General features: G+C 41.5%; 1 protein-coding gene and 1 long non-coding RNA gene across 9 annotated transcripts; both read left to right on the forward strand.

Moving 5' to 3' along the window:
- Nucleotides 1–25,780: 25,780 nt before the first annotated feature.
- Nucleotides 25,781–216,219, forward strand: klf8 (Kruppel like factor 8). 8 transcript variants are annotated; one of them, XM_063060726.1, is made up of 10 exons: nucleotides 37,145–37,398; nucleotides 61,895–61,966; nucleotides 103,673–103,774; nucleotides 107,619–107,682; nucleotides 171,324–171,891; nucleotides 178,863–178,955; nucleotides 184,014–184,152; nucleotides 184,667–184,720; nucleotides 191,279–191,427; nucleotides 205,751–216,219. In XM_063060726.1, the coding sequence occupies exons 4-10, from the start codon at nucleotides 107,632–107,634 to the stop codon at nucleotides 205,930–205,932; spliced, it is 1,236 nt and encodes a 411-aa protein (XP_062916796.1). In that variant the 5' UTR covers nucleotides 37,145–37,398; nucleotides 61,895–61,966; nucleotides 103,673–103,774; nucleotides 107,619–107,631; the 3' UTR covers nucleotides 205,933–216,219. The 8 variants fall into 8 exon arrangements, with proteins under 8 accessions (XP_062916790.1, XP_062916793.1, XP_062916791.1 ...); XM_063060720.1 differs by lacking the exons at nucleotides 37,145–37,398; nucleotides 107,619–107,682 and adding an exon at nucleotides 25,781–26,038 and having other exon boundaries at nucleotides 205,751–216,218; XM_063060724.1 differs by lacking the exon at nucleotides 107,619–107,682 and having other exon boundaries at nucleotides 37,146–37,398; nucleotides 205,751–216,218.
- Nucleotides 216,220–265,338: 49,119 nt separating this feature from the next.
- Nucleotides 265,339–269,734, forward strand: LOC134353349 (uncharacterized). The gene is made up of 4 exons (XR_010019593.1): nucleotides 265,339–265,449; nucleotides 265,650–265,721; nucleotides 266,984–267,208; nucleotides 268,994–269,734. It is a non-coding gene; the product is annotated as an uncharacterized LOC134353349 (long non-coding RNA).
- The last annotated feature ends 18,624 nt before the right edge of the window (nucleotides 269,735–288,358 follow it).

A 288,358-nucleotide genomic window follows, 5' to 3' on the forward strand; every position in this document is an offset into this window, starting at 1 on the left:
CAGTACCCTGGGTCCAAATCCTGCAACCAGTGGGCCTCTGGGCTCCTGCGGGCCTCACCAGTCCCTCGACGCCTATGGACCCACCAACATGGATTTATTCATAGGTTTCCCACCTTCCAGATCAGAGGCGTGAGCTGATTTCACTCATTCTCCACGATCTTCGCTCCTCTTTTCAGAGTACCAAAGCCTTTTGAAGTTCAGTTGTTTGGTCAATTTAAACACCAGGCACCAGAAAGACTGAAAAGACGGGGTGTCAGGATCCAGGGCAAGGGCCAGTTTTACCCGTTCTCCATGATGGTCATCTCCTCTCCCCCAATGGCGCTGAGGTTATGAGGATTGCCCCGGCTGCTGTGCTGTGTGCTGTTAATATGATGAACTGATAAACGAGGCTTTGGGCCTACTCTGAGCTGCTCTGGGTTTTGGATCTGAGGGCTCAAATTTGATTTGGAGTGTTGTTGTTCGCTTCAATTGTTTGTCTGATTTGTTCATTTTTTCTCTTGTGCATAGGGTCTGGGTCTTTTACTTTTATTTTTTATTTTTTCTTTAATTGGGTTCTTTCGGGTTTCTTGCTTTGTGGCTTCCTGTGAGCAAGCAGATCTCAAGGTTGTATACTTTATACATTCTTTGATAATAAATGTACTTTGAACCTTTTGTATCTTCTGATGGGGCCAGGGTGATCATACCAGTGGTGAACTGGATCTCTGGATCTCGAAGGCAGCCACTTCAGTGCCCTCCCCAGGCTTCTGAGAACCACTGAGATGACAATCCTGGTTCTCCGACATGTAGATTGTCTCCACAGTTTTCCTCAGGACGTTGTGTTTGACCAGGGCCACAATTCAACTCCCGCTTCTTGCGAGCCTTCTGCTCCCTCTTCCACATCTCAGTGAGTTTGTCCTCTGGCTGTCATCTGCAGAAAGAGCCAATCAGCAAAGTGGAGAAGTTTCTGTGATTATTTACCGCCTCTAACCCTTCAAAGTGGAAGAAGTATCTGCTTTGAGCTGAACTGTCCCACAATCTACACGGCTCCTCTGCCACGAGTATGCCACCCACTGAAGTGCTGATGGCTACCAACCCTCCCTTGTCCCCACAGAGGAGTCCATGGTGAAGGTGCTGTTCGTCAGGGCCCTGGTTTGCCTCTGCTGGAATGTTGCCATTTTATCTGCTACCCACACCTGCTGCCATTAGCCAAACACCATTAGCGCCCAGCTAGACTACTTTAGCCTGGGGATCACGTTTGGTTGTCCTCCCGAGATCTGCCCCTGTACTGACTCTGTCTGGGTCATCTGGGGCCATTGGGGGGTCATTCATAGGGGTGTGGAGCGGGGGTGTCCTGTCAGTCCTGCTCCTACTGACACCTCCCAACCTGCAGGTGCAGACACCACCCAGTCTCCAGCCAACCAATAGGATTCACCTGATGCTCATTCCAGGCTCATCACCTGCAACCTATTTAAGCCCAGTTCTTATCTGCATTCCTTCTTCACTCACCAAACCAGCTGGCCTCGCCTGTTGTTCCTAGTGTCCCTCTCCCTGGCTAAAGTTTACCTTGTTATCTTTTGTGTTTAGTTTCTGTTCTCTCTTGTTTGCTGGCCTCTTGTGGCTTGCTGTTTTACGATCTGTTATCAAAGTTATCGTTTACTGCCAAATCATCTCTGCTGTTCTGCTTTTGGGTCAAGTTTCCACTACATTTCCTGACACAGCTAGAGTATTTTTGCATGTTTAAAGTTAAATAACGTGCTCCTTTTGCTAATAGAAAGCATTAATTTACATCATTGCATCGTCATCATCATCATTACGTGCTGTGTCAGTTCATTACAAATCCAGTGTTAAACGAATTAAATCGGAGAATCATGAACAAGGAGATACAGCTACACTATTAGGGGCCAGTCATTTAAGAACTAAGATATTTAGAAATTTCTTCTCTTAGAGGGAATTGGGTGTGTATGGAGTGGTTGGGTCCTAACTAAGTATCAGGAAATACCAATAGCAAATATATAGCTTCTACCACCCAAGGCAACTCCGCCTTCATGTAGGGCTTAGGTCAGGGTGCACCCTGTCTCGCTGAAGGAGCTCTGTCTATGGCGAATGTTTGGCACCAGAAAAATAACCAGACCAATGGTGGTGGTGTCACCTAAAATCACTGAAGTCTTCGGCTGCAGGGAGATAGATTCCAAGCTTTGGTGGAGGATTGTCTTTGTACAACAACAGCAAAGGCTGGGTGACGTCTAGTGTACGATTCCCAATTGGGAACACTAGTAGAGGTCAAATGCTCTAGTCAAATGAGCACTGCGGCAACAGAAGGCAACGGCAAGCCACTGTTGTAATTTCTACCTAGTCAATCATGGAAAGAAACAAAAGAAGGAAACTAGGCAACAGCATGAATGGGGTTGATTCTAATCAACAGAACAACACCTCACTCGGTAGGGGTAGTCATGTGCTGCAGGTGACACCAGACCGTCATCTAGAGACTGGAAGCAATTGGGAAAGGCTAAGGATAGCAAGTTGGTTTACAAAAGATTTGACATAAAACTGCACAGAATAACAACAAAATAACATACATATTTAAGTCATTCAGTTATGTTTTCTCTTTCCTGTCTTTGGCATTTACTTATTCTTTGTAAACTCTATCTAGACTAATAGAACTTCCATCAAATTGATAGCTTTTGATTCTCATTAACATATCCAAATGACATTCACCTAAATGGTTTCTCAGCTTGTTTTTGAGTTGATTCATTAGGCCAAAACCTCACTCACAGTCCGCACCAGACGCAAGGAAGGTTCCCCCAATGTCCATCAACCGTGCAAGCTCGCAAACTGTTCACTTTGAAGTACAAATGCCACCATTTAAGCAAAGTTTGAAATCAGTTTGGATTTAACTTTTTCTTGCACGGAAAATTTGAAATCATTAAACTGTCTAACTATTACAGTATTTTCAGCTAGAAAATCATGGTATTTTAGACATAAGGCATTAACTGTGAAGTCATAATCTGCAATTGTGGAGAAATCAAAAGCTGACCATTCTTGTACCTCCTCTTCAGGAAACCTTTCTTCTAAATGAACACAAAGACTATTTATAGAAGTCAACAGCGAACTTGTATCTACTATGATGTTTTCTTCACGTTGTTGGCTTAATTTTTCTTGTTAATTTCGCCTCGCGCAAAATGAAGTGAATCAATCAGTGTCAGGCCACTCTTTTGCAGAATTTTCACAGTGCAGCCAGTTCACCAAAGACATCACTTAAAACCTGTAAAGCTGCTTTGTATGTGATGTTTATCAATTTCCGGTGACAGTATTTAGCCACGGAGTCATTTGACTGATCTTCTTCAAAGTATGTGATCAGTGCCTCAAAATGTTTTATTATTTCTACTTTTTTTATTATTTCTACTATTTTGTTAAGCCATTCAACTTTAAACAAATTTGCAGTTCTTTTGCGCTTCATGCCCTTCGCTTCTTTTGAATTCGACATAGTGAATCAATTTTTTTCAATAAAACTTAGTAAGCTATCTACAGGATTTGAAGCAAATCTTTGTAAACTTTATGATATGAACACTGTCCGCCAAACATGGCTGCCGCCGTGATGCAGCTGTACAAACCGGAACAGGAAAGGTGAAGTGACGTAAATTAGTGATGTGCATTGTGGTATTCGAAAAACCGACTAACTAGTTAACAGAAACAGTTAGCTAAAAGATTATTTTCAATAAGTATAATTATTAATTACTACATTATTTAAGGTAACTAACCTTCTATGCGCATATTAATTTCCTTTGTGCACTAGTTGAAAAATGTGTGCGCGCTCACACGCGCACAGCTTAGAGGGAACAGTGGTAGCAACATGGAATATCCATACACTTTACCAGAAAGGAAAATTGGACAACACATTAAATGAAATGAAAAGGTTGGATATCTTAGGCCTGTCAGAAATTAGATGGACCGACAGTGGCAAATTCGCCAAGAATAGTTCTCTGATAATGTGTTCTGGAGGTCAACAGCATACGTATGGAGTTGGAATTATTTTGAACAAACAAGTATCAAAATGTCTTATGGGATATTGGGCGATATCCGATCAGCTACTTTTAGTTAAATTAAGGGGTAACCCTTTTAACATTAGCATAATCCGAGCCTACACGCCAAAAAATGATGCGGATGAAGAGGATATCAACAAGTTTTATGAAGATCTCGACAGTGCTTATGAGCAATGTAAACCTCAGGATATAAAACTAGTCTTGGGAGATTTTAACGCCAAAGTTGGACAGGAAAGGGTTGATAACATCATAGGACCCTTTGGATTAGGGGAGAAAAATGAAAATAGAGAAAGGTTTACTGACTGGTGTGTCAGAAGCAACCAAGTGATCACCAATACTTGGTATAAAAACCAAACACGTAGATTGTGAACTTGGATTAGCCCTGGAGATAGAACAAGGAATGAAATAGATTTCATTACCATCAATGAACTCTTTAGAAATAATATCACAAATTCTAAAGCCTACCCAGGAGCAGACTGTGGTTCAGATCACCATCAAGTAATAGCTACCATTAAAACAAAATTAAAGAAACTAAAACATGGAAAAAAGAGCAAGAAGTATATGTTGAGAGAACTTAAAAAAGATAGCATACTTAAGCAACAATTCAAGACAGCTGTAGAAGAACACCTCAACGAAAATGTAACAACACCTATTTGGGACAGATTTAAATACGCTATACAGCAATCAGCAGAGGAGATAATCCCAATACAAGAAATCCAACACACCAACAAGGGGTGGATAACCCGAGAAATTCTAGATCTGATGGAACAAGGAAGGATAGTGAAGAATAATGAAGTGCAATACAGAGAGCTAGACAGACAGACCAGACAATTGTGCAATATTGCAAAGGAAGAATGGCTGAATCAAAAATGCAATGAAGTAGAAGGCCGTATTAACAACAGCAAAGAAATGCACAAGAAAATTAAGGAAATTACTGGAATTAAGAAAACCTCCTCTACAGGATGCATAAGATCAGTAGACAGATCCATGCTAACAGATCCAGATAAAGTCTGTGAGAGGTGGATTCAGTACATAGAGCAGCTGTTTGAGGATAATAGAGGGGAACCCCCAGATATTAAACACCCTAATTCTGGCCTACCTGTTGCCAAAGAAGAAATAACTAAAGCAATGAAAGCCACTGGACCTGATGAAATTTCAGTGGAAATGATACAAACCCTAGAAGATCTGGGCATAGATATTCTTTTTGAACTGTTTAATGACATATATGAGTCTGGTGATCTCTTGAAATCGGTATTTATAACTCTGCCATAAATTCCTGGAACGATTGACTGCGAAAATTATAGAACAATCAGTCTTATGAGTCACATAATAAAGATTTTGTTGAGAATTGTTCTGAGTCGAATTAAAAACAAGTTAAGACCAGAAACTTCTAAATTGCAATATGGGTTTATTAAGGATAGAGCAACTAGGAACACAATTTTCATACTACGAATGCTTTCAGAAAGGGCAATTGAGTATCAAAATGATGTCTTTTTATGTTTTACTGATTTCACTAAAGCATTCGACAAAGTGCAACATAAAAAATTATTTCAAATTCTCGCTAAACTAAACATTGACGGAAGGGACAAAAAATTGCTTCAAAATTTATGTCGGAATCAAACGGTGGCGGTAAAAGTTGATGGTAATATAAGCAGTTGGACTAAAATTCAAAGATGAGTTAGGCAGGGATGCATTGCCTCACCGGAATTATTTAATATCTGTAACGTAAACGGCAACAATGAATATCAATTGAGACAGGTTATATAAAAACAACCAAACATTTATTAAACATGGATAAACGATAAGAAAAAAAACAAACGAAAAGTTTAACCGGAAGTTAACAAATATGCAGCCGTTCACCAACTCGCCACTCGGCTCTGGTTCTTAAAGCGTTAAATGCGAAAACAGTTCTTAAAGCGATACAGTCAGATATAGTTCTTAAAGCGATAACTTCGAAAGTCCAACAGATTTACATGTTCAATTGGGAGAGACTTCTCTGGAGAAGGATTTCTTCACGGACGCAACTTTACTGCTGGTTCTGTCCACAGGATTCACAATGCCGAAAATAAATAGTTTAAATCAATTGACCTTAAATTCCTTTAGAGAGAGAGAGCACACCTTTGCATGAACTCATTACTCTTTTGGCAAGAGTTATCTCGATGCAGGTTGCTACTCCAACAAAGATTCAATAAAGTCGATCCTTTATTAAACTGACAAATGATGCTGACCTCTCTCGATCCTTTGAGCCTGCACTTCGATGAATTCTTCACTCTCCCTTCGAATGTTGGAATTGAGTAAATCAACACATCTAGCAAACCTTCCAGTCCAAATAATAATGGTATCTTGCAACAGAACGCACAACCGTTTTAGAAATTAAACTGCGTCACCAAAAACAAACACGCAACAGAAACGGAGATACAGCATGTTCTACCTGGAAATCTACAAACTCAAAAAACCAACTGCATCACCTAGGTTGACCCTTATATAGTCACAGGACACATGTCATCACGTGACCTCACATCGGCGGGAAAATCACATCAAGTGACCTCCAAAAGACCATTACATCATTCTCACAAAAAAACCCAGATCTCCTTGAGCATGTAACATATCTATAATGGAATGATTCTCAAAGAAATAGAAGACCTAGATGGGATAAAAATTGGAGGTGTTAACATCAACAATATAAGATATGCAGACAATACCACCCTAATAGCAAGTGCTGCAGAAGACCTACAAATCCTCCTGGACAAATTAGTACAAGCAAGTGCAGATTTTGGTCTAAACATCAACTGTAAAAAAAACAAATGTATGGTAATATCAAAGCAGCAGGATACTCCCAACTGCCAATTGTACATTGGTAACCAAGAGATTGAACGAAAGACCAGCTTTAATTACCTTGGTAACTTTATATCACAAGATGCTAGAAGTTAAGTAGAAATAAAAAGAATAATTGCTATTGCCAAAACCAACTTCCAAAAAATGAAACCCATTTTTACCAACAGCCGCATTTCTATAACAACAAGGCTTAGGCTACTAAAATGTTACATCTGGTAAATTTTGCTGTATGCTTCTGAAACATGGACTATAAGACCAGAACTCCAAAATAACTTAGAAGCAACAGAAATGTGGTTTCTTAGGAGAATGCTGAAAATATCATATAGACACATACGAATCTTCTGTCCTTGGACTCACTTTACACCGTACACTGTCAGAGCAGTGCTGCCAGGATAATCAAGGACACGACCCACCCAGCCAGCACACTTTTCGTCCATCTTTCCTCCAGGAGAAGGCTCAGGAGCTTGAAGACTCGTACGGCCAGATTTGGGAACAGCTTCTTTCCAACAGTGATAAGATTGCTGAAGGGATCCTGACCCAGATCTGGGCCGTAGCCTCCAAATATCCGGACCTGCCTCTCGGTTTTTTTGCACTCCCTTACTTTCCCTTTTCTATTTTCTATTTATGATTTATAATTTATATTTTTAATATTTACTATCAAAGTGTACTCAAGGGAGCGCAAAGCGCAGAATCAAATATCGCTGTGATGATTGTACACTCTAGTATCAATTGTTTGGCGAAAATAAAGTAAAGTAGAGATAGGGTAACTAATGAGACAGTACTTCAATGTGCCCATACAAAAAGATCTTTAATGAGAACACTAAATGAGAGGAAACTTAAATTCCTGGGCCATGTCATCAGATAGGGAGAAATAAAATGCCTTACATTACAAGGCACATGCGGAAATGCGGAAGAGGAAGGCAAAGAAGAAAATATATGGACACTGCGAAAGAACTAACAGATCGAAGTGTGCGAGATATCATTGATGCTGTGTGGGATTGTTTGACGTGGAGAGCCATGATCGCCCAAGCGTGTAACGCGCAAAGCAAGTGAAGAAGAAGAAGAGGGAATTGAATCTCTGGATGGAATTTTCTGCCTCAAAGAGTGGAGACTAGATCATCAGTACTTGACTGGTTGATGAATTGAGTGTTGTGGAGAAGTGACACACAAGGTGAGATGAGATAGCGTAGAACAGCCATGAATATTTTGAAAGTGTGGGAAGACATGTTGGGTCTAATAGCTATTTTCTTATGTTCTTGTACCTGTTCAATCACTTAATGCATGAAATGTTCACTGCGTGCACCAATCACCCAAGGAGAGTGAGAATAAGAAGTCACTTGGACAACACTGGATATTTGGTTAGATAAGACATGGTGGGATATAATTGCTGTACAATATGAAGGACACAGACATGTCAACATTCTAAAATTTTTTTAAAAATCAGAAATCCTTCTGGATCTTCGGAATAATGTTAGATGATTTTCAAGACAGGTGATTTCATCCAGAACCTTCCATAAGAATTCTGTGATGTAAAGATCAAACCAATTGTTCTGATTGAACAGACAAGGTAGGCAAACTGAGGTTTCTGGTTAGCCTCAAAGCACTTTACTGCTTAATAGCAATTGAATTCAGCTGAAATGGAATCAACACGTGAAGTACCCTTACATCTTCAAATGATTTAAAATGTGTAATCCGGAGATCAAGAGGTGAATGATCCTCTTGGCTTGGAGGTAATTGATTAAAAAACCAGACCAGAAGAGGCATGGGATACTCATAAGATTGTGATGGATATTTCCTGGAGTAAGATGACATTTAGTGCAACCCAGATCAGTCTGGAAAAGATCACGTAGTGAGTGAAGAGGCTGACAATCTTATAAGATTGCTAATTTACAGTCTGTTAAGGCAATCTTGTGAATAAGCATCCTCCACCATGTTTATAACCTTCCTCAACTTATTTCAATTATTCTTTCAAAATTGAGGTGCTATGGAAGCAGACTTCTGCAAAGGAGTTTCCGTTCCACACAAAGAGTCATGTTCTTAACACAAAACCACTCTGGCGGCTCATATCACCCGTCATAAGACCTCAAATAGGAAGAGGAAGGAAAAGTATATTTGCATCTACATTGTGTCCTTCAAATCCTAGGGATGTTCCAACATCCTTTACAGTCAATTAGGTCTGTAAGGTATGTATTTTCAGTGAGTTTTAGTGACGTCCATCGCTGATTGTACTGAATAATAGATATGAGACACATGGGGCGGAAATGAGCTTTGGCATCTACTGTACCCTGTGCCATAATATGTAATAAATATGAGTAATTTGTAATGATATTTACATTTCTATATTGCTTGCCTCATCTTAAAGTAAAAGCAAAAACTGATGTTGCACCATTACAAATATAATGAGTGATCTTTGAAGTGGTATTGATGCTAATTTTGTTGAACCAGCAGAATAATCATATATTGTTGGATGCCCATCCATATTTGAACTCAAAGACCATGTGAGCAAGAGTGGTGCAAAAAGCAGGTCATGCAGGAAACCCCGCTGCTATTGTAACAGGGATCCTTCCGCAATATTGTATTCCTTCAGAGTAGCAAAATGCCCTGTTTTTAGAAAGCAAAAGACACGTAGACTGTGTAACCAAGGTTAAACAGAGTACAAAATGTCAAAATAGTCAAGCATTCAAAGTAGCAGTGGTGTGGAAATAAGGAGGAAAATTATAACAAGGAGAGCAATAGTCCAGTGAGAGACACACAGATCAACAGAAAGACAAGACAGGATGCATATACTTGAGATGCTGTTTACATGAACAATACTAGATCTCCTGTAGCATCTTATCTAAAATTCACGTCCCACTATAGCCAGGTATATACTGTTTATACTACTGCTTGTTGTTGACTGCCAAGTAATGTTGCTTTTTTTCTGCCTTCATCAAGATAGGATTATAAGACCATAAGACATAGGAGCAGAAATAGGCCATTTGTCCTGTCAAATCTGATCCACCAATCAATCATGGCTGATGCTCTATTACTTTATTCCCCTCCTCAGCCCCCCTCCCTGGCCTTCTCCCCATAACTTTTGATGCCGTGTCCAATCAAGGACCTATCAAGCTCTGCCTCAAATACACCCAACAACCCGGCTTTCATGGCTGCCTGTGGTAACAAATTCACCACCCTCTGGCTAAACAAATTTCTCTGCATCTCCGTATTAAATGGATGTCCCTCTATCCTGAGGCAGTGCCCACTCATCCTAGACTCCCCCACCATGGGAAACATCCTTTCCACATCTACTCTGTCTAGGCCTTTCAACATTCAAAAGGTTTCAATGAGATCCACCCTCACCCTTCTAAATTCCATTGAGTACAGACCCAGAGCCATCAAATGTTACTTATATGATAAACCTTCCATTCCCGGAATCAACTTTGTAAGCCTCCTCTGAACCCTCTCCAATGGCAGCACATCTTTTCTTAGATGAGGAGCCCAAAACTGTTCACAATACTCAAGATGAGGCCTCTCCAGTGCCCAAAAAGGCCTCAGCATCACATCCCTGCTCTTGTATTCTGGACCTCTTAAAATGAATGCTAATATTGCATTTGCCTTCCTCACCACCAACTCTACCTGCAAGTTAAACGTTTGGGTAATCTGCACAAGGACTTCCAAGTCCCTTTGCATCTCAGATTTTTAGATTTTCTCCCCATTTAGAAAATAGTGCATGACCATGCATTTTCCAACATTGTATTTCATTTGTCACTTTCTTGCCCATTCTCCTAATATGTCCTTCTGCAGCCTACCTATTTCCTCAAAATGATCTGTCCATTCACTAATCTTCATTTCATCTAAAAACTGGGTAACAAAAATATCTATTCCATCATCTAAGTCGTAGAAATACAGTATATAAAGTTCCAATACCAACCCCTGTGGAACACCATTAGTCACTGGCAACCAACCAGAAAAGGATCCTTTTATTCCCACTCCCTGCCTCCTACCAATCAGCCAATGCTCTAACCATGCCAGTAACTTTCCTGTAATACCATGGGCTCTTAACTTGGTAAGCAACCTCACATGTGGGACCTTGTCAAAGGCCTTCTAGAAGTCCAAATATCCACTGCATCCTCTTTATCTATCCTACGTGTAATCTCCTCAAATAATTCCAACAAGATCGTCAGGCAAGATTTTCCCTTAAAGAAGCCATACTGACCTTGTCCTATGTAACCAAGTACTCCATAACCACATCCTTAACAATCGACTCCAACACCTTCGCACCACTGAGATCAGGCTAACTGGTCTATTATTTCCTTTCTGCTGCCTTTCTCCTTTCTCAGAGTTAAGTGACATTTGCTGTTTTTCAGTCCTTTGGCACCATGCCAATGTCCGATGATTTTTGAAAGATCATTTCTAATGCTTCCACAGTCTCTACTGCTAGCTCTTTCAGAACCCTAGGGTTCAGTTCACCTAGTCTGGGTGACATATGTACCCACAGGTCTTTCAGTTTTTTGAACACCTTCACCCTTGTGATAATAACTGCACTCTCTTCTCTTCCTTCACACCCTTCAACATCTGGCACACTACTAGTGTCTTCCACATTGGAGACTGATGCAAAATACTCATTTAGTTCATCTGCTATCTCCTTGTCCCCTGTTATTATTTCTCCAGCCTCATTTTCTAGCAGTCCTATATCCACTTTCATCTCTCTTTTATTTTTTTTCATTTTCATTTTTAAAATCTTTTTATTCTATGTAATCTTCTACAGCTATAAAATACAAAAGTTCAACAAGTTAGTATATATATAATTAATAAAACTGAAGGAAAAAAAAGGAAAAAGAACCAAAAACCAGCTTGGATTGATTTGGAATTTAAAGCTATTAATCAATTTTATTTAACTTCATTATTAGGAGCTCCATTACCTTTACAACTTGCTAAAATTTCCAATTTAAATCTCTACCCTGTTATTAAACAGTCCTTAACGGATTTGGTTTCAGTTTTGCAACACTTTTAATTTTAAATGATTTAAATTGTCTAGCCCTGTATTTCGAAATTTACTATTTAAAACTCTTTTTTTTACATACTTGAAAACGCTTTTACTATCCACTTTGATATTGGTTGCTACCTTGTTTTCATATTCATCTTCCCCCCCCCCCAATGATTCTTCTAGTTACTCTCTGTAGGTTTTTAAAAGCTTCCTAATCTTCTATCTTCCTGCCAGTTTTTGCTTTGTTATATGCCCTCTCTTTTGCTTTTACATTAGCTTTGACTTCCTTGTCAGCCATGGTTGTGCTATTTTGCCATTTGAGTATTTCTTTGTTTTTGGAATGCGTCTATCCTGCACCTTCCTCATTTTCCCCAGAAATTCATGCGATTGCTACTCTGCTGAACTCAATAATTCAAAATGAACTCGATTACATTGCCTCCTCAGGCTTCTTTTACCTTAAGCTCCCTAATCACCTCTGGTTTATTGCATAACACCTAATCCAATAGAGTTGATCCCCTTTTAGGCTCAACAACAAAATTCTCTAAAAAACCATCTCATTGGCATTCAACAAACTCACTCTCTTGAGATCCATTACCAACCTGATTTTCCCAATCTACCTTCATGTTAAAATCTCCCATGACTAGTATAACTTTGCCCTTTAGACACACATTTTCTATTTCCCATTGTAATCTGTGGTCCACATCCCAGCTATTGTTGGGAGGCCTGTATATAACTGGCATCAGGGTCCTTTTACCCTTGCAATTTCTTAACTCTACCCACAAGGATTCAACATCTTCTGAACCAATGTCACACCTTTCTACTGATTTGATGCCATTCTTTACCAGCAGAGCCATGCCACCCCCTCTGCCTGCCTTCCTATCCCTCTGATACAATGTGTAACCTTGAACATTCAGCTCCCTACTACAACTGTCCTTCACCCACAATTCAGTGATGGCCACAACATCATACCTGGCAATCTGTAATAGTGCAACAAGATCATCCACACTATTTCTTATACTCCGTGCATTGAGATATAAAACTTTGAGTACTGTATTTGCTACCCTTTTTGATTCTGCATCCCTAATGCACTGCTTATGTGTTATTTGAGTGATCAGTGATTATATGAACATTCATATTGCTGTCTTGATTATTTATTTTCAATTTGAAAAATTTTTCCTTTATAATATCATGGCTAGTAGTGTTAGTGCTGTTTAAATAGGCTTCCTCGTTGCTCATTTCCCTCAGTGCTATATAAATTTCACTTCTGTGATTTCCTACTGTAACTGTTTCACTCCAGTTAGGACACTGCTCTGCTGGATACTGCTCTACTGTCACTACCTTTTCTTGAAATCTGTTTACCTCTGCATTCAGAGTCTATGTGCTTTTGCTTTCTCTAATCAGTGCATCTTGCTGCTCTGAGCTAACACAGATATGATGAATGATTTCCATTACAATGGTAGCAAGTTTTCTGCTGGAACTTCCTTTCTTCCTACTTATATTTTAGAAAGGCTGTACCATCACTGATCATCTTCTCCTTCCCCTGACTCCGGTCTAGAATGTGATTAATATTTTGTACTCTCTTTGTTTAATAGTTACTTGTTTGGTATTCCTTTTCACAACAAACTTTGCAGTCACTATCTCTTTATTCATTGTCAGATTTGAGTCAGGAGCTTAGTTTTGCTGCAATTAATGGTGAGCTTGTTAAACATGCATTCCCAATGCAGTAGTGAGTCACATAAAATCTTCAAGAATTTGTCAACCTTAATAGCTGCAGTTCCACACCATCTTTGTTCACTAATTTAGGCTATGTGTTGAACTTTAAACTCTAACAAAGTTGACTGAGGTGTTTACACCCTCAAGCATGAGACATAAAGAGCTCAAACAAAGTGAGTCTAGTTCACACAGGGCTATGCACAATGAGTTGTCCTTTTTTTTTGTATTTGTTTTCTCGAGCTGCACAGTGATGGTGAAGCTACAACTGAATGATTAGTAATTCCAGTACAGTGAAGATCAAAGCAGTTACATTGGCTTTAAAATATAAGGACACTTTTCTTGCTGGAATTTTATGGAAATTCGACGCCTGGAATCATTTACTTTCCTGCTCCTCCCAGAATATTATGATAGCTTCAATTATTAATTATTGTTTTAAAAACAGATTGTACTAAACAATATATTGAAAACTTATGTATATATTTAAAATAGCTACATGTTGCACAAATAGACTGTAAAAGAGATATACAGGAGCTTCCAACAGAAAGGCAATGCATTCTCTGCTGTATACACAATTATTTAATTCCATAAGTGTACTTAGGTAAATGTGCTTTATTTGAAAGAAATCCATAGATACAGTCATTTCTCACGGTTTTGCCTCTAGTGCATCACAATCCAATTCTGCAGCATAGAAGCAGACAAAGGGACGAGGTGCTGAAAGCTTATCAATGTTTGCATTACAGCCTTTGCTTCCCCTGTAATTTTTCTTTACCCATGATACTTCACAGCATTTGCTTTCCTCCTGACCTGAACTCAGAGCAAATGCATTATTTAATCCTACAATGCAATATAGTTGACAGGCAATGAAAACTTTGCCCTAATGCACAAGGATGTTTAAGATAATAGTTCTGACCATTAACATTTTTTAACTTACTTCACTTCCCATGTCAGGAGTGTTAACCTACAGACTGGCCAGCCTCTATGGCTGACCAGAAATGAAGCAACATGGATTTTTGGCTGACGTCTGTCAATGTATAGATTGAATCTAAAGGTTCACATTCTTTCATATTATAAGTAGGGCAGCTTTCAATCCATGTACTGAACATTAGAATAGTACAAGGAATTCTTAAACATCTGCAAGAATTTGCTTCCAAGATGTTCAAAACATGTTTATTATCAAATTACATATATTATATACAACCTTGAGACTTGTCTCCTTAAAGGCAGCCACAAAACAAAGAAACTCAATAGGACCCATATAGAAAAGAAGACTGTCAAACACCCAATGTGTAGAGAAACACAAATTGTGCAAACAATGATAGTAAGCAAATAACATTCCGAACTGAAGTTCATGAGAGTGAATCCACAGCCACGAAGCCAGTCGCAGCTGATTCAGGAGCCCAATAGATGTAGGCCACAGCCCCAATTCAGTAAAATTCCAGTAAAAATGTAGTAAAACTCTATTGACCTGAACTGCTTGAAACTTCGATGATACTGGCTTGGCAGTCTTTCTGGATTATCGAATATTATATCAACTAATACTGTAACACATTTCAGAATCAGAATCAGGTTTAATATCACTGGCATATATCATAGAATTTGTTAACTTAGCCGCAGCAGTACAATGCAATACATGATGATAGTGAAAAACTAAGTAAGTCAATTACACACATAAAAGTTGCTGGTGAACGCAGCAGGCCAGGCAGCATCTGCAGATTTCCTTGTGTTTGCATAAATCAATTACAGTAAGTAACTATGCATATTAAGTAGCTAAAAAAGTGCAGAACAGAAAATAATAAAAGTGAGGTAGTGTTCATGGGTTCAATGTCGATTTAGGAATTGGATGACAGAGGGGAAGAAGCTGTTCCTGAATTGCTAAGTGTGTGCCTTCAGGCTTCTGTACCTCCTTCCTGATGGTAACAGTGAGCAAAGGGCATTTCCTGGGTGATGGGGGACCTCAATAATGGATGCCACCTTTCTGAGGCACTGTGCCTTGAAGATGTCTTGGATACTACGGAGGCTAGTGCCCAAGATGGAGCTGACTAATTTTACAACTTTCTGTAGCTTCTTTCAATTCTGTGCAGTAGCCCCTCACACCAATACTGGACAGCGATGCAGCCAGTCAGAACACTCTGCACAGTACATCTGTGGAAGTTTGCGAGTATTTTAGGTGACAAACCAAATCTCCTCAAACTCCTAATGAAATACAGCCGCTGTCTTGCTTTCTTTATAGCTGCATCAGCATGTTGGGACCAGGTTAGGTCCTTAGAGATTTTGAACCCAGGAACTTGAAATTGCTCACTCTCTCCTCTTTTGATCCCTCTATGTTTCTAATTTACTCTGTTTTTGATATTACAACATGAGTTTCAAGGAGGTGCAGGAAACAGACACAGGTGGAATCTGGACCCTTAGTGAGACAAAAGGTAGGTGTGTGAACTGTGGCCTTGATGACTGTAAGGGGAGTGTGGTCTTAAAGGCTTTAAATGGAACCATGATGCCAAATGTGTTAGTGGAACTGGGGCCCTGGTGTGTCAGATGAAGCTCGGGAACTGAGGCCCTGATATGTTAAAGTTCTCAGGAACGGAGCCCTAGAGTGCTAGAGGGACCTCAGAAACTGGAGTTCCAGTGTATTTAAGGGTGCCTTCGATCTGGGACCTCTGTGTGTTAGTGGAAACATGGGTGCTGGGATCCAGTGTGCTTGAGGGAGCTTGGGAACCAAGACACAGTGTGTTCAAAAAATCTTGGTATCTGTGGCTCCTGTGTGTTTGAGAGAGCATTGGAATAAGCACCTGATGAGCTAAATACTTGCTGAACCATTAGGATTAGGTTTATAACTGGGATTTCTGAACAATCAGATGGCAGAATATTAGAGATTTCCCGAAGTACGTAGCAAAGCAAATAGTGCCCAGGACACAAGAAGCAGTGATATATCTGATTATATGAAGTTACCATCTGATTAGCTCTGCCATTAGCTTCACAGAATATAGCAACTCTCTTCTAGACACTGTTTTAGGAACTTGCTGTTTTGCAGGTTAACAGAACATTAAGTCTTATCATTACAGGCTTTTTCAACAATTAGATGAATATTAATGACTGGCAATCAACCTTTAAGTCACCATAAATTAAATATTACAAGAATGAATTTTTTTGGGGCTTTTAATTTTTCAGGGAGATTAAAAAAATGTCAGACTTTAAGTGATATCTCTTTTTTTTATTTTTCCTTTCTGACCTTTTCTGTTCAATCCAAACTTTCTCTTAAATTGTCCTTGTGTACTTGGAATCAAAGTTCCCTTTTAATAATCCACCTTCTTTGTTGAATTTATTTTTCAAATCCCAAACTGCATTGGATATGGAATAATACATTTAGATAGTGGGTTGTGCTGTCTGGAGAGAGCTGAGTCTTAGTACAGTCCTGAAAATACAAAAGTACAAAAAATGCATGAAGAATCGGTATGAGGGTGACCAAATTACATCGAAGCATTCTTGTAATTAAACATCCTTGACTCGCCATTTGTTGAAAAAGCTATGATTCAGATTATGCAAAGCAATTGAATATATTTATTGGCAATGGAAACCAAATTTCAAGTGGTGCTCCCCACATAGATTCCGAATATTTACAGCATTCAGGGTTATAATCATAAAGTCTTAGAGAATGTATGTATGATATTTGAGGCAACGTGAAAGATTATCAACATGAAGCATGTCTCCTACTGGAGTATTATTTGACAATAACAATGCTGCATTTGTTAGTAATGTACAATAAATGATCAGAGACAATTTCAGTTATCAGGAGATAGAGAAGATAAAAAGGAAGGGGAAAGGTTCAGTAAGGTAAAGATAAATTTACATCAGAGAAATGATTTTTGTTGTTATTTTATGAAATAATGGGGAATTAATTGCTTTAGGAGTTAGTGATTCATCAGTGTATGATGGATCGCTAATTAAGTCAAAGTTGCCATGAAGCAGGAGCTAAACCCTAGGACTCGATGTGGATCACAATGTAATGTCAATCCTTGTCCATTGCATTTGGTACTAGTGATAGATCAACTTTGTGTCACCTGCTCATTCGCATAAGGAGTGCGTGCAGCATAATTAATCATTCTCTCCAGTGCCTGTACACCCCAGCTGGGATCAAAAACTCCACTCAAAGTGAGAGCAACATTAAAGGCCTGGAGGAACATGGCAGCTCAGGCAACATCTATAGTGGGAAATGGATAGTTAGCATTTCAACTTGAGACACTTTATCTGGACTGAGAAAAAAGAGCTGAAAGGAAGGTGCAGAGCCAGAGCTGGCAGTTGATATGTGGATCCAGGTGAGGGAGATCATCAACAGAAGGCAGTGGAGAATGGAGGTGAGTGGGAAAGAGGCCAGAATTTGGAAGGTGATAGGTGGAAGTGACAAAGGACTGAAGATGCTGGAATCTGATAGGAGAGGAAGGTGGAGCATGAAAAAGGAACACAGTTACCCATCCTGCTCCAGGAGTAGTTTATGACTGATACCAGGGTATGTGTCAGAAATATAAACTACCCCTTTGCCTCCAGAAAAGCTGCTTGATCTACTGAGCTTTTACAATGTTTTTTTTACTCCAAGTTCCACCACCTTTCGTCTTGTATGTCTCCATTTGGTTTCCCTGTCTGTATCTGGTTTCTTCAAAGTAGAAGAGGATATGTCATGAACACCAAATGCCGGACACTAGATTAGAAGAGGAACAAGTGATTCACTGCTTCACCTGGCATGACTGTTAGGATCCTTGGATGATGGGAAGGGAAGAGGAGAGACAACAGCTGTTTCATCTTCTGCAGTTCCATGGGAAAGCGGCACGTGACAGGGTGTGGTTGGTGGGGATGGAAGAATGGGCAGGGAATCGCAAAGGGAGGCAGTTCTAACAGGCAGCATCTGCCAGCATTTGGATGGACAAAGTCAGATTATGGACAGTCAGCATGGCTTTGTGCATGGGATTTCATGTCTGACAAATCTGTTAGAGCTTTTCAAAGACAAAACCAAAAGGATAGATGAAGGAAAGGCAGTGGATGTTGTGTATGGACATCAGCAAGGTCTTTGAGAAGATCCCACATGATACGCTAGTCTGAAAGGTTAGGGATCCAGCTCACTAGATTCCTGATTGGTAGGAACCAAAGGGTGATGTTGTTGGTAGTTTCTTGTACTGAAGGCCTGTGACTAGCAGTGTACCATAGGGACTGGTGCTTGGATATTTGTTGTTCAGTATTTATATAAACAGTTTGAATGAGAATGTATAAAGCATGGTTTGTAGAGTTTGTAGATGATACTAAAATATATGGCATTGTGGACAGTGGAAAAAGCTATCTAAAATTACAGGGGGATCTTGATCAGCTGGGTAAGTGGGATGAGGTCTGGTAACTGCTGTTACATTCTAGATAAGTGTGAGATGTTGCATTTTGGGAAGTCAAACCAGGACTTCCACCGTGAATGGAAGCACCCTGGGGAGTGCTGTGAGACAGAGGCACCAAGGAGTACAGCACTATAATTAGCTGAAAGTGACGTCACAGGAGAACAGGGTGATGAAGAAGGTGACTGGCATGCTGTCCTTCATTAGTCAGGGCATGGTGTGTAAGAGCAGACATGCTATCTTGCAGCTGTACAGAACATTGGTGAAGCCTCACTGCAGTATTGAATACAATTTTGGTTACAGGGACAATGTCATTAAGTTGTAAAGGAAATCTATGAGAAGATTCACACACAAAATGCTGGAGGAACTCAGCAGGCAAGGCAGCACCTATGGAAAGGAGAAAATAGTCGACGTTTCGGGCCAAGACCCTTCCTCAGATTTTCTCTTGTCTATGAGAGGATTACTGGGATTTGAAGATCTGAATTATAGTGAAGGGCTGGGCAGGATGACTTCATTCCTTATAATGTAGGAGATTAAGGAGGTAACTTTATTGAGGTGAGTTAAATCATGAGGGGCATAGATAAGATGAATGCACACAGACATTTTCCCCAGGGAAAGAGAAATAAAAACAAGAGAGCAAAGGTTTAGGATGATAGGAGAAAGATTTCCAAAGGACCTGGAGCAATTTCTTCATGCAGATGGTAGTGTGGATATATGGAATGAGCTGTCAGATAAAGTATTTGAGGGAAGTACAACCATGATATTTAAAAGTATGGGTTGAATCACAGTGGCAAGGTCCAAGCCCCAGAGTTGTCTGAGAGCAAGAACGCTTGGACGATATAAGTGCCGAAGCAGATTGCAAAGTTCAGGGTGTCGGGACCGAAGGCCAGGGGTGGGCTGGTTCTGCTCTCTGTTATATAACGTTCACTCAGCTCTGCACTGAACTGAGACTGTGACCTGCTGCGGCCACAGTGATGCCCGGCTTCATGTCTCTTGTAAAACTTTTATCCTGAATGCTATTTGCTTACATTTATTGTTTGTATGATTTTCTTTTTCTCCCAGCACACTGGGCGGTTGATGGTCTTTTTAAACTGGTTCTTTTGGGGTTTCTTTGTTTTGTGACAAAAGAGACAAATCTCAAGGTTGTATGATGTATACATACTTTGATCATAAATGTACTTTGAACATTTGGACTGGTATATGGATACAAAAGATTTAGAGGAATATGGCAGATGGGCTAGTGTAGGTGGGTGCTTTAGTCAGCATGGATGAGTTGGGCTGAAAGACCTATATCTGTGTTCAATGACTTTATGACTTTTACTGTTGCCTCAGTTCCAGACACCTGGTTTAACTCTGAACTAGAGTGTTGTGTGCATGGACTTTGTATGTTGTCCCTGTAAACATGAGTTACTTGCAAGGTACTCCAGTTCTCCACTGACATCTGGAAGAAGCATGGCTTGGTGGGTTAATTAGCCACTGTATATTGTGCCTAGTGTGTAGATGAGTGGTAAAATCTGGGCAAGGTTGATGAGAATGTGGGGAGAATCAAAAATGGGATTAATGTAGATTTAGTCTAAATGGATGGTTGATGGCAGAGATTTCTTGTTGTGTTGGTTGGCCTGCATCAAACCGGGTAACATGGGCTAAGTTAGTTGCACCATTGTGATTGAGTTGAAGCTGGTAGTCCAGATGGATGTTGTCACTTAGCATATCAAACATTGTCACGGGGTTGGGCAGTCAATAGTTTCCATGTACTTCTGATATTAGTGTACTCACAGACAGCCCCAACAACATTAATTTTGGGTGTCTGGGATTTCTGCCCCCAAAAGCTTTTAATGTGAATTTATTTGTGTGAAATACTTTGTGACAAAGGTGTTTGAAGATTGAGGCATTTGTCACTGTAGGTATGTCATTTAAAGGAAGCAAAATATTGAAGGAAACGATGTGTTCCTTATACTGTAACTATTGAAATTGTATTGAATCACCAACTGTTACCTTTGATCTTAATGGCATAAAAATGTGATGTATCTTTAGGTTTGTGAGCCTCTACCAAGAGTGTATAAACAATGATGCCTGTTTGTTGTGATGAATAAAGACTTCTATATTTTCATTTTTGGTGTTGCTCCAGTGACAACAGCCAGGTTGTTAAACTGTGCGGTAGATCTTCCAGGCTCAGGGTTGCTTAAGATCATCCACCAGGATTAGCCACTATTTCCTCCACCCAAGCCAGCGGGCTTCAACCAGTATGCTGCAGTCACTCCTCTGAAACCATATTGGAGATCCAGGACAGTTGAATGCAGCTGAGAGAGATTAGTTGAATTTATTTGTGCAATATGACATAACTTGAACATTTAATTTGGAAACAAGTGTTTAGTTTGACTTGGGTTTTATTGTCACATAATCACAAGTAAATACTCAGGTGGTCAGTGAAAGAAGGAATTAGTGACGTAGCAGTTAGCACAACGCTTTACAGTACCAGTGACCCGGGTTCAATTCCTGCCACTGTCTTTAGGAAGTTTGTATGTTCTCCCCGAGATCATGTGGGTTTCTTCACAAAGTACAAAGACATACCAGTTGGTAGATTAATTGGTGATTGTAAATTGCCCCATGATTAGGCTAGGGTTAAATTGGGGGATGCTGGGCAATGCAGCTCGAAGGGCTGAATCTCATGTTGGTAAAAAGTGAGCTAAGATTGTGGTCACTGATACTTATTTGATATATTTGAGAATATCTAGCTGAAAAGGGGGTGCCTAATTTCCTCTTGCTTCTTCTGAACATCCTCCTCCTCCTATGCCTCAGCTGATTATTTAATAGCTTTGCCTATATGATGTCAAGGATATTAATCTACACCAGGCATGACAAATTTGAATACTTTATCAGCCAATTATGCAAGTCTCCAACCTCAATGGCCTGCTTGCCTCCCTGTTTGCCAACTGCAAATAATCATGCAGATTCTCCACGTAATCATTGAATTATCTTTGTCACCCAGTAAGTGCATTGTAACGCATAGGTGAACTATGGATAGCGTAAAAAAGTACAATGGAATGAAAGAATCACGGCTGTAGCAAGGATACTGGCGATAGTTTATTGTCTAAGATCAAAAGTTTGATGGATACTGAGAGATTGGAAATCTCTTATTGACAGTACATCTGGAGTTTATACAAGTTATTTGCAAAAAGATACATGTGCAATCATGACCTGATTTGTTCCTCTAGCATTTTATGTGTGTTGCCCAAACTTTTAGCATCTGCAGAGTCTCTTGTATCATAAGTTCTCGCAATTAATCTGGAATAATACAAATAACATTGTTTGTTGTAAAAACTCACCCTGATTTACTATTTCAGGTAAGAAAATTTGCTATCTTTACCCAATCTGTATTGTAGTTCACATTAACTGAAGGATTGGTCTACAATATGAGTGTATGCTGGTTGCCAACTAGCTTTTCTTGTTTTCCCTATATCGAGATGTGTGCTAGATATACATAGAAACATAGAAAACCTACAGCACAATACAGGCCCTTCAGCCCACAAAGTTGTGCCGAACATGTCCCTACCTTACTAGGTACTACTAGGCTTAGCCTATTTTGCAAATCTGCCAATGCCTTTAGCTATGCAATGCATAGCACACATGTGAAATGGATGTTATATTAGCAGCAAAGCAGAACCAGCATTAACCATGGGTCAAGCAAAACAAATTTTGTGGTGATATATTTTTGGTTAAGAGAGTCCTTGGAATGTATAATCTTGCCCAAAATGAAAATAGGTGAAAAGGGAATGCATTAATTGATTACTTGCATTCACTATCCAATCACACAATGCTTCAAACATGCAGTGTAAGCTCTTCCAAATGGAAAACTGGTGCTAAATAACATTGGAATGACACTGAGCTGGCAAATGACCAATTCTCCCAACTTATTCAGAACCTTCTGTGCATTTTCTCAACCTGTTAGTATTTTGTTTGCTTATGTTTTCCAGTTTGAAACTGCTCCCAGTTTTGTATCACTTGGACAGATTTCTTTCTGTATCCAGTTGCAAATAATTTTACAAACAATGGTTTTACTATTACCTTACACACAATGGTCTTTGCCATGAGGACTATGTACACTTAATTATCAATTTGAATGCATTTGAACTGCCAATGGATGGAAAGCTGTAGGATTAATAGACATGGGCGCAACACTTGCCGTGGATGTGCTGGGCCAACTAACCTGTTTTTATTCTGTATGAACCTCTGACAATTTGATTTTCTCTGTTCTTTTTCCATCTGTTTCCTGCCTTTTTCAGGAATTTATCTAGTGGTGCAGATCTTCTCAATGTGGCCTCGTCACTTATTTAAAGCTCAGATTTAGTTATAATGCACCAACTTTTATTTTGACCAATCTCTCTAAAACCGATTATGATTGTCTTTTGTAGTGCCATATCTAACCTGCTGTTTCATAACTTGTTTCTCAGGATGCCTTCCAGTCCAAATGACACTAGTTTGGTGGATTCTACCGGGTTACCTATGAACCATATCTCAAATTTTGTTATTACTTGATCCCTAGCCATTCCTCAGAGAACTGCCTTTTATGAAACGGCTCACTGAAGGTGATTAATGTGAATGAAATGTATATTTCTGAAGCTCATTTGGACCACATTTCCCTTTAACTTCCTCAGTTGATTAATTACTGCAACACCTGAGTTCTACTTCGCACCCGCTCCATTCCAACCTTAGAAATTTAAAAAATCATATTTTGGAGAACAGTTCAGTTCTGTGTAAAAAGAGAAAAGGACTTATTTGATATATTCGATAGATTGAATTCATATATCAGAGCAGACCACCTTTTAGACCATCCTACTCAATCTTGCAAATTTAATGATTAAAATAGTCTACGTTTTTGACATTCCTTACTTAATAAGCTCATCTCCTACATCTTTTTTTCTGGTCAGTTTATTTTCCTTTTGTCTGATTTCATATTTATCATCATCTACCATCCACAATCCTTTTCTTCCTTTATTTTCTAAGTTATTTCCTGTCCTGCCCATTTTCTTCCATTATTTTTCTTTCTTAATAATAGGAATCTGAACTTGGTGGGAAGTATTTCTAAAAAGAGGCGCAGTCGACGTTTCAGGCCGAGACCCTTCGTCAGGACTAACTGAAGGAAGAGTGAGTAAGGGATTTGAAAGTTGGAGGGGGAGGGGGAGATTTTGCATCTCCCCCTCCAACTTTCAAATCCCTTACTCACTCTTCCTTCAGTTAGTCCTGACGAAGGGTCTCGGCCTGAAACGTCGACTGCGCCTCTTCCTATAGATGCTGCTTGGCCTGCTGCGTTCACCAGCAACTTTGATGTGTGTTGCTTGAATTTCCAGCATCTGCAGAATTCCTGTTGTTTGCATTTCTAAAAAGAGTTCATTTTTGTACGTTTTCCTTACATCTCCTTAGATCAAGCCTAGTCCCTTAAAAACCATACTTCTGAAACTTCATATTTCAAATTGATTACTTTTCATTATCAGTCATCACTTACATCGTTACCATCTCCTATTTATGAGCAGATATTTCGTTTCATTTTAAGCATGTTAGAAGTGATAGCTAAGAAAGTGAACTCCTGAAGATGAGAGAAACCTTCCTGGTCCTGAGAGCGAAATGACAGAGACACTCAGGAAAATATTTTGCAGTTTTTTTTAACCAAATTGAAGTAAAAATAGGACCCAGTAATATGCGAGCTACATTGAGGATAATGAGTCAAACCATTTCACAGGATGCTACTTAAAGAAGACGTGTCATCATGAAAAAAAGTGTGTTAACCAAGAAAGTAACCCAGTTTGGGGGGATATCACAAAGGCATTGCTATAACTAAATTGCTAGGGTTTGTTAAAAAAATAAAGCTGGTTAATATAAATGGAAGTCATGCATGATTTGATTGAAATGTTTGTTGTAGAAATCACAAAAGTATGTGGTGGCCGTTTTTAGAAAATTAAGGTATGTGTTCCAAATAAACTACAGACAAATACAAAAAACAGGACAAGTTGCCACAAATCTTAATGCCATTACGGCCTGGTGTAACTAGGTTCCTCTGGAGCAGTCTGTGCTACAAGACTACAGAATAAGAAAATTGGCAAATGGGATAAGGTGCAGCTGTCACTCATTGCCGAGAAATGTGAAGTCAGACATCTTCTACGAAATATATCTTGACTGGTAAAATACTTCAGTGTGGAGATTTTCAACATCTATTTAAATCATCAAGTGTCTTTTGAAGCAACATGGGTGGGGGGGGAATAGCTGAATTAAGTAGGTACGTTTTAAGAAAGATCTGAAAGAGGAAACTGAAGTGAGTGAGGGTGAAACCATTTTAATGGGAACACGCTCATTAAAGGATGACAGAATAAGCATTTGAAGAATATAAAGCAAAATGTGTGGGAAAAGGGATTAAAGTGGATAGTTTCAACATTCTCACGCCATGTTGTGTTTTTAATATATTGGATTCTCCCGGTGCACAATGATATTATATCATTAAAATGCAGCACTTCCTTTGGTTGGAGTAGGGTTTCAGCACGTTGTAGCTTACCCCACCCTGTATCTGTCAGTCAACGCCTACAGCAGATCTGAAGGATGAAGACAGGTTGCTTACGTTCCATGGTTCACTGCAAATTAAACACAACCAGAAAGGAAAGCAGTGATTTTTCCCCCCTTGTTGGGCAAAATATATTTCAATGTTGGCATTTACTTTCGAAAGGTCCAATGTAACACTGGCGTATAGTTTGGCCGTTTGTGAAGGAGAGGCTCGTGGGATCAGTGGGAATCTGACCCGAACAGGCGCCGGCGCTGCCGCTTTGAGGCGGTGCCCGAGTGCGTGGTGCTCAAAACAGCGACGGGGCGTTGCCGCAAGGGTGGGGTTAGGGGAAGGCAGCTGGTTTCGATAGACAACCGGGCAAGGTCGGCCTTTTCATTTATATATATATATATATATATTCATTAATCCAGCCGTCCTGTTTACCTCCCCACGCCCATACACACCCATCCAGTCCCAGGCCATGAGAATACCCTCCCGTCAGGAAGCTCAGTGAAACAAGCAGCGACCGAGGGAGGAGACAGCGAGGAGAGGAGCGGCCACGGGCAAACAGAGCGACGCTAGCGGTACCATGCACTCGGAGGTGGAGAAAGTAAGTGCGGACCCGAGCCACGGGTTGGGAGGGAGGGAAACCCAGCCCCGTTTCCCAGTCTGTCTCCAGTTCCACCGCCTGCTGTCGTCGCCGACAGTCCGCCTCTCCCGGAGCGGTGACCGCCCTTCCCAGCTCCTGCACGGTGCAGGGCGAGGGTGGGTCCCCGGGCCGAGGGGCGGCTGCCGCAAGCGCCCGCCTCCGCACTCACAAAGACAGGAACTGGGGCTCCGAGCCAGCCTGGCTGCACTTAAAGGAGGATTGCACGGCTGCCGAAAATGCCGGGCTTACTTGCTCATGTACCGGGCGTTCACCCTGTCATAAACGCGGTGTGGCAGAGTGAGGGAATTTATTCAGCAGCACCAAAAACACCATTTTCGTACCGGCACTCTCGTTAGAGTATTACTTGTGTTTGTAATGCGGCATTTAACCCTTTTAAATATTCTGTGGAGGGGAGGTCTGGTATATTCGGAATCGCAATTTTCCGCGCTGTATGTTTAAATAATACCTGAAGTTGGTTTCTGTATTTAATTTTCGAATTTTTGCAATGTAATTTTAATAGGTTTAAACAGGTTTAAGAGTAAACCTCTATAGTTATGAAAGGGAACCAACTAAAAAAGAATTGCATTGTTCAACGCCTTTCTATGGGACAACGAGCGTGTAAATGGGACTGTCCAGCTGAAAAGAAATGAACAATGCCAGGCTGATCAGCCAGCACTCTATATACGCTAAACCCGATGTACTTTTTCCCTCTCGTTCCCCCCCCCCCCACTACCTTATTCTGGTTTATGCCCCCTTTAAAGTCCTGATGGAGGGTCTCGGGTTCGGAACGTCAACTGTTCGTTTCCATAGATGGCTTCCTGACCTGCTGAGTTCCTCAGCATTTTGTGAGATATATTTGATAACTAAATTGATTTTTTTCAACTCTGCCAAAGTCCAACTTTTTTTAAAAAACGAATGCTATTTTGACACAGAAGAATGTTATCTTGTGTATGCAGTGGATAAGGTTTATGCACTGGCGTAATATCTCTGGATATGGTACATGTAACAATATTTGAAGACACCTATCAGAGATGAACAAAAGACTGAAACAGTAACAATTTCTAAATGTAAAATGCAGCAATGCCAATTTCTGACAGAAAAAAACAAGGAAATTTTAATTGATGTACACCTGTTATGCTACATCCACATTCTTTCTTGACTGAGTGAACATTTTGTAGAACGATCTGTCAGTCATCAATATAGACCATCCTAAAATGACTGTGGCATACATTTTCTGGACATGCAGTTTTAAATACAGTTGTAAAGTTCTATTCAACCTTATTCGTACAGTCTTCTGTTGGATTGACTCTCTTTTCAGCATATGGTTAATAACAATGGAATTCCATGGCCATATTTAGATTTCAAAAAACTATTTTAAACATATCTCCTTGAAAGTTTTGAGAAGTTCATTAGGATTGTTGTTTTTAAACATTATTTATGGCTGATGCTTATTCGTCTAATATATCCTGTTTAGGATGTACTTCAGTTGAATTGAACAGCTTTCTTTGATAATTGGTTTGGCTGAGGTGGGAATGTAAAATGATAAAACTAAGAATGAGGCATTCAACCATTATGCTCATGAGGCTTTTTAATGGGACCAGCTAGTTAGTGGAGACACAAGAGACTTGGTCCTAGTCCGTTAGTCCCTGATCTCTGATTCAAAGGGGAAGTGCTTCTTAAATTCCTTTGTGAAATTTGCCATTGAATGTGTTTCTGATATCCTTCTGTTGGTGTATTTCAGATTTTAAAATCTGCTAAATTTAAAAACCAAATCTTATTCTCCCATCGTTTACTGCTGATAGGTTAGCTATAAAAAAGCTTGTGTGGCAGGTGGAGTGGGAGAAGGAAGAGTTAATAGGCATGCAGCAGAGCAGATTGCAGGAAACTGAGGGTTGACATAACTAGATGGGCCAAATGCTGTTTGTGTTAGGGTTTGAAAGTAGTCATTCTTGGCAGGAGCCAAACATAGTCTGATATCATAGTAACAGAACTGTTAGTGATTCACTTGGAAGTTTTCCTTCCAGATGCTATTCTAAAATCAAAAATTAAATTGATGGTTGAAATATTTCTAGTTGCATACTTTTAAAATTACACTGTTGTAATAAAATGGATAGTTTGAATTGTATATACACATCAAAATTAACAAGAAAAACTTGTAGCATGAAAATCTTGATTCGTATTGTTAAACTTGTATAGTAAGTGAACTGCATCTTAAGTTGCAATAAACCTTTGAGAATATGACCACTGAGGATCAATATTCAATACCTACTTATGAACTCGATAGAGTAGTGATATTAGTGCTACTTCTGCATTAGTACCCATTGTTCTGGGGATGAAATGATATTAGCTAGTGTTCTCACATATGTTCATGCAAGCAAAATGATTATTTTTGCATGTGCCTTATTAATTGCTACATTTAATGGTTACTGACTCTGGAAGGTACAGAAGCAAAATTCATCATGTTAGGCATGGGTGTGGAAAAATAAATTCTTTGGGTTTAAATTATTTTATGGACACTTAACTGATGTACATGTTCTACAGTGAGTGGTTTAGACTCAGGATGACCTAAGAGAATTGCACAGGCCCTCAGCTCAAAACATTTGTTGATGAGGAAGGAAGGTGCCCACATGAAAACCGCTGCGTGCCAACCCTGTGCCACTCCCAACATCAATGCACAAATGTGTGACTTCACTTTTCCAACAGGCCAATATAATATGTATCAGCTGATAGGCAACGGTAAATCCCATCAAAATGAAATATCAGCTGATTTGGCCTATTTCTAGGGATTGCATTACTGTTGGACCTGCAAATAAAGGAAGTGGGAAGAAATACCTGCTTTGGTTATAGCTCGATTGGATCCCAGTGTCTCTGGCTGTGAAATGATTTTTATGCAGATGTTGAATTATGATTGGATTTGAATGCTTTACCCTCAGTGGCCATCTGGAATGAGATTATAGATTGTATTTACACATAATAATAGATCCAAGAAAGATGATTAGAGATGAATAAGTATTATGCAGATCCAGCAGCTCAGCAATGGGGCTGGAAAACCAAAGTTTGTCCTGTGGAAGTGGATTGTAGGGGATTTATAGCCATATCCACCACCAAACAGCTGAAGGAGTTGGTGATCAATGGTCAGACTCCGTGGCAAACTATCAGAGGCAGTCAGTGGCTTCAGATGAAGCAAAAAGATCTCCCCTGGGCTCCAAGATAGTATCAGGAGAGTGGGAGGACACAACCAGTGGGGGGTGACGCTGGGATGCCAGAAGACATCATCGAGCTCTCTGCAGATGTCGTGTGCTAATTGATCAATCATAGAGTAAGGAGGGTGCCCACTTGACAACCCCTGCGTGTCAACCCTGCGCCACTCCCAGCATCAAGGCAGCCTTGAGCAGGTGCTCACAACCCATTGGCACAAGGGATATTAACATCTTATCCTGTTTTTACCCCCGAACATGCTTTCAAGGGAAAAAGGAAGGTAGAAAATTAGACATTCAATTAATTGACAGGTTGGCAAGTGCACTTTTTTTGTTGTTTCTATCACAAATTAAAATTGTCAACATTTTGGGTTTTGATGAAGGATCCCAGCCCAAAAAATTTCCATGGATGCTGCTTGACCTGCTGAGTTCCTTCAGCGTTTTATGTGTTGCTCAGAATTTTCTAAATCTGCATGATCTCTTGTGTTACTGGGGCTGATTTCAATATCAAAATACTTGTGAATTGTGGCTTCTAAGGTTGTCAAAGATGCCTGTGATATTTTTCTAACTTTTTGCAGACTTTAGGGTTTTTTTTTAAGAAAAAAAAAGAATCTTGGTAAATTAAAATAAAATGTCCTGTTAATAAAGTTTGAGGCAGTATGGGTACATTTTTGCCTTGTCTACCAATATTGACTCTGGCCCTGTCATCTAGTTGGCTCGAGTCATCCGCGTTGGCTTGTGATTTCACAAACAACACTTCCACTTATTGGAGAATTTTGACTATGAAAAGGCAGCTCCATTACTGTCATGTATCAGTGTACTTAAATGACAAGGATGGTTTCTGCTGTATTAGAGATACAGTATCATTAGAAATTCTTATAGTTTTAACTAGTGGAAGCCTTGTATTTCTGCCTCTTAGCATTTGTGCTTGAACAGTGGCTGAAGTAGCTTTGTTGTTGTTTCACCCCTCTAGCAGGGTGCTGCATTGATTTTTGACACGGTGAAGTAAGTGGTGCACCTAGATAGAAACCTTCTGAATAATGGGAACTCTGTTCTAATATATTGGACCACACTAGTATTTGTTGGTAGAATCTCACATGGTGATGAGAGGCCGTACAGGAGCGAGATATACTAGTTAGTTGAGTGGTGTTGCGGCAACAATTCTTGCTCTCAATGCCAGTAAGACCAAAGAGCTGATAGTGGACTTCAGGAAGGGTAAGACGAGGGAACACTAACCAATCATCATAGAGGGACTGGAAGTGGAGAAAGTGAGCAATTCCAAGCTCCTTGGTTTCAAGCTCTCTGGGGATCTAACCCGGTCCCAACATATCGATGCAGCTATAAAGAAGGCAAGACCCATTTGTGTTGTATCGCTGAGCAGCAGTGAACCATCTGATCGGCCTATCAGAGTTCTCTTTGGGAACTAGTTGACTTGATCAGCATTTCATTGTTCACAATTGCATTTAGTAAAAAAATAAGACAGTAGTTATATTTCATCATGAGTTTGAGGAGATTTGGTTTGTCATCTAAAACATTCAAACCTCTACAGACCTACAATGGAGACCATTCTGACAGGCTGTATCACAGTCTAGTATGGGGGGTGACTACTGCACAGGACTAAAAGAAGCTACAGAAAGTTTTAAAATTAGTGGGCTCCATCTTGGGTACTAGCCTCCATAGTATCCAAGACTTCAAGAAGCAGTGTCTCAGAAAGGCAGCGTCCATTATTAAAGACCCAGGACATGCCCTGTTCTCAAGTCAGGAAGGAGGTACAGCAATTCAGGAACAGCTACTTCCCCTTTGCTGTCCAATTCCTAAATGTTCATTGAACCCATGAGCGCTACCTCACTTTTATTATTTTCTGATTTTGCACTGTTTTTAATTTAACTATTTAATATACACATATACTTTAACATTTTTTCTACGTTGTGTATTTCATTGTACTGCTGCCACTAAGTTACTAAATTTCATGACACATGCTGGTGATATTGATTCTGGTTCTTTTCAGTAAAACATTGACTTAGGATGCCCAAGAAAAGTAAAGGTTGTAGATTCGTAGTGCAGTCATTTGAAGTGAGATCGGACTCCATTGCTTTTACAGTCGTGCATATGTTTATAACCGTGACTTGTAGATTGCCAGTAGGAAACAAGGTGGACGGAGACTGGATTGAAGTTTTCTAGTGTAAATTGAGCTGCTATAGATTTTGTATGTTAATTTTGCCTGAGCATTGAGAGGTAACCAGCAAAAATAATCTGAGGAACACCATTGTGAAACTACCTCATGAGTGGTTAGCCTATGGGTATCAGAGATGTATCTTTGCTGAAATTATTGAGTCATTCTGAGAAGTGTGGATAGATAGGATTGCAACCAGTAAAATAACTTCTGTGAAACTGTACATGGAGATGAGATACAAGATGTTGCTATAAGCAATGGTGTTGGGAGGGCATGTGGCTTGGTTCTTTAAATCAGGGGTCCCCAACCTTTATTGCACCACGGACCGGGTTAACATTGACAATATTCTTGCGGATCGGCCGGCGGACCAGGGGGGGTGGGGGGGGTGAGTGGGATAGGGTTGCCAACTTTCTCACTTTGTTTACCCCGAGAAAGACTACCTTGACCATGAAGCCTTGCGCTGGCACTTGTGTGCTCATGTGTGACATGCGCATCAGTGTACGTGCTGATTTATTTTCTACAAATTGGTTTAGGCGATTCTGTTCAGTGAAACTACACTGTTCATACATTATACAGCAAAGTTGCTGGTGAACGCAGCAGGCCAGGCAGCATCTCTAGGAAGAGGTACAGTCGACGTTTCGGGCCGAGACCCTTCGTCAGGACTAACTGAAGGGAGCGCTGGTAAGAGATTTGAAAGTGGGAGGGGGAGATCCAAAATGATAGGAGAAGACAGGAGGGGGAGGGATGGAGCCAAGAGCTGGACAGTTGATTGGCAAAAGGGATATGAGAGGATCATGGGACAGGAGGCCTAGGGAGAAAGAAGGGGGGGGGAAATCCAGAGGATGGGCAAGGGGTATAGTCAGAGGGACAGAGGGAGAAAAAGGAAAGAGAGAGAGAAAACGTGTGTATATAAATAAATAACGGATGGGGTACGAGGGGGAGGTGGGGCATTAGCGGAAGTTAGAGAAGTCGATGTTCATGCCATCAGGTTGGAGGCTACCCAGACGGAATATAAGGTGTTGGTCCTCCAACATGAGTGTGGCTTCATCTTGACAGTAGAGGAGGCTGTGAATAGACATGTCAGAATGGGAATGGAACATGGAATTAAAATGTGTGGCCACTGGGAGATCCTGCTTTCTCTGGCGGACAGAGCGTAGTCTATTCCGCAGAGTCCAGTCTATTCCACAATTTAGTTTTCGTTACATTCATTGCAGAAAACCCCGCTTCGCCGAGATATGTTGGAAATGGAAGCAACATTTTCAGTGCTTTCGTGGCTATCTTAGGATATTTAGCCTTGACTTTGATCCAGAATGCCGGCAGAGATGTTATGTCAAACATACTTTTCAGCCCGCCGTCATTTGCAAGCTCGAGGAGTTGATCTTCCCGTGCTGACATGGATGACACGCGGGTAATGACCTCGCGTGCATTGAAGTTCAACAGTGGGCGTGACAGGGAATGAGGAAAGGTGCAACTGACTCATGTCGCCAAATCATATCATTTCCTCACAGCCTCGTGGTTGGGGATCACTGCTTTAAATGATTATAACTTTAAAAAGTGACAAATCCTTTAATGCCAGAAAAAAAGTAGGGGTATATTGTGGAAGAAAGAATGGTATGGGCTAAGAACATTAATGATGCCAGTTGCTGCCAAACATTGAAATCAAATGTCAAAGGTTCAGTTTAATGTCAGAGAAATGTGTACAATATACAGCCTGAAATGCAACACTCACAACACACTGGAGGAACTCAACAGGCTAGGCAGCATCCGTGGAAAAGATCGGTCGATGTTTCGGGCCGGAACCCTTCATCAGGCCTGAAGAGGGAAGGGGCAGAGGCCCTATAAAGAATGTGGGGGGAGGGTGGGAAGGAGAAGGCTGGTAGGTTCCAGGTGAAAAACCAGTAAGGGGAAAGATACAGGGGTGGGGGATGGGAAGCAGGGAGGTGATAGGCAGGAAAGGTGAAGAAGAAATAGAGGAAAACACAATGAGTGGTAGAAGGAGGTGGAACCATGAGGGAGGTGATAGGCAGCTGGGGGAAGGGAGCAGAGTGACATAGGGATAGAGGAAGGGAGGGGAAGGGAATTACTGGAAGTTGGGGAATTCTATGTTCATACCAAGGGGCTGGAGACTACTTAGACAGTATATGAGGTGTCGCTCCTCCAACCTGAGTTTAGCCTCACTATGGCAGTAGAGGAGGCCATGTATGGACATATCTGAATGGGAGTAGGAAGCAGAGTTGAAGTGGGTGGCTACCGGGAGATCCTGTCTGTTGTGGCGGACAGAGTGGAGGTGCTCGACGAAGTGGTCCCCCAATCTGCGTCGGGTTTCACCGATGTACAGGAGGCCGCACCGAGAGCACCGGATGCAATAGATGACCTCAACAGACTCACAAGTGAAGTGTTGCCTCACTTGGAAGGACTGTTTGGGTCCCTGAATGGTGGCAAGAGAGGAGGTGTAGGGACAGGTGTAGCACTTGTGCTTACAGGGAGAAATGCCAGGTGGGAGATCCGTGGGGAGGGACGTATGGACCAGGGAGTCGCGGAGGGACCGATGCCTGTGGAAAGTGGAGAGGGAAAGATGTGCTTAGTAGATGTGCTTAGCTCTGTCCGCTGCAACAGACAGGATCTCCCAGTAGCCACCCACTTCAACTCTGCTTCCCACTCCCATTCAGATGTGTCCATACATGGCTTCCTCTACTGCCATGATGAGGCTAAACTCAGGTTGGAGGAGCAACACCTCATATACTGTCTAGGTAGTCTCCAGCTCCTTGGTGTGAACATCGAATTCTCCAGCTTCCGGTAATTCCCTTCCCCTCCCTTCCTCTATCCCTATGTCACTCCGCCCCCTCCCCCAGATGCCTATCACCTCCCTCATGGTTTCGCCTCCTTCTACTACCCATTGTGCTTTCCCCTACTTCACCTTTCCTGCCTCCCCTCCCCCACCCCTTTATCTTTCCCCTTACTGGTTTTTCACCTGGAACCTACCAGCCTTCTCCTTCCCACCCTCCCCCACCTTCTTTATAGGGCCTCTGCCCCTTCCCTCTGCAGTCCTGATGAAGGGTTCCGGCCCGAAACATCGACCGATCTTTTCCACGGATGCTGCCCGACCTGCTGAGTTCCTCCAGCGTATTGTGAGTGTTGCTTTGACCCCAGCATCTGCAGAGTATTTTGTGTTTACATCCTGAAATGCTTTCTCTTCACAAATATCCACAAAAACAGAAGTGCCCCAAAGAATGAACGACAGAAAAATGTAAGAATCCCAAAGTCACCCCCCCAGCTCCCCTCCCTCCTGCGCATAAGCAGCTGTGAGTAACAGTTCCCCCCCCCACCAGCAAACTATGAGTAAGCATTGGCAGCATCACCAAGCACTCAAGCGTGAGGAAAGCAATAGCAAAGACAGACTTGCAGTTACCCCAAAGACTTTGCATTACACCTGGCATTTGACATGCTGCAGATTCTCTCTCTCCCTAATAAGGGAGAAAAAGGTGTCGCTATTTTCCCAGTGAGCGGGGAGACAGAACAAACAGTTTGCTGGTTTACGATGTTAAAAGTCCATTTCATCACTTTTTTTTGAGCTCTGTGCCTGAAGATCGCAAAGATCCTGGGTCTTTGGGTCCATAGCAGGTATCCCAGCTCCCCCGATGACACACGTGTCTCTTGCTATGACACTGACCCTCGATCTGCCCGACTCCAGAGCCCCGACATCTTGGGCTTCCGAATGCGAGCTGGACTGTCAGGCGGAACCCTTGGTGTGCTGAACAACAGCCAGTCCTGAAACCCCGATTACAGGTCCCATTCCCACAAAGAACGGAAGTCAGCATGTGACTCCAGGTCAGGATCTTCAAAAGAACGCTGAAAGGGAAAATAAAGCTATTAAAGATGGAAATAAAGCTGTTTTTCCGATGATGCAAGCAAAGGAGTAGCCGTTTAGTGCCATCTTAACTTTGCTCTGCCTCTTTCTAGTAATTCTGGTGATGGTTGAGAATACTTGCTCTACCACTCTCATAGGGCTTTTGATTGTTCTGTACCCTGCAGACCTATCAACTTGGAATCCATTAATAACTACTTTAGCTTATGGAAAATCTGGACTCTTCCATCTGTTAATCACATGAAGCTACCTCTATCAGGGTACAGAAGGTCCAGGATGTTTTGGCTGTGTGAACTTTCTTATTAACCTCTTAGTTGGTTGAAACCTATGAAAGACTACTCCGACATTATTTCCTATTTGTTCAAAACTAATATTTTGGCATTTAAACTATCCTATTGGGTGGCAGGATACAGCTATGTCCCTAACAAAGGAGATGAAGGCATCCCTTCCCTTCGTAAACCTGAAGGTTACCCTTGGGCAAGGTCTAGCACCTGCTTAGCCCCCTGACCAGGGTCATGTGAAGCCATGAGAGTGGGTGGCAGATGATCGTATGAGCAGCTGGTGCATACCACAAGCCTTGGTTATGCAACCACTGATGCCAGGCAATCTCTGAAGAGTATTGATAATGGCTGGGGTTGCTCTTCTTGTAAAGACATTGCCCAGAAGGAGGAAATGTCAAACCACTTCTGGGGAAAAAAATTTCCAAGAACAATTATGGACATTGAAAGACCCAAATCATATGACACGGCACATAATGAATGAAACAATCTTAATGAGACCTGCTTTCTTACCACTGGGGCATCAGGAGTACCCAGCTCTAAGTCCACCATTAAGAAAAATCTGGCCATAAAATTGGAGTCTTAATGGTCCCCATAATAATAGGCATCCGTTAGCCTCGTGAGACCATGGATTTGCGCCTTGGAAGGTTTCCAGGGCGCAGGCCTGGGCAAGGTTGTATGGAAGACAACCTTCCCATGCTGCAAGTCCCCCTCTCTGCACCACAGATGTTGTCCAAGGGAAGGGCACTAGGGCTGATACAGCTTGGTACCAGTGTCGTCGCAGAGCAATGTGTGGTTAAGTGCCTTGCTCAAGGACACAAGAAGCTGCCTTAGCTGAGGCTCAAACTAGCGACCTTCAGATCACTAGACCGATGCTTTAACCAGTTGGCCATGCGTCAACACTGGTCACCTTAAGTCTACAGTAAAAATGTCTGAGTAACTTGACGCTAATTAAATTTTAGGCATTATGGTCAGATAATATGAATAATATTTATGTACATGCTGCTTGAATAGCTTATGGTTGTGCTCGTGTTTGTTAAGTGACATAGTTCTGGGAAATTTGACTTTTTATATCCTAGTCAATAGAAAGACTGGAGGATCTGAACTAAACTTCATAGATCCACTGAGACAGAACAGACAAAGAGTGTAATAACGTTAAATAAGAAATAGCTGATAGAGTAACGTGACAAAATATAATTTATGCAAGAAGAGGATCATTAACTTTGGAAAAACTAGCACTATGGAGCCCAAGTGATTGGAGGATAGTGCGCAAAAGGTCATATGAGGGTCAGCTGCCTAATATGACATAATTCAGCATTTTGAAGAAATTGTGGATCATTTTGTTCCCATTTTTTCCATTACAGTGACCGAGCAGTTACTCAGTGGTCATTTGTAGAGGATTTTTAACTCTTCCTCAAATCAATTACATTAATTTAAAGGGGCAGGAAAAACATGAACGGGCCACACACTGCTACAGATTCTTGCCTTATTTTCTGATATGATTCAAGCTTTTTTTTTGTTACAACCCTTACATAATGTTTTTGTGTTATATTTGTGTTAAGTCACAAACCCCCTGTTTTAAATGGTTGCTGATTCTGGGCACACTGTAGATGGAAGGAGAGGAGAGTATTGTCTTGCTTCAGCCGATGTCCCACCCACTGACCAGCAGTGCGGTAAAGTATGCCACGTGACTGCTGACGAATGCTGACAAGTGCTGTGGGCGGAAGAATAGACTAAGCTCAGAAAACCAGCAATGCAAGAAGTTTCCTTTCACCAAAAAAAAAATCCAGGACTATATGAAATAGCAGGTCAGTTTGTGTGTATACAAAAAGTGCTGTGGTAGCTTTCTGTGTCAAACAAAGCTGTGGAATAGCAATACTTTAACACAATGATTTTAAGTATGGTTTTGCTAGGCCGTTATAATTAACTGTTTCAGGAAATGGTGTAGCATTTTATAGGCTGCAACAGTGTGTTTCTGTTGTGTCTCAGCACTCATGTTTTAACTTTGTGTGTTACCTTCACTTTTATTTTCTATCCTTGTTTCGTTTAGTTTTTCCCACCCTTTCCCTCCAAAATTCCTTTCTCTGTCCTGTATCCTCAGACTGTCATTATTGATTTTTGTTTCAAGTGCTGGTGTGGCCATTGCCTGAATCACATTTGTGTTTGACTGTGAAAGGCTCACTTATGCAGAAGAGGCAAAAGGCACCTGCCCTTCTGACAGTCACACTGTTGGGCCTGGTTAAATTTCTACCATTTCACCTCTGACGTTTTGATGTAGAACACTGTTGTATTTCCATTTACGATTTGGAGCTGAATGGAGCAGATTTTGGATGTGATGCATTACTTTGAGGATACCTACATAATTTGTGGCTGGCAGAAACTGCTTTTGCTTGGATCGCCATTTTAACTGGTAATCTATAAATTGGATAGCAATGAGGTCAGATACTAAATCATTTTTTTTGGATGGATCTTATTGCACACAAAACCCACAAGGTAATACAGGACATACAGTAGTGGATGTAAACACCAATCGTTGTACAGGTTTAGTTGAGCTCTTGAAGGAGAAGTGGTATTTTTGATTGCTGCAACACTTCCTTAAAAATGTCTACCCCACTTTTGAATTTGCAGGCATATCCATTAGAAAATGTCCTTATAACAAAGTTTACTTGCATCAAATTTAGATTACTTTCAACTATTTTCAGAGCTAAATACACAAGACAAAGCCAGGATCCCACTTGCATCTCACCATGTCCTAAAGTGATTTGCACAATAATTATATTTGTGTATTTGGTGTGAATGTATCACCTCAGATGATTTGCATACAGCTAGCTAGGCAAACAGTGGGGGAGGATGAAGTATACTGTAGTTGATTTCTTTGTGGGGGTGGTTGATGGTTAAATATTGATCAGGACATCAAGATTATTCTTGAATAAACCATCACAAACAAGAGATAATCTGTAGATGCTGGAAATCCAAGCAACACCCTCAAAATGCTGCAGGAACTCAGCAGGCCAGGCAGCACCTATGGGCAATAAATTACAGTTGACGTCACTTTTTACGAAGTGTTGACTGTACTTTTTTCCATAGATGCTGCCTGGCCTGAGTTCCTCCAGCATTTTGTAAACATTGCTTGAATAAAAACCATGGTATTTGGGCTTGGTTCAATACTTTTTTCCAAGGATTGGAAAGAGAATCTCTTAAGAATGAAATACATAATTTAAGACTATTTTGACCTGTGTTTGCAGTAATGCCTGAAATCCAAGATTGTTGAGAAAACTGATATTTTCTCTAGAGAAGTGAAGTGGTATGTACTTGCTGAAAACTTCATTGCAAGGAGGGCACGTGAGCAACCATTTAAGATTGTCATTGCCCTGAACTTTTTATGCCACTGGCTCCCTACAATGCCTTTCTCACATGGTCAACCCCCATCTATCAGATCCTTCAGTCCTTTACCTTCTCCGCTTCATTCCCTCTCCGTCCACCCAGCGTGATCTATCACCTGCCAGCTTGTACTCCTTCCTGTCTCACCGCCACCTTATTGTGGCTCTTCCCCATGCCTTTCCAGTCCTGATGAAGGGGCTCAGCCCAAAATGTCAGCTGTTACCTCTCCATAGGTGCTGTCTGACCTGAGTTTCTCCAGCATTTTGTGCGTGTTCTGAATTTCCAGAATTATCCCTGCTATACCTGTTAATACTCATTTTTAATAAGTGATTTCGTTGTCCTATACTGGTTGGGGCTTCCCTCCCAGTTCTGCGTGTGGTTGAGACATAAAAGCTTTGAATGACCCAACAAGAAATTAATCTGGAAAAACATACCTTCTGTAAACAATCGGAGGAACACTTGGCAATCCTCTAAGGTAGCTGTGGATGGTGAAACAGATCATGGGATTAGATATGTTTTGTGTGCGTGTAATTTTAATTTTTTTTCACAAAACCAAGCACTTCCACTGTCTTCCAAATACTTAAATTTTTACTATTGTGACTACTCCCTTCGTGATAGAAAAGCTACAAAATAAAGACAAGCAACACACACAGAATGCTGGTGAACGCAGCAGGCCAGATGCCTCCATAGGAAGAAGCACGGTCGACGTTTCAGGCCGAGACCCTTCGTCAGGACTAACGGAAAGAAGAGGTCGACGTTTCAGGCCGAGACCCTTTGTCAGGACTAACCGACGAACTTTCTGTTAGTCCTGATGAAGGTTCTCGGCCTGAAATGTTGACTGCTTCTTCTTATAGATGCTGTCTGGCCTGCTGTGTTCCACCAGCATTTTGTGTGTGTTGCTTGAATTTCCAGCATCTGCAAATTTCCCCGTGTTTGCGAAAGTAAAGACACTTTATGAGCTATGATGTCTGTTCTAAATACTTCAGAAAGCAGTGATACACAAGCTTGGGGAGACGATTTTTGGAATGGTGCCCAAAGTCTAGTGGAAACAGTAATTGTGAAGAGGACTAAAAATAAGTAGGGAAATATAGGGTGCAGAGAGTCTTAATGGCCTGAATTGTGAAGCATACATCCAGCATTTAGATACTTGGCTGTTATCTTTAAAGGACAGAGGAAATGATGGTCTAAGTGGCCTCTTCCCAAGTGCTATGGCCTAAAGACCAACCAGAAATGTAGAGTACATGAGACAGTTTTGTAGAATTTTTAGCAGTGAATGTGTGCAAATACAAGGGGAGAATTTGAAGATTGAGAAGATGGAAAACAACAAATGTAGCTCAATAATGGATGGATGATACTTCATGGGGGGGGGTGGGGTGAGTATACCAACAGTAGTGGACTTTGTAGAAAGTTACTGATGAATTTGCATGGGTGAAGTACCAAAGAAGGAAGATCTGACAGGGGTCATGACCTATGATGATAAGACTTTAGTGAAAAGGAGAATCTTTAAGCCATTGATGATAATTTCTTCACTTCATATTCCCCAATCCAACCCAGTTCCTTGGAGATAGATGCTCTTTGGCCCAATGATCTATGCTGACCACAGCATCCTCCCTGATAATTCCATAAGACGATAAGACAAGGAGCAGAAGTTGGCCATTCGGCCCATCGAGTCTGCTCCGCCATTTTATCATGAGCTGATCCATTCTCCCATTTAGTCCCATTCCCCTGCCTTCTCACCATAACCTTTGATGCCCTGGCTACTCAGATACCTATCAATCTCTGCTTTAAATACACCCAATGACTTGGCCTCCACTGCTGCCCGTGGCAACAAATTCCATAGATTCACTACCCTCTGACTAAAAAAATTTCTTTGCATTTCTGTTCTGAATGGGCACCCTTCAATCCTTAAGTCATGCCCTCTCGTACTAGACTCCCCCATCATGGGGAAACAACTTTGCCCCATCCACTCTGACCATGCCTCACAACATTCGAAATGTTTCTGAGGTCTCTCCTCATTCTTCTAAACTCCAAGGAATACAGTCCAAGAGCAGACAAACGTTCCTCATATGTTAACTGTCTCATTCCCGGAATCATTCTAGTGAATCTTCTCTGTACCCTCTCCAATGTCAGTGCATCCTTTCTTAAATAAGGAGACCAAAACTGCCCACAGTACTCCAAGTGAGGTCTCACCAGCACCTTATAGAGCCTCAACATCACATCCCTGCTCCTATACTCTCTTCCTCTAGAAATGAATGCCAACATTGCATTCGCCTTCTTCACCACCGACTCAACCTGGAGGTTAACCTTAAGGGTATCTTGTACAAGGACTCCCAAGTCCCGTTGCATCTCAGAACTTTGAATCTTTTCCCCATTTAAATAATAGTCTCCCTGTTTATTTCTTCTGCCAAAGTGCATGACCATACACTTTCCAACATTGTATTTCATTTGCCACTTCTTTGCCCATTCTTCCAATCTATCCAAGTCTCTCTGCAGACTCTGTTTCCTCAGCACTACTGGCCCCTCCACCTATCTTCGTATCATCAGCAAACTTAGCCACAAAGCCATCTATTCCATAATCCAAATCGTTGATGTATAATGTAAAAAGAAGCGGCCCCAACATGGACCCCTGTGGAACACCACTGGTAACTGGCAGCCAACCAGAATAGGATCCCTTTATTTCCACTCTGTTTCCTGCCAATCAGCCAACACTCTATCCACGTATATAACTTTCCTCGTGTGGCACCTTGTCAAAGACCTTCTGAAAATCCAAATATACAACATCCACTGCATCTCCCTTGTCTAGCCTACTTGTAATTTCCTCAAAAAGTTGTAATAGGTTTGTCAGGCAGGATTTTCCTTTAAGGAATCCATGCTGAGTTCTGCCTATCTTGTCATATGCCTCCAGGTACTCTGTAACCTCATCCTTGACAATCGACTCCAGCAACTTCCCAACCACCGATGTCAAGCTAACAGGTCTATAATTTCCTTTTTGCTTTCTTGCCCCCTTCTTAAATAGCGGAGTGACATTTGCAATCTTCCAGTCCTCTGGAACCATGCCAGAATCTATTGACTTTTGAAAGATCATCACTAATGCCTCCACAATCTCCACAGCTACTTCCTTCAGAGCACGAGGGTGCATTCCATCTGGTCCGGGAGATTTATCTACCTTTAGACTATTCAGCTTCCGGAGTACTTTCTCTGTCGTAATTGTGACTGCGCACACTTCTCTTCCCTGCCACCCTTGAGTGTCTGGTATACTGCTGATGTCTTCCTCGGTGAAGACTGATGCAAAATACTCATTCAGTTCCTCCGCCATCTCCTTATCTCCCATTACAATTTCTCTAGCATCATTTTCTATTGGTCCTATATCTACTCTCACCTGTTTTTTACTCTTTATATACTTGAAAAAGCTTTTAGTATTCTCTTTGATATTATTTGTTAGCTTCCTTTCATAGTTCATCTTTTCCCTCTTAATGACCTTCTTAGTTTCCTTTTGTAAGCTTTTAAAAACTTCCCAATCCTCTGTCTTCCCACTAATTTTTGCTTCCTTGTATGCCCTCTGCTTTAACTTTGGCTTTGACTTCTCTTGTCAACCACGGTTGCATCCTTTTTCCATTCGAAAATTTCTTCTTTTTTGGAATATACCTGTCTTGCACCTTCCTCACTTCTTGCATAAACTCCAGCCACTGCTGCTCTGCCGTCCTTCCGGCCAGTGTCCCTTTCCAGTCAACTTTGGCCAGTTCCTCTCTCATGCCACTAATTTCCTTTACTCTACTGAAATACTGACACATCAGATTTCGGCTTCTCTTTTTCAAATTTCACAGTGAACTCAATCATGTTATGATCACTGTCTCCTAAGGGTTCCTTCACCTCAATCTCTCTAATCACCTCCGGTTCATTACACAATACCAAATCCAGTACAGCCGAATCCCTAGTGGGCTCAACAACAAGCTGTTCTAAAAAGCCATCTCGCAGACATTCTACAGATTCTCTCTCTCGAGATCCAGTGCTGACCTGATTTTCCCAATCCACCCACATGTTAAAATCCCCCACAATTATCATAACACTGCTCTTCTGACAAGCCTTTTCTATTTCTTGTTGTAATTTGTAGTCCACATCACTGCAGCTTTTGGAGGCCCATAAATAACTGCCATCAGGGTCCTTTTACCTCTGCGATTTCTTAGCTCAACCCATAAAGATTCTGTACCTTCCGATCCTATATCACCTCTTTCTAATGATTTAATATAATTTCTTACCAATAAAGCCACGCATCCCCCTCTGCCTACCTTCCTATCCTTCCGATGCACTGTGTATCCTTGGACGTTCAGCTCCCAGAGACATGCATCCTTTAGTCAGGTCTCAGTGATGGCCACAATATCATACCTGCCAATCTGTAGCTGTACGACAAGATCATCCACCTTATTCCTTATGCTGCGTGCATTTAAGTATAACACCTTAAGACCAGTATTTGGTACTTTTCACTTTGATTTCACTGTAACTTTGTTGCACTGCAACTCATCCCAAAGGCTACAAATTTGCCCCATCACCTGCCTGTCTTTCCTGACATCTTTACTGCTCACTATCTTAGATTTATTTCTGTTTTCCCCTTCCTCCGCTCTATCATTCTGGTTCCCATCCCCCTGCCAAGTTAGTTTAAACCCTCCCTAACAGCTCTATTAAACTTTCCCGCCAGGATGTTGGTCCCCTTCAGGTTCAGGTGTAACCTGTCAATTTTGAACAGGTCATACTTCCTCCAGAAAAGATCCCAATTATCCAAGAATCTGAAGCCCTGCCCCCTACACCAGTCTCTCAGCCACACATTCATCTGCCTGATCCTACTATTCTTGCCCTCGCTAGCACATGGCACGGGTAGCAATCCCGAGATTACTACCCTGGAGGTCCTGCTTCTCAGCTTCCTTCCTAACTCCCAGAAATCTCTCTTCAGGACCTTCTCCCTTTTCCTATCTATGTCATTGGTACCAACATGTACCAAGACAACTGGCTGTTCACCCTCCTCCTTCAGAATATTCTGGACCTGATCCGAGACATCTCGTACCCTGGCACCTGGGAGGCAACACACCATGCGGGTATCTCTATCAGCCTCTCAGAATCTCCCATCTGTTCCCCTGACTATGGAATCCCCTATGACTACCGCATTCCTCTTCTCCCTCATTCCCTCCTGCACAACAGCACCAGGCTCAGTGCCAGAGACCCGGTCACCGTGGGCGTCCCCTGTCAGGTCATCCCCCTCAACAGCATCTGGAACAAGATATTTGTTGCTGAGGGGGATAGCCACAGGTGTGATATCCACTATCTGGGCATTTCCCTTCCCTCTCTTGACAGTGACCCTGTTTTCTGACCCCCTGTAACCTAGGGATGACTACCTCCCTGTAGCTCCTGTCTATCACCTCTTCACTTTCCGGTGGCCTGTGTTTGGCCTATTACCTTCCAAGCCCTTCTGCATGTATCTTAAATGCTGCAATTGTACCTGCCTCAACTACTTCCTCTGGCAGCTCATTCCAGGAACTGACTACCTCCTGTGTTAAGAAGTTACCTCCTCGGTCTCACTTAAACCTCTTCCCTCTTAACTGTGCTTTCTCATTTTTGATTCCCCAACCCTGGGAAAAAGTCCTAGTCTGTACCTTTGTGATTTCATAAACTTCTGTGAGATCATCTGTAATCCTTCAAGGAATAAAGACCCAACATAGCCAACATCTCTTTCTAACTGGCCATCTAGTCCAGGCAAAATCTTTGTAAAGGAAGAACACATTGAGAATGCTGGAGGAGCTCAGCAGGTCAGACAGCATCCATGGAAAGGAATAAGCAGTTGACATATTCGGCCGAGACCCTGGAAAGGAATAGGGAAGAAGCCAGAATAAGAAGTTGGTGGGTGGGGGGGGGAATGGTGGTGGGAGAAAGAAAAGGAGGAGGGGCATCAGTAGGAGGTGATAGGCAGATAAAGAGAAGAGGTAAGGGGGAAGCCAGTGGAGAATGGAAGAAGAGGGAGAAATTACCAGAAGTTAGAAATATCAGTGCTCGTGACATTAGGTTGGAGACTACCCAAGCAGCATTGAGATGTTGCTCCTCCAACTTGAGAGTGGCTTCATTGTGGCAGAAGAGAAAGCCATGGGCCCACATGTTGGAATGGAGATTGGAACTAAAATAGTCAACCACTGGGAAAACCTTGTTGAGGACTGAGTGAAGGTGCAGTCCCCCAATTTACATTGTGCCTTACCAATGTAGAGGAGGCTGCTTCAGGAGCACCAGATACAGTAGATGACTCAAACTTGCAGGTGAAGTGTTGTTTTACCAGGAAGGACTGTTTGGGCCCCTGAATGGAGGTGAAACGGAGATGAATAGGCAGTTGTAGCTCTTCCACTTGCAAAGATAAATACTAGGAGGGAGTGTAGTGGGGAATGATGAAAGGAGAAGGGAATCTTTGTAAATCTCTTCTGTATTCTCTGCATATTGATAGTGGCTTTCCTCAAGGTGACCAAAACTGCACACAATACTTTATGCACTCTGGTAAAAGCTCCCTTCATGATTCATCTTGCTTCTCTCTCTACTTCTAGTAAGAGCTTTAATCTTTTGACTTCTGTTTGTTACAGTATCGCTGCTGATTTGCCTAATCATACCCTTGTCTCCATCTGTTGACACATTGGTCCTCATTAAAACCATTATTCTCTCTGTGCTTAGAAGTAGTTCATGTACAACTTGGAGCCCTTGGCTCAAATAAATGGATATGGTTGACATTGCTTGAGGCGATCACCAGAAATGCTGGGCTCAAATCTCCCATCAAAATTGGTTATCATTCAGTATCGTCCTGGGCTACACGTAAACTTGAGTTTTTTTTCTCTTTGTGTTAAATCTGTTACCTACTTTATACTTTATTGTCGCCAAACAATTGGTACTAAAACGTGCAATCATCACAGCGATATTTGATTCTGCGCTTCACACTCCCTGGATTACAAATATTAAATATTAAAGTTATTAAAAATAGTTAAAATTAGTAAATATAATTTAAATTTTTAATAAGTCATAAATAGAAAATAGAAAAATGGGAAGTAAAGTAGTGCAAAAAAAAACGGAGAGGCAGGTCCAGATATTTGGAGGGTACAGCCCAGATCCGGGTCAGGATCCATTCAGCAGTCTTATCACAGTTTGAAAGAAGCTGTTCCCAAATCTGGCCGTACGAGCCTTCAAGCTCCTGAACCTTCTCCCAGAGAAGGTTCTATATCTATCCTCAATTTAAAAAAATAAAATGGAAACTCATTTCTTTGTCACTGAAATAGGATGCATCCAAGCAGATACTTTGCCATCCCCTTTTCTTGCCCTGGCCCATGACGCCAAAAAGGCGTTTCCTCCCTTGGTCATAATCCTTAAATTTCTCTTTTTCCTTTTCTACCTTTATGTCCTCTGCAAACTGCCCACACCTGTGAAATAGTTTTTTAGTCTTTCTCTTTTAACTGTGAAATGCCATTTCCTCAGCTTCCCTTCCTGGCCCCTGATGTAGGCACTTGTTATTTCTGTTCTGATGTCTATTGCTGTCTAGCTATAACATTTTACTATTTGTTTGAAAAGAAGATTAAAGCTTAGATTTAAAAGGCTTCTCCAACCTTCCTTTCCTCAAGCTAGTGCATGTGTGGTACCTCTTATTCTTACCTATGTTACTCAGATATAATTTTATGAAGAACTTCAATCAGATCCTGTCCCTGCTCTCGTACTAAAACATTTCATAATTTCATCTGGCCCTGTGTCACTGTGCAAGTGGGTGCATCACATCTCTCTGATGTGTCAGTCTGGTTCAACATGTGTCTGGAATGTACACGTGGTGGCCACTTTGTTAGATGCCAGAGGTAGCTAACAAAGTGGCCAGAGTGCACATTCATGGTCTTCTGCTGTTGTAGCCCATCCACTTCAAAGTTTCAATGTGTTGTGCATTCAGAAATGCTCTTCTGCACATTACTGTTGTAACATGAGTTGTTTGAGTTGCTGTCGCCTTCTGTCAGCTTAAACCACTCTGGCCATTCTACTCTGACCTCTCATTAACAAGTTGTTTTTGCCCATAGAACTGGCACTTAACTGAACCTTTGTTTTGTTTATTGCATCATTCTCTGAAAACTCTGAAGCAGCTTTTCTCAACCTTTTTGGCCTGGAGGAATTCTTGAGATAAATTTCAGGTCTCAGGAAACACCTGCCTAAAAAAATTATATATAAAGCTCGTGGTATGTAGTGTGATAAATCAGTTGTAGAAATAATCATCCAAAAATAATTGTCAATGCTCTTTTGAATAGAGAATGAATTTTTAGCAAATCTATCTTTGTGGGGGGGGGGAGTGGAGAACAGGTAATTAAGCTTAGCTTACCTTTCATAAATTTTAAAATCTCATCAGGCAAACATAATAAATTTCTGTTAAATAGCTAGCTAAAGCCAAAATGGGATTATCTTCTTCTAAAGATGGGCCTGATAGATTTAACATAGATAAAAGTTGTAAATTGACAACATGAAAAGTTATTGACAATGCTGAATAGTAAATTTACTAAAAACCATAAGCCAAAGCAATACGAAGGAAAATATAGCCTAAGGCATAATTGTATACAAGACTTTGGGGGGAAAAAAAACATTTTGGTACCAAGTGACATGATCACTCTCAAGTATAGGCCTAGCATGTGAAACCTGTGTTTGTTTTTTTTTGCTGCACAAATACTCAATTCTGGTCAAACTTGAGATAAGCACACAAGGATTTCATCATCAACTGAAGTGAGACAATTTCTGTACTTGTTAAACAAGAAAAAGCTTGATCACACACACAAACTTAAAACTGCAGGAAAATGTTCATTGCTTTCCAATGAATGGCAGGATTCTCTTCTTTCACAGATACCCAGAACTTGTCCCGGAGTAGATCAGTGAATCTCATCTTGAGTGCGTGATCAGAGTGCAGCTCACAAAGGTCTTCTCTCAAAGTCAAGTTCTCAGGCTGAGCAGAAGATTCAGAGAAAGCGTCCCTCACCCAGTCATGCACTTGCATTGAAAGGGGGGTGGAATTCTGTTCAATTTTATTCTGTAGTTTTTCCAGGTGGTTTTCAATCAGACTTGAGACTTTCTTATATCCATCCTCACTCTCAAGCCCAAACAGCAGTGAAAACATTTCAAGATTTCCTTTTGCAACATGATTTTTCCACAGATTAAGTTTCCTTTTAAATCCAGAAATCTTGTCACTTGAAGTCAAAACATTTTCTCCAGGGCCATGCACAGACTTGTTCAACTGGATCATATGATAATAAATGTCTGAGTAGGCTAGTTTCTGCAGCCATTCTTCACCTTTAAAGCGCTTAGCAAAATCTGGCCTACTCTTTTCTTGAGGGTACTCCTGCAATTGACCTTTCAGCTCAAACACCCTACTGAGAACTCTAAGCCACCAGTACATAGCAGGGGATTGGTGTGCCCTTTGTTTTGAGATTCTGTTGGCCCTTGAAAATAATCAGTACTTCTAAATGTCATTTGGCTGTGATTTGTAGTTAAGTGTCTTTTCAATTTTGCTGGTGCCATTGCTGCATTTGTAAGTTGTTTGCCACAGACTAGGCACAAAGGAATAGGACAGTTTGGATCACCAGTCCATGTAAAACCCATTGATAAGTAGCTTTCATTGTAAAAGTGGACTTTTTTTTCTGTCTGTTGCACTAGTGCAGTAAAATGACTCAGAAGATTGTAGTTCTTCATCATTAACCTTAGAATTATCTGTAGGCCTAGGCCTAGAATCCTGCTAGAATCCCGTCTCTCACCACCTCTTCAAAAATAGCCACTTTGGACCGTCAGACACGTAAAACATTTTTACACAGGAGAGGGTGACATCACAGCCCAAGTTGGGTGAGTCCATTCAGTGCTTGGAAAACACACTTCACGCTTCTTATCAGACCAGTGTTGCGTTGCGTGTAGCTCAAAAACAATTTTAAATCACAATCTCTGATGGAACCCTAGGTTGAGAAACCCTGCTTTAGAGACTTGTGTGTGGAAGTACCAGGAGACCAGCATTTTTAGATGCTCAAACTACTCCATTTGGTACCAACAATCATTTTGTGGTCATATTCACTTAAATCACATTTCTTCCCCATTCTGGTATTTGGTCTGAACAACTGAACCTCTTGACCATGTCTGCATGCTTTTGTGCATTAAGTTGCTGCCATATGATGAACTGATTATATATTTGCATTAATGAGCAGTGGTACAGGTGCACTTAATAAAGTGGCCACTGAGGCTATGTCCACACTAGACCAGATAATTTTAAACTCCGGTTTCGCGTAAAAATGATAGGCGTCCACACCAGGTGTTTTTGAAAATACCTCCGTCCGCATTAAAACAAATATTTGGGCGAATCTCCTCCTACTGGGCATGCGCAGGACACACAGAAGACAAGTGAAGAAGAAACGGTATACTTGGTGTGCGTTTGTCCAGTTACAGACTAGAAAAACTTCAAAGGAAATTGCCAAACGAAAGACTTGGTGCGCGTTTGTCCAGAAACATTTCATCGATGAAAGGGACGACAGCTACAACTAAATGCAGTAAGGCTGGTTACTGGGCAAAAGTGAAATTTGCTGTTACCTCATTTGTTTGCCTTTACTTTTGCCATGTCTTTGTGTATTATTTTGCTGTATTTAACATATGCAATAAAATGAGTTACTGGGCAAAAGTGACAATTGCATCTATTGAATGTTTGCACAAGCAATACATTAATAAAGTACCTTGTTAAATGTACCTAAAACATGTCTGCATCAGTGTTATCTTGTATTTCCATACAATGTTACATTCGGCTGTTACTCGTCTATTGTCAGATATCGTTGTGGTGTTGTTGGTTGGGTTCAAGAAGACAACGAAATACCGCGCTGCCGCCACCATTTGTTCTGGCACGTCATGACAGCGTTTTTAAAACTAGCCGGCTAGCCCGTACACACTACAACGGCCAACCAGCGTTTTCAGATTTGACACTCCGGAGAATGTTTTAGAAAAGCTCCATTTTTGGGGAGAGGAAAACACCATTTCAGTGTGGACGGAGGGACAAAACGTAGAGGAGAAAGCTTCGTTTACGGATTTATCGGGTCTCGTGTGGACGTAGCCTGGGTGTATAGCTGTGATTTCTTTTTCTTTATTGTACAAATCGAGCTGCTACCCAGCCACTCCAGTGACCTGGTTCAATCCTGGCTCTATTTGTATGGAATTTGCATATTTTTACTAATGACTGAATGGGTTTCCTCAGGTGCTCTGGTTTTCTTCCACATTCCAAAGATATGTGGATTGGCTGTAAATTGTTCCTATTGTGAAGTTAGAATTGCATGAAGCGGTTGGGTTGACAGGGATATAGGTTAAAAAAAAATGGGATTAGTGTAAATGTGTTCTTGAGGTTTGGTCTTTGGTCTGGGCATTAGGTTGAAGGATCTGTTTCTATTACTTTATGACTCCACTCAGCTTTGTGGGGGTAATTTTACGAACTGTCCAGAGGTGGTTTAGCAACAGCATTTCTGCTCAACTTTTCGAGCAATTGGGGTTAGGCTATAAATGCTTTGCTATCAGTACTCGTATCCCTGGATTAAACAGACAGATTGATTATCACCTGTTTGAGCAGCATACACAAAATGAAAGATCCTGAAGAAGGGTCTCAGCCCAAAACGTCGACTGTTTATTCCCCTCCATTGATGTGGCCTGACTTGCCGAGTTCCTGCAGCATTTTGTGAATGTTGTTCATAATTTCTAGCATCTGCAGAATTTCTTGTGTTTAATTCCTCTTTTGAGCTTTGGACTTAAATGGGTGAGGTTTTGTGACGGCCTTGTCCATTTGCTGCTTGCTGCAGTTGTACCTCTGCTGCTGGGCATACCTGTCAAAACCCATTGTTTGGAGGGGAGGCTGTGTATGGGTAGCAGAGATGGCACTGAACTCACCTAGATGAGAACCTTTTTATATATTTGAGCGAAAAGTTTCCAATTCAGTTGACAAATTAAAAACAAAAAGACTGCGATGGCTGTGAAGCTGGCCAATTTTACGTAATGAAGTACTGAAGGTCACTATGGCTTTTGGACAGTTGCAGATATGGTCTTCCATATTACAATATTTTAAGTATAATTTAAAGTATTTTAAGTCAACTGTCTTGATTAATTCTTAACTGTTGATCTTGGGACTTTGCAACCCAGGAAGGATGTGTGTAGGTCCCCTGGCAAGCAGGTTCCTGTTTTTGCATGGCCGCCAGTGCTAGCCGTTCCTCAACTGTGTGCCTGGAATTCACTTAGTACCGTATTTTTGACCTGAAGATATATTCATGTCAGGAAACGCAGATGAAACATTGATAGATTGCTAGATGAAGATACTACCTCTTCAAATATGGCCTGTTTGACATTCTTTTGTAACTTCTGTTCATTGTTCTTTGAGTGCTGCCAGAAGCCTAGATTCGATGTACAGTTATCATCAGAGCATGTATGCATTATAGAACCCTGAGATTCGTCTTCCCCACAGACAGCTGTGAGGGGAAAAAAAGATAGATCTTTAGAACCTGTTCAAAGAAAAACATCAAACCTCACCCAAAAAAGTGAAAATGCAGAATATAAAGCACAATCAAAAGGTATGTTTCAGTTCAGCTCAGTGTTCTTTATCTGCACGCCACCCTGATTCAAAAATTGTCCAAAAATAGGAACAAAAAAATAGTGACCAGAAAGTAGTACGAGAATTAGACTCCAATCTACAAACCACATTGATTAAACCTAGCTCAGGCACCATCCTTCGACTGTGTTGAGGGAGAGGGCGCGATTATTCAAAGACCTTTCCCTCAGGAGCAGAAAGTGAGCGAGGGGGGGAGAGAGGGACCTCCCCATTCTGACACCATCCTCCAGCAACAGCGAGCAGGGGCTGGTAGAGGGTGCTGAATGCTCGCTCACTCACCTCACATCCGCCTCGATTTCAATCATCCTCTGTGTTATGATCAGCGAGTAAACTAGTGCGTCATTATGTACTGGATATTATCTTTGTAGGAGTGATTGTATGGTACTGAATGGTAGGAAGTGTGTAGAAATATTTTTCGATTTTGGTTTGATTTCAGCTACTTTCTTGAGGATGTATGATGGTTCACTTTTGCTAACTTCTGTTATACTCTGAACTGTTCTATGTGGAAACAGGATAATAACTTATTTGTAGAGTACTTTTCATATAAACAGCATAGCTCAAAGTGCTTTATCATGGGATAGTGCAAACATAAAAATAAAATATTAGTTAAAAGCAAGATTAAATAAATGGGCTTTGAGCTGGTGTTTCAAAATGCCAACTGAGTCTATATCCCTTATATTTTTATGTATTTAGTTGCATAGTTTTGGGGGCATGGTTTTTGTTTTTAAAAAAAAACTGACCTGATAGTTTTCTTTTGAGGGACAATGTTTAAATTTAAGAGTTCGAGCAGATTCAGCAAGTAAAAACGATTCTGTGATCTTAGAGCATTGAGAACTTCAAAAACAAGTCAGAGAAATTGGAAATAAATTTTAAAATATACAGGAAGGCAGTTCACAGTAGTTAGGACTAAAGTGATATGGTCCCCTCAACCTGCTTTTAGTTAAATTTGCATTGACTTTATTTCTACATCCCTCACATACATGAGTAAAAATCTTTACGTTACGTCTGTCTAAGTGTGCAATGTACAATCATAGAAATTTTTAATAAATAGAGCAGTCAATGTAACATTAACTCACGCTAATTTGAGTGTATTTTTATCAGTCTGGTGGAAGAAGCTGTCCTGGAGCCTGTTGGTCCTGGCTTTTATGCTGCGGTACCATTTCCCGGATGGTAGCAGCTGGAATAGATTGTGGTTGGGGTGACTTGGATCCCCAGTGATCCTTCGGGTATAAACGGGTATTCTGGTATGAGAATCTCATCACATCTCTCATGTTGTCTGATCCCACTGACATTCAAGATGGCTTCAATTTTTATTAGTCACTTGGTACTGTCCCCTGGTGCATGTCTTAAATTTTCCTTGCACTTGCCTGGCTTTTCCACTGTATGCATTAAATGACAAATGGATAGACTTCTGTGGTTGTCCGAAAGTGAAATCTTTTAGCCACAATTGTTTGAAAATTGATATGGGGCATTTCAGCCTTCAACAATTTACCTGAAGGCTATACCTTAATTTGATTTATGTACATCATCGTACTTTCATCTACTCTGTTGAATACTATTTTTTTTTTATCCCAGTAGGCAGGGATGAATTCAGATTATCATCCCTGCCTGTTGGGATTCAAAAAATGAAATTATGGCATTCAACAAAATAGATGACACCAATCAGAAGACTTCTGTGTGTATTATTTTTTCTTTTGTTCAGATGGCAGGCACAAGTATAAGGTTACTGACAGCTGCTTTACCCTGTGGTCATTTTTGAGTTGGTGCTTTATGCTAAACAAGATTTCCACGTTCTCGCCCTGCTTCAAGGATCACCGGCAACTCTGTTTGCATTGTGCCCGTATTTTGATATGAACTTGTTTATCACTTGTTTAAATTGGCCAGTGGGGTTCAATTTATTCAACTGGAGTTCTATAACATGAAATTCAATTAATGGCATTTTTTAAGTACGTGATTGCATTCACATTCTTAAAATTTGCAGAAACTTGCTTACCTGAAGGCATATACAATGAAGAGTTGGAGGAAAATATAATCTGTTCTTTAAGCTTGTGCAAAGTCAATCTTGAAGAAGCAATCTTTATTAGATAACAGAACAAGAATAGAATTCTCCTTCCAAGCCTCCCCCTCCCCCATTTCTGTACTAAACAGATGGTTCAGTGCAATTTCTGTCACCTTCAAAGAAAGAGATTCCACCACTGGACACTTTGTCCTCTACACTCTTTCAGCATTTTGCAGGGACCGTCCCCTACATGACTCCACATTTCCATTTCCACCAACTGCTATCGCAGATGATGCAACATCAGCCCTTTTGCTTTTTTCCCCTCCCATTATCCAATGCTCTAAACAGCAGTTTCTGGAGAAAGGGGCTTGAGAAACTTGTGTTTCTGATCTAGTGCACAACGTTCAACCGTATGTGTGTTGCTCTGGATTTCCCACAGTTGCAGAATCTCTTTTGAGTACAGCATTCAGTGTTCACAATGTGGTCTCCTCTACGTTGGTGAAACCAAATGGAAGTCGAGTGATTACTTTGTAAAACATCTGCGTTCAGGCCATAGAATTGACCCTGAGCTTCCTGTTACCTGCCACTCTAATTTCCCCTATTCCTCTTACTTTGACCTACTGGTCTGTGGTCTCCTGTATACTCACTGAAGGCCAATGCAATCTCGAGGAAGGTCAGCTCATTTTCTGTCTGGGTACCTCATAGCCTTCTGAACACAATATTGAATTCTACAGTTCGAGAACGATTTCTCGGTCTGTATAAAGTCATTCTCAGTTTGGCGGGAGGAGAGAGAAGCAGTGCGCTGCGCGTGCGCAGCCCTCCAGTGAAAAGTGATATTGTATCCATTAAATAGGGGCCATGGACAATTCTGATTTGATGGAGATGGATGTGAAAGCACAGAGGAACATCTGGAAAAATTTCTGAAACGCTCGTTCGCTGCTGTCGTTACTGCGCAGTCGGGAATCTTTTGGAGGGTAGGCCTCAAAATCCCCAGCTTTGCCTGCTGTTGGCGACCGAGATGGAGGTTGAATCATTCGGATAAAGATGACGCTCAGTACTCGGTGTCGGAGAGCTGATCAGAGCTCTGAGACTCAGAGTCGGATCGTGGTCGGGTATGGCAGGGAGAGTTTTTCTTCCTTCTCCCGTCTGCGTGAGATGTGGGACATCTGAGCGATTTTGAACTTTTTACTGTGCTTGTGGACTGTTCTTCATCAAGTTATGGTATTGTTGCACTGTTGTAACTATATGTTATAATTATGTGGTTTTGTTAGTTTTTTCAGTCTTGGTCTGTCCTGTGTTTTGTGATATCACACCGGAGGAAAAATTCTATCATTTCTTGACGCATGCATTACTAAATGACAATAAAAGAGGACTACGTGTCTTCATAATCTAATTTTTTGCTCTTAGAGTAGAAGACATGCTCAGTATGACCTATTACATTATTTTGTGATGTTCTCACACTCTGGCTCTGATTCATTCACTGACCACATTACCTCTGATATGATGTCACCCTATCAGAGACATCCCCATCACACACACTCCCATCACACACACTCCCTGCAGTTTAACAAATTGCTTTTGTCTCCTTTACAGTTCTAACAAAGTATCTGCAATCTGGAACCTTGACTCTGTGACTTTATTTTCTCTTCCCACAGATGCAGCCTGGTAGATTCTTTCTAGAACTTTTTGTTTCTCTTTTAGATTTCTAGCATTTGCAGCATTTTGTTTTTGATTGTCATAGGCAGTAAATGCTGGCTTTGCTAAGTGCCACCATCGAGACCCAAGAAATAAAACCTAGAAATGATTATTGCTGTGTTAAGTGTATTTGTGTGGCAGCTGCCTCTCTGGGAAGAGAGTGATCCTCTTTTAATCCTGCTTTAGAGAGCAGATTTTCATAGCAGCTCTGAGTTTGGCTCGTATGTGCCCCTAAAGATGAGAAGCAGTCTGACAGCAAACTCAACCCTTTTATTGTACTACAAAGTTTTCTCAAGATAAACCAATGCTTTTTCTTTCATACTTTAGGAAAAAGATTTGTCTATTCCATAGAGCACTGAACAGTATAATACAGGAACAGCCTCTTATCTCATAAACCTGTATCAGATTTCCCCTCTGCATCTGCTGCTCCGGAGAGAACAATGCAGGTTTATCCCACCTCTTGTTGATAGCATGTGGCCTCTAATCCAAGCAGCATCCTAGAAAACCCCTCTTGCGCTATCTCCAAAGCCTTGACATTCTTCCCACAATGGGGTGCCCAGAATTGGATTCAGTGCTCCGGATGTGGCCTAATAAAGCTGCAACATAACTTCCTGACCTTTGAACTCAGTGCCTCAGCTAATAAAGGCCAGCATGCCATATGCCTCCTTAAGCATCCCATTATCCTGTGTAGCCACTTTCAGAGAGCTATGAACTTGGACTCCAAGATCCCTCTAACACTATTAGGGGTCTTGCCCTTAACAGTGTACTGTCTCTTTTACATTTGACTTCCCAAGGTGCAACACTTCACATTTGAATATTGCTGGCATATGTTGTGAAATTCATTGTTTTGTGGGAGCAGTACACGGCAATACATAAAAACTATAAATTGCATTGTGTATATGTAATATATAATGTGTATATAATATATATTCAAACAAGAAGTGCAAAGAGAGAGGAGAAAATACTGTTCATGGGTTCATTGTCCATTCAGAAATCTGATGGCCAAGGACAGAAGCTGTTCCGGAAACTGCATGATGTGCCTTCAGGCTTCTGTACCTCCTCCCTGATGCAATGAGAAGAGTGCATATCCTTGGTGGCGGGGTCATTAACGATGGACTGCCTTTTTGAAGTATCGCCACATTTGATGGTGTCCAGGATGCTGGGGATGCCAGTGCCCATGATGGAGCTGGCTGAGTTTACAACGTTCTGCAGCCTTTTCTCATGCTATGGAGTGGCTCCTTGATTCTCAGACGGTGATGCCACCAGTTAGAATGCTCTCCATTGTGCTCTGCACCTGTAGAAATTTGGGTGTGTCTTTGGTGGCATCCTAATTCTCTTCAAGGTCTTGATGAAATATAGCCACTGTTGTGGTGCCTTTGAAATTGCATCAGTATGTTGGGCCCAGGATAGATCTTTGGAGATGTTGACACCCAGGAATATAACTGCTCACCCTTTCTACTTCTGATGCCTTGATGAGGACTGATGTGTGTTCCGTTGACTTCCCCTTCCTGAAGTTTAGAATCAATTCCTTGGTCTTGATGTTGATTGTAAGGTTGTTGCTGTGACACCATTCAACCAGCTGTCCTGTCTCGCTTCTTTACGCCTCCTTGTCACCATTTGAATTTCTGTCAACAATAGTTGTGTTGGAGCACAGTCGTGGGTGTATAGAGTAGAGCAGTTGGCTAAGTATGCATCCTTGAGGTGCCCAGGTGTCGATTGTCAGCAAGGAGGTGATATTACTGCTGATCCACACAGGCCGTGGTCTTCCAGTGAGAATGACAAGGATGCAGTTGCAGAGAGGTACAGAAGTCCAGGTTTTTGGAGCTTAGCTGGGTTAAACTCCATTTGTCATTTCTTTGTCTATATCTGCAACTGATCTATATTCCACTGTATTCTTTGCCAGTTTCCTATGCTATCCAGAACTCCAACAATCTTTTCATCACCTGCGAACTATCCAGGTCACTTATATACATCCCAGTACAGATCCTTGCAGAACACTGACCACGGACATGCATTTAGAGTAATTGCCTTCGACCACCATCCTCTGCCGTCTTTGGGCAAGACAGTTGTGAGTCCAAATGGCCAATTCGCTATTGATCCAATACCTTTTAATCCTTGATGAGCCTCCCATGAGGAGAACACCCACAGCTTGACCTTCATCAATCACCTCAACCGTAGCCTTGTTTTTAAAAAATCAAACAACAGCCTCCATCAAATTTGTGACACATGACTTGCCCTGCACAAAGCTATGCTGGCTCTCCCTAATTAGACCATGGTTTTCCAAATTCTCGTAAATCCTCTCCCTAAGAATTCTCTCCAGTAACCTCTCTACTACTGATGTGAGACTCGCTGGTCTAGTTTCTGGGTTATCCCTTATTCCCTTCTTGAAAAATGGAACAACATTAGCTAATCACCAGTCCTCGGATCTCTCCTGTGGGCTTATCCACCTTCATGCTCTTTAAGAGACTCAACACTACCTCTTCCTTTACTTCAAAATGCACTATCTTATTAATACTATCGACACTGATCTTCCTGTCTTCCATATTCTTCTGGGTAAATAATGTAAAATACTCATTAAGGACCTCAGCCACATTCCTCGTATCCAAGCAAATGTTCCCTGTTCGTCCTAGAGTGGTCCTACCCTCTCCCTAGCTACCCTCTTGCTCCTGGTAGCTCTTAAAGAAAATGAAGGTAGATATAGAATACCTTGGGATTCTCTTTTATCCTACTTGCCAAGGACTTTCCATTGCTCCTCTTGGCTTTCCTAATTCCCTCGAGTTCTTTTCTAGCTTCTTTATAATCCTCCAGGCTTTGTTTGATTCTGGTTTCTTAAGTTTTACATACTTTTTCTTGACTAAATTCATTGCCTCTCTTGACATCCAAGGTTCTCGTACCTTGGCTTCCTTCTGATAACCTGTACTCTGTGCAGTTGGTCTTTAAACACCCTCCATGTGTTGGAGGTGGACACCCAAACAGAGCTCTTCCCAATTAACTCTCCCTAGTACCTGTCTAATGCTCTCATAATTTGCCTTGCTCCAATCTTACACACTCCCACAAAGTCCATGCTTCTATAACTAATTTAAATCTTGAGGAATTGTGGTCACTGTTGCCTAACTGCTCAGCAACTGTGAGGTCCAGTACAGTCCCTTGTTGGACTGCCTACATATTGAGTTAAGACCTCCTGGCTGCACCAATTTATATTGGGGAAATTGAAGTTCCCCATGACGACAATCTTATTGAGTTGTTTTTTTAAACACCTTTCCTGAATCTGCCTACGTACCTGTTCCTCAATATCCTGGTGACTATTGGGAGGTCAGTAGTAAAATCCTATCAGAATGATTGTACCATTGCTGTTTTTGAGTTCTATCTCTATAGATTCAGTGATGAGCCCTCCATTATGTCCCCTCTAAGTGTGATATTGTTCCTGATTAGTAGTGCAACTTCTGCACACACTCATTTAGCTTCCTGTCTGTCTTTTCCAAAACATTAAAACCCTGGGACTTCACATGGTAATTAAAACGCACAGTGAAATGCATCCTTTAACAACCAATGCAACCTAAGAGTGTGCTAGGGTTGTCTACGTGTCACCATGCATCCCAGTGCCAACATAACATGCCCATAGTGTTCAGCAGAACAACATGTACGTGTGCCTGCATATCTACACATCTGTCTCCAGTCACTGGCCCAGGGTCACAGATGTTGGGCTTCTCATTCAGGATGTGCTGACCCAAAGGCCTCAACATCATGCTTGGCCTTCCAGACTCACCAGCTTCGGTCTTCAGTGGGGCCTTGTCAATCATGGGGCTTTGATTCTAGGCTTCGAACTTGAGACTTGCCTGTACCTCCAACCCTAGGACTCGCTGAGGGGTGGTCACCAGCCCTCATTCCTCCTGTGACAAGCAGACCTGAGGGAGCTTGCTGATTTGGTTGGGAGAGGGGGGTGTCATCAGCCCACTGACATTTGTTATTGACCTTGTGCATCGCTGGTCTACATCCTAGCATCTGCCAACTTGACAATGGTCCATAGGGGTCACTGGCTGTCTACCAAAGAGGCTTAAAACCTGGACTCTGGCACCTGCATTTACCATCTCTTAAATTGAGCTCCCCCTCTTCCCTGGCCCGCCCCCGGCCCTGGCCCCCAAGCTCCCCCGCACCCCCTGCCCTGTCCCCGCCCCCGAGCTCCTTGTGCTGCTCCCAACACAATCCCTCTGAAACTTTTTTAAAAAGAAAACAAGTGATCTGGACCTCGATGGACATTGCAGCCAGACGCAACCTTGATTCGCAGATGGGTGCAGTCTCTGCAGTGGCTGGAAAAAAATGTGCAGTTCCCCGTTCTTAGTAGCCAAGATTCTGTGTGGAAATTCTTCCATTTTATTTTGTGAGTGTTTTATGCTATGCTGAAGTACTCAAATGCAGACTTGGTGCATGTGCATGAAAGTTTGTCATCTGAGAGTGGGATATTGGGTAGTGTCAAGTATAATATAGAACTGTATCGAGGATAGTTTGTGCCTCGGCGTACCATCTGCAGGAAATAATTTTGTTCTTATTGATACCTCTGCTGTAAGATGCTTGAGGAATGTGGCATTTCTGGAGTAAGGAATGGTGAAGTAAATGAGATCAGATGCTACAGCGGTATTGAAGATCCATATGCATTTAGGGTCCAATGACATAAGGCTTTAAACCCTTATGCGCGCGCGCACGCGCACACACGCACAATCAGCTTAGAGTATCAATTCCAATGGAGTTCAAAAGTCATTCAAAATCAAGATTGTCGTATGAATTGGATGGAAGGTTGCATCCTGCTGTGACACTTGATGCTGGGAACCTGACGTTGGTGAGTTCCCCTTGACAGTCTGTAGTTGAGTTGCTTCTCCTTCTGGGGCCCTTAACTCAGAGTAACCCTAATAAGAACTCCCAACTCAGTTCTTACTAGACTTTTCTGATTTCCTTTGCCCACCTTGTGCTGGTGAAATATTTGATGGAAAAACCTTCAGTGTACTAAGCTTGTTGGCATTGTTGAAAGTGTTACCAGATTTCCCACTGATGCATAGTTGAAGTATTTTTTTCTGGCCTGCAACGAACTGATTGCAAAATGTATATTTCCAAGTGCTGACTAATTTTATGGTAGTCAACGTTAGGCCTTCTCTGTAGAATCTTCCTTGTGTGCATACAAGATTAAAGCAAAAATGCATAATATAATTCCCCTTTTATGGTTAAAACTGCATGATATTAATTGTGGATAAATTTGTGCAATATAACATTTGCTCCAATAGCCAAGTCTTTCCTTGACAAATAACTTTAGCTTAGTTTAATTTGAATCCACGCAATTCCCGCTGAAATTTGACTCCACACACATCAGCTGTCCTACAGCCAGCAGTCTCTCCATCACTTTGTTACTCAGCCACTCCTGGGTTGATCTGTATCACAGCTATTCCCCTTTCATTTTTGTGCCTGTTTAAACTTGTATTTAAATTTTCCTAGTATAAATGAAGAACCATTTGCACAGATTACTGTTTATTTCCGCAGATACTTGTTGATGAGTGTTTCTAGAGCTTTCTCCTTTTGTTTTTCTGTTTTCCTGATGGCACTGGCAGTTTGCTCTGCTAGTTAAATCTTTCGCACCTAATAATCCCAAAGTGCAAGGACAGGAAGTCTACCTGGTCAAATGAAACTTAGTTTCAAATGACGAAAGAATCCTACTTTGCACAATTTATCTTTGAGAGAAGAAAACTATCTAGAATTTCCCTTATTCACTTTCATATCCCTTACTCACTCTTCCTTCAGTTAGTCCTGATGAAGGGTCTCGGCCTGAAACATCGACTTCACCTCTTCCTATAGATGCTGCTTGGCCTGCTGCATTCACCAGCAACTTTGATGTATGTTGCTAGAATTTCCCTTGTCCTTTTTCCACTATATTAGATGCTAAACCTTTTACTGACTATCATAATTTCAGAATTCTTATTTTATTAACTTCAATTTACTTTTAGCTGTTCCTTTGGAGGAAAGACTATATCAGTGAATTTTCCAATTGGAATAAAATTATGTGGCAGATTCACATTTCTTTCACAACTTCTCAAAACACTTTGCAGCCAGTGGCTGTCCGTTTCTGCGGATTCTGCTCTCAAATGTTAACGCCATGCTACTTAGACAATCTCTTCAAATCTACTTGTAGAGGGATAAATATCAGCCAGAAGAGCATGGATACACTGTTCTTAGAAAATATACAGGATGTGGCCCAAATGCAGGCAGTGGAATCAGATCAGGAAGGCACCTTGGTCAGTATGGATGACTTGAGTTGAATGGCCTGTTTGCATGTTGTACTTCGTGCTGTGACTCTGTGTATGATCTTTTACTCCACTGAGTGAAAACTTGGCCTTGTTTACTCTTTCATCAGGTGGAGGTCACCACCAGTCCCGTAGCACTCACTTGGTGTTGTGGTACAGTTTCTGATCCCTTGGGCATGATAACAATGGTGAAAAATAATACTTAAAATGAAACAACGAGGGAAAATTGGGAAAGGATGGGAGGAAAAGCAATAGATAATGTGAAATTGCCATTAATTTGTTATTTTAAAATTTATTTACAGTTTTCCACAAATTCAACATCCATTCTTGAGTTGTACCGTTCACATGGAGAAAGTCTGGAGAAAAAGAGTGAGGTAACAAATCTTTTGACTAATGTTGAAATAGAATTACAATTTACAAGGTGGTGCATAGATACTTTTGTATTTTAATTGAACAAATGATAAATTGATATAAAGGAAAAAATGGGCAAAATTTCTACTTCTGATGAGTTTCTTCTCGCTGTTCCAATATCCTATTACTTTCAAACATCACTATAGCCTTGGCTTATTCTACACTTTTATTTGAATAACAAATTCTGACAGACTTGCTGTTGTAGTATCGTATCTAACTTGTCTTTTAAATAGAACAATTTATTATGTTATTTAACTTTCATACATAATATTGTCTTCATACATGTAACATCTCATTCCAGTCTCCGGTCCACACGCATTTGCAGTTACTTCATTCTTCATTTTTATGAGTTTAGGCACCAGATATTAATGCAGGGTGGTGAAATATAAGCCCTCGACTTGTGCATGAAGAAAATACTTTCCAAAAGGAGTTGTTGATGATTTTCCTTAAAGTATTGCATGCTGCTAAGTTCATTTCATGGCTTACATTTTATTTTGCATGGAAAAAAGGTTTGGACTTGAGGCGTCTTTGTGGGGTTTATTTTTAAAGAATGTGTCACTATATCTCATCAATTCTGTTGAAATGAGCATGTTTTGGATTGTTGCTGGTAAACTCAACACTTATTGCCTGCTCCACCTTGCCTTTTGCATTTTTGGGGCTTTGGAGGATAGTTACAAGTCGGTGATACTGCATTGAGTTCGTATTGCCTATGGTCCAGTATTTGTGAGAATACTAGTTTTAATTCTGTCAAGAGATCTATATGAATTTTTATGATGATCTCATGGATTCAGGCCCCCATTGCTAATGCCAGATTGTGAAATAATTAACTGCATAATGTGTGCAACTTCTTAGGAAGTGTTCAGACATAACCTGTTAAGTTATAGTTACCACACATAGAGAATTAACTATCTACACCGGCTTCTCATTGGCATTACTGTTACTAAGATCCTTCCATTGGCATCCTGAGTGATCTTGCCATTGATCCAGGAACTAAACTGGATTAGCTGCAGAAACTTTGGGCTACAAGAACAGATCAGAACTGATCTTGCAGTGATTGACTAATTTTCTAATTTTCTTTCTTTTTGCCCTCAAATGATTTTGCTGTCAGAGGAACAGTAGGCAGGAGTTAAATTCAAAGCAGTCCTCTTGTCTAGATGTGCACTTAGTGCCAAGTACCCTGCTCCATTGACACCCCAACCACCACGCTATACATAACCCTCTTTCTGACCCTCCTGCACTGGCACCCTGTGGCTCTATTATGTATACCATTTGCAAAATGTACCTCAGTCACTTGACACCACCCCTACCAACTTGCAAGATGAGAGGACTAGATGCATGGAGACACAAGTACTTGCAGTTTCCCCTCAGTTTGCACATTACGATGTGTATTTCTGTGTCTTCACAGTGACTGGATCTAACTAAATGGAACTTCTTACTTTACAGTATTGTGGAGAAATTTCAAATGGACTGCATTCTTTTCAAGGGAATGGTTCACAGGATAAATGTGGTTGGGTAGTAACTGCCAGCTTTTTTGTGGTGTCACCCTCTTGGTATCTTGGTGAAATTTGAGTTCCCATTTCTGTCTCAATAGATTACTGGCTCAGCAATGTATTCATGTTGCTAAAATTCTCACTATGCATTTTTTTTTTGATAAGTCCCTTCAGCATCTCATCCATTTTTCCATCTTCAGCTTTGAACTATTAGCTGTGAAGTTGTTGACCATAATGGACATTGAGCCCAATGTCATCATCCTGAATCAGCATGCTCATTCTGCGATGGAAGAGGGCCCATCAGACTGTTGTTTGTCCCTGATACCACTCTCGCCAGGCACTGTGTGCTCAGTGAGAAGGTTGTTTCTGGCCACTTGTGCTGAATTATTGATCTCAATTGGTACAGCAATGCACTTGTAAACATGTTGCACTTTCTATCCTTTTTGAAAAGTGTAATTTCTCATCTGGCAAATGTGCCAGGAAGTTCAACTGTGCTGAAGCCAAGATGCAATACTGACTGTGTCTTGGGTCATTTACTTAACATTTGGATGCTTGCTTTTGTAAATCTGCCTCGAGACCCCCACATGTTTTCTGAGGTGATGCCATTCTTGCACGAAGATGGGAACTTGAACTTGTTTTCTTTATTGTCCTTAAGTTAGAGTGTGACACCCAATTTTGATGTGGCACAAAGCCATAGTGGTCATGTTCTGCCAACTCAATGCTATTTTAGTTTGCTCTTTCAAGAGCTCTAGAACTTAATGGCTGTTCATTCTTTGCCAAATTCCCATAGGCTTCTGATTGCCATGAAATCACAAATATTGCTATTTAAGTACTTGAAGGATTTTAGAAATTGAATGCAGCAACAATGCAATTAGTTACCAGACGATCGGCACTGAGATATTTTCCACAAGTAGCCCATGGGCCAGACCTGCTCTGGTTCCTAATTTTGACCTATTCTTGAAAATGCAAGTATCTGAATGAGTCCATGAGCTCTGGTCCTCTGATCTATTGAGATTCTGGGGGGGAAAAAAATAACCAGAAAGAAGTAAAAGCAGACTAGTAGAACTTAAAGGTGTCCAAGAGTCAAGATAGAGCCAGCTTGGGACTAGGTCAGAAGCATTGTTTAACATCATAAATTTTGGGCTATTTAAAATAATATCCTTGTTTTTATTGTGAGTTCATGTATATTCATCTCTTTTATGATTTGGCTTGTTCTGAGGATTTTTGTTTACCTGTCTTGTGTATCTGAAAGTTGGGAGTAATGAGCTTATCTTAAAAGAAAAGCTCAAATGACAAATACTTGCAGTGAAACATTGAGGGAGTATTGACAGGCAGTTATTCAGTAAGACACTGCAATCCAGTCTGATAATGGCCCTTCACTACTTCAAGCAGGGATGGACAACATCAATTCTGCACTGAAATTGAGTGGCAGCTATTTTGTTTTAACTTTATTTCTTCCTTAATCCAGTAAACAGCTGCTTTCAATAGAATGTCCTTCTTTCTCACATCCATTAAATAGATATCATTTGGTATTCTTTCAAGGTGCATTTTAGGATTTAATAGGTTTTTTAGTGCCTAGGTTCCTTTTATAATCATTGAATATTTTGAGGACTGTCTTTATCCTTCCGTATTCCTGTGAATGCATTCAGTCTTTCCTCAGCTTCGCATCCTTTGCCTTCCACACAGAGGTAATTACAGATTCAGAGTGATTTTAAAAAAACCTTTTTAAAAAAATATTTGATTCTGTAGAAAGGTTTTCCAAATTGATTGGAATTTTTATGCATTTCAGTTGCTTGGTTGCTAAAAGCCTTTTAGCATGGTCATAAATGGTGGCAGTTATGTTTTAGCCAGAAACCAAGTCTCAAATCATTATGTAATTTGGAATAATTTTGACAATCATATCAATAGTCTGTTGCTACCTTGTAATGTAGACAATACTGAAGGCAAGAAATTCCTCTCTGGTACATGGTTTACACTAAAGCTTCAAGCATGCCAATGGGCCTGCCACATGAGGTCCTGTTTTCTCAGTCCACCAAATTTCAGTCCCTCTGACTAGGACCCCATGGTGAATATTTCTTGCCTAGAGTTGCAACTGCAATCTGATAATTCTGCAGAAGTATTATAGCTTCATTGTGCAGAATTGCTGCAATTGTGGAGACTTGCAGCAAGACAAATAGCACTTGTTCTACATGTACTGAATGGGTACATTGGTACTGAATTGGGAATTGGTACTGAAGTTATTCAGCATTGTCAAAGGGCAGCGTTTGTGCAACTCACTTGTGCAGTTGATCTCAAATGTTAGCTCAGGTGTGCATTCTTTTTCAGTACGATTATTTTTCTTATCGATAAGCAGTATCCTGCATTTTAATCTTTGCATTTTCAAAAACCACTGAAACTGCCAGTTCCAGCATTGTGCAAAACCAATACGATACAATTTCAAGTTTCAGAAATTGGTAATGGGCCTGGAAATTTTGGTGCTAAGCGGGTGGGGTGGTGCAGGGCACATAGAGAGCCATACCAATTGTTTTGATGTACAAGTCCCCAAGTTATTGTGCACATTACATTAGCCTTCACACAAGCAAATTTACATAAATTATCTTTTTTCTGTAAACTGTTGTCATTGTGGAGGGTGGTGCTTATGAAGATAGTGAGTTCAGTATTTGACTTCAAGAAGCAAGGAGAAGATCAGAATAGGACTGGGATTGACCAATGTCTTGGAGACAAAAAATTGCAGGTGCTGCAAGTGAAATAAAATCAAGAACCCAAATGTTTGTGGAGGGAAATAGTCAATGTTTTGTACTGGGAAGATCAGAGCCACTGTCTGTTAGAGAGTCAATCAAGTGACGCCAACAGTTGTATAAATTTGATTATTCAGTGGAGGAGTTTTGCTGCTGTATTGCACTGGGCTTAATGTATGAACTCCATCGGAAACTCGGGGACATGAAGAGATTTTAGTTTTTTCATTTTTGAAAATGCAGGGACATTGGTTTAATGCATCATCTTGGAAAATAAATGTTTTGCATTGATACTCAGCCATTAACAACCAATAAAGTGATTGTTAAATTGAACCATTATTGTCATGTAAGAAACAAGAGTGACCCATGTGCTAACTAGTAACAAAACACGAGTAAGATGATGACCGGAAACCTTTGTTATTGGGTGTGTGGTGTTCTTTGGATTGGATTGTAGAATCTCAGAGGACACATGGGTTCGTTACTTAACGTCTTATCTGAAAGATAATGCCTCTGGTAGTGTCATACCAGAAAGGTGCTAGCCTTGATTCTTTCAAGTGGCATATGAATGAATAACGTTTTGCCTTAAAGCAGCCTGTAAGTCAAAATTGACCTGAAAGAATCAACAAAGGTGAGTACTGAGAGATGATTCAATCATGGGATGATAGAGAGGCAAAAACAAAGATGTTTGCCAGATTTCTCTTAGTTTCTAATAGGCATCATTGGAAAGCAGACAGACCTGAAAGTCCATTCTCTACAAACTCCTTGCCATTCTGCCCAAAAGGAGTCAGTGTTCTGTTGCTACTCTGGTGGATCCACAACCAGAAGAAATCTTGAGATGTGCCTCATGGCAATAACTGTGCAATGTTAAATGCTGGAGCATTCTGGTCATTCATGAAGCTTTATCAATGAACTTTATCTTCACCATTTCTAATACTTGTATTATGATTATTAATACCTTGCCTATTTTTAGCCTCTGGTGGATTGCATAGTTTCTCCCTATCTCAGCAAACATAGGAAATCAAGTTTTTTAATTAAAATTACATTCTTGGCTGTCAGTATTTCTGGAGTCAATACATTGCAACCACTTCACGTGCCTTTCAAAGGGTGTTTTCAAAATTCTGCATGGTAGTCCTAAGTAATCTGACTGAGGTATTACAAAATCTTAGTCATAATCTGTGCATCCTTTCAAACTTTTACACCATTGTTTTTCTTTACATTTAGGGAATATATCTAGTGAAAAAGCATTGTACCTTTCCAATAGTCTCAAGATCTCTACTTGCCCTTTTCTGTCAATTTCATAACTTTCTTTAGTAGTTACAGTATTCATATTCAATTTAATTTACCAGGTTGCGTAACCTAAGATCATAAGTTATAAGCCCCTATTGAGTCTGTTCCACCATTCCATCTTGCCTGATTTATCCCTCTCAACCCCATTCTCCTGCCTTCTCCCTGTAATCTTTGACATCCATGCAAATCAAAAACATGTCGGTCTCTGCTTTAAGTATTCCCAATCAGATGGCTTCCACAGATTCACCACCCTCTAGCCAAAAAATTCCTCTCTATGGTCTAAAGGGACGTCCTTCTATTCTGAGGCTGTGCCATCTGGTCCTAGACTCTCCCACTATTCGAAGCATCTGTCTAGGCCTTTCAATATTTGATAGATTTTAGTAAGATTCACCCCCCACCCCTTCTCCCCCCCCCCCAATTCTTTTGAATGCTAATGATACAGGGCCAAAGTCATCAGCTGCTCCTTGTATACTAATCCTTTCATTCCTGGAATCGTTCTCGGGAACCTTCTGTGGACTCACTCTAATGCCAGCACACCCTTTGTTTGATAAAAGGCCCAATACTGCTCACAATACTCGGGTGTGGTCTGACCAATGCCTCACAAAGCCTCAGTATTACTTCCTTGCTTTTATATTTTAGTCCTCTTGAAATGAATGCTAAAATTGTATTCACCTTCCTTACCACTAACTCAACCTGCAAGTTAACCTGTATGGAGTCCTGCATGAGGACTCCCTTTGCACTTCCAATTTCTGAATTTGCTCCCCATTTAGAAAATAGTTGACATCTTTATTCCTTCTACAAATATGTGTGACTATACACTTCCCTACATTGTATTCCATCAGCCACTTCATTTCCCATTCTCCTATCTGTCCAAGTCCTTCTGTGGACTGCCTGCTTCCTCAACTCTGTCTGTCCCGCTTACCTATCTTTATATCATTTGCAAACTTGTCTAAAAAGCCATTAATTCCATCATTCAAATCATTGATATACAACGTGAAAAGAAGCAGTTCCAATCCTGACCAGCGTGGGATACCGTTAGTTACTCTGGCAGCCAACCAGAAAAAGCCCCCTGTATTCTAACTCTTTGCCTCCTGCCAGTCAGTAGCTTTCTATCATTGCTAGTATTTTTCCTAACGATTTACATTAAATTTGGTTAACAACCTCCTATCCATAATACTCATCTAAATTTAGTGCAAGCTAGAATTGTAAAAACTCATTTCATGAGGGGTTTCTTTATGTTTTCAGTTTATCTGGATTCTTATCCAGCCTCAAGTTCTATTACTAGATTTTCATGATTCTAAATTTTATTACAAGTCTTTTGTGTGGTTCCAAATCAAAGACCCTGGGAAAGTTCTGATAATTTACGTAGGGAGTGACTAGAATCTGCAGTTTCATAATTACGTAAAACTTTACTCAATTCACATTCACTTTTTTAAATTACAGATGTATGAAGATTACTCCACGCTGCATTTCAATTGGCTTGACTTTACATCTCATAGTTAATTAGTTCAGATTGTGCCCCAGTTTAGTTATGGCACGCCATTGGCTTGCTTTCAGTAGTGTGGATCATTTCCAGGACCCAGTAACACTGATGTCTATTTCCTCATATCTGCCTTCCAGCTCCCTAAAAATGACTTGCTGCCCAAAGACTTTGTTACTCCTCAAAAAAAGTGACTTTTCTCATCATGATTTCTTGATTATTAATTATTAACATAAAATTTGTTAAGGAGAACTGGCAGTGTTTAATTTTTTTTCCCTGTCTTTTTGACTTTAAGATTTTGTCTTCACCACATGGCCAGCTGAGAGCTGTGGCTGAATCTAGCATGGCAACAGCATATTTACAATCCCAGAATGATGTTTTTTTTAGGGATTCTTGCATGATATTATGCAGAGCTGGAGTTTGGCAAAGTTCCAGTATTTGATGTGGACGATATCCCATAGATGATGTCACTCTGGAAACAGATGAGTTTGTATGGATCGCAGGTCCTTTTTGTTTTTCTGCATCTCCCTCCGCCCTTCTGATCCTAGCCAAGCCTCCTCACACATCCCTAACCGAATGACATGACCTGCCCTTTGGAAACATTGTCCGTATTCCGGTTAAAATGGGATGACTTCATTGTTACTGTTTCCTACCACAGTGCCTCAGCTGAGCATTCAAGCCAGTGTTTGGTTCTGACCCTATAGTTTCCTTTGCTTCCCAATGCTGCTTGATCCAAGGCAGTTATAGGGTGTACTTTTGGCTTGTCACATACTTCATTAGTGAGTATATAAAGTAAAACACAGAGAAAGAGAGAACCATATTCCCAGTATTCTTATTCTCCTTTTGCCTCCCCCCTCCCCCCTTCTCTGACTGCTTAACCTATTAAATGAATTTAAAATAGTCTCTGTTAGCTACTTGTACCTTGCCTAAGTACCCATGTGAGCCAAGATATTGAACTCGCTGTCTGGTCAGTCACAGGAGGGGAAGATCTCCACTTGGAGGATAACCTTGCTGTTGTCTTCATTGCACAACAATAGATCTTTGGGTATTGATTTTTATTCTAATTCACTTGGTAATATTGAGCTCAGATGTGTTGTTTTACTCATTCAATAATTAAGATTAGTTAACATGGCCAAGGTCCAACTAGCAATCTTTCTCTTTCCTGCTATTTGAAATGTGTCAACTTATCAAGCTGGGGAAAGTTGGATAAGTTTTCTCGAGTTACCTTTTTACACATACGCAAGTCACATGCTTTCTTTGATAAAATTACATTTTGTTACAATGTAAGAGGCCATTTGGCCAGTTGTGTCTCAAGGCGATCCTTTATTCCCCCCCCCCCCGTTGATGTCTTGTAACCCATTTTCGCTCTCTCTCTCGCTCTCCTGATTCTCTACTGTCAACCTAACCACTTGATTACTACCCAGCACTTTTGGGGTGTGGGAGGAAGCAGGAAAACCTGGAGGAAATTCACAAAGGGATAACATCCAAGTTACACAGGTAGCACCAGAAGTCATGATTGAACCTGGATGGCTAGAGATGAGAGGCCACATCACTATCTGTTCCTCCACTTGCTGTACAGAGCGTTATCAACACTGTCTGAGTAAACTTGCAGATCAAATTCTGGTAATACAGTTCTGTTCACTTTTTGGTGAATCAATCAATGTGATTTTGTAAAATTAACGAGGTAAATTCTGCTACAATGTGTAACTGCAGAAACATTGAGATTGACACACGTGAGGTTCAAACAGCTGTCGACAGCACAAAATGTCTTCCTGCACATTGCTAGTGTGTCCGGAACTTTCCCTGTTGTCAGGCCAGCAACTGCTGGGGCATGCTGCTGCCTTGTCATGAATGTGCTGAAAAGTTCCTGCTACCCATAGCTGGCTTTGGAAATGGCTGAACTGACTCTACTGCTATTGCTGGAACCTGCCAATCAAAAGCATCAGGCACAATGAATGAACTCTACTCCCAGGTGTGGCCTTTTTTTTTGTTTTGCAGGATTACTTGTTTTTTAAAAGGTAGCATTGAACTCCATCTCCTGTTTTTATTTTACAAAGTAGTCATAGACATAGTAGCATTTAATTTGCCCTCACATGCTCAGAACAAAGTGTTCACAAAAACTAAATGACACTTGTCTATCTGGACTTTCCATCTTCCCTGCTCTAATCTAGTCATCTCTCCTCTGCCTAAGTGGCAGTTAGATTTCTTGTACTTTCTAGTCTGCCTGACTGAGCTTTACTGTGGTATGGGTTGGGCAGACAAAATACATTTCCCACACCAGGAAACAGTTTATTGTGAAACCATGAAAGATGCAAGATCTTTTGAAAGATTGCAACCTTTTTTTGGCCTCCAGAGTTGTGGTGGAAAGGCCGGGCACTACATTTGCTTAATTGGGACACATTGGGTCCAGTATATTTCCGCCCAATTAAGCAGCTGCCCCAATTAGCCGATGTTCATGGAAATAGTTTTTTAAAAAAACATACATAAAGATGTACTACATTTTAACTCAGTAACGAATTATGTATTTAAATAAAATACAGAACAAATTAGAACACTACACATACTACAGGTAGTTGTCGAATCTGACGATGACCCGGAAACCAGTGTGGGAGAGTTTTTAAAGTGGAAAAGCCCTTGTACTGGGACAGATCCACTCTCTCAACCTCAAGTTTGGGTCCAGTGGTATGAGTAGGCATCACAACTGGGGTGTTCCCTGGTTGCAGTGGATGACCACAACTACTTCTGTGCCTAGTCATGCCCTTTGTTCTCCACGTAGCATTGTAGAAACTCCTTCCTAGCTGTTGGATCTGACCATGGATCTCATCCGCCCAGTCTGCCGGAGCTGACTTTTGCATACTAGAACAGGCATGTCCCTGTCTTGCCTGGATTAGCCCACTTGGCATTGTGGCCGTTGTCACATGCAAGCGGCCACTTAAAACCACAGATGAGAGCTGGGTGTCCAATTTGGGGGGGGGGGGGGGGCAAGGGTAACATTCAAGATGACTTCCAATACCTTTAAACATGAGACGAAAGAAGCTTCTGATTTTGGAAATGTGAAACGATAATGGAATGCTGGAAATTAGGTTGGGCAGTATCTGTAAAAGGGGAAGAAGGGTTAACCTTTTGGCTTGATGACCTTTCATCTGACCATTATCTTTTGTAAAGTGTTGTTTCAGAATTTGGCCTAGCAGTCTCTTTAGATTTTGTAGGCAAGAAATTCTAATGTGCAGCACGATGTTTCTGTACACAACACAAGATAATTCTTAAGAAGTCTTTGCTATGTTTAACAATCATTTGCTTTTCTACCAGTTTTCAACTTGCAAACTTCTGAAGTTGGACGTGGCTCTTCTGTGGGTATGCCATGCATATAGACTACTGATCATATAATACTGGTAGCCAATGTGTGGCACAAACTTTATCATTTGCATGAAATCCTACTGTACCTTTTGAAAGTTTTAAACTGGCATAGGATTTGAACACTGAAGATCTTAACCACACATCTTGAGCCTTCTCTGGTGTTATTTAATGGGTGACCAATGTATCTTGGGTAGTTCCCCCCCCCCCCACTGTCTTTGACTGCAGAGCAAATAGAAGCACTTGCTCTTGCACCCAGGTCAATTTAAATAATCTCTCCTGATTGTCTTTCTGGCATACCATCCCCCATCTCCCTTTCTCTATTAAAAAGATCCTCTCACCTCCTCGTGAGTCCTGACGAAGGGTCTCGGCCCAAAACATCGACTGTACCTCTTCCTAGAGATGCTGCCTGGCCTGCTCCGTTTACCAGCAACTTTGATGTGTGTTGCTCCCACCTCCTGTCCCTTCCCCTTCACCTTTCATAATAGTAGGTTATCAAGAAGGTGAGGCATTTGTGCAAGTTACTTCATGTATATTCTACATAGTGTTTTAGGGGCTGTAGACAGCAGACTTGGTGTTGAAGCAAAACTAGTGTGGAACATTGCCGATTTTTAGTACATGACCATTTCTATACTGCTTTTGCTGAAATAAACTTTTGTATGGGACTTATTTTTATCTGTTCTTAAAACTAATTTGGAAATTGTTGACCTTTGTCCTCTAAATCCAATCCCTGATCCCAGCATTGATTAATTACTTTATAGTAGCCGTAAGTTTTGCTCCCTTTGTTATCTTGTCAGTACTGTTTGGTTTGATTGCTGACGAGCACAACTCTCAACAATTTCATTGCTCTTTACCTCAGTGTCTACTTCTGAGCTTCTGCTGACTGTTCTTTGCTGTATTATAGCAGTTGAGTAACCAATAGAGCTGCAGCCTCTTGGATCCAGTAGCCAGAGCTCACTCCCGACCTCCACTGCTCTCTCTGTCGAGTTTGCACATTCTGACTGTGATTGTAGGGAAATCCACTCTAGTTTTCTTGTACTTCCCCTGGTGTGGGTTGTAGAATTTGTGGTGGGTGGGGAGAATAACATTGAATTAGTGTAATTGGGTGTTTTTTTATTTTTCGGCAGCATGGGAATGGGGGCCTGTTTCCATGGTTATCCTACAAACACTGTCCAGGTCCTGGAAATGCATCATCTTTGTTGATTTGGATACCCAAACTCCCTACAGGGAATGGGGGTTTCTCTCTGAGCTGATGTCGACTCAATTGGCTAAAATTACTTGTTTTAATGTCATAGTGAAACACGTTGAATTACCTTTAAAATGATGAGATCCACTTTCAAACCTAACTGCCTGGTGTTAGCCTTGTCAGAGCCACATGCTTGTCTGTGTTGCGTAATATTTCCAGCATCTGCATTCTCTCCTGTATTGCCATTTCTGAAGCAATGTAACATGGGCATCTCCAGCAAAGGTGTCTCCAACACTTCTTCATACTCCTATTCCATTTGGACCCTAGTTCGGGACTTCCTCATCCATATTCAGCACTAGTCAGTGGGTGTGTCTCCAGATGAATGCTGATAGTAACTCAGCACCTCCCCTGAATTCCTTCATGTGAGGCGAGGGAATGGGGAGGGAGGGAGGAGAGTCCATAGGAGATTCACGAGGATGATTCCAGGAATGAAGAGGTTAACATATGAGGAGTGTTGGACAGCTTTGGGCCTGTACTCATTGGAACTTGGAATGCGAGGGGAACTCATTGAAACCTTACAAATGTTGCAAGGTGGATGTGGAGAGGATGTTCCCTGTGGTGGGGGTATCCAGAACTAGAGGGTATGGCCTCAAAATTGAGGGGTGACCTTTTAGAACAGAGATAAGGAGGAATTTTTTTTTAGCCAGAGCGTAGTGAATCTGTGGAATGCTCTGCTACAGACTGGTGGAGGCCAAGTCTGTGGGTATATTTAAAGTGGAAGGTGATAGTTTCCTTTTTTTTTGTCAGGGTATCAAAGGATATAGTGAGAGGGCAGGTGTATGGGGTTGAGTGGAATTTGGGATCAGCCATGATGAAATGGTGGAGCAGACTCAATGGTCTGAATAGCCTAATTCTGCTCCTATGTTTCACAGACATCCCACCCTGCAAAAACTCATTTCAGGGAGGTAGCTCCATCAATTTGCGGGAGACTTCCGGGAGAGGTAGAATGTCTGCAGTAGAGTAGCTCCTTAGCAGCTAGCCAGCTAGTTTAAATAACATTAGCTATGCTGATGAACAATGACACCTGTTAAACTCACCTCAACATGTCCTTTACATTTTAACCCATCATGGGCAATAGAAAAGTCACTTGCAAACAGTACAGCGAGCAACACTGTCATTATTTTTGACCCCTATTAGGCAGGGGTACACTTTAGGGTAGTCTGGGGTGACGTACGTTTTATATTTTATTTGTTTGGAACATTCTGCCACTCTGACTTTTTTTGGAACACTCTCGCTCGTGGTCGCTCTCACTCGCGCTGGCTTTCTCGCTGTCTCACTCTTGCACTCTCGTGGTTGCTCTCATTTGAGCTTGCTTTCTCGCTCTCTCGCACGTGCTGTCACGCTTGCTCTCAAAAAAATCAATTTCTGGGACATTGTATATAAGTTGCGGGCATCAGGGAGCCACTATTAATTTGCAGGAGACTCCTGGACCTTCCGGGAGAGGTGGTACGTCTGGTTTTATGATCCTAAGTGCTATGAATCCATGCCCAGAAAAAGAAATCCACCTCCCACCCCCCCACCCAGCCCAGCTTCTCGCCATAGCGACTCAGTGTTGTTTTGTATGTAGAGTTAATTTCTTATTGCGAAGTACCAAAACAAAATAATAAAAGTGGAACATTCTCACTTTGAGAGCTCTGCATGCTTTGCTCTCTTAAAATGCAGTTGAATGTCTGTGTTCCCAGATGGCTCAGCAGGCAACTGCCACGTCATAAATACATTCCCTCTTGGTAAGTGGGTAAGTGGGCCAGGCGTGTTCGAGTTTTCTCTCAATGGTCCTGTCCCCACCCTACCCTACCTTGAGGAGGACCAATCTTGCTTATGTTGCGAGCAGCTTCAAGCAATTGAGATTCATGCATGTATGCTTCATCTGTGGCCAGTGCTTCAGGCAATTGCATTTTCATTTGAATTTAAAATGACTCTGAGAATGACGACCAGCAGGAATCCTTTAAATCGTGTCTGATTTTTGACTTTGTGATTTATTTCTTTCTGTTTTGAGTGTGGGGGGGTGGGGGGGGAACAAAAGTTGCAGTATTGGACCTTTTCATTCAGATTGTCATTTAGATTTGCAATAAACTCCAACCACATTTAAACCAGAATCAGGTTTATTATCACTATCTTAAATAACATGAAATCTGTTTTATGGCAAAGCAAAGGTATAAAATTACTATAAATAGTGTGTGGGGGAGGAATAATGTAGTATTTTCATTGATTCAAGGATCATTCAGAAATCTGATTGAGGGGGAAAGGCTGTGTTTGAACCATTGAGTGTGGGTCTTCAAGCTCCCATACCTCCATGATGGTAGTAAAGAGAAGAGGGCATGTCCCAGGTGGTGAGGAACCTTCGTGATGTGTCTGTCTTAAGGCACCGCCTCTGGAAGATGTGCTGTGATGGGGAGGGTTGTGCACATGATGGAGCTGAATGAGTCTGTAACCTATTGCAGCCTCCTGTGTGTTGGAACCTCCATTCCAGGCTGTGATGCAACCAGTCAGGGTGCTCTCCTCCACACATCTTTAGAAATTTGAAATTGTCTCTGGTAATATACCAAATCTCAAGCTACTAATGAAGTAGAACCTTGCGTTATTTGTGATTGCATCAGTGTGTTGGGCCCAGGACAGACTCTGGAGATCTCGATGCCCAGGAACTTGAAACTACTCACCTTAACACTGCTGGCCCCTCTGACTCTTATATGTTCTCTCAACTTCTCCTTTCTGACAGCCACAGTCAATTCCTTGGTCTTGGAGATATTCAGTGCTTGGAGGTTGCTGTGTCATCACTCCAGCTGATCAATCTCACTTCAATCAGCTGACCTAGCTCACTTCTGTACAGCTTCTCATTGCTATCTGAAATTTCACCATGAACAATAGTATCATTGAAAATTTATGAATGATGTTTGAGCTGTGCTCAGCCACACCCTGAGGGTAGAGAGAGAGGCTAAGCACGCATCCATGAGGTGCACCTGTGTTGATTGTTAATGAGGAGGAGATGTTATCAATGATCCATACTGACTTTAGTTTCCCGATGAGGAAGTAGAGGATCCAGTTGGCTGAAGGACGTATATTTGTGAAGTTGTCACATGTGTGATGTATAGCGGGAGAGTGACACCAGTGATTGGATGAGTCATGTAAGATGTTCAGTTCACCTAGCTGGTGCATATAATATCTGACATGGATGTTAGCATTTCAAAAGCGATGTTGGTGCATTTTGTGGATGTATGGTTAAAAAATCAACCTTCCTATCATCCAATGCCTGATGTAAACCACTGGCAGTGAAACTTCCTTTTTGGTTGAACTTCTGTAATCTTTGCAATGATGTTTAATATGAAGGTACCTGGGGAAGATAGATAGTGAACAAATCAAATGAAGAAAGCCATAGTGAAAATGGCTGCTCGGAGTGAGTGCAAAGCATTGGCCATTATTTACCTCCAATATTAGGTAAGGATTTAGGACCAAGAGACTGGGTTGGAATTTAAATTTGACTGGTTTTGAAAGAGAAGGTATTGGGGGGGGTGGTAAACCCGTAGTCGAGACCTCAAGACACTGGGCAGTGGCAGCATTTCTCCAGTCCTCCTGACCGCCTGATCCATTGGTTGGATTGGCAGACCAGCGCCTCTGCCCTCTCCTAGGCCAGTCTCCCCAGCAGTGAGGTTCTGATAATACTTCAATTGGGCTACATTGTCTGCATGCCTGACATTTGACTCCAAAGTGACTGCTCCAAGCTCTGTCACAGCATCTGATTCCCAGGAGTTCTAAAATTCTCCTGGGTGGGGGGGGGGGTAGTGGTGAATATATCCCATGGAAACCCTTTGAGTTTCATAGAGGATACAGAGGACCTAGTGTTTCAATGACAGGAAGGAATGCACGGTATTCCAAGGTACTCACCAATTTGCTCATCCAGGCAAGCCCCACCTTGGATCCTGTGTAAAATACTTCAGCATGCTTAGAACTGGCAGAAGCATAGAAAGAACTCTGGTATACCTTGTACTCGGACATTATATAAGTTGCAATCGCAGAGAATGGGATGTAGAACAGGATGGAGGTAAAACTGCATGGGAATGAGCTAGCAAGGTGCAGCTGAAAATATGCGGGAGGGTTATTAGGGGAAAATGTGCTTAACTTGTCTTTGTATGTTTATACCGATCCGGCTCAGTTAAAATGTCAACAAGACTGATGCACTGTGCCACTTGGTCACATAACTGTGTCGTGTTGTGGCAGGCATCAGCAACTGCTTCCGAATGTGGCCTAGATTTGAATATACTATTTGTTGATTGAAATTTTATGCAAATCCAATGTTCAAAAATCTTATCTCAGCACCAACTGTTTAAACATTTGTATCCAAGCATCTAACATGGATTTTGCTATGGAGGGATCAGATTTGTTGCTTTTGATGGAATTTGAAATTGACCTGTGTGGTCACCTACAATGATGCTCCAATGATAACAGCCACGATTAAATTTTGTGCTTTATGATTTGCAGAAAATGGTGATTTTTCAATGAAATGAAAGAGGAAAAGGTATTGATTTCAACCCAGATATCAGGTTTGAAAGTACTTGATGTATACTTAGATCAAAGTATGAATGGGCCTTACAAGCCTTCAGGCAAACTAAGAGTATAACAGAATCATTCTTTAGTACCCAAAGTGACCGTGTTTAGAATCCCTTTACAATTCTATATGCTGTAATTTGGGTGTGTGTCTGTCTCCTGCATATGTAGGGAAGTGGAGCTGACACCATGGTTTTACTAAGTGGTCTGGCAGGCTTGAGGGGCCCCGTGGCCTCGTCCCGTTTCTGTTATTTCAGTTGATGTACACCTGTCTACATGTCTGTGGTTGCAATTTCCGCAGGGAGATTGTGATTGCAAAATGTGCACGTGTATGCTGCATAGTGATCTACATCCCTGGATGATAGTACTTTTCGTACCCTGCCCCCGTAGGCCCTCTGGCTAATGACTGTGCCTGAAACGTTGCTGCACTGAAGGCAGGGACAAGCCAGACTGTGAGACATGCTGATTTGGATGGTTCACGAGACAGTCATCCATTCAAGAGAGCTATTTTTATTATAGCCATCGAAAGCAGAATAAAGCTGTTATTTTGTGAGAGCAAAGTTGTCCCAGAGAGAGAGAGTTATCCTCCCCTTCAGCCTATGTTGCTTGAACTGAATGTGAATCCATTTTGTTAATTAGCTTCTAACAATGTGATATCTGGATATTTCAGGATTTAGGTTAAATAAAGGAAAATAGTAATAGTGGCTTTACAAAAGCTGAATTCAGTGTTACAGCTGCTGCATAGTGCCTTCTTGGTTTAATTTGTTATTTCTGAACACAAAGGCAATCTAAAACTGAAGGTGGTAGTTGCAGTATACGTGTTTGTGCTGCTGTTTCCTCTCCTCCCTGGCACTCCTATTAAACCACACCCTGATCCATCACAAAATGCTGCAGTCATACTGACGACCTTTGCATTCCTGACGTTTGGGAGTGGTTAATATTGGTTTATGTACTTTAATTGGGCAAAAGCCACTCCCTGTCTCATGGAGCTTGTACTGGAAACGTAGTCTACTTTGCATCCGTTAGAGTCGTGGCTTTCTTCCCAGTTTGGTTTGCAGGCATTTTTGTTTTCTTCTGAAATTTCTTACCTTATTTTAAACAGGATGGGGAAAATGTCCAGTAATTTTTTGATAATGTTCTACCAAGTGTTTTTTTTTTAATGAAATCTAGAAAACAAAAGTAAAGAATGTGATCTATGATATTTTGGATTATTCATTTGACTTTTGATAAATCAAGGGTTGTGAGGAAGATGGGCACATAGAACACTTAAAACCATCCAGGAAAATGTGAAATGTGACCTTTGTTTCGAAGCACATACACACATTGAACCAGTAACGTTTCAGCATCCCTCAAAGTCAGCTGATTTGACGTCCTGTACATTTTCCCCTGACTTTCATTTACAAGAAACCTTGTATTGTTACTGTCTGCATTAATTTCAGGATCGGAGTAAGTCCTCTGAGGTCCGGGTGGTGACCCATGTCTGCCTGATGGCTGATACTGGAGCAGGGACACTTCAGCACCTGGGCCAAAAAAAAGAGAACATAGTGTAGCACTCTTCTCCAGGGAAAGTTAAGGGGTGAAACTGCTGAAGAAACTCATTAAAATTTCTGACAAGATTTGATGGGTGGTATAAATAAAACAATGTCCCTTGCAGGGAGTCTAACTTTAAGACCTATTTAAAAAAAAATACCCTAAGTGAAGGAAAAATTTTGTGGGAAGCTTTTTAACCTGTGATGAGGCTACAGAACTGATGACAATTAATAAATGATACTGATGCATTTTAGTGTTGGCATGTGGCCAAGTGGTTAAGGCGTTCATCTAGTGATTTGAAGGTCACTAGTTTGAAGGCCTTGGCTGAGGCAGCGCGTGTGTCCTTGAGCAAGGCACTTAACCATACATTGCTCTGCGACGACACTGGTGCCAAGCTGTATGGGTCCTAATGCCCTTCCCTTGGATAACATCAGTGGCGTGGAGAGGGGAGGCTTGCAGCATGGGCATCTGCTGGTCTTCCATACAACCTGCCCAGGCCTGCGCCCTGGAAACCTTCCAAGATGCAAATCCATGGTCTCGTGAGACTAATGGATGCCTATAAACTGCATTTATAGAGAGGGTAGAGAAAGAGCAAAGAAATAGAAATATATCTATGGGGTTAGATGAAGGTTTGAGGACCACCTTTTCTGCAATTATATGCAAGCCTAGTGACAGAGTGGGGAGCTTGGAGGAAACTTTATTATTTCTGCGTGATTGCTTTACAGGGACAGCAATACTAGTAAACTTCAAGATGTTTAATGTCACTTCCAGTGCTCAGGTGTAAAGGAGAACAAAAATAGTTGTTACTCTGGATCTGATGCAGCACACAAAAAAACGCTGATAAAGAACAAAATAATTAAAAGAACATGATTATAAATACATAGTGACATAAGGTACAGGAGTGTCTGCACATAAGGTGACTGACAGGAAATGAAGTATGGTGGTTGGGGATGGTGGAAGGTGGGTTAGTGAGTGGTGGTGTTGCTCAGCCTTGCTGCTTGGGGAAAGTAACTGTTTTTGAGCCTGGTGCTCCTGGCATGGGTGCTACATAGCCTCTTCCCTGATGGAAGTCGGGACAAGCCGTCCATGAGCATGGTGGGTGGGGATCTTTCGTGATATTGCTGGCCTTTCTCCGGCACCATTCTGTGTGTGTGTGTGTGTATATCTATCTATCTATCGCAGGTAAGCAAGTGGTGGTGATGGTTTGGGCAGTGTTGACTACCTGTTGTAGAGTTGTCCTGTCTGCTGTAGTTTAGTTTCTGTATCAAAGAGTGATACAATATGTTAGGATTCTCTCCTGAACTTCCCATGAGTCAGGACATTTACAAGGACAGGTATGTAAAAAGGGCCCGTAGGATCATTAGGGACCCAAGTCATCCTAACCACAATCTATTCCAGCTGCTACCATCCAGGAAGCGATACCACAGCATAAAAGCCAGGACCAATACGTTCCGGGACAGCTTCTTCCACCAGGCCATCAGACTGATGAACTCGCACTGATTTGAGTGTACTCTATATTACATTGACTGTTCTATTTATTATAAGTTACTGTGATTGCACATGGCACATTTAGATGGAGATGTAACATAAAGTTTTTACTCCTCGTGTATGTGAAGGAAGTAAGAAATAAAGTCAATTCAATTCAATTCAATTCCTTTTACATATCCACAGAAGGACATGAGTATAGATGTGCATAGTCCAGCTCTCTTCAGCTTCCTCAGTAAGTAAAGGTGTTGGTAGGCTTTCCTGATTGTATAGGATGAGTTCTGGGACTATGGGAGTTGAATTGGAGTTTGAATCTAATTGTCGTTTCCTCCGCTGTGCCACTGATGTAAAGAGGGGTGTGAGTGGTGCTAGTTCTCTGGAAGTTGATAACCATCTCCTTTTGTCTTTTTGACATTGCGAAAGAGGTTATTTGCCTGGCACCAGGCCCTGAGCTCTTCCACCACCTCTGTGTAGGCCATCTCATTGTTGGCGATAAGCCCCACCACTGTCGTGTCATTGGCAAACTTGACAATATGATTATTCAGATGTTTGGCCATGTAGTCATATGTGAGCAAAGGATACAGTAGTGGGCTCAGCACACAGCCTTGTGGGGGGTGTGGGGGGGGTGGTGCACCTGTATAAAGGATGATGGGGAGGGAGGAGCAGTTGTGTGTTCTGACTGTCTGAGATCTATTGGTTAGGAAGTCCAATGCCAGTTGCACAGTGGTGTATTCAGACAGAAGAGTAGAAGTTGTTCACCAAGTTCTGCAGGACAATAGTGTTGAATGCCAAACTGAAATTCAGAAACAGCGTTCTGATATAAATGTCCTTATCTTAAGGTGTGTCAGAGCCAGGTGCACGACAGATGCTATGGTATCTGTTGTAGAGCTGTTCTGTCAGAAAGCATATTCCAATGTGGTAGGAATAGTTTTTGATGTATGCCATTATCAGCCATTCAGAGCACTTCATGACGGCATCAGTGCCACTGGGCAGTAGTTATTTAGTTCTGAAGGTGCTAAGTTGTTTGGTACAGGGATGATGGCGTATTTGAAGCACGAGGGGATAGCAGCCTGGATGTGTGAAACATTGAAGCTATTTGTGAGCTGGTGGGCACACTCCCTGAGTACTCAGCCTATGATGTGGTCTGGCTTGGCAGCCTTATGAGGCTGACTCGGCAGAGTCCTTCTCATGTCTGCTGCTGCTACAGACAGCAGCTCACCTAGTAGGGGGTGTTACTTTAATGGCCAGCATTGTGTTGCATACAATGAAGCATGCATAAAAGTTGTTCAGAGTGGCAGGGAGGGAGGTTCACTGGTACAGTCAGTGCTGTTTTTCCTTGTGTATTCAGTAATTCCCTTGATGCCCAGCCACGTATGGCAGGTATTGTTATCGGACAGTTGTTCCTGAATTTTTTTTTCTCTGTGTGTAAGCAGTCTTTGCCCTTTTGATGCCTAAAATTAGGTTTCTTCTGGCTGCTCTGAGAACTGTTCTGTCTCTAGACTTGAAGGCAGTATTCCAGGCTTTTACTGGGGAGTGCACCTCTGTGTTCAGCCAGGTCTTCTAGTCAGTCCATGAGGTCACCACTCTTGAGGTGCCAACATTTTCTATACACCTACAGATATAGCTGGTGACATCAACACTCACAACACGCTGGAGGAACTCAGCAGGTTGGGCAGCATCCGTGGAAAAGATCAGTCAATGTTTCGGGCAGGAACCCTTCATCAGGACTGTAGAGGGAAGGGGCAGAGGCCCTATAAAGAAGGTGGGGGGAGGGTGGGAAGGAGAAGGCTGATAGGTTCCAGGTGAAAAACCAGTAAGGGGAAAGATAAAGGGGTGGGGGAGGGGAGGCAGGGAGGTGATAGGCAGGAAAAGTGAAGAAAGAATAGGGGAAAACACAATGGGTAGTAGAAGGAGGCGGAACCATGAGGGAGGTGATAGGCATCTGAGGGAGGGGGCAGAGTGACATAGGGATAGAGGAAGGGAGGGGGAGGGAATTACCGGAAGTTGGAGAATTCTATGTTCATACCAAGGGGCTGGAGACTACCTAGACCCTATATGAGGTGTTGCTCCTCCATCCTGAGTTTAGCCTCAGGAGGCCATGTATGGACATACCTGAATGGGAGTTGGAAGCAGAGTTGAAGTGGGTGGCTACTGGGAGATGGTGTCTGTTTCGGCGGGCGGAGCGGAGGTGCTCGACGAAGCGGTCCCCCAGTCTGCGTCGGGTTTCACCGATGTAGAGGAGGCTGCACCGAGAGCACCGGATGCAATAGATGACCCCAACAGACTCAGAAGTGAAGTGTTGCCTCACTTGGAAGGACTGTTTGGGTTCCTGAATGGTGGCAAGAGAGGAGGTGTAGGGACAGGCGTAGAAGTGCCAGGTGGGAGATCCGTGGGGAGGGACAGATCCCTGCGGAAAGCAGAGAGGGGTGGAGAGGGAAAGATGTGCTTAGTGGTGGGGTCCTGTTGAAGGTGGCAGAAGTTGCGGAGGATAATGTGCTGGATCCGGAGGCTGGTGGGGTGGTAGGTCAGAACAAGGGGAACTCTGTCCCTGTGGTGGTAGCGGGAGGATGGACTGAGAGCCGAAGTGCAGGAAATGGAGGAGATGTGGGTGAGGCTATAATTGATGACAGCAGAGGGGAAACCACGATCCTTAAAGAAAGAGGACATTTGAGATGTCCTGGAACGGAAAACCTCATCCTCGGAGCAGATGCAGCGGAGACGGAGGAACTGGGAATAGGGAATGGCATCTTTGCATGTGGTGGGGTGGGAAGAGGTATAGTTGAGGTAGTTACGAGAGTCAGTGGGCTTGTAGAAGATGTCAGTGGACAGTCTGTCTCTAGAGATGGAGACCGAGAGATCGAGAAAGGGGAGAGAAGTGTCCGAGATAGACCGAGTGAATTCGAGGGCTGGGTGGAAGTTAGAAGTAAAGTCGATGAAATTGACGAGCTCAGCATGGGTGCAGGAAGCAGCACCAATGTAGTCGTCAATGTACGGAAGGAAAAGTTGGGGAGCAGTACCAGAATAGGTTTGGAGCACAGAATGTTCCACATAACCAACGAAGAGGCAGGCATAGCTGGGGCCCATGCAAGTTCCCATAGCTACACCCTTGGTCTGAAGAAAGTGGGAAGAGCCAAAAGGGAAGTTATTGAGTGTGAGAACCAGTTCCACCAACCGGAGGAGGGTAGTGGTGGTGGGGAACTGGTGAGGTCTATTATCCAGAAAGTAGCGGAGGGCTTTGAGGCCTTCTTGATGGGGAATGGAACTGTATAGGGATTGGACATCTATAGTGAAAATGAAGCAGTTGGGACCAGGGAACTGGAAGTTATTGAAGAGGTGGAGGGCATGGGATGTATCCCAGATGTAGGTGGGGAAGGACTGAACTATGGGTGACAAAATGGAGTCCAGGTAAGCAGATACAAGTTCGGTGGGATTGGAGCAGGCAGAAACTATGGGTCTACCAGGACAGTCAAGCTTGTGGATCTTGTGGTACGGGGTGTGGGAATTATGAGTTTAGTGGCTGAGGATGGAAGGTTTCCGGAGTTGATAGGGCGGTGATGGTACGGGAGACAATGGTTTGATGTTTTTTGGTGGGGTCCTGTTCCGGGGTAAGTAAGAGGTGTCAGAGAGCTGCCGTTTGGCCTCAGTGAGGTAGAGGTCCGTCCACCAGACTACTACAGCACCACCTTCGTCAGCAGGTTTGATGGTGAGGTTGGGATTAGTGCGGAGAGAGTGGAGGGCAGTGTGTTCAGAGGGAGTGAGGTTGGAACAGGAGAGAGGAGTGGTGAAGTTGAGACGGTTGATGTCTCGGCGACAGTTGGAGATAAAAAGATCGAGTGCAGGTAGAAGGCCCGGGCGGGGTGTCCAGGAGGAGGAGGGTTGAAGACAGGAGAAGGTGTCCTCAGTAGGGAGAGGGGAATCCTTGCCAAAGAAGTAGGCTTGGAGACGTAGGCGACGCTTGCCTTCTCTACATTGGTGAAACCCGACGCAGATTGGGGGACCGCTTCGTCGAGCATCTCCGCTCTGCCTGCCAAAACAGACAGGATCTCCCAGTAGCCACCCACTTCAACTCTGCTTCCTACCCCCATTTAGATATGTCCATACATGGCCTCCTCTACTGCCATGATGAGGCTAAACTCAGGTTGGAGGAGCAACACCTCGTATACCATCTGGGTAGTCTCCAGCCCTTTGGTATGAACATTGAATTCTCCCAACTTCCGGTAATTCCCTTCCCCTATCCCTATGTCACTCTGCCCCCTCCCCCAGATGCCTATCACCTCCCTCATGGTTCCGCCTCCTACTACCCATTGTGTTTTCCCCTATTCCTTCTTCGCCTTTCCTGCCTATCACCTCCCTGCCTCCCCTCCCCCACCCCTTTATCTTTCCCCTTACTGGTTTTTCACCTGGAACCTACCAGCCTTCTCCTTCCCACCCTCCCCCCACCTTCTTTATAGGGCCTCTGTCCCTTCCCTCTGCAGTCCTGACGTAGGGTTCCGGCCTGAAACGTCGACCGATCTTTTCCACGGATGCTGCCCGACCTGCTGAGTTCCTTCAGTGTGTTGAGTATTGCTTTGACCCCAGCATCTGCAGATTATTTTGTGTTAGCTGGTGACTTACGAGGCATATTCCTCAATGCCGGTCTTCTCAGTTTATGGTGGCCTCCTTCAATACCTGCTAGCTAGACGGTTCAAAACAGTATTGAAGTCATCACCAGTCCTAATGGAATTTCATTGTTTATTATTTATCCATATATGCCATGTAAAATTATCAATATAAAATTCCCTTCTAATGGTTAAAAAAAGTGTTGAAATGGAGAGATTGCCTCATTAGGACATACAGTGATGGCCATCTTGACTGGTTTCTCCAGTAAAAAGCTGGAGTTAGCTTGAGTCTCGTTTCTCTTTCTTCGCTCCACCCCTCCTCCCCCCCCCCCCCCAGTTTTCTCTTAGTCTATAGTTAAATAATCTGCTGGCGCCCCTTGTCTCAACTTGCACATGTGCACATGAAGAATGATTGGTGGCATGTTTGTGCATGCAGATTGATGTGAGTCAGTCTTCAAAAGTGGAATGACTCCCTCAAATCAAGAACTGGGTGGAAAACCAGAGGAGAAATTCTCAACTGCCCATTTCACACTTCAACTGAGAATTGGTAGAGAGAAATTAGACTCTTGAGGTACCCTTTTGACAAACGAAATGTTCCTGATTCAATATCACTAACTTTAGCTGGATGTCCAGATATTGGAATTTGATTTGAAGATGGTGTGCATTGTGGACTTGTACCAGTCATTAAAAGGACTAATTGGAGGTTTTTTTTTTAAAAGAAAAAAGGCCTTGGCAGGCTGCTTAGAAGTAAAATTCTATGGTTTTACAATTATTTTTGAGGAATGGGAGGATAAACCTTGTTGCACATAAATCTTGGATGATTGCCAGTCTGTTTTCATCCCACGCATTGTAAAATTCTGGCCTGACATTGGGTACTTGCTGCAGTCACTTATAGCTGTGGAAGCTTGCTAAGCGAATTTAATTTGGTTTAGGCTGCTCAACCCTGGCTTAGGGTGCTTTTTGTCTATTGCTTGCAGTGGGTTTGAGTGTGTGTGTGGGGAAGGTTGACTGATACTTGGTCACCTTTAGTGCATGTTTTTACTGAAGTTGGAGAGTTCAATGGGCATTTGGAATTATGGAATCTGAGTCTTAATGGTTAACCATGACATGTCTTTAACCTTGGAGACAAATCTTTTCTCGGATCAAACTTTATAATCTCTTGCTCATTCTCAACGATTGAATTGCCAACATGACAACAGTTCAGACCACATGGTCTTGGCAAGAAAGCTCCACTGTCCATTAACCTCCACAGATGCTGCCTGACCCATTGAGTTGCTACAGGAGTTTGTTCCTCCAGATTCCAGTATCTGCAGTTGATTGCATCTCCATAGCTGTTGTTTATATTTATACACTGTTTTCTACTATAATTAGTTATCTCTTGTGCCACAATGAAGCCACTCTCAGTGGGGGAGCAATACCTTCTGGGTAGCCCCAATCTAATGGCATAATGTCAATTTCTTCCGGTAAGCTAATTTCCTCCTTCCCCTTTCATTCCCCGTTTATCTTTTCACCTGCTTTTACTTCCCTTGGGTCTCATCTTCCTTCCCTTTCTCCTATGGCCCACTCTCCTTCTCAAACCCTTGTACTTTCCCACCCACGTGTCTTCACCCATTACCTTGCAGCTATCCTCCTTCCCTTCCCCTCCCCCAACTTCTTATTCTGGCATCTATCCCTTTCCTTTAGACCAAAGTAGAGAAAGAGAGCTTATTGAGAAACTTCAGTATGCTTTGGGAGCTCATAGAAATTATGTTTATATGCAGGCAAGACTGCACCACCTCACTAACCACAAACTTTGTCCATCTGTTGTCAGTTGATGCTCCCTTTTAGCCCCATCAGTTAAGGGAATGTGAGTATTATTAATACTCTCCTGTCGTTTCCTAGGAACTTCTGCCTGCTTGTAAAGCAGCAAGGTTCTCAGTAACTCTCCACACTTTTTAGGTACACTTGCTCATTGTTGCAAATATCTAATCAGCCAATCATATGGCAGCAACTCAATGCATAAAAGCATGCAGACATGGTCAAGATGTCTAGTTGTTCAAACTAAACATCAGTGTGTGGAAGAAATGTGATCTAAGGGACTGACCGTAGAATTATTGTTAGAACCAGATTGCTGATCTCTTGGGATTTTCACGCACAATAATTTCAAGAGTTTACAGAGAATTGTGCGAGAAACAAACAACATCCAGTAAACGCCTTGTTATTGAGAGAGATTAGAGAACAATGGCCAAACTAGTTCAAGCTGACAGGAAGGCAACAGAAACTCAAATAACTACGTGTTACAACAGTGGTGTGCAGAAGAACATCTCTGAATGCACAACATATCAAACCTTGAAGTGGATGGCTTACAGCGGGAGAAGACCACGAACATATTTTCAAAGTTTACAGAACATCCTTGAATCATTAACTTTGACCTTTCATAATATCCTGCCATATTGAAGCTTGGAGAAGAGTGTCCCTTTGCTAATACTGGTGATCAACATACAATCTACTAGGCCTGCCCCATGGAACTAAACAGATGTAACTAGAACTCTGATGCAGGGGTTGTGTAGGAGATCCTGCCAAAGAAGCTGCAGAGGGTTGTAAATTTAGTCGGCTCCATCTTGGGCACTAGCCTACAAAGTACCCAGGACATCTTCAAGGAACGGTATCTCAGAAAGGCGCATCCATTATTAAGGACCCCCAGCACCCAGGGCATGCCCTTTTCTCACTATTGCCATCAGGTAGGAGATACAGAAGCCTGAAGGCACGCACTCAGTGGTTCAGGAACAGCTTCTTCCCCTCTGTCATCTGATTTCTAAATGGACATTGAACTCATGAACACTACCTCATTTTTTTAAATATATATTTGTTTTTTGCATGATTTTTAATCTATTCAATGTGTTTACTGTGATTGATTTACTTATTATTATTATTATTATTATTTTCCCTCTTCTATATTGTGTCTGGCATTGAACTGCTGCTGCTAAGTTAACAATTTTCATGACACATGCCGTTGACAATAAATCTGATTCTGATGATTCCTTTCCTGCCAGTGAGTTGGAGAATTTGGTTCAGTGTTTGACTTCTCACCAGAGCTTTAGGTACCTGCTGCACAGAAAAGCAAAGATAACTACCGCCCAGTACGCCATAAATATTCTGCAGCTCATTCTGATGCACTGGTTGCACAATGAATTCCATCATCAGCATCTCCCTTCACTGAGAGCTCAGTACACAGAGTGACCTGCATTTATGAGGGTCTCATTAGACATTTATTGTTGATGGTTAGGAAGATAGAGCAGGGCTATGAACCTGGGGCTGTGAATATTTAATGGACCTGATCTCCGGTGTGAAAGTGAACCTTACATGAGTGTTAACTGTTCCAAGAATAGTGACAAAATTTGAACAGTTTCTCATTTTGTCTTGTATGTTGTTCTGTGCTCCAGCAAAGTCTTGGAGAAGGGTAGCAGCATCATATTGTAAACTTTAAGAAACATGCTGCAGTGATGGCATGGCATTTCTTGTCCAATCTGTATAATGATTAGATATGTAGGTTAGAATCATGCCCTTTGGCAGTAGACATGTGATGGAGACAAATTTTTGAAGGTGGCCAGATTCAAGAAGGATACTCCTATGTACCCCACAATTGGTGCAGTTCGCTGGAATTCTCTTGAAATGATTTCAAAGTGAAGATCAAGATCATGGTGCCTCTTGATGATGGAATCCACAGTTATAATTTCGGAAGCAGCTTTCTGGGCCCTTGAAGGAAGTGGATGAGGAGGGCTCTAGTCATGATCTTTCCTGTGGCAGGCCTCCTCTGCTTTTGCCTGTCCAGTTCAGGTTTGTTTCTCTTTACACAAGCATTCCTTCTGGCCAAAATTTCTGAAAGAGACCACCTATGATTCCCTGTGCCAGGTATAAATGACTGTCATATCTTCAGATTTCAAAACTGTAAGGACGTACCAAAGGAGGAAAGACATGAAATTTTGCTCTTTCAGTGCCTCAGTGCAGCTTCTGACAAGGACAGCTTCTCTACCTCTCACTGAGCTGCACAGAATGGAAGTGCTTTACTTGTGATGCATTTGTCTTTCCACTTATCATATATTCCCATTCTTGCATCATCCACAAATTAAACTTGCATGTTATAATTCATTCATTCGATCTTGAATCATATTTTTGATAGTCGTACACCAAGACCACTAGATATGCATACAGTTGACACAGCCAGCCTTACTACTTGTTGTCATATCTTTGTGGTAATTTTTACGTTCAGAATTTTCACTTCAAAACTTTGAGCAAACCTTGCCTGGTGAAAATGTAACCTCCCACAACTGTCTCACCTCAGATTTACATCCACCATATCATTAGGTATTCACACTTGATGAGAAATTTATTCTCTTGTTAGTAACACTAAGCTGTTTAATGGGGTCATTATTAGTTTTGTTTCAAAAATTGTTTCAGTGATTTCCTTCCTACTGGATGGAAGCAGGGAATAATGTACTGACCTTACTATTGTATCTAACTGGCATTGAAAGAACTCATTGCTTTCAGTAGTCTTCATCTTCCCACTGCAATGTTGCTTCTTTTCGCTTGTTTAAAAAAAATCCAACAGAGTTTAACCCAAGTAGCTGATCGGAAAACCATAGACATCCTAATTGTCCATCACCAGTGAATAACAAAAAAAAATGACTGGCAATAAACAGGAGAGAACCTGCAGATGCTGGAGGTCCAAAGCAAAAACACAAAATGCTGGAGGAACTCAGCAGGTCAGGCAGCATCTATGGAAATGAATTCCATAGATTTGAACTGTGGATAAAGAAAGGTTGTACAACCTATCTCTCATTCACACATAAAAGTGTATGACAAAGTTTTCAATCCCTGCAGGACAATCATGGCCTAGAACACAATGACTTTTTTAGGTATCTTCAAGTATGACATTATGTTAACCAGAGTTGTAGATATACAGACTTATCAACAGCAGAATTAGAACTTTTCAAGATTCTGAATTTGGTTTACAGTTCAATACCAAGTAAATCAATTTCTCAATTATATAATGCCCCCTCTCATTCCAAAAATGAAAACACATTGTATATTAAAGAGAAGTGAAAGAAGCGGGGTTAGTACTTTCAGAGGAGGCTTGGGGGAAAATATGCAGCTTCCAGTGGTCTTTGACTAACTCTTTGATTTGGAGAGAACATTGTTGGAAAAATATTATAAGATACTTCAAGACCCCATACCAGGAAAAATATAAAGACGCAGACGTGGCATGTTGGAGAAGGTGTGGCTCCAAGGAGGCAAATCATTTCCATAATTTTTGAGATTGCCCTAAATTAAGCTTATATTGGGAAGGTATTCACTGAACATTAGTTAAGGTATTTAAAACTCTGGTACCTCTGAACTTTGAGACTCTCTACTTGGGGCATGTATTGTTTTTGGAACAGAAGAAAGGCCCTTTTAGTGGCAAGTAAGAAATCAATCATCAGAAAGTGGTTTTAATCCAACATCACCTACATTAGAAGATTGGCATGAAATCATTTTGGAAATATTTAAAATGGAAAAGATGACCTACTCTCTGAGAATTCAAAAAGAAAAAATTTATCAAATTTGGAATAAATGGATTGAATTTATAACCCCAGAGTGAGCAGACTTTAGATAACTCTCCTAATGGTTTATTCTGTTTGTCTCACCAACATGGTAATAGTATTAAAGTAAGCACCCTTGGCTGGAATGTTTACTGTTCTTTTATTTGGAAAATGTGGAATTAACACAAGTAAAGAAAAGATCTGGGGAGATTTTGGACCAGAAGAGATACATGGAAATTAGTATTCAACCACTATTATTAATACTTTTTATAACTATTATCATTATTTAGTTGAATAGAATGGAATTACAATTGCACATAAACATCTATTTGAGTGCCTAATTATTTTCTATATTATCTCAATGTGCACTTGTGAATGTACAAATTAATACAGATTTACTCACATAAAAAATGGAAAACGTTATATATGTAATAAAATGTTTGTGTATTACTTGTGAATACCTTATCCAAATAAAAATTAAATTTAAAAAAAATAGAACTTTGATGATCTGTGGTCATCATTTTGGGTGTCTTGAGTGGTGTGGCCTCAGTACTGGGGATATTGGTCTTGGAGAAGACAGGATTTCTGATTTATTTATCCTTTCAGTGATTTTTATGGAGAAAACATTAATGATATCTTTCTAGTGTTTTGAGACACCTGTAAGTAGTCCAGATCTCAAGCACATCTTGGGGCAAAATGCTGCCCCGTAGGATGAGTTTGGTGCTTAATGCTTGTCGTTGACTGTAGAATTTAGCTTGCAGTGAATTTAAGTTTGCTAAACTGCTTTGCAAAACTGTTTAGTAGTACCATATTCAATTTAGTCATTTGAGTTTAATGATTGAATAATTAAGGGATTGCTATTTAAGGATATTTTCAGAATAAGTTGGTTATTGCCACTTGGATAACCTTCTGTTGCATCAGGTCTCATATTTTCTTCCCCTCTCCTTCCCTTTCATTTTTAAGCACCAGATATAATTTTGAATGCAACATTTCACTTTTCCCTTGACTAATGGCATGAAAGTATAACAATTGAAGGTGACTAACTCTGCACAAATCAGGAATTGAATCTGAAATTGTCTTGCTAGATGTTGGTCAGTATCTGCACGCATAGACTCCTATGCAACTGGAAGTTCAAAATGTTTTAATTTTGATTATGAATGACTTGGTGCCAAGTCTTTTTGATGTATCTTGGACTTTCAGCAGCCAAACTATCTAATTGTTATGTTTGCAAACTTTTATTGTTTAAGTGGGTTTCTTTGGGGGAAAGGTAGTGATTATCTGGTAACAAGTTTTGAAGCAGATTTATCTGGTATTGGGTGGAGAAGTTGTTTCCAAATGGAAACAAGTCAAAATGCATAGTGGGTCCATGTTGGAGGGAAAAAAATCACACCTGAGCTCTGACACATTTGTGGAATTTTATTGGTTACATCTGAACTCTGTCTTGTTAATGAACGAATGCCATAGGGATATATTTTCTCTGTTCATTGTTTTAGATCCCTAAGACAGGAATACCTTAAGTTAACTGGTATTATATAGATTTTGTATTCTCACATATTGTGGCTGTTGTTACTTTATCTAAATCCACAGGAGCTTGTTTATTATGTCAAAAAGATGCTTGCTTTGTGGATTCATTTTGCTGGCTTCATTTTGGTTTGTGATAGCCCTCCCTCTTTTTAAATCAATGAATTGGTTGACAATCTAGGGGCCTAAGTATACAATTCGTGTTTAGTCACTGCAATATTAGAGGTTGTGGTTTTTCAGATAATGTCTTTGGTATTTTTAGTGGACATGATGCATGGCATTAGTTTGAAGGGCATGGTAGATATCCCATTGTCTTGGATGAATATGTATTTCCGCAGATGTTCATTGTAAACTGAATGTCTGATTATGGATGTGTGTGGAAGCTTGCACTGCCAAAAGTTGCATCAGTGCTTAGAGCCAATTTTTTTTTTGTAGGGAAGTGTTTTTGAATGTCTTCACTCTGTGAAATAATAAGTTGAGAGATTTACTTCAGATGGTCTAAAATCATATGCTATATATGCCATAACTAATTGTGGGTGTCTTGAGGGTATAACTTAATACTGTACATTTAGTGAAAATAAAAGCAATTGTGACTTCAATATGATCTCTTGGTTAATTTGCGATTTTCCCAGCATGCTACCAGGAAAACTGCTTTGTGATATTGTTCGGCGGGCACGGTAACATTCTTTTTGGACTAGTAATCTAGAAATTTGGCCTAGAGATCTGCGGACACAAGTTCAAAAATCCACAAAGCCAACTGAAGCATTTCAATTTAATTAATGAAATAAAACTACTAAATTGGAATAAAAGATTCATGATGACCACCAAGCTAACAGACTGTCCCAAAAGCCCATCAGTTTTCACTAATGTCTTTTAGGAAAGGAAATCTATTGCCTTGAACATGTTCTATATGTACCTGCTTATGAAATGGTCTAGCCAACCAGTCGGTTCCATTTAAAGAGTTGATCAATAAATGTTGTCCTGTGGGCGAACCAGTATCCATTAAAGTTATTTATATTTTTTAAAAAGTGAGTATTCTGGATCTGTGCAACAATTGCATCCAAACCTTCCTAAATTAAGAATTCAGAATGCCCCTGGAAAACGGAGGCAGTCTTTGGATGACGTACCTCCCGGTGCACACTGTTATACCAGGAAAAAACGTCATGCTTCACAAAACTCAATCCAGACAGTTGAACAGTTTTGTAGGTGAGCAGATGGTGTTTGCCTTCTTGCTGAATTAACGCTCTTGCATTTTGGAATCGTAACTCGGTGGAATAATGGTAACTGAAAAAATCTGGGTGAACGCCCAGGGGAAAAAAAAATCATTCAATGAATATGTCAAACTTATGTTCAATATAGCTGCCACTATAATTCCACAGCATTTGTTAGTGCACAGTACCCTGTGACGTTGGTGCTTAGCAGACATTTACTATAATATTTATAGAATGCGTGAAATAATGTGCTTCTATAGTGTGATGTCATTATCTGCACACTGGTTTTGCATTTACGGTGTGCACACTCAACTATTAGTATATAGGCTGTTTAATTTTCTTTGGTCAGAATAAACAACTTAAATTTTTCTTTTGGTGTATTCCGCTGCGCTGTCACCTTGCATACCTTGCATTTGAGTTTTTTTAAAAAAAAGTCACCAGACTTGAAAGTGAAAAAAAGAATTGTTGAAAAACAATAGACTTGATTTCAGTCATGGACCTTCTTTGTCAACAAGTAGTGATGAAAGGACTCCTCTAAAATGTTAATGTTCCTCAATGAGCACCAACTGACCTGAGTATTTTTGTTTTGATTTTGATATTCGCGTCTACCTTGCGTGTGGAAATTAGAATTTACAAAAGCAGCATTCACAAATGTGTAGTTTTAGAGTCATAGTTGTACAGCATGGAAACAGGCTCTTTTGATCCAATTTATGCTGACCATGATATCTATCTTAACCAGTCCCATTTACCTGTATTGACTCAATAGGGATATATGGGCTCACCTGGGATAACAATAACTTCATTTTGACAAAATGAAATGTCAAAAGTGCATCGAGGTTTAAAAAGACTGCTGAAGATGGTGAGGGTGCTGGTGAAATTTCCCCAAGGGCTTTCTGGTTCACTGACTTCGAGAGCTGCAGAAACCTCAGATAAACCATGCACTTCAACAGTGTTTCTGCAGCTTTAGGGAGATAAACAGACACTCCCCAGATAACTGGAACTCTGCAGCTGAATGCTCGTCCCTGCTTAAGTGAATATAGAGTGAAGGTTGCACACTCCCACTTTACATGACAAGAAATAACTGATGACTGCTTTAGACCTGTACAGAGTTCATATTAATCTCTGGCTGAAGCTGAAGGGGGTTTTGAAATTCGTGCAACTGTGAATTGGTATTTTATTCAGTAGCATCCTGAGCGTTGATTTGAGAGGCATCCATGTGCAAGCAGTAAGCCACAATTTTTGCTGTAAATAGAAATACACTGTAGTGAGTCACAGGTGATGCAGAACTTTCATTCTGCAGCCATTCCAGAGTGCAACTGGAAGCTGCATGAGCATACTTCATGGTTTCTATGCAACAGTCTTACTAAGGAAGTGACCTCTCCAGCGTACATTGACAATTTAACTGCGCTGGGCCAATGCAGCTAATGCACAGAGCAGCTGAAATCAGTGCCTCCTGTGCACAGTGTTCCTAACGTAAACAGCAATGGAGTTGCCTCAACTGTCAGTCCAGTGAAGAACCACCAGTCAAAAATAGAAAAAAACTGCAGATGCTGGAAATCCGAAGTAAAGCATCATGTTATCTGGATGTACTCAAGTTTTGAAGGAAGGTTTTTGTCTCAAAACTGCTTCTCTCTCCACAGGTGCTGTCAGAGCTCAATGTTTTCAATATTTTGTCTTTAATTCCCATTATCTAAACAAGTTTCTTTATTTTCCCCATTTTTCCTTGAGTCACTAACTTCTGGAGTTTAGTTCCGTTACCTCTACCTGCACTCTTGATGCCTAGTGCTAGTTTTATTTCACATCAGTCTCCACTGTAGTTATCATTGGACAGTTCAGCAATGGAAGGTGTCATGTGGATGAATCTTCTCATTTTTGAAACTACACGTCAGATCTGAATCAGGATTTGTGAGGAAAATGGTTCTGAATAATCTTTTATCTTCAAGATCCTCATGCCTCACGGGTAGGAAAAGTGTTCTGCCTTGAATTTATTTTTACAGTAGAGAATCTACTTGGGGTGGCACGGTAACATGGTGGTTGGCACAATGCTTTACAGTACAGGCAACTGGGATTCAATTCCCACTGCTGCCTGTGAGGACTTTGTATGTTCTCTCCATGACCGTGTGGGTTTCTTCCAGGTGCTCTGGTTTCCTCCCACAGTCCAAAGACGTACCAGTTGGTAGGTTACTTGGGCATTGTAAATTGTCCTGTGATGAAGCTCAGATTAAATCAGATTATTGCTTGGTTGCATGGCTTGAAGAGAGGGAAAGGCCAATTCTGCACTGTATCTCAATAAATAAATCTTCAAAGGATCTTAAATTACCTCTGAGCAGAAGGATGAAACAGCCTGAGTTTCTCAACCATTATGTTTGATGTGACCTGTTAAGATTCTGGTAATAGAAACCTAGCAGATGACAAACATGCAGAGCACACAGTGGCTCTCGCAACATTGAGGATGTATCTGAACGAGCACGTGAACTAGCAAAACATATTAGGCTACAGGCAAAAATGCTAGGATATGATGGTTTGCATCAGGATGATTGTCAGAAGGGTCTGTGTCTGCATATGATTTGCAGACATCCCACTCTACAAAAACTCATTTCAGGGAGGTAGCACCATCAATTTGCGGGAGACTTCTGGGAGAGGTGGGATGTCTGCAATAGAGTAGCTCCTTAGCAGCTGGCCAGCTAGTTTTAATAATGTTAGCTATGCTAATGAACGAATGACACCTGTTAAACTCACCTCAACATGTCTTTTACAGTCTTAACCCACCATGGGCAATAGAAAAGTCACTGTTGCAAACAGTGCAGCGAGCAACACTGTCATTATTTTTGACCCCTATTAGGCAGGGGTACACTTTAGTGTAGTCTGGGGTGACGTACGGTTTATATATTTTTTTTGGAACTCTCTCGCTCTTGCTTTCTATGGCGCGCATGCGCTCTCTCACTCGTCGCTCTCGCGCTGCTTTCTCGTGCTTGCTCTCGTGCACTCTCTCACTCGTGGTCGCTCTCACGCTCGCTCTCGTGCTTGCTTTCTCGCTCTCGCGCTCTCTCTCGCTTGCTTTCTTGCTTTTGCGTTCGCTCTCTCGTGAGTTCTCTCACGCTCGCTCTCAAAAAAATCAATTTCCGAGACATTGTATATAATTTGCGGGCATCAGGGAGCCACTATTAATTTGCGGGAGACTCCCTGGACTTCTGGGAGAGGTGGGATGTCTGGATTTGTTATAGTGTGTGCATTGCATCTTGTAATTAGTCTCTGTTCTGAACGTGCACAAAACCAGAATGATGTACACAAAATGGTAGGAAATGGATGTGAGAAGAAATCCTTGCATCACACCCAAATTTGATCCTTCATTAATACCTTTATCTTTGGGTGGAGGCTTAGTTGTGACTGCTAGTTGTTAAATAACTAGCAAGAATTGAGTAATCCTGGTCTATATGATAACCAGCTGTGCAGTGGTCCTAAAAGTTCAAGCATTTCAGTAGTTGATCAGTCAACTTCCTAACCTTGGCAACAGGTTCAGAAAAATAGTTTGCAGTAGTTGTTAGATAAAAAGTGGGAGTTACGACGTTGGACAGGAAATTACAAGGTGGTTAGTCTTTTACACAGATTACGTGCATTGCAGAAATGGTTGTGTATTACATCAACAGAGTATGTGTTGACCCCAGACCCCATACTTCAGCTTTGTGAAAAGGTCACCAGAGGGAACCACTGAGGATGTTCTCCACTGCCATCGACCTGCCTGACCAGAGGAAAATTCTTGCATGCTAAGATTTGAATACACAACCTGAACTCAAAGATCTGAAACATTAACTGGTTCTTTTTCTGCAGTTGCTTCCTGACTTGCTGTATTTCCAGTACAAAATCTTCCTAACAGCTGGATTGCCCCACACTATTTATTTATTGGGGTACAGTGCAGAATAGTCCTTTCGAGCTGTATTCCAATTTAATCCTAGCCTAATCATGGTACAATTTACAATTAATCTACCAACTGGTACATCTTTGGACTGTGGGAAGAAACCGGAGCACCCGGAGGAAACCCTTCTTGTTAGCTTGAAGGTATATTTGTCTTGTGCTGCTGCTTGCATTGTATTTTTACGTCAAATGAATAATTTGAGAAGAAATTACTTTTATAGTTGTATTTTTATGATTATGCTTCTAGGTCCTTATTCAATGTGGCATTGAAGAATCAAATAAAGATTTGCCATTACTTAATGAGTTTTCTTGCCAACAGCTTTGTCTGAGTTTGCATTGTGGAGGGAAAATCTCCAGCAGTAAAGCACAGAGTTAAATTTCAGAAACTGCATTGGGATTTCCTCTTGAAATTTATCTTCAATTACCATCAGTGTATATGATTCATCATTGAAAATTCCCAGGAAGATATGCTTGGTCTTCCTTGCTCTGTTTGTGTCTTATGCATTTTGCAAATGGCAAGGTAACACATGTATTCAAATACTGTCAACTGCTTAATTTTAGAACATAGAAAGCCTACAGCACAATACAGGCCCTTCGGCCCAAAAAGCTGTGCCGAACATATCCTTACTTTAGAAATTATCTAGGGTTACCCACAGCCCTCTATTTTTCTAAGGTCCATGTACATATCCAGGAGTCTATTAAAAGACCCTGTTGTATCCGCTTCCACCACTGTTGCCGGCAGCCCAATTCACGCACTCACCGCTCTCTCTGAGTTTTTAAAAAAAGAAACAACTTGTCCCTGACATCTCCTCTATACCTATTTCTAAGCACCTTAAAACTATCAAACTGTGCTCTCTCGTGTTAGCCATTTCAGCCCTGGGGGGAAAAGCCTCTGACTAGCCACACGATCAGTGCCTCTCATCATCCTGTACATGTCTATCAGGTCACCTCTCATACTCCATCGCTCCAAGGAGAAAAGGCTGAGTTTACTCGACCTGTTTTCATAAGGCATACTCCCCAATCCAGGCAACATCCTTGTAAATCTCCTCTGCACCCTTTCTATGGTTTCCACGTCCTTCCTGTAGTGGGGTGACCAGAACTGAGCACAGTACTCCAAGTGGGGTCTGACCAGGGTCCTATATAGCTGCAATATTACCTGTTGGCCCCTGAACTCAATCCCACAATTGATGAAGGCCAATGAACCATATGCCTTTTTAACCAGAGTCAACCTGCATAGCAGCTTTTGTCATACACGGGATGATTGATAAGTTTGTGGTCAAAGGTAGAAGGAGTCAATTTTAGAAAACCAAGCAGATTTATTTTTCAACATAGTCCCCTCCTACATTTACACACTTAGTCCAGCGGTCGTGGAGCATACAGATCTTGGACTTCCAGAAAGTGTCCACAGCATGGGTGATTGATAAGTTCATGGCCTAAGGTAGAAGGGGATGAGTTATACGGATCTCGTTACATGCACATGCAGTTCAACTCAGTGATTATGCGGAAAGTTTGAAGTTAATAACTCATCTCGTGCTACCTTAGGCCATGAACTTATCAATCACCCCTGCTGTGGGCACTTTCTGGAGGTGCAAGATCCGTATGCTCTATGACCGCTGGACTAAGTGTGTAAATGTAGGAGGAGACTATATGTGCTAGGTTTTTAAAAATTGATTCCTTCTACCTTAGGCCACGAACTTAATCACCTCTTGTATATTTTTAAAAAAAAAGACACTAAGAGCAATGCACACAAGTGCTAGAGGAACTCTGGTCCGGCATAATCTATGGAAATGCATAAGCAGTTGATGTTTCGGGCTGAGACCCTTCAGGACTGGAACAGAAGGGGGAAGAAGTCATTGCTGCTGCCCTCATCTGCCTCGCCTCCATTTCTTGAATATCTGTCCTCGCCCACCTTCCAGCTGCCTTAGCAGGGATATAGTTCCTCTTGTCTTTGCCTGTGAGTGTCCCCATCCAGTACATGATTCTCCAGTCTGCCATCTTCAGTGGGACCCTAACACTAAACACAAACTTACCTCCAGCCCACTCTCTGCTTTCTGCAGGGATTTCTCCCACTGATGTGGATTGGGGGACCACTTTGAGCACCTTCACTACATCTGCGTAAAGCAGGATTTCCCAGTTTAATTCCCCCCCCCCATTCCAGTTCCTATTCTGACCCGTTGGGCTTCACTCAGGTTGGAGCAAGATCTTGTATTCCTTATGGGTAGCCTCCTACCTGATGGCATGAACATTGATTTTTCTAACCTATTTTTTTCTCCCCCCTTCCCTCTAGTCTCTAGTTTCAGTTCCCCACTCTGCCCCCCCACCTCTTCTCTTCTCCTGCATGCTGCCCCCCTCCCTTTGTTGTGTGTACCACTCTTTTGTCAGATTCCTCCTTCTCCAGCCTTAACCTTTTCTGTTTATCACCTCCCAGCTACTTGTTTCATCCCCCCCACCTGACTTCGCCAATCACCTTCTAGCTTGTGCTTGCTAAAGTAGCCATGAAAGACCTCAGTGCCGCTATTAGCAAGCTGCAGACATTGCATCCAGACGGAGCCTTTATTGTCGCTGGGGACTTTAATCATTGTAATCTACGTACCATGCTTCCAGGATTTTACGAAAATGTATCATGCATCACAAGGGGAAATAAAACCTTAGATCATGTCTACACAAATGTGGCTGATGCTTACAAAGCCACTACCCTCCCCCACCTGGGACAGTCCAACCATCTTTCATTGTTTCTGCTTCCCAAGTATAGCCCGGTCATTAAATGTGTGAAACCCACAATGAAGACTATTAAGATCTGGCTGGAGGGTGCTGACTCTGCTCTTCAGCACCAATTCCAGCACACAGACTGGAGCACGTTTACTGCCCATGTAACCACAGACTCTCAGATTAACATTGATTTATATACCAACTCTGTCCTTGAGCACATCAACAAGTGTGTAGATGGAGTGACATCACAAAAACAAATACAAGTTTTCCCCAATCAGAAACCATGGATGAACAGAGGCTCGCCTCCTGCTCAAAGCCAGAGATTCAGCCTTCAGGTCTGGAGACCGGGAGGCTTACAGCTCAGCCAGGGCCAACCTGAGGAGGGGAATCTCTCAGGCTAAACACATATACAAACAGAGAATCGAGGAGCATTTCAACTCCTCGGATCCCTGGCGCATGTGGCATGGCATACAGGTCATTACAGACTTCAAACCACCTAGTACTGTGCCCCCTTCCAGCTCTGCTTCCCTCCCTGATGAGTTCAATTACTTCTATACTCGCTTTGACCGAGAGAACAAGGAGGTCACCCTCAAAGCGGATCTCCCACCTGGTTAACTGCCTCTCTCACTTTCTACCTCTGACGTTTGCCCCACCCTGAGCAGGGTGAATGTACGGAAGGCAGCTGGTCCGGATGGAATAGCTAGCCGTGTGCTGAGAGTCGTCTTCACGGATATTTTCAATCTGTCCCTGGCCCAGGCAGTTGTCCCCACAAGCTTCAAGATCACCACCATCGTGCCAGTGATGAAGCATTCCGCTGCCACGGGCCTGAATGACTTCCGCCCAGTTGCACTCACCCCCAAGTGCTTTGAGAGACTGGTTCTATCACATCTGAAATTCTGTCTGCCCACTACCCTGAGCCCCCATCAATTTGCCTATCGCGTCAACAGAGGACGCCATCTCCATGGCACTTCACTCTGCCCTGACCCACCTGGACAGCCCCAACTCTTACGTCAGAATGCTGTTCATTGACTTTAGTTTGGCATTCAATACTGTGATCCCCTCTAAGCCGATCGCCAAACTTCGCCAGCTTGGTATCAGCTCATTCCTCTGCAATTGGACCTTGGACTTCCTGACTAACAGACCCCAATCAGTTAAGTTAGACAACCTCTCCTCTCCACTCTCACCCCAAACACCAGCGTGCCTCAAGGCTGTGTGCTGAGCCCTCTTCTGTACTCCCTTTTCACCTATGACTGCGTTCCTGTACATGGTTTTAACTCCAGAATCAAGTTCGCAGACGACACCACGGTGGTTGGCCTGATCAGAGGGGATGATGAGACGGCCTACAGGGATGATGTCCAGCACCTGGCCGCGTGGTGTGCCGACAGCAACCTGGCCCTTAATCATTATGGACTTGAGGCATGCTAGGAGACACACTCACGTCCCCATCTACATCAACAGAGCTGTAGTGGAGCATGTATCAAGCTTCAAATTCCTGGGTGTCCACATTTCCGAGGATCTCACCTGGTCCCTGAACTCCTCCATCCTGATGGAAAAAGGTGCAACGGTGCCTTTATTTCCTGCGGAGCATCAAGAAGGCTCACCTCTGTCCCAGGATACTGACGGACTTTTACCGCTGTATCATTGAGAGTATACTCATCAACTGCATCTCAGTGTGGTGGTCCCATATCGGACTGCAAAGCACTCCAGCGTGTGGTGAAAACTGCTCAGCGGATTACCGGCATCCAATTGCCCACCATTGAGAACATCTACCATAAACGCTGCCTGAGCAGGGTGAAAAACATTATCAAGGATGCATCTCACCCTAACCATGGACTTTTTACTCTCCTCCCATCCGGTAGGCGCTACAGGAGCCTCTGCTCCCGCACCAACAGGCACAAGAAGAGCAATATGGGTGCAATACTGCTTAGTGCTGTGACCCTGCTGAACCTCACATCACAGCGCTAAGCAGTATTGCACCCATATTGTACTGTCTCAATACTTTTATATTTGTGTGCTGCAGCACTTTTTATTCAGTTATTTTGTAAATAACACTATTCTTTGCATTTCTGGTTAGATGCTAACTGCATTTCATTGGCTTTGTATCTGTACTCGGCACAATGACAATAAAGTTGAATCTAATATCTAATCTAATACTTCTTTCCCCTCCCCCACCTTCTGGCTTCTTCTCCCTTTCCGGACCTGATGGAAATTCTCAACCTGCAATGTTGACTGTTTGTTCATTTCCATAGATGCTTCCTGATCTGAGTTCCTCCAGCATTTTGTGTGTTGCTCAGGATTTCTAGTATCTGCAGAATCTCTTGTGTTTATACTAAGATACCTACTATGAAAGAGACATTTATTTATGATAAATGGACAGATTATAAGTGTTAAGTCACTTGAGTTTGGACCCATTTGTTTTACTGGCTATGGGTGTCAACCAAAGTGATGACAATATTTTTCAAGTATCTTGTTGACAGACTCAGAGAACTGAAATGTACACATCCTTTTCTGGAAAAGGGGTGGGGCAGGAGGGTGGCAGTCGGAGCCATGCCATGTATTCATCCCCTATTGCTTGTGAACAAGACTGCTTGAGGGAATGAGGCCTCTCTTTATTTCTACTCTGTTGGAGCACCAGTGTTCTGTTTGCTCAGGGCAGGGAGGCAGCTCTTCCCAGCAATCTGCGTAACAGCTGGACCTCTTCTGCCCTGGAGTAGTAAATTAACTGCCTGCACTCCACCCTAAAGGAGGGTGGAGCCTGTAAGCCTTCAGCAGTCGACACCTTGGATTGGGAGCTGTTTTTTAAAAAAAAATCAGTATGGGTTGTGTGTCAGTGTGTGTGCCGTGATTTTAACAAGTAAAGGTATTCTTCTCATTTCGTTTTCGATTTTAACTTGCTAGTTTCATCTTTTGTCTGGGTGGAAGAAGCTGTTTGAGAGTTCGGGGAATAAAACTGTTCCGATGGTCTGCTTCTCACCCCTCCCCCATTCTCTCTCTGTCTCTCTCTCTTTCTGCAGAGCTCTGTAGGCACTGGCGATGTGGAGTACAGCAGTATGCTAATGCTTGAAGGAATGCCAGCTATAAGAATCAAAACAGAGCCGGCGGAACCTGGGCAAGGGGTAAGTCCAACTCTCTAGACACTTCACTAATTACTTGCAGACCTCAGGAATGACAGGAACAAACCACCGTGGTCTGAGGATGGCAAGACTATATTTCTACCCTTGGTATAAAGCTATTTTTGTATTTGAAAGGTTGTCTAATGTCACCTTTTGTTTTACTTGCCTTTTAGGCAGTTTCTTTATTCAATAATAAGACATAGATTTAGTGTTTTATTATTGACAGAAGTATCAACCTTTGAAGTAAATCTTTCTTGTCTGTTTCAGATTTTTCTTTTTCTTTTCTATATTGTCTAAAATATATATCTCCCCCCCCCATGTAATCCCTTTTTTCACTTGCAAATGTGGTGAGGTGAGGGGCGGGGTTAGGGTGGGGGTGGTGAGAGAGGAAGTAGTTTTAAGGACAACCTTCCATGTTAGACTTGCATAGGAAACTGAAAGATTTAACTCCTTTCATTCCAATCAGAGGTCTCTAAATCTGTATTAAAATATAGGCTTCATGGTTTTAATATTCTGAGACTAGAAATTCAATGCAGATTTTTTAAACTTAACAGTTTTTAAAAATAGAAGATACTAGTAAAGAATGATTTATTTTAATGTGCTTAAAAAAACACAAGCAGACATATTTTTAAACCTCATGTTTTCCCTGAAGATGCAAGCCACAGCCCTGAACCCCTCCCTGTTTTTTTTCCTAGTAGAATTACCACGTCACCAGTAATATGGAACAGAAAAGAAATCCAGCAGGTTTATAAATTTTAAGTGAATGTAATTTAGATAGTGCTAATATATGGGAATTTCAGACTTATCGTGTGTTTGGTAAGGTTTTTTAAATGTTCAAAAATGTGTAACTGTTTAGTTTTGAAATCTGAGAATTTATTACTTGATAAATCTGAATTTGAATAAAACAACTTAATTCTTGGCTAAATTCATGGGGATTGTATCAATGGGATTGTTGATGGGAAATAATATTAGAGTCCTGAATTTTGAGTGCTGTCCAGAGACCATATTTGGAAATGTGTGTATATGGAGCATTGAACCTTCAAGTATGTTGTTCATCTGATGCTTTCAGGTGATATAATCACTGGTATGTTTTGCGGAGTTTTTGTTTTCCTTTGGCAAAAGTTCAGGCAAACCATACAATGATTTTCATCTGCATTTTGCCTTTGTGGGAGATGTCCTTTAGATTCCATGTAAAAGAACAAAGAGGACTGTCAGGTGATGTGCTCCTAGCTGGATGGCTGTAATCTCATGTCTGCAAACTCATGTCTGCCTCATTCTTAACTGAAGAGGATTTGATTGCAAAGGCATAGGAAATTCTGGTTCATATCAGTCTATGACAAGCTGTCCAACATGGGTCAATGTGCAGGATTTGATTTGGATAATTGGCAGTTGCAACTCTCTGAGGCTTTACAGTTATTGACATTGGGTGTGAGTGTCCCCATAAGATTGCAGGACTTTCATCTTGACTTCAGGTTTTGAAGGTTGAGGGGAATGTTCCTCTGGTCAATGTGCAATGGGATTGGTGTTTGTATTGATCATATTTAAGGAAAGCTCTGATATGTGAAGGTCAGATATGTGCTAGGATACAGATCCAATTTACAAAGTTGAATATTCTGGTGATGTAATGTAGATCAAGTACTAGAGTATAAGTGCTAGTAGTGAGGTAGTACTGGTGTTCAGCTGCAGAGGGTACAAATGATATATCTGTGGTTTGGCTGATTGAAAGATGGAAGCTTAAGGCTTGAACCTGTTGAGTGGTATCTTGGGTCGAGCATCAAAAGAGTGCCTAACCTGTGCAATCATGTTCCAATTTGCAAAGACCAATGTCATGTTGGATTGGGTAGTTTACTCTTTAATACATGCTACAAATAATCTGACTTCCTTTCAAGTTCATATTTACTGTTTTGAACCTTGCTGTTCCTAAAATATTGAGGTGTTTTGTCTATATTCTTGCATTGTGCCTTTGTATATCTCTATCACATCAGTCTGTCATGGATTGCTTTTAATTCTGCAGCCTGTAAAGTGGCATGGTGTGTTACAGATGAAATCTAAAATTCTGCCTGTATTTGTTTGAAATTTTCAAAGATTTGTGTTAATCATAGTATTGCTTTCATAGCATAACTTCTGATTAAAATCTGTGACCCTGCCATTGCAACACCATTTAGTGCATCTCATATCGAAGGTAATTCTGTTTCATGAGAGTAAAATTTTGATACTCATCCACTGTAGGTTGATAAATGAGCAGATCTGACAGCCCATCTGGGGTCAAGAGAGGTAATAGAGTAGAATATGTTCAAATGATTGCCAGTGAAGAGGATTTTTTAAAAAGTGGAGGATAAATTCTTAAGGAACTACATAATTAATGGTGCAGGGGCACAAAAGTCATTGCAGCAATGGAAAGCAAAGTGGTTATGGCTGCTATCTCACAGTTCTAGTTCAGCCCTGACCTCCGGTGCTAACTGTGTGGGGTCTGTACATTTCTCCAGTGCAATAATTTTCCCCTCGTATCCCAAAAGTATGCTGATTGGAAGGTTAATTTGCAACTGTTAATTATCCCAAGAGTAGATAGGAGAATTGGAAAGTGCGAGAGAATCGTTCACAGAGAAAGTGAGCATGGCAATGGTTTTGCTTCGGAAGCTAGCATTGGCTTAATGGGATGTCATTAGGAGTTATTCTAGGGAAAAATTAGAACTTGGTGAGTCGGTTCCATTCAACCAAGAAGTGGAAAAGAGATTTTAGTGAGGGTAGTACGACGAGCCATATCAAAGGCTGTAGAGATGGTATAGTGAGGTTACAAACATAGAGAATTTCAGCTGTTGTGCTTTTCCTCCCAACATGATCCATTTTCATGATGTGGCAATATCATAAATCTATTCAAAGAGGCTGAAACATTAGTTTGCAAAAAGGTTAGGTATGAATTGGGAGCTTACAATACATTCAAGAACTGTGATCAATAAAGCTGAGGGGAGGGGACAATTTGCAATGTCAGATGAGTCGAGTATTATTTTGAGGGAGTACTGGTGGTGGGTTTCAAAGGGGATGTGGAACCTGTGTTAGGGATGGTGGTGGACATAGTGCAGGAAGTTAAACTGGATGGTAGGCAGGAATGAGTGCTGTTGGACCTCTGAGACTGAGTTAGTGAAGGGAGTGAGGAAGAGTGAGTGAGAACCAAGGAACAGGGTAGATTTTGGGACTGGAATGCAAGTTGAGCTGAAGGAAGCATGGCTTGCTGATCAAGACAATCTTGTGGACACTGGAATTAAGAGAGTGAAATCTATATATTCATTGTCTTTATTGTCATTGAATGGAGCAAGGAGAAAGTTATGCTATGTCCACACTAGACCAGATAAATCCGTAACCAAAGCTTTTTCTCTTTGTTTTGATCCTCTGTCCACACTAAAACGGTGTTTTCCTCCCCCGAAAATGGAGCTTTTCTAAAATGCTCCCCAGAGTGTGTAAATCTGAAAACACCGGTTGGGTGGTGTAGTGGTACGGGGTAATCGGAGCTTTTTAAAAACGCTGTCATGATATGCCGGAACAGATGGTGGCGGCAGCGTGGCATTTCATTGTGTTTTTGACACGACTCCCACTCTACGTTCTCCACTGCTTTGCTGACTTTGTAGTCGTTTGTAACTCGCGGAAGCAGCTCAACTTCATTGTCTGTCCAAATGAAGAAGTCGGGTCGGCTTTTTCCAGCGGAGGTTTTCTTTGTATTCCTCGAGGACATTGTTGAAAACTTTCTTTTGCTGTTGTTCTAGGTACTCTAGTTTTTGACCAATGGAAATAACGCAACGCCGCCATTGTAACGGAAATAGTATACCATTTCCTCTTTGCTTGTTTTCTGTAGATGTGTCCTGCGCATGCCCGGTAGGAGGAGATTCGCCCAAGTACCCATTTTAATGTGGATGGAGGTATTTTCAAAAACGCCTGGTGTGGACACATATCATTTTTACGCGAAATCGGCGTTTTCAAAACTATCCGGTCTAGTGTGGAAGTAGCCTTAGAGATTGCTGCCGGTGGAGCAAAGAAATCTGCATTATCACGTAGATGGGTGATCTTTAATAGAATGAGCATGGCTCAGTGAAGCTACAGGTGAAGATAGATGCCATGTAGTAGTCAAGTGGGTGGGATATGTGTGGTGAGGGATGTATGTAAGTGGTCAAAGGTGGACTCAGTTGGGGACATTAGGACTGAGGGCTTTCTGAGTTGCATGATGGTTGGGAGTAAAGGGAGGAATGAGAATAATTGAAGTTATGATGGGTTGATGTTTGGAATAATAAAGGATGGAAGGTGACCCACTGGAGAAGCTCAGAGCGGACAGCAGATAATGAGTGTAGGAGAATGAGGGGTGATCTCAGAGGTTTACAAAATCATGAGGGGCATGGATAAGGTGGAATGGTAACAGTCTCTCCCAGGGTTAGACTCCGGAACTAGAGAGCACAGATACAAGATTAAGCGAGACCTGAGATGTAATTCCTTCACACAAAGGGCTGTGAGTACCTAGAATAAGCTGACTAAGAAGTGATCAGGGCAGGCACATTTTTCAAAACTTGGGAGGTATTTGGATGGGTATGCGTAAGGGAGGGGCTTGGAGGGTTATGGGATAAAGTCGGACAATTGGGCTTAGCAGGGAGGACACTGGACTATTTGGGCTGAAAGGCCTGCATTGCTCAATGGCTTTTAACAGCAATTGCGAGGGGTGACCATGGGGAAGTGCTGAAAGAAGAAGAAGGTATTTGATCAAAGTGAGGTTTGGCATTTGGTAATCAACGTCAGCCGACATCATGTGGTTGAGTTGTGCAAAGCAAGTTACAGTTGCCCGGCTCGGCTGCGAGTGCTTTGACGGGAAAGATACTGATGCTGTATACCAAGACCATAATGTCATCCACATTGTATTCTTCAGAGGGGAAAGCATTTTTGTTTGTGAGATGAAGGGCATTCAAGCGCAATATATTTGAAGGAACCTTTGTTGTTCAGAATCTGGGGTGCAAAATATCTTGGAGAAAAGAGTGGAAACATGACTGGATGACAACACAAGAGCCCAAAAGGGGTACTGAAGGGGGAAGTTTTAGCTTGGGTCTGAAGAAACAGCCAAAGTGAATGTTAGAATTTATGATTCCTGATTGTTTCTTAATTTTTTCTGTAGTGGAAGAATGTGGTGACTGGAACATGCACAAACCAGTAACTAAGTTTATAGAAAGATGTACACTGTTTCAGTATTTCTAGAGTACTCATTTTATTGTACAGCTCTAATAAACAAAGCATAATCACATTTATACTTGTGTATGTGATACTGTGTTTATTAATTTCTTAATACTCTAACTTGTACTGTTGTTGTTCCTCATGAGTCAGCAGATTCTTCACCAGACTAGCCACATTTCAACATTGCTCAACAGATTCTTCATTGTTTTATGTGACCACTTTGATTCATAAACCGGCTACCTCTTAAACAGAAAGCTTTGAATGGAATAATATGCTTACTTTTTGCTGGAATATAGTCTTACTGCTCACATATTGTTACTATTAAGCCATGGGAAGGCTTTGATTCCACCCCCCGCCCCCCCCCCCACAATTTTATTTGAACCATTGTACATATAAAATGACTTGGGGCTTAACAAAGTGAAATGTCACCTGTCCGTGTTAGTGTTTGCTTTTGATGAAATCATATAGTCTTGGTTATTTGTCATGGAAGGAAAACTATACAGGTCTTGCTTGTGCCCTGAGAAGCATTCTGGTCTGATCTTGATCTTTCAGATTGTAAATGTAATTGGAATCTGACTGAAAAATTGCAAGCTCTGAACCAACACACACCACTGGTATTGAGCGATGTTGGTTCAGAGTTTGCAGGCTTTCTTTCTTCAATGCACGTCTGAACCAGCACACACCACTGGTATTGAGTGATGTTGGTTCAGAGTTTGCAGGCTTTCTTTCTTCAATGCATGTCTGAACCAGCACACACCACTGGTATTGAGTGATGTTGGTTCAGAGTTTGCAGGCTTTCTTTCTTCAATGCACAGGATCAACAGAGGCTGCAAAGGGTTGTAGGCTCAGCCAGGTCTGTCACAGGCATCTCCCCACCATCAGAGACATCTTCAGTAGGTGACAGCCATCGTTATAAATCCTCACCATCCAGATTCGTGCTGCCTTCCCATTATTACTATCAGGGAAGAGAAACAGAATGCACAGTCAGTGTTTTCCGAACTGCTTCTTCCGTTCTGCCGTCAGATTTCTAAATGGTCTGTGAACTCATGAACACCACTTCACTATTCTTCTTTTGCACTTTTTTTAATAGTAACTTGTAATAAATATTTTAATGCTGCCACAAAACAACAAATCTCACAACATGTGTCAGTGATAAACTTCTGATTCACACAGTCTAAGAAATGATAGTAAATTTGGATTATATGAGACGTGTAGTGATGTAATTGTGGCTCCTCTTATGAAGGTGCTTGCAATCGAATCAACGTGAATCAGTAGTGAAGCAGCCAGTTTAATTTTGATTTCTGTGTTATGGTCGTTGTTTCTAGGAGAAGGATGACCTGAATGCTGTGTAGTCAACAAAGAGAGTGATTTGAAATAAAAAATTCTGGAATGGAGATGGATGGAGGGTGCTGGTGGGGATATTGATGGGAATTGTAACTTTTCATAGGAAGTGAGTAGGTGGCTGTACCATTTGTGTTGGGTGAGTCTTTTTTAAAGAAAGTGGGCAGGGGGAGGTAGGGAGGAACGTGTAGATAATGGTTAATTCTTTATTTTACTTAATATATGATCAGATCTAGAGCCACTTTCTGTTATTTCGACATGAGAGAAAAGGCTACTGAAGACAGTTGGCCATAGCAACAACCAGCATGGGTGAAACCTGCTTGATATTATTAGAAGTATAATACTGTTGACTAAATCTTGTAGATTTGATAGATCTTTGGAATAAACAGACCTGTACTATTGGAAGGGTTTTCTGGGCATTCAACTGAAAGCATGATTGTGGCTCCATCAGTTTTTCACATGAATTCCATTCTTCTCAATATCAGGGCATGCTGTTAAACAGCAGCATAGCTGAGACATACTCCTAGTGACTGATCATCAGTAAAATAACCTGCCACTGTGGAACAATGTGGTGATATTCCTAAAAGTAGGTTCGCTATGAAGTTTAATACCTGTGAGAGATTTGGGCTAATGGCACTTGTTGGATTTATTCACTTGAACTCTAAAGTTGTGTATTTGTTATCTACCGGATAACTGTCAGAGCACCTGTGTGCTTCAGGTCTGCACCGGGTTGCATCTATTATTGGAGACACAACCAGTGGTATGGATAGGGTGGACAGCCATAGTTCCTTCCCCAGGATTGGGAACTCTGAAACCAGAGGGCACAGGTACAAGGTAAAAAGGGAGAGATTTAAGACACCTTGCACAGAGTTGTGAATACCTTTAATTAGCTGCTGTTTGGAGTGGGTACAATCACAAGATTTAAGAGACATTTAGTTAAGTGCATGGAGGGGAGGGGCTTGGCGGGTAAAAGGCAACTGGGACTAACAGGGAGCATGCAGTAGTCAGCGTGGACCACGTGGAGCAAAGGGCCTGTTTCCATGTTGTATTACTCTGACTTTAAAAATACAAATGCCACCGGTATGCAGTGTGGATCTGAAATGTGGGCTTGGTAATTCAGCATGCTTTGTATCAGTGGGTATTTCAAACAAGATACCTGTGGTTTTTTTGTTTGTCAGTGCACATCAAGTAATTTCATTCTGTGTCCCCATGCAGACTGCTGTTCTCTCTCTTCTGTGGCTCAACCTGATCCTCGACAGAATATTTTCCTGTATGCTGACAGCAGCATGCGAAAAGCAAGTAATAATCACTGAGGTCTGCATTAGTAGGCCCATAATTGCAGCAATTGTCAAATCCCATGCAACAGCCATTTGATGGAACACTCTAGTTTCTAGGCCTATATTTCTTTAGTTTTTCCTGTCTAAGGTCTCTCAAGCTATTACGCAGGACAGAAGTAGGACATGTGGTCCATTGAGCCTCTAGCAGTTGGAGTAAGGACCAGTCCTATTAATTTTATTCCTTATAACTCAGCAGCAGTTGTATTATCTTACTAAAATTATCAATTTTCCTCTCTAATCTTCTCTCTTCCTAGAGTAAGCCACACAAACATAAAACTATAATTTCCATGGTTTTATTATGTTTTTATTGTAGTCGTTAGTTCTAGTTATTAAATCTTGACCTTTGGACCCTATTACAACTTGTTGTGAGAATGAATACGTTTGATAAGATGCGAGCTGTTGTCAACTTGTTTCAAGATCACCTCTTTTTTTTTGAAATGCTTCTCTCAAATATTTGATGTTGCCTATTCAGAGTTCTTTTGATTAATGGTGTGTGGAAATCGGTACTGTAAATGGTAAATATCTCTGTTCTCGTTGATGCACAGGTGTTTTTCTATCATTTTCTCCTTAATGGTAGTATAAAATAACCCCAGACTCTAGAGCTAAGTGAAATCTGAAACCAATATGGTTACTTCAGTGCTTACCACTGCACAGAAAAGCCCTACTTTTTCAGCTGCTCATTCGCAGTCGTGTCTGGGCTTGTACATGACGAATGGTCAGTTGCAGAGTGCTGACATCAGTCCAACTTCAAGTCCCCAATAATTGAGGCATTCAGGAGAGGAGAGGGGAAAAGACCATTGTAACTGTAGAATGTTTCAGTTGGATTATACTGTCTGAATTACATAAAGAAAGACTTCAACATTTATATAAACTAGCTTTGTTCTATTGAAAATCAAAAAATGGCAGTTGTTTTGTTCTGTGTTGAATAAGATCAATTTTTTCATGCAACTGTATTCAATTCTTTTTGTCAGTGTTGACTTGAATCGCGTTGCTATCCTGTCTGTAATAAATTCCTGAGTTGCCTATGTAAATTTCTCATGTTGGGTTTCTATTCTATCAGTGTTGTGGTGCCTCACATTTGTTTTCCCCATTGTTGACCTGATCTAGAAGAAATTCTGAAGCTTTGAAATCAATGTGGTAGTATCCAAGTTCACAATTCAGTAATCTTGCTGCCTTATCACTTAGTCAGCCTCAGATATTGATACTTATTAAGAAACATTCATTTGTTGTCTAGCATTCTGGTTATGGATACGTGAGCTTGATTTTTATTTCATTGTATTGTGAGGGAGGAAGTACCATACTGCCACTGAATGGAGAAAATGTTCCTCTGACTAGTTCAGATTTTTCTCTCTTCAGTACAAGAATGGCAGCTAGTTTAGTCTGGAAAACTTATCATAAAATACCAATGGATAAGTTCAATCAGTTGTTACCAGTTTATATAAAATTTTCTTCCATGGAAATGGTCAACTACTTGGTGTGCTTGGATTATAACAAATTACTGCAATGCTATGTTTCAGTTGTGCCTTTTAACTTGTTTTGCTGTCGCAGTGTTTAATTAACTGCAGGTTGGGGTATAATTTTCTGCTGTTGGGAATTCACCAGATCTGCAGACACAGGAAAGATGGAGGTTCTGGATTATTTCTTTGGACATTACTACTAAGTTTCAAAGAATAACCTTCTTCTCATACCTTTATGTTGAAATTTCCCTCTTGTACCCCATACTTTTCCAGGTGATTTTGTTGTATATGTAATCTACTGACAAATGGTGAGGACTTGAGTGCTTCCCTGGCACTGCGTTGCATTTAGAGTGTAAAGGAGCTTGAAAACCTGGAATGTTTTGTTTGTGTTTAATTATCATAGAAAAAGAAGCAGTTCTGTAATAAAGCTATCAATTATAGCTGTAGTGTTTATCACATTGTCATGATGTTTATGCAAATATAGATATGCAAATATTTGGTAAGTTTCTGAGATCTGGCTTTAAGTTGTGTAAAACTGTAAATATAATAAAAAGGGCTTGGTTTTAAATGTTTGGCACTAAGATTGTTTATATCAAGCATGCATATTGGAAGTAGGCTTTTTTAATTCAAGATTGCATTTATGAAATCAGGCTAATTTGTTAACTGTCGTATGAAAATTGGAACATAGAACTGTACAGCAGAGTGCAAGCTCTTGAATTCTCTGGAATAAGTTAGCTTAATTGTACAATATGGTGCACCACTTGGGGCTTGAGATTGAATATGAAGTTTGATTGGGGTGCATAGATCTGAATGTGTACATGTGATTTGCAAGATCATTTATGATGCTGATCTTGTTGCCATTATAGCATTTGGGACTTGTAATTATACTAGTGGCTTCTCCGTGAACAATGCAAAAGCTGTTTAAAAATGGTTTCAGATCATCGAAGCATTTGCAACTACCATGCAGCTAGACAAGTAATAAAGATCTCCCAAGGATGATATGTGCAGGATTCCAAAAAGACTCCTGTTTTCAAAGAATGCAGGTAGAAAAAGGCTTTTGGTACCATTTGCAGAATTACAATTTGCTTTTGTGCTGTAGTTTTGGACTATTCTATTAAGGTCTAGTTATTCTGAAATAAATTAGTTATGAGCCTCAAATTTGTCAGTCTCCTTGGATAGCACTGTTGTTTATATCTGGACCAGGAGGATTAATCTTATCAATAGTTTGGGAATGGGTGGGGTGATGCAACTTTGTGAATGTAAGCCAGTGTTCAGTGAAGTGGTGTGGATGGGATGACCAGGCTGCTTTCAGACCTGCAGATAAGATGAGCAGAGTTAAGTAGGACTAACTTCCTGAAGAATTGCTATCAGATTGCTCAGTTTAGCTGTTGACTCCAGAGTCAATTTGAAAGGCAATAAGATTTAGCTATTTCATAGGTTGAAGGGTACCAGTTACTTGGTTCATGTTTGTGGTCTTCAATGAGAAGACCACTAGAACTTTGCAGGTAGATTTAAATATTTTGCTATAATTCAAGTAATCACAAAATGGCTACAGCATACTAGAAAATCATTTGATTCTGTGCTGTCCCTGTATAAGAACAATGCAGTTTATGCATTTCTTCAACTATTTCCCATAACATTGTAATATGTTTTCAAATACTGATCCAGCTCTCTTTTGATGCTAAAATGGTGTTTGCCTCCTACTTTTGGCACTATATTCCATGACATAAGTTAAAGTCCCACTTTTTTTTATCAGGAATATGAGAGCTCTGTGTATCAAAATATATTTTGCTAGTTCCTTCCCCAAGTCCTTTTGTCCTTGCTGCTTCTAACAGTGAGAACAGTTTCTCCATCTACTATTAATGTCTTTTGTGTTTTGAATAAGTCTTATCAGTGTTCTCTATCTCAAGATCTAAAGTTCCTCCAGCCTAACTACATAACCAAAAGCACCATTTGGAGACATTTTGATACAGCATTTCTGCACCCTCTCCAAAAGCCAAGCTGCTTGTTTTTTTTCAGAATACTTACAAAATAATGGTTTGGCTACAACTAAAGATTCACCGTAGCTTCCTTGAGTTTGCTTGGCTTCAATGTAAACAACTATAGCAGCATTTGTCTTCCATCTTTGCCTTACCAACTGCTGAGAGATAACTGATCAGTCTTTTCCCCCCGGTACAACCAACTCTGGAATGATCCAGTTTGTAGATCGACTTGTGCCGTTCTGTAATGGAACTTTGTAGAATACTTTGAATTAGAGTTCTCTTGGGTTTGAATGATTTTAAATGATTTAAAATTATGATATGCATCAGTATTTCCCAAACCTATAAACTTGTACAACCTCGGATAAGGGTGCAGCTACATGAAAGAACTATTACCTCAGCTCCTTTCTGAGATGCACCCTATCCTGTCTTGTAAACATCTTTCTCGTGATTGAGTCAAATCTTGGTCGCCCCAAACCCTCGTCCCTTGTGGTGATATCACGTGATTGGAAAGAGTTCTGAGCATGCACAGAAATGATAGAATGATCTGGAATATGGCTTGGTAAAAATGTGGTTTGGTTTTGTTGCTGTAAATAAAAGCTCTAATTCTTCCAAAATATGATTCTTTATTGTTAACCCATGGTACATATTAATATAAAGAACACAACATGGTGTCAGAAGTCGGTCTGGAAGAATAATGCGTTTGCTAACATAGGAGAAGCAAAGATAATCGAAGAAGAAAGAGTTAGAACTGTTTTGGCGTTTGCTAACAGTTTTAAAAATGGAAGGTTTGCAACCTCCACCGACACTTCACCTGACTGGGAATGCAGCTGAGAACTGGAGAAAATTTAAGCAAAGTTTTGGGATTTATTTATCGGTGATCGAAGCTGATTAAAAACTGGGAAAAAAACAAAAGCTGCCCTTCTGCTCCACCTAACAGGTGACAACGCAATTGAGTTATATAATCAATTTATTTTGGAAAATGGAGATAATTTAAAATTGGAATCGATAATAGGCAAATTTGAAACATTTTGTATACAGAAGCGTAATTTGATGTATGAAAGGCATACATTTTTTACACATGTGCCGAGAGCTGCTGAAACAATTGATCAATATGTTACGGAGTTGAGCACCGTCGAGTTTGGAGAACTGGCAGACTCTCTCATTAAAGACAGAATTGTTTGTGGCATTCTGGATAATGGTCTGAGAGAGACTGTTAAGAGGACTTAGACTTGGAAAAAGCATTGATGCTCTGCAAAGCTTTGGAAACCGTGACATCACAGGCTAAAGAACTTTTCATTGAGAGCTGCAACGTAGACGCTGTGAGGAAGCGCAAACGTATTAGAAAAATAATAAAACGACAACAAAACCGACAGAGAGCAAGACGTCATCTGAGAGAAAGAAGCTATGTGATCGCTGTGGGCAGTAGCATCGGCCAAAACAGTGTCCAGCGTATGGGAAAACGTGCATTGACTGCGGTAAGAGTAGTTATTTTTCACGCTGTTGCAGAAGTAGAAAGAAAATAAAACAAGTAACTGCAGTGCTTGAAAATGAACTTGAGTTTTATATCAATGTGCTTTCTGAAAACAAAGTTAAGAATGACTGGACTATTCCATTGCAAGTGAACCAGAACAATATTCTGTTTAAACTTGATACTGGAGCACAAGTAAATGTTCTTGCAGAATCTGAGTTTAATGCATTAAACCCAAGACCAAAGTTACATAAGACAAATGTAAAAGTGACTGAGTGTTCAGGTGCAGACATTCCAGTTAAAGGAACATGTGTGGCAAAAGTATCACACAAAAATATTGTGCACACGCTTTCATTTGTGGTGGTGCCAAAAAATGTACAGTCAATAATGGGTCTATCTGCCTGAGAGAGACTGAATTTGGTGAAGAGAGTATTAGTCCTGGACAGTGACACAGAGTCAGAATACAGTGACAGAATGGAACGGTTAGAAGTCATAAAGAAAACTCCCAGACCCATCCCTGTGTTACCAGCATCTGACAAAGCATTGCCACCAAAAGCAGGAGTTGCAATTTTGCCCTCTGGAAGTAATGCACCTGCATTAATGGACCATTCATTCCATCACAATGTCTCCTCTGCAGGAGGACAAAGGCCAAACTTGTCAGTACAGTACAATACTGATCTGAAGTCAAAGAGTGACAAGAATCAGGATCCAATTGAAGAAGTGAAAGCACAAGTGAAGGAATTGAGAAGTTTTATTGAAATGAAGTCTCAGCATAAAGAAGAGATTACACAGTTAATGTATGAATTAGATGAAGAAAAGATTCGTATTTCATTACAAATGGAAGTGAAGAAATTAAGAAAGCTACAGTACTTGAAGTACAACCCAGATCATACATGGTCCAAACAGAAGAAGGAGCAGTGTTAAGAAGAAATCGCAAAGACCTCAAGAAAGTGCCAACTTCAGAGTTTCAGTTAACTGATGCAGACCGGATAAAACATGGAGATAACAACGAAACACAAGAACTGTGTGAACCACTTAGAAGGCCTACTCGTGTTCGTAAACTCCCAGAGAGACTGATAGAGACATGTTAAATTATGCATCTGTTATGGTCAATGTTGCTAATTGTTCTTTTTAAGGAAAGGAAGATGTGGTGATATCACGTATAAGAATGTGATTTGAAGAGAGTTCTGAGCATGCACAGAAATGATAGAATGATCTGGAACATGGCCTGCTAAAAACGTGGTTTGGTTTCGTTGCTGTAAATAAAAGTTCTAATTCTTCCAGAATATTATTCTTTATTTTTAGCCCACGGTATGTATTAATATAAAGACCACAACAGCCCTGACCACCACCTGCTCAGGGCAATTGTACATGGAGAACAAATGATCATGATAGCAACATCCACATTGCAAGATCTTCTGATCTGTGTCAATGTGTGTGACTGAGTTGAGCTGATACATTGTTGTCTGCATATTTAGCTTTGTGAAGATAATTGTAATAGCATGATGATGAGAGCAATTTTCATACTAGTTGCAAGGAAAGCTACATTGTAAATCAAACTAAGATATTGGGTTAAAATCTCTGGAGAGCCAGATACTGCAAATGCTGAAAATGTGGAGGAATTCAGCAGGTCAGGCAAAATCTATGGAGGGAAATGAATAATTGACATTTTGGGCTAAGACCTCATATCAGGACTGGAATAGAAGAGGCCGGAATAAAAGTTTGAGGGGAGTGTAGGTCCAAGTGCTGGTGGGTAGGTGAATCCATGTGAGAGGAAGAAAATAAGTGGATGGGGGATTACTGGGAATGATGTGAGAAGCTGGTGATTTGTGGAAGCAAGAAAGGACCAGGAACCGTGAAATAAAGAGATGGAGGTGAATCAGAGGGAGGAAGATTCGGGTCATCGGTGGGAAGGAGAAAGAGAAGGGGTAAAGATGCTACAGGGTTAAGGGGGATCATTGCGATAGGTGTGGAAAGAGGGGAGTGGTTACGGCAAGTTGGAGAAATCAATGTTGGTGCCAACAGGTTAGAGACTAGTGTATGCAATGTCATTTCTCTAACCTGTATCTGGACTCAATTTGGCGGTAGAGGTGGCCATGGATAGACAAGTCAGTGTGGGAATGGGAAGTAGAATTAAGATGACTGGCCACCGGAAACGAAGGTGTGCAATGTTGATTTGTATTCTACTTTTCTAACTTAAAGTGAACAAAAAGTGCCAGGGTATTAATAGAATAACATCCAAAAATCCAGAAAGCACTTTTTCAGCAGATTCAACAGAGCATTACTATAATTTGTGTACTTACCGGCTCTGTAATTAGCAAGTTGATTAATCTTTGAAAACTTAATACTTGCATTGTGATTCATGCCAATTCCGCCATCGTGTTCTGTTGCCTCTGTTGAGCAAAAGACTGAAATGGTGTGCTCTGGAGATCTTCAGAACTTTGGAATTTCACATGGGCTACAGGCCTGAAATCTTCCTCCTATGCAGGAGCACTTGTAAAAACATTTTCTTTAGTCTATTGCTCCTGATCTCCTTGGTTGGCCCAGTCCGTGTTAGTAACACAATTGGGGTGTTCCTCAATACTTTGTAATAGTAATTGAGTTGTTGCGGAAACCACATCTTCTGGAATAATATATATTCATTTATGGAAAAACTGTTAGCTTATGGCTGTAAATGTATAAATGATGGTTATAGCACCTATTTTAGGTATGAGTCCTTGATGATTTGAGTTTGCTCACGTCATTATGCCACTTGGTGTAGTTGAGGTGAGATGAACCTTGAATCAACACCCAATAAACAAACAGCATGTGGTAATTTTTATCACCTATTTTTTTAGAAATGGGTATGTATTGGAAGTGATATTTCTGTGAGGCAATTTATATCAGGGATATGAAAGCAATACAAGATCAAATTACAAATGGTGCTAATACTGAATTGCATATGCTGATGACACTTCCTTTTCAGCTGGGGGTGTGGCCACTGCAGAAGACACTCCTGTTCTGGGAAGGTGTCCATCCACTTGGGTAATTATTTTCCTCATTTAGGTTACATGTGACATTTTTTTTGGTAATATGCACATGAGGTCTGTGCACTATTACCTAAGGTAGTGAGAAAAGAACCCTAGGATCAGCAGATTTAGCAGGCAAAATTGCTAGTTTTGTTTCAATAATCACCAGCAAATTTGCATCGTAGGCTGTACCAGATATTACATGTTCACTCCAATGTAGCTGGTGATGTGACCTATATGAGTCAAAGAATAATCCAACAAGTGGGTGCAGCATGCTTGTTGGTCACACATGTTGCAGACATCAAGAGAGCTGGGTGCAGGTTGTTAGAACTGTACCTTGGGAACTCTCAAATATGTGCAAATGTTCTGATTTTTGCCTTCCAGTTTTGCCTTCTAAATCTGCTGATCTTACTGATCCAGAGAATTTCTTGTCTGTGTTAAGTCTTTGTATTCAGAATTTAGGTGCCAATTTTGATACAAAATGGAGCTTGATGATCAAGGAAATTTGCATTGTGAGTTGTTAAACACTTTGGAATACATGTGTAGTATCAATTACAATGCAGCTGGAGGTGGACTGTGAACCTAAAGTGGAGGAAGCTCCAGATGGTCTTGGAAAAGTCAGATCTGCCACTGACTGCTCTGTCTGTATGAGCTGACAGGAAACAGCAAGGGTACTTGTAGGTTGGCAGTCCTGGGATCATCAAGGCTGATGTTCTGAGGGAGAACAGGGTGCCACGCTCATTAGAACTGCAGTTGGTATGGGGCATTGCTCTCCCCAGTTCCTTGCTGCAAGCTTCCATATCTTCATCCCATTCCCTGCAGCAGAAATTGTGTGTGACTACTGTACTTTCCCCTGAGGAAAACACTTCCCACCTGCAGGCCATTTTACTTTGATCTTTCATTACATGCAGATCCTATCTATAATGCTGTTAAATAATGCACATTCACTGCTAGTCTCTGAGCTGGTGACTGCAAGTGTTTATTTTAGTTGACTGGTTGTCTTTATTTTCTCTCTTGCTGTTCGGGCTAGATCACAATTATTTAAGATCACAGAGGCATGGAAGGTTGTGTGCCACTTTCTGGAAAAAGGGAGCCTGCTGTTTGGCATGAATTTGCGCTGAGCTGGGTGGCCGAGGAGGGTCAATGCTTGTGCAATGGGAGGTGGTAGGAGTACTTTGGGATTCTGATGTTTCTATCATGCATTCTATGAGGTGGATGTCTGTGAAGAGTAAGAATTTCAGGTTGTATACTGTTTAGATTCTTTGATATTAAATTGAACCATTTGATTGACAATGTGGATTTTTGTGGGAGGGTGAAGGGAAGAATTTCTGTGGTCCTAACAGCAGGAAGCATGTGATGCAACAGAAAATGAATTACAAAAGCAACTAGTCAAAAAACCTGAAAATTTTCTTGGAAGTTGAAGGATGAGGTATGATCTTGGAAATGGAAATGTATGTGGAGTTGAAATGTGGGTGATAAAAAGTGCAGGTAAGTGGTTAATAGGAGCATGACTTGATATTGAATATGTACACTACTTTTAGATGAGCTGAAGTTTATGAAGAGCAGAAGATAATGGCAAAGAGTCTTGGGGGTGGGGGGGGGGAATGTCGACTCAGACCATGAGAGGCCTGCGTCGGGCATTTTCATGCTTTACAAGGTGCAGATTGGAAGTCTGTGTGGGGCGCCACTCCTCGCACAGACTAGAGCAATGTGTGGTTAAGTGCCTTGCTGAAGGGCACAAACACTCTGTCACAGCTGAGGCTCTAACTCGCGACCTTGAGATAACTAGACGAACGCCTTAACCACTTGGCCACTTGCCCAACACAAAGAATCTTAGAGCACCTCCTTAATTTTTGGACAAATTGACGTCAGACTTTTGACTTGCTGGCTGTTTCATTTTTGATTTGCCAACAGATTAGTGTCTAAGGCACTCCAATTGCTTCTTCATAACTTAATACTGGTAACATTCTTGTTGTGAATCTTTACTGCAAGATAAAGTGATCCAGACTCTTCATCTTTGTTTTGTGCCTGTGTTACTTTGGAAATCTATTGATCAGCTTCTGCTCAATTTTATTTTGCCCAACACAAATGGATAAATAAGTTTCAAAATTGAAAAATGTCTTAAGTGACATGTAAACAGCTGAAATAATTTAGCAATGAGTAAGCACAGTATGCAACAGTTCCTCATCAAATGCTTGTTCAGCTGTAGCCAAGGGCAAATCAACTCGTCTTCCAGGGAGCGAACACCAGAGAGCAGCACCAAAGGGGCTAGCTCCCAAAAAAGCACTAATTCCAGTGCACCTGGCCTGTCTGTCTCCTGCATCACCTCCAGTGCTCCTGCCCCCAGGCAGCTGTTACGCTGTGGCATGATAGCTTGGTCCGCATAGCTGCCCCGCTGTCAGTTTTGCTAATGAACTGGACTTGAGGTAGTTTGTATTACCATTATCCAACAGAGTCTTGCAATCACAAGAAAAAAACATTAGAAACACACATTTGCACCATTTGGTGGACCCAGCAAGCCTGTTGCAATTAAGCATGCTTCCATCTTGCTGGTATTGTACTATGCAATTGGATCAAGTCACATGCATCACCCTTTCTGGGACATGTCTCAAAGCTGATTTGCTTGTCAGCAGCCTAGATGATGAGTCTTGACTGAAATGTCAAGCATCCATTTCCATTGATACATGCTGACTGATCTGCTCAGTTCTTCCAGTGCAGAAGCCGGAATCTGGAGCAAACTCTTCTATGTCTCCACACTATCTTGAAGGTCTGGATTAGCACTTCCCTTGGTACTTCTTCCTCCATTAGGTGCTTCCACAACATGTTGGCCTCTAAACCTATGGCCTCATTAGTGTGAAGGTATTTAATGTTCCCGTTTTAGAGTCCTAAACTTAAGTCAAGACTTAAGTCCAATCAGCTATAGGTGTCTATCAGTATCCTCCCTTTAGGGAGATTCTACTGTATCAGCCTATAGTTTAAAAATTAATTTATCTGCTACCATAGTCTATTCTGAAAGGTTTAGCTGTTAATAATCACTATTGCGATTTGTGAGTTCTCCTTTCCAACCAAGGAAATATTTCCAGCTAATGAAACAGATTAAACACCATTATTTATTTTAAATGGAGCACATTTATTTTGAGGAGTAAATTCTAAGAGATTATAATTCTACAAAGGATTTTCAAACACAATGTTTGCAAACTAGAACAATGTGCCAATGTGTTGCAGATGAACATGTCGTGTGTCATAGAAAGCACTTCGGAAGAGATTCTTCTCAGACAGAGGCTGAGAAGTGGATTCTGTTGTCTTCATTTTGTTAACTGCTAATAACCCTTACTGCCTTCTGATATTCAGATTGTTCCTTTGTGAGCAAGCACACTCATCCTTCATATCTGCTTCTTCTACTGATCCCTGGGCAGTGACTTGCCAAAAAGCTGACATTGGCAGTAAATGTCCTGGTCTTGGATAGTGAATATCTGTCACACTGGATTCCCATGGACACCCAAAGTCTGATGGGGCCTTGGAATGCAGCAACACCTCTGCTATCCTTGCATACCCCATTCAGACATAACCTCAGACTTCTGCTTCTTCGTCAACCTGTGTGAACAAGTACAAAGGTCACTGGCATTTGCTGTCATTTCAGGCCTCATCTTCATGACTACTAAAGCTCAGTCTCAACATAAGAATTCATTAGTGGGAAGGGACTATATTCTCTCAAGGAGCACATTGTGGAAGAGCATTAGAAGACTTTTCCAATTGTCAGTTCAGGTAGATTCAATTGACTCTCGATTTCCTAGTTATCATGGCCTGCCATCTTGAGGCCCTGTTCCCCAGAGGATGCATTTGGAGTACAAGGCTGTACAGTATACCTTAATCAAGTGATCATTCTACAAAAAGCTGCAAAGGTGCCAAATAATATAATTGAAATTGGAACCAATCCACCACCAGGAGCTAAGTGTGCCATTTATTTAAAAAAAAAAAAAAAAAAATAAAAATAAATAAATAATTAAGAAGTCCTGTTTGGACACCACTCTACAGCAGTGAATCCCATCCTTGGGCAACACAACCGTTTTGAGAATGTGGAAAGTTACTAGAGATTATAGTGATCCGTGAGGATTTTACCTGGTGGCCTGTGTTATCATCAGAACATTTTATTGCACTGGATTATTTTTTGTAATGGCAATTTGTAAATTGTTTTATAATTGTTGCCGATTATAATCGAAACTTTTTGCTTTGTGTGTCATCCAAATAGATCATTTCATTAGAACGTTCCATTGCGGTTGTACAAAGTAAAACAATGCAGAATAAAATTTTACAGTTACTGACAGTGCAATGTATGCAGACAATAATGTGTAAGGCCATTAGAAGTTCGATATTTGAGGTCAAGAGTCCATCTTATTGTACCAGATGGCTATTCAGTAGTTTTATAACAGTTGGGAAAGAAGCTGTCCTTGAGCCTGGTATGTGCTTTGGTGGATTTATAATTTCTGTCCAATGGGAGGGACACTGAAGAAAGGAGAATGATTGGAGGTGTGGGAGGGTCATTGATTATGTTGGCTGCTTTACCAAGGCAGTAAGAAGTGTAGACAGTGTAAACAGTGTTTACGGAGGGTGATGCAGTAGACATCCACCTAGAAGGATTGGGAATTACTTTGCTATGGTATTTATAATCAGGTTGCCATTCTTTGTGTTGTAGTATATGTAATTTAACCTTTGGAGGAACTTGATGATTTATTATGACACTGAAGAAGGCGATTAGCTTGTGTTGAATTCCAGCAGAGCGATCCCATTCTCCCTCTTGTTGCTCCGTGCTCTAAAGTATTCTCTCACATGCTGTTAACCCTCCTTTGATTATTCTATATCTACATTAAGGGGTAAATTTACAGTAGACAGTTAACTTGTCAGTGCAAGTTTGGGATGTGGGAGAACCAGCAGAAATGCGCAGTCATATCCCAAGGTTTGGATCAAGCAGGAGTAGGTGAGACTGCACTACCTGCTACACCCTGCTTGCTATTCAAGACCAAGAAAGAAGAACACCAGCTAACAAGGTGAAGATAACCAAAAGAATTAACGCAAAGAATTACAGAAAAAGTTTGAGGGCAAAGAGTCACTAAATCCACATTCTCCTCAACAGGAATCCCATACTGGGCTTCCCACTGATAATACCTTTCTCCATTTGATGTGAAACAGGATTTGATTTTGGAAATATTCCAATAATTGTACAACATTCACCCTTTCCACTTCTTCCAAAACAGGTATTTGATTGATTTCCAGGAATTTATTTAGCTTATCAAAGATGCAGTCTCTCTCTGTCCTATAAATAACTGGCTCCCAATTCATTTCCTGTTTTCAGTAAGCCCTTGCAATAAGAACTTGGACAATTTGGTTTTTTTTATTAGGTCCACTTGTAATCATTATTGGTTCTTGAAGTATTTAAAAAAACACATTGTTATTTTACACTGCTATCACTTTCAGCCTAGCATCTACTACATCTTGAATGAATCTTGGAGGATAAATGTCGCCTTGCTGCTAGCTCTTCCCAAATTTTGTGGATCCTCATTAAATGGCCCAATTAAGAAACATCTTGCAGTAAAATCCTAAATATCTGCCAAAGTAACATGCTGCTCAGTGAGGATAGAAGGGTTCTTAATTGTCTCCTCTTGATTTAATGGAATAGTTACAGCAACTGTAAATGGTTTTTTTTTACTTATCAGGAAATGCTCTTGAGGCTCATGGTTGAATTTGAAATTGTAGCAATCCTCTTTGCCTTGGTGTATCAATCTGTACAAGTATATATCGAGTATTGTGCATCGATAGCCACACTCAAGCACTGGTGTTTGCGTGGTCTCTGTGAAAGATGCACATCATTGTAACTGTGAAGTGTTGTGCTTTCTCACAGATCCGTCTGCCTCTGCCCTTCAGAGTCAGGTTGATCATTACTGACATACACTGGTATTTGTTTTGCGGCGGTAGTACAGTGCAAGACATGAAAATGACTATCAGCTACAAAAGTAAGTACAGGTAGTGTGAAAGGTGAGATCAGAGCAAGAATGTCCTCTGAATGCTGAGCCCTTCTCCAACAGTAAGGCATAAAACTACAGCTTGGTTTCTGGTGGTGTTCATCTTGCAGCATTATTGTTAAATTGAGATTATCTTTACATTTCCAAAGGTAACTCAGCCACTCTCTAAAGGCTGTGCATATGGGATTGGAGTCAGCATTACTGTATACTTCTGCAGAACTTCTGAGGAAACCCAGCCTTCACAGTAAATCATCAAGGAGACTTTGCACCTTGTAATGAGGCCATTAGCATGGCTAACATTAATTCTTCATGGTTTAAGGAGCCTGACAATGGCAGGCGACTGCTGATTGACCTTTGATTTCACAGGATAACTCCACGTGGTGAAAGCAAACAGTCTCGGACATGAAATGTTAGCTCTTTCTTTTTACAGATGCTGCCAGATCTGCTGAATTCTAGCATCTTTTCTGTTTTAATCTGATTTCTATCATCTGCGGTTCTTTGATTTTTACTAACTTCATGGGGCTTCATGACAAGACATCCTGGGGTGCCCTTCCGCTTCCACCTCACTGTCCTTTCTGGAAAATAATGTGAAGGTGCTATGAAGAATGGGCAGACATCCACAAAAAGTCGGGACTTTACACTTCTGCAACGCAAGGTAGGGTCCAACCTGTTCGGAAATCAGCCTGTTCAATACTATAATTTCAAGTAAGTTCATCTCCTTAACTCAACACCTCCCATGGCAACTGGATCCTTGACTTCCTAACCAACAGACCATAATCAGTAACGATAGCAGCAACACCTCTGCCATGATTATACCCAGCACTGGAGACCGGAGGCTGCATCCTCAGTTCCCTCCTCTATTCACTGAATGTTCATAACAGCATGGCCAGATTCTGTTCTAACTCCATCTACATATTTGCAGATGATGCCACTGTAGTGGGCTGTATATCAAATACCGATGAGTTGGTGTACAGGAAAGAAGTAGAGGGCCTAGTGACACAGTGTCATGTCAATAATCAATGTCAGCAAAATAAGTGTTTATTTTTGACTACGGGGGGGGGGCACTGCACATGCTCCTGTTTACATCAATGGTGCATCAATATGGCATGTTCCCTTTGACCCTCACTAATTTTAATTGAATCACTGTAGAAAGCATCCATCTAAATGCATCAAGGCTCGGTATGGTAACTGCTTTGTCCATGACTGCATGAAACTACAGAGACTTGTAGGTACAGCACAGCTCAGCACATCACAGAAAGCAGCCTCTCCTCCTAATCAAAGACCTCACCCACCCTGGACATTCCCTCTCTTCTCCCCCCTCCCATTGGATAGAAGATCCAAAAATTTGAAAATGTGTACCATCAGGCTCGTATGCTACTGTTACAAGATTATTGAATATTTCTTGAGTATGATAGCGTTGGACTCTTGACTTCACAATCTACCTCATTGTGACCTTGCACGTCGATGAGCTGAGCACTTTCTCTGTACCATAACACTTTATTCTGCACTCTCATTGTTTTGCCCTGTATCATCTCAATGCACTGTTGTAATGAATTTGTTCTTTAGCAGGTATGCAAGACAAGTTTTCAGTGTACCTAGGTGCATGTGACAATAATAAACCAATTTACCAGTTTACCAAAATTTTCCAATTTGTTTTGAACTGCAGACACACAAATGTATTCCTCTGCAACACACAAAAAAGACGCTGGTGAGCGCAGCGGGCCAGACAGCATCTATAGGAAGAGGTACAGTTGACGTTTCGGGCCGGGACCCTTCGTCAGGACTAACTAAAAGAAGAGATAGTAAGAGATTTGTTTCAACTTCCAAATCTTTTACTATCTCTTCTTTCAGTTAGTCCTGAGCGAAGGGTCTCAGCCCGAAACGTCAACTGTACTTCTTCCTACAGATCAAGCAACACACATCAAAGTTGCTGGTGAACGCAGCAGGCCAGGCAGCATCTGTAGGAAGAGGTGCAGTCGACATTTCAGGCCGAGACTCTTCGTCAGGACTAACTGAAGGAAGAGTGAGTAAGGGATTTGAAAGTAGGAGGGGGAGGGGGAAATCCAAAATGATAGGAGAAGACAGGAGGGGGAGGGATAGAGCCGAGAGCTGGACAGGTGATTGGCAAAAGGGGCTACGAGAGGATCATGGGACAGGAGGTCCGGGAAGAAAGACGGGGGGGGGGGGAACCCAGAGAATGGGCAACAGGTATATTCAGAGGGACAGAGGGAGAAAAAGAGTGAGAGGAAGAATGTGTGCATAAAAATAAGTAACAGATGGGGTACGAGGGGGAGGTGGGGCCTTAGCGGAAGTTAGAGAAGTCGATGTTCATGCCATCAGGTTGGAGGCTACCCAGACGGAATATAAGGTGTTGTTCCTCCAACCTGAGTGTGGCTTCATCTTTACAGTAGAGGAGGCCGTGGATAGACATGTCAGAAGGGGAATGGGATGTGGAATTAAAATGTGTGGCCACTGGGAGATCCTGCTTTCTCTGGCGGACAGAGCGTAGATGTTCAGCAAAGCGGTCTCCCAGTCTGCGTCGGGTCTCGCCAATATATAAAAGGCCACATCGGGAGCACCAGACGCAGTATATCACCCCAGTCGACTCACAGGTGAAGTGTTGCCTCACCTGGAAGGACTGTTTGGGGCCCTGAATGGTGGTAAGGGAGGAAGTGTAAGGGCATGTGTAGCACTTGTTCCGCTTACATGGATAAGTGCCAGGAGGGAGATCAGTGGGGAGGGATGGGGGGGACGAATGGACAAGGGAGCGCTGCATTGACTAGCATCTTTTGTGTGTGTGTTGCTTGAATTTCCAGCATCTGTAGATTTCCTCGTGTTGGTGTATTCCTCTGACTCACTTTCTTTAAATAATAAAAATGTGAAGAATGTGAGTAGAATCTACATTTCGTTAAATGCTTTACTCTGAGCTGAGGAGATGGATTAACATCAGCTTTATCAAAACAGAATATTTGGTTGCAAAAGGAACTTGCTAAACTAGCTGAATGATTTTTGTTTTCCCATGTAGTTTTGAAACATAGCTGCCATCCTATGGGAAGGTGAGAGTCCCAGATCCTGCATTGCTGACTGGACTCTTGTATTGGATAGACCACCCTGTGTTGCCACAATCTCAAGCCCTATTAAGGATGGAAAGTGGACCTTGTCTGCTCCCTCAAAGTTGTGCCCTCAACCACCTTCTGATTCAGGGTTAGTGTAGGTCAGGAAGGCTTGGAGTGTGCTTCAATTGAGGCAGAAATGCGTTTCAAAGGCATTGGGGAATCATTGTTGAATTGAAATGTTTACCCTGCCCTGTATCAGCCTTAAGAGAATGTGGACCCACATTCCTTGGCATGGTGGGGCAATCTGATGGGCAGGCATTTTTCTAAGCATTTTAGCATAGCCTGTGCAGAGGCTCATCCAAATCCCTCAAATTCAGCAAAGTGATTTGAGCTGACGTTAGTGGAGTGGAGATAATATAGCCCCTTCTCTTCTGTCTGTATGCATTCTGCACTGCCCTATGGGAACAGGTGGAGGGGGGCCTCTGTGACTGCAGCAACCACTACTGCTGGTATCACTCCTGCTCTTCAGACAACTCTTTTGACTGCTGCCTAGGTCAGCGGGCTGTCTAGATTGTCATGCTTCCAGTGCTGAGGTGTTGATGTTCCATTACATCAAGTATACCTACAAGCTGAGTGAGACTGACTGTACGGTAGTCTGTCTTTTAGTGTCAGAAACTTGAGCTCATGCGCAAGCAGATGACTGAGGCTGGCACTGGACACATCTACAGGAGAAAAGGTTTTATCGAAGGCTGATATCATGACTGTCCCAAAATTAATAATGTACCTGACTGTAAACTTTAACCATACATGCAGGATGTAGGTAAAGTACTTACTGAGCCCTGTATGACATAGTACAAATATTCTCTTAAGTATTGGACCTTTAATGATATTTATATGGGAATGGAATGTTGGATGGTATGCTTGAAAAGATTTGTGCTGATATGTCCCAGAATTTTGTTATGGTCTGTTTAAAAGGCCCACTGCATTTTGAAGGAGCTGATTACTGGAGATATTGCAGTGTTGTAATACGGTAATGTATAAACATGTGACTATTTTAGCTCCCTGTTTATTTAAATACCTTATTTTGAAAGTTGTGGAATGCAGCTAGATATTGCATTGATTTAATACCATACTGATATGTGAAGGCTCCGTTAATTGATAATGATTGAGAATGCCTCCTCTTGGTTACAGAACAATCTCTGGAGCTAAAAACCACAATTATATCTGGCTGGTCTCCACTTTTGCGGCCTCTGCTTCAATTGCCCATAGTGTTGCCAAAGACTCCAACCAAATGTTGTATGCCAAGATGAGCCTTCTCGGGTTTGGGAGCGCTGTATCACCTACAGTGAACAGCAGTTGTGGCGGGGTGATTGACATTGTCTTGTGGCAATGTCATGGATTGAATGTGATGTTGTGTGCATTATGAGGGGAAAAGGATTGAGTATAATGCTCTGCTCTCTGCAAAACTACCCCGCCCTCCAAGTTTAGCAGTATTCTGCCAATTCCACCCAACAGCCAGCTTTCAATCACAGATGGTTACAGCATGGAAGGTGCCATTTGTTCTGAATGGGCTCTACGAGGGTAATCTAGGGTAATCACTTGCTTGTCCTTGCCTTCTCCCATAGCCCTGCAAATGTGTTCCTTTTGGCTACTCGCCCACCTCCCTTTGGAAAATGAACCCTACATTTAAAGCTCCTTCTGCTTCTAATGTTATTCCACACCTGAAAGTACCTGCAGTGTTTTAGTTGTTTAAAAAGTTTGTTCATGGAACTCTTGGTTCATCTGCTTTCTTTCTGTATCCCATTTTTCTTAACTCTGATCGAATTGGGGACTGCTCAACCGTTATCAGATCTCCTGACAATTTTCTCTATCTTCCATAGAGAAAACTCTCGTCTCTCCAATATTACTGAAGTCCTTATCCAAGCTATTTTCCTAAAGCCCAACTCTGGTATTATGGTATTTTGTTAAAATGGTATTTTTATTAACATTCATTGTGACCTCCTTGCTGTTGTACTCTCCGACATAATTTCTATAATACCAGTCAATGTCACAAACAAGAGAAAATCTGCAGTTGCTGGAAATCCAAGCAACACACACAAAATGCTGGAGGAACTCAGCAGGTTAGGCAACATCTATGCAAAAGAGTAAACAGTCAACGTTTCAGGTCAAGACCCTTCATCAGGTCTGTCCTGATGAAGGGTTTTGGCCCGAAACATCAACTATCTACTCTTTTCCATAGATGCTGCCTGGCCTGCTGAGCATTTTGTGTGTGTTGGCAGTATTCAATTTTTTTAAAAAAAAAACACTTTTTCAATTGGTCCAGCCTGTTTGTATGTTCTTTCACCCCTTTTTAAATATGTCCCTATGTCTATGATGAAGAATGTCATTTGCCCTTATAACATTCTACATTCCCCCATTCTCCCTCTTCTCTTACTTGTGGCTATGAGTTGCTCTTCAATCATCTCCCTCTCCTCCCCAGATTATTGTACCACCCACCTACACTGGGGACAATTTACAGTCGCTAACTAACCAACCAGCATGTTTTTCTATTGTCCCAAAAGGAACACTTTACAGTTTTCAGCATTGTTTCATCTGCTATTCCACTGGCCCATCTCTTTCTCCTGGAGTGTGTTATTAATCCTAAGGCAGTTTGCTACAACTCCAATTTTTACGTCATCAGCAAGTTAGGAAATTTTGTCCCGCCCTCTTGTCCTAGTGATAAGCATATGTTTAAGAAAAGCACTGTCCCCTGTGGAAATGCTGTCTACATTTCCCTCCTGTCTGGGGGAAAAACAAACTTGACTTGCATTGTTGTTATCCCTTATTGACTAGCCAGGTTTATGTCCATGGTGCCACAATAGTTTTTATTCCATTGTCTTTAGTCTTGAAGACAAATCAATTTATTCTTTTCACGACTCCTTGCTTTTCAGAAGACCATATAAACATTTCCCTCACTGAACCTTTCAATTTTTTTTTAACAAATCCTGTTATCAAAATAAAAGTCATTGTACAGGTGTATTGGAAATCCTGTTTGCTGCAGCATCACGGGCACATAGCATCATACAAACTGCATTTACACAAACATAAATTATTTACAATTTTAACAAAGAACCTCTTTAGAACGAAGTCCAAATGATAGAACTTTCACACCGACCAAAATTAAACTAACTGGACTGTTGTGATTGGTTTTTATCCCAACGTTCCTTCTGAACAGTAGAGAAATTTTGCAAATTTTAGGTTCTGGGGTAGTGTTTAAATGATTACAGTAAGGGCTTCTGCAGTTTCTTTCTTCCTGTTCACTGTAAGCTGCAGTCCATTTGGACTCCTGCTTGAAATGCATCGTGACTTTCTAGGAACTCGTCTTTTATCAATTTGTAGTTTACCTAGGTTTTTAATTAAATCTTCTTTTGCTGAGACTCCAGCAGCACCTTCCGAGGTGAAAACTATTGAGAGTTGCTCATTTTGTATTTTTGCCAAGCCCCTCTGGTGCCATTTCCCTTTAGGTCTCTTGTTGGCCTGTCTTCTATTTCAACACTTCTTATCCACATACTGTATCATGCTTTTTTAGATTTTTGTTTGTTGCATTTTAAGATTTTTTTTTGCTGATTTCCTTTTGTACTTCCCCCTCTGAATCTTGTGTAATTAGCCAAGATATCATATGTTAATAACTTGACATCTGAAATGTACATTTTGTGCTCCGTTTTCCTCTGTATCTTTGGTCATCCAGGTAGCTCTGAGTTTGTTTTCCTTTTACTTATTAAAAATGTACCTAAATATCAATGAAATATGTATACTTTAAAGGTCTCCCATGTTTCAGTTGCAGTTTTGTTTGTCATGCTTTGATTCTAGTTAATTTCAAGCTTCCTTCAAAGCAGTACTGAACTTTCCCACCAGTTCTAGCTTTGAGGAGCAATCCTTGAGGACTGGACAGTTCCTAGCTCATTCAGTACTAGTACGAATATACTAGGAATCTAAACCCATTTTTATGCCACTGCTATTCAGCTATGCATTCATCTATTGTTTCTCTTCCCCCCCCCCCCATAGCATTGTATATGTGGCATCAGGAGTGGTTTCTGTAAGCTTTCGCTTGATATGGAAGCGCATCCATTTCAGGTTTTGCAGGATTTGAGGTAGCTGATGAGGCCAAAGTGGGAACTGCATTCTCCTCCATAGATAAGGTGGAAGATGACTGGTGTCGGGCGGCTGAGTAGTTTGAGGTGGAGTACTCTTTTGTGCATGCCCACTGTATGCACTCACCGCTTGGAATTAAGGTTCACCATCCTGAATGCTCCTTCTCAGCTTTGAGCAATCATGGGTCAGAAGCTCCCAGAGGACCCCAACTTTCCAGAGAACGTTGCTTTACTTGAAGGAGGCTGAGAACATCTTTGAATCTTTTCCCTTTGTCCTTGTTTACTTCTCCCAATAACAGAGCTCTAAGCTAAGTGTCAGGTGAGTGATATGGCCTGTCCATTTAGCTCTTCCTTCTGGTGAGGATGTTGATCTGGGAGAGAACATTGATAGTGATTTGTCTATCCTTCCAAAATTGGAGCATTTTACAGAGGAGATTTAATTGATTTCTCCATTGCCTTTAGGTGCCTGTGATAGATGGTCCTGGTCTTAGAAGTCTATAGGATCACTGTTGCCTTTAGGTTTCGTGCCAAATCTGAGATCATGATCTTCAAATGCTGACCACCACCTCAACAGACCAGTGACTTTTTGGCTTCAAGATGCAGTTTGTCTTTTTTTCCACCAGTATGAAACTCCCTAGATGCATCCATGTTTTGGCTCCCTGCGAATCTTTAATGTCACAAGATTGTGGGGTAAAGTGCAGTTTGATGGGGGCAATCTGTTTTCAGATTTTGTAGGAGGTAAGGACTATTCTGCATTTTTCACTTTACTGAAGCATCAGGAAAAGTAGAGAGGTTATTACCATTGAAGATCCTGCTTCATATCACTTTCTTGTATCTTTTTAAAATTTACCTGCAGGATCTCACTTGTAGCTCAGCATTTAATACCCTTATTCCCACAATCCTGATTGAGAAGTTGCAGAACCTGGGCCTCTGTACCTTCCTCTGCAATTGAATCCTTGACTTCCTAACTGGAAGACCACAATCTGCAGATTGGTGATAACATATCATCCTTGCTGACGATTAACACTGGTGCACCTCGGGTGTGTGTTTAGCCCACTGCTCTACCCTCTATATACACATGACTTCGTGGCTAGGCATAGCTCAAATACCATCTACAAATTTGCTGATGATACAACCATTGTTGGTCATATCTCAGGTGGTGATGAGAGGGTGTACAGAGTGAGATATGCCAACTAGTGGAGTGGTGTCACAGCAACAACCTGGCACTCAATGTAAGCTGAAAGAGTGATTGTGGACTTCAGGAAGGGTAAGATGAAGGAACACATACCAATCCTCATAGAAGGATCAGAAGTGGAGAGTGTGAGCAGTTTCAAGTTCCTGGTTTCAAGAACTCTGAGGATCTAACCTGATCCTAACATATTGATGTAGTTATAAAGAAGGCAAGAGAGCGGCTATACTTCGTTAGGAGTCTGAAGAGATTTGGCATGTCAACAAATACTCACAAAAACTCTATAAATGTACAGTGGAGAGCATTCTGACAGGCTGTATTGGGGGGGGGGGGGCGGGGTGCTACTGCACAAGACCAAAAGAAGCTACAGAGGGTTGTAAATCTAGTCAGCTCCATCTTGGGTACTAGTCTACAAAGTACCCAAGACATCTTCAGGGAGCGGTGTCTCAGAAAGGCAGCATCCATTATTAAGGGCCTCCAGCACCCAGGGCATGCCCTTTTCTCACTGTTACCATCAGGTAGGAGATACACAAGCCTGAAGGCACACATTCAGCGATTCAGGGACAGCTTCTTCCCCTCTGTCTTCGGATTCCTAAATGGACATCGAACCCTTGGGCACGACCTCACTTTTTTTAATACGCAGTATTTGTATTTTGCATTATTTTTAATCTATTCAATATACGTATCGTCGTGCCCGACGCCGGTCCCCTAGGCCTGAATCGACATAGTAGTAGTAGCAATATACGTATGCTGTAATTGATTTACCTATTATTATATTTTTTCTTCTGTATTATGTATTGCATTGAACTGCTGCTAAGTTTAAAAATTTCACGTCACATGCCAGTGATAATAAACCTGATTCTGAATTCTGAAGTCATCCCGTTTGCCCTAAGTCATTGGGACAAGTATAGGTCACAATATCTTTCTCCAGTGAAATCCTCCACTCTCTGCTGCACTAAAGTGAGAACACACCCCACTGTTTTCACTTTGTCAGCCAGAAACACCCATTTACTCCCCTGACTATAGAATCCCCTTATTGTATTGTATACTTGATTTTTCTCTGCCTTCTCAGGCTACGTCCACACTAGACTGGATAATTTTGAAAACGCCGGTTTCGAGTAAAAATGACAGGCGTCCACACCAGGCGTTTTTCAAAATATCTCCGTCCACATTAGAACTGATATTTGGGCGAATCTCCTCCTACTGGGCATGCGCAGGACACACAGAAAACAAGCAAAGAGGAAATGGTATACTTGGTGCGTGTTGGTGCAGTTACAGACTAGAAAAACTTTAAAGGAATTGATGTTGGCTCTCGCGTAGGAGGACTTAAAACTAAAAAAACAAATACTGGAGCGTATGGAGGCAACCGACAGGGAATTCATGAACAGTATGACCTGGCTGGCGACGAACATTGAAAAACTGACTAACTCTGTTGCATTAATAAAGCAACTTGTTAAATCCATAAAGCATGTCTGCATCAATGTTATCTTATATTTCCATACAATGTTACATTAGACTGTTACACATCTATTGTCAGAAGTACTTGCATAAATAGGTAAACCACCTTCATACAAGCAAGGACAGAAAACAGGGCAAAGTGAGTATACTTATTTATTCAGTAAGCTGTGGATCAAAGTATTTTGTAAGTACATTTCTAACTCTTCTGGCTTTAGTCTCATTGCAGTCTGTTCTGAAATTGTTAGGTTGTGTGGGGGGTTGTGTTCAAGAAAACATTAAAATACTGTGCTGCCGCCATCTATTCTGGTACGTTATGACAACGTTTTAAAAAATATCTGCTTACCCTGTCCACACTGCTCTGCACAATCGGTGTTTTCAAATTTACACACTCTGGAGGGCGTTTTAGAAAACCTCCATTTTCAGGGAAGGAAAACGCCATTTTAGTGTGGATGGAGGGTCAAAACGAAGAGAAAAAGCTTCTGTTACGGATTTTTCCGGTCTAGTGTGGATGTAGCCTCAGTACATTTGAGCCACACATGTTGACTAAATTGCTAATTGAATCAATTGGTCTTGACTCCCTCTCCTTCAGAGGAAATCTCTTCTCCCCTCCGCCTTGGTGCGTAGAACTGATTGTGTGCTTGAGCTTTCGTCCCTTTTAGCTAAGGAGGGGAAAGTGCCTGTCAATTTACGCTTTGGGTGGGGCAAGTTTAAAATCTGCTGCATTGCAATCTATGGACAAAACCTAGCCAATGTCAGCAATCATGATGAGTATTGGCATTTTGGGTGGGTTGACAGAGTATCTGGGAGTTGTTGGTGCCTGTGTAATTGTATCCTAGTGTGAAAGCCACTTCAGGAGAAAAGGAATGCTTTCTTTTTAAAAAAAAAGCCTAATTTTGGTAAAATCTGGAGAGGTTAGAAGTTAAAATGGCCCAAGTGTCTGATTTGATCTCTGCTTCCCTGTTATAGCAAATAGACTAGCTTCTTGCTTTAAAAGGCAGATTAAACTCTGATGCATGTAAATAATCGGAACCAAAGGGAAACTCAATCCAATATACAAAACAACAAATGGGTGGGGAAGTAAACTGATGGGTGTAGAGGAAAATGTGCTTGAAAGAAATCTAGGTACGTATTAAAAGCATAGGTCACAAAGGGTAAATAGATATTCAGATATGACGACTTTGAAAACTTGCTCCATAGTTCAAAAATCTGGAATAGGGAAGCATTAATAAATAAAGGGGAAGGACTGAGCAAGTGGGCTTAAAAAGGAAAAAGCCAGTTTAGCAAGGAGAACAGTCTAAGTCTGTGACACAGCAGGGTGTGGTTATAAACAAGCCAGGTGGTAGAGACATATTTGGAACTGAATTCTTCAGGGTAAATGCACTTGAGAAGACATTGAACAGAAAGATTGGAGGAGAGCAATGGGAAAGCCAATTTTGAGAAATAAAGCAAGCAGGCATGCTGATTTATTTTTTTTAGAGGCAGAGACTATAACAAAACGCTGAATTTTTAAAAAAAAACAAACCTTCAGGAGTTCAAGGTTTAATTATTAACATGGCAACAGGTACTGGCAGATTAAAATTGCAGTGTTAATTTCATGGACACCATTTAACCAACACATATGGATTGAAATTTTGCTTTGAATGAAATAGTAATGGCAAAAAATATTACTTGACTTGATAAATTTGTTCTTTTGAAGCTTTCAGTTTTCTCATTGAAGCAAAAGTGAAGGCCCAGCTCACAACTGGCTTTAAGGTGAGGAAGTGTAGATTCTGCCTTTCTTGTTGAATTGCTCTGTTAAGGGAAGGTTTGACATCATAACAAGACCTGGTTATTGGATTAAAAAGAGCCTACATTTAATTGGAATTCCAAAAAATAATGTGAAAATATATTGACAAGAAGGTCATACCAAAACTTTGTAGAAGTGTGTTTTGAATTTGGGGCATAACCCTGGTCCATAATTGTGTGCGAAACCCCCTTTTACTGGGCATCTCTGGAAATACAGCCCGTTAGTCTCTCGCTAATGGCCACTGGATTCTCTGGTGATAAACCCACCTTTCTCTGGCTTCGTACATCTACGGTGTATACGACTTTGGTCCTGCCAAATCCGTGAGTTTGCGATGTGTCGCCCACCCAAACCCTAGTTTGTGTGAATGCTGTGTGATTTGCTGCCTCCGCAATAGCCTGTCAGCATGAAGTAACAGATAGTCATAATCATACTTTATTGATCCTGGGGGAAATTGGTTTTCGTTACAGTTGCACCATAAATAAATAGTAATAGAACCGTAAATAGTTAAATAGTATGTAAATTATGAAATAAGTCCAGGACTGGCCTATTGGCTCAGGGTGTCTGTCCCTCCAAGGGAGGAGTTGTAAAGTTTGATGGCCACAGGCAGGAATGACAGGAACAGGCAGATTGCACATTGCATACAATTATAAAGAAGTATATTTGTGAACATTACCTTAACCAAGGAGTTAGTGGGGGGGGGGGAACAAAAGGGCCCATTATAATTAAACAGTCAAATATGCAGAGGTTGGAGCTCAAATCTTCCAAAAGCCGTATTCACTGATCCTCAGTAGTCTCCGTGCCTTGGCTGCATCAAATCACATTTCCCCGCCGGATCAAATCCTATGACCAGTTCTCTCCAGCGTCTCCTCTGTTCATCTCCCACCGAACAAAGACCCACTACTGGTGTCAGTCACAAAGCCGCTCCCCAAAGCCTTCTCCAGAACCTTCTCTCCGTTTCACTTTCCTGATTGGATAGCCCACATTCCTAAGCACCCTTTATTTCCAAGAGTTACCCAAACATTGCTTCAGAGAAAGACTATTACATGAAATACCGTACAACGTTAGCAGTAAAACCTTTACCAGAGTGTTACAAGTATGTGTGTGTGTGGGGGGGGGGGGTAATGTTTTTGTATTTTAAAAAGTAGACCCATTGTTGTTTCTGACATTGATAATGTGCACAATTATACCCACGCCATGCCACACCACGGTTTGATGATGTACACCTCTGCATCACTACTTCTGCTATGCAATATTGATGAGTTGGCAGTGCTGTCTGCAAAACCCACTCAGACAGGTTAGCAATTGAATTTCTACATGCTGTGTCCTTCATTGTCCAGTATGGGAGAAGAAACAAAAGGAAATATGAGCAGATTTCCAAGCTGTGCTCATGCAGTCTTGAGCTTGTGTTGTCTGTCCTTTATAGATAGGATGGATTCTGCAGAATTGGAAAACTTTTTAAAGTACTCCAATAAAACATGTAATTTACTGCTGCAATATAATGGGAGATTTCAATGGTTACAGCTGAAAGTACACTTTTAAAATTTACACTCCCAGGGGAACAAAACAATGTAAAGGCAGTTTTTTAAATGGATGCAGTACGAGGGTTAATGAATTTTTAACAAAGGCAAACTAATCTTGAAGCTGGGGAGCCTGAGCTCTGTATGTATGAAAGTTCGCTGGTGTTTTGGTTTTGGCTTCAGGGTTGGCATCAGATAGAGCATCTCTGTTCCGTTGCTGGATTACCGTGCAGCTGGCTGCCTGTGTGGCATTCACGGAGTGGGAGGAAAGTGGGTAAAGAGAGATGCATTGAGTTTAGAGCAGGAAGAAAACATGATAAATTAATGAGAGCTTTTGGTTTATGCATGACAGCATTCAGACATGAGCCATTTTAGTAATAAGATTGAGAGTGATTCAGAAAGGATTGGGAGCTAGCTACCAGGAAATTCCTTGTCAATTTGCACATTATTTACCAAATGTGAGTTCAAATTCATTTTGTTTTTGATCAGCTATGCAATGGATTCACTATTATAGTATGAATTTACAGTTAGTTTTGTTGGCCTTTAATAATTTCCAAAATGTCAGGTTCATTTCTCAAGTATATGATATTTTGGTTTTTAAATACTTTTTCTCCTTCAAGTCCATGCAACATCATTTTGTTGAGAGTGGGAATGATGAGCTCAGGTGAGTTTGAGTGCTGATTTTGCTCCCAGTGTGAATTGCTGTGAAAAGCAGAGTGTGGTGAAACCTCCCAGAGTAGATGTGTGAAGTAGTAGTTTTGTGCAGTATGGAACTGTTGGGTCCATGAGTGGGTGTTTACTTCATTTATAAATAAGGCTCATTTTGAATTGGAGCACCCCACCCTTTCTCCAATTTCCCCACCCACTGCACTCCTCCCAACTCAAAACAACCCGGATAGTTCAATCAGAAAAAGCATAGCAGAGCTTCTGTACAGTTTTGTTTTTCTTCCCTTTTCCCTTGTGACAAGGTGGAAACTTGGAGCAGAGCCAGATTTCTTTGTAACAGTGGAGGAGGGGAATGGATCTTGCTCTCAGAGTAGGTTATATTGTACTGTTGTAAAATGGTATGATGTACTCAGCTTTCTTAGACCACCTCCAGATCATGCACATATCAGTAATGGCCAAGGACTACCAATTTTTGCTTTCACTTGGCAGGCAAGTGTGCAAACTGAAGAGTAGGATGGAACTGTGCATGTTATCTAGTGCCTTTGTTTTTGCTCTTTTCTCAAGGAATCCATTTGCCACTGTAGAATCCATCTGCAAAGTTTAATGTCGGGCACATCTTCCTTAAAAGAGTTGATCAATTTTAATTGTGACACTGATTTCACAGTAGTAAATAAGTTAACTTTCCAGGATTATCCCAGAGACACTTTAAAAAAAAATTAATAAATTAAACCCCTGGTCATTGATCCAATTAACTCATGAGAAAAGTGTGTAAATGAAGATGCAGAGAAGAAGAGCATCCATGTGAGAGAGAGAGAGAGAGTGATAAAGGCAGCACGGTGTATGGTAAAACCATCCAGAAAACATTCAGTTAAGCGTTACAGACCATAATCTGTTCAGATACTAAGGAACTAGCACCAGAAAGTCGCACTGTGTTGTTCCTTACAATTGCCAAATTATCAGTCTCAGCCTTAAAAACAATAATGGGCTAGTGATTTCTGCTGATTGAGATGTGGTGATTGCATTTAGACAGTGTATTTGTTTTGGACTTTGGGTTTAGGTTAAATGTCATTAGGTTTAAACTAACACACATAAAATTTGCTGGTGAACGCAGCAGGCCAGGCAGCATCTCTAGGAAGAGGTACAGTCGACGTTTCAGGCCAAGACCCTTTGTCAGGACTGCCTGGCCTGCTGCATTCACCAGCAACTTTTATGTGTGTTGCTTGAATTTCCAGCATCTGCAGAATTCCTGTTGTTTAGGTTTAAACTGTCGGTTTTAATCGCCTATTATCAGATTAAATTTAGTCTGCATTGACTTGACAGAGTTCTTCTGTTACTTCTACAGAAAATTTCAGAAGTGCAGTATGTGGGAAAACTGGTCAGGTTCAGTAAAAGGAAACAGGTGTTTGCTTCTGGCATGTTAGTAATCTGGGTATAGGCATTCAGCAAATTCACTACTAATGTGGGGTTAAGAACAAAAGAATAAAGGAAGATCAGACACTTAATGACTATTAACACATTTTTAGATGCTTTAATGATCTTTATACAACAGATCAATGTCGAAGTGTGGTTACTGTTGTTTTGCAGCCAAATAAGGCAGGGGCTTGATGGGCAGTGACATTCTAAACATCAAATCAGATAATGGCTCATTAATCTGTTTTGGTGCAATCACGAGGAAATCTGCAGATGCTAGAAATCCGAAGCAACACAAATTCATCAGGACCTGATGAGGGGTCTCGGCCGGAAATGTCGACTGTTTACTCTTTTCCATTTTTGTGTGTGTGTGTGTGTGAGAGAGAGAGAGAGAGAGGGGAAAGGGGCAGGTTTTTAGTTGCTGTTGCTGCTCTCTTCTGCTGAAGACTGTGGGCATGCTTTGTTGGCACTGAAATGTGCAGCAACACTTGCGGCTGTCCCCAGCACATCCGTAAAGTTGTGTTGGTTGCCAGTGCAAATGGCACATTTCACTTTGTTTTCCGAATTTTGTGATGTTAAAACTGCACTGAATAGAAACCACGATATGACTGATGTAGCTTTACATGTATTATAATTTTCCATTGAGTGTTAATAGTCAATAATTGACAAATTGGAGGCTTGAAATTGAAGGATGTGAAATTCTATTGGGCTCATTATTTATTTCTTTATATTTATTTATTTATTTATATATGAACTTCATTTATTGTGTTGAGCATCTAATGACCACTTGGCTCCTTGGCGTGGGATTCAAGGATCAAGGCGTCAAGCAGCACTGAAAGCATTTTGGACACTGTCCTTAACCTTATTTATTGAAATATAGTGTGAAATAGGCCATGCAGGCCCCTCGAGCTGCACCACCCAGCAACACCTGATTTAACCCGAGCCTAATTACAGGACAATTTGCAATGACCAATTTGCAATGAGTTCAAGAGCCGTGAGGTAATGTTACAGCTGTACAAGACCTTGGTCAGACCCCACTTGGAGTACTGTGTTCAGTTCTGGTCACCTCACTACAGGAAGGATGTGGATGCTACAGCGAGTGCGTAGGAGATTTACAAGGATGTTGCCTGGATTGGAGGGTGTATCTTATGAGAATAGGTTGAGTGAACTTGTCCTTTTCTCCTTGAAGCAAAGGAGGATGAGAGGTGATCTGATAGGGGTGTATAAGATGGTGAGGGGCATTGATCATGTGTCAAAGGCTTTTCCCAGGGCTGAAATGGCTAACATGAGGAGCATAGATTTAAGGTGCTTGGAAATGGGTACCGAGGGGATGTCAGGGGTAAGTTTTTCACACAGAGTGGTGGGTGCGTGGAATGCACTGCCAGCGGCAGTGGTGGGAGCGGATACAATTGTCTTTTAAGAGACTCTCAGATAGGTACATGGAACTTAGAAAAATAGAGGGCTTATGCGGTAGGGAAATTTGAGGCAGTTTCTAGAGTAGGTTACATGGTTGGCACAACATTGTGGGCTGAAGGGCCTGTAATGTGCTGTAAATTTCTATGTATGTTAACCTATCAACTGGTACTACTTTAGATTGTGGGAGGAAACTGGAGAACCCAGAGGGAACCCAGGCAGTCACGGGATGAACGTACAAACTCCTTACAGCCAGCTGCTGCAGTGTTGCAGGATACATAAAGCAAATCAGATTCTGGAGTGGTATTGGAAGTGAAGGAGCAAGCGAGCTCAGAAAAGGTGTGGACAGTCATGTAATGAGCAGAACATTGAGGTTGTTAGATTGCCTAGCAGGATTGCAGAGATCGTGATTTGAGGAACAGACCACTCAAGGGCTGAGGAAAAGGGATAGTGTGTTACCAAAGGGAGTGCAGGTAATTAAATAAATAGGAACTACTTGTTGGGCTGGGATCTCTCCTTTCAAAGGTATGGCTGCATAACAAGTAGTGCTAACATGAGGTGTCCAGTGACAGGTATCTTAGAACAATATGACACAGGTTTCCCCAGAAAAGTGGATGAGAAATGATGTAATTCAGTACATGTCGTACAGGAAGGTGTATTACCTGTGCAAGTGTGACTCATGACTGGAAATGCCCAATCAAATATCCCATGGTATTATTAGACCAGCAAATATTAATGATCTGCAACCAGTTTTCTTGCTCATTTTTATGCTTTAAAGTGGAATAAAACATTGAATAATAAGTCTCGGTTTGAGATGTAGGTAGTCAAGGTTGAAGAATTAAAATATAAAGGCGAAAGAAAATTGCTCAGAGGACTGAGTTGTTCGGTGTTGGTGACTCAGATGTTTGTTATTTATTTTTGAGAAATGGTTCAACAGCATCTCCGAATGTGCTGAATCAAAAACTATAATTCTGCATGCAGATCATATTGCAAAGGAAATTGTCAGCAATTTCTTTTTCTTTTGTTATTCAACCAAATATTTTCATTTATCAGTTGTTCCAGTGCTTGACATTTCTACATCCCAAATTTTTCATACTTTTGGTTATAAATGCCAATAAGTGATTAAATTTACATATTCAAATATATCTTGTACTGACAAATGTACTAAAAAAAAACTTCACCTGGATGGCCAGGCCTTGGGTTAACATTTTTATCTAAAGTTGTCCCTCCAATTGGATTGTGCAGTCTAGTCAGATGAAGCACATGTAATGTCAAAGGATTCTCCAGCTCTTGCTCACGTTTTGAAAAAGGTATTCAAAGAAAATATGAAGGGTGAATTTGATGACCAAAATTTATTATGCATTTGTGCATCCACATACCTGCAGGAAGATTCCACACTGTTTGTAATTCTTGTTTTATTTCCCTTGGATTTCAGGAGATGTATTTCATCTCCATGCATGTATATGGCCTGTCTGACAGTGCAGATATAGCAGGATAAAAGTCCTGTTTGCTCCAGGCCAAAGTTCAAGAGCCTGTGCACAATCTTGACACAATCATTTTATTTATGGAATTATGACTGTTTCTTAATGGCAGCAGAAATTCAGTGGCTTCTGACCTTGATTGCCAGGATGTGTGAGCCGATATCTACCTGCCTAAGGCACTCCCAACCAAATAAATTGCACACACATTTCAAGCATTGAAATAAAACTTCTGTTCTTGTGGATCAAGGTAATGAATGATCTCTCAGCTTTCCTTACTGCTTTGTGCAGGTGAATGACACACACAATGCTAGAGGTGGCGGCCATGGACGCACGTGGATCACTGCTGCGACGATGAGGCCACTCAGGCTTCATGAGCAACACCTCATTCTGTCTGGGTAGCCTCCAACCTGACAGCATGAAATTCGATTTCTCTAACTTTGCTAAGTTCTCCTTCCTCCCCACTTTTCTCTTTTTCCACTCTCCATTCTGGCTCCCCTCTTGTCCCTTATCATCCACTGATCACCTCCTTTGGTGCCCCTTCTTCTTCCCCTTCTCCCATGGCCCAATCTCCACTCCTATCAGATTTCTCCTCCTCTAGCCATTTACCTGTTCCATCTGTCACCTCCCAGTTTCTCACTTCACTCTTCCTTCCCCACCTACCTACCATTCACCTATCACTTGCTGGCTTGTTGTCCTTCCCCTCCCCCTCCTTCTCATTCTGTTATTTTCCCCCCTCTTCCTTTCCAGTCCTGATGAAGGGTCTCAATCCAGAACATCAACTGTTTATTTCTTTCTGTAGATGCTTGCCTGAGTTTCTCCAGCATTTTGTCTGTGTTACTTGGATTTCCAGTATCTGCAGATTTTCTTTTGCTTGCGATTGGGCTCCTCCAGTATTTTGTATGTGCTGCTCTAGAGAGAAGAGCTTCAAGTGAATAAGCACAGTTGACATTTTCCTTTTTCTTGAATCTATGCATTTTTACTATGAGAGGGCTTGAAGAAAGAAGCTGATTATAATCGTGTTGTTATTTGACTTTTTTTAACCACCCATTCGTTCACCTTGCAGCTTAAATCATGCTGTGCTGTGAATGGTATTGTGCAGGTTATGGTGGATGACTTTGATTATCTTGAAGAGGAAGGAGGCTTCTGGTAATAAATATGACCTCATCCCATTCAAGTGGCTAACAGAGAATTAGGAATTTGATTGATTCGATTCTTTTAGTCTGAAACGGGGGAAGGGTACTTCAAATCTGTCTGTGTACGATGCACATAATGGCTGTAACCACTGCACAGTGCTGTAGTATCAGTGTCCTTTCTGTTCATCAGACTGAGAAGTGCCAGGGATCAACAACAGGATCAGCAGTTCTGAAATAGTGCAGAGGTTGGGAAGATGAGAATATTCATGACCTTGACATCCAAAGCACTCCAAGAGCACGTGATAATGTGCTTGAGATCGTTGACCTTAGGAGACAGAAGACATTAAAAGTGGGTGGTGTTCTTTTAAAACACAGAACTTCAATGGAAAACAAGTTAGTAAAACCTCATGTAAGTAGGTAGGAACTTCTTTTTCCTCTCCAGAAGAGTGAGGTTGAAAGTCTCATCACAGACTGCTGATAACATTGTTTAGGTACGTTTTGCATCTGGTAGAAAAAGTGACAGAACATACACAGGTATACCTCATTGTATATAGTTCACAATTATTTGCACTATTGTTTGCTTTTTGATTCTGTACAGCGAGAGCTCAGGGAAACCGGCATCAAATTCCCTGTATGTGTCCACATACTTGGCGATAATAAAGGATTCTGATTCTATTAACTGACCAAAACGTTAATTGGAAACTGCATTTCTTGATGGGTATACACATATTTTAAATGAGCATGGTGTTGCTGTACCATCTTTAGCTGATTTGTAAAGTGCGATCCAGATTTTTGTGTAAGACGTAAAATGGAATTTCTAGGCCTTGGTTTCAATATTGGAAAGTCTCCCTGCAGATACACAGTTAAATAATCTTATTAGATGGAGGCCAGTGTTGTGTGACTGTGGTTTTTGTCACGGCATGCTCAGTTGCATTGGAGTGAGAGGCCAAGTATGGCATTTCCAAAAATCCATCCCCTGTCTTTTAGATAGTGTGTCCCCAGAAATATATTGAGCAGCTGGGACTGGGTAATAATGTGGGGATCAATCTCCCAGCATCACTGCACTGCATATACGGATCTTCCTCTGATCGATCAAAACCTGAATGTTGTACTATTGACGAGGAGCTCGTGGTTCAGACAGGAATTCTGACTGTAGTCCATGAAAATGTGAGCTTTTGGGAGATCCATTTGCTGGCTGGCATCTCTGCTGAAGAGGAGAGAAGATGTTGAGATCAGGGAAAAATAGAATGTCACTGACTTAAGTATTGCAGAAGTCAGCAGGGAACTGTAAAGATCAGCTGCAACATCCTAGTGTGATCCAGATCCTTGTCCTCACTTGAGAGAGACATCCGGGCATGGGGCGTGCATATAGTTCATAGATTTTTGCAGTGACTATGGTGACTCTTAGTCTTCATAGACACTACCCTAGGAGCATGGGACCTTGTAAACTCTATAAGACTCCTATTTAGAATAAGCCCTTTCTTCCTCCCCTTTCAGGGTCTCTGTCAAAGGTCAAGGTAAATTTATTATTACACATGTCCTTTTACAGCCCTGAGATTTGTTTTCTTGCAGGCATAGTCAATAAACTCAATAACCATAATAGAATCAATATTAGACTTCACCATCTGGGCATATAACCAGTGTGCAAAAGACAACAAACTGAGCAAATGCCAAAAGATAGAAGTAATAAATAAGCAATAGATATCGAGAACATGAGATGAGTCCTTGTGAGGGAGTTCATGGGTTGTGGGAACATTTAGGTGATGCTGCAAGTGATTTCCCTTGGTTAAGGAATAATAACTGTTTCTGAACCTGCTGGTGTGAGTTCTGAGGCTCCTGTACCATCTTCCTAATGGCAGCAGCAAGAAGAGAGCCTGGCCTGTGTAGTGGGGGTGGGCGGGTGATGATGATGGATACTGCATTCCTGTGACAGCTCTGTGTAGATGTGTTTGGTGGGGTTGGGGTGCTTTACCCATGATGGACTGGCCCATATCCACTACATTTTGCAGGATTTTCCGTTCAAGGGCATTGGTTCCATACCAGGCTGTGATGCAGCCAGTCAATATACTCTCCATGCAGTTTTAGAAGTTTGTCAAAGTTTTATGTGTTATGGCGAATCTTTGCAAATCCTAAGGAAGTAGAGGTGTTGCTGTGCTTTCTTTATAATTGCACTGCTGGGCCAGGACAGATCCTTTGAAATGATAACATGGAGGGATTTTAAATTGCTGCTCCTCTCCACCTCTGATTCCCTGATGAGGACTGGCTCATGGACCTCTGGATTCCTTGCCTAGAAGTGAATAACCAGCTCCTTGGTCTTCCTGACATTGAGTAAGAGGTTGTTGTTGTGACACCACTCAGCCAGATTTTCAGTCTCCCTCCTATATGCTGATTTGTCACCACCTCTGACTTGGCCAGTGACAGTGGTGTCGTCAGCAAACGTGAATATGGAATTGGAGCTGTACTTAACCACACAGACATAAGTGTAAAGTGAGTAGAATCTGTTTCTTCTGATGCTTGTGCTGCATTGCCAAAGCCATTGCAAGTCCAATAATTCTGTTAGTAGCATCTAAATTGTAAGCAGCAGAGGATTGTAGCAGAATTCTTAATGGTGCTCAGTTTCAGAATGAGCAGTTTATCTTCAATATTCTACAGCAGTTGTAGATGAGCATGTGAGTGGCTCTTTAAATTGCCAAGCTGTGGAACAGCACCAATTGTTTTGAATGATAAATGCAAGATATGGGGGAAAAACTTCACAGAATTTCTCAAAACTATGACTTTAAAAAAAAATGTAACTTTTGAATAATATGTCTTGATGCACGGATGCCAGTAATGTATTATGTGTGAATATGCAGAAGGAATAGGAGTAGGCTATTGTCCTCATCAACCGGTTTAAATATTAATGATATAATGGCTGAGCTGAGGCCATATGCCTTCTCGTTTTCCACTGTCCTTTGAGAATGAGAATGTGTGCAAGTTTGAAAAATCCTGACGGTGAGGGAGTCATTCCCATGCCGAAGAGAGGGGCAGTTTGTGGGGGGGGGGGAAGGATCAGATTTTGCAGAGGTTCAAACAGATTGGTCAAAAGTTATTTTAGAGAAGGCCTGCGAAAAACATGGAAATGATAATTAGATCAAATGTTGCCTAATGACTGCACGCAGCAAATTTGAGGTGCATTCTTGAGTAGTTCAATATGTTTCGTGTGTGTGTGTGTGTGTGTGTGTGTGTGTGTGTGTGTGTGTGTGTATATGTATTTGTGCAAGAAGTGATTAGGGCAGGACATTGACTATTCCCCAATCGAAAGTCTTTGTACCTGTATACGCTTAATCTTTTTAATGAAGTCCTGAAATCTTTAAGGATATAGATGAGGATGAAAGTGTTTAAGCATTTCATTCCTGCACTTTACTCTGGATCATGTTTGGCCTGTGCACCAACCCATCCTGGTCTGTGTTAATTTTTAGTTCCCCACTTTCTTTACTGTATTTTGGTCTCTGTAATCTATCTATACATTACTAAAATTCTCATTGTTTATCTGTTTGTCGGTTTGTCTGTTTGTGCCCTCAAACTAGCCCAAACAGTGCGTTAAAGCGGCACTTTTTTTTTGACTAAATGGACTTAAAATGCGCTAACTTACAGAATGCATGCAAAGGTCAGGGTTATATTCGTATAAAATTGCTCACTCGTCAACAGGTCCCGCTTTCCACACCTGATTCCAGCTGTCATGGAGACCGCGACGTGTCACCACGACGCATTCGCATCCACATGACACCTTCCATTGCTGAATTATCATTACAGTGGAGACTGACGTGAAATAACACTGGCACTAGGCATCAAGAGTGCAGGTAGAGCTAGCGCCCCACGACGCACACAGCAGCGACACCAACCGCAGCAAAAGGGCAGAGCAGCTCTATTTTGAGCGGTCACGTTCTGCTAATCACCATCAGTATGCACAGGGCTGGGACAGAGTCGAACTATAACTTCTGAATGGGTGGTCCCCTATAATTCCCAACTGTTAAGGCTGCTCAATTGTCATCTAAATGTAGAAATATGCTCACCTGTCAAGTCCATCAAATACGTGATCAAGTGTACCATGAAGGGGAGTGATCGGGCAATTTTTGGAGTGAATAGGGAAGACAAAATCACACAGTATTTGACAGGCAGATATATCGGGCCCTCTGAAGCTGTCGGATCGATACTTGGATTTCCAATTCACGAGAGGAAACCAGCCATTGTTCGCTTCAAGTGCACGTTCCCCAACAGCATCAAGTATTCTTTCCAGATAATGCTGCTGTATGACTGAATAATGATATGGCAAGAACCACTTTAATGGAATTCATGGATCTTTGCACTCGCTATCCATTTGCAAGAACCTGTACTATGCGGATATTCCCAGATTCTACACTTGGACTAATAAGAGATGGGAAAGAAGGAGAATGGGGAAAAGAGTGGAGGAGTACTCCGGGATTTTTGAAGCAAATGTTCTGGGTCGAGTGTATACCATTTCTCCACAAAGTGGCGACCTCTGCTATTTGAGACGACTTCTTCATCACACAAAGGGGCCAGTATCTTCTGAATCATTGAAAACACATGATGGAGATATCCTTCCATCACTCAAAGACGTCTGCAGAGAGAGAGGATTGTTTCAAGCTGATGATCATTGGCAGCAAACTATGGAGGAAGCGGAGAGAACAAGAATGCCCAGAGCAATGAGAAATTTGTTTGTTGCCTTGCTAACAAATGCTGAAATCAACAATCCACAGCAATTATGGAACCGGTTCAAGAATGCAATGTCTGAAGATTTCTTACAAATGGAGAGGAGGACTATTCATGATCCTAACATCATGATTGATGAGAGGCATCATGGACAAGCTCTTCTGTATTTCCAAGAGAAACTTGAGAACTTGGGCAAAACACTTGAAGAATATAAACTTGCCGACACCAAGAAATGGTACAGTTACTCTAAGTGCTGGCAATCTGGAATTATTGCATGAACTGCAATACAACAGAGACGAACAGCAGGAATTTGTTTTGCAGAAGGAGACCCTACTGAATAATGAGCAAAGACATTTATATGAATATGTGTGCGACTGCTTGCAAAGGAATCTCTCTTCAATGATTTTCATTGATGCACCAGGAGGAACGGGCAAGACACTTATCATCAACTTGATCCTCGCTAAAGTTAGGGGAGACGGAGGCGTTGCTATTGCTGTAGCATAATCCAGTGTTGCAGCAGCATTGATGCGTGGTGGTAGGACAGCACATTCAAGATTCAAAATACCCCTCAAAGGCAAAGAAGGTGCTCTTTGCAACATCGATTAAGAACACCAATACTGCAAATTCACTCCAAAATGCGAGGCTTATTGTCTGGGATGAGTGCCCCATGATTGGGAGGGAGAGCTTCGAAGCCATGGACTGAACTCTTCGTGATGTATGCAGCAGGGATGAGGCCTTTGGGGGTATTTTAATAACTTGCTGTGGCGATTTCCGTCAGCTTCTAGCAGTTGTGAAATGAGGATGTGATCCTGATGTGGAGAATTCATGCATAAAAAAAAGTCCTACTTATGGAGAAACTTCAAGCTTCAATGAAGAGAAACGTGACTGAGTGAGGGAGAAGGACAATATTCTGAGTTATTGGATGTTGGAGAAGACAAGATTGAGAAAAATGAAAATGATGAAATCGAATTACCTGAAAATATGATTCTGCCAGCAAAAACTATGGAAGAATGTATTGATTTCATCTACCTGACATTCGACAATCCTGCAGAACTGTTCTTGAGGAATTCTATCTTGGTTCCTCTCAATGAAATGATGCGAAAAATAAACTTCACATGCATTAGACGCTTCCCTGGAATCATGAAAGAATACTGTTCCTTCACTGCCATAAGTGAAGGAGCTAACGCCACTCATTTTCCAACAGAATTCCTTGATTCGGTTGAACTCTCTGGATTGCCACCACAGAAACTGGAATTGAAGAGGAGATCTCCCATCATTTCAGTGAGGAACTTGGATCCACCAAGGCTTTGCGATGGAATGCGAATGATGGTGGAAGAACTGCACGACAATCTCACCATAGCAAAGATAAACATTGGTGCGTTCAAAAATGACATTGTCATGATCCCAAGACTTACTCTCAGTTTATCAGAAGGGGAAGATGTCCCTCTTCTGCGGAGCCAGTTCCCGATACAGTCATGCTTTGCTATGACTATATGTAAGGCGCGAGGCCAAACCATGGAGAATGTGTTGATTTATCTGGAAAAACTGGTATTCCAGCACGGTCAGCTCTATGTGGCTTTAAGCCGGGGAAAAATAAATTAAAATGTTTACAGTATTCTTGAAGGGTGGCAGGTCAACCAGAAATGTTGTCATCAAAAGTGTCCTTCGTTAAATGAGGAGGAGCAATATTTGTCTTGGTACTCTATTAGAGTTTTTTTTAAAAAGAAAGAAAGCTCAGCACAGTTTTTCTTTGCAAAGGGCGAAGCTTGAGTTTTTTTTAAAAAAAAGCTGAAAATGGATGGAATTCACAGGTTCATAAACAGTGAGGCATGTGGCCAAGTGGTTAAGGCATTCACCTAGTGATTTGAAAGTCGCTAGTTCGAGCCTTGGCTGAGGTGGCGTGTTGTGTCCTTGAGCAAGGCACTTAACCACACATTGCTCTGCGACAACACCGGTGCCAAGCTGTAGGGGTCCTAATGACCTTCCCTTGGACAACATCGGTGGTGTGGAGAGGAGAGATTTGCAGCATGGGCAACTGCTGGTCTTCCATACGATCTTGCCCAGGCCTGCACCCTGGAAACCTTCCAAGGCACAAATCCATAGTCTCATGAGACTAACGGATGCCTATAATAAACAGTGAGGGTACCAGGTGCTAGTGATAAACAAATAAGCTGAAATTGGCTGGCTATATTGGAAAGATAAACACATTCGATTGCACAACAGATAACTGGGTTATGTATACTGAAGGAATTGAGTAGTACGTTGAAGCAAATGAGATAGCCAATGAAAAGAGAGTGACTGCTGTGTATAACAGATGGAAAGGTATGCCTTTTACTAAAAAGTTTAAACCAGCTGAAATGAGTTTTGCTGATATCATGAATGCGATGCAGGAACATTTAGAAGTGAAACCATTGTTGATTGCCAAATGCTTTAGGCTTCATAAGCAGAATCAAAATGAAAGGAAATCCATTTCAGCTTGCATGGCTGAACTGAAGAAATTATCTGACCATTCTTGGTTCAGTGACCTTAACAATGCACTGAGAGGTCGTTTAGTTTGTAGGATTTTACAAGAAATCATTCAAAAACAGCCCCTAACTGATGCACAACAGTCATTTAAATGCCCAGTTAAAATTGCTGTATCAATGGAAACAGCAGTAGAGATGCAGTTGAGTTGCAGTCAGGAATGAAAGTGAGTGTGAACAAAATTCCAATGAGTAAATGGAAACTTTACTGTCTGAACAAATTGTGCTACTGTTGTGGCAGGGGCTCACATGCACCAGACCACTGCGGTTTAATGGTGAATCTTGCAGAATATGTAACAAAGTAAGACACATACAAATAGCATGTTGGGCAGACAAAAATAAATGGAGTGCACAGGGAAGAGAAAAAGATAAGTCTACAGTTTTTAAAAGAGCACATGCTGTTGATGAAAAATCTGATAATGATGAGAATGACACGGGACTGGGTAGCCTTGAGACTTATAATGTGAAAACTAATCAGAGACCAGTAATATGGCTTACACCGGAAGTGTACGACAAATTAATTAAAATGGTATTTGGACAGTGATTCCATAAAATGAGTTTGAACAATACTTGTACTGAAGATAAGAGAACTCTATGGGAATGACATTCATAACAGTGAAATGTAACAAACGGGAAGCTGCATTGGGCTTATATGTGGTATAAACAGAAGGGCCAGCATTGTAGGGCTGTTTATGGCTGAGAGAACTACAAGTTGTTTGGAGAACCATTCACCATTTTCATGCCGCATCCCCTGCAATAGAGTCAACAGAAAGCGAATTAAGAAAGATAATGGAAATGCCACAACAGTGTCTAAGGGTGGCATTGGAAAACCTGGTAAGGTAGTGTTACAGGAAAATGTCACACCCAAGTTTTACAAAGCCTGGTCCATTTCCTCATAACTACCTGTGGTACAGCAGCCAGTGAGCTAGATTGTGTGGAGGCTGAAGGAACTCTTTCCAAGTTGGAGTGGAGCCCATGGGCAACAGCAGAGGTCCCAGTGGCCAGAAAGGATGAGTATGTCAGGATCTGTGGTGATATCAAGGTCACGATCAAACCAGTACTGAAAGTAGAGCAATACTCTGCCCAGGAGAGAGGATATCTTTACAAACCTTTCAGAACGGAAACACTTCAACAGAGTGGACTTAGCTGAGGCCTAGCTACAAATGGAGATGGAAGAAGAGTCCAAAGTGTTTCTCACCATCAACACTTACAAAGGGTTCTATCACTATAATAGGCTTGTTTTGGGGTAACTTCTGCACCTGCACTCTGGCGGGGCTGTCCGGGCACTTAGCGTTACTTGAGTAATGGCAGGAGGAGAGAGAGCAGCGCGCCTGCACGTGCGCAGCCCTCCGGCAAAAAATGATATCGTTTCTGTTAAATAGGGGCCATGGACAATTCTGATTTGATGGAGAATGGACGTGAAAGCACAGAGGAACACCTGGAGAAATTTCTGAAATGCCAGTTCGCTGCTCTTGTTGCTGCGCGATCGGGATTCTTTCGGAGGGAAGGCCTCGACATCCCCAGCTTCGTCTGCTGTTGGCGATCGAGATGGAGGCTGAATCGTTCGGATAGAGATGGCGCTCAGTACTCGGTGTCGGAGAGCTAATCGGAGGCTCGAAGTTTTCGGATGACTCAGATTTGGACTGTGGTCGGTATGGCAGGGAGAATTTTTCTTCCTTCTCCCGTCTGCATGAGATGTGGGACATCTGAGCGATTTTGAACTTTTTACTGTGCTTGTGGATTGTTCTTCATCAAGTTATGGTATCGTTGCACTGTTGTAACTATATGTTATAATTATGTGGTTTTGTTAGTTTTTTCAGTCTTGGTCTGTCCTGTGTTTTGTGATATCACACCGGAGGAAATATTGTATCGTTTCTTAATGCATGCATTACTAAATGACAATAAAAGAGGACTGCGTGTCTTCATAATCTAATGGCATCACTGTTACAGCTGAGGATGATGAGGAATGTCTCCCAAAGTCTCAAGACAATGTTAAAAAGATTAGAAGATTATGGACTTAGAGCACAACACAAGTGTGAATTCTTTAAACCAAACATTGCTATTGATGCACAAGGACTACAGAAGTGTGCTGAAAAATTCAAGCCGTGGTGGATGTCCTCCAAAGCCAAAGGACGTGCCACAGTTCCGGTCTTTTTAGGATGTATCAGTTACTATACCAATTTCCTGCAAAACTGGCTACTGTGCTCCACCCATTGAACTCATTACTACAGATCTGGAATAAATGGCAATGGACAAAGCACTGTGAAGTGGCTTTCCAAAAGACAGGAAATGGTGATGTGAGACTCTGTACTCATTATGATCCACACCGTTCAGTGAAGCTTCATCTTATGATATAGGTGCAGTCATGCCACATGCTACGAGAGATGGAAGTGAACGCCCCATAGCATTTGCATCACGTTCCCTCACTGCTTGAGAGAAAAATTACATACGGATTGACAGAGGGCTTGATGGTTTGGGGTGTAAAACATTTTGACCGGTACTTGTACTTGTATACCCTCATTACTAATCTTCAACCACTAGTGTCCGTTCTACTAACACCAGCAACACAAATGCAGCAATGGGCTCTGCTTCTTGGAGAACAAAGTTCCAAGTTTGAACTGAAGAGGACAACTAATTGTGGAAGTGCTTGTGGATTGTCCTGGTTGCCCTTGGAAAAAATAATACCTGAAAAGTTTACAAAAGAAGACACTCCTTGATGTATTCTCTCTAAATCTCCCTTTTATGGCAGAAGTGATCCAAAGTGAAGCCAGTGAAGACCCCACACTATCTCGTGTCTGCATGGCAACCCAAAATGGCTGAAATGTGCAGAAGAAATTCCAGTTCCCCCATTTTTACTAGTGCCAGAATGAACTTTCCCTTGATGGGTGTTGCTTTATGTGGGGATTGAGAACTTAGCTGCGAGCTAAAGTGGTGGAGGAGCTACATGCCAGTCATCTAGGTGTGGTTAAAATGAAAGTATTGGCTTGAAGCTTTGTCTTGTGTCCTGGAATAGATCATCAGATCAAGCAGCTTACCATCACTGTTTAGGATTCCAACACACCTGGAAGATGCCAAGAGCAATGCCTTGCTATCCCTGGAAATGGCTTGCATTGCCCTTGCAGAGATTAATGTGGATTTTGCCAGACCATTTATGGGCATAAATTTCTTGGTAGTGGTGAACGGAGCTAGAGAGTGGCCAGAAGCGTTCCCAATAAACTCCATTGTAACTTCGCATACCGTTGATTTGCTATTTTACATCTGCACCTTGCCACCCAAGCTACAAGTGGCTTGGCGGTAAATTTTGCCAACATTTAAAGAACACACTGCGAGCAATGTCAGCGGAACACACTGGACTGACACTGAAACTGGAGCTCGCCAACTTTTCTGGATATTGCAATGCAGAACACTCCACAACCAATAACTCACCAGCAATGCTCTTCCTGAATCATCTCTTGAACTTACAGTTGGATCTACTCAAACCCACTTTGAGAGAGTATACAGCACTAAGAGCTGAGCCAAAATGATGGCTTCTCAAACAAAGAGGTTCGATGTTTCACTCCGAGACGAGCAGTCCTGGCGAGGGACTACAGAGGTGATCAAAAGTGGGTTCTTGGAAAGATTAAGGACAGAACTGGACCACTCTCCCACACAGTGGAGATTGCATATGCTGTCATCTGGAGATGTCACTTCGATCATTTGAGGAGAGCAGAGTCAATTGCTGGGGAAGAAAGGTGGCCAGAGCTGTCAGAACCACTTCCTACAGTCCCCAAGTCACCTCCATAGAGGGAGGCCCTGGAGCCTGAGATTGATTCACAGCCTCTAGTCTTTCATGCCAGGCAGATGAACCCCTGCCCCCCCCCCCCAAATAAAAACGGTCAGAAAAGATGTTATCCCACAAAAGTAAGAAACCCTCCACAGTGATAAAATCTTTATAACTGAATGGGATCATTTAAAATTTACCATGCTCTGGATGTCTGTATTGTATTATGTAGTATACTGTGTATAGTTGAGATGCATTCTATAATTGAGTTGGAGTTTATAGCTATGCAGGATGGAGTGTATATTTAATATTTCAGTCATATTTGTGTAATATTGTAAATATATTGTTTGAAACATTCTTTGTTTACATACAGTAATTCATTACAGGTTATATATAATAGTACTTGAATGGGAAATGTCATTACATCACAATGTTATATGGGCGTACCTCACTCAAATAAAAGTGAAGTAGGTGCATCTCTCAGCTCCCGTGTTTTTTGTTTGATTAGTTTCTGGAGTTATAAAGCATATTGCCTCTTTTGGTCATCCCAGCAATCAATCATCAATCTCTCTCTCTCTTTCTCTCATCTTTATTTCCTATTTCTAATATCTTTATTTCCTTGTTGCTGTTTTTCTATGTATATTCAAATTGTTTCTGTAGTGTTACCTTAAGGAGCTTAAACTACTGGAGCACAGCGTTTTTGCAAAGCCATTCTTTCCTTAAGAAATGATTCTGCAATATTTTTTGGGCTTAATTATTTTGTTGTATCTTCGGGTCTTTTTGCATTTCATAAACTGATTAAAGCATTTCCTTTATCAGCCAAGCTTGGCAACCTTTGCTGTCATCCATGTTGCCATGGTTAAATATTTAGAGCTGTCAGAAGGCCAAATGCAGCTGGCAGGGAGGGGACTCTAGCAGCTGGCACAGTTTTAACATGTGGCTTAACATATAGAAAAGACAGTTTGTTTTCAGTGCTCGTTGTGCCAAAAAAAACACTTTGGTGAGGTATAATTGCTGCACTAATTGTTGGGCAAGTTATTGATAATAGATGCATCTGACAATTTCTAAGTTCAGCTGCAGAGTAAATGGAGGACCATTTAGTTTTTATGCCTTTGGAGCTTGGGTCTAGCAGGGCTGCTCTGCTTTCCTGATCGTCTTTGCATAGTTCTCAACTTGTTCTAATCTTGAGTTCCAAGCAAATCAAATTGGTAGAAAGTTGAAACCCTCTGGCAAGAAGCAAGTACAGGTTTCCCCCGCCATCCAAAGGTAGAGCGTTCCTATGAAACGGTTCGTAAGCCAGAATGTCGTAAAGTGAAGAAGCAACTACCATTTATTTATATGGGAAAAATTTGTGAGTGTTCGCAGACCCAAAAATAACCTACCAAATCATGCCAAATAACACATAAAACCTAAAATAACAGTAACATATATTAAAAGCAGGAATAATATGATAAATACACAGCCTGTATAAAGTAGAAATACTTTTTTGCAATCATTGCACTGTCCACCGTAGCGAAAATCTCACACAAGCACTCTTGGCAGAAACACTCTCTCCAGTAACCTTTAAGCTATGAAGCTGCTAAATCATACCAAGTAACACATAAAAATACACAGCCTATATAAAGTAGAAATAATGTATGTACAGTGTAGTATCACTTACCAGAATCGGGAAGACAGCGAACACACTGATGATGGTGTGTTAGGCTGAGTCGTCGGAGTTTGGGGTGGTGGGACACTGGGATGTCATCTCATTGTCGTCTGTTTCCATCAGGGCAGGCAGGTCATCCTCTTCTATGTTTGCCTGTATTGATGTCAAAGGTCGGGGTTCGTTGTCTGCTGTGGCTGATGTGGAAGGCTTGAAAAACGACTATGCTTGACTGCTAGCCTCGCGCATTTTTCTATCATACAGTTCTTTGTAAGCACTCAAACCATCCTGCAAATATGCCCTAAACCTACGTACCCTTTCAAGATTAAAGTCATACTTTTCTGCAATCATTGTTGTCAATTGCAGCGAAAATCTCATGCAGTTGCTTTACATTCATTTCCTGGACGACTTCACTTTTGGTCCGTTCGCTACTGCATTCAGTTTCGATTGTTATCCTTTTCTCTTCCAATTGCATTAGCTCTTCATTTATCAGTTCTTGGTCATGGGATGCCAAAACCTCTTCAACATCATCTTCGTCAACTTCCACAAGCCAAACTCACTTTGTCCTTACTTCGTTCACCACGATTGAAATGCTTGATTATGTCTAGTTTTACGCTAAGTGTAACACCCTTACGAGCTCTTTTAGGTTTTTCCGATACCTTAGAACTCATCTTACTAACGGATGCTCAAAATAAATCGGGATAAAGCACAGATGCTCACAGGCACGTGTTTAAGCAATGCCGACTGGAATGCAGTTCCGGGGGAGGAGCTTGGCTGCTCGGGGCGCGCACTGCCTTTTTTTCGTAACAGTGAAAACACCTTCGGTTAGCGAAAACAGGTAACTAATGTAGGTCTTTTGTAACAGGGAGGTGTCATAAAGCGAACGTTCAAAAAACGGGGGACTCCTGTACAATGTGGATCTCAAGTCCTATCTTAACACCTTTTAATCTTTCCATTTCAATGATACCTGCTCAGGATTTCAAAGCACTTAGTTACATTATTGCATTCAACCAATACCAGAATTGCTGACTGCTACCTTTACCTGACAAGAAGTCTGGCAGACTGTAACAAACTGTACTAACTCTTCATGAGCTGGCAGGCCTTGTGAATTTGGGTTTGATTTCTGATATTACTTGATGTTATTCACAGTTACATTGCACTCTCCATTATTACTTTTCAGTTTTTTTTCTCTGCCTTCTCTGCTCCCTTGGAAATCATAGACTTCCTGCTGTTCAGAAGGGAGTGAGGCAGAGTCCCAAGGTCAACAGAGCAGGAGTAAGTATTTATGGAGCACCAGTGATACAGTGAAAGATCCTGAGGTGTACAAAAGTACATTATCAAACAGCTTTTGAGCAACAAATGAGGAAATAGAACAGGCGGGCTTAAGAATTGCAAAAGGGTTAGTTTTTAAAAAGAGTATCTTAAAGAAAATGGTAGTGTGGTGAGAGGCTTAAGGTGGATCACACTACTTTCTGTTGCTTGAAACTCATGGGGACTGAAAATTTCGTTTTGCAGCTTTAAAAAAATGCATTCTCCTATTGAAAATTTGTAAAACCCCAAACAGAGCAATGTTGTGCTTATTTCTTTTGCTTTAGGGTACATTTTCAAATTAGACTCCTAATTTTGCTGCAGGGTGTCATTTGTTTTGATGCCTGATTTGTAATGTAATGTCCCTGGCATCAGTGAGTATCTCGTGTTTAAAGAATCCAGTGTGCATTGCCTGTTGAAGTCCTTGTAACTTCCTGCGTGCACTCTCCCATCTTCCACTGGCATCAGTGAGTATCTCTTGTTTAAAGAATGCAGTTGCCGTGTGCATTGCCTGTGGAAGTCCTTGTAACTTCCTGCGTGCACTCTCCCATCCTCCACTTAAATTGCAGGATTATTAATAAGTAAGGGTCTTCCACAGTGTTCCGTTTCCATAAACTTTTTGGCAGGGATTCCATTTGCAAGGCGAGGTACCAAAGATTTGAGAGCTTAACAATAAATTGATAGGGAATGATATACTGAAACTGGCACAGAGTGGTGTTACACAGAGAAAGATAACAGTGCTGTTTAGCAAACTTCACAAATAATGCTCTTGATTTTCACCATGATCAAGCCAGCACACACTTATGGTGTACTGCAGCTATGGTGTGCAAATCAACATTAAGCTGCTGAGGTATAATAATGTTAACAGTGAATACAGTGCTTTCTTGAATAATATTCTAAAATGCAAGGAGGAAAAGGTGGTGATCTGGTGAGTGCAGCATTGTTTTAGGCCACACGTTTGTTGAGCTGTGTTGCCTTGTTATTTGCTGTTTTTAGGAATTTGGAACAGTTGAAAAGCATACATTTGGAGAACAAATTGATGTAACTCAATGCTTAATGGTCTAGAAATGTGCATGGGACATACTTCAGTGACTGACCTTCATAATATCCAAGTATGTGTGTTGCATGTGTGCCTAGCTGCTGGGTAAACGTTTAGGTTGGCAAGCACGGGAGGCAGATGCAAGGTGACTGGTAAAGGAACCAAAGTGGAGTAGAGAATTTTTTTTTTCCCCTCTTGCAAGTTCCCGAACTGGGCTCCACGGTGGTGTTTGGTTAGCACAATGCAATTACGGTTTGGGGCATTTAATTCTGGCCCTGTTCTATAAGGAGTCTCTGTACGCCCCCACCCCCCCATAGGTCTTCTCCGGGGTCCCCTGGTTTCATCTCACAATCCAAAGATGTACTGGGTAGGTGAATTTGCTGTTGTAAATCGTCCTGTGATTTCGGCTGCTGGGATGGCGAGGCCAGAAGGGCCTACACGGAGCTGTTCGGCTAAATTTAAAAATTAAATAAAGTACACCTTTGAGTAAAGCAGTTGAAGGGTTATGGTCACAGATTTATTAGAAACTTTCGGAAGGGAATTGGACTGATTGAAGGAAACCCATTTGCAATTCATCTAATTGGTCCCATTTCCAAGATCTAACACGGACCCTATGAAGCAAATGGTTGCTTATAATCTTGTTAGTTCTCCACGAATCCTGCTGTAGTTCCATTTCAAATGTTCTGGAACATCAGGCCAACCAATTTGCAATGCCTGACTCCACCTAGATAAGCAGGAAAATGTTCTTGAGCAGTATGTAATTTGGCTTCCTGGGTTTGGGCGGCTCCTGAGCAAATATGAAGTCACACTTCCTCCCTGTTATTTACAGTGGAGACTTTCCAGGCCACTCCCTCCAATGGTGTTAAAAGGTTGTCCTGAGAGGGAGCATTTATTGCATTTTGGTTTCCATATTGCTAACAATACTGGTAATTTCATGGATGGCAGTTGTCTAGAAACTAGCAGAATAAAGGTGTACTCGGAAAAAGAGAAAATCATTGAAAGAAATTAAGGAAGTATTTTTTTATTAAATTGACTTTTTTGAGATTCATAAATGCAATTGCAAAGAGGTTTATTAGATTTGATTTAGATTTTTAACTTGGTCATAGAAATGAAGCTGGTATAATCTAATTATAATTACTTCAGTTGCCTGGTTACTGCACTGGTCACTGTTTTGCCTCCTGCACCCCACCGCAGGACTTGATCATGGAATCTAATGAGAGTGGAAATCAACCCACTATGTAGTGATTTCATCAAGAAGAAATGGCTACAGTCTTGGTGTATTGAATTGATTTAAAAACATTGAATTGTTAAGTATTTTAATTTGTTTGATATATTTGTCCATTTTATGAACTTAAAACTATAATCTGTCTGACAGTGGGTAAGTTGAAGAAAGAGCTTCAATACTCAAAGCAGTTCTTGGGACAGTGCCCATATGATGCATTTAGAGAGAGGCTGTATTTCACTGGGCCTTTGGCCTTGTCTATCATCTGGAAGCCAACTTGCCAGAGGAAGTCTTTGCCTGCAAGCCTACTCTGTGGGGGACTGGTCAGGTTGGGCGACTACCTGGTCAGCAGAATATACAGGCTATCGTTGTTCTAAATAAAATACTGTACATATTTTTTAAAGTGCATTGAATAAATAGAATTGTATTTCTCTGTTCCTGTTGACTTATTTCATTGCTTTACTGAGAGCATCCCTTCACTATTTGTGGATCAGAACTTTAATCTCATCTTGGCCATTTTGTGGGAATATCAGAGGGAAGATATTGGATGAAGTGCACTCTAGGTCCAAGTCACCTATCATGTTATTTATTGTCTAGAACGTGAAAATTGTTTAAGGTTTAAATTGTATTTATAATTGAGTTAGTTCCCAGAAACACGTTCTTTCAGTTGGGTAGTATTTGCTGTACTCCGTGGCAATAATTTTTTTCATGGGTAGCGTAGCGGACTGTTCCATAAGGCCATGCTGCAGCTGGCTGAATGTATTGACTGGATATCTACAGAGAGGCCTTTGTGAAATGCCTGATGCATGCAGCAGGCTGCTGCTGATGGGGAAAGCTGTAATGAGGCCTCCAGTTTTCATAGCAGAAAGTCTCTCTTTGTGTCTGTATGTCTTGACTGATTTAATCTCCCCTTATGTGACTTGTTCCACTAATGCAATTCAGTTTTTTAAAAAAAAAGTCCCACACCCTCTTTAGCAGCACCTGTGAAAAAGCATGCAGTACAATTTTTCAGTCCTCCTGCAGGAAGTTCATGCCCTGCTCACGTTACCTTGGCAACCATTGGCTCGCTGTCAAATGAGAAAATGATCCATGGGATTGGACACCAAATCTGACCTTGAGTACAGGAGGGGCACTGTATGTTTGGAAATAAGTACAGTGTGTATTTGGGGGAGGGATAGTAATCTAGCTTGATGGCATGTCTGCAGAGGCAGTACGAATAAAGCAGGAAAGTGTGTAGAATTTTGCAGGATTTTATTGGCACAGAGGCAAAGTATGTAGGGGTGTATGGCAAGGTAATATGTAGGAAGGCAAGCACAGAATGTATTGCTTTATAGCACAGTCTCTTGGTAATACTTATTCCATTTTTATTTGAGGAGAAATGGGAATTTTTTTTTTGAAGTGGGACAAAGTAATGTGAGGACCTGCTGCTGGAAACTTACTTTTTTACTTTGTACAAGTGTTGTTATCAGGGCATTACGAGTGCACCGAATGTCCACGTTTCCTGTTGGCAATTGCTATTTTTGGTGGTTGTAGCAATGCTGGGTTCTTTTGATAGCTGTCTCCATGTTGAGTGCTGGCTTGCTGTGTATATTCCTTCCACTCTATTACCCTTATTCAGGGATGTAGTAGTGTAGGTACTTGTAGTTTGTAATCATGTGTAATTTAATAAAACAATGATCAACTCTTGCATTTTGCCACACTTAATCTGCACAATATAAGCCTCTTCTGCGTTGAGCTATGTGGTTTTGGTTGCATATATGAACTCTGAATGGATATGATTCATCAACTCAGGCAGCACTCTGATTCCACATCCGAGTGGCTGGTTCTTGAAAGAGTAAGTTAGGCTAGATGATCCTCAATCTAAAACTACAATGAAAGGGTATCTGTCGGGTAGGTGTATCTTAATATTCATTACTTGAAGCGATAGGTTAGGAGTGTGGTGTGGTGGAAATGCCTTTAGTTAAATTTAGTTAGTCCTGTAGCACTGGGACCTATTCTCATGCTGTTATTCCCATTCCAGCTGATATCTATCATCTCACTGGAAACCTTTTATCTTTATCTGTATGATAATATTAAATGCTGAGTTTGTAATCAACAGCAGACTGAAGGAACTCATCCTCATACAGAAGACATTTCCAGCCAATATCAAGTTCTTTAGCCAATTATTGCCCACTTGTTTCACTAACATTGATGCACGTTGCTTGTAGTCACTGTTTCAGTAATCAAATTAAATACCTTTTCTCTTAAGGGAGTAGCTTCTGAGTTAATAATCAGATGTCCTAAAAGGCTTGTTTCAGAATGAAGACTGGTGAAGTTCAATTTTAAACCAAGGAAAAATGCCTTCCCTATGTGAGCAAGCCATGAAAGATAATTTTCTGCCCATTATGGGAAACTTAACCTCACTGTTGCCTTTTTTGTACAAAGCAAAACGTCACTGGCTCATTTTTTTAATAGAAAATGCTAGATATACTGAACAGGGTAGATAGATACCTAGGAGAGAAAAACAGACCTGCTTTTGGATATAATTTTGTCTATTAGGTTTAAATGTAGTGTGCAGTAATCCAAAAGAATGTCTTCCAGTTATCATCTCCCAGCTTCTGACACCATTCCCACTCCCCCCCCACCTTATCTGCCTATCACCTCCTCCCCCACCTTGATCCACCTGTCACCTGCCAGCTCTTGCTCCACTATTCAATACTAGCCATCTCCCCTCTATCTATCTTTCAGTCTAACTGTCTTCTATCTATGTTTCAGTCCAGGTGAAGGATCTTGACCCAAAACGTCAGCTGTCCATTTGAAGCACATGTGACAAAACTTTTCAATAGATGCTGCCTACCTTATTGAGTTCCTCCTGTGCTGCTCTAGCTACATTCTGTCTTGTCCTTATCATTTAAGATGTCAAGTTTGCTACATTATCTGAGGTCCTTTTTGAAAAAGCATGTTGAACTATCTGCCGCCTTGGGGTTCTATAGCACTTTTTGAAATATTGCAAAAAGTTGTGACCTGGCCAACTTTTGTCAGTCTGTCAGTTTCAGTAACATGATTAAAAAATACAAAATTCTTTAAACACTCAACTGATCAATAGCATCTGTGGAATAAAAAGTTCATATTTCAGGTGCACAACGATTGCTGCTCTATCCAGCAGTCAATGACTCAAAACCATTTAGAGCCAATGATCTAAAATTTCCTTTGTTTTAATTTCAGCAAAATGGAGACTGCTAACTGTGGCTCCTGTCAGGCCTTGGTTCCAATACACTTGTTGCCTAATGTTTCAAGATGAAGAGCAGAATACAGCAGGAAATCTTTGTAATGTCGAACAATGTTAGTTAATTATCAGTATTATGCCACACTTGAATATTGTATTGGTTCAGGAGATTAGTACCAAATACCATTTAAGAAGGGCTATGAAAATTTTTGCTCCTCTGTATGTTCCGAGCAACTTCTCTTAAAATGTAGTTTCTTAGAAATTATTTGCATGGTGGTGGTCTTTTCAGCATTTGGATCTTAGATAATGTAACAATGCAATGAAGTGGTTATTCTCTAAGCAACATACATCAAAGTTGCTGGTGAACGCAGCAACCAAGCAGCATCTGTAGGAAGAGGTGCAGTCGACGTTTCAGGCCGAGACCCTTCGTCAGGACTAACTGAAGGAAGAGTGAGTAAGGGATTTGAGAGGGGGAGGGGGAGATCCAAAATGATAGGAGAAGACAGGAGGGGGAGGGATAGAGCCGAGAGCTGGACAGGTGATAGGCAAAAGGGGATACGAGAGGATCATGGAGGTCCGGGAAGAAAGACGGGGGGGGGGGGGGTTGACCCAGAGAATGGGCAAGAGGTATATTCAGAGGGACAGAGGGAGAAAAAGGAGAGTGAGAGAAAGAATGTGTGCATAAAAATGAGTAACAGATGGGGTACGAGGGGGAGGTGGGGCCTTAGCGGAAGTTAGAGAAGTCGATGTTCATGCCATCAGGTTGGAGGCTACCCAGATGGAATATAAGGTGTTGTTCCTCCAACCTGAGTGTGGCTTCATCTTTACAGTAGAGGAGGCCGTGGACAGACATGTCAGAATGGGAATGGGATGTGGAATTAAAATGTGTGGCCACTGGGAGATCCTGCTTTCTCTGGCGGACAGAGCGTAGATGTTCAGCAAAGCGGTCTCCCAGTCTGCGTCGGGTCTCGCCAATATATAAAAGGCCACATCGGGAGCACCGGACACAGTATATCACCCCAGTCAACTCACAGGTGAAGTGATGCCTCACCTGGAAGGACTGTTTGGGGCCCTGAATGGTGGTAAGGGAGGAAGTGTAATGAGGGAGATGAGGGAGTATTATTATCCCTCTGGAATGAGGGAGATGTCTTCCTTTTTTAAAGAAAGGGCTTCCCTTCCTCCACTATCAACTCTGCTCTTAAACGCATCTCCCCCATTTCACGTACATCTGCTCTCACTCCATCCTCCCACCACCCCACTAGGAATAGGGTTCCCCTGGTCCTCACCTACCACCCCACCAGCCTCCAGGTCCAACATATTATTCTCCGTAACTTCCGCCACCTCCAACGGGATCCCACCACTAAGCACATCTTTCCCTCCCCCCCCTTTCTCTGCATTCCGCAGGGATCGCTCCCTACATAACTCCCTTGTCCATTTGTCCCCCCCATCCCTCCCCACTGATCTCCCTCCTGGCACTTATCTGTGTAAGCGGAACAAGTGCTACACATGCCCTTACACTTCCTCCCTTACCACCATTCAGGGCCCCAAACAGTCCTTCCAGGTGAGGCATCACTTCACCTGTGAGTCGACTGGGGTGATATACTGCGTCCGGTGCTCCCGATGTGGCCTTTTATATATTGGCGAGACCCGACGCAGACTGGGAGACCGCTTTGCTGAACATCTACGCTCTGTCCGCCAGAGAAAGCAGGATCTCCCAGTGGCCACACATTTTAATTCCACATCCCATTCCCATTCTGACATGTCTATCCACGGCCTCCTCTACTGTAAAGATGAAGCCACACTCAGGTTGGAGGAACAACACCTTATATTCCGTCTGGGCAGCCTCCAACCTGATGGCATGAACATCGACTTCTCTAACTTCCGCTAAGACCCCACCTCCCCCTCGTACCCCATCTGTTACTCATTTTTATGCACACATTCTTTCTCTCACTCTCCTTTTTCTCCCTCTGTCCCTCTGAATATACCTCTCGCCCATCCTCTGGGTCAACCCCCCCCCTCTTGTCTTTCTTCCCGGACCTCCTGTCCCATGATCCTCTCGTATCCCCTTTTGCCTATCACCTGTCCAGCTCTCGGCTCTATCCCTCCCCCTCCTGTCTTCTCCTATCATTTTGGATCTCCCCCTCCCCCTCCAACTTTCAAATTCCTTACTCACTCTTCCTTCAGTTAGTCCTGACGAAGGGTCTCAGCCTGAAACGTCGACTGCACCTCTTCCTACAGATGCTGCTTGGCCTGCTGCGTTCACCAGCAACTTTGATGTATGTTGCTTGAATTTCCAGCATCTGCAGAATTCCTGTTGTTTGGTTATTCTCTAATATTAGAATGGGCCTATGCTGCCATGATTACCCTCACCCGAGTGACCAGAATCCCATGTAGTTTCTGTTATTTTGTAAGATCATTGGTGACCCCCATGTTATAGCTGTTCTGGTATTGGAAATTCACCTTTGTACAATTCACAAATCGTTTTCCAAAAGTTTGAGAAATAGAGTAAAAGGACACACAATACATTTAGCAATCAAGACTCTTCTTGACACAAACATTGATCTTTCACGATGCAGAAAATCGCAGATTGATTTCTCACAATGTAACTTCCTCCCCTGCAATACAGATGTTGCCTGTAAAGTGAGATGTACATTGTAAATATATTATTTTGTAGTTGCTCTCACCCCTATTACAAAGAGATTACAGTGTATCATGCACATGGCATGAGACTGGAAGATCAATACTGTGGTTCCTGGTCGAAGTTTACTTTAACAAATGTGACTGAATCATGGTGATTCATGAAGATTCAAGTACTGAATTTCAGGAAATAATTAATATTTGGCCTGTGGTGATTATATGTGGCGAAATGGCTGATATTTGCACAATTTCAGCACCCAGTGGACTACTGATTTTTCTGTAATAATGCGAGGCATCAAAACTCTGCAGTTGGCCAACTTGTGCTTCCCTTGTAGCCCCAAATTTCCTATCAAGATTTGTCATATTTAAAATGATTTTCAAATCAATAAAGAAATTACGTAAGTTAAAGCTTGGGGAGATGAACACTTAATGTTTTTGCTGCTTTTGCAAGGACATTTATGGCGTACTGAATGTATTTGCTCCTGCAGTTTGTTCCATACCTCCTTTCCTATGGGTGTGGGATTCATCATTTAATTATCTCGAACATAACAGACACTGTAAAAACACAATGTTCTTCCATCACATTGGTGGTTGATGCTGCCTTCCAGGTTCACAGGCAGCGCTGGCACTTGATGTCACATAACCAGAAGCTCTTGTCTTTGCAAACTCTACAGATGTAAATTTTGGTCATTATCAGTTACTGGGATGATTGATTTTTCAATTCTTACAGACCTTATTGGATATTCTTTGCCAAATATAGTCAGTTATAGGTGAAATAAGTCCTACCACATCAGTAAAGTAACAGCTTCAATTGATATCAGCATCAAAACTTCACCCTTGGCATAGCCAAGATGTCCTGTTGAAGAACAGCTGCTTACTTGATGAATTTTGATCAACCAATTAAATATACCTTGAAATGTGTTGTTTATGTTCAGGTGATTTCGTAGTCCAATAGAGAAATTGAGTCCAATTAGGTCGGCTGGTGGGTGGCGCAGTGAGATCAGCGCCGGGCTTGAGAACGGAGGTTCCTGAGTTTGATCCAGTGACAGACCGCACACGTGCGTGTTCTCCATCCGCGCCAGGTTGATGTCGAGTTCGCAACTCAGCCTCATTAAATAATACTGTGAAATGTCTGTGTGAGGAGTGGCGCCCCACACAGCCTTTCGAACTGTGCCTTGTAAGGCATGGAAATGCCCGACACTGGCCTGTCCGGTCTGAGTCGACATCATCTTCATCGTCAATAGAGAAAATCTCACACTTGACAGTTACAACCTTCTGAAAGTCATCGTACATTGAATGAACAACTGGCATTAGTTTTTATGCATTACATCTACCAACGCAAGTTAATGTTGTTTTCTTGTGGTGTTAATAAAAGTTTTAAAAGTCAAAGTGAGAATGAAGACATTTGTGCATCTCCAGTTTGTTGAATTACTCATAACTCTTGTCATCTGTAGTTACATAAATATCTTTTCAAGGTGCATCTCTAATTGAAGGTGGTTTATGATGGTGAATTTCTTACAAAAAAAAGTCAGAGTACAGTGGATTCTGATTAATTGGGACACATCAGAACCAGTATATTTTTGCCCCATTGAGTGGCTGCCCCAATTAGCTGGTTTCATGGAAAGACAAACTAATGTTTAACTGAGTAATGAATTGCTTATTTAAATGAAATACAGAACAAAATAGAAGAATATCAATACTACCACTGTACTTTAAAAACTCTGTTAGTTCCTAATTAATATTGACAGGAATTCATCCAGTGTACCTGTACACTGCCGCATTGATCTGATTGGGCGTAATGAGCAAAATCAACACATCTACCTAGTGTAGATAAGACTGTCTTCATACAATACCTTCAATAATTGCATCCTCCAAATTTTCATTTTCACATTCAACATGATTATATTGATACCTTAACATCTTTTCTAGTTTCTAACTTGTTGAAGCAGTGAAATCATTTCATTTTCATTCTTAGCCATTTCTTGCATTTCCAAGTCTATGTTTGAAACTACAGTAAGCAAACAGTTCTGAATTGTTTTACTGCTTATTTCTTGCCAATACTCAGTAATAAAAATTACAGCTTTTTGAACACAAGCTGATGCTATTTTTAAAAACTACTCTAAGTAGTGGGTCTAATGGCCACACAAGTGCATGTGTTTGATCTTTACAACATCACCAGGCAGTGCTATGGTGGTTTATGCCCCCACTGAATGGGGTTTTGTGATCTTTAACAGGAACAGGTTTGCTGAATGTAGCTTCAGACAACGTACAACACAAAATTGTGAGAAGGGCATTAACCCTTTCAGGCACACTTCGTAAAGCAGCTGGCTGGTAGGAACGTGCACTATGGCTGAGACTTCACAGGAGTTGTAGAGTTCTAGGAGTGAGAGAGAGACCTAGCAGTCTCATCAACAATTTGCAATATATTTAAATATTTTGGATGAGAGAACCAACTCTGACATTTCTGAGGTTGCCGATGACCCACGACTGTGTGGATTGTGGGGTTTAGGGCCAACAGAGCTTCAAAGCAATATAGACAAGTTGCACGAGTATTTGAGTACATGGCAGATGCATTTAAATGTGAGGTTGTCCACTTTGGTAGGCAAATCAAAAAGGTGGAGCATTATCATCCATTTGGGCAGATTGCACCTTCCTAGTCTCAATTTAGGAATTTAACAATTTTAGGAATCTTTCTCTGTAAGGGCATATATTTGGATGCATATTTAGACAAAACTGTCATCTCAATAACTAAAATACACAAAAAAAGCTAGAAATATGTGGAGGGAAAAGCAGTGTCATCACTTCGGGTTGGTGCCTTTTCATTAGATCTGGGAAAGATTAGAAATGAAAATGCTCAAACTTGTAGAAATAGTGGGGGAGGGGAAATGGCAACAAAAAGGAGGTTGTGTGATTGGCCCATAACAGGAGGCTTCCACTTCCCCCTTTTTTTTCCCTCGCTGACCCACCCTGCCCCTCCTTCCCCTTTTCTCCATGACCTTGTCAACTGTTTCTTGCCCTGACCTTTCTACTGTATTAACTGATTCACACGCGCTAACCTTCTGATATTCAACCCTTCCTCTCCCTGGCTAACACCCTTTCCTGTCCCTCTGTTCTGTTCAATAATGAAGTGTATAAACATAAAGTGTATAAACTGCTGCTGCAAAATGTCAGTTTCTCAACATATGCCAGTGATATTAAACCAGATTCTGATTATGAACCTGTTCCAAGGCCTAGGGCCTTAATCATTGCAGGCTTCCATGAAGTGGGCCCATCAACAAAATGTTTATTGGTCTATGTGAACTAAGACACTGACACACCTTTGCAGGAGCAATTGCCTCTATAGACTGTGCAGCCACGACAAAATAGAGGATCTGTGGTCTTTGTACAAAGATTGTAATTTTGATATTGAATGTCAACTAAGGTTTACTCTCGCTGTTGGTCAGAAATGGGTAATACGTTCTGTGTGCCTGGAAATTAGACTAGAACCAGTTTCAGTGTGAGGCCAAACTGCAAGATTCTCTGTCAAAAGCTTGTGTGTTTGTTTAATGGTCATTTGTGCCAGATACTGAAATGTGAATTCTAATGGACAGTTTTTTTTTGATGAACCCAATGATTTCAGGGGAGGGAAAAGCAAAAGAGTGATTTGGGTAGACACTTAACAGCAGAGGAAAGATTTAAATCCGAATGGCTAAGATATAATAGAATTACAAATAAACAGCTGTAAAAAGAGCAAATGTGTTATGGCTAGGCTGTTGAGATATACACACATAGTAAGTGATAGGTGCCTCTGCCATTTCAGTGATTTTAGTGGGGAAATGAATTTTCTGCAGATGTGCTGGGACATTTCATTACCACATAGTGGTTTCAAAGCATCAGTTAAGTACTTCTGGGTTGTAGTTCTGGCTGTAATGTAGAGGTTTCTATGGGAAATAAATAGATCAAATTAAGTGGCATACATTTGTGTTGAGATAACTTTTGGGTCTGTTGCAGTGTTGATCTGAGAGATAGTTGAACACCACTGGCAAGTTTTCATGTGGTACATTACTTGCACCACTAAGTGTAGTTGGACAAGATTCCACCAACTAATTCACATTACCTTTTTGAAGTGTGAAAAACAAAATCAATGGGACTAAAACTGAACTATATGACGGCCTAATTGATTATATGATATGTTGTGTTTCAAGGGTGTGTACCTTGTATCATTCAACCAACAGTACGGTGATCTTTTGTCATTTTGTCATTTCCATACTATTTGTAGTAGTCTCTTCTGCTCTATTTTTGGCAGCAGTTGTGAAGCCAAAAAGTTGCCATTTATTTCATTTTTTAAATATATTAAATGCTTGAATAAAATCATACAAATCAATTTGAACTGCACTGTAATGTAGCTAAACTAAATAATAGAGTTTCACATTTGCAAACATTATATTTAAAAAAAAATCTTCTCTCTTTGCAGTCAGTCCAAGCCTCTGAATGCGAACGAACGGAATCAGTCCCAATGTTGATAAATAATGTGAAAATGGAATCTTCTACACTGCTTGGTGATCTGAAGAAAGATGCACCAGTGTTACTAAGCAACATTAAAATGGAACCACCAGAGGAACTGCTTTCAAATGATGATAACCAGCCACAGACAGAACCTGTTGATTTGTCCTTAAATAAGTCTAGGACCTCACCAGTAGCGCCCGTGGTTTCATCATCACTTCCAGTTATAACGGCAACCTCTTCATTTTCTTCTTCGGACATCTTAACTGGAGGACCAGTCAATGTCACTTCAGCCATCCCTGCAGTGTTATCACCAGGTTCCATATTGGCCTCGTCCCAGGGGGTTGGAGGTCAGCAGATTCTGCATGTCATACACACAGTGCCGTCAATCAGCTTACCCAGGAAAATGGGAAACCTGCAACATCTGCCTGTGGTTGTCCAGTCATTGCCTGTGGTCTACACAGCAGTACAGCCTGATGGTGTGACGTCATCAATCACTGTCCCTCTTATAGGGGATGATGGAAAAAGTGAAGGTGCAGGTAAGGAAATTGATTCGTTTTCTGAGTGACTCTTAAATTGATTAGATATCCTGTAACTTTTGATGCAATTAACTTCTGCTTTACAGTGTCCATATTAATTTAGCATTTGGTTATCTTTCCATACGCAGAGCCAAGTGACCTTGCTGTGATTGCCTAACTTTGAGGCATCAGTCAGTGAGCTGGAGTTTTAGGTAAAACTCATCAACTTGTATCTAAAATTCAGCTGAAACTTGAATTTGGAAGTTCCTTTAAATATTGCAGACATTTTTGAAATTGATACATTCAGGATATTGGTAGCCATTTTTTCGTGTGAAATTATTTTTTCCATTTTTCTGCACATTTCAGTGCAAGGGAGTAGAGGGAGGATAATCATTTCCCATTTACGTTGCAATGATTGCTGAACAGTGGTCTTAATTTCCTCCATTCACTGTATAAGTCTACAATACTTGCACTGCTCAAAGTCAATAACATCTAGCAAAACAGTCGCAATGTACATCTTTTTCGATGATGGTATAAAATATTTATCCAGCATTGTTGCCGGATCTGCCTACTGGTGTAGGTGCATCCATTACACAATTATGATATTGTTTACATGAGAAAGCAAAGTACTTACACAAAAGATCATGTTCTTTTAAAAATGGTGATGATGTATGTTATTTCACAACTCCATAAGAGCAAATATTCCTTCTCTGATTAATGGCCAGTGAAAAATTAGCACGATTTCCCTGTTTTCTCTAAGAACAGTGCTGCTTATTGGCTGATAAGGTCCCAGGTTAAAATTGCAGACCGCGTTTGCCAATCTCGGTAGGTTTGCTGGTAGGTTTGTGTGGTTGGCCAACAGGTGAGGGATCAGAGGAACAAGTTGTTGGTCAGGATTTATGTTAAGTGAGATAGGATTGGTCTTGTAGTGACTGCATATCTTTTCAAAGTTCAATCAAGAGGAATCCTCAAAGAATTAAAAGAAAATCTAGAATCCATTAAAGGTCCATAGAATTGTTGAGATGCAGTAAACCCCAGTTCTGGTGCCTTCCATGATCTCCATATTATAGCCAATATGATGCATCTAATCACTGTAAGAACTAATGCATGTAACCAAGCTCCCAAATAGTTAAGGAAAAGTGGACAACTGATCCCATCGCTTACACTGAAATATGAAACTTCTCATAGCTGGCGTATAGGTGACTCCAGTCCCACATCAACTTGTTTAAATGAATCCACAAGCTGTTCAGAGGCATCAAAACCATGGTTCATTGAAAAGGACATTCAGTTCAGGACAGCTGGGGATGGGTAATAAAGTCATTTCTGCCAGTGCACGTTGGCACGCACACATTCATTTCTTTCCTTCTCTCTCCCCCTCTCTTTCTCTCTCCCATGCACACTCTCTCACCCCAAAACGACAGTGCTGCATGTTAGGGCCCTACTCCATTAGGAAATTTATGTTTTCAGGAAGGGAGGAAAGAAAACTGATGAAAAAATATCTATTACTTTGAAATCTTGATAATTTGCTTTAGGTTTGTTTAACTAATATGCTTTGTACCCACTCTATGATGTCCTGCTAAAATGGGGTAAAAGGCTACATATCTGGATATTCATAAAATGACCAGCAGCAAGTTGTGGAGATTGGATGCCTTTTATTTTGTAGTCTAATAATTCAGAAAAGTTCATTGGTTTCTAAATTGTGTGTTTGCCAAGCCAAAGGTTTAAAAGCATTTTTCACTTTTGGGTGCCACGAGAACCAGTATGTTTATATGTACTTGTTTATAAACTCCGTAAAAAGCTCAGGAGTAGCATTTTTATATGGTACATTTAAGGTCTGCATATTTTTCATTCTGTGAACTTTGCTTTCTTTTCCCTTCTGCAGTGTCAACTCCCCTTAGAGCAGATGGTGTGATCCTAGATCACAAGGAGATAGAGCAGCTCAGGGAAATTATATAATCCAGTGTGTTCTAATTTGGAAAGAATGGGAGCCAAAGTAGATTTGAGACCAAAATAACTACTTTGAGCTTTGCCTGCTAGTTCACTGGCAATTTTTTTTTGTAAATATGCCCTGATTAGAGTGCAATAGGAAGAATTTTCCTAATGTCCTGCAGACTAGAAATCATGATTTCAATGTCTTTTGCAAGTCTATCTGCACTGTCTATATTTTTTTAAACAGAGACTGTACCTATTTCTTTTAGGTGTTTGTATTGTAATTATAGGGAGTTTAGCAACTTTGCAGAGTCTTTTGCAGACCTTCTAATATTGCACCGTAATCTTTGTTTTGATGTGTTTTCAGGGAGCTAGTCCTACTTGCACAGTACAATGTGCTTAATTATGGACATATTTTTCATTATGGTGGCTACAGAGTGGTAGATATTATAGCTATGGTCAATTATAATGCTTATGTTAGTTTTTAAATTTTTGTATTTATGCTTTGAGCAGAAATTGCCAATCAGTGCATTACATCAATGTACTACTGAACTGTTTACTGAAATTAGGGTTACTAAAAACCTCTTTCTAAACACTGACAGATAAATGTGATAGTTTTAGCTCAGTGGAGCTCTCTTACCTCTGAATTAGGGAGATGTGGGTTCCACTGAAGTCTTGGATTTGGCCTGAGTCTAAAATCTGCTGTTTAAAAAAAGCTTTAATGATCTCCCTCTTGCCATTTTGAAATGCTCTTAAAGCAAAACAGGAAAATTCATTAGCTGTATTTTAAAACCGTTATTGGGGTCCCTTTGGGTAATGGTATTCTGTTTCAAGAATGAGCATCAACAGCTGAATCTCTGGCATTAGATTATAGAGAAACCAGAAGCAGCAAACTAGCTTCCAAATAAACTGAGCCAAAATGGCTTCCCAGTCACCACACCCTATGGTGGTTTCTGCAAGTTTTTTCTTCAAGAATCATTCACCAAAATTGCCAGATGAATACAAAAACAGAAATGGCTCTATGGTCATCAAATGAATAATGAGCACCAAATGAGTACAAACCTTTTGTCAAAAGCGAGAACACTTAAAGCCTTATTCTCCCAGGCACCTGCTAATGAACACTTCTTAACGGGAAGACTGACTAGGCAGGGGTGTTCTTCCAAGTTGTCTTACTGACCTTTGTAACCTGAAATTCTTAAGTGGAAACTCAGACAAAAGTTTGCCCTGGTCTCAAGATCAAAGCCAAGGTTACTTCCATTTGCAAAAGTCTGGCCTGCAGATCCTTGATGACTGCAATATACGATGCCTTTATTTCTCATTGTTGCATTTCACAGGTTAAAGATGCTCAAACAGCAAAGTGGGAAGCTTCCATGTTTGATAAATGTGACTTGCATTTACCTCTGAAAGGAGCATTTCACTCCCTTGCGAGTATTTATAGGTATTCAGACCATAGAACATGGAATGGTGCAGCTTAATATAGCCCCTTCAGCCCATGATGTTGTGTCACCGTTAACCTACTCCAAGATCAGTCTAAAGCTTCCCTCCCAGGTAGACATATAATCTTCTTTGATACATATTCTTAGGGATCACTTAAATACCCTTATTGCTTCTATGTTCAATGTGGTAGTGTGTTCCATGCTCCTGCTACTGTTTTTTTTAAAAAAAAACTACCTCTGACATCACCCTATATTTTCCTCCAATATTCTTAAAAGTATCTTGCCCTGTGTAAAAGGCATTGGTTGTCCATGACAACTTTCAGCTGTCTCAAGCAACACACATCAAAGTTGCTGGTGAACGCAGCAGGCCAAGCAGCATCTGTAGGAAGAGGCGCAGTCGACGTTTCAGGCCGAGACCCTTCGTCAGGACAGCTGTCTCGTTGTTTTCTTGCCTTCTGTCATGAAGTCAGATGGTAGATATTGGCTCATGACTATGTAATTTTCAATTCCATTTACATCTCCTTGGAAAGTGAAATAGTCCTCACTTGTGTATAGCAAGACCTTAACAATATTCAGGCATGGGATGAGAAGAGGAAAGTAACAAAAATGCAAAAGAAAAGTTACATAAAGGATCAAATATCAAGCAGCAACTTTATTCGCTATATACATTTACATATATTAGGAATTTGCTGTGGTATGTTGGCAGACAGTGACAATCTTCAATAAGAGAAATTCTAACCACTTACCCTAGGCATTCATTAGCAAGTTCACCACCATATCGCCCTAGATGTCACGAATGACTGGATCAGCCGCACAGATACTATGGTACAAAATTAGCTCAGAGGTTGAGTATCCTGCAGTGAGCTATTAATCCCCTGACATCTTTCTATATCATCAAGGTACATATCAGGAGAATGATAGAATTCTCAGCACTCATCTGTAGAAGTACAGCTCCAACAACTCTTACGAGGATCAATGCTGTCTAGTACAATGCAGTAAACTTGATTGTCACCCAATTCCCCAGCTCACTGTGACTGCAGTATGTCCCATTTGCAACATAAACTTCAGTTACTAATGTGCTATTCTGGCAGCATGTCTCAAACCCTCCACCTCTACCACCATCCTGACCAGGAAGCATCTCACCTTTCCTTCATTGCTGTTGGCTTTGAATGCTTGAACTACTTTCTCAGTGGCTGTATGATATGTTTAGGCTAATAATGGACTGATCAAGACAATGGCACATCACCATCTTCTAAAGGACTCTGGGCAATTAATGTTAGCCATGCCAGTGATGCCCGTATCCAAAAAAAAAATGAAGCACACATAATCCTCGAGGTAAATATTGGCTGGAATCTGTCAGTTCTATCAGCAGAGGATGGCAGAATTTTGAAGAGACGCAAGAGAATGTGGAAGGCAGAGAAAGGAAAATATAAGACACAGGTGGCTGGTTTGAAACACTTAGCCCAAAGAATGATTTGTAAACTAAAATAACTTGAATCACTAAAAATTTTCTATCTCTGGAGCTTTGCAATACCCTTATCCCAGCTTTGGCTTATGAAGCTCCCAGCCATTCTTTCAACTGCCTAAACTTACCTTTCTGGTGTGCTTGTGCCTGGCTCCTCATTTCCCATAAACTGCTGTTCATTCACTACTGTGTTATCTGTGACCTATCTCACACGGTCTTTTTTACACAACACTACCCCACTGCCTCACTCTTCCTTTCAATGTGCTCCTTGGCCAAGCCTTTGACTATTTCACAAAATAATGTATTTTATGCCAGCCGAGGTCTAGGAATGAGCATTCCCATAAAGTGTCTTGAGTTATTTCATTGACTTATCACTATGTAGATGTGTGTTCTCTTCCACTGTATTCAATCACCGTGGTTCATTGTTCAGTGATGATCTGGTATGAAATGTTTGTTGGTTTAGAAGTGTTTAGCGAAGTTCATTCACAATATTTCGCTTTAAATTTTGGTCTGAAAATTACAAAGATGTGATTTACGTCCTGGTAGGAAGACATAAGGACAGTGCAAAAGACAAACCTTTGGAGGAACTTAGTGGGTCAAGCAGTATCCAGATGCCGCTTGACCTGCTGAATTCCTCCAGCAGTTTGCTTTTAGCTCCAGATTCCATCATCTGCATTCTCTTGTCTTCACAATGACAGTGCAACTGAATGGTAACCATCAGTGCCTTTCAACACTATTTCCTGTGTGACTATTAAGGGAACAACAAAAAGCATCTTATCCTGATGCTGTCAATGGTATATGACTCAAATTACACAATAAACTTATGTCCAGTATCAGTTCTAATAATCAGTTTCTCTTCTCTGTACTGCGTTTCTTGTGTGCGAATTGATAAGTACAGAAGATTTTGCATGTGGTCTGATTAATCTTGGCAGCCATTAGCCTAAACATTAACTTTTGCAATTGGTGCATCTTTTCCTCCTCTCCAGTCAGTGTTCATTCCCTTTAAACTTTGCAGCCCAGTAGTAGTGCATTTATTTCAGTATTGTGCTGCCCCATAGTACAAACAGCAGCATAAGCTTGGCCAGTGGTTGCTCTTGGAGATGTTGATGCATTAAAGGTGAACAAGGCGAAGATGTACTCTTCCAAGATATCAAAAGTAAGTCCGCACACTGGTTAGTGGGCAGATGATTAGCCCAGACCAACAAACCAGGGATGCAAGAGGCAGCATATTATATTAATGCCGCAACCTGTATTTCAAAGAGCAGAGTTCATTGCAGCCCAGATATGGAGTCAGCATGTTAGTCTGAGTTAGACTGTGATAACCTAATTAATGTCACTCCAGTGCTGATTAGCCATAGAGTGTGAGGGGGGATAATTATGTAGTTTCGTAGTCAGTTGTATAGTTGATAATGAATGTTTTTAAAAAAAAAAATCTATTGCTCTTAAAATTAAAAAAAAATCACCCTAGAAAATCAACTTACTGTCTCCTCACCTGAGCAGAATATAGTTGAGACCATTCTCAGGTTAATTTTGGGGCATCAAAGGTTTAGTTAGTTAGCTAAACAGGTATTATTGGATAAGAAGATAAGAGATGGAAGCAGGAGTGGATTGTTCAGCCCTTTGCAACTACTCCACAATTCAGTAAAATCATCGCTAATCTTCTACTTTGTTGGCTTTTTACTGCAGTAACGTTATATCCACTGTTTCCTTCAATATCTAAGATCTATTAATCACTCCCTTGAATATAGTCAGCAACTGGGCCAGTATACCCTTTGTGGGTAGACAATTTCAGAGATGTGCCACCCCCTGTTTGAAGAAGTTTGTTGTCTTTATCCTAATGGCAGGCCCATCCTTTTGAGACTGTGACCCCTATTTCTAGACAATCCAGTGAGGGATAACATTTTTGCCCCTCTAACCTCATTTCCAGATTGCCAATCAAATAAGACCCAAGGTGGAGACCCCAATCTCCACGTCTTGGATCTGGATCTGCAGCTGTGTTCAATGGCTATTACGTTGATTTGAAAGTTCCCCATGATTCATGTGACAGTTGTGCTGTTGGGAAATTAGAATTCTCAGCTTTTCTTTGGGCTCTGGTCAGAAACACAGAGGCCAGTTGTGGCTCTCTCCCCCTAACAACAGGTCTGTTTCTGCCTTGGCTGCAGTTCATTACCTTGGGAAAGTGAAGAATGTTCCTGGTCTTGGAGCTCACTGTGATGCATTTACCCCCAAAAATTTGGGACCAAACAAGGACAAAAGTAAGTATAATATTCTGTAACACCCTCTGGACTCTTAATGGTAGTGAATCTTGTACATTGATAGTACCTGTACTGCCACCCTGCCAGTTCAGCTGAGCACGTACAAATTCCTGGAATTGTATGGTTTTGTGATGACCCTTCAGTTGTGGAGGATGGCAGTTTGAAGATTTTACTGACATGATGAATGGATCAGAATTGGTCAGAATTGGTGGATAGAATTGATAATATTCATTGGTCAGCCTGATTTTGAGGTCACCAGTACATTGTTAATTATTTTCACTTTTGGATCAGTGACATTTACTCCCACGTGGCAGACTGTATCAGAAATATCAACTATCTGAAGAAAATACTAAAAATGACCAGAACATTGAGAAATTGAAGACTATGGGGGGGGGTGGTGATAAAGGGGAACTGATTGTGTGTCCATATTATCCTTAGGGTAGCGAGAGTAAATGAAATGGCTAAGATGCAAGTGGCTTTCCTTCCTCCTTTAGTTGAAGCTTGGAGTATAAGAGCATAGAGATTTCTGAGCTGTACATAATGCTAGTGTAACCACTGCTTTACTACTGCTCAAAAGTTTGGATTGCCACTTTACAGGAAAGATGCAGTTGCACTGGAGAGGGTGTTCAGTGGATGTGATGTGTCTTCAAATCTCAAGTTTTAGCTATAAAGCAAGATTGGATAAAAGGCTATTTTCTTTGGAAAAGAGGAAGGTGGGGAGGTTTGGGGAAACAATTTGATACATCCTAATTATGAAGGAACTACACACGATAAATAGAAAAGAGGAATCATTGGCTCGGGGTTAAAGTACTAAGTACAAAAGATTAGCAGGGAGATCTGGAAGCTTTTCATCCAGGGAATGATGAGGCAAGTTGGAAGAAGAGGAAAAATATCATCATGTATACAGCATAAAGTATTTGGATAATCCGTACAAGAACACAAGGGGAGCAGGAGTAGACCACCTGGCTCTTTAGGCCTCCTGTTCTACTTAACATGATCATGGCTGATTTGCCAAGACTTCAAGTCCTCTTCTTTGCTGTCCTGAATGGCTCTTAATTCCCCAGTCTCTCAGAAATTCAACTATTTCCTCTTTGTGTAGCTCCAATGTTCTTACCTCCATAATGCTCCAGGGTTGAGAATTAAAGAGAATCCTTACCCTTGGTGAAAAGAAATTCCTGTACACCACAGTTTTAAATGACTGAGCCCTAATCGTGTAACTATGCCCCCTTGATCACAGCTCTGTCACTTGTGGAAAAAATCTCAACATCTTTAATGGTAGCACTTAATTCTGATATTGTTTTTCTTTGTACTATCTCATTGCACTAATGTTATAAAAATGATCTGCATGGTTGGTATGCCAAACAAAGCTTTCATTGAACCTTAGTACATGTAGTAGTAGTAGTAGTAATAATAATAAACTAATCATTTACATCTACTTTATTGTGCCATTGTAAGATCTTGTTTCAATTTGATCACTTTTCTAAACACTAATAAATACAGATTTAATTTTTTTTAAACAGTTATAAGTCAACTCTCTTATCCCAGTTATCAGCACAGTAAATCTCTTCTGATCTTCTTTGAGTGCTAGTATATCTTTCAAATAAGGAGACCAAAATTATTCATGGTACTCCAGGCATGGCCTCACTGCACTCTGTACAATAGTAACAATACTTCCCTAAACTCTAACATCCTTGCAATGAAGACCAATATGCTATTTGCCACCTTAACTACTTATTGTACTTGTCTTCTAACCAGTGTTGCATGCACAGAAAAATCTGCACTCAGTGGCCACTTCATTAGGTACACTTGTATCCCTGCTTGTTATTGCAAATATCTAATCAGCCAATCAGGTGGCAGCAATTCAATGAATAAAAGCACCCAGACATGGTCAAAATGTTCAGTTGTTCAGACCAACCATTGGAATGGAGGAAGAAATATGATCTAAATGACTTTGACTGTGGAATGACAGTGAAAATATCTCAAAAACTGCTGATCTCCTGGGATTCTCATACATAAGTCTCCAGAGTTTACAGAGTATGGTGTGGAAAAACAAAAAATATCCAGGGAGTGGCAGATTATTGGGCAAAAGTGCCTTGTTAATGAGAGAGATTGGAGGAGGATGTCCAGACTGATTCAGGCTGACAGGAAGGTGACTGTCACTCAAATAACCACACATTACAACAGTGAAGTGCAGAAGAGCGTCTCTGAACACACATGTTGAACCTTGAAGTGGATGGGCTACCACAGCAGAAGAACATAATGGGTTCCACTCCCGTACCTCAAAAAAAAAGTGGCCACTGAGTTTGGATCCCACTGTACTCCAGTTATTTGCAATCTCTTTCTCTGCATTTAGATAAGTACGCTTCTTTGATTACTCTTACATGACACACTTCCTTACATTAAACACATTTGCCAAGTTTTCGCCCGTTTACGGAACCTATCTGTATCGTGTTGCGGAGTCCAAATATCATAATTACAGTTTGCCCTCTCACCTGTAACTGTGAATTGCAGGCCTGCAGATCAAGGGCTGCAAAGTGGGATTAAGCTCAGTAACATTTTCAACTGACAGGGATACTGCAAATCAAATGTAAACACAAAATATTCTGCAGATGCTGGGGTCAAAACAACACTCACAGCACGCTGGAGGAACTCAGCAGGTCGGGCAGCATCCGTGGAAAAGGTCGGTCGACGTTTTGGGCTGGAACCCTTCGTCAGGACTGTAGGGGGAAGGGGCAGAGGCCCTATAAAGAAGGTGGGGGGAGGGTGGGAAGGAGAAGGCTGGTAGGTTCTAGGTGAAAAACCAGTAAGGGGAAAGATAAAGGGGTGGGGGAGGGGAAGCAGGGAGGTGATAGGCAGGAAAGGTGAAGAAGGAATAGGGGAAAACACAATGGGTAGTAGAAGGAGGCAGAACCAAGAGGGAGATGATAGGCAGCTGGGGGAGGGGGCAGAGTGAAATAGAGATAGGGGAAGGGAGGGGGAGGGAATTACTGGAAGTTGGAGAATTCTATGTTCATACCAAGGGGCTGGAGACTACCTAGACGGTATATGAGGTGTATCTGGTGTTGTAAATTTTCAGTGCAACAGTCATCCAGCCACACATCCTCTGAAACAAAATCTTTCAATCTACCATAACGTGATCTTTACACCTTAAAGGAACAGGCAGGTTTAAATAATTCCTGACCCAGAACAATAAATTATACATAACTTGCTTAATCCAGACAGTCGGCAAGAAATTACTTTAGTTCAGGATACTGCCAGCTTTGGAAATGTTGTAAGTTAATTTAGGGTGTAGTTGGTGGAAAGTTTTTTTTTGTAGGAAATCAAGGCTGAACAAATTGGAAAACCATGATTCTGGGAAAAATGGAGCCATGCTGATCCTTCATGGAATAATCTAGCCACCCCTCTGCTCCTTCCACCGCCTCTGCATGTTACAGATATCCATCAAATGCCTATCCATTCCCATTTGGTATCCCCGATTGACTTTGCAGCATCCCCACAGCAGGTCATCTTAGTCTCTACCTGCAGAAGGAAGCTTGCCTTGCATTCTTTTCTGTATTTTTTCACCCATCACTTAAAAAAAAATCTGTTCAGGAATTGAAGTACAGTAGATTCTGGTTAATTGGGCCATTTGTTAATCGGGTCAGCTGCTTATTTGGGACAATTCTTAAAGAACAAAAACTAATCAAAAAATATCTGGGATTCCTTTCATTTATTTGGGGCAATGTGCTGCTTAATTGGGGCAAGAGACTGTTGCTGAACATTTTCTAACAAGTGTCAGTTGCATGCACACAGTGTGGCTGTTAGACATTATACTGTGCGTAGAGCAAACGGTTTTTAAATAACAAACACGGGAAAATCTGCAGATCCTGGAAATTCAAGGCAACATGCATAAAATGCTGGAGGAACTCAGCAGATTAAGTAGTATCTATGGAAATTAACAAACAGTCGACATTTCAGGCTGAGACTCAGGGCTGTTCAGGAATTTTAAAATCATTTCAGTTGTGTGTGTTTGTGTTTAAAAAGCAGTGATTTTTGTCCCTGATAGTTGCTAAGAAATGAGCAGTAAGACAATATAAAACTATATTGCTCACTGTGGTTTCAAGCATTCAAACTTGGAAAAATGCAAGAAACGGTCAGGACTGAAAAATGAAATGATTTCACTACTTCAAGTCGAGAACTATGAAGAATTTGAAGGTATCGGCAATCACCTTGAATGTTACATTTGGTCCCCACCAGACACTCAGCTCTCACCTGTGGCTCCAAGTAGCTGTTTGCACGTGGCAGTGGCCAGGTCCCATATACTGCTTCGACAGGTGGGCTAAACTAGGTGAAAGTAGCTGGCGGGTGTCATATCCCAATGAAATAGGGACATGCCTGTCTCAGCATGCGAAGTCTCCTCTGGTGGACTGAACAGACGAGATCAACTCAGAAGGTGGTTCTGCAAAGCTACGTGGAGAGTGAAGGGCCTGACGAGGTACAGAAGATGACATGGTCATCCACTGCAACCAGGGAAGACTTTAGTTGTGATGACTACTCATCCCACTTTACGCAGATGTCTGAAGTCAAGTGAATGGAACTGCCTCAGTGCAACAGCTTTTCCGCTTCTAAAACTTTCCTGCACAGGTTTCCCGTTGTTGGATATGAGGACAACTGCCAAAAATATTGGTGGTGTTCTAATTTGTTTTCTATTTCATTGAAATACATAATTTGTTACTCAGTTAAAAAGTAGTTTTTCTTTTTTTGGGGGAAACCTTTTAAAACTATTTTCATGGAACTTTGGCTAATTGGGGCAGCCACTTAATTGGCCCAAAATGTACTGGTCCCGATGTGTCCCAGTTAACTGGAATCCACTGTATTTATTAATGGAACATCATTCTACTTCTCCCATCCAAAGTCTTCAAAGCTTTGTACACTATCGTGAGCTTGCTTTTAATCTGCGCATCATGGACTTTGTAGCCTTTACTGTGATCATTCTGGGTCTATGAAAGGGTAAAGCAAGTTGGTGTTTTGTTTCTCTCTATCTGGTTATTCAATGTAACTTGATTTTTATTTCTGCAGTGAGAATCGATCAGAGTCCCATATCCCCAATGGAGACTAAAACTGACAGTGAAGAAGATGATGACTCCCCTAGCATGTCCTTCGACGGTGTTCATGAGAGCACCTCTGCCATTCTCAACATGTCAGGCACAGGGAGAGAGTAAGTACTCACACTGTTGTTGCCTTCTGTTGTACATTTATAAGATGCCAGCTGCCAGTATGCAAGACCAGTGTGCTCAGCAGTTTTAGTTGTCTTGGCTCTGCTTTTGTGTGTTTTGTGCTGCCTGAATTAATTTGTACGTATTGCCATATAATCCAAACAGTCAGGAATTTGTATTTTCCACTAGCTGGACAGTACTTTCTTTTTGGATCTTTTGTGAAGGGAACAGCCAAGAGTGGTTGGTGTTTGGTGTGTCTCTAATAAACATGGAGATAACCCTTGGTAGTTGGCATTAACTATTAAAAAAAAAAGTTGCACACTAATTTTGAGTGCAAACGACCACAGTACCTTTAGAGCACAGCTGGCTTCTAGATGCATACAGCTATTTAGAAGTCATATATGTAAGATTTTTGTTTGAGTGTTTACTGCTTGGAGAAAATCCCCAATAATGTGTGCGCAGTGGGTTATGAGCTATGATGTGACTGAGCGGTGTTATTTTCTTCCAATTCTATAGGGAGGACTCTGTGTGGCCCATTGATCCGTCTCGCCTGCTTGATGATCCATATGGGTGAGTGTTTGAGCCAGAGTGTGAAGGGAACGGCCAGGAGTGGTTGTCTCTCATAAACATGGACATAACTCATGATAGTGGTAGACTGTTGGTAAACACATCAAGTTGCCTGGGTCCTTCAGATGAGCTGGGGCAACAGATAAGTCAGTGCACCATGGGCTTCATTTTTTTTACAAAATAGAGTTTCCTCACTGGATCTAAGCCGAACGGGCCTGGAATCCATTCCTGAGTTTGAGTTAGGTTCAGGGTGGCTGTGGTTGGATCAGGTTCTGTGTTTTTTTTTCTCAGCAGAATCTAGTCCTTGCCACTTGTCTCAGCAGTGAAGTAATTCCTAGAGATGCACATTAGAGGGCAACCAAACTGAGAAATTGTGGACACAATAAGAAAATAACAAATAGCATCAAGTCACAACACACACAAAATGCGGGAGGTAGACGGTGGGTCCTAGAGTGTGTAGCATAGAAACAGGCCTTTGGCCCACCATGTTCCTGCTGACCATTACACTTATCTATATGAATTCCACTTACCAGCTGAAAGGATACAACTTCATTTGCCAATCTGCCTTAAATTATTCCTGACCATGGCAAGTAAGGGAACCATCTGCTTGTACTCTGCAGCCTCACTGCTTCAGGGAAGGATAAAGCACTTGAGGTTTTTGGTCCCTGCAAGTCTGTCTGTGCAAGCAGGAGAATGGCTGGCCTATCATGTCTTGGCAGGCAAGTGACCTTCCTGCAACCCCAGCAGTGATGGCTCTGCAGAAGGGTGCTGGATAGCAACTTCCATGGAACCACATATGAGCAAGGAATCAATTTTTCTGAAAGAGAAAGAAGAAAACTGGTCAAAAAGGAAAAATGAGGCTTCATTGGAAAGTATTGACACTTGGCAAAGTTCTTTCTTGTAAGAGTGTCAACAATCGTCATGAGTGTAATTACTTCTCACGTACACTTTATTCCAACCACCCAAATGGCTATGTTGTATATTTATTAAAAAGCCCCGCCCCAAAACGTAATAACGTAGAATGCAACATGTAACATACACTCTGAACTTAACAGACTGCATGAATTCTGCCTAATGAAATTAAGGAGTTCCTACAATCTTTTTAAGAGCATGGAGTATATATACACACATGCTTTATAACATTTTTATCGGTTACTCATAGGTTGAATTCTTTGTCATCTATGCCTTTCACAGTGGCAGTGCTTAGGTGTTGAACAGAAGATGTGAATATTGAGTAGCATCAGTTCCATTGCGGTGAAATTATGACAGCTTCATTATCGTATCACTGACACCATAGGGTTTGGGTTAAATGATAGAATTTCCACTATCCTGTGTGTGTGGGGGTGGGGTTCAGGAATGCTTTCTAATTTCTGTCCAGCCTATCCAGTTTGACATTCAGATTGAATTTGCCCTCTCCCACACTCCCTCCTCCCCCATTAAGTTTGAAGCTGACAAAGAATCTGCCTTTGAAAGGGAGGGGAAGAAATGTTGACTCAGACCACGGGGGGCCTGCGTCGGGCATTTTCATGCCTTCCAAGGCACAAGTTGGAAGTCTGTGTGGGGCGCCACTCCTTGCACAGACACTAGAGCAATGTGTGGTTAAGTGCCTTGCTCAAGGACACAAACACACTGCCACAGCTGAGGCTCGAACTAGCGACCTTGAGATCACTAGACGAACGCCTGAACCATTTGGCCATGTGCCAACAACGTGCCTTTGAAGGTGCTGTATAAATAGAGGGCAACATTTCATTTCATCTCCACATGTTTCTAATGAGGATTGTAAACTGACTTTTTTTGGATGAATTTACATATTTCACTGAGTTTTACTTTAATTCAGATGAGTTGGCCATTTTGAGACTCCAGGCCCACCAGCCTGATACTTCCGAGGAATTGCTCAGTTTCTGCAGTGAGTCAGCTGCTGGCCTTCTGATCAGCGCTGGCTTGCCACGCCTTGCCACAGTGCAACAGGCCCCCATTATGAAGTCACAAGTGCACCACACCCATTTGCGGGACCAGGTCACACAGAAGCAACAGTTGTTCAGAAAGCTGTGTGTATTGCACCACGTCTGACAATAATGCACACACTTGTATCAAAGACTACAAAGACAAGGCTCTGCAGTTTTAAGCCAAATATAACTGAACCACTAATGAATGGGTTCCTTGAGAGTTCAGTAATGGTTCAGAGATGCAACTTGATCACTCATTCATAGACCTCCATTTCTATTTTTAGTGTTAAACAACATTTCTTCTGTTTACTTTACTAGGGCATCTCCTGTTTTAATTAAGTGAGCTGTCTGAATAATTCAGTGGAAGTTTAAAGTTGTTTCTGATCAGTACTGTGGCTGAAAGTGGTATATGCGTTGTTTTCATTTTCCTTGTACAGTACTGTGTGAAAGTCTTAAAGGCACATGAAAAAATCCATAAAGTGAAGATGCTTTCAAAAATAATGAAATTACAAGTTTCTAAATATCAAAAATGACTACAAAGAGCAGTAAATAGTGAAAAACTAAATCAAATCAATATTTGGTGTGACTACCCTTTGCTTTTAAAATTGCATCAATTCTCTTGGGTACACTGTGCTGCAGTTTTATAAGAAAATAGGCTGGTAGGTTGTTCCAAGCATCTTGGAGAACTTGCCACAGTTTTGCAGACTTTGGCTGTCTCGCTGGCATCTTTCTCTCTAGGAGTCCCAGACAGCCTCGATGATGTTGAGATCAGGGCTCTGTGGAGGCCGTATTGCCTGTTGCAGAACTCGCGTGTTCTTCTTTACGATCTTGACCATTGTCCTGCTGCAGAATGGAGCTGGGAACGATCAGACACCACCCTGTGATGGTATTATGTGATGGATGAGAATCTGCTTGTACTTCCCAGCGTTGTGGATCCTGTTAATTCTGACCAGATCACCAGCTCCACTTGCAGAAATGCAGGCCCAACCCTGTAGGGAACCTCCATTGTGCTTTACGGTTGGCTGAAGACACTCGACCATGTAGCGCTCTTCAGCTCCTCTGTGGACAAACTGCCTCCTGTTTGAGCCAAAAATTTTAAATTTTGACTTGTCAGTCCAGAGCACTTGCTCCTATCGTTAATCACCCCAGTCATTATATTTTGTGCATTGGTGAGCCTCTTGGCTTTGTTTCCACTTTAGAGGAAGGAATAGCTATTGGACAGCAACTCTTCCATGAGGCCACTTCTGACAAGACAGTACTTTGGTTCCAGTGGTTTCTGTGATTTCAGAGCTGATAGCAGTGCTAGGCTTCTTCCAAGTTAGACGCCAGTTTGATGTATCTCTCGTCTGCTGCACTCCATTTCCATTTCCAACCACTGTGTTTCTGGTCCTCAACTTTCCCCTTTTCTTTGGAAGAGTTTGGATAGCACATCTTGAAACTCCTGTCTGGTGTGAAATTTCTGCTTGAGAGAGACCTTGCTGATGCAGGATTACCACCTTTTGTCTTGTTGCTATGCTCACTCTTGCCATGGTGTAAGAATTGATGGTTTGAAGGTTAAACTGTCACATCTGCCACACCATCACCTTTTAGTTTGGTTGTCCTCTGCCCAGTTTGATTCTTTCTACACCCATTTCTGTTTCAGTTGATCAGTTTAATTCATTCAACGCATTATGTTATTGATCATTAGCATCCTGTTTGTTATCTTTGTTCAATGGGCCATCATTCCAAAACTGAAACCTGTTCTAGAGTTGACAAACTCCCCACAATTAGAAGAGGAGGAGGAGAGGCAGCGACGGCAAACCCCTCCCAAATGATAAAGCCTTCCGGGATAAATGGGTTTCAGAAACCTCCATCTGTCGTCAGCTTTAACTACGAGCAGTAAAGCATCAGTAAGGAGTTTGCTGGCCGATTTACTTCAGAAGGAAGTTGGTCTGTTCACCAGTTGTACATTGCAGTCAATTTATTTATGTCATATAGAATGTATTATAATTTCCCAGTAGAAGTCCTCGCTGCCCCCTGTTGGTGGTGATCTTTTTCAGGTAAGTAAAGACTGATGATTTTATAAATATAGATGCCTAACGACTGGATTAAACAGGTGAGGTTGTGCAACACCATCGTCATGGAGGAGTTGGGCCGAAGGACCTGTTTCTGTGATTTATGACTGTATAACCTATGCTCACTTCACCTCTTCTTCTGTGCCAGTTTCCCATAACCCTCCGTTACTCAATCTTTCAAATATATCTATTGATATTGTCTCTACTGATCTTAGAGACAGAGAATTCCAGAGATTCACACCCTCTGAGAAAATGAATTGAAACACATTACTGTTTTAAATGATCAGTATCTTGTAGAAATGTCCTCTTGTTTGTGACTCACTGACGTGTAAATACGTCCAGCAATTGCTCTTGTCAAGCTTCCTTTGGATTTTATATGCTTGAATAAAGATCCCTCATTCTTCTAAACTCCAAGCAATACAATACCCAAATCATCTAGCCTCTTTTGATATGCCAGGAATTAATCTGATGAACCTTCCTTGGATTGCTTCCAGTGCTATTATGTTCATTCTTGGGTAAGGGACCAAAACTGTACTCGGTATTCTGGGTGTGACCTCACCAACGCCCTGTTCAACTGTAACAAAAGCTCCCTATGGTTAAACTCCAACCCCTTCACAATAAAAGCCAACATGCTGTTTGCCTTCTTTAACAACTTGTTGGACCTGCCTGCTAACCTTATATGATCCATGCATGAGAACATCTAGATCTCTTTGAATTTCACTCATTTGGATACTTTGTTTAATTCCTTTTACTGAAGTCCATGGCCTTGTCCTTCTCCACATTAAGCTCCATTTGTCAGTTTTTTCCCTAGTTACTCAAGGTAGCTATATCTCCAGTCACTCAGTCTAGCTATATCCCATTGAAGAATCACAATGTCCTCATCATAAATATCTTTCCCCATCTATTTTTGAAGCATCAGCAATCTTGAAAACCGTATGTTTTGTTCCCTTCTCTGTGTCATTAATGTGAACAGTTGAGGGACAAAAACTGATCCCTGGGATACTGCACTAATTACAACCCTTCAGCCTGAAAAAGGACACATTTTATTCCAGACAACTAGCGATTCTGCAAGTGCTGAAAATTTTGAGCAGCATACACAAAATACTGGAGGAACCAAGCAGCTCAGGCAGCATCTATGGAAATGAATAAATAGTTACTGTTTTGAGCCAAGACCTTTGATCAGGTTCCCGGCCCAGAACATCGATTGCCCATTTCCTTCTATAGGTGCTGCCTAATGCAGAGTTCCTCTTGCATTTTGAGTGTGTTGCACATTTATTTCAACTTTTTTTTTGCTTCGTGGCAGCCAGTCCGCAATCCATGTAACACGTCCTCCAATACCTTGAAGTTTTAATTTACACACTAGCCTTTTATTCACACCTTGCAAATACCTTTTGGTAATAAATACACGACATCCACAGGTCCCCTTCTGTCCACTCCCCCGACATGTTTTGTCAAATATGGTTTATCTGTTGTCTAGTTTGATTATATTCAGTTTTTTCTCATTGATTGGTTATTTCCTCTTTATTGACTACTAACTGGTCTATAGTTTCCTTATTTGGTTCCAGGCCACTGGGTCTTGGGTAATTTGTCTGTCTTTAGCCTATTTTATCACTTGTGATTGAGATTTTTTTTCTGTTCCTCTTTGTTTGTTGAAATAGGCTCATTTGTTATTTTAAGAATATTAGTAGTGCTTTTCAGCTAAAAGATACAAAATATTCATTTAGCAGACGAGTAATTTCCTTGTCCTGTTATAAATTCATTGGCCTCATTATGTAGAGGTCCTACACTTGCCTTAGCCTCCTTTTTCATCCTCTTTCTGTTTATTTGATATTACACACAAATTTTCTCTCAAGTTCTCTCCCTTCAGAGCGTTTTCATCTTTCACTGCTGGATCCTAAAAACTTTCAGTCTTTGCCACTTTGTCTACCCTCCTTTTTAATTTAATGTTACTCTTCACCACCTCTGCTAACCACAGATTGTACCTCTTTCTCATGGAATCCCTCTTTGTAATTGAGAATAATTTTTGCTGATTGTTCGCAATAATCTATTTGAAAATCTGTCACTGTTCATCCACTGATCTGTTTCTTGGCTTACTTTACCTTAGAAACTCCACTTTCATACTATCACTATTGCCCTTATTTACGTTGAAGAGAGTGGTTTTGGTCCTGTGGAGTTCACCTTCAAACAATACCTGAAATTATATCATAGTATGGTCACTGCCTTCTTGTGCATCATTAACCATTAGCTTTCTTTATTAATCCTTCATCAATAGACGCGACCATATCTAAAATAACCTATTCCTGGCTTGGTTCTGGAACATGCTGTTTGAAGAAGCAATCTGGGACACACTCCACAAATCTTTCTTTGATGATGTCCTTGCCAGTTTTTGGAAATTTGGAACATGGAATATTGAGCACCCAGTCCTGGATAGCCTGCAACCACATTTCTGTATGAACTATTAAATCAACCTTGTCTGTTGTTGTCTGTGCTGTTAAAGTTGTTACTTATTACTTGTTCCATGTGTGTGACAACTATTTACCTTCACGTCCTGCCTCTTGTAGTGCTCAGAGTCTGCATGGAATTCGACGATTGCCGAGATCTGAGTCACCTGACCCGAAACGGAGACGTGTCCACCAATGTGACTTCGAGGGATGTAATAAAGTGTATACAAAGAGCTCTCACTTAAAAGCACATCGAAGGATTCACACAGGTAGGTTTAATCCAGGGTGTTAGTTTGAACAAGTTTAATTATCATTTGTGGCATTTACCTTTTATAGATGGTAGCAGCTGCACCTTGCCACATTACTGGGAGCATAGCCAACATGAGACATTCATGTTGGTGTGTTTAGAAGAATATAGATAGTGATAAATGGCAAGAAGGGCTGCATGGCAGATAATTATATGTATGCTCTTTGTTCATCATTGCAAGTTCTTTTCTTGCCTTATTGCAAACTGACTAATGCAAAAATCTGCAAGTGAAATTGTAAGGAGATAGCTCCACATAAACTGAGTTATTCATCAAGGGAACCTTGCTACTGACCAGAGCTCAGGAAATCGCTTGCTGGTGAAAACCAAAGTATTACTGTAGGACACTGTGACATCTGTCTGGTTTCTCAGTAATTGTAATTTCATCAGGCTTATTGGGTATTTTAAATGTTTGCTCAAGGTTTTGTATGGTTAATGTAACACAAACTTTTTAATGTAATTATGACATCAATGCAACCCTCTTCCTTTAGCCTTGATTTGATATCTGTGACCCATTGGGGGTCTGTCTCTGCATGGATAACCTCCTACCGGCTAAGAGATGATAACCAGTTTAAACAGAAATAGCATTGTTCTGCACAAGACTGCGGTCATTTCTCTTATCTTAAAGCCATCAACAAAAGGTTCCTGGACAAATGCTAGCTCTTTCAAGATGGGCTTTTCCAAATAGCAATCTGATGTTGCACTGTTCATGGGGTCTGGCAACAGCGTGTAAAGTTGTGCTGCTTCCCAGCACCTAAAATGGTTCATTTGCTCAGTACACATGAGAGATTCAGCCATTCGTTTAACACCCAAGGAATCAAGCTAAAAGAAATTTACATTTTATTTCACTGAATTTAAGTTTAGTTATATGTTTAAAGTCATTCTTATGGTTTGAAGTGGTGTTAGTTTATATTTCAAATTTTAACTATACTTTTTTACAGTAAGTTATTTTTTAAGAATGATTCTAATATCTAGAAAACCTAATTTTTTTGGGATTTCCAGTTGGCTAAGTCAGGCTTTTCATCAGCTGTTGTATGAGTGATGTATATTTTGTCAAAACCCCTCTCCATGTGATAATATTTATTTCAGTAAGGACGTTAAGTCCAGGGTACGTGGTCTTATAGGCCAGCAGGTAATAGAGACTTTGTCATGGTCTGCTGCACGACCCAGCCAACTGAAGTGAGCGGCGAGTGCTGAAGGAAGACTAGCATGCAAAACTGAGTCCAGTGGAAAAGGCAGACCCTGAGAACAGGCGAAGTAGGAGTACTGAGGAGAGGTGTATGACCAGAGACTCCCTCACGAAGAGGATTATCACAAGAAGCTCAGGTTGGAGGAACAACACCTTATATTCCATCTGGGTAGCCTCCAACCTGATGGCATGAACATCGACCTCTAACTTCCGTTAATGCCCCACCTCCCCCTCGTACCCCATCCGTTATTTATTTTTATACACACATTCTTTCTCTCCTTTTTCTCTCTCTGTCCCTCTGACTATACCCCTTGCCCATCCTCTGGTTCTCCCCCCCCCCTTCTTTCTCCCTGGGCCTCTTGTCCCATGATCCTCTCATATCCCCTTTGCCAATCACCTATCCAGCTCTTGGCTCCATCCCTCCCCCTCCTGTCTTCTCCTATCATTTTGGATCTCCCCCTCCCCCTCCCACTTTCAAATCTCTTACTAACTCTTCCTTCAGTTAGTCCTGACGAAGGGTCTCGGCCTGAAACATCGACTGTACCTTTTCCTAGAGATGCTGCCTGGCCTGCTGCGTTCACCAGCAACTTTGATGTGTGAAGCTTAGTTAATCGTAGTCTCTAGTGCAAACAAAATGCTCCTCCACAAACCAATTCTAGCTCCAGTATATTACACCAGAGATCAGCTGGGAGATCCCAGACTGCTCAACACCTAGTTGCGCCCAGCCTACTGCGCTGGTTAGCACATTAAAGAATGATGCCCTGAACTGTTAACTTGAACCGTTTCCTTCACAACCTCAGTATTTTCTTGTGAGTGATCTTTGAGTTCAGATAAATATCCTTCACCTAAAACATCAACTCTGTCTCTGATCCCAAGGATGTTATGTGACATGCTTCCAGAGTTTTATGTTTTTGTTTTGCAGTTCCATGATCTAGAAACTATTTGTTCCCAACAGGGCTGGTGAGTCAGCATTGTAACCCCAGCCACTGAGGATATTGCACATAACAAGTTAATCAGATTGGAATTCAATGGTTAAGGATTTCAAGCAGTACGGTCTACACTAATGCACCAAGGAAAAAATATCCATGAGATTTCACGGAAGTTTTCTAATTTTCGCGATATCCTGAAGCGGGAAGGTGAACAGCCGGAGGTGGTGGTACATATTGGTACCAATGACATAGGTAGGGAAAGGGAGGAGGTCCTGAAAACAGACTACAGGGTGTTAGGAAGGAAGTTGAGAAGCAGGACCTCAAAGGTAGTGATCTCGGGATTACTGCCTGTGCCACGCAACATTGAGTATAGGAATAGAGTGAGATGGAGGATAAATATGTGGCTGAGAGATTGGAACAGGGAGCAGGGATTCAGATTTCTGGATCATTGGGACCTCTTTTGGGGTAGGAATTACCTGTACAAAAAGGACAGGTTGCACGTGAATCCGAGGGGGACCAGTACCCTGGCAGGGAGGTTTGCTAAGGCTATTGAGAGTTTAAACTAGAAATGCTGGGGGGTAGGAACCGAACTGAAGTGACGGAGGAAGGATCAGTTGGCTCACAAATAGAGAAAGCTTGGAGACAGTGTGTGAGGGAGGATAGGCAGAAGGGACGTGCTCAGACCGATGGTTTGAGATGTGTCTATTTTAATGCAAGAACCATCATGAGCAAAGTGGATGAGCGTACTTGGAGCGTACCTGGATCAGTACTTGGAGCTATGATGGTGTGGCCAATACAGAGATTTGGATGGTTCAGAGGCAGGAATGGTTACTTAGAGTGCCAGGCTTTAGATGTTTCAGAAAGAACAGGGAAGGAGGCAAAAGAGGTGGGGGCGTGGCACTGCTGATCAGAGATAGTATCACGGCTGCAGGAAAGAAAGAAGTCATGGGGGGATTGTCTACGGAGTCTCTGTGGGTGGAAGTTAGAAAGGGGTCAATAACTCTTACTGGGTGTTTTTATAGGCCACCCAATAGTAACAGGGACATCGAGGAGCGATTCTGGAAAAGTGCAATAATAACAGGGTTGTCGTGGTGGGAGATTTTAATTTCCCAAATATTGATTGGCATCTCCCTATATCAAGGGGTTTAGATGGGTTGGAGTTTGTTAGGTGTGTTGAGGAAGATTTCCTGACATAATATGTAGATAAGCCTACAAGAGGAGGGGTTGTGCTTGATCTGGTATTGGAAAGTGAACCTCATCAGGTTTCAGGTCTCTCAGTGGGGGAGCATTTTGGAGATAGTGATCACAATTCTATCTCCTTTAACATAGCATTGGAGAGGGATAGGAACAGCCAAGTTAGGAAAGCATTTAATTGGAGTAAGGGGAAATATGAAGCTATCAGGCAGGAACTTGGAAGCAAAACAGATGTTCTCAGGGAAATATACAGCAGAAATGTGGCAAATATTGAGGGGATACTTGTCTGGTGTTCTGCATAGGTATGTTCCATTGAGACAGGGAAAGGATGGTAGGGTACAGGAACTATGGTGTACAAAGGCTGTTGAAAATCTAGTCAAGAAGAAAAAAAAAGTTAGGAAATGTTCAAAAAAACTAGGTAATAATGGGAATCTAGAAGATTATAAGGCTAGCAGGAAGGAGCTTAAGGATGAAATTAGGAGAGCCAGAAGGGGCCATGAGAAGGCCTTGGCAAGCAGGATTAAAGAAAACCGTACAAGTATGTGAAGAGCAAGAGGATAAGACGTGAGAGAATAGGACCAATCAAGTGTGACAGCGGAACAGTGTGTATGAAACTGGATGAGATAGCAGAGGTACTTAATGAATACTTTGCTTCAGTATTCACTACAGAAAATGATCTTGCTGATTGTAGGGAGGACTTGCAGCAGATTGAAAAGCTTGAGCATATAGACATTAAGAAAGAGTGCTGGAGTTTTTGGAAAGCATCAAGTTGAATAAGACTCTGGGACCAGACTAGATGTACCCCCAGACTACTGTGGGAAGGGAGGGAGGAGATTGCTGAACCTCTGGTGATCATCTTTGCATCATCAATGAGGATGGGAGAGGTTCCAGAGGATTGGAGGGTTGCAGATGTTTTTCCCTTATTCAAGAAAGGGAGTAGAGATAGCCCAGAAAATGATAGACCAGTGAGTCTTACTTCAGTGGTTGGTAAGTTGATGGGAAAGATTCTGAGAGGTAGAATTTATGAATGTTTGGAGATGCATAATATGATCAGGAATAGTCAGCATGGCTTTGTCAAAGGCAGGTCGTGCTTTACAAGCCTGATTGAATTTTTTGAGAGTGTGACTAAACACATTGATGAAGGTAGAGCAGTAGGTGTAGTGTATATGGATTCCAGCAAGGCATTTGACAAGGTACCCCATGCAAGGCTTATTGAGAAAGTAAGGAGGCATGGGATCCAAGGGGACCTTGCTTTGTGGATCCAGAATTGGCTTGTCAACAGAAGGCAAAGAATGGTTGTAGACTGGTCATATTCTACATGGAGGTTGGTGACCAATGGTATGCCTCAGGGATCTGTTCCGGGACCTCTTCGTGGGTTTTATAAATGACCTGGATGAGGAAGTGGAGAGATGGGTTCATAAATTTGCTGATGACACAAAGGTTGGGGGTGTTGTGGATAGTGTGGAAGGCTGTGAGAGACTACAGTGGGACATTGAAAGGATGCAAAACTGGGCTGAGAAGTTGCAGATGGAGTTCAACCCAGATAAGTGTGATGTGGTTCATTTTGGTAGGTCAAATATGATGGCAGAATATAGTATTAATGATAAGACTCTTGGCAGTGTAGAGCATCAGAGGGATCTTGGGGTCCGAGTCCCTAGACACTCAAAGCTGCTGCGCAGGTTGACTCTGTGGTTAAGAAGGCATACGGTGCATTAGCCTTCATCAACTGTGGGATTAAGTTTAAGAGCCGAGAGGTAATGTCAGACCCTACTTGGAGTACTGTGCTCAGTTCTGGTCCCCTCACTATGGGAAGGATGCGGAAACTATAGAAAGGGTGCAGAGGAGATTTACAAGGATGTTGCCTGGTTAGGGGAACATGCCTTATGAGAATAGGTTGAGTGAACTTTGCCTTTTCTCCTTGGAGTGGCAGAGGATGAGAGGTGACATGACAGAGGTGTGTAATATGATAGGTATCGTTCATGTGCATAGTCAGAGGCTTTTTCCCAGGGTTGAAATGGCTAACACGTGAGGACACAGTTTTAAGGTGCTTGGAGGTAGGTACAGAGTAGATGTCAGGGGTAAGTTTTTTCTTATACAGAGAGTAGTTAGTGTGTAGAATAGGCTGCTGGCGACAGTGGTGGAGGTGGATACGATAGGGTCTTTTAAGAGACTCTTGGATAGGTACATGGAGCTTAGAAAAATAGAGGGTTGTGGGTAACCCTAGGTAATTTCTAAAGACACTATATGTTCAGCACAGCATTGTGGGCCGAAGGGCCTGTATTGTGCTGTAGGTTTTCTATGTTTCTATGAGTGTCCAGTCGAAGTTAACTTAAAACCTTTGCATTAATAGAGCACAACGGATGATTTTCTGTTGTTTCACTCAGCCTGTATTGTGGCATCTTCCTTGCAGTTCAAATGCTTTTCTCAATTCCTGTTACTTGGATTGAGGGAATTCTTGAAGAATGGGTAATGTAGAGCAAGCATTTTATCTCAGCGTATGGCCTCATTCCCTGCCCTATTGTAGTTTTTCCTTTAGAGATTAGATTAGTTTTATTTGTCACATTTATGTTGAAAGACACAATGAAATGTGCTGTTTGCATCAAATCAAATCAGCAAGTATTGTGCTGGGCTGCCCATGTATGTTGCCGTGCTATTATAGGAGCAGAATAAGCAGTGAAAGAAACCAGGAAAGAGTAATTTCACTTTGGATGTTGTATGCAATCTTTGTCAGAGCAGTGTGGCAGCTCTGGCACCAGTGTGATTATTTCACAATCATGTGGTCTGCTGCAAAGAGACTGAATATTAAACATTAATCTGATGACCAGTAATCAAGATTTTGTTTGTACCTGTTGACCTGGAATGTGTGACGTCAGCACCCTTTCAAGATGTGCAGAAGTTTCTGCATTAATCTGATTTATTTCTACACTGTGAAGGATGTTCAGTGGTGGTGATGAGGAAGGCCTTGAGTCACTCTTACATTGCCTGTCGTTTGGAGGTTTGATGAGTGAGGGTGCAGGAGATGGGAGTGTTTGTGGCTCAGTGTAGATGGAGTAAAAGCTCCTGTGCTTAATAGTTTGTGTGTGTGTGTATCTAGTTCCCATAATTACATTGAATGGTGTGCAGCTGATCTTACCATAGACCCCCTACTCCCAATTCCCCACCTCTCCAAATTCATAAAACTTACTCCCTGGCATTTAGTTCATCAGTCACAACAAGTTTCAGGTGGCTAAAGAGCTACATTCAATATTTTAGGAAAAACTTCTCCCCATCAGCCATCAGATTTCTAAACAGGCCATGAATCATGATCACTACCTCGTTATTCCTCTTTTGCTTTATTTACTTATAATTTATACATCTTGCTCTGTGCTGCCGCCGCAAAACAACTTGTATCACAATTGTGTCTGTGCTAGTAAACCTGATTCTGATTCTCCTTGTGAATTTAGGAGCTTCTTCAGTCCCTCACACAGCTTGCCTCTTCTAACATGGCAGCAGCTGTCTGGTCACCATGGAGAATGGGCCTTCAAAGCCTGACAGCCTTATCAGATTGCAGCCAAGTCCTGTTGCGCCCAGTCCGGCCCTGAACTGTGCTGCTCTTATCTCATCCTTGGCACAGTCAATTTCTAGGCTGTTTCAAATAAAGTTTTGATGAAATTTTATATCTTTTGAGGGGAACCTGACTTGGCACGAGGACTGAACATGACGGCGTTTTAGTGTGTTCAACATAGTTGAAATCTATGTCAAAGCCTCTGATGCCCACAAGAGGGTGCTGGAAGCCTGAAGAAACTTGGGCCAAACAGTTTATGCAGTGTTGTATATTCTGTGTTGCGCTGGTTAGATTGATTTCACTCTGGACAAGCTGTGACTACGACTGCAGCTGGATCATTTTGACCTGAGACCTCCTGGGTTCAGTTAGCTTTGTGCACCAACTATGATCTCTGTTTTAGACACTGTTGTCCATACAGCATTCACTTTGGAGCACCCACCCAGTTGACCTGAGAGTGACTATCATTGGTTCCTTCTGGGATAAATGGGTTTTAATAATTGGGCTGGAATGGGATGTCTATATGCCCCAAATTATTGATCATGCAGACCCACCTACACACAGCAATGAAAACCCCTGACTCTTCATTCAGCCCTCCTGGCCCTTCCATCTCTCGATTTGGACAACATTAATTGTGCCAGGTTTGTAATCCTTCTGCATTTGTATTACTTGCTGCTATGATCTGATGCCTCAATTATGACCCATAGATGCTGCTTTCCTTTGCCCCAGATCAGAGGTTTGAGAGCATGTGCCCAAATTGGCGATAATCTTCTAAAAACAGTTTCTCACTTGTCATGGTAATTTTGAGCAGAGATTATCATTGATTATTGAATTAGTAACAATAATTATGAACTTTTTTTGGGGGGAAAAAGAATGTGTCCTGTTGCTTATTTACAGTTATTCATTGATTTACCATTAATAAAAGTATAACAGAGACAGACTGAAGTAAGTGAAGCATTTTAGAAAACCTGTTCAAAGATTATGTATTTTTATTAGGGGTGGGGTTTGAAGATTCAAGGGGTGACACTGCATTCTGTGTGCCAACCATTTTTTTGTGCTGCCATCTTGGGCATGGGTTTACAGAGGAGTCAAAATTCTAGCAGATAAGTTCTGCTTATGAAGAATTTTTTGGTCTTTTTCTGACTCACAACCCTAACTCTACCCTGCTCATGTTGCTCAGACCAGGAATTGGACTTTTAGTTCATCCTGGGCCACAACTCGTTTACATGTCTGCTTTGCAATCTCCTTGCCTCCAGATCATCTTCCTTATCACCTTTTTTGCAGCCCAGCTGCTACCTTCTACTGGTGGAAGATATAGAGGAATATTCTTTGAGTGCATTTTACATGCAGGACCTGTTGTATTGTGCACAATGTTTAGGACCTCAGAGATGACAAAATCTTGCTGCTGGACTGTGAAGACTTGCATAAAATTGACCTGATCCCACTTCACAGTGGTTTAGTGTACTTTTTTAGGCCTAAGCCACTCACCATGCATATGTTAGAAAAATGTATAGTTCAGTGGAATTGTGCAGGATGTATTCTATGCAGCCTGTAACAATGCAGGATGAAGTAAAATTTCTGCACACAAGTCAGAAAAGGGGCTGCAGATGCTGGAAGACTGGATCAAAATGCTGCGGGAACTCAGCAGGTCAGGTAGCACTTATGGAGGGAAACAAACAGTCAATGTTTTGGGCTGAGACCCAGAAAGGAGGAGGACAAAAACCAAACAAAATGGTGGGGGAGGGGGAGGGGGAGGAGTAGACAAATCCAGGTGAGAGGGGAAAGGCAGGAGGGTGAGAAAGCAAGAATAAAGGGAATAATGTGTGAAGCTGGGACATGACAAAACAGGCATTCAGTGAAGCAATTTCCCCCAGTACAGTAGGTCTCATTGTAGGTGAGGCCGCACTGGAAATACAAGGTGCAATACATGACACTGATGGTTTTGCACGAGTGGTGCTGCCTCACCTGGAAGGGCCCTGAATGGTGGTGAGGGAGGGAGGAGGTATTTGCGGCAAGTGTACCATTTAGCTCGGTTACCGGGATAAGTGCCTGCAGGTAAGAGCAGACAAGGGAGTTGCAGAGAGGGTGGTGTAGACAGGGGAGAAGATGTGCTTGATGGCAGGATACTGTTGGAAATGGCAGATGTTGCAGAGAATGGTGTGTTGGATGATTAGTCTAGTGAGATGGCAAGTGAGGATAAGGGGAACTATATCCCTGTTATGTCAATAGGGGGTGGGGTGAGGGCAGATATGCAGGAGATGCAGTTGAGGGCTATGTTGATAGCAAAGGAGAGGAACTCCTTTTTCTGAAAAGGAGGACAATTTGGATTACCTAGAATGGAAAGGCTTGTCATGAGAACAGATGCAGTGGAGATGGAGGAGCTGAGTAAAGGGAATGGCATCCTTGCAAGTGACAGGATGGAGGAGGTGTCGTCAAAGTAACTGTGGGAGCTGGTGGGTTTATAAAAGATATTGGCAGATCTTTCTCTGCTGGTGTAGAGAGAGGTGCTGGAGATGCTTCAGGAATATAGAGACAGGAAGATCCTTGGTCTAAATAAGAGCCATTGTGCAAAATCTAATGAAACGATTTGCATATTCTCACAGAAGCTTTGCTGTATCAGCATGAAATAAAGTTCCACCTACACATCTGACTCAATTGTTTTTTTCTCATTTTGGTGTATCACCAGCATCTGTACAGAGATGATTGGTATTCTCACCTTGCCTGAATCAACATTATTGTGATTTTTGTAACATTTCTCGACTGACAGGGAGTGTTGATGCAAAGCACTACGTTACTGCACTTTCTCTGTGGCTGTTGCACTTTATCCTGTTGCTGCTTTTCCTCTGCCGTACGTCAGTGCACTGTGTAATGATTTGATCTGTGTGAATGGTATGCAGGACTGTCTTTTCACTCTATCTTGGTACACATGACAATAATACACCAACTCCAGTTTCAGTATATTATCAGCTTTCACAAAGTCTTATTCATTGTCCCATTACATACCACTGAATTCACCCACTATGCCACTGTTCCACAATCTAAGCCACTAAAACTGAGTGTTATTAACTTAAAATGTTTGTGCTGTTAAAATACCAGCTCTCAATTTCTTTCATTCCGCAATTAAAGTGAAACCTGTGTAACTGGACCTATTGACCAATTATCATGGTTATCCATTGGACATAAATTTACTGACTCCCTCAGCACTGATACAGAAGATTGTGGTTCTTCTCGATGCCCTTGTATAACAGTATGACAGCAAACATAATCAAAGACCCCCACCCACCCTGGACATTCCTCCCACCCCCCAATCAGGCAGAAGATAAAAAAGCCTGAAAGCACATACTACCAGGCTCAAGGACATCTGTCCTGCTGTTATGAGACTATTGCACAGTTACCTAGAATGATAAAGTGAACACTTGACTTCATAATCCACCACATTATGGACTTGCACCTTATTGTCTGCCTGCACTGCACTTTCTCTGGTATACTCCATCTCCTTCCTTGCAATTGTAACACTCCATCTGGTATACTGCTCTTCTCAGGGACCCCTGCTTTTTGTGTGATTTTTATAAAACCTCAATGAAGAAGTGGAAGGGAGGTTCAGTAAGTTTGCAGTTGACATGAAGGTTGATGGTATTTTCAGTAGTGTAGACTGTTGTCCAGGGTTACAGCGAGACATTGTTAGGATGCAAAGTTGGGTTGAGAAGTGGTCGTCGTCATCATCATCAGGTGCCGTGCCCAGTTTGAGCTTTGACTGCCATGGCCCACACACTCTTGTTTTGGGGTCAAGTGGATCAATTCATTGTATTCATTTTCAGTTCTCTGGCTGCTGTCTCCATCATCATTTGTCTTTGCCTTCCTCTTGCTTTCTTCCCTTCAATCTTTCCCATAATTACCGTGCATTCTAACTCTTTCCTAATCACATGTCCAATGAAGTCATGTTGCCTTTTCATGATCTCGTACATTATTTCTCTTTTTGTGCTTGCTCTGTTCATGACATCCTTGTTAGATATTCGTTTCGTCCATGATATTCTTTGCATCCTCCTCAAAGAAGTGGTAGAGGGAGTTTAACTAGAAAAGTGTAAGGTGATTCACTTTGGAAGGTTGAATTTGAAAGCAGAATACAAGATTAATGATAGGATATTTAGCAGTGTGGAGAACAGAATAATCTTGAGGTCCATGTCCATAAACACCTCAAAGTTGTTGTTAAAACGCATATGGTGTATTGGTCTTCATTAGTTCAGATATTGAGTTCAAAGCTGTGTGGTAATGTAACTCTATAAAACCCTGGTTACACCACACTTGCAATGTTCTGTTCATTTCTGATTGTGCCATTACAGGATGCATGTGGAAGTTTTAAAAAGGGTGCAAAGGAGATTTACTAGGGTGCTGCCTGGATTGGAGAGCATGTTTTATGAGGATAGGTTAAGTGAGCTCGGGCTTTTCTCTTTTGGGGTGAAGGAGGATGAAGATGTCTTGATAGAGATGTATAAGATAAGAGGCATAAATCGAGTGAATTGCCAGAGACTTGTTCCCAAAGTGGAAATGGCTAACATAAGGGGACATAATTTTAAGGCGATGGAGGAAAGTATAGGGTGGGTGTCGAATGTAGGTTTTTTTCACACAAACAGTGGTGGGTGTTGATAGAGGCGGACACATTAGGGACATTTAAGAGACTGTTTGATAGGCACACAGATGATAGAAAATGAGAAGTTTATTTGGGAGTGAGAGGTTAGGTTGATCTTGGAGTAGGTTATAAGGTCCACACAGCATTGTGGGCAGAAGCACCTGTACTGTGCCGCAATATTCTGTTATTCTGCAATCTGTTATTGTTTCCCGTATACTACCGCAATGTAGTCTGTATGGATGGCAGGCAAGGCAAAAACCTTTCACTGTATCTCAGCAAGTGCGACAATAATAAAACAGTTTACCAAGCCCCAGACTGACTGAGGGAACATTGTGCTGTTGGAACTGCTGCCTTTTGACTGGTATGGCAAACTGACACCCTATTACTTGGGATTTTCATTAGGTACTATGAGGCCATTAGAAGGAAATGCCTAAATCCCACTATCCCCCCGGCAGACTGGGCAGCCAGTTTGCTGAGTCCCGTACTCTGTTCACATTGATCATCAAAAGCTTCTCCTTGCAAGCAGTTTCAATGACCCTCCCCATTCCCACACCTGCCTATCAGATGTTGGCTGCCTCCGTCGCCAGAGTGAGGCCAAATGCAAACTAAAGAAACACCACTTCGTCTTGGAGGACCAGTTTGTCCAGCACCTTCGCTCCATCTGCCAAAAGAGAAGTTCCTGGTGGCCAACCATTTTAATTCCTATCCCAACATGTCGGGCCATTGCTGCCTATTCTGCCATAATGAGGCCACTCTCAGGGTGGAGGAACAATGCCTGAAATTCCATCTAGGAAGCACCTAACTGATGGACATCAGTTTTTTCTGGTAATTTTTCTTTTCTTTTTCCCTCCCCCTTCCCTCTTCTGTTCCCCACTCTTGCCTCTTCTCACCTGCCTATCACCTTCCCTGGTGCCCCTCCTCCTTCCCTTTCTCCCATGGTCCACTGCCCTCTCATATCAGATTCCTTCTTCTCCAGCCCTGTACTTCTACTCTGCTGGCTTCTCCTATCACCTTCTAGTTTGGCCTCTTTCCCCCACCACCTTTTTATTCTAGCTTCTTCCCTTTTCCTTCCCAGTCCTGATGAAAGGTCTCGGCCTGAAACACCGATGTGTTTATTCATTTTCATAGATGCTGCCTGACCTACTGAGTTTCTCCAGCATTTTATGTGTGTTGCTTAGTACCTTATATTCTGACTGAGTAGTCTACAATTCAAAGGCATGACCACTGAATCCTCCAATTTCAGGTAACGTGCCCCTTCTCTTCCTTTCTCTCTCCTCCTTTTCCACTTAGCTCTTCTCACACATCCCATTCATTGCAAACCCCCTCTCCCACCTGGTTCCACCGACACACTCACTCCATTTAGTCTGCTAACCCTTCCCCCATAGTTCCCATCTGTCCAGCATCCTTCCCTTATCTGGTTTCACTGGTCAAACCTTCCCTTTCAGATTCCAGTATTTTTATTGCCTCCCTAGCTATCTTCATCTCTCCTTCCCTCCCTTGGATTCATCTGGCCATGAACTGTTTCTCACCTGGATCCCCCCAGTCACCTGCCAGCTCCTTCTCCCTCACCTCTTTGTAGAGGCTAGTTCCCCTTTGCATTCTGATCTGATGCAGGGCCTCAGTCTATAAAGTTGATTGTCCCTTTGGTCTTCACAGACGCTCCAGCATTTGCAACCTCTCAACCACTTATCTTTTGGTCAGGGTCCAAAAAAAAACACACAATTATCTGGCTGACAGAAAAATCTGTGATGTACCCAGATGGTACATGCTAACACTTCCATACTAACATCTTCACGCTAAGAACATATCTCCAGGATCAGCTTTAACGTTGTTTTAAGATCCTTTGGTGTGAATGATGTAAGTGGAAGATCTTCCTTTCTGTCTGGTCATGTCACTCAATTGACTTGAAAACTTTTGTGCCATCACCAAACACATTTCTCGAGCTGAGTCACAAGATCATGGATTCTAGTCTTTCATCATCTCCTCTGACTTCAACTTTAAAGCTAAGTTTAGAGCATGAAATTTTACAATATTGTGCACCATGTGGCAAAGGCTCTTACCTTTCCTTGTTAAAATACCAAGTTTTTAACAGAATACTTCGCAAAGTCTAACAGAATTTATTTCAAAGTAGTTCTCTGGTGGCATGGTGTGAAGAAGTTCATTTTTATTAATGCCAAATTAAAAGCGTGAATGCACTTGCAGAATGAAGCTAAACTCTACATTAAACAAAAAAGCATGTTTTTTTTTCTCCCATTCTTTCTTTATTCCCAATTGCCACACCCTGCAACGTTGAATGCTTTCAAACAATACCAAACAATAGATGTGCAATCAGAAGAGCAATTCTTTCCTCTTTCTCAGATTTAAATATACACATGTCATTTGGGTTTAGATTTTTGTCTTTTGTGATTGTGAAAAGCTGCTGAGTGGGAAATACTCAGAGCTAGGGATGAAATTCGATTTTTACATTACTGGAACATCGTGGAAATTGGATATGCTGCTGCTGTTCAGACAATGGGTTCAGGAAAAGCACTTCAAGTACAGCAAATTTCTAATTGGGCAGACAAGAAATGTATCTGGGAATAACATTTTTGATAAATTTATGTCACACTTTAGAAGGGATTGTGGAGAAAATGGTTTGACTTTAATAGTTCCGCAAATACATGCAAAATATTTCATCACTTTTGATAAATTAATTCCTCCCTACAGTCTTAGAATTCCAGGTCTGGAGGATCTGTGTAGAGATGCTTTGTAGTCTTGGAATGCTGCATGCAATTGTACAGGAATTCACACTTTTGTCTGCTTTCCTAGGAGAGAAGCCCTACAGATGCACCTGGGAAGGATGTACATGGAAGTTTGCACGCTCCGATGAGCTGACAAGGCATTACCGCAAGCACACTGGCATAAAGCCTTTCAAATGTTCGGACTGTGACCGGAGCTTTTCCCGCTCGGACCACCTTGCACTGCACCGCAGAAGACACTTGATGATGTGAAGGTACTTTAAGCCAACCTCACATCAGAGTTCTAGCTCTGCCTCCATCCCATTGTTCAGCATTGCTGAATTCTGACAGCATCTGCTGCTAGATGGCACCTGTGGATGCCAAGTTAGAAAGAGAGAGAGAGAGAGAGAGAGAGAGCCCACCTGCCCTCAAAGACTGTGAAACTGTTCAAACCAGCTTACCTTTTGATGTTATGTACTGACTGCATTTATGTAATTTAAGCTAGGCCTGTCATTTTTGTCATAAATTTTTCTTGATTACGTTAACACAGGGCAGAAAAAAGCAGGCAGCCTTTTTATTCACAGCCTAAATCATGTTGAAATACAACTTCATCCTTGTTGACCTATAACTTAAGGTTTTATAAAAGCAGAAATTATGTCAGTATGAGTTATTAGTGTTGTGTCTCTCAAAGAACAAAATATTCCTTCCACATTGTATCATTATATTTCACATTTAATGTGAACCATTTGTACAGTGGGAACTCCTAACATTTTGACTGATTTTAATATTCCATTTTAATGTGTTTTATCTGCTCAGTGCTGAAATACATAAACTTTACTGACACAAAATGATTTTCTTTTCTGTGTTTCGCTTGTGCATTGCACATGGAGACATTAAGCAGGTATACTCATCAGCTGATAAATACCTTTCCTTCCCCTGGTAGCGATCTCCCTGAAGAATTATGATATACTGTACAGTATGTCTTTGATTAATGTCTCACTCCACCTCAAAGTAATAGGTAAATCTAGCTGTTCAGTGTGATTTGCTATAATCAGCCCTACTTTGTTTTGTTCAGGCTTGTAGGAGGATGTTGGCAAGCCAGTATTCTCTTTTCCTTTAGTTATTTTGTTGTTATCATGGTATTTGTGATCTTAAACACGTTAATACTGTTTTCATTGTGGCATTCCCAGTAAAGTTACAGCTCCTTCAGCAACAGAGATCAAAGCTGGTGCTGGCACCCACACAGGCTTTGGTTGTTAACTGTTACCAACTGGTATATCTTCTGATACGTCTTGGCAATAACCTTAGTTGCCTACTGTGAATTTTTCTGCTTGTTACAACATGAAACCATTTGGGAGTTACATGGTATAAATTTAAAAAAAGACTATGTACGTTGGTTATTAAAAGTTAACTATGAATGCTTCATTATTAATAAATGGATTTAAGATTAAGATTTACCATTCACCCCATTCATTTTTGTTCAGTTTGATGAACTGTGAAGCTAGATGCAAAGATGTGGAGCTTTCCCCAAAGCACCTGGTGTTTATGCATTAACACATACGTATAAAGTGGCAGGTTGGGAGGAGACTTCAGCACGAAGCACCTTGCTACCAGGATGGGTTAAAACTGCAGCTGTCCAAGAATGCAAAATATATGACCTGTCTGCTGTGTTGTGCTGTTTTTACTGCCCTGTGAGGTATTGGTTTGATTGTGTAATCTATTTATCTTGTGTGGTAGTTTGTAGATTTAAAAAAAACTCAGCCAGACCAGCAAATTACATTTTAATCAGAGTAAATGGAAGTTTCTGGAATGGTCTTCAAGCTTTTATTGGTGTAAGAGTGATCTCTAGATTTCATTAATAAATGACTAATGCTGATCAAAAACCAACATGCACATTTAATTTGACTTTTTGATATGTAGTATGAATGTACTGACATCAGGATCGGAAATTTAAAGATGCTTTTACGGTTTGTTGGGAGTTTGTAATAACATTGTTACATGGATAACAGACAGACAGTGGAACCCCATAAACAGAGTTATGGTTCTTTACCATTTAAAAGTGAAAATGTCATTCTAGGTGCTCCATTAAAATAATTCTAAATTCTTATTCCTGTTGTTTTTAAATCTGAAATGGGACTGCTGTTGATTATATTTTCAGCAGACCAGTTACTGGCTGTGGAAAGCTATTGAATCCAGTATCGGTAAAATTGATTTAATCCCAATGAAAGGTCTAGGCCCGAAACGTCAACTGTTCATTCCCTCCATAAATGCTGCCTGACCTGCTGAGCTTCTCCAGATTTACAGCATCTGCGGAATCTCTTGTGTGTTAATCCACAGGTAGACTGGAAACATCCAGAAGCTGAACAATATTCACTCTGTGTCTGTTTCCATTATTTCTTTTGGCCAGTTTTCCCAATTATATTGCCTTTTGATGTTTAAACAATAAATGATGCCCAAAAATCATTGAGAGAAAAATCATTCTTTCAAACTTTGTGTAAATGGTGCTCATGGCAAGATGTACTTTATGTAAACAGCAAACATCAAATGGAAATTGTCTCTAAATTTGCATTCACAGTAGGCAGGATATTCACTATAGAAAAAAAAATTGTGTTTAAGGTATAATACTTGTAATGTCACATCTTTCCAATTTTTTGCTTTCAATATTTCACAGAAGTAGATAATATTCACAACAGATGTGATGCTGTATGGTCTCAATTTATCTGGAGCCCTTTGATACCCAATGATATCTGTCTACTAACAAGCTGTTACCATCTCTTTTTGCCAGAAACTTCCTATTGCACTGTGGCCTCCTCTCCACACATTTGATTGTGGTTTTTCTCACTGTTAGAAGCCATCAGAGTGCAATGAGGCCTGTAACAGAGATAAAAATGATGGGCCTTTTTGTTTATTTCAAACCTTTGGTCTTGTCTGCTAACCATTTTAGGAAGGAAATGTGAACATGATACAAAAATGGATTGGACAAGTTGTTGAAAAGCTGCTGCAACCTGCAAACCTAACATTTGATGTTTCAAAGCTGTGTCCATTTTCTAAAACTGAATTCAAACAATTTTTTTTAGGTTGTAGTAATTTTTATAGTGAAGATGGTCGATGTTGATTCTTTTTTAAATGTAGTGTTTTAAATTCCCTATCATTGACAATTATTTAATTGTTTAAGCTTGACTTTGGTTTGTTCTTTTGCTAAGATGCATTCGCTTTGCACTTTAAAAATTTTCCCTGCCGTATTCTTGTTTGTAACTGCAGATTTTCTTCTCCCTAAGCGGTGGTCAAAATGGATAGCAGCTGAGTCTTGGTGGGCTTTACCAGACTTATTAAACTGTTACAACATCTACCACAGAAAGTGGAGAAACTATTAAAGGTATTTAATGAAGTACCATGCTTTAATTGACTGCCATTTTAATGTTGTAAGTGCATATAACAAGTGGATACAAAGTGCAAATGTACACTTCAACACTTGACACCACCGGAATCTTGAATCAGGAAGATGAAGACGGAGTGACTGCACTTTTCATTTTTGGTTCATTTTTTCACATTAAAGAAATGGGCACAATGTTCCACTGTCTCCAGCCTCCCCATTTAGAGCAAAGAACTGTCAATCATAAGTAGCTCTGCCATTGCAGAATTTCTCATTGAACAAGACTGTCTGTGCTACCTGGCATGGTGTGGAAGCGTACACAGTAACTTTGCCATTCTGTTGAACTGGAGAGAAGTTGTGGTCCAGGAATGCATAAAAATAGCAAAGGGCCCTCTGTGGTACCAGTTGCTAATGTCGAAAATGAATGAAACGCTGCTGTGAAGTTTTCAACATCACTGTTTGTGAGTGTTGAGAATGTTTGAGCAATATTTTTGATTTTGTCTGAAATATTTTTAATGTTAATTTGTGTGGAATTATGGAATGCATAAACAATAAACTGCCTAATTGGTTCCCACCGGTTTTTAACATGATTGAGTTTTCAGCTCTCTGCCACTGCCTGAGTCCTGCTGGAGCCTCATACGTGTATGCTTTGTGAATTGATGTTCAATCACTAAACAGTGTCTTTATGTGGAAGACCAGTTACTTAGGTTAGAGGTAATTGTTGTCATCCTGGCAACCATTAAATGTTTGAAGACCAGAAAGGAATTTCAGGGTCTCATGAAAACTTTTCTTCCTGAGGCCAAGAGATGCTAAAATTCTTGGCCATTACGTTTTCTTCCATTACCTTACTCCCTCTCCCATTTGCGAATGGAAATTGAAAATGTTAGCATATCCAGGTATCTGAGCTTCTGATTTATCCATAATTAATTAATTCAAGTTTATTTTGAATGATCAAATTGAAATTTTTTCATTTGATGTCCCTAGATGTAACGACCCATTTCAAGCACTGTAGAAACCTTAATAGTTAACTTGATGTGCCTTGGCATGTTGGGTAAATCAAACGTAGTTAAAATCAGATAGAAGGCTACGTCAACGTCAAGAGTAAGAATTGACTCTTCATTAACCAGATACACTTAAGCTTCTCTTTTAGATGAGGCGTTAAGCTGAAGTTCTTTCTGCTCTCTATTTTGTATATAAAAGTGCCCATGGGGGTTTTACTAAGAGATCTCTGACCTAATCCTGAACCAGCATTAAGAAAATATGATCATGTATTTCATTCTGCATGTGTTAAAGTAAATTTTAAAATTGTATATTAATCATCTGGGCTACCTTTTCTTTCCTATCCTCTTATCTCTACCCACAGTAATTGAATGGGAAGTAACTGCTGGGTATATTGTAATGGTTCGGACATTCATGAAGAGGAGTATAGGTAGAGATTAGCTGAAAACAATGGAGAGCCTGCTAATTCTTTTTAAATGCTACAGACTTGTTTTTTTCCCCCTGACATCAAGCATGCTTGACTGTGTAAGTTATATTCCCTGTAACAGTTTTCATGAGCAGTAATAATTGGAGCAGTTATATTTTTTGGTGTATTTTCCAATTCAATGCCTAGAGTAGAATTCCAAATTTCTACAAGACCTCTGAATGATTAGCCTTCCCTGTAACTATTCATGACGGACTTTTGTTGCTGATGGCTGTGATGGATCTGCCACGCTGGTAGGTGGCTGATAATGAACTTGCTGGGCAGTTGGTCATCTGATTTGCTCTTCTCAGCTGCTCACTTTGATTAAGGCACTGAGTTATTTGTGTTGTTTAATTTGCATTGTGTGTTTTTGCACAATAGGAGGTAAGGAATTGTGTGTGTGAATGGCCAAAGAAATTTGCTCACAGCCTGGGACATGTAGTAAGTGCCATAAATTGTTTTTCTGGGAATTCTAGAACATTCTTCCAGATTTCTCATGAAAAATGCAGCTCATAATATACACTCAGTGGCCAACTTTATCAGTCCTGTACCAAGTAAAGTGGCCAGCTGGCGTAGCCCATCTACAGAACTTCAAGGTTCGATGTGTTATGTGTTCAAAGATGTTCCTCTGCATATCATTGTTGTAACGCGTGGTTCTTTGAATTACTGTTGCCCTCCTGTCAGCTTGAACCAGTCTGGCCATGCTCTGACCCTCTCATGAACAAGGCGTTTTCACCCACAGAACTACCACTCGCCAGTATTCTGTTGAGTTTTACACCATTCTCAGTAAACTCTAGAGATGGTTCTGTGTGAAAACCCCTTGAGATCATCTGTTTCTGAGATACTCAGACCATCCCATCTGGCACTAAGTAATTCCATAGTCAGAATCACTCAGATCACATTTCTTTCCTGTTCTGATGTTTGGTCTGAACAACAGCTGAACCACTTGACTATGCCTGCATGCTTTTATACATTGAGTTGCTACCACATGATTGGCTGATCAGATATTTTCATTAATGAGCAGGTGTACCGTATAAAGTGGCTAATGAGTGTATCTTCTTGGGATTGGTCAGCACACAACTTGTAGAGTAGCGTAGAGCAAATGCACTTCTACACATAAGCATTCACAACAGCTGGCTAATCTGCTAAGTATTTCTGTGTTTTTCTTATGTTTTAATACAAACATCAACTCTGGGTTGTGTTTACCAAACTCTCAGAGGCAGAATACAGCAAGAAATGTGTTTTTTTTTAAATCTAGGGCTGTTATTCATGTTTTGTAAGCTTCAGTATCTGTCCTTGAGTTTCTGATTAATATCTATTTTCAATTACTTGATGTATGCCCTAATGAAATGGATATTAGGATTTGCTGGTGACTCCATTCAAAGAGAGTGAATATCTAACCTACAAATAATAAAGATCTGATGACTATTTGACCTATTTACTTTGTTCCAAAACTGATGTTGGAAGTTTTCAGGACTAGACCCTGTTCCCATTAATTGTACTGTAGGCACTGTAAATCCTGCTTTTGTTTATGTTAGACACAAATGCTTTAACAGGGCATTAAAACTCTGGAAGCAATGTTTCTTTTTATATAGAGGTTCCATATGAAGATCTTAATTTAAAAACAGTCTCAGCTTGTAAAATATTTTAACATTTGTCAGGTTTAGTGCTGTGAAATTCAAAGAAAAAGTTTTGATAAGAGAGCACCTGTGATTTAGTTTCTGTTTGGCATTGGGAATCTATTTTGTATCTATTCCAAATTGTACATTTGGGAGGAAAAAGAAAGAGTAGCTGCTGAAGCTATACAGTACATTTCCCCAGCAGTAATAATAGTTGCATATTGAGCTAGTAGAGAAATTGTAAATCTGATAGACTTCCTCCACTTCGAGCAGTTTTCTAATTCATGTTCTCCAAGCCAGGTTAACCGTTGTATGACTCATGATAAAAAGTAATTTTTTTAAAAAAAAGTTTTCAGCTGTTGCCATAAGGTGCTAGATACCATGGAGCTGCCCTTCCTGAACTGGGAAGTGATCACCATTTTGGAAATAGTTAGTCACTGAATTGGGTCAACGTGAATTTTGGTGCTCCAGTAATGTTTCCTATCTGAGGGTGTTAAACAGCTAGAGAACAGGAGAATGTCTACCCAGTATTCAAATATTAATTGACAATTTCTTAGATAGTGAAATTACTTTTTTCAAATATGGAGGGGTTGGCTGCTACGTTGAAGAGTTATCTCTGCTTTGGTTTCTACATCTTGCTCCTGCTTTGCTCTTTAAAGCTGTACACATTTGCAAAAACACAAACATTGAGATTTCTATTTAAGGGAAAATGCATTGGTGAAGTATGAAAGGTTGGTCATGGTGAAATGGGTTTCAGGGAAAGGTTGGAATTGAGTGATTTACTTAATTGTTAATGGGGCATATCCTAGAATTGTATGTTGTATGCAAGTATAAACCTGCCACTGACTTGTACTTGAGACGCTATCCTGGGTAACAGAATTACTCGGTAAACATTGCATCTGCATTTCTGCTGTGCCACCTTTAAATGGAATTTCTTCTTGGGCATAATTTTTTGCTTCCACTGTACAGGGTCTCATTTACTGAAATGCCACTGCTCAAATCTGGAATAATTGATATGACAGCTTTATCAGATCAACCCTATAGGATCTAACTTCAATCACCTGCCCTGTTTGATAGCTAAGATTATTTTTAGGTTAAACACAGTTTCCAGTTTAAAAACAAAACAACTTTTGGGGTGATGCACATGAGGGCAATAGTTTCTTTGTTAATTTTTCTCACATTGAGTTGTGTTTTTCTCACATTGGGTGGGGCGTAGGAAAGAAACATATGCATCCTATTAATGTTGGTCAATTCCTTTGATCCTTTGTTTTGTCTATCTTGTTTTCTTTCTGACCCTTCCTAAAATCTAGGGCCTTTAGAAGCTGTTAGTCCCTTTCTATCATTTAATTTCATGGCTGCACAGAGCTCACCAAGTGTTTTGTACATATTGATCGTGTAGATCAACATTTTATTTTTGAAGGTGTTTCAGCTTGAGAACATTTCAACAGATTAATGTTCAGATATCTGGATTTGTTAATCAAATTGCTGGGGTTGCTAATTAGTAAAGAGTTGGGACCCTGAGCAAATTCGCATGCCTGACAGACCTAACCTAATGTAACTGAGTTGAGTGGTAAAGGCCATACTATTGTCAAGCTCTTGGTCCTATTCCTGCTATGTGAGGTTTCTACTCAGTCTGAGCTGGAGTCACCATATGACAAAAAGAATTCTGGGTGAAAAGAGGCTACCATTGAGAACATGGTATAGAGTTCTCCAGCTCAAGGCAAACTGGGTCAAGGAAGAGGAGAAGCCCCAAATGGATCACTGGACATTTCTTTTTGAGGCCGAAAGAACTCTCCTTTCTCAAGGCAACCATCATCCTGATGATAACTTGCCTTCCTGTCTCAAGAGGCCCTGAGCATGGCTGATGTTGGCTTTGTTGGGTACAACTGTACTCTGCGAGACATATAGTCTTGGGTTCCTTTGTTTTATATTCAATCAGCCTTGAAGTCCAAACCTGGGATTAATGATGGCATTGACAAAAATGCTGACGAAAGCTCTCGGTACCAATTTTATTATGTTTTTGCATTCAGTTTGTGTTGGATAGAGTTTAAGATTTGGGTTATAGAGTTTTCCCTGTACTGCTCTTCTGTTAACTGTATCTACTAGATAAACAGTCATTTGAAATTTTAAATGAAAGAATTATGCTGAACATTTTTGCTAGCCATTCTTGTAAATAATTTTGGCAGATTCCTCAAATTCCAAGATTAACTTTACTGAAGTGTCGCAAGCTGAGGGAAAGAAAACAAAAAGCCATTAGCAGCTCTTTGCAATTTATTGGTGTAACCCATACTTTGGATAATGTATGTTAAAGTGCACAGAGCTCACACGTTCAGCATGCAGTGGAAGTGCATGTTGGCCCAGTTTACATTGAAGCTTTGATTAGAGTAGGTGTAGTTCTTATAATATCAATGCTGCTGTTACATGCAACATTTCTGTAGTAAATTGGCTAATATTTTGAATTTTGTATTTATGTAGAATGTACTGTAATTATATGCATTTATTTGATTTTCACCAGAAAATGTGTTACTTTAAACGTACTGAATTGTGGAGGATAATTTTAAAAGTAATTCTGTAAGTTCTGTAAAATGATCAATGTGAATGCATGTTAATGGTTTTTACAGTTCTGATAATGAAGTTGTATATAGGTTTATTATACAATTTTAAATCTAGTTACTAATCCATGTGTGTTGCAATCGAGATTGACAATCACAAACCCATCAAACAAATGGATGGGATAATTTGTTATATTGCAGAATTTACATTAGAGATTTGCCATGTGAAGTTCTTAATATCTGATTGTTATGGGTCGGGGATAATCCTATGAATTTTAGTGAATTTCTGTATAATAGTGTCCATTCTTGCTAACTTTCATGGATAAATGATGTGTTTTACCTGTTTAAACCATTGTGCAAAATAAAAAAAAAATGCTGTTTGGAGATAAATCTAAGCTGTTTGTCTCTGAAAATGTAAAATTCAATGCTTGCTTTGCAGGCTGCCAGGTTTTTAATTTATGATTCCAAGCTTCTGCTATGTCATACTGAATTATTTCCTGGCATATTGGACCATGGTCACAAATGAAGAAGTGTGTCCGTACAGTATGAGAGCATTAAGAAGAATGGCGTTATTACAAAGCATCTAAGTGCTTCCATTATGTATTTTAAGCTAAACAGGAGTCATTTTATATTGGAAAAGGTGAGGAGCTTTGAGACTATTTGGCCCTGCTTGCTTTTCCCGATGGTGGCTTAACCAGCAGTTTCCTTCAATCACAACGTATATCTCAATTCGTCCCGTATCCAAAAATTCTATTTTTGTCTTTAAAACTTCACTGTAATAAAAAAAGAAAATTGTCATCTTGTGAATGGCCGAGCTCATGTATTGAGAATATGTTTGTTGTTTCTGGACACCTCAGCCAGGGAAATATTACCCCTGCACTTAAGCTATTAAGCTCTGAAAGAATTTTGTTTGTTTTAAAGGTGATTAATTCCCATTTAAAAAAAAACAATGGAATACACACCCTGTCTGTTTTCTCCTCATGAAACCAAACACCCCGATTTAGGAACCAATCAGGCGAACTTATGCTGCACATATCTCTGCTTCCTTAGATGGGGAGATGGGGCTTTTACGTGATATTCCAGCCATGGCCTCACTGTGGTCTTGTATAATTGTGTTAAGACATCTTTACACTTGTACTCAAATTCTATTGAATTAAAGGCCAACGTAACATTCATCATCATCATCATTATGTGCTGTGTCGTTTGACGTAGGCGATCATGATAATTGTTCTTCGCAAGTCTTTCTGCAGAAATGTTTTGCTCTTGCCTTCTGGCCAATATCTTTTTAAGACAGGTGACTCCAGCCATTATCAACACTCTTTAGAGATTGCCTGGCATTAGTGGTCGTTTAACCAGGATTTGTAATATGCAGCAGCTGCTCATATGGCTATCCACCACCCTGCACGCATGGATTCACATGACCCTGATTGTGGAGACCAAGCAGGTGCTACACCTTGCTCAATAGTGACTTGCGGAGGGAAGGAGGGTCTTGCCTCTCCTTTGGTAGAGATGTATCTCCACCCTGCCACCCAATATTAGCTTTGTTAATTGCCTGCAGAAACTAGATATTGACTTCCAATGACTAGTATGCAAGGATGACCAGGTCCTTCTGAACACCAAAGAGCCTTTCAGCTCCTCACCAATTAAAAATGCTCTACTTTTCTACTTTTTGCAGCAAAGTCGATAGTATTTTAATTTTCCACATTTGTTATCTCTTTGCACATTTACTTCAACCATCTATATGATTCTAAAGCTTCTATACATCCTCTTCACAACCCACATTGCCATCAAACTTCATATCCTTAGCACAAATTTCGATACCTTTCCCTTGGTCCCTTATTCAAAATGTTGATATAGACTGTGAAAAATCTGAATCCCAATTACAGTACCTGATTCACAGCCTCCAAACACCAAAATAACAGGGTTCTTCTTGCTCTATTTTTTTTCCATTAAGCAATTCTCTGACTATTCTAGTGAACTATTACATTTTGTTCAATAATCTCTGACGTGTTACTTTGTTGAAGGTCTCCTGCAAGTCCAAATACATCACATAAAATGGTTGGTTTTTACCTATTCAGCTTGTAACAATCTCAAAAACCTTAACAGATTATATCACATATGCTTTCCCTTTTCATATTCCATGTTGTTCTGTACAATACCCGACTGGTGGCCTAGAGGCACCAGCATCGGACTTCGGGACAAAAGGTTCCGAGTTTGAATCCAGCTGGCTCCCCTGCACACTTTCCATCTCTTTGGAAACTCACCCGGCAGAAGGCAATGGCAAACCACTGCTGTAACTTGCTTCATACGCGGTTCCCCACTACGTCAGAGAGGAGTGGAGGGAAATTTTCCACTAACCAGAGAAACTCCAGATGCAACGTACCTTTCCTTTTCTGTACAATGGATTTGAAATAAAGGCATCCAAAATTCCTTAATAATGAGTTCTATAATTCTCCCTGTCATTAACATTGCCCAGTTGGCCTAAAATTCCGTTTCTTCTCTGTTTCCTTTTTAAATAACTTACATAAGTAGTGAAAATTTGCTGTTTTTCTGTGGTAATTATTCCAAATCTATAAAATTTTGGAAAATGCTGACCAATGCATCCACCATCTCCATTGTCAGCTCTAGTCCCCTTGTTACTGTAATTCATCTATTTATGTCAAAGTAACACACATTGCCTGCCAGAAAATCACAGCAAATGATTCCATCTCTCTGGTTTTTTGTTTTTCTTCCTCCTCACTTTTGAATTCCACTGAGAAAGGTTTTTTTTTCCCCTTGCCCCACCATCTTCAGTAAGTTCCTCTTCATGTGCAAACCCCAAACTATGGAGAGAGCTATAGATAATTATGCAAATCACTGAGCATAGAAAATTGTGTAATTAGAGTTTCAATTATTGTGTTCGGTACAAGGTACGAATTGACTATATCTTTGCCTTTAACTTTTACTTCCTGTTGTATCTCCCACTTTTCCCTCTTTAAAGCATTCACAATCTGGCCTCCTGCCAATGTGTTACTTGTTTGAAGCACTATGCCTTGCTTCCCTAGACCAAACCTTAGGTACCGTTTGCCCTTGATCACCCCATCACTACATCAGGCTTGCTTCTCTTCTACGTAAGCTTAAACCTCTTTGCTGGGCCTCGACAACCTCTTGAAAAACCTATTAGAGTTTTCCTCTGTGACTTCTTATGAACAATAACGTGTTTACTCTGATTGAGATCTCTGCTTAAGCATGAACATTAAATTCTGCAACCTTCAGTGAGCTGCTCCCCCCACTGTCCCTTTTTTCTCTCTCCTGTTCTACTCGGTTCTTCCTACAGTCTCCTCAGCTCACGTAATCCAGTTTCCTTGTGCTTCTCCGTTCACTCAATCTGCACATCACCTTCACACTCCTCCCACAGGTCCCCTCTCCCTTTCTACCTACCTTACCAGTCCATGGTTCCATCTTACTCTTTCATCAGATTCATCCTGTTCTGCCCTTTGTCACTTCTACCTATGGCCTCCCAGCTTCTAGCACCAGTTCTGCTCTCCCCTTCTCCAGGTGAGGAAGGGTCTTTCACCCTTCCTCACCTGGATCCACCTGTCATTTTCTATCTCTTGCTCCACTGCTTCTCTCCACATTTTTATAGTGACCATCTCCCCTCTGTGCTTCAGTCCAGATGGAAGGTATTGATTTGAAATGCCGGCCGGCCATTTCCCTTCATACGTTCTGCCTGACCTGCTGAGATCCTTCAGCATCTTGTGACTTGTGCTCTACTTAAGCATGCCAGATGAGGTTAATCTTACCTTCTTGCTACCTAACTCGCTCCTCCTCAGCTAGCCTGTTGAGTATTTCCAGCATCTTCTGTTCTTATTGTATATCCTCAACCGGGATGCAGAGAGAGTTCCCAAATTTTACCATGTGCTTGCATTAAAGTTTCGTACAAATTATCTGCAAATCTGTATTTTTTTTTTTACCAACTCATCACCACTTCACCACAGATCCAAAATTTTAGGCCACTTAACTGATGTAAGGCTAGATGACCTGGTAAATATTGTAAAGATTAAAGCCACTGATGACAGATTGATCCAATATTTTATTTCAGCATATGCATACTGTTGGCTCAACAAACACAAACTGTGTTTACCATCTGTGAAAATCTCTGGCTTGTGTTTTTAAGTTGTCTATATGTTGTAACTCCAGTTGTTAATAAAGGTGAAATGGGGGACATCGAGTGACTGTTTATGCACAGTCATCACTATTGATATTACTTGTAGAAATGCAATATAAAGTTGGGTACAGTATATTGATTAGTGAAAAAGTTTCAATACAGATGATCAGTAACAACTTGTGATACAAGCATCGGTCAAATTTGAAAGTTTTTCTTGAATTATATATGACAATGCAGTTTACCTCAATTTTCAAAAAAAAATTGATTAGTGTTGCTAAATAAAACAAAAGGCCCTTGCAGTTAGGATAAGTTGTTTGACTGGGTGGGGGATTGGTTAAATGCCAGAAAATAAAGAATAGAAATTAACTGGTTATATTATCTGTTGGGCAAACTGGGCTATCATGTCTTCACAATTCCTGTAACTTTGAACGTATCCAAAATGAATATAAAAAAAAAATGTATATCCTGGAAATCCAACATAAAAAGAATGAGCTCAGAAAACTCAACAGGTCATCTGAGGATGGAGGAATAATTAATGTTACAAATCTGGGGCACTTCATTGAGAAATTCTGATGGGAGTCCCAGATCTGAAGTGTTAACTATTTACCTTTCTACAGATTTTACCTGACCTGCTGAGTTTCAGGGATTTTCTGAATGAATCCAAGTTTTCTACTGGGATAAGGTTGAATGAGAAGTGAGAAAATGTGCTGAGGGAAGAAGGGAAGGAGAGAAAAGCGACATAGGCTGATTAAATAACTGGGCAAGAGGGCAACATAACAGTTATAATGAAGAAAAATGTGCTGTGGTTATCCACTGTGGTTAAAAGATTAGAAAATTAGAATAGTTTTAATGATGAAAAACTGGCAAGTATTTGTGTACTTAAGGACCTTGATTTGCTGGTTCAGGAGATGTTGAAAGTAAACATGCAAGCAATCAGGATGGCAATGTTTTATCTTTTGCAGGGATTTGAACTACTATGTAACTAAAAGATTTGCTGAGATTGTGCCGGACTTTGTGAAACTTCATTTGGAGTATTATGCATGGAGTTTGCATTGGAAATGATGATTCATTCTTGCAATTTGAGGTTGATCAGTTAAGAGAGGTTCTGCAGGTTATGAAGTCTATACTCGTTTGGTAGAGTAAGAACCAGAAGATTATTAGGGGAATGCTAAGAGACATCTAGTTTTTGGAAAGTCCAAAACCAGTGGTTCCAGTCTAAGAGTAATACGTCAGCCAATTAGGACCTGGATTAAGAATATTTTTTCCCCATGTGGAAAATTGTAAATGATCAGGAGATATTAAGTCATCAATTATGTTGAAAACTGATCTCAGTGAAGACCAAAGGATATGGTGATCAGGCAGGAAAGTGGACAAGGTACAGGATCAGCTACAATCTTACTCAGCGGCATTATGGCTCGCTCTTGTTTCTATAGCTTAAGTTGTTAACTTTTCCATGTACAAAATAGCAAATTCCAAAACTATATTGGTATAAGTTGAACACAAATGAATCCAACAAAGAATGCAGGACGACCTGCTTTACTGCAATCAGATGAGACTGTGTTTAACTTTTAATCACATGGAATAGTTCAGGTAAATAGCAAGGATGTAGCTGAATTAACTCAAAAACTGATTTTAAAAAAAAAGAAAATATATGTTGATACAGAGAACGTGCTCATTTGGAGCATGTAATCTGCCAGAGTGATTGGCAGATCTCTAAATGTTCTATATTCCATTAACACCACCAAAAATTGATAAATTATACTTTCATCCTATTCTTCTGAAGTTTCTGTGCATCAAAAAGGAGGGGAGGAGAAGATGGTAGCGCGACGCAGAGTGCACGGCCGCTCTGAATTGATATCGTATTTGTTAAATAGGAGCCGTGCACAATCCTGATTTGATGGAGATGGACGTGAGAAGCACGGAGGAACATCTGGAGAAACTTCTGAAATGCCCGCTTTGCTGCCGCTGCTACTGTGCAATCAAGAATCTCCGGAGGGAAAGGCCCCAAATCCTTGGCTTTGCCTATTGCCTGTTGCCGAGGCCAGGGTCGGAGCGCTCGGCAGAGATAGCGCTTGGTGTCGGAGGCTGGTCAGAGGCTCGAAGTTTTCGGACGGACTCAGTGTCGGACTGTGGTCGAGTGCTTCCAGGATGCTGCATCGGCAAGTTTGTGGCGCTGGAAGCTCATGGCAGGGAGAGTTTCTCCCTTCAACCATCTGCGTGAGATGATGGGACTTTCGAGAGACTTTGAGACTTTTTTTTACCGTGCCCATGGTCTGTTCTTCATCAAAATACGGTATTGCTTTGCACTGTTGTAACTATATGTTATAATTATGTGGCTTTTGTCAGTTTTTTTTAGTCTTGATTTGTCTTGTGTTTCTGTGATATCATTCTGGAAGAACAAATTGTATCATTTCTTAATGCATGAATTACTAAATGATAATAAAAGAGGACTGCGTGCCCTCATAATCTAAAAATCTAAAATATGTGGCTTAGTTTGGCTGTAGCATTTTACACTTGTGCAAGTTTTAGTGATTCTCCTTCAGATTACTTCTGGTGAAGTTATTTGTGTTGACATAAAACCTCACTAGATGATCAACTGAACTTAGATTTCTAGGTACTGTATGTTATAAATAAGACTTACAGTACCTAGAAATCAATAATACCTATAAATAAGACTTTAGAGGCTAATCAGTTAAAATATTTATTTCTAGTGCAGCAGTCTGCCAGAAAATTCAGTTATGGATTTTTAAATAAGAATGTATTTGTTCCAGTAGTCCAATAAGTTGGTTATTATTGGGATAATTGGACTATAGGAGCATTTGATTTCATTGGATTTAATAGAATCAATCATCAATAAGTGATATGATAGTAACTGTTAAATAGATAGACTTGCATTTCATTTTTAAAATGGTAAAGCAATGAGATTAGAAAGAAAAGCAAGATATTGAAAGGTTTTGGATTGATAAGGATTTAAAGGATTATGAGGAAAGGTAGGAGAAGTTCAGCTATGATTGAATGGTGGAGCAGGGTCAATGGGCCGAATGGCCTGATACTGCTTCTATGTCTTATGGTTTTATTAATAATATTGGGCATTCACTTGATCTAAATCTTTTTAGTAGATGTTTCAATCCCACCATTAGCTGTTGCATAAAAGAGTGAGCAAGTTTGGGATCTGAGTGTATGTGCCAGGGAATCTGATAGTACACTCTGCTCTAGAGGTTTCCGTGACAGTGCACAATCTTGCTAAGTGCCCTCACACCTTGCAGGAACTTTTCAATGGAGATTTTGCAGCTGTGGGGAAGAAGGTTAGAATAAAAGAATATCTTTTTAAATTGTTTTGTTTGCAAAAGTGCATTTTTGTTAAATAAATGAGTGAAGGATTTTGTTAATTTAATTTTTTTTTAAATGATCTTAAATTTTGTGGTATTTATTTAATTTTTGTTAGTGCAAGAGTTTGGCAATTTTGACAAGTGGAAAATATGCCATAATGGTTTATCGTCTGTCAAAGGGTTGCTTGAAGTTTTATGGATGGATAAGGCTTAGTTAGACTCACCCATACAATTTAATTGTCTCAGACAAGGTTCTGGAGACACAAAAGACCCTATTGATCATATTGAGGATGCACTCACTGGCAAATTAGGCCTCATGGATCAGAACTAATATGTAGAAAAGGGTGATCTGAGTTGTAAGCGGAAGCCCATTCTAGGAAGGAGCAGCTTTCTGATCCAATTTTTCAAATGCCACGTAGGCCTTACTAACAAGCTCTGCAAGCAGAAGGAAACTTAGTATTTCATATAAATATGAAAAATGATTCTAAAAAATTCAATTTTGAAAAAATCTGGTGGTTAAAAATAATGAATGATATGTTCCCAAAGCATACATACATAAGATACGTATACTGCGCTTCGTGTCTGCGAGCTTCGTGGCGATTTGACCCACTAATATCATGAATTGAGACCAAGGCTTTGGGCCTACTCCAGGCTGCTCCAGGGATTTGTGACTATGGACTCGATCTGGTTCAGAAGGCTGTTTCTCAGTTGTATTGTTGGCATGGTTTGTGTTTTTTTTCTCTTTCTCTGCGCATTGTGTTGGTCTTTGTTTCTATTTAAATTGGATACTTTCAGGTTTCTGGCTTTGTCACTGCCTGTAAGCGCACAAATCTCAAGGTTTTATAACTTATGCATTCTTTGATATTAAATGTACTTTTGAATCTTTGAATCTATAAATGATTAAACATATTGACTTCCATGCAAACAACACACATAAAAGTTGCTGGTGAACGCAGCAGGCCAGGCAGCATCTCTAGGAAGAGGTGCAGTCGACGTTTCAGGCCGAGACGAAGGGTCTTCCTAGAGATGCTGCCTGGCCTGCTGCGTTCACCAGCAACTTTGATGTGTGTTGCTTGAATTTCCAGCATCTGCAGAATTCCTGTTGTTTGCAACTTCCATGCAAATCTGTGTTTCCAGTTCCATGTAAAAGAGAGACTTGGGTGTCAGGTTGATTGTGATATGAGGCTGTATCTTAAAAAACATGCTGGTAGCTTATTTTCTATTTTAAAACATCTTTATGCTCTTTTAGATTAAACATTAGATTGTTTATCTCGTTTTATAGGTACTAGTTTTAGTGTTTTGTTTATTGGTGTGGTTTCTTTAGCTATGTATTTATTTAAATTTATTATCTCCGAAATCAGTTCTTGGTATTACATTGACATTTGTTGTTGTGGTTGGCAAGGCAAAAGTGTGTGCATTGAAGGTTTATGGTGAAACACATAGCCCTTCCAAAGAACAATTTCCTATTCACCTTAGCACTGAGCTGGATGCCAGCCACGACTAAATTCACATAAACAAGCTCATGCCAATGAATAGTATGTTATGCAATATTTATGGGCTCCTTGCAAATGCATTTCAATGAAAAATAGAAAATGAATGATTAATTTGGGCTGATTATAAAGTCCATGATTTTCTGTGCAGTCCTCCCACAGTTGGTTTTGCCTGATATGAAAGGGATCCCTTCAGAGCCAGTGCAAACATCTTGAGCTAAGTGGCTGTTCGCCAGGCCCCTTCCATCCTCAGAGGGAATAACTCCCACACCTCCTACCCTGCCCAACGTTGTTCTCCCCCTTTAGCACTGCTCATCACCCTCACTGGATGATTGTAACAGCTCCACTATCATCACTGATCCTCTGCAGCTAAACCACAGACCCTTCCAGAACCACCACCTAGCTGATTCCTTTGTGTGCTCAACGGTGATGCAATGTGAGTGAAAGGCTTTTCCTTGTGGATGGCCGATTGAATAGGATCTGATATCTCCAGTGTCATGGCCACAATCATCATGAGGAGAGGTTGGAGGCAGTTTGGGCATGTGATGAGGAGAGGCCAAGTCCATCAATATCCTCTGCTACATCAATCTCTGCCAGAACCATGAATGAAAAGAGGACCTTATATGGGAACACGATTAATGTCAAATTCTTTCAAGTTGTTCACTTTCAGACAGAAGCATATGTAACTGTTGCTTCAGCACGGCTGGTGCTGTTATCATCAGCGTTGTAGTACAAGGCTGGTGAATGCTCATCTCTATTTCCCTCATCACAATTCATAATAGACATGAGGCCGATCTTGATTGTATATTCTTAGAACTAGAATTTAAAAATAATCAATTTGGTCTATGGTTTACACCTATGACTGTGTGACTAAGCACAGCTCCAATACCATATTCAAGTTTGCTGAGGACTCCACTGTTGTGGGCTGTATCAAAGGTGGTGATGAATCAGCATACAGGAGGGAGATTGATAATTTAGCTGAGTGATCTGTCATAACAACAACTTCTCATTCAATGTCAGCAAGACCAAGGAACTAATTGTAGACTGCAGGAGAGGGGAACCAGAGGTCCGCGAGCTAGTCTTCGTTGGAGGATTAGAGCTGGAGAGGGTTGTCAACTTTAAATTTGAGTGTTACTGTTTCAGAGGACCTGTCCTGGATCCAGCATGCAAAGGAAATTGTGAAGAAAGCACGACAGCACACTTACTTCCTTAGGAATCTGTGGAGATTCAGAATACATCAAAAACTTTGACAAACTTCTACAGATCTGCAGTGGAGAATGTTTTGACTGGCTGTATCACACAGCCTGATATAGAAACATCAATGCATTTGAATGGAAAACCCTACAAAAAATAGTGGTTTCAGCCTGGTGCATCATGGGTAAAACCCTGCCAACCACTGAGCACATCCATATGAAATGCTGTTGTAGGAAAACAACAACCATGATTAGAGATCCTCACAAAAAGGCCATGCTCTTTTCTCATGGCTGCTATCAGGTAGAAGATACAAGTGCCTCTGGACTCGCACTGCCAGGTTCAAGAACAGTTACTACCCCTCAATCATTAGGCTGTTGGGCTAAAGGGGATAACTATATTCACTTGTCTATCCATTGAGATGTTCCCACAACCAACGAGCTCACTTAAAGGACTCTTGTCACTTCATGTTCTTGTTATTTATTGCTATTTATTTATATTTGTATTTGCACTGTTAGTTGTCTTCTGCACCCTGGTTGATCTTTCTTTGATCCTATAATGGTTCCTATACTATAGATTTCCTGAGTATTCCCACAGGAAAATGAATCTGTGTTGTATATGGTGACATATATGTACTCTGATAATAAAATTTACTTTGAACTATGGGGTTTTAACTGGAATTGTTGCATTTTTTACCCTAATCTTTGATTCGGCATACAGTGGTTTTGTGACTGTGGCTTTATTTGAAATAGCCACTGGGTTCCTTGTTAGATATTTACAGCTTAGTGCGTTGGAATAGGCTTTATCCACTGTTAGTTTGGTGACCGTTGATCTGTACACAAATTCCCACATTTGAATATACATTCACACAAAATCCTGAAAATGCTGAAAATCCAGAAGAACACGCACAGAGGAAGAAAAATAAATGACCCCAATAGATTCGCAGGTGAAATATTGCCTCAGCTGGTAGGACTGCTTGCGGGGGCCTGAATGGAGGTAAGGGAGTAGCTGAATGGACAGGTGTATCATTTCTGTCTCTTGCAGGGATGTGTGCCAGGAGGGAGATTAGTGAGGAGGGATGAATGGACAAGGGAATCATGGAAGAAGCGATCCCTGTGGAGAATGGTGGGGAGGTAAAGATGTATTTGCTGGTAGGATCCCATTGTGGAGAATGATGTGCTGGATGTGGAGGCTCATGGGGTGATAGGTAAGGACAGGAGGAACTCCATCCCTGTTAAGACAGTGGGAAGACAGTGTGCGTGCAGGTGTCTGAGAAATAAAAGAAATGTGGATGAGGGCAGCATCAATGGTGGAGGAAGGGAATCCCATTCTTTGAAGAAGAGGGAAAGACGTCCTGAGCCTTTTCATTGGCTATGTAGAATAGTACATGTTCCAAGCCCTCCCTGATAATGCTCCACCATTCGGCCTGTACTATATTGATGTCTGCATTAGTGGTGCTCAATGCACTCATGCTGAGCTCATCAATTTTGTCAGCTTTGTCTCTAGATTTCACCCGGCCCTTAAGTATACTTGGTCCAATTCTGAGACCTCTCCTTTTTCTTGGCCTCTCTGTCTCCAACTCTGGAAAGAAGCCCTCTACCAACATCTTTTATAAACCTATCGATTCCCACAGCTATCTTGACTATACTTCTTCCACACTGTCTCCTGTAAAAATGTATTCTCCTTTACTCAGTTCCTTTGTCTCCACCGTATCTGTCCACAGAATGAGGCTTTTCTTTCCAGGACATCAGCGATGTCCTCCTCCTTCAAAGAACGGAGTTCCCCTTCCTCAGCCATTCATGCTGCATGTCATCTGCATCTCCTCCATTTCCTGAACATTTGCACTCACCCCATTTTCCTTAATAGTGATAGAGTTCCCTTTGTTCTCACCTACCACACCATGAACCTCTGCATCCAATGCATCATTCTCCATGACTTCCACCATCTTAAATGGGATCCTACCACCATTCACATTGTTACTTCCACCAGCCTTCCACATACCCCCCCCCCCCCACCACTCTCCGCTTTCTCTATGATTTCCTTGTCCACTTGTTTCCTCGTCTCTTTCCTGGAATATAAACCTGCAAGTAGCAGAAATGCTATACCTTGACCATTCATCTCCTCCCTTACCTCCATTCAGGGCCTCAAAAAGTCCTTCCAGGTGAAACGACATTCCATCTGCGAATTTGTTGTGGTTGTCTATTGTATCTGGTGCTCCCGATACAGCCTCCTTTACACTGTCAAGACCTGACGTAAATTGGGGGGCCACTTTGTCGAGCACCTCCACTCCATTCACCAAAAGTTGAATTTCCCTGTTACCAACCATTTTAATTCCTATCTCCATTCCAACATGTCAGTCCATGGCCTCCTCCTTTGCCATGATGAGGCCACTCCTGGAGTGGAAGAGCACAACTCAAACTGTCTAGGTGGCCTCCAACTAGATGGCATGAACATCAATTTCTCCTTCTGGTAATATTTTTCCTCCCCTTTCCCTCTTCTTCTATTCCCCACTGTGGCCTCTTACTTCTCCTCTCACCTGCTTTTTGCCTCCTCCTGTTGCCTCTCCTTCTTCCCTTTCTCCCATGCTCCTCTCTCAATTTCTGCTGAATTCCTCCTTCTCCAGCCCTTTACTTTTCCTGTGCACCTGGCTTCATCCCACACCTTCTATCTAATCTTCCTTCCCCTCACTGCCCTTTTTATTCTGGCATCATCCCCCTTCCTTTCCAGTCCTGAAGAAGGGTCTCGGCCCAAAACTTTGACTGTTCCATTACGTACTCACCAAAAGACCAATTCCCAGTGACTAGGCACTCTATTACAGTGACAAATTTGTTTCCATTGACCAGTTCTTGATAAATCTCTTTAAAGCTCCAATGCTGCACTTACTGAATAGTAGCAATGTTAACATCAGTCCCAGTGTCTGTCGCGCAAGTTGGCCATGAAATTTTGGGGATTTCTTGAGAGCTGGATTCTCCTGACATCCTTGCAGACAGTGAAGTTCTGTGTTTGTAGTTGGATTGTGTCTTCAGTGGAAGCTGACGTTGCTACCTGCAGCTGAACATTGATCCTCTCAATAGAAATGCAGAGAAAGCCAAAGGAAATTTCTCCTTGGTGAGGCCTGGTGTGTCTTCTCTTCCGTGGGCATAAAAGGGGCTTTGCTTGGGGCAGGTAAGCACAGTCCACCCATAATTTAAAAAAAAACAACTTAACCGTGATCTGAATCATGCCCTGGGTTTAAATGCTTTTAAAACACTGTCTCTGAGATATTTGGCAATCACTAACTTAACAAATAAAAACTTAAGCATATTTGACAACTTAGTTAGCATGCCATTAGGGGGATTTACAAAAGAAGTCTTTGAAATATTTTGAGATCTATTAAATTAGTAATCCATGAAAAAACTTACCTTAGTAAACCATTAACTGAGTTCCTTCCAACTGTTAACTTCTATTAATTTTAGCAGAGGAAACACTCCACTGCTCCTACTCAGACCTGGCAGAAGATTTTGGCCAAGGCTGCCCTCTCTAGGTGGTGCCAATTAGTCATTTGCTGCTTCCTTTGTTCAGTTCAATGTTTGAGCACGAACTACCAATTTGATCACTTGTTGGATTTCTGCCAGTGGATGAGCAGTCACAGAAGCATCAAAGCTGCTGCACGTCTCGTCTCATGGAATAATGATATCAAACTTAAATAGTTTCACTGTCATTACTTCTGGAAAATTAGGCTAATGATACAGGCACAGTGGCAATTCTTTCACCTGTTCCAGTAAGGTGGTGAAATTTACAGCTAATGTAAACCTTTGCTCAATCCCAGTCATCAGCGTAGACACTGCAGCCAGAATAAAACAATGCATTTCCAACCTTTGACATGCTGCTTACTTCCATTTTTAACCCAAAATACACCTTATCCATAAAATTTACTCTTGTATAACAAAGGTTGTTCATGCATTGCTATTCATTGCACCAATTGTATCATTACATTCTATATAAAAAAAAAGCACACTGGGATGCCCTGCATTACTTCCCCTGAATGTGGAGCTGAAGGGGGGGGCAGGGAGGGTGAGATGATGGCTCTCTTTGTGTCTGCTAAAGTGTGATGTTGATGTCCAGATCGCAAAGCAATTATTCATGGTCATGCTGTTTCCCACTCTTTACAAATCTGGAGAAGGTGGGGACAGCCAGAACCGTTAGCATACACTGGGCATTTTCTTTGCCTTGGGATTCCCCCCCTGCAGAAGCAGCTGAGGCATTTCAAGCCTCTTTTCTTGGAAGGCCTGCAGCAGATTCAAGCATCTTGTATCACTTATGAAGGTGGAACCAAAAGACCATTACCTGCAGGCACAAGATGTCTAAAGCGGCACTTTTGCGGCAGTTGACTGCTTCTCTGGTGCAAAGCCTGTTGTCTGAGGGTTGCCTTGCTCCATTTGTCTCACTGAAAGCACTGTGAATGCCTTGACTACCACTTGATTTGCTGTTGCAGCTGGTACAACAGAGAAAATGATGGTCACTGGGCAAAGATGTTTGACCTGTTCCCTCATCAGCATCCATGTGCTGAGTGAAGGACAGAAAGTCACACAATCTTGGCACTTGCCCTCAGGTCAAAACACAAAGTATATATTTCTCAAGAGCAAGCAGAAAGGCACAGAAGCAGTCATATCTACTTGTTGCTAAATTTGCAGTAGCAGGTTGCAAGGTAATACATATTCTATCTTCTTGTAGTGGGTCATGAACATTGCCACCATTAACATTACCCTAAAGCACAGGAGGGAACATGAATCAAGTGCAACTGCCATTGTTGAGGGTTTCTCAGTGGTCAGATTTGATAGTAAAATGCAGGTGCAAGCTGTTGGCCACTGCATGCAGGTGTTTTTCACACCTATCTTAGAGCTGTTTTGGAAGCATAGCTCAACTACCTGCAGCCATGAAGGTACACAGCGGACAAACCACGCAGCATGGAATCTGCTGATCGCTCTGTACCCGACAAATGCCAAGTGCCTGGGCCTTTCCATTCAAGTGTGGCAGGATGTCATTCCTCCTTAGATATCCCTTGAGGATCACGGAATGAAGGGCAAATTGCTTCCACTGGCGTTGTGGGTTTCTGAACTATCTGAAGGTGTTGTATCTGAATGTGCACAGAATATGGAATAAGGTAAATGAAATTGTAGTACAATTACAGATTGGCCGGTATGATATTGTAGGCATCACTGAATCATGGCTGAAAGATTATAGCTGAGCTTAATGTCCAAGGATACACATTCCTATCAAAAGGATAGGCAGGAAGGAAGTGGGTGTGGGGAGAAGGCAGGAGACTGGGGCTGAGAGGAAAATTGGATCAGCCGTGATGAACTGGCGGAGCAGACTCAACGGGCCAAATGGCCTAATTCTGCTCCTATATCTTATGGTTAATCAGGTGCATTACTCCCACTCCCTTAATACTTCTCTGCCGATCTATTCCTTATTGGTGACAGTTTTCTCCCTTGAGGATCATTCTCCAAGGATGCTTTCTTGACGCAGTCCTTCTCACCTTAACTATAAATTGCTAATTGTAGTGCTTGTTCTTACCACCCTGTTGCATGCTCTGATCTCACTTGTTGAGCAGGGGTTGTCCAAGCTATGACCTCTTGCTTATTCTCTCTTACCTGCTGGAAGACAGACATATGAATATGAAGAATTAAACGATAAGAGGGGCCTGTCATGTTAAATGACCACACCAGAAGAGCTGCCACATCCCTGGACTCCCCTTCTTCACGTTATGCATTCCCTTGCAAAGAACATTGCAAATATCAGGTCCAAGGCACACACAATAACTTTGAAATAAATGCATGTATGAATCAGTATCAGGTTTCATATCACTGATGTGTTGTGAAATTTGTTGCTTAATGACAGCAGTACAGTGCAATACATAAAAACTATAAATTGCAATGATATATAAATAAAAAATTAAATAGTGCATAAAGAATGTAAAAATAGCAAGTTAGTGAATATGGATTCATTGTTCATTCAAAAATCACGTGGCGGTGGGGAAGAAGCTGTTCCTAAAACATTGAGTGTGTGCCTTCAGGCTTCTGTCCCTCCTCCTGATAACAATGAGAAGAGCACATGTTCTGGGTAATGGGGGTCCTTAATGTTGGATGCTGCCTTTCTGAGGCATCACCCTTTGAAGATGTCCTCGATGCTGGGGAGGCTAGTAGCCATGATGGAGCTGGTTGAGTTTGCAACTTTCTGCAGATTTTCCCAATCCCTGTGCAATGTCCCCTCCATACCAGATGGTGATCATTTTACAGCCTTCACATTGTGGCATGCAGCTTATATTTAATTACATAAAACAAACCTTCACAAATTGGATTCACTGTATAATACCCCACTGGGCGTGTTGCAACCTACCATTTCCAGAATGAATGGGCAGAAGTAGGTTGGATGTTGAAGCTGCTGAACTATGTAAGATTAATTATATTATCACTTCTCTGTTAAGCATAACAAAGCTACATATTGCAGTTGCTGCTAGTTGTGCATTGAAGCAAAGTTCCTTCACTGCAGAAAATGGCTGGCTGTTGTCACCATACTTGTTAGCAGACCATTCCAAGTGCTGATTGTTGCCAGCTTTTACTAAGAATCATATTCTGCAAGCAATCCTGCACCCTCGGACATTGCCATGTGATTGTTGGAGAATATCAATGTATATCCAGTGTAGCAGAAGTTGTGTTGCAGCTTTATGAAACTCTAGTTAGGACTCATCTGAATTATTGCATACAGTTCAGGTCAACCTATTATAGGAAGGACATCGAGGCTTTGGAGATGGTGCAGAAGAGGGTTACTAGGATGCTGCCTGGATTAGAGGGCATGGGCTATAATGAGAGGTTGCACAAATTTGAGTTGTTTTCTCTGGAGCAGCAGTGATGAGGGGAGCCATAGACAGATGGACAGCATCTTTTCCCCAGGGTTGAAGTGTCTAATACCAAAGGAGATGGAGAGGCAAATTTTTTACACCGAGTTTTGAGTGCAGGGAATGCGCTACCTGGGATAGTGGTGGAAAAAGATACATTAGGGACTTTCAAGAGACGTTTAGATAGGCACATGAATGTGAGGAAAATAGAGGGATATAGGCATTGTGTAGGTATAAGGGATTAGTTACTTGGCCATTTGATTAGTAGGTTATTTGGTTTAGCACAGCATTGTGAGCCAAGGGGCCTTTTTCTGTGCTGTACTGTTCTATGTTGTATATTTCCTCCCTTTGTTAGGGCCAGGCTTAAGTACAAACTAGGAGAAGCAATTGTACTGCAAAAGAGTAATTTTGGTGTGATACAGCGTGAGGTTAAATTATACCTTTCAGTTGCAGTAAATGGATTTGTTGCAATAGCATAACAGACGATTTACCTTTACACAGTTATTTTATCCCTATGGTGAATGTACACTTTGAACAGTCAATTATTGAAAGCCATAATAATTCTTTGTTTATTAGCACCAAGAATCTTGGGTCCTGGCAACTTTTCTATTCGGGACTTTTAGAAAATTTTGTTTTTGTGCATGTAATGTAATGCAATCTAATTTTGACGCACTGATCTTCGCATTCCAGCTATCTTCTCCAAAGCAATTTCATGTTCTCAATTCATGTTCCCATGGCTTTCTCCACATTGTATCTAACAGATTGAGAACAGAGTGTCTCCTGGAGGCAGTGTAATTTAAGCATTATCTGACCAACAATGGAGGGAAGAAAACTTGCCAAATTACGTATTTCCTCAAAATAGCTGGGACTGAACTAACTGGAATTTTAAACTGCTTAAATAAATCAATAGACTGATTAAGGAATAATGACAACCTTCCAAAGTCAGGACTCTTCTTTACACATGAGTGTCTGGATCTTTATAACACCAGTAGACTCTTCACACTTTGGGAGTCTGAGAGGGAAGCAATGATGGTTGACCTACCTAGTGAAGGAGCTGAAGGAACATCAAAAGAAGTACTTTAAAACTTTTATTTTACTTTTATGGGATCAGGAGGTGCAGAGATGCTCACACAAAATGTATAACTTTTACTGTTAGGACTTACTAACACATAAATCTCTTTGTTTCCCCAAACCTCTTTCTGATTATAGAGATGTGACTCTTATGATCCAATTTTTATTTGCAAATTGAACACTTTTCCATATAAAGGCGATAAAAAAAAGGATGTATAGCTTAGTTAATAATAGCAAAAATTATTTAACTGTGCTTTTAATTTATGCTGTCTTTTGTTTTTCATGATTGTTACTTAGATCTTAGCTAAGATGTTGAGATCTTGTGCTTATCTTGAGGAGCAGTGAATTGAAACTATGGCCTCTAGTGTGCTGACCTCAAAACCCTTCCTGTAATTGGCATCTGTGGAGTCTATATGGAGATCTGCTGTGGAGGGGTGATCTCACCCTGGAGATTGTGCATCCTGGAGTTCAGCATCAAGGTGTTGACAGAAACGGAGACAGTCACAGATGGAGAACTGAGTGGGATGTTATCAATCGCAAGCACGTTTTCTCAGAAACTGAGGAAATTCAACAGCTGGATGAGTCAACATCTTCAAAACATTTTAAGGCTTGTTTGAATCTAGGAGACAATGAATTAACAACACTTACAGTTTGTTGGCTGAAAACCATTTTACAAGGTGGACTCTTTCCTTATGCCAAAGTACATGCAGATTAGCTCACTTTAGGCTAAGACATCACAGATTTCTAGTCAAACACACCACTAATTGTTCTCAGAATAGTTTTGGATGCTAATAATGAGATAACAGAGAAACCTTACAAAGCAGGTGTCAGTCATAATCATTCACGTACTCTGTAATAGCTGAAGAGCAATCCTGCGATTTGAAAGATTGTTATTCAATTTGTTTGCTCTTTCTTCTTAATTACTTGGTCTCATATCAAAAGAACATGTAGCAAATTTAATACTTACTGGTAAAAGTTCTATAGAGCTATTTTCCCAACTGAAACAATTTCACCTCATTTGTTCTTTCTTAATCTGGCCAAGAAGTTACAAAACTGATTCATTGGTTCATTGGCTAGACTGAAGGCAGACAAGCTGTGTGTCCTCAGATTGTTTCATGGACTAGGCCCTCATAACATGGTGTCACCTGTTGGAGCCACCCAGGGGAAGTGGTGCTGGGTATGATGTGGGATAGAACAGAAAGATGGTGGGTGCAGTGGAATCTGTGCTGGTCCTGGCAGGTTGGCTCTCCCATTGGTGCTGCTGTCCAGTGTTGGCTCCTTGGAAGACAAGTTGGATTAGCTTCCTCTGCGGCTGACCAACGTGGGATGAGGAACTGCCGCATACGTTTCCTTCAGAAACCTGGCACAATCAGCCTTTAGGTCATCTCACTCAGGGACCTGTGGAACTATTATTTTGTGACTGTATGTACTATCATCTATATGTGCTGTGCAGTGTGTTTTGCATCTTGATCCTGGAGGAATGCTGCTTTGTTTAGCTGTAAACAACAGGAATTCTGCAGATGCTGGAAATTCAAGCAACACACATCAAAGTTGCTGGTGAACGCAGCAGGCCAAGCAGCATCTATAGGAAGAGGCGCAGTCGACGTTTCAGGCCGAGACCCTTCGTCAGGACTGGTTGTTTAGCTGTATACATTTGTATGGTTGAATAGCTATTAAATTTGAACTTACTTGCTAAGAGGTTCCTGAGATGGACATTTGATTATTGTAATTGATAGTGAGAACTGATACAATGTTTAAAAAGCAATGAATTCTTGTTTAGAAATCAGGCTCTGGACATACGTAGTGAACTATAAAGTGTTGTGCATAATTGTGACACCAAATGAGAACTCACAAACATAAAAAAAGACTTGGTGCTTTCCCAGTGTTCAGTATATGACACATAAACTCCAGGTGTTGTTTTTAACTGACGTTTCCATGGCAAACTCTGCTATCTTCATCAGGAATCTTCCTCGACACCTGGACCTGGCTGGAGGCCTGAGAAGAGTTTGTGTGTCACAAACACAAATCACAAATCCTTTCTTAGATTGCCATTGTGTTTGCTCCTTTTAAAAACGTGACAAACCACTCCATATTGTTTGCACTCTGCCCTCAGGAAAGTGGGAGTCATCAGGACCTACGTTAACAAGTGGTCATGGCAGCATGAAGCGGAGTCTGTGAGCTGCCGAGGACGGTTCGTGGATCCTTCATATTTTATAGAGGTTGTCAGCTCTGATTTTCTTAAATAAGAATTATAGAGGTAATGGTTTTGCATTTAAAACCAATACCACAGTCCAGTCACTTCTATGCACATATTGTTCAGTACTTTCAGTGTGATTTACGTATTGCTTAATGGCAAATTATCTACAAAGGCCATAAGTTAGAACTTTTACTTCCAACTTGTTAAGTTATCAATATGAATTGTACATGTGGATAACAGCATAATGAATGGGAAATATGACAGGCAATTAAAACCTGTTACAGGAAATGCCTCAGTTTTCTCTTGGGGTGGGGGCACTATGAAATGAGCACAAAGATTTCAAAACCTCTCACTGCTGTGGGTGGAAGTTCCCACTTGCTTCAAAAAGGCAATAATTATACCAGTGCCTAAAAAGAATAATGTGGGCTGCCTTAATGACTATTGCTTGGTAGCACTCACATTGACAGTGATGAAATGCTTTGAGAGGTTGGTCATGACTAGACTGAACTCCTGCCTCAGCAAGGACCTGGACACATTGCAATTTGCCTATTGCCACAATAGGTCAATGGCAGACCCAACCTCAATGGCTCTCCACACGGCTTTAGACCACCTGGACAACACAGACACCTACGTCAGGATGCGGTTCATCGACTATAGCTCAGCATTTAATACCATCATTCTCACAATCCTGATTGAGAAGTTGCAGAACCTGGGCCTCTGTAACTCCCTCTGTAATTGGATCCTTGACTTCCTAACCAGAAGACAACAAGCTGTGTGGATTGGTGATAACATCTCCTCCTCGCTGATGATCAACACTGGTGCACCTCAGGGGTGTGTGCTTAGCCCACTGCTCTACTCTCTGTAAACACATGACTGTGTGGCTAGACATAACTCAAATACCATCTATAAATTTGCTGATGATATATCCGTTGTTGGTAGAACCTCAGCTGGTGACGAGAGGGCGTACAGGAGTGAGATATACCAACTAGTGGAGTGGTGTCACAACAACAACCTTGCACTCAATGTCAGTAAGACGAAAGAGCTGATTGTGGACTTCAGGAAGGGTAAGATGAAGGGACATATACCAATCCTCATAGAGAGATCAGAAGTGGAGAGAGTGAGCAGCTTCAAGTTCCTGGGTGTCAAGATCTTTGAGGATCTAACCCGGCTCCAACATATCAATGTAGTTATAAAGAAGGCAAGACAGCAGCTATACTTTATTAGGAGTTGAAGAGATTTGGCATGTCAACAAATACACTCAAAAACTTCTATAGTTGTACTGTGGAGAGCATTCTGACAGGCTGCATCACTGTCTGGTATGGAGGGGCTACTGCTCAGGACTGAAAGAAGCTGCAGAAGGTTGTATATCTAGTCAGCTCCATCTTGGGTACTAGCCTACAAAGTACCCAGAACATTGTTTGGGAGCCGTGTCTCAAAAAGGCAGCATTCATTATCAAGGACTTCTATCACCCAGGGCATGCCCTTTTCTCACTGTTACCATCAGGTAGGAGGTACAGAAGCCTGAAGACACACACTCAGCGATTCAGGAACAGCTTCTTCCCCTCTGCCATCCGATTCCTAAATGGACATTGAATCTTTGGACACCATCTCACTTTTTTAATAATATGCAGTATTTCTGTTTTTGCATTTTTTAATCTATTCAATATATGTAATTGATTTACTTGTTTATTTATTATTATTTTTTTTCTCTGCTAGATTATATATTGCATTGAACTGCTACTACTAAGTTAACAAATTTCATGTCACATGCTGGTGCTAATATACCCGATTCTGATAAATGGTTTGAATGCAAAATTGCATATTTGAAAAGGTAAAATCATATTCATTCATTTCTTGAAATTAATGTAATGAAAGACATGCAACATACATCAAAGTTGCTGGTGAACGCAGCAGGCCAAGCAGCATCTGTAGGAAGAGGTGCAGTCGACGTTTCAGGCCGAGACCCTTCATCAGGACTAACTGAAGGAAGAGTGAGTAAGGGATGTGAAAGTTGGAGGGTGAGATCCAAAATGATAGGAGAAGACAGGAGGGGGAGGGATAGAGCCGAGAGCTGGACAGGTGATAGGCAAAAGGGGATATGAGAGGATCTTGGGACAGGAGGTCCAGGAAGAAAGACAAGGGGGGGGGTGACCCAGAGGATGGGCAAGGGGTATATTCAGAGGGTCAGAGGGAGAAAAAGGAGAGTGAGAGAAAGAATGTGTGCATAAAAATGAGTAACAGATGGGGTACGAGGGGGAGGTGGGGCCTTAGCGGAAGTTAGAGAAGTCGATGTTCATGCCATCAGGTTGGAGGCTACCCAGACGGAATATAAGGTGTTGTTCCTCCAACCTGAGTGTGGCTTCATCTTTACAGTAGAGGAGGCCGTGGATAGACATGTCAGAATGGGAATGGGATGTGGAATTAAAATGTGTGGCCACTGGGAGATCCTGCTTTCTCTGGCGGACAGAGTGTAGATGTTCAGCAAAGTGGTCTCCCAGTCTGCGTCGGGTCTCGCCAATATATAAAAGGCCACATCGGGAGCACCGGACGCAGTATATCACCCCAGTCGACTCACAGGTGAAGTAATGCCTCATCTGGAAGGACTGTTTGGGGCCCTGAATGGTGGTAAGGGAGGAAGTGTAAGGGCATGTGTAGCACTTGTTCCGCTTACACGGATAAGTGCCAGGAGGGAGATCAGTGGGGAGGGATGGGGGGGACGAATGGACAAGGGAGTTGTGTAGGGAGCGATCCCTGCGGAATGCAGAGAGAGGGGGGGAGGGAAAGATGTGCTTAGTGGTGGGATCCCGTTGGAGGTGGCGGAAGTTATGGAGAATAATATGTTGGACCCGGAGGCTAGTGGGGTGGTAGGTGAGGACCAGGGGAACCCTATTCCTAGTGGGGTGGTAGGAGGATGGAGTGAGAGCAGATGTACGTGAAATGGGGGAGATGCGTTTAAGAGCAGAATTGATAGTGTGATAGTGGAGGAAGGGAAGCCCCTTTCTTTAAAAAAGGAAGACATCTCCCTCGTCCTAGAATGAAAAGCCTCATCCTGAGAGCAGATGCGGCGGAGATGGAGGAATTGCGAGAAGGGGATGGCGTTTTTGCAAGAGACAGGGTGAGAAGAGGAATAGTCCAGATAGCTGTGAGAGTCAGTAAGCTTATAGTAGACATCAGTGGATAAGCTGTCTCCAGAGACAGAGACAGAAAGATCTAGAAAGGGGAGGGAGGTGTCGGAAATGGACCAGGTAAACTTGAGGGCAGGGTAAAGTTGGAGGCAAAGTTAATAAAGTCAACGAGTTCTGCATGTGTGCAGGAAGCAGCGCCAATGCAGTCGTCGATCTAGCGAAGGAAAAGTGGGGGACAGATACCAGAATAGGCACGGAACATAGATTGTTCCACAAACCCAACAAAAAGGCAGGCATAGCTAGGACCCATACGGGTGCCCATAGCTACACCTTTAGTTTGGAGGAAGTGGGAGGAGCCAAAGGAGAAATTATTAAGAGTGAGGACTAATTCCGCGAGACGGAGCAGAGTGGTGGTAGAGGGGAACTGATTAGGTCTGGAATCCAAAAAGAAGCGTAGAGCTTTGAGACCTTCCTGATGGGGGATGGAAGTATATAAGGACTGGACATCCATGGTGAAAATAAAGCGATGGGGGCCAGGGAACTTAAAATCATCGAAAAGTTTAAGAGCGTGAGAAGTGTCACGAACATAGGTAGGAAGGGATTGAACACGGGGGGATAAAACAGTGTCGAGGTATGCAGAAACGAGTTCGGTGGGGCAGGAGCAAGCTGAGACAATAGGTCGGCCAGGACAGGCAGGTTTGTGGATCTTGGGTAGGAGGTAGAAACGGGAAGTGCGGAGTGTGGGCACTATAAGGTTGGTAGCAGTGGATGGGAGATCCCCTGAGCGGATAAAGTTGGTGATGGTTACTGTTTGAGGCCCTGAATGGTGGTAAGGGAGGAAGTGTAAGGGCATGTGTAGCACTTATTCCGTTTACACGGATAAGTGCCAGGAGGGAGATCAGTGGGGAGGGATGGGCATCACTTCACCTGTGAGTCGACTGGGGTGATATACTGCGTCCGGTGCTCCCGATGTGGTGTCTTATATATTGGCGAGACCCGATGCAGACTGAGAGACCGCTTTGCTAAACATCTACGCTCTGTCCGCCAGAGAAAGCAGGATCTCCCAGTGGCCGCACATTTTAATTCCACATCCCATTCCCATTCTGACATGTCTATCCACAGCCTCCGCTACTGTAAAGATGAAGCCACACTCAGGTTGGAGGAACAACACCTTATATTCTGTCTGGGTAGCCTCCAACCTGATGGCATGAACATCGACTTCTCTAACTTCCGCTAAGGCCCCACCTCCCCCTCGTACCCCATCTGTTACTCATTTTTATGCACACATTCTTTCTCTCACTCTCCTTTTTCTCCCTCTGTCCCTCTGAATATACCTCTTGCCCATCCTCTGGGTCACCCCCCCCCCGTCTTTCTTCCCGGACCTCCTGTCCCATGATCCTCTCGTATCCCCTTTTGCCTATCACCTGTCCAGCTCTCGGCTCTATCCCTCCCCCTCCTGTCTTCTCCTATCATTTTGGATCTCCCCCTCCCCCTCCAACTTTCACATCCCTTACTCACTCTTCCTTCAGTTAGTCCTGACGAAGGGTCTCGGCCTGAAACGTTGACTGCACCTTTCCTACAGATGCTGCTTGGCCTGCTGCGTTCACCAGCAACTTTGATGTATGTTGCTTGAATTTCCAGCATCTGCAGAATTCCTGTTGTTTTTGTTTAATGAAAGACATGTAGTTTTTGGAATTAAGTTTTCATTCTCCATTGAATGAACGTAAAGTGTTCAAAAGACCTATTTGTAGATGTTATTTGGTTTGCAATTTCCTCCATATTATTGCAAAATAATTCTCCAGGGATAGAATATGTGGTGTAGATTCAACAATCAGAACTAAAAGTAAGAGTGTCTGTTTTTATACAGAGCTAATGCTCCTGTACACCATTCTCCTCATTTTTGTAGTGGCTAATAATGGGAGGTGATAAAATATTGAAAGGGCAGTGGATTCTTGCCTCAGACTTTACTGCCATCATCCTGATAACAGTGTACATTTCACCTCAGGCCAATGTCAGGCAGGCACTGGAGGAACTGAACAACACAGTCAGCAAGCACAAAACTGCATATCCTGATTCCTTCCCTATCATTGCAGGAGATTTCAACCAGGCCAGCTTGAAGAAGTCTCTGAACAACCACCATCACCATCTCATCTGGGAACCAGAAGAGCCAACACATTTGACCATCAAGAATGCCTACCGTGCCATCCCACACCCACACTTTGGAAAGTCTGTTCTACTCCGAACATATAGGGAGAGACTGAAGACCACAGAACCAGTGGTGACGACCAACAAAGCATGGTCAAGGGAGGTGGAGGACCCCTTAGAGGACTGCTTACAATCAGTGGACTGGACAATATTCAGGGATTCATAGTCTGCAGAAGGCTAGATTTGTGATATTCAATTCTGGTGATCTAGAACTATACAAGAAGTCCAGAACAATGGATGAAAGGCTACTTTAAAGGCAGAAAAGCAATTCCAATTTATGTTAGAGATGAAATAGGATGCACGGCAGCTCTGACAGGGTTTGTAGGCCATTACGTCCTACAAAGTGAATCCTAACACCATGAGCGGTAGTGATGCTTCACTCCCAGATGCGCTCAATGCCTTTTATGCACCTTTTGAAAGGAAGAATAAAAGTACATCTGTGTGAATCCCTGTGGCATCTGGTGACCCTGTGATTCCCGCCTTGGAGGCTGACATCAGACCATCTTTCAAGAGAGTGGGCCCTTGCAAGGCGTCAGGTTCAGATGATGTACCTGATAGGGCTATGAAAACCTGTGCCAACCAACTGGCAGGAGTGTTCAGGGACATCATGAATCTTTCTATACTGCAGGTAGAGGCTCCCGCCTACTTGTAGGTTACATGGTCGGCATAACATTGTGGGCAGAAGGGCCTGTAATGTGTTGTAAATTTCTATGTTCTATGCATGATTAGCCCATTACTCTACTCTCTCTACACCCACGATTGTGTGGCTAAGCACAACTCAAATGCCATTTATAAATTTGCTGACCATTGACACTATTGTTGGCAGAATTTAAGACGGTGATGTGGAGGTGTACAGGAGCAAGAGAGATCAGCTGGTCAAGTGGTATCGCAGCCACAGCCTTGCGCTCAATGTTAGTAAGACTAAGGAATCGACTGAGGATTTCAGGAAGGGAAAGTTGAGGGAACACACACCGGTCCTGGATCAGAAGTGGAAAGGGTGATCTTTTTCAAGTAGTTGGGCCTCGGCATCTTGAGGATCTATCCTGGGCCTGACATATTGATGCAGTTATAAAGAAGGCATGGCAGTGGCTATACTTCATTAGGAGTTTGAGGAGAATTGATATGTCACAGAGATACTTGTAGGTTTCTACACATGCACCATGGAGTGAATTCTAACTGGTTGCATCACCATCTGGTATGGAGGGGCCTCTGCAGAGGATCGGAAAAAGCTGCAGGAAGTTGTAAACTCAGCCAGCTCCATCATGGACACCAGGCAGCATTGAGAACATCCAAACGCAATACCTCAGAAAAAAGGCATCCAGCATTAAGATCCCCCATCTCTCAGGACATGCCCTCTTCTCATTACTACCGTCAAAGAGGAGATGCAAGATCCTGAAGGCATGCTCAGAGCTTCAGGAACAGCTTCTTCCCATCCACCATCAGGTCTGTGAATGGACAATGAACCCATGCACATTACCTTCGTAAATTTTTTCCTTCTCTTTTTGCACTACTTATTTAATTTAATTTTCTTTTTTTTTACTTTACTTACTGTATTTTATAGTTATTATTATATATTGCAATATACTACTTCCACAAAACATCAAATTTCATGGCATACTCTAAGCCAGTGACATTAAACCCGATTCAGATTCTGATACAGCACTATATGTTTCTACATACAGTGCTAAACTAAAGTGAAAATTCCCAATCCCTGGAGCAGTAAATATTGAATGTTATGGGTTTTTATTAATTATTCCAAACAAATAGGATGGACTGAGAAAAGTATTCCAGGAAGTAAGAAAACAATATTACACCATTATCCCACTGAAAGATAAATGAGTTCCATAAAATAATTTGCAGATATAGACATACAGAAGTACTTTCTTTACTGACACCAAAAGTGCACCAGATTTTGCTATAACTTGTTTTAATAGTCATCTGAGCAACATTTTTGTGTAAGCCAGGCGAGATGCAACAAGTTCCCAATGATATCAGTATAGCAAACATTCAAATTTGTATTTGGTCAAACGAACCTGCACTTCCCTGTAAAATGATGTCATGTTGCTTAATTTCAATTGTTGAAAGACCATTTCAATGCATTCACCATCTCTGCAACATCTTTAAGAACTGTTTGCAGGCTATCAGACTAGAGTTTTAGACCTCTAGTTTCTTCAGCACCTGCTCTATAAGTTAAGCATGGTCATTCAATACTTGCTTTTCTCTGATTCTGCTGCCTTTGTTCTGCAGTGAAATGTTCTTCAATTTTTTTATTCCCCATTTACTCCATTATGCACTATTAAATTTTCCACTTCCATTGTCTCTGTGGAACCTTCCTTATGCCTCTCTCATTTGCATAGTTGTGGAGCTCATATATCTTTTGTTTATAATTTTTGAAAATTTATTAAATACAGTAGTTTATCTTCGCCCTCTTAAGGAATTGTTTGGTCATTTGATTAAGTGTTCTTAAAAAAAATTCCTACTGCCTTTCTTCCACTGCTGCTGTTTTAAAGCCTTTTTATAACCATGATAGTGCCCTTTCCTAATTGTCAGTTTCTGTGATGTATTTTAAAGATTGAAAATATGCTTTTGTTGTACTGACCTCTGAAATGCTCCATCTAAATGATCTATCTATGTATTTTACTTTTGTTACTGATTATAATTCAGTGATTAAATTTGATACATTATGGGGCAGAAAGTGAGGGTGCACACTTGGCCTATTGTGTGATTTATCCAACAGAATGAAGAAACCAACAAGAAGCCTCTGCAATCCAGCAAATAATCAGTGTTAGACATGCCAAAGGAATTATTTTTGTCAGCAATTCTATGTGTAAATTTAATGACTAGGATGGAAACTAGAGATGTCTTAGAGAAGTGAAATTTCAAGTTGTCACATACGAGTTAATCATAATGATGATTATGGTGATTACTTACTTCATCAGAGTATCTATGTATGTTAAAAGCCTGCTCTGGATCATGGCCTAAATATCAATCGACTATTCTCTGCAGTATGAATAACCTTATTTACTCTGAACATCTTCCCTCCACTCTTTTCAATTTCCAACTTCCTAACTTTTGTTAGCTTGCTTTTATTTCTTTACCAAGGTACACAGGCAGGACAATCCTGGTACATCCACCACCCCAGCCTTTTTATATCCCAATTAACATTTTTTCCTTCTCAGAACATTTTGTTTTCCACTCTACTGTCCATACCTATTAACATTAGGGGCATGATCTCATTTTGACCTTGGCTAACCAGTTCCGTATGCTACCATGCATCACCAGGATAGACTGAGATATCTCTAATATTCCTTTAAGTGGAATCTGTCACTGTCACCACTCTACTCTATCTAGTTAATGTTGAATCTTTTCTCCTTTTCACTTCTCCCATTAAATGGCGTTGTTTCTAAAACCCCCATGATTCCTATGATATGTAGAAAATATGAAGAGTTCCACTCCACTCAAGTCTTTTTCATTGATGATTATATGACAATTGCTTCTTGCCTTAAGTTCAAATGGGAAAATCTCCAAAATTTGCACCCAGTTTGTTCCATTCCCTTACCATCACATGGTCCATTTCTGATGCAACTCCATCTCCATTTCCAGGTTAGTTCAATACAACAGCTTACCTCCTGTAAAGACTTCATTTCATTATCCCATTTAATCTGTCTCAGTCATATATGTTCTAGCCTTTACTACCAGTTCCTCTGATATGTCTTCAGTTTTCTTTAACAACTGATATCATCCACCACACAAAATAGTACCCTTGACCATGTCAGTTCCATTTCCCATGTTCCTGTCCTTTTCCTTTCTCTTAATCCTGAAATCATAGCTTATCTTTCCTTCTCGTCATCGTCTATCTCACTGGTCATCATTCTCAGCAAATAATGTACATCGTGTATGTCATCTCCACAATACTGCTGTCACAAAGCATGTCCCTCCCTTCATCTCAACAAGCCAAAATATACCATCTCCCCAACCCCACTACCAACACCTTGGTTCATACCTGGAGATACAACTGTTTCTTTCCCTCTGCCTAATGTCCAAGCTACTCTGTATGAGTGAAATAGTGATGTACTTGTAACTTGTTCAATTCAATACCTTGTATTTGCTCCACAGATTGGAGTTTCTTCTTTAATTGATGAAACAAAATTATGACCAGACTGTCACCTTGTTTCAGTCTGCAAATGTGATACTGAGCTACCTGGACTTCAATTCTTTATTCCAATCGCAATCCCTGGCCATCTACATTATTCCTAGATCTGATGGAAGGTCATGGATCAGAAATATTTGTAGAGGCTGGCTGATCTTCTATATTCAGCATTCCTGCTTTTATTTCAGATTCTGATCATTTGTAGTATTTTCATCTTGACTTACTGAAAGGCTAATATAAAATTGGCCTGACAGTATCTGTGGAAGGAGACAGGCAGATTTAAATTTCAGGTGCGAACATATCAGAGTGGGAATGTAAACATCATAGTAGTCATAAAAATGTAATACAAACTTGACCTTTCTTGAAACTGATTTGATCTTGGCAGTACATTAAATTTTTCCTCTCTTATTCAATAATAAGCTCACTTATCAAACAATAAGGTAAGATTGATGCAAAATTCATAATTCAGCTAATATTTGTCCACTTCACCTGAAGGAGAACATGGAGAGAGTATCAATGTCACAGTGACATTTGTTGAACTTTAAGCGGAGTCTCTTGTTAAATGCTTGAGATTTATTACCTAGTTTGCAGTTATGGAGATAATGGGTAACTTAAAGCAGTGAGCTCAGCTGTCAGTTTAATGAATAGATGTTTTCACAGAGACTGCTTTGTACAATAATTGCCCCATTCATGCACATTTATATCAGCAACTGCCGCAGTCTCATTGTAATACTTTAACCAGCACTGTAAGTATAGAAATACATTCAGAGACTAAATCAGACTCCTTTCCTAACTTTTCTGTTTTCTGGTTTGTTTCATTGGTGTTTAGCATAACTAATGATATTGCAAATGTAGAGTGAAATGAAGCACGTAGTTGTTCTGGTGTTTCACATTTAAGTGTATTTACAAATTTACCAGTTTGCCTTTCCTCTCAAATTTATAAAGTTTGAAAAAATTGTCCCTTAAGATCTTCCATGATTCTGCAATGAAAACAGAATTTCTTATTTTATCAAAAATACATATACAAAAGAGAGAGAGACAGAGATAGAGAACCGAAAGAGAGGGAGAGGCACACACAGGAAGGCTCAGACACAGAGGAAGAGAGAGCGAAATGGAGTTGAGGTACTTAAGAAGGGGATTGGGCGTTGACAGGAAAATGTTAAATCAAGTCCATCTTCCAGTAATTAAAACTGAACAAACAACAAAGGTCTCAGCCTGAAACGTCGACTGTACCTCTTCCTAGAGATGCTGCCTGGCCTGCTGTGTTCACCAGCAACTTTGATGTGTGTTGCCTGAAACAACATTCATAATCTGAGGACATCCCAAAGCACTCTACAGACAATGGAGTGCCCGCAAGTGTAATCACCATAGAAATGTGTGAAAATGTGGCAAATCCTGTAAATGTAACTGATACAATTCTCCTTTTGATGCCGGTGGTTTGAGGCTGGATTACCTGTCTGGAATTGGGAGAATAATTTGTTCTTTAAGGAGTATTATGGGAGGCCTATAATAAGTGGTTGGAATAAATTCAATTGATGTCATAACTCAAATGTGGGGCTGCAAGTCTGCAAAGCATCTCCTCTACCACTACTGCTTTGGAATAAATACTCAAATAAGATGCTTAAAAGTTGAACTGAAATCTCAGTCCATGCACTCAGGCGTAATGCTGATTGAGTTACAGAAGATCTTATAAAAAATTGTTGGCATTTTTGTTCCAAATTCCTAAATGTGGTGGCTGATCTACACTGGTGAATTTTGGATTGCACTTGTGTGTGTAAACCAGCAGTGGAATTTGACAATTCACCAACACCTACAACTCATGCCAAGGAAATTGCTGGATGACCCAGCCCAAGACCAATACTTCTATTCAGCAGAATAGGAAATAAACTGCTGGAGAGCAAGGTAACTAACAGACAAATTACAACTGTTGAATGTTTACAAATGTTTAAGTGTTTTAGTGTGTGTTTAAAACAGTACCTAAAGTTTGATTTTTAATAATTTTTGTTTGATTATGAAAGTCAGTGAAATTCAGAAATATTTATATACACTGTATTCGACAAATTTGACAGTCAGCTAAGCAGGGCTTTATCATTAAGAACAAGCAGGTACATAACAGCAAGTCAAACAATGAAGGGTGATGGTTTGCTGTTGGCAGTAAATTCTAGCAGATCCTGATCTCTGGAATTTCTTCCTCTAAAAGGTACATTTACACTTATTACAGGTACAATATGGAGTTCATATAAAATGCATATTATTTACAAACATATCCATAGGGTTTTATGATAGGTGTAATTTTACGTGATCTTATTTGATAATAGAATTGAACAAAGATTTTGCTTTCATAAATTGGAAAGCAGAAATGAACCTTTATTGATGAATGACATAGAATTAGGCCCTGCCCATTTATCGATTCAGATCTGTGTTGCTTTATACAAAAAAAAAGCACCAAGAAGAAAGCAGGTTGTCCCTACATACAGGAAACATGCCTCTTTGATCCCCTGTGAGTTTGATTCGGAAATTAAGTTAATGTGAAATCAAAAGTTGACAGATGATGCAATACCCACAGCTCTACACACTGTCCTTACACATCTGGAGAAGAATGATTCTTATGTGAGAATGCTGTTCTTGGACTGAATTCAGCATTCAACGCCATAATTCCCTCCAGGCTTGACAAGAAGCTTAGAGACCTTGGCCTTCACCCTGCCTTGTGCAGCTGGATCCTGGACTTCCTGTCAGATCGCTGGCGGGTGGTAAGAGTGGGCTCCCTCTCCTCTACCCCTCTGACCCACAACACAGGAGTCCCTCAGGGCTGTGTCCTAAGCCCCCTCTACTCTCTGTATACCCATATCTATGTCGCCATCCACAGCTCCAATCTGCTAACTAAGTTTGCAGATAATACCACATTGATTGGCCTAATCTCAAATAATAATGAGGCAGCCTACAGCGAAGAAATCATCACCCTGACACAGTGGTGTCAAGAAAACAACCTCTCCCTCAATGTCACAGAAATTGTGGACTGTTGTGGACTGCAGGAGGAATGGAGACAGGCTAACCCTTATTGACATCAATGGATCTGGGGTTGAGAAGGTGAACAGTTTCAAGTTCCTTGGCATACACATCACTGGGGATTTCATGTGGTCTGTACATACCGGCTGTGTGGTGAAAAAAGGACAACAACACCTCTTTCACCTCAGAAGTTTGGCTGAGTCCCCAAATCCTAAGAACTTTCTACATGGACGCAACTGAGAGCATCCTGACTGGCTACATTACTGCCTGGTATGGGAACTGTACCTCCCTCAATCGCAGGACTCTGCAGAGAGTGGTGCGGACAGCCCAGCACATCTCTGGATGTGAACTTCCCATTATTCGGAACATTTACAGAGACAGGTGCGTAAAAAGGGCTTGAAGGATCATTGGGGACCTGAGTCACCCCAACCACAGACTGTTCCAGCTGCTACCGTCTGGGAAATGGTACCACAGCATTAAAGCCAGGACCAACAGGCTCCAGGACAGTTTCTTCCACCAGACCATCAGACTGATTAATTCACGTGGATACAGTTGTATTTCTATGCTATTGACTGTCCTGTTGTACATACTATTTATCACAAATGACTATAAATTGCCCATAGACAGAGATGTAATGTAAAGATTTTTATCGATGTGTATGAAGGAAAATGACGTGGCGGCGAGGAAGACCATCCCTCCTCCAAGTGACCAGGTGCTGTGTTGTACTGTGGCCGATGTGAGGAGAACCCTGTGCAGGGTCAATCCACGGAAGGCCGCTGGACCAGACAATATTCCTGATAGAGTGCTTAGAGGATGTGCAGACCAGCTGGCTGAGATTCTCACTGACATCTTCAACATCTCCCTGAGCAGCCCCGTCGTTCCTACGTGCTTCAAGGTCGCCACCATCGTCCCCGTGCCAAAGAAGTCTTCAGAGTCCTGCCTCAACGACTACCGTCCCATTGCACTCACATCCATCATCATGAAGTGTTTCGAGAGGCTCGTCATGAGGCACATCAAGATGGACCTCCTGCAGTTTGCGTACTGTCCCAGCCGTTCAACAGACAACGCCATTGCCATCACCATCCACCCAGCCCTAACCCACCTGGACAAAAAAGACACGTATGTTCGAATGCTGTTCATAGACTTCAGTTCAGCATTCAACACAATCATTTCTCAGAAACTGATTAGAAAGCTGAGCCTACTGGGCCTGAACACCTCCCTCTGCAACTGGATCCTAGACTTCCTGACTGGGAGATCTCAGTCAGTCCGGATTGGAAGCAGCATCTCCAACACCATCACACTGAGCACGGGGTCCACGACTGTGCTGCAACACACAGCTCGAACCACATCATCAAGTTCGCCGATGACACACCTGTGGTAAGTCTCATCATCAAGAACAATGAGTCAGCATACAGAGAGGAGGTGCAGTGGCTAACGGACTGGTGCAGAGCCAATAATCTGTCTCTGAATGTGAACAAAACAAAAGAGACAGTTGTTGACCAGAAGGACATGGAATGACCACTCTCTGCTGAACATTGACGACTCCTCCATAGAGATCGTTAAGAGCAGCAAATTTCTTGGTGTTCACCTGGTCCCTCAACACCAGCTCCATAGCAAAGAAAGCCCAGCAGCGTCTCTACTTTCTGCGAAGGCAGAGAAAAGTCCATCTCCCACCCCCCATCCTCACCACGTTCTGCAGAGGTTGTATTGAGAACATCCTGAGAAGCTGCATCACTGCCTGGTTCAGAAATTGCACCATCTCGGATCGCAAGACCCTGCAACGGATAGTGAGGTCAGCTGAGCAGATCATTGGGGTCTCTCTTCCCACCATTAGAGACACTTACACCACATGCTACATCCATAAAGCAAACAGCATTATGAAGGACCCCACACACCCCTCATATAAACTCTTCTCCCTCCTGCCATCTGGGAAAAGGCACCGAAGTATTTGGGCTCTCACGACCAGACTATGTAACAGTTTCTTCCCCAAACTCATCAGACTCTTCAATACCCAGAGCCTGGACTGACATCAAACTACTGCCCTCTACTGTGCCCATTGTCTTGTTTATTATTTATTGTAATGCCTGCACTGTTTTGTGCACTTTATGCTGTCCTGGGTAGGTCTGTAGTCTAGTGTAGTTTTGTGTTGTTTAGTATGTAGTTCAGTGTAGTTTTTGTATTGTTCATGTAGCACCATGGTCCTGAAAAACGTTGTCTCGTTTTTACTGTGTACTGTACCAGCAGTTATGGTCGAAATGACAATAAAAAGTGACTTGACTTGACTTGGATGTAAGAAATAAAGGCAATTCAACTCAATTCAAAAATTCAAAACTTCTGGCAATAGCACATGAATATCTGTTTAATATCCTCTGTTGAATAAATAGAGCAGTATAACATAGGCTGCTAATTTCCAACTAATATTGATAATCCATGACATTAGCATCCTCCTCTCATCGCCCCTCTTTATGCTCCTGAAGACTGAATGGTCCTGCTATTGCTGGTATGTGGCAGGTTACTTGTGAAATAGAAACTGATTTAAAAACCCAACAAGCCCGGGGAAACAGAAACTTCTCCCTGTTTTAAGAGCTGGAGATTATTAACTCTTTGTTGTACCATCTCCTGCACGATATTTGGTTGGTGTACAGCCAGGCCAGCAGGTAAGAGGCAATGCCAGTGGCGGGAGGCTGCAGCAAGGTGCCCAGGGAGCAATGTGTAGCAGGTTTGGGCAGAGAGGTTGGGAAGATTTATAACTGGTGCAGAGAGAGAGTAGAGCTCTGATTGTTAGAGCTGTGGAAGACTGACGATTGGGAATAGGGGAGAGTGGGGATGATTGAAATTGGGTGGCTGAATGCTTCCTTCAGGTGTTTCTGATTGACGTCTCCTGTCTTCCCTGTATTACCAACTCCTAGGAAGCCAGCAAGAATGTGCTCCCAAATGTATTATGAGATATGCTAATTAAGCACCTCTGCTCTCCACCTTTGATCCAAGTCTGAGTTGGTGGTAGGCTGGAGTTGCTTGTTGTGGAAGGTGAGGGAAAAGTTGCGATTGAGCCCCTATGAGTTTCTCTTCACCGATCGTTTAATTAGAACTTGAGGTCTCTGAAGGAAACTCTTCTATTTCCACAGTTGCTGCATAAAGGTGCAGGAGATTACTTCAATCACCTGGGTTCAAGTTGTCAGGAAAAAAATGTTGATGGTCCCAGTTCACACTGTTTAACTTATCCTGTACTGAGTGTGAAGTGTTTTGCTTCTACTGCCTGAGATGTGTGTCTACTCCATAGTGGGAACTTTTATCAAGAGTTTCATTTTGACTTTAGCTCAGTTTTCTCTCACGCCTATATGAATCTTTGACCCCCATGTCCACTGTCAAGCAGAAAATAAAAGTTGGTTAAACTCTTTTTGTCCTGTCTACACTATAAAAACTGATTTGTTATAATTTCACTTTCATTCTGGTGTTTATTTTCTCGGAATTTGGCAATAAGTTTTATTTCACTCTGCTAAATCTTGTTGTGAAACAATGATGGTATTGATATCTGTGGCTGCTCACAGAGCCAAATGTTTTACAAATTTGGTGCTGCCTTAAACAATTAATATCTTTGTGTTTCACAGGGAGCATTATGAAAAGCATGGAAATAAGGGTAAGGGATTACTATATCTTAATAGCAGGAAATCATCTTTTATTTGCAACGTTATGCATACAACCTTGATTCCAGGATCACAAGAGGCTTAAACAGAGTTTCTTTCAACAATGAAGTAGTTTTACTCATGACTTAATCTTTGTGTGTTTTAGTGTTGCCTCCATTGATTTCAAGGTAACATATGCAAATTATCTGCCTGCTGGATTATGTCAAAGAGAATGAACCTGCCCCGTCGGTTTGGTGAACATAGTGAGATGTAGGTAACCCATGCATTTACTGGTTTATTGTTCCAAGCAAATCCCCTGAGGCTGTGTTCACTGCATAGATGTTTGAGGAATATTGCCATGTATCCACATGAGATCAGGCCAGAGCGGCCAGCTCATTTTGGACATTATCCTGGAGTTCTTATGATTTGCTGCCTCTATCCTCTGCCACAGTTTGTCTGACTCGCATTTCCTTCTGTGTCATTGCTTTCCCACTCCTTGGGCTCTTCAGTACTCACTTAAATAGTTCCTGATTCTATCTTAATTCCTAGAGGCTCCAGGGAAGCTCTGATGGGTTGTTAATCTCAGCGGGACTCGCGTTTGGGCTTCACTGTAACATAAAGTGAAAGTGTTCCTGTTCTAGGAACCCTGAGTCCAGTGACCTAATTTTTACTCGGGGCTCGATCCAGGATGCATCAAGTAATTTACTTGATTTCCTGGAACGTTAGAATCTCAGAAACATTACGGGCCACAGGAGGCTGTTTAGCTGTTCAGTTTATTTTAGATCTGTGGAGCAGTGTAGTCAGTTCCATCTTTCTTCTGTCCCTACAGCCTCCCACGCTGTAGGGAAAGTAGCTTCAAGTAGCTTTCCAGTAGCTTCTGTTAAGCCCTCAAGCTCTGAGTTGACCCTACTTTCACCTGCCTTGGAGGCAGTGAGTCCCAGATCAAAACCATTCTCTGCATGAAGAAAGAGTTTTCTTTCATTCCCCATCTACCAGATTGGCCCCTCAACATAACTTCTTCCCCTCACTTTGAAGCTGCCTCCTGTCCCTGAATCAATAATTTCTTTATGTTTATTATAGTCTTGTTCTTGATTGAGGGTGACTTGCTTCCACTCCCATTTTATGTATTCTGAGGTGGCGAATGAGGAAACCCTTTGCAGGCTGTTCTGTAGTTGAGACAGGAGATGTCCGAAGGGTAGTTGTGATGAACTGCACTCTTCCTGCTGCTTATTCAGGGCCTTTGTGTGTTCTTGAAACATGGACTTAAGGTTAAGTCTCCCTTCAAACCTTCTGATAAAAATTTCCTTCTCCAAGAATAACAGTATCACTTTCTCCAGTCGAATCTTGTAGCTGAAATTCCACTTTTGTGAATCATTCTTGCAAATCATTTCTACTGGGACTTACGCAAAGTGTGGCAACCAGAACTCAATGCAATGCTGCACCTGGAGTGTAAACAATGTTTTATAAAGGCTCAATAAAAACTGCCTGTTTTTGTGCTCTGCCTGTTTTTTAGTTATGAAACTCAAGATTTCACACTCTTTTTACATGCTCCATCATTATATAAGAGCTCTACACATACAGTATGCATTTCAGTCCTTCTATATACTCAATAAAGCTATGCTATTTAGTCTCTGTCCTCTATTCTTGTTCTTTCTACCAAAATCTATTGCTTTACACTTTCTCCGTATTGAATTGCAGCCACCACTGTCTGACCATTCTAGCAGCCCTTCTCGGTCTGTTTGTATTTTCTGTAAAATATAGTTGAATCTCTGCGCAAAGCCTGGAGAGAGCTGGTGACAGCCTCTCCATACTCCGTGGTATTGAACCCTTCTGGGCAGGCTTGGCAATGCACTAAAAGTACCCATCAACTGCCTTCTGTAGGCTTCTCTACCTCACCTAAACTCGGCGAGAGGTTGGAGATCTCAGTGAATACTCCGGCCAGTTGATCAGCACAGATCTTTAGTACTTGACTGTTACCCTGTCTGGGAGGTATGCTTTTTGTTGTTCAGGAGGCTGTACGCACATCATCCTCAGAGCCTGAAATCACAGGGTCATCAGAGGGTGTTGAGGTTTCTGATGGTTCTTCCGTGTTTTGATGGTCAAAGTGGGCATGGAAGGCATTGAGCTCATCTGGAAGTGAAGACCTGTTGTCATCTATGTAGCTTGATTTAATTTTTTAAGAGGTGGTAGTATTCAAGCCCTGCCAGAGCTGTTCAGCAACCTTCAGTGATTCAAGTTTAGTCTGGAATTGCCTCTTTGCCCGTGAGATGGCTGTCTGGAGATTGTACTTGGACTTCTTGTCACCAGACTTGAACGCCTCTGATCTGGCCCTCAGCAGATTGCGGATCTTGTGGTTCATCCAGGGCTTCTAGTTAGGGCAGACTCTGATTGATTTTGTGAGGATACACTTGTGTACAACTGTTTTAATAAAGTTCATGACAACCATGGTGTATTCATTCAGATGTGTCCCTGAACACGGACCAGAAACACCAACTTGAAACAATCCCGTAGCTGCTCCTCTGCTTCCACAGAGCACTTCTTTGTTGTTTTAATCTCAGGAGCCTTGTTCTTTAGCCTCAGCCTGTATGCAGGTAGGAGAAGGGAAGCCAAGTGATGCAGTCTGGGCAGGAAACAGAAGGCATTCCTTATCTTAGTATAACAGTGGTCATGTGCGTTGGGATCTCTGGTGCTACAGGTTGATGGTAACTGGGCAGGGAATTCTTCAAACAAGCCTGATTGAAGTCTCTGACTTTGATTTGAAATGTGTCCAGTTGGGCTGTTTCTTGTTTGGAGATGGCATCATGCAATATCTCACATGCTTGATTTTAGTCTGCTGCTAGTGGTAAGTAAACTATGGTTAGGATTATGGAGGCGAACTCCTTAGGTAAATAGAAAGGTTAGCATTTGACCGTTAGGTGTTCAAGGTCAGAGGAATGTGAGTTTGAGAAAACTGTCTCTGCCACATCACAGCACCACTGAGAGTTTATCATAAAGCACGCACCTCCTCCTGTATCTGTATCAGCAGTTTGGTTCAATCTGTGAATTGAGAAGCTTTCAGATCTGATCACCGTATCTGGCGTGCTGAGAGTAAGCCACATCTTGGTCAAACATAAAACACAACAATCTTTTATTTTCTCCAATACAGTAATCTTTCCCTCAGGTCCTCAATGTTGTTCTCCAGTGACGGCACCTTTTCGAACAAGATGCTAGGTAGAGGGGATCTCATTCCTCTGTGTTTCATCCTGGCTTGGGGTTCCCCACCTCCTGCCTCAGTTCTGTCATGGTAATGAACCTTTGCCTGCTTAAAGTTGCCGTACCTGCTTGCTTGAGAGTTGAGTTCACCAAGTCCTTCATGATATCGTGAAATCTGTAGTGCATTAAGTTGTTTTAAAAGTATATTGCTTCAAGGGAGATTACGTGCTGCAGATTGTAGTGGAGTGTTTACTGAGATCTTCAGTCTCTTGCTTTGGCTTTCTAAGGCACCCACCTGCTTCAGGCAGGCTGCACCTATCCTGGTGTCTAAGAAGAACCTGCCTCAATGACTATTCTCGAGTGGCACTTACATCCCCAGTGATGAAGTATTTTGAGAAGTTGGTGTGGAACATATCGACTCCTGCCTGACGAGTGACTTAGATCTGCTCCAGTTTGCCTACCAGAGTAACAGCTCCACAGCAGATGCCTTCTCATTGGCTCTTCACTCAACCTTAGAACATCTGGACAGCAAAGATTCATATATCCCGATTCTCATTATCAACTACAACTTGGCATTCAATATCATTATCCCCTCAAAACTAATCAAGTTAGTTCAAGACCTTGGCCTCAATGCATCCTTGTACAATTGGAACTTGCCAAAGGCTCCCACTCTTACACTGTCCCACTCCAACAATAGATGGTCCAATAATGATCACCACGCCTACACCTCCCTTCCTTTTATTGGCTCAAACAAAACTCAGCCTTGATGAGGCTTGTTCTTTTCAAATAGCTCTCACTTTGCAACAATGTCTCACCCTCACTTGCTACTTCAAATTAAGTGGAAGAATCCAGGGGGGAGTTGATGATAAAGTGAGGAGAATGAGAAGTAATACAAATCGAGATTAGCCCAAGTGGTAGATCGATGGTTGGTGTGGACTTGGTGGGCTGAAGGGCCTTTTCTGTCCTCTATGTTCATGAACTCTGGTTGAATGAGAGAAGAAGGTAAGCATCTTTTAAAGTAAGCACCAACACTAGCTTCAACCACTAAACAATTAACAATTCTCCTCGAAGGGCTGCAAGCTAGCCTTATCAGTACAGAATAGCATTCATTAAAGCTGCATTGGTTCCTGCTGAAATGTGAAAGCATTCAATACTTATTGCTGGCTGTCACTGAAATCCTCAAAAAAGTAGGAAGTGGGTGCTCATCTGTACCACAATCGCCATGGTTACTGGATTTCCGGTAAGATGGTTGCAGTGTTCTCTCTGGGTTCAACAAATGATATAAATGTGTGTTTTAAATGTTTGTCTTGTGATGACAAGACCCTGTTGGATATTGGTAATATAAAATACTGCAGAGGCGGTCCGTTGGTTAATTGGTGAGACTGCCAGTGGGGGAATTGCGTGGCCTCGGTTGTAGTGTAGATCAGGGCCTTATGCCGTTGTTTTGCCTGTTACAGCCACCCAGGGGAGGAGGGGCCAGAGGCCTGGTGGGCACATTGGAAATACCCATGCAGGGTTGAGGGCTAGCCCCTCCTAATGGTGCTGCTCTCCAGTGTTTGCTCCCTGGAAGACAAGCTGGAATCAGTGCGAGGCAATCTGATTTGCCTTTGTCTACTGAACTAGTGCAAGGTGAGGAACTGTTGCATACTTGGTCTTGCAGAAATGTGCTCCAGGTCAACATAACATGCACCATCAATCTTCATGCCATAGCCCTCAGGGACTTGTGTTAATATTGTGTGTGGTTAGTGCGCATGCGCCGGTCGTGCATGCAGCCTGTTACAGCCGTTCCGATTGGATTCTTACTTTTTTCTCCTTACTTTTTAACTTACATTATTTTTTGTATTTTTTTTTCACGGTAACATGTCTAAGCTGCACCCTCTCTAACATGCTGGTAGGGAGAGTTTTATTTGGATTTTTAGCGCTGGAAATAGTTACATCCTGACACGTGGGACAGAAGCATGGTCGCATTGTTCATTACAGGGACCAGCTGCTTGCGCTAATGTCGGTCAGTTTAGCGAGCAGAGCAGCGGACACCCCTGCTGAAATCTGGAGGAAAACACACAGAGGATGCAGAGGGTGATCACAAAGTTGAGGAAAGAGGACCGGGTCGAGATAACAGAGACTTATGGAGAAGAGGAGTTTGGTGGGTAATAAAATCGATGAGTTCACGGCGCTTGCCAGGTGTCAGAGAACATTTCGGGAGTGCAGTGTGATATGTTTCACTGGAACGGGGCTGCACGAGGACATACCCAATCAAAACTTCTCCATGGATAACTTCCAGACCATTCCGGCTGACCGGAAGTGCACTGAGAGAGGTAAGTGTAAAGGAGTTGGGTGCTTACTGTTCTGGTTAACAACAGATGATGCAATCCGGGTCATATTACAATCGAGGAACGTGTTTGTAGACCGGATATTGAACATTTTACTGTTGGACTTCGGCCATATTCCACCGAGATACAACACTGGGCGGCATGGGAGGTCATTCCTGCCTGTGGTCACCGAACTTGCAGCTCCTCCCGTGGAGGGTCGGACACCCTGAGCCAATAGACTGGTCCTGGACTTTTTTCCATCTGGCATAGTCTGCATTTTGTTGTTTGATTGTTTGTGGTTTTTGTATTGCTATATTTATGCTCTATTCTTGGTTGGTGTGGCTGTAACGAAACCCAATTTCCCTTGGGATCAATAAAGTATATCTATCTATCTATTTTTTGTGTGTGATTGTATGTGCTATCGTAACCATCACATATGTGCTATGCGCTGTGTGTGACTGTATGTACAGTGTTTTGCACCTTGGCACTGGAGGAATGCTGTTTCACTTAGCTATATACATGTGTATGGTTGAATGACAATTAAACTTGAACTTGAACTACTGTTCCCTTTTGCCGTCACAGTGTAGTGGCAAGGGAAAGCCTCTAGATGGCACCCTGGTTCAGCTTCTCAATTTCTTCATTCTCTGTTTCAATTCTTTCATTTCCTTTCAGATGTTTGAAACCAAATTCTTCAGTTTTGCATCAAAACATGAGCATTTTAGACTCTTTTACTTTATGGAGGACCTATCACATTTTTTTTTGTCATGTGTCCAGTTGCTGGTCCAGTTTTGGGTTGGATTTGTTTCCTCCGTCCTTCTGAAATCATGATTACATCAGTCCATGCAAACCCTGACTCTGTTGTAATCATCCACACTTGCCTGCCTCAGTATCACGATGACAGACAATTCCTTCACAGCCCTGATACTACCTCACTTTTGCAAGCAGTGCCATTGACCTGTCGGAGTGGCTACAGCTCCAGGTCCTGCTGTTCTGTTATGCCATACCAATTAATTCATTTTGATGAGTTTGATGATCTGTTATATTTTAAAATGCAGTATTTTCCCCTTCTTCATCTACTTGTAGGACCTGTTGAGCAGGCTAGCCTTGTACCTGCCTCTGAGGCCGACATGTGACCAGCCTTCATGAGGGAAAACCCATGTAAAGCATCCAGACCAGGCAGGGTACCTGGCCAAATCCTAAAGACCTTTGCTGATCAACTTGCTGGAGTGTTCACTGGTATCTTTAACCTCTCACCTCAGCAATGTGACGTACTCAGCTGCTCCAAGCAGTCTTCACTTACACTGCTGCCCAAGAAGAACCTTCTTCAATGACTATCATCCAGTACCATTTACATCCACAGTGATGAAGTGTTTTGGGAGGTTGGTGATGAAACATAACAATTGCTGCCTGACAAGTGACTTGGAACCACTCCAACTTGCCTACTGTCACAACAGGTCAACAGTAGGCGCCATTTCATTGGCCCTTCAATCAACCCTGGAGCATCTGGACAGCAAAGATGCATGCATCAGGATGTTCCGTTTTTGATGACAGCTTGGCATTCAATACCATCAACTCCTCAAAACTAATCAATAAGCTCCAAGAACTTGGGCTTAATACCCCCTTGTGCAGTTGGATCCTCCATTTCCTCACTTGTAATCCTGTCAGTTTAGATTGGCAACATCATCTCTTCCACAATCTGCATCAGCACAGGTGCACCACCAGGCTGTGTACTTAGCCCTTTGTTCTACTTGTTTTACACTTATGACTTTGTGGCTACGTACAGCTCCAATGTCATATTCAAGTTTGCTGATGACACCACTGTTGAAGGCCAAAACAAAGGCATACAGGAGGGAGACAACAACAACCTCTTACTCAATGTCAACAAGACCAAGGAGCTGATTATTGACTTCCAGAGAAGGAAACCAGAGGTCCATGAGTCTGTCCTCATCAGAGGATCAGAAGTAGAGAGGGTTGGCGACATTAAGTTCCTAGGTCTTATCATTACGGAGGACTTGTCCTGGGCCTAGCACTTAAATGCAATTACGAAGAGAGTATGGCAGAGCCTCCACTTCCTTAGGAGCTTGTGAAGATTTGGCATGACATCTAAAACTCTGACAAACTTCTATAGATGTGTAGTGGAGAGTATATTGATTGGCTGCTTGACAATCTGGTATGGAAACAACAACGCCTTTGAACAAAAAAATCCTACAAATAGTAGTGGATATGGCCCCGTCCATCATGGATAAAGCCGTCCCCAATATTGAGCACATCTACACAGAGCTTTGTCACAAGAAACCAGCATCCATCATCGAGGCCCCCCACTGCCCAGGTCATGCTGTCTTCTCTCTGCTGCCTTCAGGAAGAAGGTAAAGGAGCCTCAGTACTCACCTTCAGGTTCAGGAACAGTTATTAACTCCTCAATCATCAGCATCTTGAACCAAAGGAGATAACTTCACTCAACTTCACTTGTCCCTTCACTGAAACATTCCCACAACCTATGGATTCACTTACAAGGACTCTTCATTTCATGTTCCCGATTTTTATTGCTTACCTATTTATTTTTATTATTATTTCTTTCTTTTTGTACTTGCACAGTTTGTTGTCTTTTGCACACTGGTTGAAAGCCCAGTGAGGTCTTTCATTGATTCTACTATGGTTATTGGGTTTATTGAGGATGCCCGCAAGAAAAGAAAATGAATCTCAGAGTTGTATAGGTGACATATATGCACTTTGAACTTTGGATTTAGATGGGTGTGAAGAAGCTTGATTGAAAGTATAGATTTTGAGAAGTCTTGATATGGTAGATGTAGAGAAAATGTTTCCTTTGGTGCAACAATCTAGAAATACAGATCACTGTTTAAAATAAAGGTCTGTCCCTTTACGATAGAGGAGGTGATTTTTTTCACTCTCTTAGAGCTACATGAGTCTACAAAACTTTATTCCACAGACAACAGAGAAAGCAGAATCTCTGAATGTTTATAAGGTAGATGTGGGTAGTTTGTTGATAATCGTAGGAGTATGGGATATGGAGTTTAGAGGTACATTCAGATTATGCATAGTTTTATAAAATGGCAGAACAGGCCTGAGGGACTGCATAGCCTAATCCAACTGCTAATTTGTACGATCTTATATTGGTCATGGCTGTACCACAATATTGATTCATTGAAACCTGCTGATTCTTTGATGTAATGACTCACAGTAATTAGTTATGTTGCAATGATCACCAATATTCTTTTGTTTTCAGTGAATTATGATGCAAATGATTTATGCTGCTCTCTCTGGGTCAAATAAAACAGTTCTAAATTAAGTTTGTCAGTTTATGCCATTGTTTTAAAATCTTTGTGCAATCGCAACGATACAACATAGAAAAGCAAAGCACAGAAACAGGCTCTTCGGCCCACAATGTTGTGCCAAACCAATTAAATTAGTAATCAAATGGTCAACTAAGCTAGTTTCATCTGCCTACACAATATTCATATCCTTCCATTTCCCTTACATTCAAAATGTCTCTTAGAAGTTCCTAATGTATCTGCCTCTACCACCAATCCAGACAGTGCATTCCAGGCACCCAGCACTCCCTTGCCTCTCACATCTCCTTTGAAATTATCCCCCCTCGCCTTCAGTGCCTGCCCTCTGCTGTTAGGTATTTCAACATGAGAAAAAAACATGACCTGTCTATCTATGCCTCTCATAATCTTATGAGCCTTTACCAGATCTCCGTGCAGTCTCTGCCACTCGAGAGAAAATAACCCAAGTTTGTCCAATCTTTCATTATAGCACATGCCCTCTAATCTATGCAGCATCCTGGCAAACCTCTTCTGCACCCTCTCCAAAGCCTTGACATCTTTCCTATAATGGGGTGACCAGAACGCTGTGCAATACTCCTGAAGTTTTCGGACGGATGGACTCATTGTTGGCTGTGGTCGGCTGCTTCCAAGGTATCGGCAAGTTGACGGTGCCTGGAGGTTTATGGCAGGGAGTTCCTCCCTTTTGCCGCCGCTATCAGGGACTCGGGAGTCGATCGACTTGGGACTTCGAGACTTTTTTTTACTGTGCCCTTGGTCTGTTCTTCATCAAATTATGGTATTGCTGTGCACTGCTGTAACTATACGTTATAATTATGTGGTTCTGTCAGTGTTAGTCTTTGGTCTGTTCTGTTTTCTGTGATATCACTCTGGAGAAACATTGTATCATTTCTTAATGCATGTATGCATTTCTAAATGACAATAAAAGAGGACTGAGTTTTCTCATAATCTAATCTGATGTGGCTTAGCTAGAGCTCTATAAAGTTGCAACATAACTTCCTGGTCTTTGAATTCAGTGCCTTGACTAATAAAAGCAAGCATGTCATATGCCACCTTAACCACCCTATCAACGTGTGTAGCCATTTTCATGGAGCAGTGAACTAGGACGCCAATATCCCTCTGCTCATCAAAACTGTTCAGGGTCTTGTCCTTAACAATGTTATGTCTCTTTACATGTGACTACAAAGATGCAATACTTCACATTTGGCCTGTTTAAACACCATCTGCTATTTCTCTGTCCATATCTGCAACTGATCTATATCCTGCTTTATTCTTTGCTGGTGTTCTACACTATCCACAACACCAACAGTCTCCATATCATCTGCAAACTAACTAACACCCATTTATATTTTCATTCTCCAGAAGCAGCAGAGGTCCCAGTAGAGATCCCTACAGAACACCACTTAAAGCAGATTTCCCAATGGAATACTGTAAATCTCTTCGACCACTACCCTCTGTCTTTTATGGGTGAGCCAGTTCTGAATCCAAATGGCCGAATCATCATGGCTTCCCATGCATCTTAAACTTCTGGAGGAGCCTCTCATGAGAAACCTTGTTAAATGAATCCAAGTGGACAACATCTACAGCTCTACCTTCATTGATCACCCTCATCAAAAACTCAATCAAGTTACTAAGACACAACTCGCTCTGCTCAAAGCTATGCTGGCTCTTCCTAATGAGGCCATGCTATACCAAATGCTCATAAATCCTATCCCTAAAAATTCTCTCAGTAACTTTATTACTACTGATGTAATGCTCAACGGACTCTTGTTTCCAGGATTATCTATGGTTCCCTTCTTAAATAATGGAACAACATTTACTACTTGACTATCATCTGGGACCTTGCCTGTGGCTAGAGAGGACACAGAGATATTGGTCAAGGCACCAACAATCTCTTCTCTCGTCTCCCTCAATAACCGGGGGTATATCCCATTAGGTCCTGGGGACTTAGTCATCATAAAGCTCCTTAAGAGACCCAGCACTACCTTCTCCTTGACCATGAAATGCCCTAGCATATCAATACCATTGGCACTGAACTCTTTAACCTCCATGTCCGTCCCTTTGCTAAATTCTGAGAGGCTGGTTTAGGCTGCTTTGACATTACACTCTTTGGGAATATTAAGATAAAAGGTTATGACTCATGTACAGTGACTTGCAAAAGCTGATACAATCATAAAAACTTATACCAAAAAAGTAAACCATTCTGCTCACTCAAGGTGATACTTCATCTCTTTTTCCTACTCTTTATTTATCCATTTTACATTATTTTATTCATGTAAATAATTTCTCCTCCAGAGTACATTGTTGTTCTGCCACATCGGGCTTCAGCAACCATAACCTGTGTTTGCCAACATTTCTTTTTTTTGACCCCAGTTAAATATTCACATTGCACCTATTGATGACTGAATGGTGAGGGAATTTATTAACTGCAAGGAAAGCCATTAGGAAAACTACCAATGACAGCCTACCAAGGATATCTCAGAGCAATAACTACCAAGGATATCTCCATTACCACATCATGAGAAGTCAGTAAATCCTGGCAATTAGAATGAAAGAACCATTCAAAACTCCTATGACTGGGTTTGTTCCAATGGTTTTCTATGATTTGCAAAACATTAAAAGCTGCAAGCCAGAAAATTAACAAGAAACTAATTTCACATACCTGATATATTAACATTTCATGGTCTTGAAATTTTCTCAATAATATACTTGTGCAGAAATCTGACAGATAAAGGGTCCCTCTCACTTTCCAGAAGTACTACACTCCTTTAAAAAAGTTTGAAAACTTACGATGTCGACATGCAGCTACGGTTACAAATCTCCGAATGTCTCCACAAATTACAATCATTTTTGGCAGCTGTATTGGACTTGGCTGTCAGCAGAAAGAGAACCCTGAACACTTTGGCCCGCACTTTTTATTTTCCATCCAAAGTTACATACCACAGTTTTAAAAAAAGTAAGTGGTGCAATGCATTAATTTATCAACCTTGTCTGTTCACCAGAAAAAAATGTTTCTGTGCCTATCCCATAAATACCTTCCAGACAGTCACTAAACATGGAGGATGATGTGCTTTTGCTCTAGTTTTATGGGTTTTCAGGTGGCAGATCAGACCAATGTAGGCCCTACAGTTTGGCTACTGGGTGGGGGAGGGAGCAATGTGGGTATTATGAGAGTTTATGTATTGCCTGAGATGTTTATCTTTGGCTTGTGGTCCTAATGAATGAATTCAAGGTTAGATTCATCCTTCTGAACACCCATTGATCTCATTTTTATTTTCCCCCTATTCCGTCAACATCCTATTCCAATCTGTGCCTTGTAAGGCATGAAAATGCCCGATGCAGGCCTCTCATGGTCTGAGTCGACCTTCCCTCCGACGTTTCCCTCCCATTCTGTCAACATCCTCCGTATTCTACCACATTCTTGAACTAGGAGAATTTCTGTCGGTCATCTAACCTACCATCCTGGGCATCTTTGGGATGTGTGAGGAAACAGGAAGAGGCAAACTGTGCACTCCCAGGGAGAACATGCAGGCTCCACATGGGTCAGGGTTGAACCAGGTCACTGAAGCTGTGAGATATCTCAGTGATCTCACCCTGAAGGTTTTCATTGCCATGCTGGCTGCTCCCTGTCCATTCTGATTGGTCAGGGATTGGCATATGCTGGCAGGACTTCTATACTTTTTTGGAAAGGGATTTGAGAATATCCTTGAATTATTTCCTTTATCTACCCAAAAATCTTTTATCACAACAGAACTAAGACTAGAGTTCCAGTTGTCTAGTAAGGTGTATCCTCTAAATTATTATAAGTAATACTGCATCAGTGAAAGAAGGTCCCTCTCTTTCAAATGGACCTTCTTGCTAGGCATTTTTAATGATGTCATTGTTAATTATTATGACATCCTGATATGAATAAGGGAGGGAATCTGTCAGTGCATGCACTATTTTCAGTGGGTGGCAAAGAAGAATGTATGTTTTATGAAAAGATGTATTGTCTGATTAAAATGTTGGTGTTATACATTTTTATACATAATAACTTTCTGCTGCCCAGGTATGTTCTGTCTACAAAAAATGTGGCATTGATCTAAAATTATTAAATTATACCCCCTTTGGCCTACTCCACATCACCATCCAAGTGACCAACACTTGGTACCCACTTGTCAGTTCACAGGAAGCTAGGGAACGTAAATTTAACTCATTAAATAATCTTGAATAAAATATAAGCTGGTAAATCATAGTGGTTATTAAACTACTAAACTGCTGTAAATTATTTTTGGCTAGTATATTTTAAGGATGGAAATCTGCCATTCTCATCTGGTCTCTGATTTCAAGCCCACTTCCTCATGTGACAACAATAAACCAAATTACCAACTGAGCCATATGATTTATTCTTAATTATTGCCTGTAAGGGTGTCCATGTAACAAAGCTTTATGACAACACTCTATGAATAAAATCAAAAGACAAATTGACATGAAAATACAGGAAAGAGGTGGAAAGGAAACATTTTGTCTGCTTGAGCCTGCTCCGTCATTCAGTTAGTTCATGGCTGATCCATTCTTGCACAATTTTCCTGTGCTCTTCCATGACTCCCTTGTCTTCTTATCCCTATCCTCATTCAGGCTCTTTGCAGCCCCTCACTCTGTCGCATTGTGGCTATCTTTCGAGGTCAAGGATGATGACCTTCATTCTGTTGATCTACTTGTGGGCTCTCAAGAGGCTTATGAGTCCAATCTTGGCTTTGAAAGTTCTTCTGCATTCAGGACAGATAGTTCCAGATGGCAGATCGGGCTTTGGTTGTTGCTGCCTCTCTTTCCATTTTCTTCTCTCTTCTTCTAATTCTGCACATCTGTTGGCTTTGAAAGTTGCTGTTCCTTCTCGGGTGATGGCTTGCCAAAGTTTCCTGTCCTTGGCATTGGTTTCCCAATTGATGATGTCGATGTTACATTTCTTCATGTTGGCTTTTAAGACGTTTTTGAATCTGTTCTGTTGTCCGCCTCTTTTACGTTTGCCTTCTTAAGCTGGGAGTAGAAGATTTGTTTTGGCAGACGTTCGTTTTTCATCCGAACAACATGACTGCTCCATCTTAGCTGGTTCTTGATGACGTAGGCTTCAATGCTTCTTGTTTTTGCTTCACTACTTACTAATCGGTTGTTCTTCATAGTAAAAGTGGATACACTACTTTCGATCCTTTCTTTCAATTCATTCATACAGGCTGTCAAAAGATGAGGCCCGGCTATCTAGATCCCACAACTTCCTGATTGACAGTTTCAACTGACCCATTTTTCCTGAGTCTCCATTTTCTGTTACTTAATCAATCCAGTTTCTATGCCAATATATTATCTCCCTTACAAAACGTGCCTATATCAGTCCTTTCTGATGTAAATTTGTAAATTGTTTTATTATTGTCAAATGTACCAAAGTCCAGTGAAAAACTTTGTTTTGGATGCCATCCACAAAGATCAATTCATCACAATAGATTGTGAATGAGATCAAGTGTCCACCGTTTTCTACTTGGGGATCATTTAGTAGTTTTATTACAGTGGTATAGAAGCTGTCTTTGAACCTGGTGGTATGTGCTTTCAGACTTTTGTATCTTCTACCAAGATATAATGGGATGGGGGAGAAGATAGAACGTTCAGAGTGGGTGGAGTCCTTCATTTCTCTGGTTGCTTTACCGAGGCAGTGGGAAATATAGAGAAAGTCCATGAAGGGGTGTCCGTTTCTGTGTTGTACTGAGCTGTGTCCACAACTCTCTGCATTTCATTTCAGCCACAGGTACAGCAGTTGCTATACCAAGATGGATCCAGAAAGGATGCTTTCTACGGTGCATCAATAAAAATGGTGAGTGTTGAATGGCACATTATGCAACAACTTATCAAATGTCTTCAGGAAATCTAAATATACTATTTGTTACAGTGTCAAAGTATGCAGTAGCCATTTCCCAAAACCATATTGACTTTGAATGATTGTCTTATTTTATTATTCTTCATTTAGAGATACAACATGATAGCAGGCCTCTCTGGCCCTACATGCCTGGGTTGCCCAACTGAACAATTGACCTACTAACCTGTACATCTTTGGAATATGGGAGGAAACCAGAGCACCCAGAGGAAACCTACATGGTCATGTGGCAAATGTATAAGCACCTTAACAGACAGCAGTGGGATTGAACCTGGGTGCCTGGAGTTGTAATGGCATCGTTCTCACCGCTACGCCGTTGTACTGCCTCTCAGTTTCATTTTAAGGGTCCTGCTATTTCCTCCTTAAAACTGATTCCATCGTTTTCTTAATGAACGATGTTAGGTTAATTGGTTAATAGTTTCCTGCTCTCTCTTTACTAGCTTTATTGAATAAGCTAGAACAGGGCTGCACTGTAGCATATCACCATCACAGTGACAGTGACCCATGTTCGATTCCCGCCGCAGTCTGTAAAGAGCTTGTACATTCTCCCTGTGACTGTGTGAGTTTCCACTGGTTTCTTCCCACATTCCAAAGGAGTATATGCTGGTAGTTTAATTGGTCACAGGTGTATGTTTGGACACAAAGGCTGTATCTCTAAATAAAATACAGTGAATAGGGGCTTTCCAATTCTCCAACACAATTCCACAATCCAGAGAATGTTCCACTGCCCAGACACACCGAGAACATCCCCATTCATGGCAAAAACTAACTGATAAGGCCAAAAAGGAGCCTGGAGGCTCGGCAACCATCTTCAGCCAGGAGCACTGAGGAATGGTTCATTGTCGCCCCTTCCTGAGGCCATCCACATCACATCCGCCATTTTGGTTTAATCAGCGTGTTGTCAAGGACTTCGGATTGAATGACTGTGGCCACATTTGCAGCAAAGGTCCAGCTGGATAAGTTATACAGCCAACAAATTGCTCCAGGGCAGTTACCACACGAGGAGCTAACTAACAATGTGGAAAGTTGTCCAGGTATGTTTATACCACAAAAGGCAAGGCAGATCAAATTCGGTTAATTACTATTCCATTAATTTAGGCCCAAGCATCAGCAAAGTGATGGAAGGTATCATTAATAGTGCTACCAAACGATATTTACTCACCAATAACCTGTTAAATTTTGACCTTTTTGCTTGACTCTAGACCTCATAAAAAATGAAAAAAAAGGTAGCCTGGAAAACCTCCGTAAAACTGAAATCAAAGGGAGTCAGGGAGAAAACTCTTTCTGCCTCACATAAAGAAAAATACTTGTAATTGCTGGAGGCCAGTCATCCTATTTGCGGGCCATCACTGCAGGAGCTCATCTGGACAGTGTCCTCAAGCTAAACATCCCAACTGACCTATCAATGACTTTCCTTCCATCGTAAGGTAAGAAGCGAGAATATTCAGTGATAATTGTATAATATTTAATTCTCTTTGCAGGCTTTTCAGTAAATAAAACAGTGCACATCTGCACACAACAAGGCCTAGTCAGTGTTCAGGTGTTTCTCCCTGACCCCCTTTGACAGATGGCAAGCAGCATTTCGATTCCACAGTGTCAGGCAATGTCCACCTACCATGCAGAAGTCTAACCAACACCAGTTCAGTGCCATCTCTGAGTCCTCCTTAGGGGTCATTGTTGACCAGGTGAGCTTGTGCAGAGACCTTGGACGAGATTGTCTTCTGTCAGTTAGGGCATGGTGCATTACACAATAGTTTGCATTGCTTTCAACAGCGCACAGCCACACTTTAAATACCCCTACCACAGAAATGATTTCAGGATCCCAGCTTCAGGTTTTGAGGTAACTGTGCCATGCAGTGAAGCCACCCTCCAGTCGCACACCTTGGGGCTAACGATATATGCAGTATTTAGGGGCAGTGTGAAATTGGGAGTAAAAGTGGTCAGAGGTTTGAAAAATGTTTTAAATGTTATAAGGTACCTGGTATTCTATTTATTCTCATCAACTGGCATATGTCTGTTTGGCAAAGTGTAATTTCAATTGCATCTGCTATATATAATGTGTCCTGTGGACTAGAGTCTGTGCTATATTGCTATTTATCTTTGCCAAATTGGGAACTACAACAGCAGCCTTAATAATAAACAGATGGATTGGCCACTTAACAATTGTTTGTAATTGTACTGTTGTTGTGTTCTCCTTTAGCATGCGTTGTGCTTCTGTGTTCCAATTCAGATTATTTCAGCATTAATATGCTCCTGTAATTGTTGCCTTTTGCTCAGACAGCAAAAACCAAGTGATTGGAAGACTGTCTCCCATTTTTACTTCACTTTTCTGGATAACATGATTAAGATTGTTAAAGGTTATTTCTTGTACTAGCAGGGATGGATTTCAAACAGTATTTATGGTGGAGCTTCCACTGTTAAGGAATTGCACTTGCTGCATGCAGAGTATTGTTTATTTTTGATACTAACTGAAGTTAGCAGCTGCCTTGTTATTTTAGTGACCTGTTTCAAATTCAATAAATCTTTTGTAAATTACTAATTTCATTTCTTTTACAAGTATTAACCTTTGGACCAAGAAGAATGAACCAGGAGCCATTTAAAATTCTGTGATATTAATAATTAATAAAGATACATTGGTGGTACAGCAGATAAGATTTCCGGCCTAGTGATCCAGAGACCTCAGTTCACATCCTACTGTGGCGGCAGTGGAATTTAAATTCAGTTAGTAATCTGGAGTTTAGAAAGAAAAGTAACAACCAGTCTGTGTAATAATAATCACTAAACTGTTGTAAAATCCCATCTTGTCCAATAATATCCTATAGGGGCCGAAACCTGCCATCTTTTCCCAATCTGGCCTCTATGTGACTTCAAAACCAGCCTGTACAGTTAACACTTACGTGCCCTATGAAATGGTCCAATAAACCACTCAGTTTTATCATTGCATCTCCACTGGAATAAAAAAAAATAAAATCAGAAAAAACACCTAATGTGGATCCAGGCACCAATTCAGATGTCGTAAGGTTAATCCCAGCAGAGTTGATCTTGCACAGCCTTCCTCGTAGCCATCTGGGGTCTTGAGCTTAGATTGGGAGAACTGTCCAATAGAATAATCAAACACAGTCTGACCTAATGCCACTCACAGAATGATACCTAACACACGGTATCTTAGATTCTTCTGTCATGATTTCTGGGTATCTCTTGTCTCACCACAGATGGCAACACAGGGGTCTAGAGGCAGGGAAAGAATATTCTTGTGAATCTGCAATGCTGTCTCCAGACCACATAAAATCTCAACGCATCAATTCAAACATGCGCTTCCTTCTGATTACCAGCTTACATCCCTCAACTGCTGATTCAATATTTCTCCCAATGATATCTAGAAATGGCCAAGAGCATTGGATACAACAAAGACAATAGGACCAAACATCATCCTGCCTGGAATTTTGCAGATCTGTGCTCTAGAACTAGCTGCACCTCTAACTGAGATGTTCTAATACTGACAATCTGATCAGTCTGATCTCAATGATCAACAAAATGGGTCGAAGAATCAAATTGCAGAGAAGAGAAGAGAGTGATTGCCTTGACAACAAGGCCTCTAGTAAAACTGAACCTAATGGGCATGAAAGGGAAAATGATCCAATGTTTGGAGGCAGCCCACACACAAAGAAAGATGATTGTCATGTGGAAGTCTCAGATCTTCACTGCAGGAGATCTTCAGGGCACTGACAGCATCAGTTGCTTCCACTATAAGCTTCTTCCTAATGAATTTCAATTGCTTCAAAGACTTTGGATGCCTTTTGACACTGGTTATATCAAGGTATGCCGAGTATATTGGTCAGATAATGCTAATGCAGTTGATTAGGTTTTTTTGTGGTATATCTTGTGCCTTTGAGAATGTTGTGGATGATGTGATACGTTTCCACATCAGTCTCTGCTGATTGTTGTATATTGACTTTCTTCAATAAAGGATGCTTATTTGTAGAACTATTCTTTTTTAAACTGTGTTATTCAATGGTTCATTCATTTCTTCTCTTTAGAGTCATAGAGTCTAAAGAGATTTCTTCTCATATACTCTTGTCTTTATTCGCTACATGCCACATGTTTAGTTTCCAGACTAGATTGTTATTTTACGCTAGGGAGATGTGCACAAAATGGTTTGAAGAGTAGCTGGGAAAGGAGTGTGATTTTGGGTGACTGTTAATTGCACCTGGATTGGGGAGTTAGTGCAGGTCCTAAGGGTCTTTCAGAAAGAAAAGCATCTTAATTAATTTGTTATGTCCCTAGCAACATGCCAGAAAAGCAAACATTCAGATCTAGCTAGTTCATCTGTTATTAACTTGTAACACACCCACAGTATGAATCCAACAGGTGTTTCCACTTCATAAACTGTGGGCTGGACTTTAACATTAAAATACAAGAAGCAGGAGGAGGCTGGGGATTTAACCTGTTGCTGTGATGGTAATCCAAATGTAATTAACCCCTGTACATTGAGCCACCAGGGAGCAGATTCTTTGAAGAGGCATGTTCCTAATTTCAAATACCAGTTGTTTAATTCGAATAATAGTAATGTGAGTTTGGTGCTGTTCCCTACGTGTTATGGGTTTCTTGAAACTTGCTAGTAAAAGTAATCCAAGAACAAATTGGCTTTGTGGTTGAAAATTGATTTTTAAAAATCCATCAGTGAGTACTCCAACTCACAGCCTCTTTCTTGAATGACTTTGAGAAAGGTTTTGTTTACAGAATTTGAGATGAGGGTCAGTTTTGTAAATGTTGGAGCTAAGCCGTGAACTTTGCATTTCAAGTTCCAAACTTTGGAGGAGACTTAAACTGCACTTTTCAGCTCCCAGAGTTCATGTCAGCACATGCAAAACCTACTCAGACTTAGTTTGGACATCCCTATCTGAACATTTAGGGTGGGATCCATACAGCAAGGAAGATAGCACCTTGCTGGCTGTAGTATCAGAGGATAAGATTCCTCACCCTGCACGAGTGGCCATGTACAGTAAGTTCGGCATCTCTCATCACCTGGCGACAACTATTTACTGACTTCTGGATGAGGACAGTGGGACACAGCAGGCAAAAATGATCATTCATGCTGCCTTCAACTTCCTTGCTGGTGACATTTGCAGGATCTCAGCATCATGAATACATGGCATATATGATTCAGGCAGTGAACTGATGGCTTGCTTACCAGAGCTGTGAATTATATCAGGATTCCCTGTGCCATTGTTGGTGGGGATAGATGGACACCTGGGCCCAGAGCTCTAACAGGTGTCTGGAAAAATGGCAAACAAGGTGCCTGCCAGATCTCCCAGGAATATCCACCAGCTGTGTGCAAATGCAAATAAAGGTCTTCAGGACAGTGTGTGCAATTTTCCAGGGATATACACCCAAATGACAGTAGATCACTCTTTCTGATCTCTCTGTACCTTTCAAAAGTCTTACTCAATGGTTGGCTGAAAGCAAGGAATATGTCTTTAATTGATTGAAAGAAATGTTTCACCAATGTCTCCTTGAAACTGGTCTTCACTGTGCTTGGTTCTCTTGTAGACTACGGGTTAATGATAGCTTGTGTGCTGTTATGGAGCAAAAATAGAACAGAAATGAATCTCTGTGGGCAGTCAAATTTGAGGAGGGAGTTGCACAGTCCCTCCTGACCAATGGAGTTAATGAAGTATGATTAGGAGAGTCCACGTAGTTGTGTGTGTGTGTGAAGGTAGCATTTGTTGTGGTTCTGGATTGATGGAATCCACATTGGGATTCAAAGGCGGGAGGTAATTGGCAATGACTTTCTCTTTGGCAGACAACTGGGAAATCCCTCGATACTTACCACAATCAGACTTGTCTCCCTTCTGAAAGAAGGCCCTGATCTTTGATATTTGCCTCTTTCCAGTGAGGCTGTGGATTTTTCATTGAACTACTTCACTGGCAGATTTTAGGATTTCATTGGGAATAATTACTGCTCCAGGGACCTTGATGTTTCAAGATGACGTCACCTGCCCAACATTTTGCCAGTCAAGAGTGGCAGCACATCTGGCATGAACAGGCTGGTGTGGGAAGTACTCAAAGGAATTGTTCCTTTCTAAAGGATGTAATCATGTTGAAGGTAGTACTCCTTCTAGTGTGCCTTTCTGTCACTGATGAGATCCCCCCAATTCCAGGCTTTCATTCAGGAGGGGCCTTGTGTACTTGGGCTGTAAATGGGTTTAAGAACATAAGAAATAGGAGCAGGAGTAGGCCATCTGGCCCATTGAGCCTGCCCCGCCATTCAATACAATCATGGCTGATCTGTCCGTAAACTCAGCTCCATCCTCCTGCCTTTTCCCAAAGCCCTTAATTCCCCTACTACGTAAAAATCTATCTAACTGTACCTTAAATATATATAGTGAAGAAGCCTTAACTGCTTCCCTGGGCAGAGAATTCCACAGATTCACCACTCTCTGGGAAAAACAGTTTCTCCTCATCTCCATCCTAAATCTTCTCCCCTGAACCTTGAGGCAATGTCCCCTAGTTCTAGTCTCACCTACCAATGGAAGCAACTTTCCTACTTCTATCTTATCTATCCCTTTCAAAATTTTGTATGTTTCTATAAGATCCCCTCTCATTCTTCTGAACTCCAGAGAGTATAGTCCCAGGCAACTCAATCTCTCCTCATAGGTTAACCCCTTCATACCTGGAATCAACCCGGTGAACCTCCTCTGCACTGCCTCCAAAGCCAGCAGATCCTTCCTCAAGTATGGAGACCAGAACTGCACACAGTACTCCAGGTGTGGCCTCACCAGTACCCTGTACAGTTGCAGCATGACCTCCCTGCTCTTGAATTCAATCCCTCTGGCAATGAAGGCCAACATTCCGTTTGCCTTCTTAATGACCTGTTGTACCTGCAAGCCAACTTTTTGTGATTCCTGAACAAGCACTCCCAAGTCCCTCTGCACAACAGCATGCTGCAATCTTTCACCATTTGAATAATAATCTGCTCTTCTATTATTCCTTCCAAAGTGGATGATCTCACACTTACCAACATTGTATTCCATCTGCCAGACCTTGGCCCACTCACTTAACCTATCTATATCCCTCTGCAGACTCTCCACATCCTCTGTACAATTTGCTTTTCCACTCCGTTTAGTTGTTCAGCAAATTTTGCTATGCTATACTCAGTCCTCTCTTCCAAATCATCAATGAAAATGGCAAACAGCTGCAGGCCCAGCATCGACCCCTGCAGCACCCCACTCACCACAGACTGCCAACTGGAGAAACACCCATTTATACCAACTCTCTGCCTTCTATCGGTTAACCAATCCACTATCCATGCCAATACACTTCCTCCGACTCCATGCATCTATTTCTTATTTATAAGTCTCTTGTGCGGCACCTTATCGAAAGCCTTCTGGAAATCCAAGTATACGACATCCACCTGTTCCCCTCTATCCACTGCACTCATTATGTCCTCAAAGAACTCCAGTAAGTTTGTCAAACAGGACCCGCCCTTTCTGAATCCATGCTGCGTCTGTCTAATGGAACCACTCCTTTCTGAATGTTTCTCTATTTCTTCCTCAATGACAACTTCAAGCTTTACAGTATGAGAACCTGCTTTAAGTAATGGCTGCCAGCAAATTGCTGAGGCTGCTTGCTTTGCAGTGTACTGATTCATTAAAAAGAATGACAGGAAATGTTTCCGAGCAATAACTTTCTGGCAGCAAGTAATGCTAACATCACTTTTAGCCATGAAATGAGTTTCAGCCGATCCTGCCTAGTAGAAGAGACAGATTTTATTTAAGCTACTGAGGTGGACAGTAATTAATTTTCCATTATGTTTAGAAGAGGGCTGGACTTCACTACTTGAATGGCTCCTCAAAGTCGTTGCAGAGAGAAATGTTTTGTCTATTTTATGTCAGCAGGAGACCTTTCACGTTTAATCTGATATAATGGTGCTTTTAGTGCTATAACTGAAACACTAAGAAGTTAATGTGCCCAAAGTCCACACCATAATCTTTACAACCTGGCTGTTTGTTAGACATTCCTGCATCATGTAATTATGTGAAATCTGATGAAACTAAAGAGCACGTTACACTGGTAGTGTAGATTTATGAAACTTATTTCAAAATAGTGCGACTAAACATAATTTGAAGGCTGCGAAGGCGCTAGACTGAGTTGTGTGTATGAGGCAGGTTTGAATAACAAGAGAAATTCGTTCCTTTGATTAGGTTCTTTATTTAAGCCCTAAGTTCTACATAGTTAAGGCTCTGCCTGTAAGGTACCAGCTAAGCCTTTACAATGAAATGATACAATAGCAATGCATTGTGGGTTTTTCTCTCTGAATGTGTGAAGGCGATATAGGTCAAAAGTAACATAAACACTTTGAGATACCTACAAACCTGACTAACTGGACTTTCTTATCTTGTACATGGTAGAGTTATTGAAAGAGAATAGGAAGTGGAGTACATGAATTACTTTTAGCTTATGCAGTTATGGAGCAAATGATAAATTGATAAATTGTTTTATTATTATCATATGTACTAAAGTACAGTGAACAACTTTGTTTTGCATGCTATTCATACTATCATTTCATCACATCACTGATTTGAGGTTAATATAAGGGAAAAGAGTAACAGAACACAGTATAAGGTTTTACTGTCACAGAGAAAGGGTAGGCAGACTGAGAGTCCATTTTAGCATACTGAGGGACAATTCAATAGTTTTACAACAGCGGGATAAAAGCTGTCCTTGAGCCTGAAGGTATGTGCTTTCAGGCTTTTGTATCTTCAAAGTTCAAAGTAAATTTATTATCAAAGTGCATATATGTCACCACCTACTACCCCAGGATCCAATTTCTGTCCAGTGGGAAGGGGAAGAAGAGAAAATGTCCTGGGTGGGAGGTCTTGATTATGTTGTACGCTTTACCAGGGCAACAAGAAGTGTAGACAGAGTCAATGCAGGTGAGGCTGTTTTCTGTGACATACTGACCTGTGTCTACAACTTTCTGTACTTTCTTGCAGTGTCAGCCAGATGCTGCCATACCAAATCGTGATGCGAATGGATAGGATGTTCTCTATGGGACATCAATAAAAATTGGCGAGGGCATCATTCTGTGCCAAGTCCTTCTGTGATTCTGTGATATTTCATCAGATTGCACCTCGCAGTTTCGGTTCTGTGTTGATGCAGCTTAAAAATTGTGCTCCAAGTTAACTGAGTTATTTATTTATCCAGATGAAGATGATTCCCAACTTTAAATTAAATGAAGTGGTGCATTGCTTTTGAAAATTTAAACCAGCAGTTTATCTCACAGCATATATCTTGGTTTGCAAATTGTTGCAATTACTTACATCAAGAGGGCTCCTGTTACTCAATATTAGAGTCATTGAGTAAATTAGGTTTTGGAACTGAGAAATAAGAATGTAGATTGGAGGGAACATGATTAATTATGGTTGGCAATACAGATTGGCAGAGGACCCTTGAGGAGCCATCTACTTTATTCCTGCTTACATTTCTTATTATTTTTCTAGGATGAATGATAATCATACTGAGTTTCTGGATGAGCTGAAATGAATGGACCAATCTAATTCCATGTAACCTTCCACAATGAAAACTATTAGCTTGACCTAGATTTGTCCTTATTTTCTCTCTGGAGCATTATTGACTTTCATGTCTCTTGGAAGTAATCTGATATCACCATGTGACACTTAAATGAAAAGTTTAGTTTGATAATCTTTGAAAATTGATGTAAAATTGTATTACTATACAACTAGTTTTGGAATACATTCCCAACTAAGGCTTTCCCTCCCCACCCCCTTTGCTTTCCGCAGGGATCGCTCCCTACGCGACTCTCTTGTCCATTCGTCCCCCCCATCCCTCCCCACTGATCTCCCTCCTGGCACTTATCCTTGTAAGCGGAACAAGTGCTACACATGCCCTTACACTTCCTCCCTTACCACCATTCAGGGCCCCAGACAGTCCTTCCAGGTGAGGCGACACTTCACCTGTGAGTCGGCTGGGGTGATATACTGCGTCCGGTGCTCCCGACGTGACCTTCTATATATTGGCGAGACCCGATGCAGACTGGGAGACCGCTTTGCTGAACACCTATGCTCTGTCCGCCAGAGAAAGCAGGATCTCCCAGTGGCCACACATTTTAATTCCACATCCCATTCCCATTCTGACATGTCTATCCACGGCCTCCTCTACTGTAAAGATGAAGCCACACTCAGGTTGGAGGAACAACACCTTATATTCCGTCTGGGTAGCCTCCAACCTGATGGCATGAACATCGACTTCTTTAACTTCTGCTAATGCCCCACCTCCCCCTCGTACCCCATCTGTTATTTATTTTTATACACACATTCTTTCTCTCACTCTCCTTTTTCTCCCTCTGTCCCTCTGACTATACCCTTTGCCCATCCTCTGGGTTCCCCCCCTTTGGCTTTCTCCCCGGACCTCCTGTCCCATGATCCTCTCGTATCCCCTTTGCCAATCACCTGTCCAGCTCTTGGCTCCATCCCTCCCCCTCCTGTCTTCTCCTATCATTTTGGATCTCCCCCTCCCCCTCCCACTTTCAAATCTCTTACTAGCTCTTCCTTCAGTTAGTCCTGACGAAGGGTCTCGGTCTGAAACGTCGACTGTACCTCTTCCTAGAGATGCTGCCTGGCCTGTTGCGTTCACCAGCAACTTTGATGTGTAAGGCTACAATGTATTTCATGTTCTGCCTACAGAGTTTGGAATCCTCTTTGCATTGGTATGATTATTTTACTTTTCACACTTTGTGAATTTGACGTATGGTCAGTGCTACTGGGAATACGTGACATTGAGGGCACAGTGAAACTTCATGATCACTTCCCTGATGGAGAAAGAAATCTCCTTTCGGTAGTTATATTTGCTTCTGCCTAGAACTAAGATGTCTATTTATAAATTTGTTTGGGCATTTACAGAATGCTGACGTTAATTATGATTTAGATAATTTAAATATTAGAAGACAAAAGTAACCTTTTTCATTTGGAAGTGGAAGTCTGTCATACGTATGTGCTACATTTTTCTACAACTTGGATTTAGTGATCATTTCCTCTTTGCAATTTTTTCCTTCAGTGTACAGTATTTATATGGTGATTGATGAGGTTAATGCGCAAAAAGCTGTTCCAGTATTTTCGACCACACTTTGACTCAAACTCGCTATCACAGCCATATATCCTTTCTTGGAACGTGCCTCCGTCGCCAACTTACTCCAGTTGGCTTTAGGATTCGTTTCCAAGCCTCTCAATTTGGACCTTCTGAGGATCCCAGGTACTCACATTTCATTGACTCTGCCTCTCGCCGCTTCTCCCGTCAAGCTCTGAAGGCGACGCTCTCCGCCATGAGGAGGTACTTGGTGTCCCTATCCCAGACCCTTCCACACCTTCGGGACACTTTCTTCGCCGTCTGTAATGGTCCTACCCGTTATTTCATCCTCTGTCGGATTCACGCCTGCAATCGCCGTTTTTTTGACTTTGTCATGTTAGGCAAAGATCGCAAGATCCTACATCTACGGACTCCAGAGCCTGCCGGCCCTGACGCTAGCAGGGATGAACTTCAGATTGCGGCCCCTGCCATTGATCTCGGCGGCTCCAACACCTCAGGACATATTCAAAACCCGGACTCCAGCAACGACCATGGACACATTCACAGCGATTGCGCAACCACCAACTGCGACTCCAGCCTTGAACTCCAGGCCGGGTCTTTATGTGCTGCTGTTGTGACTCCCGTCTCCCCTTCCCCCACCACCACTCTGCAGCCCCGTCTCCCTCAGATCCCACCGTCAGCTCCTGGGCCCTCAGAGGCTCCATCTTCCCCTCATCCCAACCCTCCCCTCTCCACTGACACCCCCAGCCTCCCCCGTCCCCCCTCTGATCCCAGCTCTCATCCGTGCCGGGTCTTTACCATCCCCTCCGACCTTCAACTGTCGGAGGCAGAACGCTCTGTTCTCAGTAAGGGCCTCACCTTTGTCCCCCTTCGCCCACACCTCAGCGAGTTCCGTGTTCGCCACGATGCGGAACTTTTCTTCCGCCGTCTCCGTCTCCGAGCCTACTTCTTCGGCAAGGACTCTTCCACCCCCACCGATGACCCCTTCTCCCGTCTTCAACCCTCCTCTTCTTCATGGACACCCCACTCTGGTCTTCTGCCTGCTCTGGATCTCTTTATTGCCAACTGCCGACGGGACATCAACCGTCTCGACTTCACCGCACCTTGTCCCCATTCCAACCTCACTCCTTCGGAACGCTCTGCTCTCCACTCCCTCCGCACTAATCCTAACCTTATTATTAAACCCGCTGATAAGGGGGGTGCTGTTGTAGTCTGGCGGACTGACCTCTACCTTGCCGAGGCACAGCGACAACTCGCGGATACCTCCTCTTATTTACCCCTCGATCGTGACCCCACTAAGGAGCACCAGGCCATTGTCTCCCACACTATCAACGACTTTATCCGCTCAGGGGATCTCCCATCCACTGCTACCAACCTTATAGTTCCCACACCCCGCACTTCCCGTTTCTACCTCCTACCCAAGATCCACAAACCTGCCTGTCCTGGCCGACCTATTGTCTCAGCTTGCTCCTGCCCCACCGAACTCGTTTCTGCATACCTCGACACTGTTTTATCCCCCCTTGTTCAATCCCTTCCGACCTATGTTCGTGACACTTCTCACGCTCTTAAACTTTTCGATGATTTTAAGTTCCCTGGCCCCCACCGCTTTATTTTCACCATGGATGTCCAGTCCTTATATACTTCCATCCCCCATCAGGAAGGTCTCAAAGCTCTACGCTTCTTTTTGGATTCCAGACCTAATCAGTTCCCCTCTACCACCACTCTGCTCCGTCTAGCGGAATTAGTCCTTACTCTTAATAATTTCTCCTTTTGCTCCTCCCATTTCCTCCAAACTAAAGGTGTAGCTATGGGCACCCGTATGGGTCCTAGCTATGCCTGCCTTTTTGTTGGGTTTGTGGAACAATCTGTGTTCTGTGCCTATTCTGGTAGCTGTCCCCCACTTTTCCTTCGCTACATCGACGACTGCATTGGCGCTGCTTCCTGCACGCATGCAGAACTCGTTGACTTTATTAACTTTGCCTCCAACTTTCACCCTGCCCTCAAGTTTACCTGGTCCATTTCCGACACCTCCCTCCCCTTTCTAGATCTTTCTGTCTCTGTCTCTGGAGACAGCTTATCCACTGATGTCTACTATAAGCCTACTGACTCTCACAGCTATCTGGACTATTCCTCTTCTCACCCTGTCTCTTGAAAAAACGCCATCCCCTTCTCGCAATTCCTCCGTCTCCACCGCATCTGCTCTCAGGATGAGGCTTTTCATTCTAGGACGAGGAAGATGTCTTCATTTTTTAAAGAAAGGGGCTTCCCTTCCTCCACTATCAACTCTGCTCTTAAACGCATCTCCCCCATTTCACGTACATCTGCTCTCACTCCATCCTCCCACCACCCCACTAGGAATAGGGTTCCCCTACCACCCCACCAGCCTCCGGGTCCAACATATTATTCTCCGTAACTGCCGCCACTTCCAACGGGATCCCACCACTAAGCACATCTTTCCCTCCTCCCCCTCTGCATTCCGCAGGGATCGCTCCCTACACAACTCCCTTGTCCATTCGTCCACCCCATCCCTCCCCACTGATCTCCCTCCTGGCACTTATCCGTGTAAGTGAAACAAGTGCTACACATGCCCTTACACTTCCTCCCTTACCACCATTCAGGGCCCCAAACAGTCCTTCCAGGTGAGGCATCACTTCACCTGTGAGTCGACTGAGGTGATATACTGCGTCCGGTGCTCCCGATGTGGCCTTTTATATATTGGTGAGACCCGACGCAGACTGGGAGACCGCTTTGCTGAACATCTACGCTCTGTCCGCCAGAGAAAGCAGGATCTCCCAGTGGCCACACATTTTAATTCCACATCCCATTCCCATTCTGAAATGTCTATCCACGGCCTCCTCTACTGTAAAGATGAAGCCACACTCAGGTTGGAGGAACAACACCTTATATTCCGTCTGGGTAGCCTCCAACCTGATGGCATGAACATCGACTTCTCTAACTTCTGCTAATGCTCCACCTCCCCCTCGTACCCCATCTGTTACTCATTTTTATGCACACATTCTTTCTCTCACTCTCCTTTTTCTCCCTCTGTCCCTCTGAATATACCTCTTGCCCATCCTCTGGGTCACCCCCCCCCCCCTTGTCTTTCTTCCCGGACCTCCTGTCCCATGATCCTCTCGTATCCCCTTTTGCCTATCACCTGTCCAGCTCTTGGCTCCATCCCTCCCCCTCCTGTCTTCTCCTATCATTTTGGATCTCACCCTCCAACTTTCACATCCCTCACTCACTCTTCCTTCAGTTAGTCCTGATGAAGGGTCTCGGCCTGAAACGTCGACTGCGCCTCTTCCTATAGATGCTGCTTGGCCTGCTGCATTCACCAGCAACTTTGATGTATGTTGCTTGAGTTTCCAGCATCTGCAGAATTTCTGTTGTTTGCCAGTATTGTTAGGTTCATGTTAATTGCATTGCACATTAATTTCTTAGAAACTGAGTCAGCCAAGAAATAAGTGGAGTAGCAAGGGTTCTGTTTAATACTTATAAAGCAAATACTATTCCTCCCACGCACACTTCTATCTTATCAGAATTTAGCCCTCAGGATATTGTGAAATTGCCTTGTAGAAACTAATTAAGCAAGGAAAAAGATCAATTTCAGGGACTTTACTCATAACTAACAAGTAAAATGTACAACTGAGAAGTGAAACTTCACATCAGAGAATGAGGTGTTAATATGTTTATATCCCTGCTTGTTTTTAGTGCATTTTTTTCATCAGGTTCTGGAGATTGCAAGGTGGGGGGAGACCCAGGTAAGGCCTAGAAAAGTCTGTGATAGCTGTAAAGAGGGAGATAAGACAATGAAGGTAGCCATCTTGGGATAGGCTATGAGGTCACAGTGATGAAGTGAAATCAAAATGGGATTTTGGTGAGCATTAGGCTTCGACAAGTAATGATGAGGCAGTAACAGAAAGAAGTGACAGGGCTGGAGAGAATGTAAAGGAGATTCATCAGAGTTTTAGCTGGGATGGTGCATTTATGAGGGGAGACAGGAGAGACCATGTGAGTTTTCCTTGGAGTGGAGGAGGTTAAGAGTAGACATGAATGAGGTATATAAAATTAAGTAGAGTATGGCTAGGGTAGTCTGCAGGAGTTAGACCACATAGATTGAGGGTAAAGGGCTGAGAGAACTAGACTGGGTATGAGGAGACTTTCTTCATTCAGAGAGTAGCGAGTACCTGGAATGCATAGCCTGAAAAGGTGGTGGAAACAGATCCACTGACAGCATTTATGAAGTGTGCAGATGAAGTCTTGAATTGCCTAGGCATAGAAGGTTATGGACCAAGTGCTAGGAGCTGGGGTTAATAACAGACAGGTTCTCACTGGCTGGTGTGGACACGGTGGAGCAAATGGCTTGTTTCCATGGTGTCTCACACTCTATGGCTCCAAAGAGAGGGATGCTTATAAAACCATAGAACCATAGAACATTACAGCACAGAACAGGCCTTTTGGCCCTTCTTGGCTGTGCCGAACCATTTTTCTGCCTCATCCCACTGACCTGCACCCGGACCATATCCTTCCATACACCTCCCATCCATGTACCTGTCCAAGTTTTTCTTAAATGTTAAAAGTGAGCCCGCATTTATGTTGGGATTTGAAGACATTTTATAGTTCAGAGCCTGATTAAAATTTAAAATTTGTCAATTATGATTTTCCAAAGGCAACAATAGGCAAAAACTATAAGGGATATTTACTGGATTAGTGGAAGGTAGTTAGCTCACTGCCCCCACATGCCTACTCTTTCAGTAAATTTTCATCCAATGTGCCCTTTCTTCCAACCTCTTCTCCAGCCATGGGCATCAATTGGTAAACGCAAACACGAGGAATTCTGCCGATGCTGGAAATTCAAGCAACTTTGATGTGTGTGGCATCAATTGGTGTTGAGGTCTGTTCTGTGGGATCCTCAGGGAGGTCAGCCTCATATCTGAGGCTGGTTCCAGATGCATTGATTAGAATACACTGCAGATCTAATTAATTAACACATAAGTCTGACTACCAGCAGACCAGGTTTACATCGGGGCTTCTGTTTATGCTTCAGGGCATTAATTTATTGCTGTCTTGAAATTTAATAAATAAATTAATTAATTACTGTCTGTCAAAATTGATGTTGAATTCTTGAGAGTACAAAATAATGTTCTGATACACCAGTGGAAATGTAATCATGTGAAAAAGGGGTGAAATGGGAACGGAGAAAGGGAAGAGGTTTTCATTTATTGACCGCATCTTTTAAAACTACAGAACCTTATTAAGATAGTAACAGCTGATAAAGTATTTTGAAATAGAATAAAATATAGGAAACACAGCTGACAATTTGCCTTCAGCAAGCTCCTATAAGTACCACTGTGGTAATGGCTAAGTAATATTGATATCAATGCATACTGAGGGGAAACCAGCAAATTACGAGGATATTCCTAGTAACTACAAGCCAGTCCACTTTCTATTATTAGTAAGGAAAGTTTTAGAAATGATAAGATGTTAACAAGCATTTGGAGAGATCTGGATTAATCAAGAAGTGTCAATACATCGTGTCTGACAGATTTAGTTGCCTTTCTGATGAAGTGACAGAATGGGAGCTGATGAAGGGAATGGAGTGGATGTTATCTAAATGAACTTTACAGACGTGTATACCAAAGTACATAAAATACAAAGTAACAATAGTGAGACTTTTGGAGTAGAAAGATCAACATCAGCATGGATAAAAAACTGACTTAATGAAAGAAAACTGCAAGTTCATGTTAAATAGTTGTTTATCCTAGCAGAGGATGGTGCTGTTCTAAGGGGTCTGTGCTAGGACCACTGCATATTTTGTGGTTACTCTGAATGAATTTCAGGGTAGAATATGGTGATATGCACGTATTTTGATAATGAATTTGAGCTTTGAACTTGAATCCATTTGTCAGGGACACATAAAAGGCTGCCATAAATGGTGAATGGAGTGCATCACCTACCAGACTTCTCACCTACCATCTCCATCAGCCACCTTCTGCACTACCTGCGGCAGAGTCTCCTCATCCCTCGTTGTCCTCATCGGCCACCTCAGTAGCCAGAGAAATAAGGTGGAAGCAGCTCATTCTGGAACCTGAGGGATGGTCTAAGAAGAGACCACAGTGACTCTGGGACAAGGGAAATGAGTGACTGTAAAATGAGCCATTCTCATGCCTAAAATGTTCGATTTATATGGCAGTGCTGAACATATTCCAGGCCCTACTGACTGCACTCAGTTTCTTTTTCAGGTTCTATATATTTAGTATGCCACTGGTTACCGTGACCTCAGACGAGAGTGGGCACATAATGGGCACTGTGTCGTGTGCCCGGTACAATGAAAAATACTTTTTATAATGGATTATTATTTGCTGCATACACGTACCACTATACAATGTTTCCCTGCACAACAGTCAGTTGTACAAGATATTACTGACAGGCAGATTCAGTTTTAGTTGCAGTAACCAGTGTCTGGTTAACACCATCTGCTGAAATAAGCCAGCCATTTTATAGTAACTGAGCTGGCTGTGTGATACTTCACAAAGTTTGCAACTTCAAGGCTGCTGAACTGGAATGAAGTTTCAGAGAATATAGTTATCATTTCGTTTATAGACAGATGGAATGCATTGGTTTCAGTAAAATAGTGAATAGTGAAGTAAAATATGTGGCGCGATGCAGCGCGCGTGGCCGTTCCGAATGAATATTGAAATGTGTAACTAGGAGGCCATGCATCAATCCGGATTTGATGGGGACTGCTGTGAAAGCGCAGAGGAACATCTGGAGCAACTTCTGAAATGCCTGCTTCACTGTTGCTGCTACTCCAGAGACGAAGGCCCCAAATCCTCGGCTTTGAGTATCGCCTGCTGCCGGGGCTGGGGTCGAAACGCTCAGCAGAGATGGTGCTCGGTGTTGAATAGGTGGTCGGAGGCTCGGAGTTTTTCAGACAGATTCGGAGTCGGACTGTGGTCGGATGCCTCCGGGATGCTGCATCAGCAAGTTGGCAGCGCTGGGGGTTTACCGTCTGCGTGAGATGATGGGACTTTGAGAGACTCTGAGACTTTTACTGTGCCATGGTCTGTTCTTATCAAATTATGGTATTGCTTTTCACTGTTGTAACTATACGTTATAATTACGTGGTTTTTGTTAGTTTTTAAGTCGGTTTGTCATGTGTTTTCGTGGTATCATTTTGGAAAAACATTTTTATCATTTCTTAATGCATGCATTACTAAATGACTATAAAAGGGGACTGCGTGTCCTCATCATCATCATCATAAGCGAATTACATTGCTCCTTCACGCTCAATGTGCCTAATGAATTTCCATCCTTTCACAAAAATTAATTTCTCCTGCTCACAGATAGCTGGGAAATGGTGTGAAGACTCTCATTCTAGTCACCCCACTCCACATGTACTAGGCTTTGTTATTATTTGCATAGTTTGTCTTCCTTTGCACACTGGCAGCTTGTCAGTCTTTGTTTATGTACAGTTTTTCATAAAGTTTTATTGTATTTCTTTACTTTCCTGTAAATGCATGATAGAAAATGAACCTCAAGGTAGCAGCTGGTGACATACTGTATACGTACTTTGCTAATAAATTGACTTTGACTTTGACATATAATCTCCAAGGGGTGTTAAATGCATGTGTATCACAATCCAGCAGAAGCCATTTGAGTGATTTATTTCTGTAATTAGTTCATTGATTTTACAGTGGCAAATTGGCAGTATTAACACTTGCTAAGTGTAAGATTGATTGTCCTTTTCATCTAATGTGCTCTCCCCTTCCTAGGAAGGATAACAATAGAAACATTCTCACAACAGGTAGCATTTACCTTTCTATTTTATCTTTGACTGCGAAGGAGAGGGACCAAGTGGAAGGTTATCAAAGAGTTTCATTAACACAGAAGTGTTTACTCACGTCCATTGTTTACAAACCAAAGCCCAACTATTTGGAATCTTGGATAAGACCTTCCAAGGAAGACCACAATACCTGGATCTTTGCCACAGGGAGTCCACTAGCAAGCATGGTCACAGCTAGCTTCATCCTCTGCACTTCTAGGTCATTCCAGACTACTTCAGACAATATGGGAAGCAGCAATAATTTAGAGGTGTGAAGTGCATCCAGTAGGTCTCAAATGTTTTGTTTGCTCGTCAAATACCTTTTCACAGAGCAGAGCAATGAGGGAACGATAGGATACTGCAGCTTTGCACCTGTTCTTTCGTAATATGGAAACTGGAACTGAGGGTGGAGATTAGTCATGATCCCTTTGAATGCTGTGATGGTATAGCTGGATTGGTAGGGGGTGGGGAGGAGCAAGGAGGACTGGGAGAACGGAAGGGGTGAGGTTAGGGCATGTGGCTTGTAGCTTATATTATATTCTCATGTTAGATTCTAAGAGAAATACACTTAGTAGCCACTTTATTAGGTACACCTGTACACCTGTTCATTAATACAAATATCTCATCAGCCTAACATGTGTCTGCTGCTCAATGGATAAAAGCAAACAGACATGGTCAAGAAGTTCAGTTACAAACAAGAGGAAATCTACAGATGCTGGAAATCCAAGCAACACGCACAAAATGCTGGAAGAACTCAGCAGGCCAGGCAGGATCTATGAAGAGAGTACATTTGACAAAGACTCTTCGGCAGGCCAATCAACAGATCTCGGCCCGAAACATCGACTGTATGCTTCTCCATAGATGCTGCCTGGCCTGCTGAGTTCCTCCAGCGTTTTGTGTGTGTTTCCAGAAGTTCAGTTGTTGTTCAAACCAAACATCAGAATGATGAAGAATTGTGATCGAAGTGACTTGAACTGTGGAGTGATTGTTGGTGCCAGAAAGAGTGATCTGAGTATCTCAGAAACTGCTGATCTTCCAGGATTTTCATGCCTAACAGTCTCTAGAGCTTACAGAGAATGGTGCAAGAAACAAGACATATCCAGTGAGTGGGAGTGCTGTGGGTGTAACTATTTTGTTAATGAGGGAGGTCTGAAGAAAATGGCCAGACTGGTTCAAGCTGACAGGAAGGTGACAAAAACTCAAATACCATGCATTCGAACAGTGGAATGCAGAAGAGCATTTCTAAATGCACAGCATGTTGAACATTGAAGTGGACGGGCTACAGCAGCAGAAGACAACGAATGTACACTCAGTGGCCACTTTATTAGGTACAGGAGTTAGCTGATAAAGTATGCACTGAGCGTAGATCATAACCTTGAGGATGGCACAGCTGAAAGACCTGTGCAGTCCAGAGGAATGTAATAGTATGCTTTTGTACATCTACGTGGGGATATATATCTCAGTAATTAGTTACACGCTTGAAAATAAAGTTTTTTTGTACAATTAACTTGTGAAATATTCCCAGAATAACTTGACTTCTGTCAAAAAAAGCCCTTGTAAACACTTTACTTCATAGTTCTGTAACAACCATTTTACTTGAAAAATAAAAGCAAGCTTATGCAGTGTTTGAATGGCTAAAGGCAATATTCTTCTTCCTTATTTGATTGCCAATCTAATGTGGCTTATTGTGGTCCTGCAATAAATTACAGGGAGATGACAAAACCTATTCAGTTTTGGCAATAGGTTGGTGAATGAGAAAAACACAGTCATCTTGGACGAATGGAAGTAAATATTATGTGTACAATGGAGCCAATGTCACAGAATTAACCAACAGAAGGGTGGTATTCTCAGCATTTGTTTATATTTGTTCTGTTTGTGTGTATCCGCTCTTTTTTATTTATCAGTCTCTGGTTTATCGTAGACTTTGACTTGGAATTGCAGTGGACAAAATTCAGGTTAATGCCACTATTTAATAAAGAGGCTGACTGTAACTCCTACAACGTTCACCTTTTACCTCTTTAACAGCTGAGTCTGAGGATGAAGGACACACCTGGGAGCATTTGCTGTTATCTAAATCAGTCTATAGTACTCCAATGAGATACTGCCTCAGTGGCAGCGCTTGTTGTGACATCCACCATTGCAGGGTCAACTTTTTAGCCCATAATGACATAGTATTTGTTCTGAAGTTTCCATTGTCTTGAAGCTTTCATAAACTAATGGGGATTGCTGATTAAACCTTGGGTGTTGCAGGTACAATAGAAAATATGTGATATATTTGGGTCAAATCTCATGGAACATCACAGAAGCAGGTGAAATTCCTGAAACTATTGACAACTTAAATATAGTTTACAGTTGAGCATAGTCCTAAGCATACTGAGTAACACACACAAAATGCTGGAGGATCTCGGTAGGGTCAGACACCATCTATAGAGAGGAATAAAGTAGAGAGCTGACATTTCAGACTGAGACCCTGCATCAGGACTGGAAATATACTACTTATGTCCAATGCTACTGTTTTAGTTTGAAGGATGTCAGATTGGATTTAAAGAGTATTCTGACTGGCTGCATCACTGTCTGGTATGGGGTGGGGGGATACTGCGCAGGATCGAGGTAAACTGCAGAGAGTTAAAACATTTGTCTGCTCCATCATGGGTACTATCCTCAGTAGTATCCAAGACATCTTCAAGGAGTGGTGCCTCAGAAAAGTGGCTTTCATCATCAAGGACCCCCACCACCCAGGACATGCCGTCTTCTCAGTGTTACCATCAGGAAGAAGGTACAGAAGCCTGAAGGCACACACTCAGCGATTCAGGAAAGGCTCCTTCCCCTCTGCTGTTGGATTTCTAAATGGACATTGAACTAATGGACACTACATCATTACCTCTTTTAAAATTTCAGTTTTTGCGCCACACACACACACACACACACACACACACACACACACACACACACACACACACACACACACGGCGTGATTGATAAGTTCGTGGCCTAAGGTAGAAGGAGATGAGTCATTAACCTTCAAACTTTCTGCATTTTCAATTTTCAGTCAAAGAGTTGAACTGCAAGTGCATGTAACAAGAGCTGTATAACATCTCCTTCTACCTAAGGCCACAAACTTATCAATCACCCCTGCTGTGGACCACCTAGAGGTCCAAGACACTCCTGTTACATGCACGTGCAGTTCAACTCTTTGAGTGATAATGTAGAAAATTTGAAGTTAATAACTCATCTCCTTCTACTTAGGCCACGAACTTATCAATCACCCCTGCAGCAGACCAATTCTACAAAGAAGGGATCCGTATGCTCCACAACTGCTGGACTAAGTGTGTAAATGTAGGAGGGGACTATGTTGAAAAATAAATACGCTAGGTTTTCTAAAATTGACTCCTTCTACCTTAGGCCACGAACTTATCAATCACCCCTCGTATTCATTGTAATTCAGATTTTTTAATATTTATCATGTATTGCATGATATTGCTGCTGCAAAGTTAACAAACTTTACGACATATGCCGATGATAGTAAACCTGATTCTGAAGATAAGTATGGCTTTAGGATTGTACTCTGTACTGATGATACTGTAGATTTTCTGTTACCGATGGCTCCTAATGGTTTCACATATGACCATGATTCTGTTCAACTTGA

This window comes from Mobula hypostoma, chromosome 10, assembly GCF_963921235.1.
Source record: "Mobula hypostoma chromosome 10, sMobHyp1.1, whole genome shotgun sequence".
Taxonomy (NCBI): Eukaryota; Metazoa; Chordata; class Chondrichthyes; order Myliobatiformes; family Myliobatidae; genus Mobula; species Mobula hypostoma.

Bases quoted from the DNA above. Each gene is read 5' to 3' on its own strand.
- klf8 (XM_063060720.1), top strand. From the start codon at position 26,018: ATGCACTCGGAGGTGGAGAAA. The intron at 103,775-171,323 runs GTAAGTCCAACT...CTCTCTTTGCAG, and splicing joins CGGCGGAACCTGGGCAAGGG to TCAGTCCAAGCCTCTGAATG. The intron at 184,153-184,666 runs GTAAGTACTCAC...CCAATTCTATAG, and splicing joins ATGTCAGGCACAGGGAGAGA to GGAGGACTCTGTGTGGCCCA.